At 39.9% G+C, this 224,143-nt stretch overlaps 4 protein-coding genes, 1 long non-coding RNA gene, 1 other non-coding gene and 1 pseudogene across 11 annotated transcripts; 1 reads left to right on the top strand and 6 right to left on the bottom strand.

Annotated features, from left to right (window-relative positions):
* Window positions 1-1,682: 1,682 nt before the first annotated feature.
* Window positions 1,683-8,798, bottom strand: LOC150055520 (uncharacterized). Its single transcript, XR_016537377.1, has 6 exons — window positions 8,577-8,798; window positions 8,332-8,466; window positions 6,700-6,747; window positions 5,225-5,278; window positions 3,067-3,139; window positions 1,683-2,072 (listed from the first exon to the last, which is right to left on the bottom strand). It is a non-coding gene; the product is annotated as an uncharacterized LOC150055520 (long non-coding RNA).
* A 13,513-nt stretch (window positions 8,799-22,311) lies between these two features.
* Window positions 22,312-99,789, bottom strand: Lin54 (lin-54 DREAM MuvB core complex component). 5 transcript variants are annotated; one of them, XM_090343306.1, is made up of 13 exons: window positions 99,752-99,789; window positions 74,767-75,482; window positions 70,602-70,725; window positions 62,638-62,780; window positions 41,402-41,618; window positions 35,353-35,426; window positions 34,612-34,809; window positions 32,507-32,598; window positions 31,598-31,669; window positions 30,744-30,846; window positions 30,464-30,601; window positions 28,222-28,424; window positions 22,312-24,302 (listed from the first exon to the last, which is right to left on the bottom strand). In XM_090343306.1, exons 2-13 carry the CDS (start codon window positions 75,448-75,450, stop codon window positions 24,101-24,103), a joined length of 2,250 nt encoding a protein of 749 aa, XP_090199432.1. In that variant the 5' UTR covers window positions 75,451-75,482; window positions 99,752-99,789; the 3' UTR covers window positions 22,312-24,100. The 5 variants fall into 5 exon arrangements, with proteins under 5 accessions (XP_090199432.1, XP_090199431.1, XP_090199435.1 ...); XM_090343305.1 differs by lacking the exon at window positions 99,752-99,789 and adding an exon at window positions 86,332-86,450; XM_090343309.1 differs by lacking the exon at window positions 99,752-99,789 and adding an exon at window positions 86,332-86,447 and having other exon boundaries at window positions 75,430-75,482.
* On the bottom strand, window positions 58,395-58,459 carry LOC150055519 (U6 spliceosomal RNA; annotated as a pseudogene).
* On the bottom strand, window positions 68,506-68,612 carry LOC150055518 (U6 spliceosomal RNA). The gene has a single exon (XR_016537518.1). It is a non-coding gene; the product is annotated as a U6 spliceosomal RNA (small nuclear RNA).
* Window positions 99,790-99,986: 197 nt separating the features above from the next.
* Cops4 (COP9 signalosome subunit 4) lies at window positions 99,987-132,426 on the top strand. Of its 2 annotated transcripts, XM_090343303.1 has the most exons (10): window positions 99,987-100,143; window positions 109,662-109,741; window positions 113,208-113,359; window positions 114,248-114,351; window positions 117,948-118,101; window positions 118,270-118,420; window positions 125,363-125,533; window positions 126,938-127,053; window positions 129,396-129,480; window positions 131,930-132,422. In XM_090343303.1, the coding sequence occupies exons 1-10, from the start codon at window positions 100,070-100,072 to the stop codon at window positions 132,061-132,063; spliced, it is 1,221 nt and encodes a 406-aa protein (XP_090199429.1). In that variant the 5' UTR covers window positions 99,987-100,069; the 3' UTR covers window positions 132,064-132,422. The 2 variants fall into 2 exon arrangements, with proteins under 2 accessions (XP_090199429.1, XP_090199430.1); XM_090343304.1 differs by lacking the exon at window positions 129,396-129,480 and having other exon boundaries at window positions 131,930-132,426.
* Window positions 132,427-135,053: 2,627 nt separating this feature from the next.
* Plac8 (placenta associated 8) lies at window positions 135,054-151,397 on the bottom strand. The gene is made up of 5 exons (XM_090343302.1): window positions 151,339-151,397; window positions 144,524-144,667; window positions 143,174-143,298; window positions 140,365-140,482; window positions 135,054-135,442 (listed from the first exon to the last, which is right to left on the bottom strand). Exons 2-4 carry the CDS (start codon window positions 144,636-144,638, stop codon window positions 140,378-140,380), a joined length of 345 nt encoding a protein of 114 aa, XP_090199428.1. The 5' UTR covers window positions 144,639-144,667; window positions 151,339-151,397; the 3' UTR covers window positions 135,054-135,442; window positions 140,365-140,377.
* A 43,001-nt stretch (window positions 151,398-194,398) lies between these two features.
* Coq2 (coenzyme Q2, polyprenyltransferase) lies at window positions 194,399-223,434 on the bottom strand. Its single transcript, XM_090343301.1, has 7 exons — window positions 223,179-223,434; window positions 217,963-218,129; window positions 209,168-209,289; window positions 205,417-205,502; window positions 203,774-203,907; window positions 198,463-198,651; window positions 194,399-195,290 (listed from the first exon to the last, which is right to left on the bottom strand). Exons 1-7 carry the CDS (start codon window positions 223,429-223,431, stop codon window positions 195,144-195,146), a joined length of 1,098 nt encoding a protein of 365 aa, XP_090199427.1. The 5' UTR covers window positions 223,432-223,434; the 3' UTR covers window positions 194,399-195,143.
* Window positions 223,435-224,143: the final 709 nt, after the last annotated feature.

The raw sequence follows: 224,143 nt of genomic DNA, 5'->3' as shown, positions 1-224,143 counted from the left end.
CACAAGAGGCTGAGATCTGGGGATCATGGTTCAAAGCCAGGCCAGGCACCAAAATCCATGACTCTTATCTCCAATTAACCACCAGAAAAACAGAAGCCGCACTATGGCTCAAAGTGGTAGAGTGCTACCTTGAGTTCAAGGGCAGCGAAAGCCCAGGCTCAGAGTTTGAGCCACACAACCAATCCCCCCCTGCCCCCTGCAAAAAAAAAAAAAAAAAAAAAAACACCATTAAAGGGCATTCACATGAACAGATAAACTTCGTAACTTTCTTAGTGTCCAATTAAACAGCAAAAAATTCCAAGTGGAAATGTGGTTCAAGTGGTAAAGATCCAGCTTAATCAATAACAATACCCAGGCCTTGAATTCAACCTGAGTACCAGCATGTGCAAGGGCATACACACATGTAAGAGAAATAGGAAACCATCTGGAAACTATACAAAACTGTAAATTGTTTTACATCTCATTGGGACATGTTTACTCAACGGTTATGCTATCTATGTCTCCTTTTCCTGAGAACACATTAAGTAGCTAAATATTAGAGTATAAAACCTTGAAGCCAGCACTGGTGGCTCTTGCCTATAATCCTAGCTACTTAACAGGCCGAGCTAGGAGGATCAAAGCCAGCCCAGGCACAAAAGACCTTAAGACTCTATCTCCAAGTAACCACCAGAACACCAGAAATGGCACCGTGGGTCAGTGATAGAGTCCTAGCCTTGACCTGAAGAGCTCAGGAGAACAGCGCTGACCAGGCCGAGTTCGCAGGACAAACCAAAAAACAAACAAACCTTCAAACTCTAAACTTACATGGTCCTTTACAAAAATAATTCAATTAAACAAGGTTTGAACTACAAATGATAAAAGTCCAATGAGAAATCCAACCGTAACGTTATCTGAGAAAAGTTGACAGCTTCCAGTATCAATTTACTTGCTGTTGGCTAGAAATGTAAAAATGATTTCTAATTTTTCATGTGAGCTTAAACCTCTAGTAACTTAAAGTGACCGTTTTTATAATTTACTGTAACAATGTCATGAGTACTTGCAATTTTATCATTACGCTTAAAGACATTATCTTTTCTATGTATTAGCTATCAAAATTCCATCCTTTGGTCTTTCAATGTCATGAGTATCTTAATAATTTTCTAAGGTTTTGCTGGCATTATTGTTTTCTCTCACAACCATTTCTCACTAGGACCAACAGGTTTGTGATGTTTAATCTAGTGAACTTGATTGGAGACAGCATCAACATTCCCTTGCCTAAATCTTTCGAGCCACAGCACGACTTCTGGCTTTTTTTCTCTATGTATGTGGTACCAAGGAATTGAATGCGGATCCTCATGCATGCTAGGCAAGCACTCTACCACTAGGCCAAACTCCCAGCCCTTCATTAAAATCTTTAGTCCAAAGTAGAAGCACTTAATTCCAGTTATAAGTAGCACAATTTAAACTACCAAAGCTGATGTTACCCATGCTACTAAATAAAACAAAGGAAAAAGATGTTGAAGCACAATTTTATTTGATTTTTTTAAAAAGTCATAAGATATATGGGATATATTTGTATTTGGTTATTTGAAATTGGATAGGGAAGAGGGGAAAACAAGATGAGGGGTGGGGGTGTGGGGAGGGAAATGGGGACAAAGACATGTGAAAGGGTATCAATGTATGGGAATTAATGCAACTTCTATCTGGTGAATATCATCTAACCCTTCTATTAATTACAATAAAAAATATATGAAAAAAAATCATCAGACCCTTTTCCATATGGTTTCTAACTACAGCTTCATACAACCTAGGTCATCATCCAATCCTTCTTGCAAGATCATTTTTATTTCTTTGCTGTCCTGTTAGTTTGTAGGTCTTGTTTTTTGAAATCCATATTTATAATTTGTCATGAGATTAATCTGAGCAAGGCAATACGACTAATGATGATCTATAAACTAATGAGCTTGTCAGCAAAGTGGATACAACTAGTTTCAGTTAATGCTGAAATTTTAACCACGTTGTTCAAGGATTAGCAGTATTTATGTGTTGGTCTTCAATCATCACAATGGAAAATTGCAACTGGAGACCTGTGCCTAAAAAAACAAACAAACATTAATTACTTCAAAGTAAATTTATCTTAATGAACCACTACTAAACAAGTCTCAACCTAGATCAAATAAAAATATTTTCAGATTTAAAATTCTGAAACACAAAGCACAATAACATAACTAAGCACAAATACTATGGCAGGGGTTGGGGAAGAGGGACAAAAACATGAGAGGCGTAGCATTATTTGAGAAGTAATGCACCCATTACCTGATGAATGTAACTGTAACCTCCCTTATACATTACCCTGACCCTCCCCCCCCCCAAAAAAAGGCAATGCCATTTAATCCACAATAGCCAACAGCATGTTAGGCTCAACAGAGGCAGCCATTCAATGTGTTAGTTTTCTTTCTTTATTAATGCCTCATAAATTTTTGCATAAAGTCTCCAAAATCAACTTTTAGGTTTATATAAACAGAAATATAATATAGGTAAGATGCCTATAGTCCTAGCTATTCAGAAGGCTGAGATCTAAGAAAGCCAGGATGAGCTGACAAATCCAAGACACTTAATTCCTACTGCCAGTGCAGCTTGATGTAGAGCCAAAAAGCGAAGGCATGAGGCCCTAAACTCAAACCTTAGCACCATCACAAGAAATATACATACACAACATCCTTACATAGGACACATATAATCAAATTTGAAAAATATCCATAACATGCCTAAATCAGTGATAGAATTAGTGTTCTAGTATGATTCCTAGTTTCCTCTTCTTTCTTACTTTTGCTCCTTCCTTATTCTCAGTTGGTAAGAGTATTATTATCCTGATATATTTAGAGGCCATTATTTCTAAGGATTAAAAGGATTCTATCATATTTAAGAAAAGATGACTTCTGACCTTTGCCAATTGGATTTCTCAAAGTTAACCTATTAATCTGGAAAATTATGTTTGAAATTCTGTTTAACTTTTTAAAAGCCAAAGTCAGACAAACATGTTTAATTCAGACTTCAGTATCAACTTTGTTGACCAATAGAACTTACCTTATTATACAGATCTTCAAATTCTTGGTCAAATAAAATTCAACTAATGATGCCTTCTAAGAAAAATACCTTTCTGAAAGAGAAAAAGACAGGCAAATCATTAAAGTCACATTATACATTTAAATCTCAGGATTTTCTTTTTATAATGTCCTCATCCACATACATTAATCACAACAAATCATGATGTGAACAGCAGTGGAAAAGTTTAATCATTGGACATTTATGCTTTTTCATTTTAAAGCTCTTTTTGAGTATTTTTTTGAGGATTTTTCATTGTGTTAGTTCTTTATTAATGAACAAAGTGTCTATTTTAATAAGTTTCAACTGTATAATGTATAACAGATAAGATCTCCATTTTTACTATGAATGGAAAAAAGCTGATTTAAGATTCTTTCATTGCGTGCCAGTGGTTCATGCCTAATTCTAGTTACTCAGGTAGATGAAATCACTCGGCGCTGGTGGCTCATGGCTGTAATCCTAACTACTCAGGAGGCTGAGATCGGAGGATGAAGGTTCAAAGACAGCCAGCCTGGGCATGGAGGTCGGTGTGACTCTTATTTCAAACTACCAGAAAAACTGGAAGCGGTGATATGGCGAGCTCAAGAGCTAAGGGACAGTAGTACCTAGGCCCAGAGTTCAAGCCTCAGGACTGACCAAAAAAAAAAAAAAAAAGAGAGAGAGAGAGAAAGAGAGAGAGATGAGAACTGTGGTTCAAAGTCAGTGAGGGCAAGAAAGTCTGTGAGACTCCTATCTCCAATTAACAACCCAAAAGCAAGAAGTGGAGCTAATGTCAAGTGGTTGAGTAGTAGGCCTTCCACAAAGGTCAGGCACAACACCTAGGCTTGAATTGAGGCCTGAGAACCAGCACACATACACAGTTAATTTCAAGTCAGGTGCTGGTGGCTCATTCCTGTAATTTTAGCTACTCAGGAGGCTGAAACCTGAGAATCAAGGTTCAAAGCCATCTCAAGCAGAAAAGGTCTTGAAACTCATCTCCAACAAGCTACTTAGAAAAAGTTAGAAGTAGTACCATGGATAGAAATAGTACTATGAAAATGTTAGCCTCGAACCCCAAGGCCTTGTGCTCAAGCCCCAGGATCAGCACCAAAAAAGAAAGGGAAATAAAGTTAAGCTTATTTCAAGCAAATCCATGTTATCTTGAGGTAACTCCTCAGCATCAGGCCTCACATTGAAAAAATCACCATACTTTGTAACTGCTTAATCATAACCTGTTATGATTGTGTAATTGGACAGCTTCACAGGCAAATAATACTTCAAAAGAAAAAGGGAACAGTTTCCCCTCGCAAGAAAATTGACAATACTGATAAAAGTAAAAGACAAATTGTAAGTCTCTAGCACAAAACATTTCTACTAGTGATGTTTTAATTGCTTGACCAGGTATGTATTTTGCGCTCAAAGAGGCAGAAGCCCACAGACTGGGGAGGGGGGGGGGAAGCAGAAAAAGAGGTAGCTTTTAGGGCTGGGAGTTTGGCCTAGTGGTTAAAGTGCTTGCCTAGCATGCATGAAGACCCGGGTTCGATTCCTCGGTACCACATATATAGAAAAAAGCCAGAAGTGGTGCTGAGGCTCAAGTGGTAGAGCTCTAGCCTTGAGAAAGTCCAAGGACAGTGCTCAGGCTCTGAGCTCAAGCCCAGGACTGGCAAAAAAAAAAAAAAAAAACAAAAAAGAGGTAGCATTTAATAATTTGTACCCTCTATGGTAAATAAAAACTAAGCTTTTGGGGAAAAGATCAAAGTGTTTCAATAGTGCTGAACATTCATTTACCCTATCCATCATGGAACAAATATTTTTGTAACTGAATATAAGTAATTTGGCAATATACCTGAACAATTCTGAATGGAAGCTTAACCATTACAGTACAGTAGCATCCCCAAAAATACCTGAACGGGTATCCAATTTATAGTGATAATTCTAGTTCAAATCAGCTTTTCTATCCCTGCCTCAGAAATGACTAAAATGAACTTTCTTATAAGTGTTCTAGTGTCCTCTCTCTATTAGGGGGAGGGCAAGATGGCCCCTAATAAACTCTCTCTTCATAATTCTCCTTCTGGCCTGCCTGTGCATGGTCCTGTACAATGGTTTGCTTGTATTGATACAGGGACTCGGATCAAGGTTTTCTCATTGAGTTTGTACTTACAGTAGGAAGTAGCTCCAGAAGATACAACCTCCGTCCAAATGCCTGGTCTGGTACCTGATTATTATTTAAAAAAATACACTTAGGAATATTAGTTAGATTCACCCACATTGGATCCTCAACCCTCCACTACATTTCCCAGGGCCCACCTGCTCTCTCTGCCGATCCGGTCCCTCCTCCTACCTAAACTCCCTTCCCACCTGGCTTCTACTTCTGTCTTCTTTCCAACTAGATGCACAGACACCATTCCTCACCGTCCCTTCTTTCCCTCTCCCTGGGGCGAGATGGCCCCCCGTCCTAATAAACCTTATGATCCTCTGGCCTGGAAAAAAAAAAATGTTCTAGAAACTTCACAGGAGTATCACTTCAATTATAAAACATCTATATTAACATCTGAGGGAGAAGGGCAGACAAAAAAATAAACCATTCAGTTGAGAAAAGGGACCATTAGTTCAATCTACTTATATTAAATACTAAATCCTTACTACCTTATATATATAACTGTAACCGCTTTGTATATCACCCTGACAATAAAAATACTAAAATTCTTTAGGGGCCAGGAGCATGGCCCTGTGGCAGTGCTTGCCTAGCATGCACGAAGCCTAGGGTTCAATTCCTCAGTAGCAAATACACAGAAAAAGGCAGAAGTGGTGCTATGGCTCAAGTATTAGAGAACTAGCTTTGAAAAAGCCTGAGGACAGTGCCTAGACCCTGAGTTCAAGTACCAGGACTGGCAAGTAAATAAATAAATAAATAAATAAATAAATAAATACTAAATCCTTTAATAAATTGGAACTGTGACATCTACTTCAAGGGTGAGTATGCACCATACCCTATACAGTTAGTCCTCTTCTATAATGCACCAAGACCAACTAAGAGGCAGGTTTCATCTCTGTTTGGATTGATCTAAGTAAGCTAGCTGGTTTTTAATTTTTTTTTTAAATACACTCAGACTATGAAAAAATGTACATGCAAAGAATTAAATGCTACAGTTAAGAGCCAGAAAGAAACAAAAGCTTGTTAAGTGAGCCTGGAAAATGATGCTCTCTTTTCCTTCAGTATGTCGGACAGTCAGGGACTGAATGCCCCTGAGCCAGAATCACCCAGATTCAGACAGTGAATACTCTAAATATATTTTTCTTTCAAAATTTTTGCCTGGGGCCAGCCTGAGGTTGCAATCTTCCCACTTACAGTTAGGTATCCTCACACTTAGATTGATCTGAGAAATGCCACCCCTCACTGTACTTGAACTGCAATTTTCCTAATCTCATCTCTCAATGGCTCAAGGGCAGAGTGCTAGCCTTGAGGAAGCCCAAAGACAGTGCCCAAGCCCTGAATTCAAGACCCAGGACTGGCAAAAAGGCAAATTTTTACTGGGAGAACTGTCCATTATCAAAACACTGCTACAGTTCCAGGAATACTTACTAGCTTTCAAACAGAAAAATACACTACCTTTCTTGCATATTTTAAACCATTACCTTCCAAGATCTGTGAATCTTGTCCAGACATTTCCATGAGTGTAATTTCTGAAAAACAGATTTTCTTTTAAATCATTTTGTACAAAGGTCAATGCCATTTACAGTAACACTAGTTTTTGTAAAGTTCACATATCCTCATTTATGTTTCTGGTAATCACAACAGTTCATTATGTGAACAGCAGTGAAAGTTTTAATCATCGGATATGAAGTTTCTAAAGAATGCAAAAAAACATTGCTGGGCATCATTGCCTTAAGGATAGTGCCCAGCCCCAGGAGGGGTGGTGGTGAAGAATGTAAATGTATACCAACTGATCATATGTACTTTATACACACAATGGAATTCAGCAATGAAGGATGGATATGCTACAAATTTTCTGAGTTCTGATTCCATTTTATGTGTGGAATACAGAACAGGCAAAGCCACATAGAAAGTAAATTAGCTGTTTCTAGGGACAGGAGGGAGGGCTAGCTATTAAAAACTAGTTTCTTTTTAACACAATGAAAACATTCAAAAATTGGCCAAGTCCTGTACTCCCAGCTACTTGGGAAGCCCAGTTGGGAAGATTAAGTAATTCTTGTGCCCCAATTTCAGACCCAGCCTGAGCAACAACAGCAAAACCGTACCACAAACAAACAGGGAGATAAGAGCTGGCCTAGCATGTACTGAGCCCAGGCTTCCATTCCCAGCATTGCAAAACATTGACAGCGGTGATGACTGCCAATTGTCTGAGCATAGGCTGTACGGTATTCGTTTCTCAATTAAAAAGCATGGTGATGGTGGGTCATGCCAGTAATCCTAGCAACTCAAGAGGCTGAGATCTGAGGATCTAGGTTAAAAGCCAACCTGAGCATGAAACGAAAATAGGTGAAACTCTTATCTTCACTTAACCACCAGAAAACCAGACTACAGTTCAGACTGTTCTTAGCCCTATGCCTTTTAACAGGACACAAGTAAAAGCCGTTTCATTCAGTTAAGTTAGAAGCATATCATTATGAAAAGGAAGTGTAATACCTTCACAGTAATGTTTTAACTGGACCCAAACAAAATAAAGAGGAAAACAAATAACCTTGTTAGGTCTACAAATCTGTAATTATGTGAACCAGAGTAAGTTATGAAAAAGTTACCAACACAACTGTTTTCTCTAAGTGGCTTCTCACATACAGGAGGGGGAAAAAAGCCAGTATAATTTACTAAGTCTCCTTGTCAAAGACAAAATAAAAACGATGCCCTAAGCTGACCTCTTTTTTTTTTTTTTTACTTCTATTAAAACTGAGATATCAGGGCCGGGAGTTTGGCCTAGTGGTTAAAGTGCTTGCCTAGCATGCATGAAGACCCGGGTTCGATTCCTTGGTACCACATACATAGAAAAAAGCTGGAAGTGGTGCTGAGGCTCAAGTGGTAGAGCTCTAGCCTTGAGAAAGTCCAAGGACAGGGCTCAGGCCCTGAGCTCAAGCCCAGGACTGGCAAAGAAAAAAAAAAAACAAAACTGAGATATCAGCCTGTAAATATAAAGGGTTTAAATGAGACACTGTTGTAAAACCTCAATTCTGCAATCAATGATGCCCCATTGCCCACATCCACATTTCCCATTTCACCGCAGCTTCCCCTCCCCAAATCCCGGAGGGCCTTACCTCACTCTCTGGCTTCACTCCCTCACCGTGCCAAAACATCTTTCAGAAGAGAATCCGCCACTGAAAGAAGACTCATCCAAGCTCCTCTGGGATCTCCAGCTGCCACACGCGACTACGTGATCTCCCCACCACCAGCTACAGGACACAATATAAAGAAACGATAAGCATCTCAGTAAGACACTTAGGCCTCCATGCTTTCTTTTCTGTTTCTAGCACATTGCGTTTTATCCAACGCCACCCCCCACCTTTCTCGCTGTACCCTCATCAGTTCTAGAAACCACGTCCAGAAACACATCGGCCGGCCCTGGATTCGTCTTCATTTTTGGTCCTGCCTCTCGGCTTCACATTCCTAGTATCAGCCTCACAAAGATGCGATGGAGACGGATTGAACTCCAGCTGCTGCAAGAAATTCCGGCAGCAACAGCAGAAACCGCTATTCACCCGGCAACCGAGAGAGCGACCCCTGCGTTTCCAATTGGCTGCTGCAACATCACCTAGCCGCCGATTGGCTAGAGCAACAAGCTCTGAGCCTACCGCGAGACAAGGTGAGAATCCCGCGCCTGAAAAGCCCGCCTTTTCTGATAAATGAGTTTGGTAAACGCCGAAGGGCGGAGCTAAGTTTAAAGGTGATTAACGCTATCGCGGGAATCGGAAGTGGCAGCCCTACGAAACAAGATGAGCGGAAGTTGCTATGCAGTGGGTTTACCGGACCCGGGACACTGTGCTGAGTAAGGAGCGCGGGCATTACTTCCTCTACGGCGTGTGAGAACAGCTGCGGAGCCATCAAGCACCTACGAGGCCGGCCGAACTGTCCCCAGGGCAGGCGGGGGAGGCCGGTGCTGGGCCTGACAGGACGTGGGCTGGTGGACGGGGCTGTAGAAGGGTGGGCGGAGGTGGCACTACGTCACGACGCTTAGGAGACTTGCGGGTTTGTGGGGCGGGAAGCCTGACTGGGCCTCGTAGACTGGTGCCTAGAGTGCTCCAAAGGGGCTCTGCTGGGGCCGGGAGTGTGACCGAGTGACGCCAGTCCAGCGTGCGGGAAGACCCGGGTTCGATTCCTCGGTTCCACATACCTTCTGGAAGTGGTGCTGTGGCTCACGTGGTAGAGCACTAACATTGAGGAAAGCCCAAGGTCAGCTCTCACATCCTGAGTTCAAGCCCCAGGACTAGCCAAAAAAATACACTTGAACTCAGATTGTACTTGGTAGGCAACTACTACTTAAGCCTCTTTTGTGTGATGTTTTGTTTTTTTTTACACAGTCTCCCATTTGTCCAGGCTGGTCTTGGACTATAGGCCTATGGCCTCCTATGCTACTGGGACCCCCAAATGCACAGCACCACACACCGCTTATTAAGATAGTGTTCTGTGAACTTTTTTACTCTGGCCTTTGAGCTGTGAAGTGAATCTCTTTCTCCTTGTAAATTGGGATTATAGATATAAACCACCATACCTGTCTCCCACAAAATAAATATATTTAAAAGAATTTACCATGTGTTTCAATACACTAATGGGCTATGACACCACTATACTGTTTCTCATTGCCTTCATATATATTTTTTTGTAAGATTGCGTTATGATCTTTATTATCAAAAGATCAATTAGAACAAACAGGGTAGTTCCTTTATATCATCTTTAAAGAATAAAATAGTATGGAGCTGGAAGCGTGGCCTTGAGAAAGCCCACGGACAGTGCACAAGCCCTGAGTTCAAGGCCTGGGACTGGCAAATAAAGTAAAATAAAATAGTAAAAATTTTGTTGGATGTTTATATCTTAAAATACAACTTTGTGTCTATTTCTGTATTGTATTATCTCAAGTACCTGCATAAACATGTTTGGAAATATATTATTTGGATATTTACATTAGGTGATTTCATTTTCCAGAGACTATCAGCTACTTCAGTACTGTGTAAGGGCATGTTCCTATTTATCCTTTGATGATTTCCATTTGTTTTAGGGTTGGGTGTTTTCTTTCTTCTAGGAGGTTATCCAGATGCAAGCATAGTTCAAAGTCTCAATAGCAATGTATTTTCCTCAACAAGGGTTAGAAAATGACAACCAACACTATTTGCATTGCTCACTAGTAATAAAGTGTGTGTATCTCAGGCAGCAGCTTCAGTGGGGCCGAGTTAGTGAAAGTTCCAGGGTTTTCAGGAGTCTCAGCTTGGTAAACTTGATGCCAGTGAAAGAAATACCCCTTGCCTTGGGGCCGGGAATTTGGCCTAGTGATAGAGTGCTTGCCTAGCATGCACGAAGACCTGGGTTCGATTCCCCGGTACCACATACATAGAAAAAAAAAAATCTGGAAGTGGTGATGAGGCTCAAGTGGTAGAGTGCTAAGCCTTGAGAAAGTCCAAGGACAGTGCTCAGGCCCTGAGCCCAAGCCCAGGACTGGCAAAAAAAAAAAAAAAAAAAAATACCACTTGCCTCTTAACTTTTGTCAATGGCAGTGGGTATTATTAGGTTTTGTTTTTGCTTTTTGTTAACAATATCAAGTATACTTGCAAGCTCTATCAAGTATACTTGCAAGCTCAACTGCTATTGGCAACAGATAGGTATCACAGTCCCTGCTGTTAGGTCTAATGCCATGGCTCAATGTTCAAATGGCAAAGGCAACACGAAGTGCACACTTTATCATTCTTCCTCTTCTAGCCAATGGATTACATACCATTTTGATTCTTGTTACTTGCTGAGATTGATAAGTGCATTTCAGAATTTTCACATCATTCACTTTATCATTGGCACAGCATGTTGGCAGCGCAAGCTGGAATTAGTGGCACTTGGAGAACAAGACTTATCAAAACTGGAGGGAATCCTAAATAAACATGCACATCTCCCAACTATGTACTGACAATGCATTGTGTGGCCCAATTCTTCAGTGAGAGCATGGCTAGCACATTGGAATATCGCTCTGGTTAGGCCTATCTCCTTTTCCAAACTTCTCCACAGTCCTGGTGCTTGAACTCGGGGCCTGGCCACTGTCCTTGGGCTTTCTCAAGGTTAGTGTTTTACCACTTGAGCCACAGCATGACTTCTGGCATTTTCTGTATATGTGGTACCAAGGAATCAAACCCAGGACTTTGAGAGCCTCCTGGCTCCTCAAAACTTCTTTAGCAACATCTACTTTTTGCATCCAATTAAAAGTCTGTTTGGTATATTTAATAATAGGAACTGTTATGGAAAGGATTTAAAGGCCCTCTCTTGCTGAATCCTTTAAGAAAATAAATTGTTTATTAATGAAAGCTAAAACTTTTTTCTTATGTTATCTGCCACTGCCAATAATTAGATCTTTGGACACCAATGATACACACCTGTAATCCTAGCTACTCAGGAGGCTGAGATCTGAGGATTACGGTTTGAAGCCAGCCTAAGCAGCAAAGTCTGTGAGATTACTTCCACTGAACTACCAAAACCAAAGAAAAAAAAAAAAAAAGCTGGAAGTTGTGCTGTGGTTCAAATGGTAGAACACTAAGTTTGTATTTTCTTTCTGAAAATGTGTCAAGTGGTAAATATTACTGAGCTAACTATAAGAACCCACTTTTTTTTGTCAGTCCTGGGACTTGAACTCAGGGCCTGGGCTCTGTTCTTGGACACTTTTTACTCAAGGCTAGTGCTCTGGCCACTTGAGCCACAGGGCCACTTCTGGCTTTTTCTGTGTATGTTTTACCGAGGAATCAAACCCAGGGCTTGTGCATGCTAGACAAGCTCACTACCACTAGGCCACACTCCTGGCCCCAATAGCAATTTGGGTTTTTTGTTGTTGTTGTTGTTGTTGGTCATGGGGCTTGAACTCTGAGCATAGGTGCTGTCCCTGAGCTCTTCAGCTCAAGGTTACTGCCCTACCCCTTGATCCACAGCAGACACTTCTGGTTTTGTAGTGGTTAATTAGAGATGAGTCTCATGGACTTTAGTGCCCAGGCTGGCTTTGAACCTTGATCCTCAGATCTCAGCCTCCTGACGAGCCAGAATTACTGGTGTGAGCTACTGTGCCTGGTTCTGAATAGCACTTTTTTTAAACAGCAAATTATATCTCCAACAAAAGATACTACATGAGCTTTTTGTGCATACTTATCTTTTCGTAGACTTAAATGAGCATGTGTTTGATGGAGAAGTGTGTGCCATCAGTCACTTTGTAAAGCTACTGAAAGATACCGTAGTCTGTTTCTTAAACATTAGAGCAAAAACATGTAGCTCGGTGCCTTAACTTTAAGACATCATTCAGAAAAATCAAAATGAAAACTCTACCAATGAAATATTTTTCATCTTTGCACGATCACAAATGTGCAAGTTTTGTTAATACCAATGCATTCATGATGACCAGCCATTCAAATGAAAGACCTATTTTCCGTGGTTAATTGGAGATGAGTCCTTTTTTAGTGTCAGGCTGGCATTAGACATCGCTCCTCAGATCTCAGGTCTCCTGAGTAGCTAGGATTATGGGCGTGAGCCACTGCACTCAGCGTTTCACTGTCTTGGATAATAATGTCTCGGTTCACCGACATTAGGCCTCATCACGGGATCACATCCATGCTTTTCTACCTATTCTCATTCACCAGAACTTGGCTTGGCCAAAATGCATGTGCGCAACAATAGTCAGGTTTGATACCTGAGTCGAGCTATTGCTCAGCTTTTTTTGCTCATGGCTGGTGCTCTACCACTTGCTCTACATCTCCAGTTCTGCCATTTTTCCTGGTTAATTAGAGATGAGTTCCACTAATTCATCTGCCTGTGATGGCTCCAAACCTCAATCCTCAGATCTTGGCCTCCTGAGTAGCCAAGATTATAAACATGAGTCAGTAGCACCCAGCTTTAGCCAACTTAAAATTCATCTTATAACTTACAAATTGACCATTCTACACAGACAAGTTTACTTTCTGACATCATGCATTTTTTTTTTTTGTTTTGGTGGGGGAGTCAGTCATGGGGCTTGAACTTCTGGGCCTGGGCACTATCTCAGAGCTCAAGGCTACCACTCACTGTTCTACCACTTAAGCCACAGTGCCACTTCCAGTTTTCTGGTGGTTAATTGGAGATAAGAATCTCACGGACTTTCATGCCTGGGCTGGCTTTGAACCTTGATCCTCAGATCTCAGCCTCCTGATCAGCTAGGATTACAGGCATGAGCCATCAGCACCCAGCTTAAAAAAAAAAATGTGTTGGTTGTGGGACTTGATCTCAGGACCTGAGTGCTCTCCCTGAGCTCTTTTGCTCAAGGCTAGCACTCTATCACATTGAGTCACAGCTCTACTTCAGTCAGTTATTCTTACCATTTACCTTAGCATGACTTACACAGAGGAAAAGCTCAGTGTTAAGCAGAAAATGAGAAGCCTTTATTGAACTTTGCTCTTCTTATGTTTGCAGGGAAGTTATTCATTGTTGAATGAATAAATACAATAAATTGGGAAAAGATTATTGAGAAGGAAGGTTAATAACTATCTTAAGTGCATAATATATTTTTCAGGAATTTAGAACTTTAACTATGAAGTACAGTAAACAGTATCCTTCATTCTCACAAACAAATTTCAAAAGATAAATAGAAAAGCATGTGCGCACATACTCTGACAAATTAGAGAATGCTAATGGATAAAAGAAACAAGCATATTCACCTGTGGTAAAACATTTTTTGTCACTGAATGTCCATTAAGTACAACTAATCCTAGTGTGAAAACTGAAAAACACAGAAGATTAGCCGGGGACCAGTGGCTTAAGCCTGTAGTACTAACTACTCAGGAGGCTGAGATCTGAGGATCCCATTTTGGAACCAGGCCAGGCACGAAAGTATGTGAGACTCTTGTCTCCAATTAACCACCAGAAAACCAAAAGTGGCACTGTGGCTCAAGTGGTACAGTCCTAGCCTTGAGCTGAAGAACTCAGGGACAGAGCCCAGACCCAGAGTTCAAGCCCCATGACTGACAAACAAAAAAAATAATGATAAGGTAAAAACTCAAAGAATTCAAATTCCCCTTAAAATGTATATTGACCTGTCCTGGCAAAAAAGTTCAGAAGACTCTTCTCAAACAATAGCTGAAAATGATATGTGCTTGTCATCCTAGCTAGGTGAGAGGAAGGATTCGGAAGATCACAGTTCCAAGGCCAGCACAAGCTGAAGAGTTGACAAGATCATATTGCAATGGGAAAAGCACACACCTATGCTAGCTAAAATGGGGAACCTAAGAAAAGTGAATTGTAGTCCAGTCTCACATAGACAGGAAGAAAGATACTTCTCAAAATTAACCAAAGCAGCTAAGTGCTGGTGGCTCACGCCTGTAGCTATTCAAGAGGCTGAGCTTTGAGGATCATGGTTGGAAGCCAGCCAGCATAGGAAAGTGGTCAGGAAAATCCTTGAAACTCACCTCCAATTACCCACCAAGAAGCCATTTCAACTGTGACTCAAGTGGTAGAGCGCTTATCTTTGAGTAAAAGAGCTCAGGGACAACATGCAGACTCTGAGTTCAAGGCCCACTGACAAAAATAAGAGCAACAACAACAAAAAACTAATGAAGGCAAAAGAGCTGGAGGCATGATACAGTGGTAGTGTATGCCCAGCAAGTGTGAGGCCAAGTTCAAACCCCAATACTACCAAAACCTTGAAAAATACCCATGTTTATTCCTTCCATTTCAAAAGCTGTTTTGGAAGTATTGTGCATTTTATATAACACTTACTGTTGAAAACTGAATATTGTGAGATTTTTATTTGTAAACCAATACCTTTAACTTGTTGCCTATCTAAATACAAGTTGTGTACCTGATCTTTATTTAAATCAAAGTTCATATCTGTAATGTCTGCTGTTCTTTGTTGTTCCATTTGACTAATGTACTCACATTTCTTGGTTTTTGTTTTTGTTTCTGTTTCTTACAGTCCTGGGGCTTGAACTCTATCTAGGCCTAGGAACTATCCCTGAGCTCTTTAACTCACTGCTAACACTATGAATTGAGTCACAGTGTCACCTCTTAACCTTTCTTTTCTTTTTTCTTTTTTTTTTTTTTTACCATTCCTGAGGCTTGAACTCGGGGCCTAAGTACTATCCTTGGGCTTTCTCAAGGCTAGCACTCTACCACTTCAGCCACAGCACCATTTCCAGCTTTTCCTATGAATGTGGTCCTGAGGCATTGAACCCAGGTCTTTGTGCATGCTAGGCAAGTACTCTATCACTAGGCCAAACTCCTGGCCCCTAGCACTTTTTTTTTTCCAGTCCTGGGCTTGAGCTCAAGGCTAGGGCTCTATCACTTGAGCTTCAGCACCACTCCAAGCTTTTTTGTATATATGTGGTACTGAGGAATCAAACCAGGGTTTTGGGCATACTAGGCAAATACTCTACAACTAGGCCAAACTCCCGCCCCCCCTAACATTTCTTATACTTAGTGTTTTGCACTATTTCTGATGTGCTGAACGTAATATTTCCTTCACTGCTTTGTAACCCAGTGAATTGCTCTTGCAGTTCAGAAAAACAGGCAGTCTTGTTGGGTAAGATAGGCATTACAGTGAAATAAATTATTCCTTCCTATTTGGTTAGTGCAGTTTGTATAATTTCTACTCTGCATCTTCCCTCTTCAGCAAAAACATTCTCTTAAATTTTATCCATCTTTCCAACAAATAGATCTTAGATATAACACATGCAAAAGAATGAACAGAAAAATGCAATAGAAAAAAAGAGGCTGGAGACTTATGATCTTTGACTGGAAATAACCTTGCACTTAATACACTAACACTGATCTTAGCTTCATTGAGTGAACTTTGTGACTTATGGGTGTGGGGAATCTCTAGTCCCAAAGGATAAAAACGCAGGTCTTGACATTGAATTTTCCAAAGAAAAGCAGCCTATGGGAGAGTAAACAGAGTAGGGTGAAGTGAAGATCCAACTGTCAATTTCTGAGGAAACTTGGATTTCCTCAGAAATAAAACACAGGACTGGGTTTGAATATATTTGGTATGCAACCATGGTCTGTCCGAAGGATGGCACAGATTCTGGCATGAGAGAACTTTTCCTTTGTCATATAACTGCACTCCGTTGTGGCTCAACTTAAGTGATGGAAGTAAACACTAAGTTCTAATAAAATTGTATAATGCTGGCCAGGAGTTTGGCCTAGTGGTAAAGTGCTTGCCTAGCATGCACGAAGACCTGGGTTCGATTCCTCGGTACTACATACATAGAAAAAAAGGCCGGAAGTGGTGCTGAGGCTCAAGTGGTAGAGCTCTAGCTTTGAGAAAGTCCAAGGACAGTGCTCAGGCCCTGAGCTCAAGCCCAGGACTGGCAAAAAAGAAAAAAAAACATTGTATAATGCTTAAAAAAAAGTCAGTGGAGTCATTTGAAATATGATGTAAAAATTAATGTTAATAAATTTTTAAATAAAAAGTTCTAAATTTAAAAAAGAAAGTGGAGAATATAAACTGAATGAAAAGAAAATCATATAGGTTGTCTCAGAAAAGGATTTCATTCTAGAATGTACAAATAATTGTAACAATAATAGGAAAAGTAAAAATTGTAAATGGGCGGGGTATGAATGGACATGTTAAAGGAGATATCAAATGGCAATGAAATGGAATGTATGCTGAGTGTCATTAACCATGCAGAACAAACTAGTAAGATATCCCTGTTCCTAAGCCAGGTGTAGTGGCTCACATCTGTAATCCTAACTACGCAGGAGGCTGAGATCTGAGGATTGTGGTTCAAAGCCAGCCTGGGCACTAAAGTCCCTCAGACTCTTATCTCCCAATTAACCACTAAAAAAACCAGAAGTGGCGCCATGGCTCCAAGGGTAGGGCAGTAACCTTGAGCTGAAGAGCTCAGAGACAATGTCCAGGTCCAAAAGTAGGGCAGTAGCCTTGAGCTGAAGAGCTCAGGGACAGTGCCTGAGGCCCAGAGTTCAACCCCCAGAACAGACAAAATATCTATCTATCTATCTGTCTATCTATCTATCTATCTATCTATCTCTATCTATCTATCTCCCTTTTCCTTCACATCAGCTAGGATGCCTGGAATAAAGAAGACAAGTGATGAGCCAGGTTCCAGTGGCTCACACCTGTAATTCCAGTGACACAGGAGGCTGAGATCTGAGGATCACTACTTGAAGCCAGGCTGCAAAATCCATAAGGCTCTTACCTCTGATTAATCACCAAAATCCAGGAAGTAGAGGTGTGGCTCAAATGGTAGAGCACTAGCTTTAAGAAAAAAAAGTTAAGGATAGTGCCAAGTTCTGAGTTTAAGTCCCAGTACTGGAACACCACAAAAAGTGCTCTCTGGGCACAAGAGGCTCATGCTTCTTGTAATCCTAGCTACTCAGGTGGCTGAGATTTGGAAATTATGGTTCAAATCTAGCCCAAGACAGGAGAGTCTGACACTCAACACCAGAAAAGAAGTAGTGCTGTGATTCAAACTGGCAGAGCTCTAGCCTTGAGCAAAAGTGATCAGGAACAGTGCCTAAGCCTTGAGTTCAAGCTCCATGCCTGACCAAAAAAAGAAGAAAAAGAAAAAGAAAAAAGTGCTGGTGAGAATGTGGAGGAATTGGGACCGTTGTTTATAATTGGTGGGAATGTAAAAGAGTACAGATTATGGGTGTAAGTTTTCAAGAGGTAAAATGGGAAAAGGGTCAGTGGCAAGTACAAGGCTCTGAGGTCATCTGAGGTCAACAGTGAGTACAGTTGCACTGCTCCCCTTGCCCTCGCCACCCCAAAAGGTGTATCAGTTACCTCTAACCTAGCAACCCTAGGTAAATAGCCAGTCTTAGACATGTCTCATGTGACTATACCGAGGCTAGGTTGCAGTCCTACCTATCCCTCCTCCCATGTAGCTGGTATTACAATGGACTCTACCATGCTTAGTTTTCTGGTTGGGATTTGCCTCTTTGCCTGTGCGCTCCTCAGGTCACAATCTCCACATTCCAAGTAGCTGGAATTGCAGACAAGAATTGGCCATTTTAGGGGGCCGGGAGTTTGGCCTAGTGGTAGAGTGCTTGCCTAGCATGCACAAAGACCCCGGTTCGATTCCTTGGTACCCCACATACATAGCAAAAAAAAGCTGGAAGTGGTGCTAAGGCTCAAGTGGTAGAGTGCTAGCCTTGAGAAAGTCCAAGGACAGTGCTCAAGCCCTGAGCTCAAGCCCAGGACTGGCAAAAAAACAAAAAAACAAAAACAAAAAAAAAATTGGCTATTTTAGGGCTGGGAGTTTGGTCTACTGGTAGAGTGCTTCCCTAGCATGCAGGAAGACCTGGGTTCAATTCCTTGGTACCACATACATAGAAAAAAAATAGCAGTGGTGCTGTGGCTAAAGTGGCAGAGCTCTAGCCTTGAGAAAGACCCAGGACAGTGTTCAAGCCCTAAGCTTAAGCCCCAGCACTGGCACCAAAAAAAAAAAAAAAAAAAAAAGGCATCTTAATACTGAGCTTCCTAAATCAAGAATGGGTAGGGAAAGGTAGGTTGAGATCCGGCTCATAGTAGAGTGCCTGTCTAGCAAATGTGAGGCTATTCAGCCCTTCCCCCCCAGTCCTTTTGGCGTGTTTTTCAGCTATATTCCTATGTTTTAGACTAGGCTGGCTTCTGCGAAGCTAGGATTACATCACATCTGGCTTATTTGCTGTGATGGAATCTCACTAATTCTTATCCCAGCTGGTCTGGAATGATCATCCAGATCTGTTTGTCAAGTGGCTGGGGTTATAAGCATGAGCCAGTGACACCAGGTTCCATTTCCTACCTTTTCTCTTTTCTTCCTCTTCTTCTTTTTTCTTTTTGGTATATTGATTCAATGAATTACATTGATTTTTCCTAATGTTTCGTCAGTCTTGTTCCTGGGATAGAATCCATTTGGTCATGATGTGTTGCTTTTTTTTTTTCGTCAGTCTTGGGACTTGAACTCAGGGCCTGAACACTGTCGTTGGGCACTTTTTGCTCAAGGCTAATACTCTGCCACTTGAGCAACAGCGCTACTTCCAGCATCTCCTGTGTATGCTGAGGAATTGAATCCAGGGCTTCTTGCATGCCAGGCTACTAAGCTATGCTCCCGGCCCTGTGCTGCTCTTTTTTACATTGTCAGATTTCACTTGCTATCACCAAGTTCTTGTGATCTTACAATAAAAATTGTACTTGAGCCGGGCAGTGTCTCACACCTGTAATCCTACTCAGGAGGCTGAGATCTGACGATCTCGGTTCAAAGCCAGTCCGGGCACTGAAGTCTGTGAGACTCATCTCCAAATAACCACCAGAAAACTGGAAGTGGCACTGTGGCTCAAGGAATAGGGTGATAGCCAGGGCCAGGAGTTTGGTCTCGTGGTAGAGTGCTTGGCTAGCATGCACGAAGACCTGGGTTCGACTCCTCAGTACCACATACATAGAAAAAAAGCTGGAAGTGGTGCTGAGGCTCAAGTGGCAGAGCTCTGGCCTTGAGAAAGCCCAAGGACAGTGCTCAGGCCCTGAGCTCAAGCCCAGGACTGGCAAAAATAAATAAATAAATAAATAAAACAAAACAAAATAAAATTCTAAAAGAGCTCAAGGACATTTCCCAGCCCCAGCCTTCAAACCCCACAACCCCCCCCCAAAAAAAAAACAAAACAAAACAAACTTTAAGGGCTGGGAGTGTGGCCTAATGATTAAGTCCTTGCCTTGCCTAGCATGCACAAAGCCCTGAGTTCAATTCCTCGGTTCCACATACACAGAAAAAGGCAGAAGTGGTGCTATGGCTCAAGTGGTAGAGTGCTAGCTAGCCTTAAGAAAACTCAAGGATATTGCCCAGGTCCTGAGTTCAAGCCCCAGGACTAAAAGAAGAAAAAGAAGGAAGAAGGAAGGAAGAAAGGAGGAGAGGGAGGAGGAGGAGGAGGAGAATGAGGAGAAGGAGAAGAAGAGGAGGAGGAGAGGGAAGAGGAGGAGGAGAAGGAGGATGAGGAAAAGGAGAAGAAGAAGAGGAGGAGAGGGAAGAGGAGGAGGAGAATGAGGAGAAAGAGAAGGAGAAGAAGAAGAGGAGAGGGAGGAGGAGGAGGAGGAGGAGGAGGAGGAGGAGGAGGAGGAGGAGGAGGAGGAGGAGAAGGAGAAGAAGTAAGTTGGGTTCCTAGCTATTCAAGAGGCTGAGATAGATCCAGAGTTTGAGGCCCAGAGTTCAAGTCCCAGAACAAAAAAATACTTGATGGCTGGGAGTTTGGTCTCGTGGTGATAGTGCTTGCCTAGCATACACGAATACCTGGGTTTGATTCCTTGGTACCACACACATCGAAAGGTCCGAAGAGGTGTCATAGCTCAAGTGGTAGTGCACTAGCTTTGAGGAAAGCCCAAGGACAGTACTCAGGCCGTGAGTTCAGTCCCCAGGATTGGCAAAAAAAAAAAAAAGTACTTAATGAACATATTTAATGCTTTTGAGTAGAAATTAAGAATGTGCATAAATGCTGTCAGAAAATTTACCATTGAAAATGAATTTTTTGTTGTTGTTGCTGTTGTTTTTACTGTTGGGACTGGTGCTTTAACTCAAAGCCTCACTCACTGATATTTCCCTCTTGTTTCCAGCTCTCTCACTTGAGCTATGACCTCAGTTATAGATTTTTACTGGTTAACTGGAAATAAGAGTGCTTCAGATTTGATTACTCAGGCTGACTTAGAACCTTGATCCTCAGATCTCAGCTTTCTGAATACTTAGGATTTTGTGAGCCACCAGCATCTGGCTTGAAAAATGTAATTTTCTTTCTTTCTTTCTGCCAGTGCTGGGGCTTGAACTAAGGGCCTGGGCACTGTCCTTAGACACTTTTTGCTCAAGACTAGCACCCTACCACTTGAGCCACAGTGCCACTTTGGCTTTTTCTGTGTATGTGGTACAGAGGAATTGAACCCAGAGCTTTGTGCTAGGTGAACACTCTACCACTAGGCCAAACTCCTGGCCCCTCGTTTTTCTTTTTTCCATCGAGGGGCTTGAGCTCAGGGCTGAGCTCTGCCCTTGGGCTTTCTCAAGGCTAGAGCTCTACCACTTGAGCCACAACATCACTTTCAGCTTTTTTTTCTATGTATGTGGTACCGAGGAAATCGAACCCGAGGCTTTGTGCATGCTAGGCAAGCACTCTACCACTAGGCCACACTCCTGGCTCTAGAGGATTTTTTTTTTTTTTGGTCAGTCATGAGGCTTTAATTCTGGGCCTGGGCACTGTCCCTAAGCTCTTCAGTGGAAGGTCACCGCCCTACCCCTGAGCCAGAGCCCTACTTTGGGTTTTTTAGTGGTTAATTTGGAGATGAGTCTCAAGGATGTTAGTGTCAGGTCTGGCTTTGAACTGCGATCCTCAGATGTCAGTCTCCTGAGTACATAGGATTACAGGTGTAAGCTACTGTGCCCAGCTCCTAGAGGTATTTTTATTCACACTGTACATAAGATTGGGATAATACCAATTCTCAAACATCAAAACCTGAGGCTCAATCATTGAGTCCACTTGGTTAGTACCTGCAGCATTTAAGGCTCCGTTTTCCAGAGAAGATTTGCAGATTGCTTTTAGTTCTCCAAAGACAAGACACTACTAAAAGTGGTTATTTTAAGAATATCACACATCAAAGGGTGAACAAACAACAGAGGCACTCAATAGACACTGTGGAAAATGAACTATATACATCCTGTGGGTGAGGATGGGAGGGAAAAACTGAGAGAAACTGAGAAAAGGAGAGACAAAGTTCAAAAAGAAATGTACTCATTACCCAATTCATATAACTAATCCCTGTGTATATCACCTCTACACTAACAATTAAAATATATGTATATGAACAATAACACACACTAAAAAGAACATGGAGAGTTACTAATGCTAGAAGAACGTAGGCAAAAGTAGAGATATTCTCAATTGAAAGCAATGTGTGTTAAGAATTGGATAGTTCTTTTGTTGTATGTTTTCAGAAACAATGTCAAATATACTTGAAAATCAGATAAAGTTAGGTTTGTTGCATGTTGAAAGGTTAAAAGTTATGTTATTAAAAAGAAATGCAAAAACTTTTTTTTACAGAATAGTATAAATGTTTATTTTATGTATGATTTCCTTTCCTGTCCTGGTTTTACAATATAGAAAAGTGTATTTTTTTGAATAGCTCTAGGAAATATAAATTTAATCTTCTCTACTTTGGGATGTAAATAGAGCTAAAAAAATTATATATCCAGCCCTCCCCTTTTAAAATTGTTGAATTAATGTGACTATTAATTTTGTTCAGCAATTTGATGCAGTGCCTAAATACAAAAATTTGTTTAGTTAAGTACTACACAGGAAGAAAAGCTTAATATTTTAGTTTCTTGAAAATCAAAAACTAGTAGCATTTGATTGCACCTTTAAATTTTTACAAGCAAGACATTCTTAAGCAATGCCATCATACATAATCTACAATTAAATGAGAACTTCACAAACATTTCTGCACACTGTATATAAATACACATCACAATGGTGTAATTAGAATTAAACACAGTATATACAAAATGAACAAAGTTTAGGTTTAGACCAAAAACTTATTGCAATCTCTTGAAAAATAACTTGATTACATATTTTATCCTTACACTAATTTACATTTATACAATTTTAATTAGACATACTAAAATGAGGTTGCTTAGAACATCTGTATTATCTACATTTAAAGTTACTGCACTATAGTTTTATTATAAACCTAAATTTTTAAAGGATACTTAAATGAATAACGGAATCCTCTTTTGTATTTTTTCTATTTCCTATATCTTTCATGTTCGTATGAACATACATACATATATATATATATACACACTTAATACATACAGCTGTGGTCCTTGGAGGAAATGTAATAATCATATGCTAGTAATTACTGAGGATTAAGGAACTCACAAATGTCTGAATTTCAACATGGTTTTTTTTTTTTTCCTGTCATAAAATCAAGACTCCTATTACAATAGGCTCTTAAATTCATAGAGCTCTTTAATTACTGAAAATGATTTATGTTATAATAGCAGTTATATAAAAACACACAACTTCATTTTACTAACTAACTGGCTTAAAATAAACCACATTAAAGATTCCTTATAATAAAAAGAAATCCCATTCTCCATTACTGAAAGTGTTGGTAGGTGGCCCATTTTCAGTACATCACCCAGTGCAGGCGAGCCATTTCTCCCAGGAGCACACACCATCCTCTGGAAATCCCTCGTTGCCCCTTAATGCCTTTCCTGTGGATTTGTTAAAAAAAATTTTTTTTTTCATTTTAAAATTGTACTTGAGGATTACTGCCCTATTTGGTATTTTGAGAGAAACAGGACATTATTCCACAAGCTACCCTAAAAAGCTGACCTTTTTTCCCCTTAAAAACATAGTGTGTTTCTTACACAAATGTCATTTGAATCTGTTTCATAACAAATTGTTATGTAGACATTTTATCCTACATCTCTGAATGTTTTCTAGCTCTAGAACCAAATACGACCGGGTAACACCCATGCTGCTTTGGCTGCTTCTACTGAACAAAGTCATACAACGCCATACATTATAAATTATATTACAGTAATTTATCAGTGTTCTTTGTCAATAAAATCAGAAGGATGGAACATCTACTTCTTAAAAAACTCAAGCTAATTAAACATCTATATAATACAATAAAGGAAAAAATTTAAGCTAAATTCAATTTAGAAGGGGCATAAGCAGAATTATCTACCATTTAAAATGTACTAATTTCCTCATTTAAAATTTCTTCTCTTTCAATATTATTACCTCAGGTTTTTTGAAACAAGGACTAAATTAAAATACAGTAATTGTTAAACTAGCTTGCAAAAGATGAAGTTTCCTATACAGCTGCACCCCTTATCTCCAGGGCTGGAGTTAGCAATTCATGGCACAGGGATCGCTCTTCGCTTTCCCTGCAGAGCTGATGACACTCATCAGACACCGTCCAAACTCCTCAAGTATCATCCGTTCCGCTGCAGCCTTTGACTTGCCCTTCTTGTCTGCCTGCTCAGCCTGGGCAAGAAGGCAGTTACATGTGGCTTCAGCTACTTCCTTCGTTACAAATGTAAACGGCAGCCTGAAATGATTTTGGAGAGAGAGAAAGAGAGACGATGATAGTGATTTGGTAGACTCTTTACCAGGAATCTCTATTGACATTTCCACACTTCACCCACATATGCATAAAAATTTGCATAGTAAACACACACTAAAGAGCTGCATAAAGTTATTATTTTTTTATCCTTGAGCACATTTTAAAAGGCAGTTCAGGAAATACACAATTTAATGTAGAATACCTGATTTATCACCTAGACAAAATCATCAGGTTAACTACAAGACATAACTGTACCAGTATATTGGGCGCTTCTATAAATGGAGTCTTCCCAATTCACAAATGTAAACTCCAAAAGGTTTTGATAATTCTGCTTCTCTAGCATCCACAACAGTGCTCAACTCACAGATATTTCCTGAGTATTTAACACATTTAACACTTTAACATATTCCTTTGCATTGTTTGGTATTAAAAAATTAAAAAACAAAAGTATACCAAAATTTAAAATTCTTCATTGTTCCATCACAATAAAGAAAAAAAGGGGAAGCCAAATACTATTCTATACAGTGTCACTGACACTGACTTGAACTACTAAGTTGAACTACTAAGTAGTAATCTGTCCTGAAGCTTTCTATATTAGAGCCAAATGTAAGCCTCACAGAGTGATACTGCAAATCCAATCATCTATGAACTGCAACAGCCTATAAGTAATTGTCCACTACAGAACACTACAGGACTAAATTATAGTCCAACACAACAAAGGTTCAGGCTGCCACTCAACTGTATATAAATCTTCAGTGTATAAGGAAGCATTTAAAGATATTAATGCCACAATATTAATTCGACAGCATACAATTAGTAATATTAACCAAATATCATAGAAGCGCCCATTATAAAATATTTAGAACTATAAACAAGAAGAGGAAAGGCAAAGAATTCCAGGTTAAACAAATCAAAAGACTTGTTAGCATGCTGGTAAAATCATAATTTTATTTATTTATTTTTTAATATAGCCAATTTTTTGGTCAGTCCTAGGGCTTGAACTCCTTGATCTTTCTGAAGGCTAGTGCTCTACCACTTGAGCCACAGCACCACTTTAGGCTTTTTCTGTGTATGTGGTACCAAAGAATCAAACCCTGGGCTTCATACATGCTAAGCAAGCACTCTACCACTAGGCTACACTCCCAGACCTTAAGATACTTTTGATTACAATGTATATTATTTCTTTTGTGTACCCAGGTTCAAACCCAGTGCTTCCCTGTATATACAATGAACTATGTTTCCAATCCCATAGTATATAATTTTGTATTCCTACCTATACTTATTTCTCAAATGGAAAAATTAAAAATATTTTACTGTGGCAATATATTCCGTCTCCACGTGGAGATTAGATTCCATCATCTGAAGGATCATTAAGACGAGAAAGAATCCCATGTCAATTCCCTAAGGAATTAATCTACCACTGTGCAATTTCCAAATTGTGTCTCAGTGGTAAGAGTTCCTTAGAACCAACAGGACAATCCTTAGAACCAATGGTGTCAACACACTGAACTCGATGTTCAGGAGGCTCAAGACAGGAGGATCATATGTTTAAGGCCAGATAGGGCTATACAGCAAGATCCTGTCTCAAATAAATATATAAAACAACAACTAAAACAACAAAAAACCCAACCCACTAATGGCTAAATTACCTTGTAGGGGGGAAAAAAAGCCTTATGGCTAAGTACTTAAAGCTCATGCCTGTAATCCTAGCTTCTCAGGAGGCTAAAAAATTGAGGACTGTAGTAAAAAGTCATCCAAGGCAGGAAAGTTCATGAGATCTTTATCTCCAATAAACTACACAAAAAAGCCAGAAGTGGTGTAGTGGCTCAAGTGGTAGTGAGGTAGCCTTGAATACAAAGAGCCCTAGAGGTCCTGAGTTCAAGTCCCAGGACCAGCAGGAAAAAAAAAAAAAGGAAGAAGGAAGGCAAGCCTTACTTTTCTAGCAACAAATTTCTTTCTTTTGTCAGTTGGGGACTTGAACTCAGGGCCTGAGTGCTGTTTGTGAGCTCCTTTGCTTAAGTCTAGTGCTCTAGACTGCAGTCCCACTTTCAGTTTTTTTTTAGCTGTTAGTTGGAGATGAGTCTGGCTGGCTTTGAACCACCGTCCTCAGATCTCAGCCTCCTAAGTAGTTAGATTTCAGGCCTGAGCCACCAGCACCAGCTGGATCTTATTTCTACTTAAGTATTTTAAAATAAGAAATGCCAGGTCTATTGTTTTAATAATTCTTCAAATTAACTGAAGTCCAAATTATAAACTGTCGACTATGACTGACAAACACCTACAATGAAAATGCTTCACTGCCTACAGCCCTTTTAAGGGTAAGAAAACTTATAAGTATAAACAGTATTAAACGCGGCCGGGAGTTTGGCCTAGTGGTTACAGTGCTTGCCTAGCATGCACAAAGACCTGGGTTCGATTCCTTGGTACCACATACATAGAAAAAAGCCAGAAGTGGTGCTGAGGCTCAAGTGGCAGAGCTCTAGCCTTGAGAAAGTCCAAGGACAGTGCTCAGGCCCTGAGCCCAAGCCCAGGACTGGCAAAAAAAAAAAAAAAAAAAAAAAAGAAAAACAGTATTAAACTCTGAATGACCTAGCCCTCTTCTACCTTTTCAAAAACATTTAGGTGTATTGGGGGGGGGGGGGTGTGTGTGTGTGTGTGTGTGTGTGTGTGTGTGTGTGTGTGTGTGTGTGTGTGTGTGTGTGTGTGTGTTTATGTGTGTTTGGTTTTCTTTAATTTTTTGCCAGCCCTGGGGCTTGAACTCAGGGCCTGGGCACTGTCCTTGGACACTTTTTTGCTCAAGGCTAGCACTCTGCCACCTGCACCACAGCACCACTGACTTTTTTGAGTTTGTCGGTTCTTTCTGGGGAATCAAACCCAGGGCTTTGTACATGCTAGGTGACCATGCTACCGTTAGGCCATGTTCCTGGCCTTTATTTTGGTTTTGAGATGGTGGTCTTGCTGTACTGATCAGGCTGGCCAGAAACTCCTGGGCTCAAGTGAACTCTGCATAACCTCCCAAGAAGTAAGGAATATAGGCACTCACAACTGTGCTCAGCTGTCTGACTTAAGGTCAAAGCTTTTTACTCCAGAGCACAGCAGACTAGTAGTAAAAGAGGTAACAACCATATTTTGATATTATGGTGTCATGGTGGTCCACCAGAATAGAAGTGCTCTAAAAACAAGAAAAGGTAGCGAAAGCAAGAAAATATGAGAAACTGCCTGCTCTGAAAGAAATAAAACCTGGCTTTCTTACAGAGTTCTCAAATATTTAGTTCATCTTAGTAAAGATAAAGCCAATGTATTTTTCTTTTTCTTTCTTTCCTTTTTTTTTTTTTTTTTTTTTGTCAGTCCTGGGACTTGAACTTCGGGCCTGGGTACTGTTCTAAGACACTTTTGCTCAAGGTTAGTGCTCTGCCATTGAGCCACAGCACCATTTCTGGCTTTTTCTGTGTTTGTGGTTCTGGGAAATCAAACCTAGGGCTTTGTGCATGTTAGGCGAGCACTTTACCACTAGGTTATGCTCTGGGCCCCCAAAACAATAAAATTTTAAACATAGAAAATGAAAACACTACTATGTACTTTAGAAGAACAATATAGCTTAATGTTCTATTACCTTACATTCCTTCACAAATAAGATGGAAAGAAAATGGGGGGGGGAGGTGGGTGGGTGATGGAAACAGTTTTTAAAATAACAATTCAATTTTAATCTTCTAAAGAAAAACCTTTCTGGAAGTGGTATTGTAGCTCAAGGGGTAGGGCAATAGCCTAGAGCACCAGGGATAGCGCCTAGGCCTAGAGTTCAAGCCCCAGTAACCGACAAAAATAAAAAAAATGATCAAGAGAAAACCTTATCAAAATGAGTATTAGAGGGAGAAAAGAGAAGAAATCAAAACTATCAACTTACTTTCCTCCTCCACTATTTAAAGCTGGCGTTGGCCTAGTAAGCAAATCTGAAATCTGAGAAGATAGCTTCGTCTTTGCCGCCGTTTGCTGCTGGACCCTTACTTCAGCTGCATCTGCTAAGTGCATCAATGTCTTCCTTTCTGGGCTTTCTTCAAAATTTTTACAACCAATACACTTACATATTGAAGAACACATTATTTTTGCCTATAAGATTTACAGAAGAAAAGTTTCCAAATCAAAACAAAAAATCATTGTAAGTGGATTTCAGAATCATAAAGAAACAACTGCATTCATTATCTGGTCAGCTGACAGAAGGGCTCATGAAGTATCTTCTCTAACAAAGCCTTCACAATCAGCTGCCTATGAGTAGGTCTGAGCCTGGCTGCTCAATGTCTGTTTTCACATCATGCCAATAAGAATACCACATACTCTTAATAAGGAGTATGAATGCTACATTAAACATAAAAGTACCTCAACAAGGTCACTGCTACCATGTCAGAGTTTTCCATTCATACAACCACAACCTCAGCTCACATGAAAAGTATAAAAGGATTTCTTTTCCTTTTTTTTTGTTTTGTTTTTTTTGCCACTCCTGGGCTTGAGCTCAGGGCCTGAGCACTGTCCTTGGACTTTCTCAAGGCTAGAGCTCTACCACTTGAGCCTCAGCACCTTTTCTGGCTTTTTTCTATGTATGTGGTGCCGAGGAATCGAACCTGGGTCTTCATGCATGCTAGGCAAGCATTTTAACCACTAGGCCAAACTCTTGGCCCTCCTTTTTTTTTTTTTTTGTTCATGGGACTTGAACTCTGGGCTTGGGCACTGTCCCTGAGCTCTTCAGCTCAAGGCTACCAACCTGCCCTTGAGCCAAGCCCCATTTCCCGATTTTTAGAAGTTAATTGGAGATAAGAGACTCAGGTCCTTTTGTGCCCGGGCTGGCTTTGAACCTTGATCCTCAGCCTCCAGAGTAGCTAGGATTGAGGTGTGAGCCACGGAGCCCAGAGCCCAACAAAAAGGATTTCTTTAAGTGTTGCTTTTTAAGTGTTGTTTCTTTCCCAGTGGGACATCACAAACTTTTGATAACTACAATTAACCTAGCCTTGAAGCCATATGATAGGACCTTGAGTGTGATGTCTAGATGCAAACAAATGGGAGAAAAAAGCCAATTCAACTCTAAACCAATGTGTCAAGACAACAAAAATTCAACACAGTCTCAGGAAAGGTGTCTGACATCTGTAATTCTTACTAAATGGCAGACAGAAGTAGAAGGAAACCAACCCAAAAGACTGTGAATATCTGAGATGAGTAAGAAGACAATTAGGGAAACCAAGACTTTCCCTGACATGACTAGACTGCCATATAAACTTGAAAATGAAAATAACAAAATGTAGAGTCTGACCATGACACTGCAAGTCACTTCACAATGATTGGTAACTTTATCTGGCTATAATCTGTATTTTTCCTTCTCTTATTTAAAGCCACAAAGCCATCCATCCTTCCATCGTTCGTTCGTTCGTTCCTTCCTTCCTTCCTTCCTTCTTTCCTTCCTCCTTCTGCCAGTCTTGGGGCTTCTGAAAGCCTGGGCACTGTCTCTGAGCTGCTTTTACTCTACCACTCTACCACTTGAGTCACAGCACCACTTCTAGCTTTATTCTGTTTATGTGGTACTGAAGTACTGAACCCAGGCTTCATGCATACTAAGCAAGTACTCTACCACTAAGCCACAATTCCAACCCCACAAACTTCTTAATGTGATTTAGTTTCTCACACAGCAACATTCTTCAAAGATCTTAGTTCAAGACAATCTCTGATTTTTGGATTGTAACTCAGATAGGGCACTTATACCCACTTTGGACTTCTAAAAAGCCCAGGAAAATCAGCAGTCGGCACTGGCCCTCCAGCTAAAGCACTTCTAGAGTTTCCACACTATTTCCATTTTAGTCCTTCTTTTGGAAACTCAATATACTGGAGCTCTAGGTTATGTTATTTCAGGTATTAATGATTGAAAAGTTATGAACTGGTAAGCAGCAACTGAAATCTGAGCTGACATAATGAGCTTAAGGTACTGTTCTTTCAAGCCCTCCTTGGAAAGCCATGAAGCATTCTTCCAACAAGGGCTCTTAAACTTGTATATAGTTTTAAATTCCAAAAAAGAACTTTCCAAATAGCTAATTAAATTTTTGTAGCAGGTTCTTTCTAAAACTCTTCCCAAAGTACAATTCAGTTATTCCCAAGCAGCATCATACCTCATAGCATTCACAGTAGTTTTTGAGGCATCCTGACCGTTTGCAGTTGCACCCCTTGCTGTGCCGTCGATCTGATTCTCCCTCCTTTCCTTTCCCTATCTTTGGCTTAAAGGCTTCTGGATTTCTGTCAAGGCATGCCTATCAAAACAAATCAAATAGAAATGGAAGTTAAGTTAGATTAAGCACTGCAAATAGAACTAATATTTTTCATGTTAAGACAATTGAGTCTTAAAAAGGTAAAATGAGATTTCTTCTTGCTAAATGAAAAAATAAGGATTACCTTTATTGCTTTTTGCCTTTCATTTTCATGTTCCAAATTATTGTAACAATTAGTACAATTGCAGTTGTTGCAAAATTCACCATTGGCAAAGCAATCACAATATCTGGAAGATAAAATGAGTGCAAATTTAAAAAGTCATTAGTAAATAAAACTAGTAATTATTTGATCATATATAGATCTCTACTATACATTACATATGTGGTACCCCTTAGAAACACATTGAGAGCCACCTACAGAGTTAAAACATAGAGCCAAGCACACACTAGAGCTCAAAATTTTACTTACCAACTCCCAGAATTTCGACCTAAAAATCTAATCTGATAAATATTGCCAACACATGAATTATGTGACTTTATAAGTAAGTTGTTTCAAAACTTTGGAGAAAACAAATGGCTACATTCTGTTGATCTCATCTGCTCACTCAGCTAAGCTACTGTGCTTTGGGATTCTGAGGTCTAGAGCTTTGCATGCAACTGTCCTATTAGATCTGTTAGATTAATTCTAATAAGCAAATTAATCATTCAATGATGTTCCAAATTATCCCAAATGTCACACGTCATGGAGGACACCAAATACTAAGATCATATCTACTTGTTCCTATCAAAGACACAAACTACTTATAACTCATGCTACAGAGTTCCTATGACAGACACAGGAAATACTCTAATATTCTTTCTTTTTGAACCAATGAAAAAATATTTAAAAGTGTTGTTTGTTCTAAAATATTTACCTGTATGTTTATTAAAACTATTTTCACTTGTAAAAGTTAATCTACTAACAATGTTTAGTTAGTTACATTTAGTTTTGAAACTACTTCTGATTGTATCAAATAAACAACAGCTAAAAACACTTACAGTTTCAAACACAGAGATTTTGTACAATTGCAGGGCTTCCTAGGCCGACTGGCAGACTCGGATGGGATTATGCTATTCAGACACAAATAAAGACAAACATGTCAATCAACTTAAAATAATTATTTAAAACTACAAAAATTTACTATCTACAAATTTCTGCCACAAGAAACTTAAAAGAAAATGTTTTATGAGTTTCACTTACTTTTTCTTTTTCGGCCTTTTTTGGCCAGTTTTGGGGCTTGAACTCAAGGCCTGACCGCTATACCTGAGCTTCAGTGGTCAAGACTGGCACTCTACCACTTGAGCCACACCACTACTTCTGGCTTTTTCTTAGTAGTTTATTAGAGATAGGAGTCTTAACAGACTTTCCTGCCCAGGCTGATTTTCCAACAGTCATCATCAGATATCAGTCTCCTGAGTAACTAGGATTACGGGCATTTACATTTTTTTTTAAGTGATCACTAGCTCTATAATAGTCTTCCCTTGGCAGAATCAAGGTTGAAAACAGCTCAGAACTCTTGAGATTCAAATATAAAAGCTAGAGTGAGGTGAAAAGGGGTATGTAGAAGAGGCATGAGGGTGATGAACACAGCCTGGCTTTCTGCAGTTAACTGAAGCACAGCTTCTAAACTGATATTGCAAAGACAAAGATTAAAGGATTAAGGAACAGTAACAAAAAACAACATCTAATATAATTAGAAAAATAATTAAGGGAGTCTAAGGGGACAAATGGATCAAAATGGACGTATGTGAGTAAAAGGTACATGGGATATTCCTAAATGAAGTATTTCAAAGGAATGCTCACATAGCATTAAGAGGGAAATCACACAGGATATAGTATGCAATGAATATTTAATGTTGTACTTAAGCTGATTCAATAACTTAACAGGGCATTTTCAAAATACATACCCATTGAATGGAAGCCTTGCCTGGGTCTGAATGCCAGATGTTCCAGTGAAGTTAGAGTTGCTTGCTATAGATACATACGAAGACTGCTGTAGCTGTTAGAAAAGGTAAATTTAAGTCATACTTGCAAAAATATACAACAGTTTCAGATATAATGACTGACGAGATGCAAAAAATCCACATACTAGGGCCGAGAGTTTGGCCTACTAGTAGAGTGTTTGCCTAGCAAACACGAAGACCCAAGTTCAATTCCTCAGGACCACATACATAGAAAAGGCCAGGAATGGTGCTGTGGCTCAAATGTTCGAGCTCTAGCCTTGAGAAAGCCCAAGACCCTGAGTTCAGGCTTCAGGACTAGCAAAATAAAATAATAGTAATAATAATTAATAATAATAACAATCCACATACTAAAAGAAGAAGAAAAAATGGAGAATTTAATACAAATACCTACCTCATGAAGCTTTCCTAAGGAATCTGACCAATACTAGAGGTCAAAATAACTAGAATGTTTTGCAGTACTAAATGTTTCAGAGATGACTGACTACACCCACAAGTACAAGAATAGCCTCTATGGGTTAGAAAGTATAATATGGCTGTCTGTAAAAAAAAAAAAATAGTGGGTATTCTAGCTGGGAATGTGGCTTGCCTAGCAAGTATGAAGCTCTGGGTTTGATTTCTTAGCACCACAAAAAAGAAAAAGTGGTGCTGTGGCTTAACTAGTAGAATGCTAGCTTTCAGCAAAAAGAAGACCAGGGACAGTGTGCAAATCTTGAATTCAAGCCCCAGGACTGCCCCCCCCCCCCAACAAATTATCACATTACCAATCAAAGAATGAGAAGTTTGGGGCAGAGTTGTTTCAATTTTATGCTGATTTCTAAATATAACAAATGCTAATGATAAAAAAAAAAAAAACTTAACAATCTCACCCCTTGATCATTCTCCCTTGAACTTTGGCTCCTTTTTAAAACAATTTCAACAGGTTTCACTGCTGAATATTAATTTTTATCTAAGTATACATTTCTCTAAAGTAAGTTAGGGAGTTTTTATTTGAGTTTTCTTTTCCTCACTTATAACCAGAGTTGATCAATTCAACAAATCTGGATCCTTCCATTAAAAACCTCCACCTGCTTCATAGAAACCACACTCCTAGGCTCATCAAGTCTATATGGCTTTCATTCTAAAGGTGACAACAAAATGATAATGGATATATCACTGATTACATCTCCTGGAAATGCTGCTTACTGAAGTTATTTTTTATTTTTATTTTTTGTGGGTGACTGGGCTTGAACTTGGTTTAGGCACTGTCCCTGAGCTCTCAGCTGGAGGCTATTGCCTTACCCTTGAGCGAAGCCCCACTTCCCATTTTCTAAAGGTTAATTTGCGATGTCTCAGGTCCTTTTGCGCCTGGGCCAGCTTTGAACCTTGATCCTCAGATCTCAGCCTCTTGAGTAGCTAGGATTATAGGTATGAGCCACTGTGCCCGGCTCTGAAATTATTTTCTAAGAACCAGTCAGTGGAATCATATTTATGTGTGAGGAAGACTTTACTATAGTGAGTTTTTTCTAGTCAATGGAACTCTGTGGATCGTAACTTCATGTTTATGTGCCTGAACTCAGGGCACAGGCAGTTCCTCCACCATCCTTTTCACTCAAGGACAGTGCTGCTATACCACTTGAGCCACAGCTCTACTTCTGGCATTTTGGGCAGAAGGACTAGGGGGAGGTCGTGGAGGATTGGTTAACTCACAATAAGTGTCTCATGAACTTTTCTGCCTGGACTGGCTTAGATCTCTTATTCTCAGACTTTAGCTTCTTAAGTAGCTAGGATTACAAGCATGGGCCACTGGTGGTGCCCGGCTATCTTGACCTTTTGCCCTGTCTTTGTAGCTCTCCAACCACACTGCTCCAAATTGTGCTCTTTATTTCTAACTACAGAAGATAAACAGAAACAAACCAAAATGTTTCAGCTATCATTTCAAGATTTTTAGAAACAGCAATCTTCATGTCAAGTTATATTTTCCTTTTCAGCAGTTCCATAATATGCTATAGCTAGTACTAGACATAGCTGATTATCATCTTGAAATGCAATGACTTGGTTTTTCAACATACCTGAGTTACATACTGAGCTGGAAGCACTGCATAACCCACATTTCCTGTTCCTGGAGCTGGAGCCAGGACGGTACCTGGGGGTAGGTTCGTGAGGTTGGGCTGGATCTGTGGCAGTGGAGTGGCAGGCATGATAAGCCGTTGCTGTGGCTGGCTGGTAGTTACTATTTGTGAAGTTGGATTGATTGGTTTTGGAACAACCTAAAGAAATAGAAATTTAGATTAATAATCAAAAACAAGTTTGTAGTTATTTATTTTTATTTACTTATTTTTATTTATTTTTTTGCCAGTCCTGGGCTTGGGCTCAGGGTCTGAGCACTGTCCTTGGGTTTTCTCAAGGCTAGAGCTCCACTACTTCTGGCTTTTTTCTATGTATGTGGTACCAAAGAATCAAACCCAGGTCTTTGTGCATACTAGGCAAGCACTCTACCACTAGGTCAAACTCTCGGCCCCAAGTTTGTAGCTATTTAAATCTCTCTCTCTTTTTTTTTTTTTGGCCAGTTCTGGGGCTTGAACTCAGGGCCTGGGCACTGTCCTTGGATACTTTTTGCTCAGGGCTACCACTCTGCCACTTGAGCTACAGCATCATTTCCAGCTTTTTCTGTGTATGTAGTTCATGTGGTTCCAGGGAATTAAACCCAGAGCTTCATGCATGCTAGGTGAGCACATTACCACTAGGCCACTCTCCCAGCCCTAATCTCTTGATTCTTGATAAAAATCATTTCGGTGTCATGTGACACTCACCTGTTTGACGGTCTGCGCTGGGACAAATGGAACTGACATCCGTACTGGTGTTGTATTAACCACCACTGGCTTAGCTTTTTAAAAGAAAAAAAGATGAACAACTTGTTTACAAAAAACAGTACTCAAAATTTCTCTATTAATTTGCTCTCATGAAGGCATTTGTTTCTAGTTTTGTCTTAAATGAGGAGAGTTACCTTTCAAAATTGTTTACCCCATCTACCAAAAAACTTATACAATCTATATATTTTATAAGGAAATATTTATAGGTATGAGGAATATTACCGAGGGATGTATATACTCAACATTAAATCTAGTCAAAGGATATTTAAAACTAAAAAAGCTGCTATGTATGAGCCTGAAGAACAACACTATTCATGCTACCACTTCGAACTGCTATTTCTGTTCACACTAGAGAAAAGGGCAGCATAGCATATTAATATGGATTCCCAAATAAATCTTAAAGTCTCTATAAGTTCAAATCCTTTCTTTCATTCCCTTCTGGTGAGGGGGGAGGTACTGGAATTTGAACTTGGGCTTTGAGCTTCCTTATATACGAGGGAAGCACACTTATCAGTAGGCCACGCTTTTGCCCTCCAGATGTTAGATCTACCTTCCATATGACAGAAAACAAGTGCAGTTTGTCTGTCTGAACATGGCTTCCCTCACTTAACATATATTTTCCTGCAAATGATATGGTATAATTCTAATGACTGTGTAAAATTCCATTGTGTATAGGTAACACATTTTTTTTTTTTTTGCCAGTCCTGGGGACTGAACTCTCAGTCTGAGCACTGTTCTTGGGCTTTCCTCAAGGCTAGTGCTCTACCACTTGAGCCTCAGCACCACTTCTGGCTTTTCTATGCATGTGGTACCAAGGAATTGAAACTGAGTCTTCCTGAATGCTAGGCAAGTACTCTACCACTAGGCCAAACTCCCGCCCCAGGTAACACATTTTTTGGATCCACTCTGCTATTGTACGGTATCTGGACTATTTCTACAATGTGACATGAACATGGATATGTAAGTATTTTTGCTGTATCCTGATTTGTAATGATCTAGGTAGATGTTCAAGAGTAATATGGGTGGGTCATGGGGAACTTTTATGCTTAGTTGTTGTTTTTGTGCCATCCATGGGGCCTAGGTGTTGTCCCTTGGCTCATTTTGCTCAAGGCTAGCACTCTACCACTTGAGCCACAGTGCCACATCTGGCTTTTTCTGCAATTAATTGGAGATAAGAGTCTCAAAGAGGCTGGGAATGTAGCTTAGTGTCAGAGTGATTGCCTAACATGCATGGAGCCCTGGGTTCGATTCCTCAGTACCACATAAACAGAAAAAGCTGGAAGTGGCATTGTGGTTCAAGTGATAGAGTGCCAGCCTTGAACAAAAGCTCAGTGACAGTACCCAAGCCCCGAGAGTTCAAGCTCCAGGACAGAGAGAAAGAGAGAAAGAGAAGGAGGGAGGGAGGGAGGGAGGAAGGAAAGGAGGAAGGGTGGGGTGGGGGTGGGGGTGGGGGGTTGGCCTAGTAGTAGAGTGCTTGCCTAGCATGCACAAAGACCAGGTTTTGCTTCCTCAGTACCACATATGGAGAAAAAAGCCAGAAGTGGTGCTATGGCTCAAGTGGTAGAGCTCTAGCTTTGAGAAAGCCCAAGGACAGTGCCCAGGTCCAGAGTTCAAGCAAGCAAGCAAGCAAGCCTGTCTCACGGACTTTCCTACCTAGGCTGGCTTCAGACCGTGATCCTCAGATCTTAGCCTCCTGAGTAGTTAAGATTGCAGGCATGAGTCCTGGGACTTAAACTCAAGGCCAGGGCATTGTCTTTGAGCACTTTTGCTTATAGTTAATGTTCTACCATTTGAGCCACAGCATCACTTCTTGCTGGTATGTGATACCATGGACTTGAACCCAAAGCTTTGTGTATGATAAACAAGCACTCTCCCGGCCCCATGTTTAGGGTTTTCTTTAAAATTATTTTATTATTTTATTAAAGAATTTATTAACATTGATTTTTACATCATATTTCAAATGACAAGTTTAACAAACAAGTAAGTATTCAAGAAGGAAATCTCTATATACAAACACTGGCACTTAGATTTTAGTACATGAAATTAAGTTGAGGGTTTGTATGTCATAGATTCATATTAATCTAGGTAATAAAACATTTTATCTATAGAGTCATAAATTTTTATGTCTATGTAGTTATGTTTTTATTTCCAACACTATGTCCAAAACGTTGGGTATGCAAATACTGAGTCATCGCTCTTATATATGTTTACGTTTTTAAGGAAAGTGGCTGTACTATTTTCTGTTCTCACCAACAGTACAGCAGGGTTCCTTTGTTCCAAGCATCCTTGCCAGTATTTGTTACTGTTCAAATTTATAATGTTGGCCAGTCTAACTGGGGTGATATGAAATCTCAGTTGTTTTTATTTGACCTTTCTTTATGGCCAGCGATGATGAGCATTTCCTATGTTTCTTTGCCATTCTTACCTCTTTGAGAAGTCTCCTTAATTCCTTTGCCTATTTATTGACTGGGATTTTTTTTTCTTAGCTGGGGGATGGGGCGGTGTCTGCTTTCTAACTATTTAAACTTTTGGCCTGTACCCTCATCTGAAATATAAGATTTTCCTACCTTCCTTCTTTCTTTCTTTCCCTCCCTCTCTCCCTCCCTCCCTCCCTCCCTCCCTTCCTTCCTTCTTTCCTTCCTTCCTTCGCCAGTCCTGGGGCTTCAACTCAGGGCCTGAGCTCTGTCCCTGAGTCTCTCTGTGCTCAAGGTTAGTACTGCTCTAACAGTTGAACAACAGCCTTTCTGGCCTTTTCTGTTTATGTGGTACTAAGGAATCAAACCCAGGGCCCCAGGAGTATTTATTTTATAAGAATTACATGCATTAATTCATGAAAATTGATTAGAATAGTGCCTAACCAGATAGTTAAGTGTTTAATAAAAGTTGGTTGCCATTTACTTTTTTTTTTTTTTTTTTTTTCCAGACCTGGGCTTAAGCTCAGGGCCTGAGCTCTGTCCTTGGATTTTTCTCAAGGCTAGAGCTTTACCACTTGAGCCTCAGCACCACTTCCGGCTTTTTCTAAGTATATGGTACCAAAGAATCGAACCCGGGTCTTCGTGCATGCTAGGTAAGCAAGCACTCTACCACTAGGTCAAACTCCCGGCCCCGCCATTTACTTTTTATTTTATTATTTTTTTGCCAGTCCTGGGGTTTGAACTCAGGGCCTGAATACTGAATGTCCTTGGCCTTTTCTCAAGGCTAGAGCTCTACCACTTGAGCCACAGCACCACATCCAGCCTTTTTGGTGTATGTGATACTGAGGAATTAAACTCAGGCCTTCGTGCATGCTAGGCAAGCACTCTATCACTATGCCAAACTCCCAGCTGCTGTCCCATGTCTTTCTGAAACAGGGACCCAGTATGTAACTCATGGTAGCCCAGAATTCAAAATCTTCCTGCCTTTGCCTGCCTGGCCATTCTGTGTTTAACTAATGTTTGAGAAAGAAGACAATGTGAAATGAAATACAGACACTATATAATACCCAAGAGAGGAGATGTTATACATATTACAGAATTAATTCAACAGTTTCTGTTTCTTTTATACTGATTCTTGGTGCCATTACCAATAATGATGAAATTTTCACAAAGGCTATTGTAATAATACTTTATTTTTTAGTCTTTAGAAAGAACTAAAATAATTCTTTAGACTGGTTTCCTTCTAAACATCAGAAACCATTTTGGTGATGCTTTCACTTCCTAAAATTGATTTGTTCCTTCAACAAGACATCCTGAAGCAGTCAGGTAAGCACACTTTACAGCCTGTAAGAGTCAGCAACCAGTACAGTACAGGAGCCTCCGATTGTTGGTGCTTACAGTCAATGTTGTTTGTGGGGTGAGATACATAGCCTAATTCTCTTTGCATTTAATACATTATTATTGGAGGAAAAAACTGGGATAGTATGAGAGAAAGGATGACACTGTCCAAAAAGAAATGTACTCTTTTTAGGTGCTGGTAGCTCACATCTGTAATCTTAGCTACTCAGGATGTTGAGATCTGAGGATCACCATTTAAAGCCAACCTAGCCATTAAAGTCCCCACAAGACTCTTATTTCCAATTAACTATTCAAAAACTGGAAGTGGAGCTATGCCTAACGTGGTAGAATTCTTAAGCAAGAACTCAGAAACAGAGTCCCGGCCCTGAGTTTAAATCCTACAACTGACTTAAAAAAAGAAAAGAAATATACTTTTTTTTTTTTTTTTTTTTTTTTTTTTTTGCCAGTCCTGTGCTTGAGCTCAGGGCCTGAGCACTGTCCTTGGACTTTCTCAAGGCTAGAGCTCTACCACTTGAGCCTCAGCACCATTTCTGGCTTTTTTCTTTTTTTTTTTTTTTTAATTTTTTTTTATTTTGCCAGTCGTGGGGCACTACTTCCAGCTCTTTTCTATGTATATGGTACTGAGGAATCGAACCCAGGTCTTCATGCATGCGAGGCAAGCACTCTACCACTAGGCCAAACTCCCGGCCCTTTGATAGTATCTCTGAGTTCAAACTATTCCACCAAAGAATGTTAAATAATAAATATATAAATTAGCAATAAAATAGCTATAAGTTAATGAGCAAATAATAGATATATATGTATGTATATATATATTTTTAATTTGGTATCAAGGATTTGAGCCTAGGTCTTCGTGCATGCTAGGCAAGTACTGTATCACTAGGCCAAACTCCTGGCCCATATTCCTGTCATTATTTTTTTCACGTATTTTTTATTATAATTAATAGAAGGGTTACATTATATTCACCAGATAGAAGTTACATTACTTCACAAACATTGATACCCTTTCTCAGGTTTTGGTTCCCATTTCCTTCCCCCACCCCCTACCTCATCTTGTTTTCCCCCTTCTCTATCCTATTTCAAATAACCAGATAAGCATATATACAATATATCAGATAACAAGGTAAAATACTGTAACAATATGATATCCAAAGGACAGCAAAAGAGATGAGAGATAACATAGTACATTAAGGACAATAATCACTCACTATATGGCTTTTGTTTCCATATCTTGGAGGTCCTTTCATTTAGAGATGTCCTATATGGCCTAATGTATCTAGGTTTTGCTCTATTGTAAATCTCTGCTAAAAGAGCCCAAGGTTTCTACTGATTATTACAAATGAGGGAAACCATTGAGCCTATGTTCCTTTGAGGCTAGCTTACTTCACTTAAAATGATTTTTTCTAAGTCTTTCCATTTCCTTACAAATGGGGCAATGTTGTTCTTTCTGACAGCAGCATAGAATTCCATTGTGTATAAATACCACATCTTGTTGATCCACTCATCAATTGAGGGGCATCTGGGTTGGTTCCTTATCTTTGCTATGGTAAATAGTGCTGCAATGAACATTGTTGTGGATCACAGGGGAGCTCTATGTTTAGTCTTTTGAGGAACTGCATACTGCTTTCCATAGTAGTTTACATTCCCACTAACAATGTAGTAGTGATCCCTCCTGGCCACATCTCCGACAGCATCTGTTGTTAGATTTCTTGACAATGGCCATTCTAACTGGAGTGAGGTGATTTGTTTTGATTTTGAGCAAATACATTATCTGAGTATTACAGTGCCCTAGCTAGCAGTTCTTGGCAGACTGAAACCTCATAATCATATACAATGGATCTTTTTTCCCCTGTTTTCTGCAGCAACTGCTGATTCAAACTGTCAGCCTATTAAGAGTTCAGCAAAAAAAGGACCAATGCACTTTCACCATATTAAAAGCATCCATTGTTGCCTTATGCTTGCAATTCTCTGCTATTCAGGAGGCTGAAATATGAGAATCAAGCTTCAAAGCTAGCCTGGAGAAAAAAGTTTGAGACTCCAGTTAACCAATAAAAAGATGGAAGTGAAGCTATGGCTTAAGTGGTAGAAACACCAGCCTTGTGCAACAAAGCCAAGGAGAGGGTAAGTTCAAGCCCCAATACACACACACACACACACACACACACACACACACACACACACACACACTGCTGAGTTTGTCTATTTTTTGGACTAACCTTGCTGAAGAGGTTGAGTGTTCGTACTGGGATTCTGACTGACTGGTTGAGTTGAGCTGCTGGCTGTTGTGGCAGTAACCAACCGCACATAGTGAAACTTGCTTCCAGGCACTTGAATCTGCTGGACATTGGGAGCAGTTGCCAGAGGAATAATTGTCTTAAATTGTGATGTGCTTACTCCTCCAACAGTGATGGTCTGCACAGCTGACTTCACTGTCTATAAAACAACACGATACAGTCATTATTAATCTGGGCCTTGGCCTTCCTCCTCATGCCAACTTGTGGCATGTATTCCTGGCAGGCCATCAAAAGCTCTTGGAAGGAATAACCTGGTCGAAAGAAGTAAAATAATAATAATGATACAAGGGCAAAGCCAAAATTAGTAAGTTCTACCTTCAATCTCCAGTAGTTCATGTCTTTCATAGTTCAGGTCAAAAAACTTGCTCGAAAGAAATTATTATTTAATTTTCAAGAATGGGTATTTTGTTTTGTTACTGTCAGGTAAAAATTTTTCCTTGCTAGTTCTGGAACTTGAACTCAGGGCCTGGGCACTGTCCTCAGGCTTTCCCAAGGGTAACATTCCATCATTTGAGCCATAGCACCACTTCCAGCTTTTTTCTGTTTACATGATACTGAAGACTTGAACCCAGGGCTTCATGTGTGCTAGGCAAGCAATCTACCATGAGGCCAAACTCCTGGTCCCAAGAGAATAGAGCTATATATACCCAATTTACTCTAAATTTTATATGCAACATGCTCTGGAAGAAAATAAAGCCCTTTTTGTACGCTTAAGATTTGAAAGGTTTATAAGATACCCATCCTTCTTGTTTAAAAGTACCAACTAGTACATGAAAAGGGTGCTAAATTCAGTCCAAAATTACCTCAGTTTTGGTTGACTAGGGAAACTAAACAGTTTTGAGTGAATCAGATATGAGTGAATAAATCATTTCAACTGATTTCAAACCTCTTCTTCAGTCAGACAAAAAAATGAAACATAGATGGCCCTATTTTATACAGGTCTGTGGTGACCCTATTTTACATAGAACAGTCAATACATTGTCAAAAAAAAATCAATCAAGTGTCCCACCTATTCTACACAGAACATTCATGTCAAAGGATAACTGACATATAGAGAAAATCTATACTCTAACTATAAGGACAGTAAGTTAGATAATAATTCATAAAAATCTGACATCTTCAAGTCATAAAAGTCCATAAAAGCCCCCAAAATAAAAAAAGTATCATTTCGTTCAAAAATTCTAGTATAAGCTGGGTACCAGTGCCTCACATCCGTTATCTCAGGAGGCTGAGATCTGAGGACTGCAGTTTGAAGCCAGCCTAAGTAGGAAACTCCATGAGTCTCTTATCTCCAATAAACTGCCAAAAAAAAAAAAAAAGAAAAGAAAAGAAAAGAAAGGAAAAGAAAAAGGCAGAAGTAGCACAATGGCTCAAGTGCTAGACCACTTACATTGAGCAAAAGCTTAGGGACACACCCAGGCCCAGAGTTCAAGCCCAAGGACTTGGGAGTGGAGGTGGGAGAGGAGGGGGAATTCAGCTATAATTCCACATAAAGTAACTCACACATTATCATTAGGCAGAGGAACCAAAAGGCAGAATCAAATAAAGGATAAGAGACAATAAACAATATGCACAACAGACACTAAAATTAATGAAAACTGAAAACATAAAAGGTAAGATGTATAATTATGGAAGCTACTGTAAAGGCAAGCAACCTACAACGTGTTCAAAGGCACAAGAGAGTCCTTGCCGCTGGTCATCTCAAATGTGGAAGATAGCACAAGCTTAAGGAACACAGTGCTTCTAACATACGTATGGTTATTGGGCACTTAGCAGGCATAGAAGCAGCTCTAAAAACACTAAGTGCATGGTTTACTAAGTTACCATAGAATACCTTTTCTCATAAATGAATTTTACTATGTGCATTTTAAGTCTACAACATGGATACATATAGAAAAATGGTTATATCAGTGAAGCAAACAGACAAATCTAGAATCTAATACAGTTGTTTTGTATTTCTTTGGTAAGATTAACTAAAAATCTACTCAGTAGGAATCCCAATACAATACAATATATTATTACCTTTCCTGCGCCAGTCCCAGGCAAAATCCTTTAAAAACTTTTCAAAAATTATTTTATTTATACAGTTGGGTTATCTTAACATACATCAGGTGATAAGTACATTTCTTTCCTTTTTCTTAGTATCATCTGTTCCCTCATCCTCTCTCATTTCTGTCCTCTCATCTCCGCCCATGAGCTGCTTGGCTCACTTTCGTCAATGACCAGTACAGCTGATGGGTGCCATGACTGCACATTTTCCACTGATTGCATGCCCTCCCGCCAGCTCCCTTCAGATGTGCATGTGTATACACCATATATGAGGTACAAAATGGAGTCATCTAAAAACAATGACAAATGAATTAAAGGTCCTTTGTTTCTTTATCTTTGGAGCTTCAGTACATACATTATTTTATATAATCATGAAGAGGTGATTGGGTATTATAATTTGGTACTTTTCCCCTAAGACTATCCTCTTTTGGTCTCACTATGTATGGGTGTCCAGAATCCTGTACATTCTGTCATATCGTGTTGGGTTTTAAATCTAACATCCACTTGTCAGGGAGAATGTGTGCCGTTTGTCTCTCTGATCTTGGCTTACCTCACTCAACATGATTTGTTCCAGTTCCATCCATTTACCTGCCATTATTTTATCCTTTCTAATGGCTGTGTAAAATTCCATTATACATAGGTACCACATTTTTTGGATTCCTTTAGCTATTGTGGGACATCTAAGTTGTTTGCATATCTTGGCACTTGTGAACAGTACGGTGACGAACATGGATGTGCAGGTATCCTTGGCATATCCTGGTTCATGATGCCCAGGATAGATGCATAGGAGTGGTATGGCTAGGTCATATGTTTAGATTTTTTTTTTTTGGGTCAGTCCTGGCTTGAACTCAGGGCCTGAGCACTATCCTTGGGCTTTCTCAAGGCTAGAGCTCTGCCACTTGAGCCACAGCACCACTTCCAGGCTTTTTCTATTTATGTGGTACTGAGGAATCAAACCCAGGTCTTCATGCATGCTAGGCAAGCACTCTACCACTAGGCCAAACTCCTGGCCTGTTTAGTTTTTTTTTGAGGCACCTTCAGACTGCTTTCCAGAGTGGTTGTTTACACTCCCACCAGCAGTGCAATAGGGCTCCTTTTTCTCCATATCTCCATCAGCATTTGCTATTGTGTAAATTCAGAACATTGGCCAGTCTAATTGGAGTAAGATGGCATCTCAGTTGTTTTGATTTGCATTTCCTTTATGGCCATGGATGATGAGTATTTTCTCATATGTTTCCTTGCCATTTTTATCTCTTCTACTGAAAAGTCTCTCTTTAGCTTCCATGTCCATTTAGTGATTGGTTTATTAGTTATTGGAGGGTTTAGTTTCTTGAGTTCCCTGTATATATTGAATATTAGGCCTCTGTATGATGTATTGCTGGTAAAGATTTTTTCCCAAATGGTTGGCTGTCTTTCTAGTTTAGTAGCTATGTCTTTAGCTGTGCAGAAACTTCATTTTAATGTAGTTCCATTTGCTCAATCTTACTAATCTGTTGTGCCCCTGGGACTCTATTCAGGAGATTCCTCCAGGCAAAATCCTTTTACCTACGCTTTCTACATTGTAAGGACCTAAGGCATATATTACCAAACCTAGCTTACTGGTTGAGATGGTATCTCACTAACATTTTGCACTGGTCTTAAATTAAAATCTTCCCAATCTCAACCAGTTGATGGGCACCTTGGCTATTATGAATAAAGCAGAGGAAACATGAGATTCAGACTGGCATTATTAAGAATATTTCCAAAAGTGGCACATTATTTGTTTTTGAGGAAACATTCTTGAATATGTTAATTCTATAGTTATTTCTATTAACATCTGAATATGATCGCTCTAATACCTATATATTTTAGTTTTGAATAATTTCTTCCAATGTCTAGTGAAAAACTCAGGAGATAAACTGAGGTTCTAAGTGATGTTATTTAGCTAAAAATTTAAGTCACTTTGTCTTCTGACAGGCTGTTCAGACTAAGGGCAGACTGTCACTGTCCATTTTAACCATATTCACCCTCTTCATTTACCCTTCACATTTCCACTGCTGCCAACATCAGACAGGATCTGTTTTCTATTCCTGATATTCATTTTTTTAAAGATGTATGCTAATTTTTCAAAGGGGTTTTTCAAACATATAGTTAACAAGAGTGACCCATTTGATTGCCCTCTTTCCCCAACCCCTTACTTTCTATTATTCAACAGCTTTCAGTGAGTTTCATTTTGGCTCAAAAATGACGGAAATTCTATTATGTCTATAACATGGATATTATCAGTTCATTTTTGGGGGAGGGGTGGCCAGTCATGGACCTTGAACTCTGGGCCTAGGCTCTTTCCCTGAGCTCTTCAGCTCAAGTCTACTGCTTTACTCCTAGAGCCACAGCACCACTTCCCGTTTTCTGGTGGTTAATCGGAGATAAGAGTCTCATGGACTTTTTAGTGCTGGGGCTGGCTTTGAACCACGATCCTCAGATCTCAGCCTCCTGAGTATCTAGGATTGCAATAAGCGTGAGCCACTGAGCCCAGCTTAATATCAGTTCACTTTTACGATTTTTTGTCAGTCCTGGGGCTTGAACTCAGGGCCTAAGCATTGTCGTTGGGCTTTCTCAAGGGTAGAGCATAACCTTTGAGTCACAGCACCACTTCCAGCACTTTCTACGTAGGTGGTACTGAGGAATCAAACCCGGGTCTTCATGCATGCTATACAAGCATTCTACAACTAGGCCAAACTCCCAGTCCCACTTTTATGAGATATTTTAAGCAGTGAAAAATCATACAGGGCATGAAACGGCAGATGATAGGAAGGGAGAATTCATACAGGAAGAGACAATTGATATTTTCACTAAAGTGTATTTTTGTTTTTTCTTTTTTTTTTTTTTTTTTTTGCCAGTCCTGGGCTTGAGCTCAGGGCCTGACCACTGTCCTTGGACTTTCTCAAGGCTAGAGCTCTACCACTTGAGCCTCAGCATCACTTCTGGCTTTTTTCTATGTATGTGGTACCGAGGAATTGAACCCGGGTCTTCATGCATGCTAGGTAAGCACTCTACCACCTGGCCAAACTCCCAGCCCTTGTTTTTTCTTTTTTAGACTGGTCTCACTATGTAGTGTAGGCTGGTCTGGAATTTGAGATCCTCTGGCCTCCGTCTCCCAAGTACTTCCACCTGTCTATAATCTCAGTATTTTGGAGGCTGAAGCAAGAGGAATGAGAGTTTTGGAACATAAAGTTCAATAAAATGAGAACTATAAAATGTCAAGCCAGAAGCCGGGTGCAGTGGCTTACGCCTGTAATCTTAGCTATTTAGGAGGCTGAGATCTGAGGATCGTGGTTCAAAGCCAACCCAGGCAATGCAAAGCCTCCAAAGACTACAAAGTTGAGAGACTCTTATCTGCAATTAATCACGAAGTGAGGCTGTGGCTCAAGGGTAGGGTGGTAGTCTAGAGCTGAAGAGCTTAGGGAGAGCACCCAGACCCAGGGGTAGGGTGGTAGCCTTGAGTTGAAGAGCTCAGGGACAGTTCCCAACCCAGAGTTCAAGCCTCATAACCCTCGCCCCCACACCAAAGATGTCAAGCCAGGAGTAGTGGTCCAAGCCTATAATCTCTCTGTTTGGGGGGCTGAAACTTTGAGGCCAGTCTGGGCTATGCAGTAAGACTGTGCCACAAGATAATAACCCCAAATAAACAAAATATAAACCACAGTTAAAATAGGAAATATTTCACTTAAAGTTTAATGACTTTCCAGAATCAAAACTGTGTCTCTTTACAGACTTGTTGTGATTATGTTACCAAGAGCATAATCCATAAAAGAAAACTCATACTTCATTAAAAGATCATACATCATTAAAATAAAAAAAAAGACTGAGGGGCTCATTGCCTATAATCTTGCTACCCAGGAGGCTGAGATTTAAGGATCATAGTTCAAAACCAGCACAGGCAGGAAAGTCTGTGATCTCCAATTAACTCCCTGAAAACAACAAGTAGAGCTATGGCTCAAAGTAATAGAGTGCTAACCTTGTGTAGAAAAACTTAAGGACAGTGCCTAGACTCTGAGGTCAAGCCCCATAACTGGCCTAAATAAATAACCTCTTACAAGTCTCTGAGCTAAATCTTCAGCCCTGAAAAACAAACTAAAAAATTCTACTCTTCAGAAAATGAGAAGTGAAGTCACAGGATTGGAGAAAATACCTACAAAACACATGGTCTGAAAGTATAAGAGACCTGTGAGCCCCAGGAGTTTTCCAAACTAAGCAGAGTTAACAGAGAAATGAAAGCAGGACAACCAGCCAAGTTCACAGACCTAAAAGCTAAAGGATATAAACACGTTGATTTTTTTTCCAGCAGCAACCTAAGAGGCAGAGGCAAGACTAGGGACTGAGATAAGCCTAGATAAAATTTGATGAGATCCCATTTCAAAAAACAAGTTAAAGGTTGGGTGAGGTGGATCACGCCTGTAATCCTAGCTACTCAGGAGGCTGAGGTCTGGGAATCTCTGTTCCGAGGAAACTACAAAGTCCTTGAGACTACTATCTCCAATTAACCAGAAAACCGGAAATGGGGCTGTGGCTCCAGGGGTAGGGCAACAGCCTTGAGCTGAAGAGCTCAGGGACAAGGCCCAGGTCCAGAGTTCAAGTCCCACCACCACCTACCAAAAAAAAAAAATCAAGCTAAAGATAAGGCAAGATCAGAGAGACAAAAACAGGAGGTCTCCCTGATATGCAAGTGTTGATTTAGTGCCCAGCTCTCTCTGAATTCTTTACCTCATATATGGTATAAAAATATGCACATCTGAAGGAGGGAGGAGGACACTGATTCAGAAGAAAGCAGTGACAAAGTGCAGCAGCAGACCTATCAGCTGCACTAGACATTGATGAAAGTGAACTAAGAACTCAAGGGTGGTGAAGGAAGGGAGGGAGAGAATGGGAGAGAAAGAGGAAACAGCTGATAAGAACAGGAAAGAAATGTACATATCACCTGACCAGGAATAAATCATTTTATCCCTGTAGAGTTAGACATTTTTCTTATGTAAAACTTGAGGTGTTTATACTTCTTGTTATTCATACAACAGAATGATAATCCTTACCACTGTGAATATAAATGATTATGTGAAGCTGGCCATGGTGGCTCACACCTGTAATCCTAGCTACTCAGGAGACTGAGACCTGAGGATCATGGTTCAAAGGCAGTCCAAAGCCAGTCCTGGCACTAAAGAACATGAAACTCTTATCTCCAATTAACCACTAGAAAACTGGAAGTAGGGCTGAGGCTCCAGGGGTAGAGAAGTAGACTTGAGCTGAACAGCTTAGGACAGCGCCCAGACCCAGAGCTCACCCCCCCCCAAAAAAAAAGAAATTTCTCAATAAAGAAATTTAAAACCACATGCCAGTGGCTCACGCCTGTAGCTCACATCTGTAATCGTACTCAAGAGGCTGAGATGTGAGGATTGAGGTTCAAAGCCAGCCAGGACACAAAAGTCTGTGAGATTTTTATTTCCAATTAATCACTAGAAAACCACAAGTAGCACTGTGGACAGTAGCCTTGAACTGAAGAGCTCAGGGACACTGCCCAGGCCCAGGGGTAGGGTGGTAACTTTGAGCTGAAATGCTCAGGGATAGCCAGCGCCCAGGCTGAGTTCAAGCCCCATCACCCACAAAAAAAGAAAAGAAAAAGCCAGAAGTAGTGCTGTGGCTCAAGTGGTAGACCTCTAACCTTGAGAATGCTAAAGGACAGTGCCAAGGCACTGAGTTTAAGTCCCAGAACTGGCAAAAAAGAAAACAAAGAAAGAATAACATCAAATTACACCAAAAGGAATAACTAACTTAAAAAAAATTAATTTGGCCGGGAGTTTGGCCTAGTGGTTAAAGTGCTTGCCTAGCATGCACGAAGACCCGGGTTCGATTCCTTGGTACTACATATATAGAAAAAGCCGGAAGTGGTGCTGAGGCTCAAGTGGTAGAGCTCTAGCCTTGAGAAAGTCCAAGGACAGTGCTCAGACTCTGAGCTCAAGACTGGCAAAAAAAAAAAAAAAAAAAGAAAGAAAAATGGGAAAGAACAAATGAAGGGAGGTACTGATCAAGATATCTTATAATTTGATCTGTTGAATTGAAATCCCTTTGTACACTGCTTAAAGAACACAAATGAGGCCGGGAGTTTGGCTTAGTGGTTAAAGTGCTTGCCTAGCATGCATGAAGACCGGGTTCGATTCCTCGGTACCACATACATAGAAAAAAGCCAGAAGTGGTGCTGAGGCTCAAGTGGTAGAGCTCTAGCCTTGAGAAAGTCCAAGGACAGTGGTCAGGCCCTGAGCTCAAGCCCAGGACTGGCAAAAAAAAAAAAAAAAAAAAAAAAAAAAAAAAAAAAAAAGAACACAAATGACATTCTTCATTGAATTATTTTTTTTAATCCTGAAATTTATGTGGAAACAGCAATCTTGAAGGGAAAAGAATAAAGCGACAGACATCTGTACTGACTTCAAAAACATAATAACCAAAATAGTATGTAAAAACCAGACACACAGGGCCAGGAGTATGGCCTAGCAGTATTGCTCGCCTAGCATGCATGAAGCCCTGGGTTCAATTCCTTGGTACCACATATACAGAAGAAGCCAGAAATGGAGCTGTGGCTCAAGTGGCAGAGCGCTAGCTTTGAGCAAAATATGTCCAAGGACAGTGCCCAGCCTCTAAGTTCAAGCTCCAGGACTGGCAAAACAAACAACAGTGACCAAAAAAACCCCAAAATCAAAACATAAACCAAAACAAATAAAAAACCCAATACCAAAAATCAGACACTCACATACCAGAATTTACTAGAAATGATTCCACAAATCTGTAGCCAAGTGACCTTGACAAAGGTGTTTAGAACATGAACTGGATAAAGAAATATTTTCAATGAAAGTGTTGCAGAAACTGTATTATATCCATATACAGAACAAGGCAGCTAGATCCCTATGTCTTGTCAGTTATAAAATCAGCTCAAACCAGTCTGGGCCAGGTGACTCACGCCTGTAATCTTAGCTACTCAGGAGGCTGAGATCTAAAGATCAAGTTGAGTTCAAAGCCAGTCTGGGCATGAAAGGATCTGAGACTCTTTTTTTTTTTTTTTTGGCCAGTCCTGGGCTTGAGCTCAGGGCCTGAGCACTGTCCTTGGACTTTCTCAAGGCTAGAGCTCTACCACTTGAGCCTCAGCACCACTTCTGGGTTTTTGTATGTATGTGGTACCAAGGAATTGAACCCGGGTCTTTGTGTATGCTAGGCAAGCACTTTAACCACTAGGCCCCAAGATCTGAGACTCTTATCTCCAATTAACCTCTAGAAAATGATAAGTGGGGCTTGGCTCAAGGGTAGGGCGGTAGCCTTGAGCTAAAGAGCTCAGGGGCAGCACCCAGGCAAGTTCAAGCCTCATGACCCACAAAAATACAAAAACAAAAACAAAACACTCAAAACAGATGAGACATAAAATACAAAAACAGAAAAATTAAGACCTAAAACTACAATACTATTAAAACACAGGAAAAATGTTTTAGGACAATGGAATAAACAACACTCCAAAAGCAAAAACAAAAAACAAAGCAGACAAATGTGATTGTATTTAACTAAAAAGCTTCTGCCCAGCAAAGAAAACAATAAAGATATGTTATAGAATGAAAGAAAATAGTGGCAAACTATTACAAATACAGAGGAATTTTAAAAATTAAAGTGCAACCAAAATAACCAATTAAAGCTGGCTGCCCACAGCTCATGTCTGTAATTTTAACTACTTAGGAGGCTGATCACAGTTCTAAGCCAACCTAGTCAGGAAAGCTCATACCCATTAACCACCAAAAAGCCAGAACTAGAGACTGGTTCAACTCAAGGATAGCACCCAGATCCTGAATTCAAGCCCAATACCAACACACACACACACACACACACATACACACGCACACACCCACACGCACGCATGCACGCACACATGCGCACCCCACACCCCACTGAAATTAAATGAAGGGCAGTAGAATAAAGATATTTCTCAGAAGACACAAATGGCTGAGAGGTATATGAAAGACTCAGCATCATACTTGTCCAATATGTAAGACCTCAAATTTATTCCACAGAACTGGAAAAAGTTACCTAGAATTACTATATAATGCAGTAAACTCCACAATCCCACTATTGAGTGTATATGCAAAGGAATGTGAAAGAGACATCTGTTATTATTATTGCAGCATTAGTCATAATAACAAAGAAACAGAAACAACCTGTCCATCAACTGATAAGTGGATAAAAATGCAGTACATATACACAATGAAATACCATTCAATCACAAAAATGAATAAAATCTTGTCACTTGGGACAACATGAATGAAAGTGCTATCCTCATTCAACACACTCTATTATATGAAGCTTGGTTGTTTTTCTCCCTTTTCAAATTATAAGGCATATTCTATTTTTGTTGTCTTAAATGTTTTAGCCAAAATGGAGGTTGGATATTATCAAGAATCTTCTGTATTCATTGGGCTTGTGATGCCATTTTTATTTCTATTAATATTATGAATTACGTGAATAGATTTTCTGTTTGTTAGGACACTGTGGCCTTCTGAAATTTCCTGTTATCAACAAACAATATTAAAAATGAAAGAGGAAGATTACAGAACAAAAGACACTTCAAAGGCCGGGGAATTGATAACACAATTGTGAAAATCTAAAGCACAAAGAAAGTGAAACTTTAGGACCATATTTTTATTAGTTAAATATTCATTTGCATGTGAAAAATTTGAAAACAATTATGACAGAAATCTGTCCTACAATAAGAGGAAAGCATAATTTTAAGTAATTTGAGGTCAAGTTGAACATAATTCCCACCTTATGGAAAAGAATAAGAATGATCTGTAATTGCACTGAAAAGCAAGGGCATTGATGATACCAAGCATGGGGTTATGATGGATGAAGGAGAAAAAAAGGCATTGGTCTGTAGAAGTCTTCAGGGGAAGATACACCCTCTGGTAGAGAGCTCCTAGCATTCACCCATTCTAGAAGGAATACAGCAAGAACATTCAGTGAAAAGGTGGAGGGGGTAAGGAATTTTTTTATTATGAAAAAAAAGAAAAAGAGAGAGATATAAGAATGGTACATTTTCTACTATCACAAAATATGGATCAAGTTAGGGTCCAAAGCTGAGAACTACATACTATAAACTTCTCTACACATAAAAAGACAGCGTCCCCATCACCTACCTTCTACTTAAAAAAAAAGGGAGGACAAAAGAATAAAATACTTAGAAATTAACGTAACCAAAGATATAAAGGAACTATTTAATGAAAACTATAAAAGCCTAACAAAAGAAATTAAAGAAGATACCAGGAAATGAAAAGACATCCCATAATCATGGGTAGGGAGAACCAATATAATGAAAATGGCCATACTGCCAAAATTGATACACAATGCAATGCAACCCCCATCAAAATCCCAAAGACATTCTTCACTGAAATAGAAGGTATAATCCAAAATTTCATATGGAACAAGAAAAGACTTAGAATAAGCCAAAACAATTCTAGGCAAAAAGAGCAATGCAGGTGGCATTACAATACTAGACTTCAAACTCTACTATAAAGCCATAAAAATAAAAACAGCATGGTCATGGCACAAAAATAGACTAGAATATCAATAGAAGATCCAAAACCACACACATATAGTCAACTTGAATTTGACAAAGGAGCCAAAGATATACAGTGGAACAAACACCCTATTCAATTATTGGTGCTGGTAAAACTGGGCAGCCACATGTAGAAAACTAAAAATTGACCCTAGCCTTTCACTATGCACAAGCATTAATTCAAAATGGATCAAAGACATCAATATCAGACTGGAAACCTTGAAACTACTACACGATAGAGTTGGAGAGACACTGGAACTGATAGGTACAGGCAAAAACTTCCTGAACAGAATCCCAGGGTCACAACAGATTGGAGAGAGACTCGATAAATGGGGCTACCTAAAAATAAACTTTATGCACAGATAAAAGCATAGCTACTAAAGTAGAAAGACAGCCAACCAACTGGGAAAAGATATTTACCAATAATACATCAGACAAATGCTTAATATCCAGCATTTACAGGGTACTCAAGAAACTAATCCCCCCCGCCCTCAAAGTTAAAATGGCAGAAAAGCTTATGAGAAAGTGCTTATCATCCATGGTCATAAAGGAAATACAAATAAAAACAACCCTAAGATACCACCTTACCCCAATTAGAATGGCCAAGATTTTAAACTCAGACAATGACAGATGCTGACGGGGTTGTGGAGAAAAAGGAACCCTACTGCACTGCACTGCTGATGGGATTGTAAGCAAGTTCAGCCACTCTGGAAAGCAGTGTGGAGGTTTCTTAAAGAACTGAAAATAGGCCGGGAGTTTGGCCTAGTGGTTAAAGTGCTTGCCTAGCATGCATGAAGACCCGGGTTCGATTCCTTGGTACCACATATATAGAAAAAAGCTGGAAGTGGTGCTGAGGCTCAAGTGGTAGAGCTCTAGCCTTGAGAAAGTCCAAGGACAGTGCTCAGGCCCTGAGCTCAAGCCCAGGACTGGCAAAAAAAAAAAAAAAAAAAAATAGACCTTTCCTACAATCCCACCATACTACCCCCTGGGCATCTATCCTAAACATCATAAGCCAGGATATGATAAGGACACCTGCTCAGCTATGTTCATCTCTGCACTATTTACAATAGCCAGGCGACGGAAACAATCCAGATATCCTATTGCAGATGAATGGATACAGAAAACAGTGGTATACATATACAATGGAATTCTACATAGTCAACAGACAAGATAAAATAGTGGTATTTGCAGGGAAATGGATGAATTTAGAGCGAATCATGTTGAGTGAGACAAGTCAAGACCTAAGGAACAAAAGGTGCATGTTATCCTTAATATGTGGCTATTAGATCCAAACAGTACAAGAGAGAGGACTCAATATTTGCATACCCAATGCTACGGACATGATATTGGAAATATAAACACAACTACACAGATGCACAAATTTATGACTCTATAGACATAATGTTTTATTACATAGATTAATATGTATCTATAGTATACAAACTCTCAGCCTAATTTTAATTAAGTTCTAAAATCTAAGTGCCAGTGATTATATATAGATTCCCTTCTTAAATACTTGTTTAATACATCATTTGAAATATGATGTAAAAATCAATGTTAATGAATTTTTTTAAATTAAAACAAAAGGGGGAGGGGGAAAGCTGTAGGACTTCAATCTAGATCATCAGAGATGGTGAATAATAGTTCTGTAAGCCTGCAATGAAAAACTTCCCAAAAATCTCAGTGGAAAACAAACAAACAGAAAACCAGAAAAGAGGGGCTGGGAGTTTGGCCTAGTGGTTAAAATGCTTGCCTAGCATGCATGAAGACCTGGGTTCGATTCCTCAGTACCACATATAGAAAAAAGCTAGAAGTGGTGCTGAGGCTCAAGTGGTAGAGCTCTAGCCTTCAGAAAGCCCAAGGACAGTGCTCAGGCACTGAGCTCAAGCCCAGGACTGGCCAAAAAAAGGAAAAGAAAAGAAAACCAGAAAAGAAACAGTACAAAAAAATTGGAGAGGCAGAGACTGAAGAATTTGTGGTGTGGAAAAAGTAGTAGAGCAATGTGTAGTAAATGGGAAGGTAGAATATGTCTAAAGTGGAAGGGATTTACAGACACTGACAATACCAGAAAATTCTCAAAAAGCTGGTAAAGAAAAGGATGATGTGTTTTGGGTCTTAATTTCTGAAGGCTCTCATGTAATCTAAAACTTTGATCAAATAAATGTATTTTGCTTTTCAAAAAAAAACAAACGAAACAAAAAAAGGATGCCAAGCATTGGTGGCTCATGCCTATAATCCCAGCTACTCAGGCTGAGATCTGAGAATTGCAGTTCAAAGCCAGCCCAGTGCTAGAAGTCCATGAAACTCATCTCCAATTAACCATCACAAAACTGGAAGTGGTGCTGTAGCTCAGTGTGGTAGAGCACTAGCCTTGAACTGAAGAGCTCAGGGACAGTGCTCAGGCCTAGAGTTCAAGCCCCACAACCAAAAAAAAGAAAAGAAAGGAAGGAAGGAAGGAAGAAAAGAAGGAAGGAAGGACGGAAGATGCAAAAAGAATTTATCTCACAGTGACTCTGATTATACAAGTCAAAAAAGAGATTCTACTGACAAAGCAAAGGGTTTTACCTGAGGTGTAAATCTTACATCAATAATTGCTACCATAGGACTGGGAGTTTGGCCTAGTGGTTAAAGTGCTTGCCTAGCATGCATGAAGACCGGGTTCGATTCCTCGGTACCACATACATAGAAAAAAGCCAGAAGTGGTGCTGAGGCTCAAGTGGTAGAGCTCTAGCCTTGAGAAAGTCCAAGGACAGTATTCAGGCCCTGAGCTCAAGCCCAGGACTGGCAAAAAAAAAAAAAAAAAAAAAAAAAAAATTCAGAAAAGGCTGACTTGTCGCTGGCAAAGAAGCAAACAGAAGAGTCCTCAAATCTTTATGGAGAAACTAGACATTCATCCATAAGGTAAACCTTAAAAAGTTTGTATTACACACATATATAATCCTTATTTATATATATATATATACACATACAAATATAAAATCTGAGTCTTTGAAATAATAGTGTAAAAAATAATAATGACAACCAAGTTGGCTTCATTGGCTTTGAAAGTAGTTTAAAAGTATTAAGGTACTTGTTTTTTTTTTTATATTGTTTTGTTATTTATTTGCATCAAAGCATGAGTCACTTTCAAGAAATACAATAAAAGTTTCCTCAACTTGCTCCTTTTATTAGGAAAAAAAATATATTTGATACCATTGTATAGTTCCTCTGCATTCAATAAAGGATTTTTCTAAATGTGATTACTTAATAAGAACTTCTCTTTAAGGGCCGGGAGTTTGGCCTAGTGGTAGAGTGCTTGCCTAGCATGCCTGAAGACCCAGGTTCAATTCCTCGGTACCCCACATACATGGCAAAAAGCAGGAAGTGGTGCTGAGGCTCAAGTGGTAGAGCTCTAGCCTTGAGAAAGCCCAAGGACAGTGCTCAAGCCCTGAGCCCAAGCCCAGGACTGGCAAAAAAAAAAAAAAAAAATTCTCTTTAGAGGCCATATCAAAGGACCAAATTTGGTTTTTATTTATTTATGCGTGTCTATACTTAAAATACTTATAGAAAAGGTTTCTGTTAGAAAATCTGTTTTGAGGCTTCAGAGTTTAACCTTTCACAATGCAGGCAAACACTGTACCTGTGATATACATCGTAAGACCTTATTTCTTTGAGACAGAATTGCTAAACAGCTCAGGCTCACCTTGAACTTACTAGGCAGACCAGGTTGGCCCTAAACTTTCAATTCACCTGCTCCTGCCAGAAACACATAAACATAATAGTTTGTTTACAAAATTCCTTGAAAGAAATAATTTTACTGCGATCAACAATTTTCCCATCCAGATCAGAAAGTTAAATAAATTCTGGGTTTCTTCAATTAGCTAAGCAAAACCAAGCATTTTAAGGGTTCCTGCAGTAAGTCATCATGACTCTTGCAATATCTAAGGTTTGGCTCATGGAAATGTAATCATTCTAGTTAGAGATGTTAGGTCCAGCTCTAGATGATCTGACTTAAAAAGGGTCTGGCAGGAGAGATGCCAGTAAACAAGTACCTTCATAGGCCTCTGGGCCAGGAGTATGGCCTAGAGGTCAAGTGCTTGCCTAGCATGCACAAAGCTCTAGGTTCTATTCCTCAGTACCACATACATAGAAAAAGCCAAAAGCGGTGCTGTGGCTCAAGCTTTAGCCTTGAGAAAGCTCAAGGACAGTGCCCAGGCCCTGAGTTCAAGCCCCAGAACTGGCAGAAAAAAAAAATTATCAGTCTTCCCAGGGGTCTTCTTGGCTCACTCTTGCATTTGTTCACTGTATTCTGTGAGAGCCAAGTCAGATGAATGATTCTCAGCTTTAGCTGTACTTTTTAAACATGTGGTACCTTTTTCTTTCTGCTTTCTTCTGGTCAATCCTGGGGCTTGAATGCAGAGCCTGGGCACTGCCTCTGAGATTATTTTGCTCAAGACTAGTATTCTATTCCTCCCATTCTCCCTCCTTCCAGCCCCTTCAGTTTCTTATTTTTCCCCTTTAATTCCTTATTTCAAATAAACAAATAAATGTATACACAATGTACCAAAGTATATCTATATACTTTGTAGTACCAAAGTCAAATACAGTAACAACAGAGGATAAGCCATAAGGGGAAGAAAAAGAGAAAAGAAATAACTTCACATGGTACCTTAAAAACAACAACCAGTGGGGCCAGGAGTTTGGCCTAGTGATAAAGTGCTTGTTTAGCATGCATGAAGACCTGGGTTTGATTACTCGGTACCACATACATAGAAAAAAAGCTGGAAATGGTGCTGAGGCTCAAGTGGTAGAGCTCTAGCCTTGAGAAAGCTCAAGGACAGTGCTCAGGTCCTGAGCTCAAGCCCAGGACTGGCAAAAACAAAAAACAAAACAAAACAACAACCCTCGCCCCCCCAAAGATAAACTCTTGTTTACATATCCTAGAGTTCATTTCACTTAGCCTCATTCTATATGGCCATAGGCATGTAGCTTTTGAGCTACTGTGATCCTCTGCTAGGAAAGCCCTACACACATGCTAATTATTACAAGAGGGAAACCATGGAGCCTATGTTTCTTTGAGTCTGGCTTACTTCACTTAGTATGATTTTTCCCAAGTCCTTCCATTCCCTTATAAACGGGGCAATGTCATTCTTTCTGATGGCAGCATAGAATTCCATTGTGTATAAGTACCACATCTTCTTGATCTATTCATCTACTGAGGGGCTTCTGTTCTGGTTCCACATCTTAGCTATGCTAAACAATGTTGCAAAAAAAAAAAAACAGGAACACTTCATGAATTTGCATATCATCCTTGCACAGGAGCCATGCTACTCTTCTCGAGCACACTGCCAGCCTTTTCTGTTTGTGTGGTACTAAGGAATTGAATCTAGGGCTTCATGCAATGCTATGCAAACACTCTACCACTAAGCTGCACTCTAAACTAGGCTACATTCCCTGCCCCGACTAGTAATAATTTTTTTTTTTGGCAGTCCTGGGGCTTGAACTCAGGTCCTGAGCTTTGTCCTTGGTCTTTCTCAAGGCTAGAGCTCTTCCAATTAAGCCACAGCACCACTTCCAGGCTTTTTTCTATGTATATGGTACTGAGGAATCAAACCCTGTACTTCGTGCATGCCAGACAAGCACTTTACCACTAGGCCAAACTCCCAGCCCTGGTAATAATTTTTAAAAGGGAAAAGTGACAACTGAATCTTTGGTTCAAAACTTATTGAGACAAAGAAATTGTCATGCCCATCTTGGTCTAGTCACCAGAATACAATATATTGAGATTTTAGGAGTACCTGTCACATAGCCTCCGGAGTATAGGGAGATATGTAACACAGAAAACTAGCCCCAGTCCAGAAAAGAAGAAAATGGATGGGACTATCACAATGGCAGGGAAAGGACATAGAAGACAACTGTTAGGTAATTGCACCCTATGCTAGGGTTATACAAGTTTCCTCTAGCAAAATCCTGCAGAACAAAAGCTAAGGCATCTTCATAGGACCCTGTAGTTAAAGGACTCCAGGATGGATTACAGGAAGCAAGAGCAAAAAGAGAAGTTACAATGTTAGCTGAATGATGATGCTTTGCTTAGTATTATAAAAGTAAAAAAGTGATTGTGACAATGTCTAAGAATAACTATATCATAGTACTATAAACAATGTAATCACTTAATCATAATAATAAAAAAATTAAAAAATGAACTCCAGGACTGAGAACATGGCCTAGTGGTAGAATGCTTGCCTAGCATGCATGAAGCCCTGGGTTTGATTCCTTGGTACCACATACACAAAAAGAGTTGCAAGTGGTGATGTGGCTTGAGTGGCAGAGCACTAGCCTTGAGCAAAAAAGTATCAAAAGACAGTGCCCAGGCCTTGAGTTCAAGCCCCAGGACTGGCAAAAAAAAAAAAAAATCCAGGAAATGGAAACAAAATAAAAATAAAAATAGAATAAAAAAAGAAAAAGAGAAGTTACAATGTTGGCTCAAAGACAACGGGGCACTATGGACACACCCACAAGGACCTTCCAAAACAGCATTCTATGTACTCAACTCTAAAGTCACATCTAGACACCTGACACACGGATACTAGTATCAGCTGTATTAACAACAGTTCTTGTCACATAAAACTTTGTCCTTTCTCATTAAATTTTCCTAATCAGAAAGGAGAAAATGAATGACAAGGCAACAAGGAAGTAGAGGGTGGAAAGTACAATCATCTTCTCCACTATTGAGGTCAGTGACAGCTTTAAATAAAATCTCTCATACCTGTGAGTCTTAATCAAACCAAGACTGTTCTACAGTTCAAAATAATTCATCTGTGGCCAGGAGTGTGGCCTAGTGGTAGAGTGCTTGCCTATTATGCATGAAGCCCTGCATTTGATTCCTCGGAACCATATACACAGAAATAGCCAGAAGTGGTGCTGTGTCTCAAAAGGTAGAGCAAATAAATGTGTGCAAGCCCCGAGTTTAAGCCCCAGCACTGGCAAAAAAAAAAAAAAAAAAAAAAATCATCTCAAAAGGTAAGTAAGGGTGGGTGTGGTGTTGTATACCGGTAAACTCAGCATACAGAAAGTGGAGCCAGAAGGATCACTAATCTGAACTCTCCCCAGAAACCCAGGCTTCCATCCCCAACCTATCTTTCACAGTTACTAATATCGGGCCAAACTTGAGAGAGATTGAAACTGAATCACTGTAGATTAGAACCAGTCATCAAAAATTCCCCAGGTAACTCCAATGTGTAGACAAGGGTAAAAGGCATTTCTGAAGAAATGAGATGTTTAATCTAACCTTAGCACTCCATACTCTTATACTACCAAAACAATAAGTCATACTTTTGCATTTTTCCTTCAACTATTACTTTAACCCAGAAAGCTCATTTGCATGTAAGTTTCACCTACCATTAAGGTTTGAGGTCATTCAAACTGTCTTTGAACAAAGTGAATAGTGCACATCTGTAATACCACTTGCTTGGGAGTTGAAGGTAGAAAAATCAAGAGTTTGAGGCTATCCCAAACAAGACCCTACCTTAAAAGCATAATAAACAAAAAGGCAAGGGGTACAGTTCAAGTGGCAGAGCGTTTGCTTAAAATGTACATGGTTCTAGTTTAATCCCAAGTACCACAAAAATACAAAATTGTTCTCTATATACATACCCTTACCCCCACACAAAGACAAACATATGGGGGAAGGTGGGGGAGGCAGAGACACAGAGAGAACGAAGAGAGCTCAATCTAACTTTAATTATTACAGTTCTGTGGAGAATTTTATTTTATTCCTTCAAACTCCCTTAATAAATTTTGTGAAATTAAAAATCTTACCTTACTGGTGTTTTGGCCCAAGTGCATATTACTATGCATTTCATTCAGCACGCACTTAAAATATCCGAATTCATTCCATTTCAAGAAAGTTTGCCTACATTAACTGGGTAAGCAGATGCCTACTTAAACTGTATTTATAGAACATGTAAGGCAAATGTTTAATGTTTGCTTTATTTATAAATCCCTCCCACACCTTTTCTCTCTCCATGTCCTCCCCTTCCTCCATGCTGGTACTCTGGCTTGAACTCAGGGCCTGTGCACTACCCAAGGCAGGTTCTCTACCACTTCCACTTATGGCTTCTTGATCAAGGAAAAAGGTAGGTACAAAAAACATACTACTGGGCCAGGAGTGTGGCTCAGTAGGAAAGTGCTTGCCTAGCGTGCATTCTACTCTGGGTTCGATTCCTTGCTACCACATACACAGAAAAAATGTCGGAAGTAGTACTGTGACTCAAGTGGTAGAGCACTAGCCTTGAGAAAAGCCCAAGGACAGTGGTCAAGCTCTGAGTTCAAACCCCACAATTGGCAAAAAAACCCCCAACATATTACTGTATGTGTTTGGAGTTACAAGAGTACCTTACAGAATAATGCTTGGATTTCTACCTGAATAATATAACTTTTAAAACATACTCTTTTCATGCATTTTTTTTTTTTTTTTTTTTTTGCCAGTCCTGGGCTTGAGCTCAGGGCCTGAGCACTGTCCTTGGACTTTCTCAAGGCTAGAGCTCTACCACTTGAGCCTCAGCACCACTTCCGGCTTTTTTTCTATATGTGGTACCGAGGAATCGAACCCGGGTCTTCATGCATGCTAGGCAAGCACTTTAACCACTAGGCCAAACTCCCGGCCCCTTTTCATGCATTTTTATAAGCTGGTTTTATGATATCTATGTTTTGGGGAATGAGTTAAGACTACTTACTTATCCTAACTGAAGTCCAAACAGAAAATTGTCATTTTTAAACGAAAACACATCATGAAAAACTTTAAAATACTTTGAATGAGATATATTTAAGCTTCTAAAACACTGATAAATGTGGTTATTAGCAGTCAACAACAATTTTTAATAATTGAGGCTTATCATTCAGCTCAATTTCTATGAAAGAAAAATTAACATTTCATGCAAGTTACTGTATATGCACTATATGTAACTACATGTGCCTTGCCTAAAGACAGTATTTTTGCATAAAACTACACATAATATACATTACACATAGCATACATTCAAATTCATATGGACATGAAAAACATCTTAGCATGCAAAATGATTACTGTTATCATGTATTTAAAAGCTAAGTTTTTGGAGGCTGGGAATTTGGCCTAGTGGTAGAGTGTTTGCCTAGCATGCACTAAGTGCAAGGTTCAATTCCTCAATACCACATATACAGAAAAGCTGGAAGTGGTGCTGTTGCTCAAGTGGCAGAGTTCTACCCTTGAAAAGGCCCAAGGACAGTGCTCAGGCCCTGAGTTCAAGCCCCAGGAATGGTTAAAAAAACAAAAGTAAGTTTTTGTTGTTAAAATTCCTTAATTACAAAATAAACTCAAGGGCTGGGAGTTTGGCCTAGTGGTAGAGTGCTTGCCTAGCATGCATGAAGACCTGGGTTCAATTATATGAAAATTAGATTTTTCTGAATGATTAGTTAGAAAATAAAGGCATCAATCGGAATATTTTTCATTTTCTTTCCCTTTTAAAAATTTTTTTACCTTATGTGGTGATTTCAAAGGTGAGATGGCTATTTTATTTGGTGTCTGTGTCGTAGAATTTATAGTTGATCCAATAACACCACTCTCAGGTATTGTTATGGTCTTTGATGGAGTTCCAGGAGTAGACTGTGAAAGAACCCTACCTGTGAATGAGAGGCAGCATATCAGTTTCAATTTTCTCAATAATGGTATAAAAATATATGTGATGATGATCTATACCACAAAATTTCAGTGTGGGGGCTAGGAGTTTGGCCTACTGGTAGAATGCTTATCTAGCATGCACAAAGTCTTTGGGCTCCATTTCTCAGTACCACATACACAGAAAAAGCCAGAAATGGTGCTGTGGCTCAAATGGTAGAGTGCAAGCCTTAAGAAATCCCAGAGACAGTGCTCATGCCCTAAGATCAAGCCTCAGGACTGACAAAGCAAAAACAAATAAATATAACCTTCAGTGTATATTTGTCATTGCTCAGTTGTCAACATGAGACATCAAATACTGGAGCATGCCCCTAAAGAACTGTGGTGAGCCCAGACAGAATTTTTAAAAAAGTAAAGCTGTTTAGGAATATTTAGTTTATCAGGACAACTAAGTATGTGCCCTGTTGACAGTTTCTAAAAAGTTAGTCTTAAAAGTTCAGTTCCTGGGGCCGGGACTTTGGCTTAGTGGTAGAGTGCTTGCCCAGCATGCAAGAAGATCCAGGTTTGATTCCTTGGAACAACACACAGAAAAAAACAGATGTGGTGCTGTGCCTCAAGTGGCAGACCACTAGCCTTGAGAAAACTCAAGGATAGTGCTCAGGTTCTGGGTTCAAGCCCCGAGACTGGCAAAAAATATAATAATAATAAAGTTGAGTCTCTGTAGTCTATGTTATGACTGAATAATAAAGTTGAGTCGCTGTATTCTATGTTATGACTGTCTTTTCTTTTCTTTCTTTCTTTTTTTTTCTCCTGGTCCTGGGGCTTGAACTCTGGGCCTGGACTATGTCCCTGAACTTCTCTATGCCCAAGGCTAACACTTTACCATTTGAGCCACAGTTCCACTTTCAGCCTTTTCTGTTTATGTGGTACTGAGGATCGAATCCAGGGCTTCATGCATGCCAGGCAAGCACTCTATCACTAAGCCACCTTTCCAGACCATGACTGTCTTTCTTGAAATTACACCACAAAACAAAAATTTAAATTCTTTCACAGACTTTCCTGCCCTGGCCAGCTTTGAACTGCAATTCTCAGATCTCAGCCTCCTGAGTAGCTAGGATTACAGGCATGATCCACTGGTGCCCAGCTATACATCACCTTCATAATAACAATTTTTAAACATTTTTAAAGATTCACCAAAAAATTAATTCCCACAGCAAAAGTCTTAACATGCATGTATGAAATACAACAGTGAAATCTGCTGAAATTTCAGAAAGGGTGGGGGAGATTAGTAGAGACGGGTTTGGAAGTGGTGCTGTGGCTCAAGTGGTGGAGCATTAGCCTTAAGCTGAAAAGCTTAGGGACAGTGTCCAGGCTCAGAGTTCAAGCCCCACAAAATAAAATAAAATAAATAATTTAAAAAAATACAGAGGGTTTCATCAGGAAAAGTTATAATAAAGAGGTGATGTTACAATGAGATCTCCTCCCCCTACCTCATACAATTAATACTTATAAAAATCTTTTTAAAAATTGGGGCCGGGAGTTTGGCCTAGTGGTAGAGTGCTTGCCTAGCATGCACGAAGACCCGGGTTCAATTCCTTGGTACCACATACTTAGAAAAAGCCGGAAGTGGTGCTGAGGCTCAAGTGGTAGAGCTCTAGCCTTGAGAAAAATCCAAGGACGGTGCTCAGGCCCTGAGCTCAAGCCCAGGACTGACAAAAAAAAAAAAATTAAGTCTAGTCGGCACTGGCTCACACCTATAATCCTAGTTACTCAGGAGGCTGAGATCTGAGGATCAAGGTTCAAAGCCAGCCCAGGCAAAAAAGGACCTGAGACTCTTATCTCCAATTAACCTCCAGAAAACCAAAAAGGGGCTTGGCTCATGGGTAGGGTGGTAGCCTTGAGCTGAAAAGCTCAGGGATAGCACCCAGGCCAGAGTTCAAGCTGCATGACCCACAAAAAAAAAAAAAAGTCTAGGCATTTGATATATGATGTAAAAAAATCAATGTTAATAAAATTCTTTAAATTAAAAAAATGGGCCAGGAGTTTGGCCTAGTGGTAGAGTGCTTGCCTAGCATGCACGGAAGACCTGGGTTTGATTCCTCGGTACCACATACATAGCAAAAAGCCGGAAGTGGTACTGAGGCTCAAGTGGTAGAGTGCTAGCCTCGAGAAAGTCCAAGGACAGTGCTCAGGCCCTGAGCCCAAGCCCAGGACTGGCAAAAAAAAAAAAAAAAAAAAAAGTTAAGTCTAAAAGAACTAAATGAAAAGATGGGCATTGGTGGCTCATACCTATAATCCTGTCTACTCAGGAGGCTGAGATCTGAGGATTGTAGTTCAGAAAAAGTTGGGGAGACTCTTATCTTTAACTAACCAACAAAAAGCTACACTTGAATACATGGTTCATGTGGTGGAGTGCCAACCATGAACAAAAAGGCCTTACAGACTAAGAGAGAATAAGGCCAAGAGTTCAAAAACCAGAGCCAGTACAAAAATTAAAAAGAAAAAGAAGACCTAGATGGCCAAGCACTGGTGGCTTATGCCTATAATCCTAGCTAAGGAGGCTATGATCTAAGGATTACAGTCTAAAGCCAGCCTGGGCAGGAAAGCCCATGAGACTCTCATCTAGCTCTAATAAACCACCATAAAAGCTGAAGTAGAGCTATGGCTCAAGTGGTAGAGTGCTAACTTTGAACAAACATTGTTCAGGGACAGTGCTCAGGCTCTGAGTTTAGGTACCAAAATGGGCAAAACAGATAGAAACAAAAAACAAACAAAACCACCAATTAGATGGCAAATAATAATTAAAAAAAAAAAAAAAACTTCCATGAAGCCGGGTGTACTGGCTCATACCTATAATCCTACTTACTCAGGAAGCTAAGATCTAAGGACCGTAGTTCAAAGCCAGCGTGGGTACTAAAATCTGAGACACTTATCTAGAAAACTGGAAGTGGCATTGTGGCTCCAGGGGTAGGGTGGTAGCCTTGAGCTGAAGAGCTCATGGACCAACATCCAGGCCCTATGACCAGCCAAAAAAAAAAAAAAAAAAAACTACCATCAAAAAAAGTTCTAGGGGGGCTTGTAGTGTAGCCTCATGGTAGGGTGCTTGTGTAGCATGCATGAAGCCCTGGGTTTGATTCCTTGGTACCACATACACAGAAAAGGCCAGAAGTGGTGTTGAGGCCTGAGGCCCAGTGGTACAGTGCTAGCCTTGAGAAAGCTCAAAGACAGTGCCCATGCTCTGAGTTCAAGCCCCTGGGCTGGCAAAAATTAATAATGACTACTTTTTTTAAAAAAAAAAAAAGAAAAGTTCTAGGGGAAGGGGGCCAGGAGGGGGGAAAAAAAAACAAGAAAAACAACAAGAAAACGAGATGAAACTGTTCAAAAGAAATGTTTTCAATACCTGGCTTATGTAACTGTAATCCCTCTGTATATCAACTTTACAATAAAAATTAGAATAAAAAAAGAAATTCTAAGTGCAAAAGGAGAGACAGACAAGAAAACCAAGTATTACAATATTTTGCAAAATAGAAGTGGATTAATTAGCAATGAAGATCAGGAAAAAAGATGTAACAGGAACTGATAAAAAAAAAATACTTTTGGGGGCTGGGAGTTTGGCCTAGTGGTGGAGTGCTTGCTTAGAATGCACGAAGACCCAGGTTTGATCCTTGGTACCACGTACATAGAAAAGATCGGAAGTGGTGCCGTGGCTCAAGTGCTAGAGCTCCAGCCTTGAGAAAGTCCAAGAACAGAGCTCAGGCCCCGAGTTCAAGCCCAGGACTGGCACAAAAAAAAAAAATGCCTTTAAGGAAACATCAGCATTTGAACTTAACCTTAATGAATAAGGCCAAGAAAAATTTTAAACACAAACATGGTAAAATCAGGTTTACATTTTAGAAAAGTCACTCTGAGGGTCCATGAGTTTGACCTAGTGGTAGAGTGCTAGCCTACCATGCATGAAGACTCAGGTTCAATTCCTCAGTACCACATACACAGAAAAAAGCCAGAAGTGGTGTTGTGGCTCTAGCCTTGAAATAGCCCAAGGACAGTGCTCACGCCCTTAGTTTAAGCCCCAGGACTGGAAGAACAAAAAGAAAAGAAAAATCACTCCAAGTGGGTCATATTGGCTCAAGACTGCAATCCTGGAGGCAGAGAATTACAGCTTGAGGCTAGCCTTTGCAAAAGGTTGGTAAACTTTTATCTCAACAAACAAGATGGACAGAAAGCTTAAATAAGAGGATCAAGACAGGTGTAGCTCTAGGTAAAAACACAAAGCTATCTAAAAAAACAATTAAGAACAAAAGAAGACAAGTGTATGGCTCAAGTAGTATGCATCCAGTACCATTGGGAAAAGGAAAAAAAACATTCATATAGAAATACAAGTTTAACTGAATATACAACCAAGGCCAAATATTCATTTAAAAACAATCCAAATGTTCTCTGAAAGAGCATTAGCTACAGTACAAACATGATGGAACCTATATGTAATTACACTTCAATAGGACAACTACTTTGGTAATAAATTGGCTTATATGAGTTCTGAAAATCTATAGAGAACTAGCTAAAATAAATTAGTACCAAATTAAGCTTAATGAGAGCAATTCTGGTGATACCAAATCATCTGTATGCATTAGCTATAGCGAATAAGTCTACTTAGCAACAAAAAGCTAAGATTAATAATAACATTATAACTCAAATACTGGACAATGACCTGCATGATAATCTAAGATAATCAAACACAATTTTTCCCTCAATGAAAGAGATTGAACCCAAGGCCTCACACACAATAGCAAATCTTTCTACCAACTAGGCTCCATGCCAAACCCCTAGATTAACATATGACATTAGCAAACACTACGGTTAATACAACTTTTTGATATCTATGTAATACTCCAGAGCTATGACTCAAATTTTAAGGGACTCACTCAGAATCAAACAGTTAGAACATTACTTTCTAGCTAAATACTTTCCAAACATTCCCTCCCACAAATTGTCTCAAAGCTCAAAACCTCTCATTGGTAGAGAAAATCCCTCTTTCATCAATACCTCCGTGAGACTCTTATCTCCAATTAACTAACACAAAACTGGAAGTGGCACTGGTGGCTCAAGTGGTAGAGTGCTAGCCTTGAGCTGAAGAGCTCTGGGACAATGCCCATGCCCAGAGTTCAAGACCTCACAACCGACAAAAAAAGAGAGAGAGAGAGAGAGAGAGAGAGAGAGAGAGAGAGAGAGAGAGAGAGAGAGGGAGGGAGGGAGGGAGGGAGGGAGGGAGGGAGGGAGGGAGGGAGGGAGGGAGGGAAGGGAAGGGAAGGGAAGGGAAGGGAAGGGAAGGGAAGGGAAGGGAAGGGAAGGGAAGGGAAGGGAAGGGAAGGGAAGGGAAGGGAAGGGAAGGGAAGGGAAGGGAAGGGAAGAGAAGAGAAGAGAAGAGAAGAGAAGAGAAGAGAAGAGAAGAGAAGAGAAGAGAAGAGAAGAGAAGAGAAGAGAAGAGAAAAAAAAAAGAAAGAAAAAAGAAAGGGCCTGGAGTTTGGCCTAGTGGTAGAGTGCTTGCCTACCATGAATGAAGACCTGGGTTCGATTCCTTGGTACCACATACATAGAAAGGAGAACTGGAGGATAAGAGTATTTATTAGATGTCCAGACCCAGGGGTAGGATGGTAGCCTTGAGTTGAAGAGCTCAGGGACAGCACACAGGTTCAGAGTTCAAGCCCCATGACCCACAAACAACAAAAACAAAAACCTACGGAATGCTTCATGAATTTGTGTGTCATCCTTGTGCAGGGGCCATGCTAACCTTTTCTGTATCATTCCAATTTTAGTATATGTGCTGCTAAAGTGAATACTGGCTTTATAGTGCTTAATTGGAGATGAGTATCTCACAATTTCCTGCTCTGCTGGCTTTGAATACAGATCCTTAGATCCCAGGCTCCTTTGTAGCTAGGATTATAGGCATAAGCTACCAGTGCTCTGCTAAAAGTAGCTTTTATCAGAGAGAAAAAAATACAACGGATTTTGGAAAGATGGGTAAAAAAGATGGAAGGAATGACATTGTACTCATTAACTGACATGTTCAATGAAAAGCCCTTTGCACAACTAAAGATAGTTTATTTGTACTAAGATTGCAAAGTCAAAAAAACAAAAATAAGCAGAATTAAGAGAAAGAGATACATGAACTTCAGATCTGTGAGGTAAAATAGTTATTGGTAATGATAAATTCTGAAATATAAAATAAGAGAACAGAACTACTTTTAAAAAGTACATTGGGGATTTGGATTAAGTTCTAAAAACTAAGTCCCAGTGATTGTATATAGAGATTCCCTTCTTGAACACTTGTTTGTTAAACTTGTCATTTGAAATATGCTGTAAAAATCAATGTTAATAAATTCTTTAATTAAAAAAAAAGTACATTGGGGGCTGGGAGTTTGGCCTAGTCGTAGAGTGCTTGCCTAGCACGCACAAAGATCTAGGTTCCATTCCTCGGTACCACATACATAGAAAAAAGCCAGAAGTGGTGCTGTGGATAAAGTGGTGGGGCTCTAGCCTTGAGAAAACCCAAGGACAGTGCTCAGGCCCTTAGCCTAAGCCTAGGACTGACTGGCAAAAAAAAAAAAAAAAAAAAAAAAAAAAAAGTATATTGGGCCGGACTCCATGGCTCATGCCTATAATCCTAGCTACTCAGGAGGCTGAGATTTGAGGATCAAGGTTCAAAGCCAGCCTGGGCACAAAAGGACCTGAGACTTTTATCTCCAATTAACCTCTAGAAAATAGGAAATAGGGCTTGGCTCAAGGGCAGGGTGGTAGCCTTGAGCTAAAGAGCTCAGGGACAGCACCCAAGCCCAAAGAGTTTTTTTGTTTTTTGTTTTTCTTTTGAAAAATCCTTTTTTTATTGTGATTAACAGAAGGGTTATATTATATTCACCAGATAGAAGGTGCATAACTTCACAAACATTGATACCCTTTCTTATGACATTGTCCCCATTTCCCTCCCTCCCCACCCCCCCGGCTTATCTTGATTTCCCCCCTTCCCTATCCAATTTCAAATAACCAACTAAGCACATATAAAATATATCAGATAACAAGGTGAAATATTGTAACAATATGAGATAACCAAGGGATCAGGCCCAGAGAGTTTAAGCTCCATGACCCTCAAAAAAAAAAAAAAAGTACATTGGTAAAAATAATATAACATTCTTCTTTATCACTTAAATTACCGCTATTACTGTGACAATTTTATTTACAAAGAAGTATATATATATGTGTATATATATAAATACATACACATACGTGCATATATAGTGTATATATATAATAGAAAAATACTGAAACCTAAAATTCCAACAGAAACTATGAATAATATACTTTCATGAATATAATTTAAACCTATTAGACTTAGTACACATAATCTGAAGACAAACTGCTTAGATTCAAATCTCAGCTCAGTCATTTACCAAGTGCCTCCATTTTCATATTGGCAAAATCAGACAAAAAAAATCCTTCCTCTTAGGATTGACAAAGAACTACTTAGGTTGCTGTATGTAAAGAGTTAAGAATGGCATACACTAAACATTATATAAACATGACCTAGTATTACTGAAGTGAAGACTTTGCTGCTTTCATAGTAAAAACTAAGGAGACTATGGTAATGAAGTGATTTTTTTTATAATGCACTCTATTTGAAGCACACCTTTAACAAGTATAACATTTCTAACTACTTTGGTCTTCAATAATAAGCTATCCTTGCTGTACTACAACACTTTAAGGTAGCAGGACTGCTACTTTTAAACCTCAAAGAAGGTAAATACATAGCTTAACAAACTATAAAGAAATATAACCTGCAATGACCGGTGGTGATACTTGAGTTGTTTGTCCTGTAACTGCTTTACTATTAACTGGTTTTGCAAAAATCAGCTTCGTGATCACTGGACCAGAAGTTGGTGTTCGAGGTTTCTTAGCAATCTGAAAAATATAAATAACTTTGAAGACTATTTGTTATTTAAAACACCTAATCAGTCAAAACTAGACAGAAGATTCATACACAGTAGTACACGTGAAACCAGCTCATTTAACAAATTGTATCCATATATAAATGCTAAAACCATTTAAAATGCAGCCATTCATAAAATATTAATATATTCATATCCATAAGCCCAAATATACCAATACCTTTGCATTTTTACTATAAAGTAGTCTCTTGGAAATATAACTATGATGAAAACCAAATTAGTGTTAACAATTTAATAATCAACACACACAAAAAAGGCACAGCAATATTAGTCTTAGAAACAACTCATTCATTAACAAAAAGATTAAATTAGGAAAGCATTAAATCACGAAGTACAAATCACAAAGCAATCAACAGTCATATTTGTGATTACACTGACCCGTGATCCAAAATATCAGCACCTTTTAAAACAGACTGTGATCAGATTTTCGCCTTTAGATCTCTATTTCATAAGTAGACAAAGGAAGAACTGAACAAGCTCAACTTCTATATTAAAGACACAAATCTATAGAATAAAGACTATAAAAGGATTCTAAATATTATTTACTAAAAAATTGTTCAGAACTTTTAGAATTCCTTAAAGGGATGGTGTCTATATTTCACTCATCTCCTATCTGAAGTTACATTTTGGGACAGTAATAACCTGAACTAAAATTCACTACAAGTCAATGAAAGCAGAAATAGCAAAGTCTCTATACCTGAAATTATCACAAGCAAAAAATTATCTATCATAAAATTCATAGAATTATAATGTCTGAAGTACATTAAATATTAACTTCATCTTTTGATAGATACAAACACTAAGACCTGTAACTACTATTACTGCGAATAACTCAAATTAATATGACCAATATGAATGACAGAAACATACCAAAACCTGTAATGGATCACAAAGCTAAATACCAGTTCTGTGTTCACAAATTGGAAGTTAGCAGACTAACCTGCACTCAAAATACATTTCCTTATGCTTAACTGTTGACATAGTAAGATGTGTGAAATATGAATCACTTTTTAAAGAAGAGATCCATCAATAGAATTTAAAATACTCAGCTTACAAAACTATGACATACTTAAATGAATTCAAACTTATACTTTGGAAAGAAGATATAATTCAGGGACACATGCTTTCCAAATGTTTATAACCTAAAGCTCTAATTGGAATTTCATCTCTATACACAGCATTAATGATGCTCTGGTGTAATGCTCTTAGGAAATACATAAGTATTTCCACTTCCCTTAAAAAAAGAGCTTAGAGTATTTCTCCTTTTTTAATTGACTTTCATATTCATATTCTTTCTAAATACTTACCAAAAAGGAAAAATACATGCAATGAAACAAAAAACCACATTAGTTATTCAAATGAATTCATGTTGCCCTTGAAGCTGAATTTCTTCAGTGGAACACTGCTGAAAATAAATGCCAGCTCCATTAAGAACCGTAATGTTCTGCATTAAGAATTCTAAGCTTCATTAAAAAAAATTATAAACTATCTTAGAACAAAATTATTTTACTAAGTAAAACTAAGCATGAAGGATCATTTTTTAATAAATTTATCTAGTCAGCAGACTAAGGAGAAAAAAATGGGAAAACAAAGAAACAAGAAAGGTGGCTGAACATGTCCTCAAATGAATTATGTAAATGATTTTCGACACTATACTGGACAGATTCAGGAGCTAGTAAAGAGTTATGTCCTAGTGACTAGTTATTTACTGTTCCAGAATACCACGCACACAAAATGACTATATAAATATCACTATATCCTTGACTGCCTTTGGCATCAATACCTCTTTCTATCACTTTTGAAGATGGGTCTACTTCCCAGTAGGCCTACTTAACCACACCCCAGCAATCTCAAACATTCTGTTCAAAGGTATTACTTAGGACTATCTAGGGAAAAAAACAACAAAATATTATTCATATGGAACAAATCAAATACTCTAAGTTCTAAAATGGAAAAAATATAGGTGTAAACGTTTCTATTTTTATTTATTAATTTTTTTATGGAGCATGGCCTACTGGTAAAGTGCTCTCTGAGCATGCATGAAACCCTGGGTTCAATTCCCTGGTACCACACACACAGAAAAAGCCAGAAGTAATGCTATGGCTCAAGTGGTAGAGTACTAGCCTTGAAAAGACTCAAGGACAGTACCCAGGCTTAAGTTCAAGCTCCAGGACTGGAAAGAAAAAAGAAAAAAAAAAAAAGAAAACGAAAGTTTTCATGTTTTTCAAAATGCTTTAGAGCTTTGTAGGCTACTTATGAGTTGGGAAGATTTGAGCTGGCTAAAGTAACTGGATAAATAGAACACTATTCCAAACAGATTTCTTTGGGTTTCTGTTAACTTTAAGTAGAAATTAATTTTTGCCAAACAAAATCCAGTTTTATAAAAGTAACAACAATAAAAACAAGTCATAAGAATTCAACCCCAGTCTTGGCTTTTATTGTTATTATGTAGACAATCATAGGTGAAAACTAGATACAAATACACCTGCTATTGAAACAATATGCATGCATTGCTCTTATAAATAAAAAAAAAGACATTCTGATACAGGGTATCAGTTTCTTATGAATACAATTATTATCCACATTGCAAAAGCCAGAAAAACTCTGGCAAACCAGTGAAAATATGATTCAAAACTTCAAGAAAGATGTTATGTGGTGATATCGATATCTCATTCAAGAGCTCTTCAGCAAAGATAGGAAGAAAAAGGAAGTCCTAAGTGGGAGATGACCGTCAACAAGAAAGAGCATGACATGTTAACAGTGGCAAAAGGGACCTAGGAAAATTAGAAAGTTTGAGAAACCTTACAAAGTTCTTAAATGCAAACTCCATGAAAAGTAAATTTCAAATTCTTGTCCAAACAGTAACTAAAACACTTCTAAGGATCAGCTGAGAAGGTATAATTCTCCCAAATTTTCCCACCTCCTCACAAATTTCCTTTTAAATCTGCCTCATTTTCTTCAAAAGTATTTCAACTGGAAATACAATCTTATTGCATTTCTAAGAGTGAGTGGTGGCCCAAAAAGGCCATATGAGGAGGCATGAAAACCTAGAAACTAATGTATGTTCTTACAAAAGTTCTTAGAGTCCTATTCATACTAATAAATAGTATCTTTTTGAAGGTCTTTCAATGTTTTAAGAATTATACAGTATTGGGGCTGGGAGTTTGGCCTAGTGGTAGAGTGCTTGCCTAGCATGCACAAAGACCCGGGTTCAATTCCTCAGTACCACATACACAGAAAAAAAGCCGGAAGTGGTGCTGAGGCTCAAGCAGTAGAGCTCTAGCCTTGAGAGAAGTCCAAGGACAGTGCTTAGGCCCTGAGCTCAAGCCCAGGACTGGCAAAAAAAAAAAAAAAAAAAAAGAATTATACAGTATTATTTCTTTCTTCAATGTTCCAATGTTCAAAAGGCCAAAACTTCAGAGTTTGCATGGTGGCAGGGCAGAATGGGGTAGCTCAAGGCTAGCTGGTCTATAGGCTTTGGATAATGAAGCTATGTTCTTATCTATCATGTGTCATTCATTGTCTCTTCCCATATTGCAAACATGAGTGACAGCAATGGATATGGAACACTACAAATGGCACATGGCATCTACACACTACACACCACACACACACACACACACACACACACACACACACATACACACACTATTGCTGCTCCAGGGCATCTCAGGGCAGCAGTCTTGTGAGTCTTTGGCCATGGGTTAACCCAAAAAGAAATTTGTCTGAATAAGTTCATGGAGCAAATCTGATATTTTTATACCAGGAAGTCATCTATGTAACCAAACTAGCTTGCTCTAGATTCTCTGGAAAAAAATTTCCATAGGCATTAGGCATATCAAACTTAAGAACATGAACAAAAAACCACACTTAATAAAGCAACATTCAAAAAAAATTCCGTAACTATGCAATTAATAACCTTAATAATACATCTATGAACTAGTTTAATTTTTAACATGCATTTTAATTAGTAAGCCCCCTTTTTTGTTTTTACCTGTACTGTTTTTAACTGTTGGGTCTGTAACACAGAGGGCTGAGTTGTAGTATTAATCAGTTGACTTCCTGGGGTCAATGCTGAGACACCAATGACAGGTTTCACATCTGGCCTCCCTCCAATGGTAACTACTTTAATTTGCTGCGGTGGTAACTTAGCATCTCCTGACTGGGACTGAGTTGTAACTTTCTGAGCCTGGGGTAGTTGGCTATGGGGTAGTGCTAAAACAATTGGTGAACCAGACTTGCCCAAAGTTGTTAAAATTAACTTCTGTCCATCTGGTTTAAGGGTCTGATTGCCAAGTTTAAGATCAGATGACTGTGATCCTTTGTTTAAAATAATCTGATTGGCTGATATAGTCACAGGAGTCTGAGCACCAAGTTTTTGAAGGCCACTTGGAAAAGCTGGTTTCACTGTGGTATTAGAATCTGCTTTAGTAACTGTGGTATTCACTGCAACTTGGTTAGTGTGGTTACTGTACACTGTGATAGATTCCGTGGAAATGGGCGTGGCTGCAGAGTCACCAGTAGAATGTATGTTGACAATGTCTTCCAGTTCTGTCTCCATAGGAATTGGGGATGAAACAATAACAGCCTCAATACTATCATCATCCACTAAAGTTATACCAGTGTCCATTATCTCCTCTGGAAGCAAACTATTCACCTCAGCTGGCACCACCTCCATGATCGTTCTCCTGCTACAAAGGTGATCAGGTGCTGTAATAAAAGTTAAAAATGAGTAAATTACTAGTTTTTCAAACAGATTTAGGAGAACAAAAATCCAGAAAAATTCAAATAACAAAATACCCTTTTTTTTTTTTTGGCCAGTCCTGGGGCTTGAACTCCAGCCTGGGCACTTTCCCTGAGCTTATTTTATTCAAGGCTAGAACTCTACCATTTGAACCACAGCACCAATTCCGGCTTTTCTATGCATCTTGTACCAAGGAATTGAACCAGGTCTTTGTGCATGCTAGCAAGCACTCTACCACTAGGCCAAATTTCCGGCCCCCAAAAATCATTTTTTAAAATTTTATTTTATTTTTTGCCAGTTATGGTGCTTAAACTCAGGGCCTGAGTATTGTCCTTGGATTTTCTCAAGGCTAGAGCTCCACCATTTGAGCCACAGCACCACTTTCAGCTTTTTTCTATGTATGTGGTACTGAGGAATTGAACCCGGTCTTCTTGCATGCTAGGCAAGCACTCTACCACTAGGCCAAACTCCTGGCCCCCAAAATAATCATTTTTAAAGGTTATACCTGACTAAATGAAAGCTATTCCTAGTGCTTATTTAGTTTATCCCCATTTTAAACAAATTCTGAGCTTTCAAGAATCTAAAGTAAGTCATATGGGATGCAAATCCAGAAGCAAACATTCTTATTTACCATTCTCAAGTCAAAAGCAAATCTGCATTCAATAATGTTATATAATCATTCCCAATTCTTTTCGAATGCCCTATCATAAAATCTTTTGGTCTTTCATGAACCTGATCATCTTATTTCTTTCCAATCACTTTTCTCTCAGTATAAGACTTGAAAACAGTCAATTTACACAAGGAAATAAGGATTTAAATATTAATACCTAAGAAAATAGCTTTAAATCAAAAGCACTACACCATTTATAAAAAAAAAAAAAAATCCATTACAGGGGCTGGGAATGTGGCTTAATGGTAGAATGCTTGCCTAGCATGCACAAAGCCCTGGATTCGATTCCTCAGTACCACATACACAGAAAAAGCCAAAAGTGGTGTTGTGACTTAAGTGGTAAAGCATTGGCCTTGAGCTTTAAAAAAGCCCAGGGACAGTGCCCAGGCCTTCATCATGTAAAATGTTACAAAAGAAACAATTTAAGAATTGTACAGAAAATCCCCTTGAATAAAAAAAAAATTATGCTTTTAGCCAAAGATCATATAGAACATCTAGTAAAGGAGTAAGTTCCACTGTCTTCATGTATTATAGTACATCACACTTATGATAGATTAAATTGCAGTAGTATTGCTCAAAGAACACCGAAGATCCATAAGAATCATCCAGAAACTCTTCCTTTTCTTCTTCTTCCTTTCCTGCCCTAAACAGCCCAGGTTGCCTCAAACTCATGATGTTCATGTCTCCCCGAGTGCTGGAATTATACCACCTTTGTATACACAGAAAAATACAATAGCCATTCTAATATTCAAAGTAACACTTCTGAGTAACAAAGTATACTTATTAACATTGGTAAATATTGTTACTATCACCAGTGCTAAGCAGTTACTACATTCTATAGCAGTGATGGCATAACTCAATCCTCATGACAATCCATTTTCATTTCTATTTTATAGATGAAAACTTTTAAAAAGTTAAAAATTTGCCTAAGGTCATAGTGCTAGTAAATGGCCAAATAGTTTGAGCCACAATTCAAATTCAGGTTTTCAAAGGAAAGTTTATCATACTATCTTAAATATTATAATTAATTAATTAATTAATTTTGTGGGTCATGGGGCTTGAACTCTGGGCCTGTGCGCTGCCCCTGAACTCTTCAGCTCAAGGCTACTACTACCCTACCCCTGAGCCTGAGCCCCACTTCCCATTTTCTAGAAGTTAATTGGAGATAAAAGTCTCACGTTCTTTAGTGCCCAGGCTGACTTTGAACAGTGATCGTCAGATCTCAGCCTCCAGAGTAGCTAGGATGACAGGCATGAGCCACCTCGCCCTGCCTGTTTTTTGTTTTTTAATTTTTGGTCCTAAAGTAGAAGAGACTCTAGAGGTAACCCAGTGTGGCACTACACACTGTGACCCTAGCCCTTGAGAGAAAGAAGGTGGAGGCAGGAGGATTTCAAGTAAGTTCAAAGCCAGCCTGAACAAGATTCTGCATCAAGGGGGGGGGGGGGGGGAACAACCAAAAGTTACAAGAATAGAAACCTCTCTGAATTAAGATTCCTACTTCAAACTTCAAACAAAAATGTCTGACTGGTTTAGCCAGTCTATAAAATATGGGACTATGTAGAATTTGGAGCCACAATAACTCAGAAGTCATTGAGCAGACTACCACTGCCTTTATAACTGTATAGTCTTATTATGTATTTCAGTCAGGATCACACACACACAGGGCATGGTAAATAACTTTCAAAAGGAGCCCGTAAGCACACCAGGAAAAGGCATGATCATAGTTATATGAATCATCACCCTAATTTTATCCCTTAGGAATGGAAGTTATGTACTAGCACATGTGTCCTCATCATCAGTCTTGAGGACTAGAGAGCCAAGAGTCTTAAGAAGCTTTCGGTCACTTCACTTGGTGAGGAGTTACCTATAAAACAAGCCAAAAACTGGTACCCCAGACACTCAGAAGCCTAAGGTCAAGGTTTGAGGTCAACCTGGGCAAATAAATCTATAAGATTCTTATCTCCAATAACCACCAAAAGTGCTTTTTGGTAGGGCAGCAGGCTTGAGCAAAAAAAAAAAAAAACTCAGAGACAGAGCCAGGCTCTGAGCTCAAATCCTAGGACTAGGAGGGGGAAACGTGTATTGCATGCTCCATGTCTCCAACCCTTAAATTCATAAAAAGTTCTAAAGGCAAGCCAGGAGTTTGGAGTGGTAGAGTACTTGCCTAGCATGCACCAAGACCCAGGTTTGATTCCTCAGTACCACATTCACAGAAAAAGTCACAAATGGTGCTGTGGCTTACGTGGCAGAGCTCCAGCCTTGAGAAAGCCCAAGCACAGTGCCCTGGCTCTGCATTCAAGCCCCATGACCAAAAAAAAAAAAAAAAAAGGCACTTTCATCTGTACTTGCATTCCATCCCAATAGTCTAGCACTCCTGTAAGTAGTACCTATCACCATCAAAAAGCTCTAGACTTTGCTTACAGTGTGTTTGCCATGCCCACATTGGAATGCAAACTACACCAGGACAGGTACTGGTTGATCTTCATCATCACTAGCAAGTACAGGGCCCTCAGTTCAAACCCAGTACCACCAAAAAGTAATGGTAATCTCTCAATGTAAGTATGAATAATCATGGAGAAGAAATATCATCAAAAACTCTTATCAGTATTTCTGCTTAACTTAAAACATAGCAACAAACTAAGCAACTATTTTCAAGTCAGGTTTCAAAAAGATTTAGGTTTTAAATAATATCTTCTACAGGTACATTTCATCTAAAATATCTATGAGGTTTTATTAACTATCTTATACATTTTTTTTGGTCATTTAATTAATGTTACTGCTTCCTGTCTTGATGAAATGCTGGGAAATTGAAGCCCTTACCCTGAGCAAGTGAGAAATCAATAGATGAATGGCATGGTCACAGCTGCACGTTGGGAGAAGTAACCTCATCTAAGTATTAGATTGGGTTGAGAACAGACAGGCTAGTTAATAAAAGAGCCATTAAACAGTACCAAGTAAAAAATAAATAGAAAGTACAACTTAGGATAATAATTAAAAAGAGGTAAGATAAATAAAAGAGCAAGTGCTCTTTGTTTTTTTTTCCTGTTGTGGGACTTGAACTCAGGGCCTGACACTGTCTCTGAGCAATTTTTGCTCAAGCTAGCACCCTACCACTTTGAGCAACAGTATCACTTCCAGTTTCCCTGTGGTTAACTGGCTACAAACCACCTCAGATCCCAACCTCCTGAGTAGCTTAGATTATAGGCATGAGGCACCAGTACCCAGCTTGCTTTTATATTTTAAGGAATTTTTTGTTTTTAAACAGAATATTACTACTGTAGAAATGATGTTCTTCTCTTAGTTACAAAAGAGGGGGACATTTGCATTTTTGTACATAGTATGACCTGATAACCCACTGCTGTAGAACTGATGAGCAAGTAATCTGTGAGATATTTGGATAGACGTGATCTGAGTATTTAAGTGCCTAGAACTTACCATCAGCATGTGTATATATACATATAAAATAACTTAAGGGCCGGGAGTTTGGCCTAGTGGTAGAGTGCTTGCCTAGCATGCACAAAGACCCGGGTTCAATTCCCCGGTACCCCACGTACATAGCAAAAAGCCGGAAGTGGTGCTGAGGCTCAAGTGGTAGAGCTCTAGCCTTGAGAAAGCCCAAGGACAGTGCTCAAGCCCTGAGCCCAAGCCCAGGACTGGCAAAAAAAAAAAAAAAAAAAAAAAAAAAGGAAAAAAAAAAGAAATAAAAAAAATAAATAAAATAAAATAACTTAAATTTTAGCTTTGTTTTCTATGCTCAAACACCAACAACTCAAAAGGCAGGTACAAAACTATATTTCTCAAAATAAACTGGAAACAGTGGACTACAAACCATGATTTCTGCTGAAGATTTGAAAGACTTACTTTCATTTTGATAGCATGCTTTCAAAAGCATATTCTGAATCAGTTACATAGCCATTCCATAGCCAAAATCAAGGATGTGAAAATTTAAGGATGTGAGAATGACAGCAGGTAAGAGAAAAAGAGATAGGACCTCTAAGGTAAATGACATTTTTGCCAAACCACTTAACCTGTAGCATAAGGAGAAAAATTCTGCATTGTTCAAGCTACATAGAAGAGCAGTTTAGGAATTGAATAAATAAAGGATAAATATGATATAGAAAACTGCACACTTGTGTCAAGATAGACAATACTATATTTATAATACAAAGGAAGATTTAGTTACAAGCCAGGCATAATGTTGCATTTCTGTAATCCCAGCACTAGAGAGGCCAAACCATGCAAGAGTCTAAGACCTGCTTGGGCTATGGGCAGTAAAACTGTGTCAAAAAAGGGAGTGGGGGGAGTTAGTTTCAGTAAAAGAATATTAACCCAAATTTGATTTTATACCTTTGTTATTTCATCTAAAAATTACTTTTGTTTAATAATATATATGTATAATTAAATAGATGCATAATTTAGATGAATACTAGGAATTCCCTAGTATTCAAAGGAAGGAAGTACCCCTTCCTTTGGAAGGGAACTTGTACCGAGCACCTATGGCTCACACCTATGGCTACTCAGGAGGCTGAGATCTGACAATTTCTGTTCAAAGCCAGACCAAGCAGGAAAGACCATGAGACTCCTATTGCCAATTAATCATAAAAAAAGAAAAAAGCCGTAAGTGAAGCTAGGACTCAAATGATAAAGTGCTAATGCTAGCCGTAAGCATAAAAGCTCAGGGACAGCACCCATGTACTGAGTTCAAGCCCCAGGACAGATACCAAAGAACAAACAAGCAACAACAACAACAACAAAAACAAAAACCCTGAGATGATTATATTGAGAATAAAGCAAGAAGATCGTGAATTTGAACTTAGCCTATGCCACACAGGGATACACTGTCTCAAACAAACAAAATAGATTAAGTTAAGATTTAAATCATAGCATTCTCAAATCTTGAGGTCCCTATTTGTTTAACAAGCAATTTCAGACAATTCTGAGCCTCAATTTATTTACAAGTTACTATGAAGATAACTATAGGTACATTGTAACTCAAATTATTTTGCTACTTCTCTAACTAAATTAGCTTTTCCTCTACATTTTTATGACAGCCAATATTCTATCAAACACCAGAGTTTAAGACTGTGTCATCTGTGACCATCTCAAATAACATGACACCTTCTCAATGACTCTATTCCTCTGCAACCAACAGTAATATAAAGCTTAGAGCCTATTGTTTGTTTCTTTTAATCCCTGATTCTTCTTATCTACACTACATCCCTACACCTAAACATTACTAGATTTATCTTCCTAGAAATATTCGGGAGCCTATCACTATCCTAGTGAAAATAAATAAATTCACACAAAAAAAATCTCCTGGGCCAGGAGTTTGGCCTAGTGGTTAAAGTGCTTGCCTACCATGCACGAAGACCCGGGTTCGATTCCTTGGTACCACATATATAGAAAAAGCTGGAAGTGGTGCTGAGGCTCAAGTGGTAGAGTTCTAGCCTTGAGAAAGTCCAAGGACAGTGCTCAGGCCCTAAGCTCAAGCCCAGGACTGGCAAAAAAAAAAAAAAAAAAAAATCTCCTACAATAAGCCCCCTTCTTTTCCCTTCAGCTTTTTGAGGAAGACTTCTAACACAGGGTCTCACTAGGTAGACCAGGCTGGCCTATAATATAACTCCACCACTTGAGGGCTGGGATCACAGGCCTGAGCCACCATGTTAACTATTCTTAAACTGAAAACTCCCTGAGATAATAATATTGAGGTAATTTTTAGCTCTTATTCCTAGCAGAGTAAATGATCCTTAAAAGATACCCAGTGAGGCCAGGAGGGTGGCCCAGTGGTAGAGTGCCTGCCTACCATACAGGAAGCCCTGTATTCAATTCCCCAGTACCACATTCATAGAAAAAGTCAGAAGAAGTGCTGTGGCTCAAGGGGTAGAGCTCTAGCCTTGAGCTAGAGCTAGCCCAAGGAGAGTGTCCAAGCCCTGAGTTCAAGCCCTAGGATTGGCAAAAAAAATACCCAGTGCAAGCTGACTTGACTATCCATTCTCAAAAAAGAAATATTCCAAGTTCTTATTTTATGGGATATTCACATAGAATTTACTGTTAAGCATGTCCAAATCAGCAAATTTAAAATGCTCCCAAACTGGAAGCTTTCTGAACAAAATATTTTGGATTATAGTGTTTCAGATTAGGATGTGCAACATATAATAGTTTAAAAAACAGTAACAAAAAAATCTAAAGCTGGGCATAGTGGTACACACCTAAAATTCTAGCACATAGGAAGTTCAGGCAGGTGGTGTATGAGTTTGAGATCAGCCTGTGCAACATGAATAAGACGGTTCAAACTAACAAACTAAGAAAATTAATTTCAAAGCACTTTGATCTAGTTTTAAAATCTTACTTATACTACTAAATAAACTGGGTTGGCCCAAACCAAATAACTGCAACATGAAAAGTATAATTAAAAAGCAACGAATCAGTTCCAATTATGTAAGCAATATCAAACCATATGTTAATGAAATATTTATAATACTAAACATTATGATAACTATATTACATATATAATGACAAACATTTTAATAGTTATTATTCAACATTCTAAGCACCTCTCAAATATTTCCTCTAAAACTTTTCTGGTCATTCTTACTGTGAACAAAAGTCAAAAGTCCAAACTATAAACACATTTCCATAAAGTAATTCCCTTCTAAATACAAAATATAATGCATGGCGTTGTATGATGTCTATGGTGTCAGTCTTCTTAAACTTGAACAAGGGAATTCACTGGTAAGCAAGAGTGTTACTACTGGGCATTTCTTAAATATTAATCTGTTCATTCTCACTGTTACCAACCAATCTTACACTACCTAAAGTGTGGAGAAAAAACAGGATCCTAAATTAATGGATAAAATTTGATTAATGTACAATCTTTCAGTAACCTTCCTTTAATATACAAGGAGACAGATTGCTTAGAGATCCTGCAAATATAATCATATATATGGATCTTTAACTAACCTAAGAAATGTAAACTGTGACTATCATAAAGTCAATCAGCCCATTCGCCAGTCTCTAAACAAAGAGCTACCCAGTCCTTAGTAACTTTCCTTTAATATGCAAGGAGACAGATTGCTTATGGATCCTGCAAACATAATCGGATGTATGGATCTTTATATAACCTAAGAAATGTAAACTGTGACTATCATATAATCAATCAGCCCATTCTCCAGTCTCTAAACAAAGAGCTACCCAGTCCTTAGACTGTAGCAGAGTTCTCAGTTTCTCTACCAACTTAGTGTTCTCACATTCAGTCACAACTATGGCTTGCATCAAGCCATCACACCTCCCTTTGACAATGAAAGTACAACTCATGACCAAAATAGAGATTTCTGAACTGGATTTCCCGTGGAATGCAGCCCACTGTAAAATCTTCCATAACTTTATTCTCTGATTTCATGAAATTCAAAGAAATGGATGAAGAATTTCCTTGAACAGCGTGGACATAAAATATGATCTGACAGTATCTCAATTATAAATTGCCAATTGGCAGGGGCAAAGGGGCCACTCTTTGACTGACAGAACCATAAAAACAAAACCAAACCGGGTTTTGATGGTTTGCTACAAAACTGGTCCATATGCTCAAAATATGTGAGGTTCCACACCCCAACAAGTTATAGTCTTATGATCTAAGTTAGACCTAAAATGCAGAAGGAAATGCTAATGTTTTGCCTCCCCAAAGCAACATGCAACCCCACAGAACTGCTGGATACCACCACGCCGACAACAACCGTCAGCGTGGGTATTTTACTATCACATCAGGGAATCTTGGTAAGCACCAGCGGTTCCTCTAGGCCTCAGCGGCAGCCTGAGGTGTAAGAGCCAACTGGAGCCCTCTTCACACTCAAAGAATACTGTTGATGTCATTGCGAGGCTACCGATCCTTCGCACTCCGGACAAGTCATTCTCCGACCCACACGCAGTTCCTCCTCCACCCACCCGCATCGCCCCGAAGAAAGCCACCTCCAGACAGCCAAGCCCTCGGGTTCCCGTCCTCCTCTACCTCCAGCGGCTGCCGCTTTCTCCTCCCTAGGGCTCCGAGGTGGGGGCTCCAGAAGGTCCCGGGCAATTCCGAGCGCGGGCAGCGCTTGTTTTGCCCGTGCACAGAGGCTCTGCTCAGTCGCTTCCTTTCCCCGTTTCCCCGGACTGGAGTGCAACGGGGCAACCGGAGGGTCGAGGAGGGAGCCCGGGTGGCGACGTCGCAGCCGCCGCCGCCTCTGGTATGTCAGGGGCCGGGATTGTATTTCGAAAGATCCGCCATTTTCACCTCGTCATCACCATCACAGCTCAGCAGCTTCCCCGACAGCCCGAGCCCGGCCGGCGCGCCGCCGCCGCCACCGCCAGTCACCTCCCCCTTCCTCCTCTCCCCGCCCCGGCCCGCCCTCCCTCCCTCCCTCCCGCGCCGCGCCGCGCACACCCACATATCCGGGGACACCTCCCGCCGGCCCCGCCAGCCTTCACCGGCGCGCCCGGGTTCAGGTGCCCACCTGCGGGGCTGGGCTGAGACCTTTCACCCCCGGACCAGCCTCCCGGCCTCGGCGGGCACCCGGGTGACCCCCACCAGGCGGGGTCCCAAGTCCGGCTGATTTTTGTTTGGCAGAGCGAAAGCCTTGAGGAAGGTGGTACAAGGACATAAAGAATCCAGACACTTTCATTTTCAGAGAAGCACTGGGAAGCCAGGGTGGGAAGCGTTTCACTCCCGGTATCCATCTCACACCAGGAAGACGCCATGGAGCCCTTTAATGTCAGCTCACTGACATTCTACTCCACCAGCCAAACTACTTTGACAGCAGGATACACCCAAACGCAAGTCTGACCTATGGCTGTGAATTACAAGCATTGATCCTCAAGCAGATACAGCGGTCAGCATGTTTGATACTAATTTTTTTTTTAATCCTCTCCACTTATCCGGTCATTTTCCTCGCCACTTATTTATCTACTCTATGAACAATGACTTCTAATTAGTCATTGATTTAGGATTGACAAAAAGATACTGGATTTAAAATGTACTGATCCAACCGTGGCAACGTTCATTCTAAAATATAAAAATAACCTAACTGTTAGATATGTAGAAATAGAGACAGAACTGTTCGAACAAGACCCCAGAATTACCTATGCACCCCCTTAAAAGCCCCTTTCACGATTCAGTTTAATACAAAACTAAGAGAGCCTGGGTATTTTGAAATCATCAGATAAATAAGAAATCGAGCTGCAAGGCACCGACTTTTTACAAAATCTCCTACCACTGTGAATTCCAGGAAGATCTGATAAGCATTCATCCAAAAGCTGAACGGGATGGAGTCCATTCAACTACAACGTAAGTTCTAAAGAGCTATTTGAAAGGAGAAAACTATCGAGGTTGCCCAAGGGGCCACTGTGCTGTCATTTCTTTTTTTAAGTCACTGGAAGAAGAGTAAGGTAGAAGCCATTTCTTCTCCCTACCTTGTCTGGAGGACAACTCCCTAGAAAAGTCAGCAGGTTGAGGCTTAAGTGAATGCTAGCTGCTACCCACTCCAACCCGTGTTTTCATACGCAGCCTGCTAGACCTCAGGTACCACCGGGTTCCCAGTTCCATCACCTTTAAACTTTATTTGCCCACCAACAGCCGCGTCCAACCCGCAGTCTTGTTTACCGTTGCCTGGCCAAGCTCGGTTCCAGCCCGCTCCCTTCCCGAGCATGTCGGCGACACGGTGACATCTGGTCGGTGGGCTTCGCGAGGGAAACCGACACAACCCCGAGGGGCGCCCATACAAAGAGGCGGGGGACGGCGGCGGCGAGAGGAGGGGCTGCGACGAAATGACACAGCAGCAAAACCGGTTCCCGGGAGCCTGGGCCGCCTCGGCGGCTCCTCCGGCCGCGCTGCGTGCCTGTCAACAGCCGCCGAGGCCGGTCTCCCTCCGGCCCCGCGGGGCCGGGCGAGTGACAGCCGCGCTCCCGGGGCCCGCGGGCAGGGTCCGGGTCCCCGAGCGCCCTCGGCCCCCGGCGCTCCCCGCCGGCTCGTTCCCGCTCCGGGCCCACCGGCTCGGGCAGCCGGCGACGGCGGCCAGGCGCTCTCCGCCCGCGCGCCCGCACGCCGCCTGGGCTAGCGCCCCTTCCCGCCCGCCCGCATGCTCCCCGAAGCCCCCATCTCGGGGACCAACACTCACCAAAGCCGGCGGCGCCGCCGCCTTCTTCTCGCGCCGCGCTCCCCCGGCTCCCAGCAGCCGCGGCGGCGGCGGCGCCTCCGAGACACAGACCGGGGTTTGTTCAAAATCACGCGCCCAGCGCCATTCCACCGCCGCATCCCATAATACGCTGGGCCCGCCCCGCCCGCGCGGCCCTCCCCGCCCACCCCCCCGCCCGGCCTCTCCTCCCCGCCCCGCCCCTTCCGCACGCCTTGCCCCGCCCCCTGAGAACTCGAGCTCGCGTCATTCCGCAAGGCTCGGAGTTACGCACCAGGGGCACGTGACACGGCGGGGAACCGGGGAGGGGAGAGGGAGGCGGGAGAAGGAGCGATGGGAGATGCGCTTGGTCCAGGCTTTGGCACGGAATGTTCCACCTAGACGGGGCGGGGAAGGAACGAATGAAGACCGGTTTGCGCCTGCGGTTGGGAGGGACTTGTCTCTCGTACTTTCTGGCATTCCTTGTTAGGAAGTCCGGGCTCTGGGCGAGGTTTCCGGCACCCCCTTGGTATTACTCGATGTGCTTGGGTAAGGAGCTGATCAGTGCTCACAAATGCTAAATCTCTCTTGATTAGACACGAATTTCAAAACAGTCTTCAAGAAGGGACCACAGAGACGTGTTTGGAAGGGATTGTTTTCTCCTGTAGAGGGGGCTCCTAAGACGAAATCTCTCTCTTTTTTTTTTTTTTTGCATTCAGTCATCCTTTCCTTCCTCTACTCTTCCCACTATAAGACCCAAATATGGACTCATAAAAACCCAGGGAATGGCTGGGGTTGTGGCTTAGTGATAGTGTGTTTAACCTAACCTCCCTCAGTACCACATAAACAGAAAAGGCCAGAAGTGGCGCTGTGGCTCAGTGGTAGAGTGCTAGCCTTCAGCACAAAGAAGCTCAAGGACAGTGTCCAGACCCTGAGTTCAAGCCCCAGCACTGGCAAGAGAAAAAAAAATAGGGGGATATTTAATTATTCTTGGGGCTTGAACTCAGGGCCTGCGTACTGCCCCAGAACTCTTTTGCTCAAGGCTAGGGCTTTACCACTTGGAGCCACAGTGCCACTTCTGGTTTCTGGTGGCTAATTGGAGATAGGAATCTCACAGACTTTCCTGCCCGGACTGGCTTTGAACCATGATCCTCAGATCCCAGCCTCCTGAGTAGCTAGGATTACAGGCATGAGCCACTGGGTGCCCATATCATTGGTTATTATTTTGTGTGTGGGGGGAGCGGTGTCATGGGGCTTGAACTTGTCCTGGGCGCCGTCCCAGCTGTTCTTCAGCTCAAGGGTACGACCCTACCCCTGGGCCTAGACAGTGTCCCTGAGCTGTACAGCTCTAGGCTACTGCCCTACCCTTGAGCCAAGCCCTACTTCCTGTTTTCCAGGGGTTAATTGAACATAAGAGTCTCAGGTTCTTTTGTGCCCTGGCTGGCTTTGAACCTTGATCCTCAGATCTCAGCCTCCTGAGTAGCTAGGATTACAGGAGTGAGCCACCGGGTGCCCAGCTTCTGGTTATTTATTTATTTATTTTTGCCAGTCCTGGGCTTGAGCTCAGGGTCTGAGCACTGTCCTTGGGCTTTCTGAAGGCTAGAGCTCTACCACTTGAGCCTCAACACCACTTCAGCCTTTTTTTTCTATGTATCTGGTACCGAGGAATTGAACCCCAGCATTCATGCATGCTAGGCAAGCACTCTACCAAACTCCAGGCCCTGCTTTTTATATAGGGTCTTCCTTCCTGGGCCCATACCTAAACTGCACTCCACCCACTTTAGGCTTCCCATTATCACTGGGATTACCGTGCATGCCTCCATGTCCAGCTTTCCTCAATGGATACAGAGTCTCATGGACTTTTCTGCTTAAGCTGGCCTCATATCATAGCTTATTATATCCTCTTACTCATAGCTTCCCACATATGACCCGTGTACACCCCTGAACCAAGCTATAGACTGAGAAAAAGTTTCCTGAACTAGATATTGCCCTTGACATGTGATCCTCTATTCTCAACTTCCAAAGTAAGATTATGTTGCTCTTCTGTTGCTCTTCCATTTTCAGCTTTATATTTTCTGTGCTCCTGAGACTGAGGGTCTCTTTTAAGTAAACTGCTTGTTACTTGGTGCTTGCTAGACTGTTTAGGGCTAGGGGGGAGGAGTCAGGTAGGAAGGGACACAGCTTTTCTGTGATCTTGCTCCACTTTGGTCTTTGGCAGGCTTTACTTTATATCCCTGAATCCTGAATGGGGCTTTTTCTGTGCTCCTTGCTTCCTCTAGGATATGGCCTCATAGTCTAGACCTAAGATAGTTTACAGTCCTGCCTCCTTTTCTGATCCTTCCAATGGTAATAGGTCTCCACCCTATACTTGGGAAAAACAAGATTCTCTGCCTCCTTTACATTGTTTGTGCTTTAGAGGAATAGGGAATTTTATTTTTATTTTTTTGTCAGTCCTGGGGCTTGAACTCAGGACCTGAGCACTTTCCTTGGACTTTATTTTGCTCAAGGCTAGCACTCTGCCACTTGAGTCACAGCACCATTTCTGTTTTTTTCTATGTATGTGGTACCAGGAATCGAATCCAGGGCTTCATTCATGCTTGGCAATCACTCTACCACTAGGCCAAACTCCCGGCCTATTAGTATTTTTAAATGAGAGAGTAATATATAGACTAGATTGGCCTAAAACTCATGATCCTCCTGCTTCAGCCTCCCAAGTGCTAGATTATGAAGATGTATTACCTTGTCCAACTAATCCTCCTTTTCTTTGTGTGTGTGCATATATGTGTGTTGGTCCTAGGGCTTCAACTCAAGGCCCTGAGCTTGATTGTTCAAGGCTACACTCAACCACTTGAGCCACACCTCCACTTCCAGCTGTTTTAGTGATAAGAGTAGATAAGAGTTTCAAGATCAGCCCAGGCTGGTTTCGAACTGAGATCCTTATATCTCAGCCTCCTAAGTAGCTAGGATTATAGGCAATAGTCCCCAGCTCTTTCCTCCTTTTAAATTATTTTTTCTTAGTATTTTCCCCAGTGATGAAAAATTGATTAACACTAGTTTATTGAAAAATGTAGCTGAGCTTCTTTCATATATGTATGGTTACATACATAGAAGGTCAGTTTGTCGTAAGCTCCATGCTCTGCCACTTATAAACCATTGCTTGTGTCTCATTTCCTTTTTACTTTTTTAAGTTTACTTAAATTTTTTTTGCCAGTGCTGGGATTTGAACTAGGTCTTGAGCACTGTCTTTTTTCTTTTTCTTTTTTTGCCAGTCCTGGGCTTGAGTTTAGGGCCTGAGCACTATCCTTGGACTTTCTCAAGACCAGAGTTCAACCACTTGAGCCACAGCACCACTTCCAGCTTTTTTCTATGTATGTGGTACTGAGAAATCAAAGCCCAATCTTCATGCATGCTAGGCAAACACTCTACCATTTGGCCAAACTCCCGACCCCTTACTTAGCATTTTTGCTCAAGGCTAGCACTCTACCATTTAAGCCACACATCCACTTCTGGCTTTTTTTCTGGTTTATTGGACATGAGTCTCTCAGATTTGTCTGCTTAGGCTGGCTTTGAATAATCCTCACACTTCAGCTTGTTGAGTAGCTTGGATTACAGGTGTAAACCATCAGGACCCAGCTTTTACTTACTGTCTTTATACTGTCTTCTGTCATTCCTATTAGCTCTAACAAGCAATGTATTTAAAGTTCTCTTACAGACTGATCTGAGCTCTGTCCTGTACACAATAGAAATGGAAAAGTGCTTTAGAGGAGCTAGCAGCCACACTGAAAAGAGTGCCACCTAATAAAGCTCCCAGACAGAAGCCAACTTAAAACTGCAAATAAATATACAAATGCACAGATATAAATACTTAAGGCTAGATGCAATTATAAACACACAAGGGTATATAATAAAAATATAGATTAAAAGGCAAGATATTGTTCCTTTTCTAGTTAAGGTCTTATATTCAGTGAAATGCACTGGTCTTATGTGGATAGCTTGTTGAATACTGTAAATCCATATACTCATGCAACTCACACTTGCATCAACAGTATAATGTTTCATTGCCTCCTTCCACTTCCTAGTAAATTCCCATTGTTCCTCATTGCTCCATTCCAGTATCACAAATTTTGTCCAATTTAGAACTGCATATAAATAGACCTATAGTACCTGCAATTTAAAATATCTGTCTTCTTTTGATTCATTCTAGTGTTTTTGAGATCCAATCAGATCATTGCATGTGTCTGAAATCTCTGAAACCATGAAGACATGCCTAAGAATATTGCAGGAAATTCCAGTATAGAAATATTAAAAATGTCCAGGTGCAAGTCGCGCACTGGTGGCCTGTGCCTGTAGTCAAGTCCTGGAAGAGTGAGGTCCAAAACCAGTCCAGACACTACCGAGTGTGTTCATATGTTCTACATCTCAATTAGACATGAAGAATATGGAAATAAACATTCTCCAAGACTTTTCATTTGCTGAGGTATAATAAAGGTACAATGAGGATTAAAGCATCTAAAAGGAAAGAAATAACAAAACTTGTTCTTATTGGATATCCAAGTGTTGAATGTTAGAAAAGGTAGATGTTTATTTGTGTAATCGTTAAGTAGATTTATTTCTCTCAGTTATTTTGCATTTTCTTATGATCTTTCTAATTTATTTATCCTGACTTTTTTTCAGACTAAAATTTTCTACATTCTTTTCCTTCTGTTGCTTTGGATATTACAGACTCTTTTCACTCTTGTAGTTAAAAAATTGCCCTGGGTGCTGGTAGTTCAATTTTGTAATTCTGACTACTCAGGAGCTAAGAACTTTAGATGGCAGCTCAAAGCCAGCCTACGTAGGACATTTTCTGAGATTCTTATCTGCAATTAATCACCAAACAAGCTGGAAGTGGGACTGTGGCTCAAGTGGTAAACTGTTAGCCCTGAGCAAAAAAAAGCTCAGGCATAGTACCCAGAACCTGAATTCAAGCCCTAGGACTGGCACACACACAGAGAAAAAATATTGTACTGAAAAAAGGTAATAAATCACTAATAAAATTCAAAGAGATAACATGCTTTTTAAAAAGAACTTAATACACATTTCATACTGGCTAAATTGAAAAGAAAATAAAGCAAAAGAACACATAAGAATTATAAACACAGAACAACTGGCAGGATTCAGGAAAGAATTTAAAATATTTTTTTAGTATTAAAGACTAAACTAGAGGGAAAACAAGAATAAATACACCAAATAATACCTTCAGATAAATATTAAACAGAAAGACAATTTTAAAACTCAAGAGAAATGCTTTTGAGGAAAGATACCAAGGTACCAATATTAAAGATAAGCAAAGAAGGTCTAACATACAGATAATAGTAGTTTCTAAAGAGAGAAACCAAACAAGCTTGATGTGGTAGCACAAGTGTATAGTCCCAGGTATGAGAATTACAGGAATCCTGGAAAAATGGGGCAAAAGGAGTGAGAAGCCAGACAAAGGGGTAGACTAGGAATCAGAGAAGAGGGAGGGAATGGATATAAGGATCCAATGTAGGGGCTGGGATTTTGGCCTAATGGTAGAGTGCCTGCCTAGCATGCACGAAGACCGAGGTTCGATTCCTCGGTACCACATACATAGAAAAAAGCCAGAAGTGGTGCTGAGGCTCAAGTGGTAGAGCTGTAGCCTTGAGAAAGTCCAAGGACAGTGCTCAGGCCCTGAGCTCAAGCCCAGGACTGGCCAAAAAAAATTTTTCACTTTTTTACAGTAAGTACATTGGTGGTGTTAGTATCAATATTGTTATTCTGAGGCTGTTATGTATGTGATAATGTGGAATGAATAAGAAGATTAATTATGATATATTCATTATGATATATTCTGATTGTATAATTCTTTAAATAATTGTGAGCCAAAATTCCTACTGGGGAAATAAGAAATTAAAATGTAAAAGGGAAAAGATCAAGTAAGCCATTGAAATTTAGATTGGAAGTATCACTATGAACTCAACAATCCTTTAACTTCAAAATATGTACATATTTTCTAGTCTTGTATTTTGCAAAGGCCCTTAAATAATGCATACAGTAGTAAAAGCTTTGGTAGCTCTCATACTGTTATCTAAAACTATCATTCCCCAGTAAAAGGATTTCTTGAGAAATGACTAATTCTGGTTCTAGCCTAGAAAATATAGTTAGTCAGTCTAGAATAGAATTTTTATAGCATTGGCAGAGGAATAAGTATGTAGAAACAACTGAATTAGTAATTACATTATTTTTACGTCTATAGCAAGGTGTATTTTAGTTGGCACAGTGGACATAGAGTATGTACTAGAAAACAGATCTCTTTGCCTATCTGTAGAGAATCTATGAAAGGTTAGAAAGCATCTGGTTTCCTGTAATAATTAGAGGGTCCTGGGCATGGAAATTACCTTATTAGATTAGAGTTTAGTGAGCAAAATTTATAGACCAATACCATTGACAACTGTGACATGTTTTTTATCTTCTAATGTACAAGAATTAGTAGGGGTGATGATGATTTTGACTCTGTAGGTATAAGCTAGGAGCCAAGGTTTCACACAGTTGTTTTTTTGTTTGTTTGTTTTAAAGGCCAGGTAACCATGGTTCTACCCTGTAATCCTAGCTATTCAGAAGGCTGAGATCTAAGGATCTCAGCTGCAAGCCACCCCACACAGAAAACTCCATGAGACTCTTAACTCCAATTACCTCCCAAAAAGCCAGAAGTGGAGGTATAGCTCAAGTTGTAGAGAGCTAGTCTTGAGAAAAAAAAAAAAAAAGCCCAAGCCATGAGTTCAAGCTTTAGAACTGGTGCCATAAATAAGTAAGCAAACAAAAAGCTAAGATTTGTGCACTTCTTTTTTCTTTAATTATTTTTATTAGTATATTAATTAAACAAAAGGGTTCACCAAGTTATCTCCCATAGGCATATATTTGACTTTCATTAGATTAACATCCTTGATTGCTCTCTCTCTTTTCCCTACTCCCCCAACCACCTGTTTTTCTTTTCGAAAAAATTGGAGTTTTTTTTTTGTTGTTGTTGTTGTTGGGGATTTTTTTTGTGGGGAGGGCAGGAGTTTGGCCTACTGGTACATGCTTGCCTAGCATGCACAAAGACCTGGATTTGATTCCTTGGCACCGCATACATAGAAAAAGCCTGGAAGTGGATCTGTGGCTCAAGAAGTAGAGCTCTAGCCTTGAGAAAGCCCAAAGACAGTGCGTGGCCCTAAGGTTAAGCCCCAGGACTGGCAAAAAAATATTTCTTTAAACTGACCTCTCCCCAAACCCAACAAATCAAGGGAACTAAAGAGACTTAACAGAGGAAGAGGTAAAAATGGCAAAGAAACATATGAGGAAATGCTCATCATCCATGGTCATAAAGGAAATGCAAATACAAACAACCCTGAAATACCACTTTACCCCAATCAGAATGGCGAATATTCTGAATTCAGACAACAAATTCTGGCGGGGATATGGTGAAAGAGGAATCCTACTGTACTGCTGGTGGGAATATAAACTAATACAACCACTCTGGAAAGCAATTTGGAGGTTCCTCAAAAAACTACGACCCAGCCATATCACCCCTAGGCATCTACCCTGAGCATCATAACCCAGGAGATGATAAGGACACCTGCACAGTCATGTTCATCGCTGCACTATTCACAAAATCCAAGCAGTGGAAACAACCCAGATGCCCCACTACAGATGAATGGATACAAAAGATGAGTTACATATATATGGAATTCTACATAGCCACCAGACAAGATAAAATAATGGCATTTGATGGGAAGTGAATGGAACAAAGCAAATCATGTTGAGACAAGCCAAGACCAAAGAAACCAAAGGCACATGGTCTCCTTGATGTGAGGATATTAGATCAAAACAATGCAAAAGCGATGACTCAATACACAGGTACTTCAAGTCATTGACAGGAATTTGGACATATAAATATATATAGACATATAAAACTGATAGGATATATTATAGACATATAGTGATACATTATACATATCAATATGTATCTATGACATACAAAAACTTAGCTTAATTTTAATTATGTTCTTAAATTTATGCAGCAGTGATGGCATATAGAGATTTTTTCTCAAATACTTTCTTGTAGAACATGACATTTGAAATATGAAGCATGATGCAAAAACTCAGTGTTAATAAAAAGTTTTAATGAAAAAATTGCTTCGTGGGCCGGGAGCATGGCCCAGTGGTAGAGTTCTTGCCTAATATACATGAAGCCCTGGGTTCAATTCCTCAGTACCACATACATAGAAAAAGCCAGAAATGGTGTTGTGACTCATGTGGTAGAGTGCTAGCCTTGAGAAAGCCCAAGAACAGTGCTCAAGGCCCTGAGTTCAAGCTCATTGACTGCCAAAAAAATTGTTTCTTCAAATAGTGGCACAAAAAGGTTTCAACTTAATATGTACATTTATCTGAAAATTGAATCTTGGTCAGAGTTACTCCCATCTACCAGATGTCAGTGGGTCACATCTGTAACCCTAGCTATGCAGGGCAGATAAATTCAAGATATCAATCTCCAATTCCCCAGAAAAAACTAGAAGTAGAGGTGTGGCTCAAGCACTAGACACACACACACACACACACACACACACACACACACACACACACACCTCTACCATCATTCTCCCACTCCTGCCTAAACCCACCACCCACTTCTTCAAGTTTCCTAGTTCAGATTTCATGTATATGTATATGCTTACATTTATGCATATATCTATACATACACGCATATATCACATTTTCTTGATACATTCCTCAGTTGTGGGACATCTAAGCTATTTTACCACTTCGTTATTGACTTTCGCTTGGATCAATTCAGATGTGCCCTGGTAACTTCTTGTTAAGCAACTGAATGAAGCACAGGTTTGCTTTTCTTCCCTGCCACAAATAGTATATAGGAACATTAAGCAAGAGAATAAGTAGTTAAGTACAGGAAGTCTTTTTAATGTAAAAACATTTGATGAAACTGCAAACTGTCAACTAGGAAGACAATTGTAAGGCAGAAAAACCTCACTCTAGATAATAGCTGTAAAGGAAGTACTGGAAAGAGCCAGCTTGGATGCAGCTGATTTTTTTGGTGCTTTTAATGAGGTATTGCAAGTAAAATTTGTTATAATGGTAACAAGGGAATCGAATTCCCAGAAATTCTGTATCTTTTCTATACTGAAAAAGATAAATGTTTATATATCCATAAGGAGCAGTAGGGGAAACTTGGTTTAGAAAGTTCTCTGTTGTTGGTGGTGTTTTTGTCATTACGGTGTGGTGTTTTTTTGGCAAATAAAGCAAAAGAACATGAAAAATTGTTATAGCAAAGTTAAACATCAGCGAAATCACATTAACTAAGTTATATTCTCACTGACACTACCATTTTGGAGGATTTCTAGGCTACCACTACCAAAAAATAGACGTTGAAAATATATTGGGCCAGGTGCTAATGGTTCACATCTGTAATCTTAGGTACTCAGGAAGCTGAGATTATATTTCAAAGGATTATAGTTCAAAGCCCATCAGAGGCAGGAAAGTCTGAAAGACTATCAAACTAACAAGCAAAAATGCTGGACTGAAGGTACAGCTCAAATAGTAGAGTGCCAGCTATGACTGAAAAAGTTGTGTGAAACTGCAAAATGCTAAGTTTAAGCCCTGGTACCAGATGTTTTGGATGGCTGAGACTTGGTTTCAAAAAATAAAACAGAACAATGTATGGATTGGCTCTTCTGTATTTAACTCAGAGGAGGCCAAAACTGGACTTTCGTTAGGTTGTTCTGAACCTGGGTTCATTCAAAACCAGGTACCTTTACCACAAAGTCAAAGAGATCAAAGTTGTAAACCAGTTCCAAGGTTGGTGGCACATTTGCCCTGTCTCAAGATCAGCTCCCCTCATGTATCTCCTAAAAGGATGGTGATGACGACATTGGCAAGGTTAATGTGATTGGAAGGGTCTAAGGAGTACAGTGGAACTGACCACTCAGAACAAGAGAGAATTCCCCCCCTCTTCCCCTTCCCCCCCCTCTGTCTCCTTCTCTCTCTCTTTCTCCCTCCCTCTTTTCCTCCCTCCCTGCCTGCTTTAATCATCAAAGACCTTAAGGACAAGCAAAAGTCAAAAACAGAAAACGAGGGGTAGGGGTGAGGGGGAGTTTTGCCTAGTGGTAGAGTGCTTGCCTAGCATGCACAAAGACTCAGGTTCAATTCCTCAGTGTCTAGCCTTGAGAAAGACCAAGGACAGTGCTCAGGCACTGAGCTTAAGCCACAAAATGAATAAACAAACAAATAAAAACCAAAAAACAAGCAAAAAGAGAAAACCCTAAATTTAGTGAAAACATTTAAAAAATGAGATTGCTAACATTGACCGACAGATGCAGTATCAATTCTTTGCCAAAGAACTTGCTGGAAATATTAAATATATTTTGGAGACTTCCCAGGATATGGTTAGACTGATTCTGCTAAGAGGATTTCTATTGCCTGTTATATTCTGAGGACCTAGTCTTTGCTTTCTTTTTGTTTTGTTTTGTTTTTTGTTTTTGCCATTCCTGGGCTTAAGCTCAGGGCCTGAGGACTGTCCTTGGATTTTTCTCAAGGCTAGACCTCTACCACTTGAGCCTCAGCACCACTTCTGGGTTTTTCTAAGTATATGGTACCAAAGAATCGAACCTGGGTCTTCGTGCATGCTAGGCAAGCACTCTACCACTAGGCCAAACTCCCGGCCCGAGTCTTTGCCTTCTTAATACAATAATTTTACCATATTGTCAGGGACTAATTCCAAGAAACTTAATAGATTTCTGAACTACCACTAATATCTAACACTATATATTCTGGATTCTTTACAACACTTACTTTAAGGTTTAATTGAAAAATCAGTCATAGTAACAGATTAACAATAATAACTAATAATAAAATAGAATAAGTATAATAATATATAATAAAATATTTTATTAAACTCAAAGTATTTTTTCATATATTTTTAATTAAAAGAAGGGTTACATTATATTCACCAGATAGAAGGTGCATTACTTCACAAACATTGATACCCTTTCTGAAGTCTTGGTCCCCATTTCCCTCCCTTCACCCCTGCCCTAGACTCAAAATATTTTATTAGACTACAGATCTTAGCAAACTTTGCTTTGTTTTTGTTTTGCCAGTCCTGGGCTTGAGCTCAGGGCCTGAGCACTGTCCTTGGATTTTCTTAAGGCTAGAACTCTACCACTTGTCCTCAGCACCATTTCCCGCTTTTTTTCTATGTATGTGGTACCAAGGAATCAAACCCGGGTCTTCATGCATGCTAGGCAAGCACTCTACCACTAGGCCAAATTCCTGGCCCCAACCTTTGTTGTTCTTCTTTCTTTATTGAGAACTTTCACCTTTCATTTACAACTTCTCTTTGGCAAATCAGAATTGCCAGTATAAGTACTCTTTGCACTTTGGTGCCATTATAAGGTTCACTTAAACCTGTTGTGACTGCAACAGTAAATATGAATCATATTACAGCTACTAAAAAGAAAGCTAGCATATACATTGTGAGCAAAAAGATGAGTAATTTTGCCAAGAGAGATACACCAGAATGTCAAGAGATTTCATTGCATTCCTCAGGACTGTTACTCAATTTACAACTTAAGAATTGTTTAGGCTGGGAATGTGGTCTAGTGGTAGAGTACCTGCCTAACATGCAGGAAGCCCTGGGTTCAATTCCTCAGTACCACTTACACAGAAAATGCTGGAAGTGGTGCTGTGGCTCAAGTGGTAGAGCATTAGCCTTGAAACAGTTCAAGGACAAGGCCCAGGCCCTGAGTTCAGCCCCAAGGACTGGAAAAAAATAAAAAGAATTGTTTACTTCTAGCCCAGCGCTGGTGGCTCATGCCTGTAAGCTATTCAGGAGGCTGAGATGTAGGATCTTGGTTCAAAGCCAGCCCAGGCAGGAAAGTCTATGAGACTCTAATATCCATTAAACTACCAAAAATTGTGAAGTGGAACTGTGGCTCAAGTGGTAGAGTGCTAGCCTTGAACAAAAGGAGCTTAGGGACAGCAACCAAGCCAAATTCAAGCCCCACGACCAGCACCAAGAAGATAATTTAATCACTGAAAGCAAAGGCACAGTTTAACTGTTACTATATAAGTTAACTGGATGTAGACTATATTCCCTTTTAGGAAGCATACTTAATTCCAAACTATTCACTTCTACACAGTTTCTGATGCCAATACTGACTTTGTAGAAGTAGTTGTTAAAATTTTTCAGATTTTTGACTTCCATGCTTTAATCATTTTTTCTTTGTGAGATGAGCTTTTATTTAAATATATTCATTTGTTCTTCTTAGCTATCTGGGCATGAACTGAATTAAAATAAATGTTTTCTTCTCTCTCCCTTTCTCTTTTTCTCTCTCTGACACCATTTTGGTCCTTTCTTTTTGTGGTAGAGGGCGTGGAGACAGGACTTAGCATTTGTCAGGTAAGTGTTCTTCCACTGAACCATGCCTCCAGACAAAATAATTTTTTGCCAGTCCTGGACCTTGAACTCAGGACCTGAGCACTGCCCTTGGGCAGCTTTCTCAAGGCTAGAGCTCTACCACTTGAGCCATAGCACCACTTCTGGCTTTTTTCAGTGTATGCCGTAAGGAAGAATCGAACCCAAAGCTTCAAGCATGATAGGCAAGCACTCTACCACTAGGCCACACTCCCAGACGCCAGACAAAATAATTTTTAAAGCCTGAGCTTACATCTTACGTGGTAACATGTCTGGACCAAGAGCAGAACAGTAAAGTGTGTTACATAGTAAGTTACTTCACTTGTTGTTGAAGAAATAAAAACGTATGTGTATTTCCTCATATTTGCATAAACAAATACGGTAAGCTTTGGGATCATAGATTGATAGCCTTTTCCTTTAAAAAACAAAACAGTTCTAGACCGGCACTGGTGGGCCACGTCTACAATCCTTGCTACTCAAGAAGCTAAAATCTGAAGCTCGCAGTGTGAAGCCAGCACTGGCATGGGGCTCATCTCCAATTAACCACCCAAATCCTGGGAGTAGAGCTATGGTTCAAGTGGTAGAGCACTAGTCTTGAGCAGAAAATCTCAGGGACAGCGCCCACCCCCAAGACCAGCACCACAACAAAACAAAACAAAAAATAAAAAAAAATAAAAAGGATACTCCTGAAGGCTACAGGAGTAATGAATGCAACCATGTATACAGGTAACATGATCTTTTACTGTAAACAACTGGACAAAATGCAATGTATGGTTAGCCCTTAAAAAGTGCATATGCAGCATTAACAAGACGACTGGACTGTAGTGAACTGGAAATAAGAACAACAGGTTTTTATTGAAAACGACCTTTGGTAGTTTAAATAGTGCCTTGAAAGGACCTGGAACAGGGTAGCGTAGACCTAGGACCCGGAACGTAAGTAAACGTAGTAGTTTGACCTACCCGGCCATCCTTGAAGATGCACTCGCAGCGCACTGCCTCGAAGTTCGTCACCCAATCACAAGTCGGAGCGTGAGAGCGGAGCCGGCGGGAGAGGCCTGGGCGGGCCTGGGCGGGCCTGGGCTGTGAAGGGAGGCGCTCTCTGTCACTCAGCCTTGAGGGCGGAGCTCGCTGCAGCGCCCGCCCCCGGCGCTCTGGCCCACAAAGACGGCACTCTCTGGTATCTCGGGTTCCCTCTGGCTGCACTCCGGAGGACCACACTCTACTCGTTTTCTCCGGGGCTGCGAGAGGGCCCGCAGCCGTGGCGGAGCTGGAAGAAAGATGGCGGCAGCCGTGCGGCAGGATCTGGCCCAGCTCATGAATTCCAGCGGCTCTCATAAAGATCTGGCGGGCAAGTGAGTAATGTGTCTCAGAAGCCCACTCCCGGAGGGGGGGTCCGGGAGGCGGCCGATGGGTTCTCCTTGAGGCGACCGGGGGTTCGGGTGTGAGGCTGGGAGCGGGCCCGGCCGCCCGAGGGGGCGGGCCTGAAATCGGCTGCGGGGCCAAATTGGGAGCCGCGGAAAATTAGAGGAGACCGAGTGCGGGGGCCCTAGAAGGCCTGGGTCCTGGGAAGATGTCAGCGTGTCCAGTTCTTGAGAACATCCTTCCTCGTTTCCTTTGGCTTGTGGAAGCGTGGGCAAGAGGGAAGTCTGCACCTTCGGCCTTCGCCGCCCTCCCCAGGGTTTCTTCTCACCTCAAATCCGACCCCTCTTTATCCCGGACTCTCCCCACTTTTGGTTGAGGAACATTATGAGACCTTGGTGCAGAGTTTGCGCAGAAAGGCGATGGCTTCTCAGCGTTAACAGGGGCTGAGGAGGCATGGCTCCTGTCATGTCGTCCAGAGAACTGTTCGGACCCTTCATCTGTGGGTCCTTGTGTTTCGGATAGTCTCACTCCAGCACCAGCTCTGAAGCGGAATGTCTTCATATTATGCATCAGAATGTCCAGAACAGTGGTGTCTGCAGGAATCAGAACTGCTTAGGAATTTTGTTGAAGTCTATGTAGAACGCTTAGGTAGATTCCCAAGTTAAAATTATGACACGATCCTATCCTACAAGCAGTTGTTGAGCAGTAGGGGGATGGAGAGACATTGTCCCAGCAACTAAGATCACTTTGAATGATTTGAGGGGATGCACTTGCTCTAACCTGAACATTGAAATCGTGAATGTGCTTGTATGTGGGTTGTGCTGCCTTTTCTCTGGATGGTAAACATGTCTCTTTTTATTACTGTATCTAATTTATCAGTATATACTGTATTTTTTTTCAGTATTTTCCTACTCAGCAAGTTCGGGATAACAGTACGACTTTCTTACAGTTGTCTGAGGACAAAATCAGTGTTTGTGTACTTATGACAGTTAAATCATTCCTGGCATGTAAAAAATGCTATAGGATTGTTATTACTATTAAGCAGTCAGTAAATACTTCCATAGGTTGTCTCAGTCCTTTCTGTGTGTAATTTGTACAGGTTTGGATGTAAAGAAAAGTAGCTTATGCATTTCCATATATATATCTATCTATATATATATATATACATACACACATATAGTTATGTTGAAGAAAATTAAGAACATTAGTTATTAGAAGAGATATAACTTTTGAAGCCTTTGCAGAATTTCTGAAACTTAAGCTACTAATTTACTTTTTCAACTCTGAATTTGAGATAGACAGTAGTATGTACAAACACAATTGTCCCTCACTGTATTGTGGATTAAAAAACAAATAGTAATCACTCATCCATCACCAGAGACCCACGATAGGTGAAAGTCCACTAAGTAGCAATAGGTGAACCTTGAGGGAGGACTATTGCTGCTACTTTGAGGATTTTCATCTATCCCTGGGGTCTCTCCAACGGAGCTGGCAATAGGTGAGGGGTCACTGTATTCTCTTGAGTTCTTCTGTGGCTGTTTACTAAACCAAAAACAACTACAATTTCTCAGGATTCTACAAGTTGACTGGGCTGTTTTGCTGATCTTGTCTGGATTCAGTCATGTAGATAAAGGTCTACTGGCAGGTCATCCTGCAGGCTGGGTCTCTGCTCATACTTAGCTGTTGGCTCAGTCTCCTTGTTGCTGTCTCTGTCTCCTACTCTCTTTAGTGGCAAAGTGACATTGCAAAGGTAAATTGATTGGAAGCCACTACTGTAACTGTCTGCCATATGAGTTTTTGTTATAATTAAATAAAATAGTTTGCTTGGTAACTGATAGCCAGTGCAATGTGAGCTAGCAACTCCCTCAAAGATGCTTTCTTTCAAGTCTCACTCTTGCCTACAGGTATTTCTGGTTGTATCTGGTTGTATCTGTTGGGGATATTTGTCTTATATTTGCACTCAGGTGGCACTACTCTAAAAAAGCTCATTTTTTAGCCCATCAGATTATATTACTTTTCTTTTTAAACTTGAATTGGAGCCCAGGTGCCAGTGTCTTAGGCCATTAATCCTAGATGCTCAGAAGACTGAGATCTGAGGATCACAGCTCTAAGTCAACCCAGGCAGGATAGTCTGTGAGACTTTTTTTTTTTTTTTTGCCAGTCCTTGGGCTTGAACTCAGGGCTTGAGCACTGTCCTTGGGCTTTCTCAAGGCTAGCACACTACCACTTGAACCACAGCATCATCCAGCCTTTTCTATGTATGTGGTACTAAGGAATCGAACTCAGGGCTTTGTGTATGCTAGACAAGCACTCTACCACTAGGCCACACTTCTGGCCCTAATCTGTTAGACTTATATCCACTAAACTACTGTGGAGCTGTGGCTGAAGTGGTAGAGCACTGGCCTTGAGCAAAAAGAAGCTTAGGGATAGTGCCCACACCCTGAGTTCAAGCTCCAGGGCAAGCCCCCATACACAGCAAGAAGAACTGAATTGGTCTGGGTGCTACTCACTCTTGCCTGTAATTTTAGTTACTCAGAAGGCTGCAATCTGGGGATCACTGTTAAGTCTTAAGAGCTTCTTTTCTCCTAAATCCAGTCTGTGGCTCAGGTGATAGAGCCCAGCTCTGGAGGGGAAAGCCAGTTGAGAGAGTTAGGCCCTGAGTTATATTCTCAGCACAAGCACAAAGAGCAAAAGTTAAACAAACAAGCAAAACCTCAAACAACCCTCCACCTTAAAAAAAAAATAAATAAAAATCAACCTGAATTGGAAGTGCTTTCCAATAGTTGAATTAATACTACTTATAAAGTTGATAAGAAATAGGCCACTAAGCCAGGTGCCAGGGATTTATTTATATCTGTCATCTAGCTACTCAGAAGGCAGAGCTGATCAGTGAGGTTTAAAGTCTGTAAGACCTAGCTTCAACTAACCAACAAAATGCTGGGCTGGAGATGTGGCTTTAGTAGAGCGCCTGCTGTGAGCAAAAAAGCTGGGCTAGAGCACTAGGCCCTAAGTTCAAGCTACCCTGTAATAGCCCCCCACCCATCCTCCCCAAAAGGAAATAAATTGTGTAAAATACATTTTTTTTTTTTTTTGCAAATTTGATAGGCTATGTTGTGCCTGTAACATGTATTGGGTTCATTATTATCATTATTGCCAGTCCTAGGGCTTGAACTCAGGGCACTGTCCTTGCCACAGCACCATTTCTGGCTTTTTTTTTTCTTTTTTTTTTAATGCATGTGGTACTGAGAAATCGCATGCTAGACAAACACTAGGCCACCCTCCCAGCCCCTCTGGATTCATTATTTTATGTAAGACTTATGATGAAGAGAACCTTGAGAAAGAAGTATTTGAAGATCTTACTTAGTTGAAACCTTTTTTGTTTTTCTGGATTAGTTAGGCTGTTACTTCCTCCAAGAAGCTATTTCACATTCATTCATATCCATTCATACCTAGGGACTGGTTAGTTGCTCTTCCTAGGCTCAGTACTATGCTCAGTGTGCCTCTACTTAGCATTTGATTATTTTGCCTGTTTGTCTACAGCCTTGGCCAGAATGTGAATTTGTTTTTCCTTAAGAATTTCTTTGAGGGCAGATATGAGACTATGAATTGTAGATCTTGGTTTAGTTAATCATAAGGAAATATGGCCTTTTCCCCACCTCACCCCAGTTCTGCAGTATGGAGAGTACCCAGAGGAGGTTATACACCTTCACAGCATGATCATTTCATTTTGCAAGAAAATGTTAGTAATGAGATACTTCTTAGCTGTCTTTGTTTATTAAGAAAGAGCTGTTTTTAGCTGGGCACTAGTAATTCTAGTTACTTAGAAGCTTGACATCTGAGGATCACAGTTCAAAGCCAGCCCAGGCAGACCTGAAAGACTTATCTCCAATTAGCCATCAAAAAGTCAGATGTGGCTCAAGTGATAAAGTGTTAGTTTTGCACACAGAAGCTCAGGACAGTGCCCAGGCCCTGAGTTCAAGCACCAGTACCAGAACTACAAACAGAAAAGCTGTTTTTTTTTTTTTTTTGCCAATCCTGGACTTGAGCTCAGGGCCTGAGCACTGGCCTTGGACTTTCTCAAGGCTAGAGCTCTACCACTTGAGCCTCAGCACCACTTCTGGCTTTTTTCTATGTATGTGGTACCGAGGAATCGAACCCGGGTCTTCATGCATGCTAGGCAAGCACTTTAACCACTAGGCCAAACTCCCGGCCCCAGAAAAGCTGTTTTTCAAAAAAGAAAATACAATATATTTCTCCACAGAGGTAAACTTTGGATTAGAATTTTCTAGTAATAGAGTGGAACAGAACTGTCACAAATGGAGAACACATACACCCACGATGGAAGAGAAGACTGGACAACTTCAAATGTTTTTTTTTATAACTCAGTATCTCTGGTTCTCTGTTAATATCCATATCTATATCTATATATTTACTTTATAGAGTAAATGTTGATAATACCTAGCCAACTACATTACTTATTTATGGTACTTAGCAAGTAGATATTTATATTGCATATGAAAATACTGTAGTACAAAGGTGTTTACTGACACCAGAAATTGGCCATATCTGCTTATTCATGGACCTTCACTGAAAACACATCTACTTTTGTGTGTGTGTGTGGGGGGGGGCATGGGATTTGAACTTGGCCTGGGCACTGTTCCTGAGCTCTTCAGCTCAAGGCTACCACCCTATTCTTGAGCCAAGCCTCACTTCTCTGTTTTCTAGAGGTTAATTGGAGAAAAGAGTCTCAGGTCCTTTTGTGCCCGGGTTGGCTTTGAACCCTGATCCTCAGATCTTAGCCTCCTGAGTAGCTAGGATTACAGGCTTGAGCTACCGCACCATCTAACACATCTACCTTTTGACCATATGTTATCTTTACTGAACCAAATGACATTTGAGGTAATTATTTTTGCTTGCAAAGTTTCTTTTCCCCAGTCTTTCTCATTGCCACTGATTTGGAATATATAGAGAATTCTTTTTTTCTTCATTTTATTTGTTATTATCGAGGTAATGTATAGAGGGGTTACAGTTGTTGGGGGCCATGTAAAGCCATGTCCTAATCACTCTCTGCTGAGGCTTGTAATAGGGGTAAGACACGTGGACCTCTTTGTCCTGCCCACCTGTTGTGCTGAGAGGCTACAGCACCGAATATAAGGAGGGGGAACTTGAGGATTAGAGAGGGAGATTTTCCTGCCTTGATGAAGCTGTGTGGCGTCTGTTCCTGCCCCAGGGTAAGAAGGCTGAGTACGGGAAGGACAGTGGGCCCTCTCCTCTCTTGGCATGTCCTGGTCGGGGCATGTTTTTCCCCATCCCTCCTACTAGTCAAAAGGGACTGGGGACGAAGGACCCCGACATAGTTACGTTTGCCAGATAGTAGGTACATTTCCTCTCACACATTGATATCCCTTCTTACGTTTTTGTCCCCATTTCCCTCCCCCTTTCCAGTCATCTTGTTTTCCCCCCTTTCCTATTTTTTTATTTTTTTGCCAGTCTGGGGGCTTGAACACAGGGTCTCTGGGGGCTGTCCTTGGACTCATTTGGATAACTCTGCCACTTGGACCACAGCGTCACTTCCAGGTTTTTCTGTGTGTGTGGTACCAAGGAATCGAACCTAGGACTTTGTGCATGCTAGGCAAGCCCTCTACCACGAGGCTATGCTCCTGGCCTAGTTAGAATTCTTAATGACCAAGAAATTACGTGAGGAAGTGGTTCCACGGCTCAAGTGGTGGACTGCCAGCCTTGAGTGAAAGATCTTGAGAATTCAAGCCGAAGTATTGGCACAGGCAGACCACACACACCTCTCAGTAGCATTTGTGTTTAATTTTTGGCATCTTTATCCTGATGTGTACATGGGCATTATCTGTCAGTTAGCTTTCTGCTGTGAAATAAGCCACTCCAAAACCTAGCAGCTTGAAACAGTAGTCGTTTATTTAGTGCACAGACCTGGAGATTGGCAGTTTGGATTGAGCTCAAATGGATGATTCTGTGCCTCTGATCGTTTCTACATGGTCTTGATCTTCCTTATATATCTATAGTCAGCTGCAGGCCAGATGGCCAGTTTTGCTTTTGTAGGTTGGTGGACTAGGTTATTGGGCTACATAATTCAGCCATTAAGTGTGCCAGATTTCTTTATTTTTCCAACAGCAAGGTTGAAAAAAGACATATTCAAGTCCTCCTGAGGTTTAGGCTCAGAACTGGTACTTTATTTCTGCTATATTCTTTTTTTTTTTGGCCAGTCCTCGGCCTTGAACTCAGGGCTTGAGCACTGTCCTGGGACTTTTCCTCAAGGCTAGTGCTCTATCATTTGAACTACAGCACCACTTCCAGCTTTGCTATGTATGTGGTACTGAGGAATCAAACCCAGGTCTTCGTGCATACTAGGTAAGAACTCTACCACTAGGTCAAACCCCTGGCCCATACTTATGCAACATTTGATTGGTCAAACCAACTCTGAGATCAGTGAGGGAAATATACTCTTTATGTGAAGAGCCATAAAGTCACATCTTAAAAGAAACTGAAAAAACTTTGGCTTCTTTTTGTAATTACTCTACCAACTTACACAGGTTAAACTTCATTGGGTTTCTTGGGTCAAAGGGTTTGTATTCTTTCAACAATCCTGAGAAATTTTTTATTTTATTTTATTGTTGGTGATGTATGGAGGGGTTACAGTAACATTTGTAAGGTAGTGAGTACATTGCTTCTGGAACATTGTTCCCTGATCCTGAAAATTTTCAGCTATATATTTTTAAATATTGCCCCCGCTTCATTCTTTTTTCTCTTCTAGGTTCTAGTTACGTCCCTGTTATGTCTCTTGTTCTGTCTTGGATTGTTTTTCCCCCACTTCAATGCTTTCTGGTGTCAAGTACTCAATTGAGTTTGGTAATATTTTTATAGTTCTTGAATTTATTTCTGATAGTTCTTTTCCAAAATAAACTCTTGATGAAACTTAAAAGCCTGCCTTTATTTGTGTGAACACAACACACATAATTTATTATATATAGTGTTTTTGATAATAGCAACATCTGAAGTCCTGGTTGTTGCTATTATCTATTGCTTTTGTTGATCCTATCTCATGTTGTCATGTGCCCTTATTAACCTTTATTGGGAAAATTATTTAAAAAAAAGAAACTTTCTAGAAGTCATTGAAGACTTAAGATACTGTGATTCAAAGAGAATTTTTATTTTCTTCTGCCAGGCACCTGAGGATGCTTAGGGTAGGACAGATGTTCAGTGTTTTCTTTGCTTATTTGATATAGATATAGATATGATTGTCACCTTATTTTCAAAGGGCTTGCTTCCCTTTGGCAGGCAAAGGAATCCAGCTCCATTAGTTCTCCAGAAATTGTAACTTTTCTTTCGTTGCTTCCAACTGTTCCCCAAAGCTGAGCCCTCCTCCTTTTCCCATCACAAGTGCCACTCTTTCAGGTGTCTTGGACTATCAGCAGATGCCTTCAGGCAGAAGAGAGGGAATATGCAATATTTCACCTAATTTAGCCCTTTAAAAGAAAACGATAAGATGAGAGCCAAGCTCCAGTAGCTCATGCCTGTAATCCTAGCTACTCATGAGGCTGACATCTGAGGATTCTGGTTCAACCTCAGAATGGGCAGGAATGTCCATGAGACTCATATCTCCAATTAATCTCCAGAAAACTGGAAGTGGCTCTGTGCCTCAAAGTGGTAGAGTGCTAGCCTTGAATGGAAAAAAACTCTGGGTTAGCCTCCAACTCTTCCTTCAAGCTCCATGACTGATCAAAGGGGTGGGGGTGGGGGGCAAGATGAGAGTAAACATCGCAGTTTTATCCCTTTAAGGACTTAACAGTCCTTAAATATTGATAGATTTGTCAATATTATGAGTTTAAAAGCTTACTATTTCCTTGCTTTCTGAGAATCATTTATGGCTCAGAATTTTTTTGCGGAGTGGGGGGGTGGGGGGGTGGTCATGGAGCTTGAATTCAGCCTGGGTGCCGTCTCTGAGCTCTTCAGCTCAAGGCTACCACCCTACCCTTGGGCCAAGCCCCACTTCCTGTTTTCTCGAGGTTAGTTGGAGATAAGAGTCTCTGGTCCTATTGTGCCTGGCCTGGCTTTAAACCTTGATCCTCAGATCTCAGCCTCCTGAGTAGCTAGGATTACAGGTGTAAGCCACCGAGCTCCGGCGTCTTTCAGAATTTGATATCTTTTCTCTCAGTATACTAGCTTCATTATTGTTTTGAACAGTGAAGATGGTGAGAATGGGTGAATTGAGAATAATTTAATAGCTGAATGGTAGCTTGGGTTATGTGCCCTACAAAATATGTGATAAATCTGAATGAGCTCAGGTCCTGTTTGTATAAATTTTATTTCTTAGCTAAATTTCAAATGCCTTTCTGTTATTTCAGTGCTATTAGTATTATCAAGTGCATCTCATTGATTTTTTTTAAAAGCATGCGTAAAATCAAGAGATAAAGCATAAAATATTTTAATCCTCATATATTGACTCAATTTAAGAAATAAGATGTTACCATTGTTACCCATATTGCTCAATATTTTTGTGCTTATGATTAGCTGAGTGCTGTTTGATGTATATATCAGAGTGACAAAACAGACAAAAACTGCTGTAATGCAGTAGCTTGTGTTTTAGGAAGGAATTTATCATGGCTTGGTAATTGTTGCTAGTATGAATCTTCTGCAACTAGTTATTAGAACTGAGTACAAATAAAGAATAAGTAGCTGGGCTGAGGTTTTGGCCTAGTGGGAAGAGTGCTTGCCTGGCATGCATGAAGACCCGGGTTTGATTTCTTGGTACCACATACAGAGAAAAAAGCCAAAAGTGGTACTGTGGCTTAAGTGGTAGAGCTCTAGCCTTGAGAAAAGCCAAGGAAATGCTCAGGGCCTGAGTTCAAGCACCAGGACTGCCCCCCCCCCAAAAAAGTAGCTGCTGTCAGATAACATCAAGGGTGTACTGTCAGTGCATTTGGCTTGGTGAATTTATTATGTACACACAAGACAGTCTGGCTCTATAGCCTAATGAACAATGTCTTATTGTAGATGACTCTAGATTCATTAAGCCTGCAAAATCACCTCAAATAATGTTCTTGTGCATCTGTGAAATCTTTTGCATCTCAGTTGAAAGGAAATATAACTTCTCTTAAGACACTTGAAAGAAGTTGACTCTTTAGTTCAAATTTCAACCCAAAACTTTCAAGAAGTATCACCTGAGATTTGGAAACGTAGAGATATAGGTTTACATTTGATGGACATAAATTAAGTTGGACACAGTATACTAAAAACCATTAAATAGCATATTTCTTAGGATTGTAAGTCTAATAGTACATGTGAACTTGAACCCCCCTTCCTCCCAAAATGGTTTCCCATAAAGAAAACCACAAACTACAAGAACAGTATGAGAGAAATCAGGACAAAGGGAAGTTCATAAGTATACATCAGAGTTCTAGAATGAATAAATAAAATTCAGACTTTACATTAGGAAATCTAGTTCCCTCTATAAATGATTTTATTTGTACTATTTTAGGTATCGTCAGATCCTAGAAAAAGCCATTCAATTATCTGGGGCAGAACAACTAGAAGCTTTGAAAGCTTTTGTGGAAGCAAGTAAGTAGAATGAAATTCTATGTTTTCACCGTAATCCTGAGCTAATATGTGAAAATTTTCCAAAGTCTTGTTTTGTATTAAATTATCAGTGTGTATTTGTATTAATTATCAGTATAAATTATGTACATTGAGATTGATTCTAGAATTTAAACTGTGCTTAACTTGGTTTTTTTCAATAAATTATCTTCAGAATTACAGTGCTGTACAAATTAATATTTTATTTATTTATTTTTTGCCAGTCCTGGGCTTGAGCTCGGGGCATGAGCCCTGTCCTTGGACTTTCTCAAGGCTAGAGCTCTACCACTTGAGTCTCAGCACCACTTCCGGCTTTTTTCTACGTATGTGGTACTGAGGAATTGAACCCGGGTCTTCGTGCATGCTAGGCAAGCACTCTACCACTAGGCTAAACTCTCGGCCCCATGTACAAATTAATATTAACTAAGATTTTTACATAGGTTTTGATGTAGTAATTGATAAGTGGCTATATAGTCCTGGCATGCTAGTTTTTGAAGTTATTTAAGCCCATTGTGCCTCCTTGTCTCAAAGTAGGGATTTGATATTTATCATGAATTGTTGAGACATTAAATGTTAATAAATGTAACAAAATGCTTCGAATAGCACCTAGCATATAGTGAGTGCTGTGTTTGATGGTATTAATGTTAACAATGGGCTTTTGAATGAATGGGAAACCACAGTTTTTCAAGAAACTTTTCCCTACTCCCTGACTTCAAATATCTCTAATTATTTTGAAAATTATTCAAAATTTAGGCTGTAATTTATATTAACATATTGACGCTTGATGATATCTTGTAGGTGAGTATATTCTCATGTACATTTCTCTGTCACATAGACTCCTTTTTATAATCTTGTGACTAGATAGTATAGTTATAAATATCCCTCTGTGTATTGTAAAATGGACCTCAGGATTAAGTGATCTCTGCCCATTAAGAGTATGTCGTTGGTCATTGGCAGAGCCTAGTTTCTGATTTTTCTGTCCTTCCGTTACTTTCTTTCCTAATACTAAATATGTGGTGATTTCTTTCTGTTGCAAGTACTCAATAGCGAATGTAATGAAACTGTTTTATTAGTTGCATCCAATATTATTCAGTAACAAATGCCTATTAGTATATTGTAAACTAATTACTTTTAAGAGCTAAATTATTACCTAAAAGAATCAGGGCTGAGAAGTGAGGCTGTACCTCAAGTGGTAGAGCTCTAACCTTGAGAAAACTCAAGGACAGTGCTTAAGCCCTGAGCCCAAGCCCTGGCAAAAAAATATTGATGGGATGGGAGTTTGGCCTAGTGGTAGAGTGCTTGCTTAGGATGCACAAAGACCAGGGTTCAGTTCCTCGGTAACAGAAACGCTGGAAGTGGTACTGTGACTCACATGGTAGAGTACTAACCTTGAAGAAAGCCCAAGGACAGTGCCCAAGCCCTGACTTCAAGCCCTAGGACTGGCCAAAAAAACAAAAAAGGATATTACAGTATAGGGGCTGGGAATGTCGCTTAGCAGTGAAGTGCTTGTCTGGCATGCACAAAGCCATTCCTCAGCACCACATAAACAGAAAACCAGAAATGGTATTGTGGCTGAAGTGGTAGAGTGCTAGCCTTGAGAAAAAGAAACTCAGGGATAATGCTCAGGCCCTCAGTTCAAGCCCCAGGAGTGGCGCACTCATGCCCCTCCCCCCCACAAAAATTGCACTATAGTAGGAAGAAAATGATTTTTGTAATCTTTATATAAAATCTGAGTGCAGTGATGCTCCGAGAAGAGCAGTCTACTGTGAAAGTTGGTTCAGTTTACTGAGCAACTTTTCGTTTATTTTCGGTATAACTGCTGCTTTAAGACTTGAATAATTTATCTAAGTATTGGTTCTCAGTTATGATGCATCTAAAAGCTGTAGCATATACCTTAGTGGTAGAACACTTGCCTACTACATTTGAGTCTTTAAGTTTAATCCTCAGCACTGTAAAATACAAAATAATGAGAAAGTAAAAATATAATTACAGTAATACTAATAACTAATGTTGGTTAAGTATAATGTGCTAAGTATTGGTCATAGTACTTTGTGCGTATTTCATTTCTTCACACTTTTAGGAGGTAAGTGATATTCTAATCTTTGCAGATAAGGTGACAGGAATACAGAAAGCTTTTGAGGTCATATAATTGGACAGTCTTTAGGGTATTCTTTGTTAATCACGTACAGTGAGTAACAACATAAAGTTGATATATCTAATACTAACTGATTTTTTTCTGTATATTTGTGCCATTCTGAAGCTTGAATTTAGGGCCTTTATGGAATTCTATGCTGCTGTCAGAAAGAATGACATCGCCCCATTTGTTAGGAAATGGAAAGACTTAGAAAAAATCATATTAAGTGAAGTAAGCCAGACTCAAAGGAACTTAGGCTCAATGGTTTCCCTCATTCGTCATAATCAGTAGAAACCTTGGGCTCTACTAGCAGAGATCTGCAATAGAGCAAAATCTTGATACATAAGGCCATATAATGTGAAGCTAATTGAAAGGACCTCCAGGATATTGAAACAAAAGCCATATAATGAATGATTGTTGTCCTTAATGTACTATGTTGTGTCTCATCTCCTTTGCTATCCCTTGGTTATCTCATATTGGTATAGTATCCCACTTTGTTATCTGATATATTAAATTTATTTGTATATGGATATTTGAAATTTGATAGGGAAGGGGGGAAAACCAAGACGGGTGGGGGGTGTGTGTGGGGGGAGGGAAATGGGTACCAAGACAAGTGAAAGGGTATCAATGTATGTGAATTAATGCACCTTCTATCTGGCAAATATCATGTAACCCTTTTACTAATTACAATAAAAAAAAATAAAATCAATAGACAAACAAAAAAAAAATAAACTCTTGCTTCCCTTTGTCTCTCAAGGCTGGCTACTCTATTACTTGAGTCATACCTCCACATTCAGATTTTTACTGGTCAGCGATAAGAATCTCTATTTAGGTTGGCTTTGAACTTCAGTCCTCAGATTTCAAGAGTCCTAGTTATACAGGCATGAGCTACCAGTGCCTGATTTTAATTGTTTTTATTAAATATAAATGGCATACCTAGACTAGTAATATTTGAATTTAGCTCTTTTAACATTTTTCTTTCTCTTTTAACATTTTTTTCATTTTGAAGCTATATCATACATAAACACATAAAAATATAAGTGTTTCTGTCTTCACTTAGTAGAAAAATAATGAGAAAGGATAAATACAAACTTTTCAACTATTCAGTTTTTTCCTCATCATTTCTGTTTAGTATTTTTACCATTTTGTTGTAATTAAGAGCCTTAGGGAAACTACAGTATAAAATGATAATTGTATAGAAATCCCTAAATAATGCATTGAAGGCTGCCCTAACGTAGATTAGTATTAATTTCAAGTAAAGATTGATTGCTTAATGAAAATTTGTTACTCATGTTTTCTTCTCTCTTTTAAAACAAGTGGTAAATGAGAATGTCAGTCTTGTGATCTCGCGACAGTTGCTAACTGATTTCTGCACACATCTCCCTAACCTGCCTGACAGCACAGCCAAAGAAATCTATCATTTCACCTTGGAAAAGATCCAGCCTAGAGTCATTTCATTTGAGGAGCAGGTAAAAATCTAGAACAGTGGGTTTTGATTGAAATTGCAGAAAATATTTTTAGAATCTGATGTTACTAAATTCTTAAAAGAGATGATACAATTTCTTTTTATTAATATATTTTTATTATCTTTAAGTAGTTGTACAAAGGAGTTGCTATTCAGCAGAGCAGTTTCTTAATACAATGCATTTTCATCGGTGTCATTCTTTTTCCCCTAATTTGTAGGATAAGAATTGAATTTTATAATTATTTCCCCAAATTTTACTTTGTATAAAACAGTATGCCAAACCATAGTCTCTGTTGTAAAATCAAATTAATACTGGATGTTGCAATTCAGACTACTGTGTTTGTTTAAAATTTGGTATTACTCATTAAATGGATAAATTTTCTTTTTTTTTGGTCTAAGTCCTGGAGCTTGAACTCAGGGTCTGGTCATTGACCTTGGGCCTCTTAGTGCTCAAGGCTAGTGCTCTACACTTGAGTCACAGCACTACTTCTGGCTTTTTCTGTGTATGTGATACTGAGGAATTGAACCCAGGGCTTGTACGTGGTAGGCAGGCACTATACCACTAGGCCATACTTGGAGCCTCTAACTGAGTGAAATTGTTAATGAGGCTGACAGCATAGGAAATGGCGTTTGGCATCATCTATGAAGTAACATTGAAGAAAATTAACATTTAAAGTCTTGGGCATTATTCATATTGCAGAAGTATACTGTTTTGATATTCTGTGAATGTAAAATTCATAGAAAAATTTAGATGTTCTATATCAATTTTTACTATTGTGAGTTTACTATGTTGGATAAGAGGTTTGCCACAGTAGAGTAACTTACTGTGTAATTATTGTAATTAGTTACTATGCCAGTTAAAATAATTTAACATGTTTACCTACTGTTCCAGGTTGCTTCCATAAGACAGCATCTTGCATCTATATATGAGAAAGAAGAAGACTGGAGAAATGCAGCCCAAGTGTTGGTGGGAATTCCTTTGGAAACCGGACAAAAGTATAGTAAATAGTGGATATTGGATGAATATATATAATTGTTCACTTATACTTTTTCTTATTCTAATCTAGCAAGCAGATAATTTAGTAAGTACATTTTATAATATGTTAGGATTGCTACACAGAAAAGTAATTCAAAATAGGCTAGGCGTGGCGGTAAATGATTGTTATCTTAGCATTCAGGAGGCTGAGGTTGAAGAATTGTGAGTTTGAGGCACGTCTGTGTAACATAGTGAGTTCCAGACCTTCCTGGGGTACATAGTGAGATCAGGAAAGGAGGAAGGGAGGGAATGAGAAAGAGAGGAGGGGAGGGAAGGGGAAGGGCAAAATCAGAATAGGACATATAGATATAGCTATAGATATAATTAAATATGATGATTGAGATGGTGTGTTGGCCCTTTCTCAAAGACATCATATTCTCAAAAGATATACAGGAGGTTGAGGAATGGCTGTGAACTGTGAGGGTAGATTAGGTTAAGAGAGACTAGAAGAGGGCCGGGAGTTTGGCCTAGTGGTTAAAGGCCTTGCCTAGCATGCACGAAGACCCGGGTTCGATTCCTTGGTACCACATATATAGAAAAAGCCGAAGTGGTGCTGAGGCTCAAGTGGTAGAGTTCTAGCTTTGAGAAAATCCAAGGACAGTGCTCAGGTCGTGAGCTCAAGCCCAGGACTGGCAAAAAAAAAAAAAAAAAAAGAGACTGGAAGAATAGGCAGTACTGAATATAGACAACAACCCTTAGGGAGAAATTATCAAAAAAGGCAGGAAAGAAACAAAGTAGGAGATGGTAGTAGACATACTATGGTAAGAAATGATTCTTTTTTGTGATCCAGACGAAAGCAAACCTTTGATACTGTGGAGCTGAGGGAAAGGATTCCTGCCATAGACAAAAGGGAAGGAACTGAGCATAGGGACTGGTAGGAGTACAGACAGTTGATGCTGGATTCCTCAGCCTTTGCACTATTAGCATTTTAGACTGGCTAATGCTTGGTTGTGAGGGCTGTTTTGTGTGTTGCAGGAGGGTTAGCAGAATCTGTGCCTTTACTACTTACATAGAGTAGTAATGATTGTCACCTATTCCCTGGAGGGTTGCCCTAGTGATGAGCAGTAATGCTGGGGCTACATTATGGGGTGCAAATGTTAATGTTATAGTGCGGCTTGGGCCAGTGCTTTCTGGTTACTTTGTGATTTTTAGTGAAAAACAGTGATGTGTAGACAGAGGGGTCAGGGTCTATGACCTTGAGAAAAGACAGAGTTGGGACTTGGCATAGGTGGACACTTTTTGCTTTAAAAAATTATTCTACTTATGAAAGTAAGAGATTAATATAGTTAAAATGACAAATTCAGGGTAGTATAATGATTCATGTGGTTTTTAGTTATGAAAGACAGTACAAAATATTAATGCTAAATGATGTGTAAAAACTTGAGAATTTTTTTTTTTTTGCCAGTCCTGGGCTTGAACTCAGGGCCTGAGCACTGTCCTTGAGTTTTCACCAGGGTAGAGCTCTACCACTTGAGCTACAGCACCACCTCTGGCTTTTTCTATGTATGTGGTACCAAGGAAATGAACCTGGGTCTTCATGCATGCTAGGCTAGCACTGTACACTAGGCCAAACTCCTGTCCTCCAAACTTGAGAATCTTCATAAAACCTTCTCATGCTCTACCCCCTAGATCCTCCCCCAAGTTCTTTTTTTCCCCTGTGTGTGTCAATTATGGGACTTGAACTCAGGGCCTGGGTGCTGTCCCTGAGCCTCTTTGTGCTCAAGGCTAGTACTCTGTATACTACTTGAGCCACAATGCTACTTCTGGTTTTAGAGTGGTTAATTGGAAATAGGAGTCTAATGGGGACTTTTCTGCCTGGGCTGGCTTCAAACTGCAGTCTTCAGATCTCAGCCTCCTGAGTAGCTAGAAGTATCGTTGTGAGGCACTAGCACCTGGCAAAAGTGAAGAATTCTAAAGTTGGAGTCAAGTGGATTATAAACTCTTTTGTCACATGGTAATTCCACTTTTGTTGTAAATGGAAAGGATTAATTTTCTGTGTTTTATTTTTGGATTATATGAGTTTTGAATTATGTGTTATAAGTTTGTTGCAAATGAAAACTAGAATCTTACCACCCACCACAATAGCTATTTATTTGTTTTTGCCAGTCCTGGGGCTTGAACTCTGGGCCTGAGTACTGTTCTTGGGCTTTCTCAAGACTAGCGCTCTACCACTTGAGACACAACACTTCTGGCTTTTTCTATATATGTGGTGCCAAGGAATCGAACCCAGATCTTTGTGCATAGGCAAGTACTCTTACCACTAGGCCAAACTTCTGGCCCTTATTGTTTACTTATTTTTTTGTGTGTATGTGTTTGCTGGTCCTGGCGCTTGTACCATCATGCCTGGCTTATTGATTTCAATGGGAGTCTCACTTTTTCCCGAGTACTCAAACTGATCCATCAGATTGCTGTTGCCTCCCAAATAGCCAGGGTTACAAACATGAGCCTATTTCTTGTCTCTCCCTTATTCACTTAAAAACAAAAAATTAGGTGTCCATGAGCACCTTGTACCGATTATAGTTCCAAACATTTTTGTGTGATAGTACCAGGGTTTGAACTCAGGACCTTGCACTCTTGCTTGGTGTTATCATTCATAGCTGATATTCTACCACTTAAGCCATACTTCCAGTCCAGCATTTGTTGGTTATTTTGGAGATAAGTCACTCAGACTTTTCTGCCTTGGCTGGCTCTAAACAGCAGTCCTCCAGGTCTCATAGCCTCCTGAGTAGGTAGGATTACAGATGGTACCACACTGTATTCCAGCTATTTTATGTACCACATCCGATTGCTATAAATAATATGTAGTTGATTTCCAGTTTTTCTTATTATAGATTCTTACAAATAGCTATAAGTTTAAATCGATGTCATATATATACATATATGTAGGCACATCATTGATTATTTTCTTATTATATGGAGGTAAATATAATGAGTTGGTTAAAGACATACATAATTTAAAGAATTGTTGGAGAGTATACTGCCAGATTTTTCTCTTGGAAGCCATGTTTTTCTTAATAAGTTGGTTGGCGATTTTGCTACCAGATTGTTTTCTTAGAAGCTTGTGGTTTGCTTAATAACTTTAAGTTATTAGTTCCTAATATTGAGCAGATGTTTTTAAAAGAGCTGTAGGGCTAGGATGTACCTTAGTGGCAAAATGCTTGCAATCCTAGCTACTCAGGAGGCTAAGATCTGAGGATTATGATTAGAAGCCAGGCCAGGCAGGAAACTTCATGAGACTCTTTATCTCCAATACACTACTCAACAAAGTCAGAAGTGGCTCTGTATATCACCGGGCCCAGAGGCAATGCCTCTGGACAGGCAAAAAGAAAAAAAACTTTAGCATCTGAGATTGCTTGAGGTCTAGAAGATATAAGGGTTAATGATGGTGAAAATAATAGAAATTTAGTGAACTTTACAATTTATTGTATAATATAATGCAGTGAAAACTTAATTCATTATATAAACAGAATCTTTTTGGAAAATGTAGCATTTTAAAAATTCTAGACTTTTTCTTGATAAGCTGTTGATTGATTTTGTATTTTCTGCTATATCCTAGACAGTACAATGTAGATTATAAACTGGAGACTTACTTGAAGATTGCTAGGCTATATCTGGAGGATGATGATCCTGTTCAGGCAGAGGCTTACATAAATCGAGCATCCTTGCTTCAGAATGAATCAACCAATGAGCAGTTGCAGATACATTATAAGGTTTGGAGCCAGTTTGAACTTAATTTTGTATTGGTGAATCATTTCATGCCAAAATTTTCCAGAATGTCTTATATGTGCTTTTATATTTTAGTAATTCTCTTTGTTTCTTGCTTTCTTGGTTTTTTTTTTCATTTTATTTCCATTAATCGGACCATTTTTCCTCTATAGGTATGTTATGCACGTGTTCTTGATTATAGAAGAAAATTCATTGAAGCTGCACAAAGGTACAATGAGCTCTCTTACAAGACAATAGTCCACGAAAGTGAAAGACTAGAGGCCTTAAAACATGCTTTGCACTGTACCATCTTAGCATCAGCAGGTAAACATGTAATTTGTAACTAAATGAAGTTGGTTATCTTTGTTTAATAACTTTAGGATGATTACTATTGGGAGATTTAGTAAAGAACTATTCTTATTCTTCTAGCTGAGATTACAGATGTGAGCTATCATACTTCAACTGAAATAATAACTTTTTGTTCCTGGCCTTCAGAAACTCTGCTCTTGACTATTTTTTTTTTTTTTTTTTTTTTTTTTTTTGCCAGTCCTAGGGCTTGAATTCAGGGCTTAGGCACTGTCTTTGGGTTTTCTTAAGGCTAGAACTCTGCCACTTGAGCCACAACACCCCTTCTGGCATTTTCTGTGAATAGAACCCAGGGCTCCATGCATGATAGGGCAGGAATTCTACCACTAGGCTATGCCCTTGGCCCTCTTGACTTATAATGCAAAATGCATTTAGTCTATACCTAAAGACTCATCAAAATCTTACTAGTCTCTGGTTCAGTAGGATGCAGGTTGCTTATGCCTATAATCCTAGCTAATTCAGGAGGCAGAGATGAGGAGGATTTTGATTTTTAGGCCATGCCTGGCAAGACGTTTATGAGATCTTGTCTCAACAAGTAGCTAGGTCTAGAGTAGTATGCTTGTCATCCTAGCTATGCTGAAGGCTCGGATAGGGACCAGCCTTGGTAAAAAGTGTTTGCAGAAGTCCTTCTTAACAGAAAAAGCAGGGTGTGGTGGTGCCGATCTGTCATCCCAGCTATTGCAGGAAGCATAAATAGATGAAAAACTGTATAGGTTGGCCTGGGCAAAAAAACGTCCAGAGCTAAAAGGGATGGAAGAAATGATGGAGTGAAGTCCTGAATCAGACTCCGTTATACCAAAAAAAAAAAAATCCAAGTTCCAGATCTCCTTTAAAACTCAAGGCAGGGCCTAGTGGTAGAGTGCTTGCCTAGCTTGCATAAAGACCTGGGTTCTATTCCTCGATACCACATACCTAGAAAAAAGCTGAAAGAGTTGCTGAGACTCAAGTGGTAGGGCTCTAGCTTCTAGAAATTCCAAGGACAGTGCTCAGGCCCTGAGTTCAAGGCCCAGGACAGGCAAAAAAAAGAAAAAAGAAAAGCCCAACAGCAACAAGGCAAACTTTGAGCTGTGAGTCCTGGAAAAAACAGAAGAAGATGATGTAATTCTAAAATATGATGGGTCAGCGTAAATAGTCCCATTTCAAAAGGCAAGAATAGGGAAGGATCAGACCCCCAGCAAGACTGCAGCTCTGGTGGGGTAAAATTAAATCCTGCAGCTCCGTATCTGGCTGCCAGGGTACACAATTGTGTGTTGTGAGCACCGAAGGACTTGAGTAGCCTGCTACTACAGCCTCACCATTTGCAGCTCGAAGGGGTCCTCTTGGGCTGACTCTGCATATTCCTTGTCTCTTTCTTCCCACATTCCTGGCATTTCCAATTCCTGAGATTTCCAGTGCATCCTCAGCTTCTGTCTACAGCTTCATGTGTCATTTTTCAAGGCCTGCCTGCAAGGAATTCAACCTTGCTACACATTGTCTGGTCTCTCAGGCTTTCTTTGCAATCTGATTGGAAGACTCCATAGTCCCTACTAAACCAGTATCATGTTTATGAAGCCAACATCTGCTGCTAACTCAAGCAGTAGCAAGACCCAGATCCTTGGACCATGGTTATAGTGGCCTCTGAGAACCAGGGTGGCGGAGCATGGTGAAATGGATTATAGGGGGAATAACTTCAGATGTGGTCCTTGGTCAACAGCATGCTCCTGTGACTCCAGGGAGTCTTTAAAAAAAAACAAACCAGCAACTTAACTTGTACAAAGGAGTTGCCAGTTAACAAAGCAGTTGATAAATATAATGCATCTTAAGGGAGAGTCTTTTGAGTGATGTTACGCATTTACACTCTTGGCTACAAGACCCATGAGATGAGTGGGGTCTCTAACCTCTCAGAATTATCCTAGTGCAAAGGACTTAGCTGCTTGCTTGCTTGCTTATTTATTTACTTATTGATTGATTGATTGATTTGTGCATCCTGGGGCTTGAACTTGGCCTGGGCACTGTCCCTGAGCTCTTCAGCTCAAGGCTGCTGCCTTACCTTGGGAGCCAAGCCCCACTTCCCATTTTCTAGAGGTTAATTGGAGATAAGAGTCTCAGGTCCTTTTGTGTCCTGGCTGGCTTCTTTGAACCATGATCCTCAGATCTCAGCCTCCTGAGTAGCTAGGATTACAGGCGTGAACCATTGTGTCCTTAGCTGCTTTTTATTGGCCATAGCCTGAATGAATGCTAAGCTGTGTTGAAATTTCTCAGCCAGATTCATTAATCTGTCATTACTTTGAAATTTATTCAACATCTTAGGACATGGTCAAAATGTAGACAAAAATTTTTTTTTCCAGAACGTAATAGTTTTGGTCTTGAGTCTAGTTTCCCATCTGAAACCTCATTCTTGTCAGTATTAGTCCTCTGACCTCTCACCACTGTTTATAAAGCTGTGTAGAGCATTCTGGGGCTTCTCTAGCCCCTATCACCAAACTTCTTTAGATTGCTTCCACAGACCAGTTCTGAAGGTTCCTGAACCCCATGTCCCCGCATAGTTACAGCAGTGACTCTACTTTTGGAACCATGTTTTCTGTGTTCGATAGTTAGCAGTTGCCTCCTGGTGGATAGGGAGCAGGGAAGTGCAGTACAAAACATAGCACCCCAGAGCACGTCCTCTAGTGACCAGCTTCTCTGGCTGAGGCCGCCTCTCCTAAAGTTTCTTCCACCTTCTAAAATAGTGTCCCCAGCTGAGGACACATTTAGGTTACATTTCATATTCAAATCATAATGGATAGATACATTCAATTTGGTCTCTTTCTTTGTGTTATTAAATGTCAGAATTGTTTACATGTCAGTACACATATTTTGGTTTCTTTTTATTATTTTTAAGTAGTTGTACAAGGGACTTGTCATTTGACAAAGTATTTTATAAATGTAGTATATCTTGACCAGTGTCTCTCCTTTCAACATTCTCACTCATCCCACACACCCCCACCCACCCTCTTCCCCCACTAGTCTTAATTTTGTGGGATATACATTGGATTCTTTTTTCTTTTTGCCAGTCCTGGGCTTGAGCTCAGGGCCTGAGCACTGTCCTTGGACTTTCTCAAGGCTACAGCTCTACCACTTGAGCCTCAGCACCACTTCTGGCTTTTTTCTATGTATGTGGTGCTGAGGAATTGAACCCGGGTCTTCGTTCATGCTAGGCAAGCACTCTACCACTAGGCCAAACTCCCAGCCCCTACATTGGATTCTTATATTCATTCCCTCCCTCTTCTCCGATTCCTAGTCTACCCCTTTGTCTGGCTTCATCTTAATACATTTTGTCAATTATAGACAATGTGGATGTAAAGATTCCAAGGTCCAGAATTTTAACCTTTTGATAGGAAGTATACATTGAGCAGGTCATGGTGATATACACTGTAATCTCAGTTACTCAGGAGATAGAAGCAGAATTTCAAGTTTGAGGCAAGCCTGGGTAAATACAGCAAGATCCGGTCTCCAAAAAACAAAAATGAAAGGACCCTAGATATGGTTCAGATACAGGGCTTGCCTAGCATGCTTGTGTTCCTGAATTCTGTCCTTAGAGATGTCAATGGGCACCTGATTTCTCACAGGTGCTACCACATTTAAAAAAAAAACCTTTGCTTGTCTGGTAGATGAAAAATGTTATCTCACTTTAGTTTTAATCCACACTTAGTTTGTAATGAATCCACCTTTGATATTCTTGAGTATCCTTTCATATCTTTAAAAAAAGCATTGTTGACAAACCTATACTTTTTTTTTATTGTAATTAGTAAAAGGGTTACATGATATTTGCCAGATAGAAGGTGCATTAAGTCACATACATTGAAACCTATACTTTTCTTTTGGGTGAATTATGTGTTATGTCCATTGGCCATTTGTAGTTTTTTGTTCTTTTTTCAGTGACATAGAAATGCTCACAGCAAAAGTATTTGTTTTCCCAAATTGCTACCTATTTTAGCCATATGATATGCAGAAATATAGTTAATAGTTTTTATTTGTGCTGGGGATGGAAAACAAGTGCTCACACCAAGCACGTGCACTACCACTGGCTACACAGTCAGTCCCTAATTTTTATTCTGTCTTATTTGGTTATATTTATAATATTTTTTCATATTTAAATTGTGGCATGTGTATGCGTGTGTGTGCGTGTGCACATGCCAGACTTGGGGCTTGAATTCAGGACTTGGCTCTGAATTTTTTTGCTCAAGGTTTGTATTCTACCATTTGAACCACAGCTCTATTTCCAGCTTTTTTGGTGGTCAATTGGAGATAAGAGTCTCAAAACTTTCCTACTCCAGCTGGCTTTGAACCTTGATTCTTATGTCTCAGCCTCCTGAGTAGCAGGTATTACAGGCACGAGTCAGCAGCGCTGCCCAGCCACACTTTTAATTTTAATTTAATTTAATTTTGTGGTTGTAGGACAAACTCAGGGCCTAGGAGCTGTCCATAAGCTCTTTTGTTCAAGGCTAGTGCTCTACCACTTTGAGCCATGGTGCCACTTCCAGTTTTCTGGTGGTTAATTGGAGATAAGAATCATAGGGACATTCGTGCCTGGGCTGGCCTTGAGCTGTGATTCTTGGTTCTCAGCCTCCTGAGTAGCCAGGATTACAGGTATGAGCCACTGGTGCCCCACCATATTTTTTTGTTTGTGATGCTAGAGATTGGGGAAAAAAAGGAAAAAAACAATTCAGACAAATTTGCAACAAAGAACATTCTATGCACCTTTCTCGAACTTTTCTAAAAGATAATATTTTGTCAGGCATAGCAGCTCAAGCCTGTAACCCTAAGCTACTTGGGAAATAGAGGATCACAATTTGAAACTAGTCTGGGACAAAAAAAAGTTTTATGAGCCTCTCAAACAGCTGGAATTACAAGGGTGAACCACTGTGCCTTAATGCTTAACATATTTCTTAAGTTTTTCCTGTGAATTGGAAGTTAGTTAGGTAAAGGTTTGACTAGATTCAGGTTAAGAATCTTTCTGGAATACCTCAGTGATGTCCATGTAATTTCAGTCATCTCACAGCAGAGGGCACAACAGCGGGGTGTTCCACTATTTGCAGTGCTGGGTTTGGTCATTTGGCTTAAGCTAAACACTCCATTATAAAGGCACATTATTCACTTTGCATCTTCTCTGTAATCTCTAGGGTGATGCTTTAATAACCTACAAAAATCTTATTTATTTGTGGGTCATGGGGTTTGAATTCGGCCTGGGTGCTGTCCCTGATCTTTTCAGCTCAAGGCTACCACTCTACCCTTGAGCCAAGCCCCACTTCCTGATTTCTAGTTTTCTAGAGGTTAATTGGAGTCTGTTTTGTGCCTGGGCTGGCTTTTAACCTTGAACCTCAGATCTCTGCCTCCTGAGTAGCTAGGATTACAGGTGTGAGCCACTGCTCCCAGCAAAAATCTTATTTTTTTCACATAATTTAGTGTCCATTAATATTTTTTCCTTGGATCTCTTAATTGTATTATATATTCCAAAGTGATAATTTGCCAGTTCTATTCCTAAGCATGAACTTTCTCACCTTTTGTATAAAAATATACTTCTTTCTTTTTATTTTTCTATTTGTAATTTGCGTATTTAAATGTGTACATATGAGTAATATGCAGTTGGATGAACTTTCACAAACAGAACATCCTTTTCTACCAGTTTCCAGAAAAAGAAATAGAGTACTTAGAGCTTCCTCTGTGATTCTTTTTAGGGCCTGAAAGAGCAATATAGTCCTCATACATGAACTCATACGCCACATATATTCTTGTTTCTTGTGCTCTTGATGAAATTTATCCATATTGTTATGTTTAATTATACTTTTATTTTCATTGTATGAGCACTACTAGTGGGAATAGTATTGCTAAAAATACTTTTGTGTATTTAACTTAGATTTTCATTTATTGAGTGTTATAGTAAATTGAAGTTATTCTTTTTAATGTTCACCTTGATTCAAATATGACTAGATCATATCTTTTTTACAAGGTTCCATTTAGTCATGGAATATTTCCTTGCATTCTAGCATAACAGATGCTTTACTGGGCCAGAAGTGTGGCCTAGTGGTAGAGGGCATGCGTGAAGCCCTGGGCTCGATTCCTCATTACCACATATACAGAAAAAGCCAAAAGTGGTGCTATGGCTCATATGGTAGAAGGTTAGCCTTAAGCAAAAGAAACCTAGGAACAGTACCCAGTCCCTGAGTTCAAGTCCCAGGACTGGCAAAGAAAACTGCCATATGATTGAAAACCTGTGTTCTGTTGTTACTGTTCTTATTATTTATGGTGCTGTAGATATAACTAGTGCTGTGAACTAGTGCCTTATTTATGCTAGGCAAGCACTCTTCTGAGTGAAATCCTCAGCCCTGTAATGTTCTTAAGTACAGAGATGTGCATTACATAGAAAATGTGTTAGATAAGTTTCCATTTAGGCAGAGTCACAGTGGCTGTGTTTGTGTGTGTGCTGAATCAAAAGTATGTATAGGGCCGGGAGTTTGGCCTAGTGGTAGACTTCTTGCCTACCTTGCACAAAGACCCAGGTTCGATTTTTCAGTACCACATACATTAGAAAAAAGCTGGAAGTGGTGTTGAGGCTCAAGTGTTAGAGCTCTAGCCTTGAAAAAGTCCAAGGACAGTGCTCAGGCCCTTGCTCAAGCCCAGGGCTCGCAATTTTTTTTTTAAAGTATGTATAAAATAAGATGCTTTACACATAAAGGCATAAAGTAGGTATATATTCATTGGCTGAGAAAAATGTGCTGAGATGCTAGGAACCTAACCTTGACTATTCACTAATTTACTGATGACAGCAACTTCATTGAACATAGCCACCATGGTTCATGAGAATTACAAAACTGGGATCATGAAAGGTGTTAATCTCTGATTAATGAAATGTTGTAAAGTATTTGACTTATGTTTCCATAGGACAGCAGCGTTCTAGGATGCTGGCTACTCTGTTCAAGGATGAAAGGTGCCAGCAGCTGGCTGCATATGGGATTCTAGAGAAAATGTACCTAGATAGGATCATCAGAGGAAACCAACTTCAAGAATTTGCTGCTATGCTGATGCCTCACCAGAAAGCAACTACAGCTGATGGTAATGACATGTCTTACTTGTATGTGGTATTAATATTTAGGACAAAGACAAGAGGAGCAGTCATGGAACTGGAAACAGCTTGCTGTCTTAGAATTCTCTTTTACACTCCGATTTTCACAAAGAATATTATATTGACTGTAGGTGAATATCATACACAAATATGGGCTTTTAGTAAAAAAAAAAAGTCTCTATATCTAGATCTCTATATATTTTTTTTGGTTTTGGTTTTTTTTTTTTGCCAGTCCTGGGGCTTGAATTTAGGGCCTGAGCACTGTCCTTGGGCTTTCTCAAGGCTCTACCACTTGAGCCACAGCACCACTTCCAGCTTTTTCTGTGTATGTGATATCAAGGAATCGAATCCTTGTCTTCAGGCAAGCACTCTACCACTAGGCCAAACTCCCACCCTCTTTTAGTATATTTTTAAATAGCTCCCACTGGAAAACTTTTGTGAAATAATACATTTTTTGAAAACTTGATAGAAGAATTATATAATACTTGATTTAATAAAACTTTAAACTTTCTTGAACATAATAAATTTAAGATGTGTATAAAATGCTGATTAAAGATATTTCAGTAATTGTGGCCGTATGAGTCTCTGTTCAAAGGAGATTTAGAATAGAGGTCTAGATTTGATGATGTTCATCAGCATATTGATACTAATTGGAATAATGGTGGAAGGAGGAAAAGGTGAAGTTGCAAAATCGAGCCCTTTCATTTTAAGGTAAGGAACAAAGGAAGGGACTGCTAGGAAGATGAAGAAGTAGGAGAGAAAGGGAAAAGCTGGAAGATCATGGATGAAAGTGGAAGTAGCTTAGCAGTAGAGTGTTTGCTTAGCATTCATCACCCAAAACAAAACGAGAAAGAGAAGTAAGGAATCATAAAACAGAGGGGTTCTTAGTATATCCTTGAAGTCTCATTAAACATGCCTTGTTATAGTATGGGGACCATAAGAAGTGCTTAGTAGAGGCACTTACATTTGTCTCAAAATAAGGTGTTTGTGGAGTGACCAAAAGATGGAAGATTTGGGGGGTTTTGTCAAGTTTATGGAACAGACTGCTTGATTGTCATACTTCTGCTTGCTAATAAGAGTTTATGAATATAGCAAGAAAAGTTAATGATTTTATAGCTAGCCTAGAGGACTAAAACCCAACCCAAAGAGTTATATCAATTTACTTAGTAGTAATTTCTTACTAATCACTCATTTCTTAAATACTATATTACCTTTATTTAATTGCATGTGAACCAAACTGTCAAGCAATTTTGGTTACTGTCAAGCAATGTTGGTTAGAGGAATAAAGATGATGGTTATGTGTATTGCATGCCTAGACATTTTCAGAAAAAAGATACTTTTAAAAAAATTATGAAACTTGTTTCAAAGTTGAAATAATTTTATTTTTATTTAAGGTTCTAGTATCTTGGACAGAGCTGTTATTGAACACAATTTGTTGTCTGCAAGCAAATTATATAATAATATTACCTTTGAAGAACTTGGAGCTCTTTTAGAGATCCCTGCTGCTAAGGTATTTTTTTTTTTTTTTTGCCAGTCCCTATCCTTGGACCTTCTCAAGGCTAGAGCTCTACCACTTGAGCCACAGCACCACTTCTGGCTTTTTTCCATGTATGTGGTACCAAGGAATCAAACCTGGGTCTTCGTGCATGCTAGGCTCTACCACTAGGCCAAACTCCTGGCCCTGTTAAGGTATTTTGAGTCACATATATACAAAAGGAAGTAAAGAGCCAAACTACTGATAGGATGAGAGAATCTCTAATTGATAAATGTTGGCAACTACAGTAGAAATTACACAGCAAAAGGCACAAGTAGATGGAAGTTATTGAAATGATAAAAAAAATACTATAATCAAATTACCTTAATATTCAGGGTCTTGAGCTTGTTAGGCAAGTTATGTACTCATGGAACCACCTTTCCGGCCCATATTTTTTAACTAGTGTTTTGTGACAAAGTTTTCTAGAATAAAATTCTCTTAGGAGTTTCAAGGTTAAGATACTCATTTCATAAGAATGTCTTTGTAGTGAGTCCTGATTTCTGATATTTTAGATTTTAGTTATTGCTGTTTGAGATAAGAGTTTTGCTGTGCAGTGCTGGGCAAGGTGGCTTATTCCTGTAATCCTAACTACTCCAGAGGCTGAGATCTGAGGATCAAGGTTCAAAGCCAGCCTGGGCGCAAAAGGACCAGAGACTCTTATCTCCAGTAAATCTCTAGAAAATGGGTAATGGGTCTTGGTTCAAGGGTAGGGCAATAGCCTTGAGCTAAAGAGCTCAGGGACAGTGCCTAGGCCCAGAGTTCAAGTCCCAGGATTCACCACCACCATCAACACCACCACCAACAAAACATTAAGTATGTCTTCAGGAGCTAGATAGAGAACCTTTTGTTTCTCTTTAATTTTTTTTAATCCTTTCAGTTTTCTTTTTGAATTTGAACATCTATTCCTCCCTTCAGTTTTTTTTCCATTAAAATGCTCGCATGTTTGGATACATGTATGGGAAATACACAATGAAACCCCTTTGTAACATTAATATATATTAACTAAAAAAAAAAGAGAGAGATAATAGGGGCTAGGCATGGTGGCACATGCCTGTATTCTTAGCACCTTGGAAGCTGAAGCTAGAAGATAAGGAGTTCGGGGCCAGCCCAGGTTACAGAAGTGCAATCCTATCTCCATGAAAACAAAAGACAAACAGGAAAGAAAGAGTTCAGGAACAATAAATGTACAAATTAATGTGAAATCAAAGTTTTGGTTTGGGGTGACTGCTTTTTTTTTTTTTTTTTGGTCAGTAGTAAGGATTGCATTCAGTGTCTGGGTGCTACCCCTTGGCTTTTTTGCTCAAGACTATCACTCTCCCACTTGAGCCACAGCTCTGTTTCTGGCTTTAGCAAGTTAATTCGAGATAAGAATCTATCAGGCTTTCCTGCCTGGGCTGTCTTCAAAACCATAATCCTCAGATCTTAGCTTCCTAGATTCCATTGTGAGTGATCAGTGCCTGCCTGCCTGACTTTTTAGCTGTCATTCTCAGCAAGTAGAAGAAAAAAGTTTTTGCTTCAGTTTCTGAGCAGAGATAAAAATTAGTCAACAAGTTTCTTCCTTAAAAGCTCATATGAAGAAAGCAATAACCAAAAAAACTACGCTCTAGTGTTTCATACTTGTCCACCATCATAGCTACTCAGGAGACTGAGACCTGGAGGAAGCAGGTTCAAAGCCAGCCCATGGATATTAAGTGAACATTTGTGAAAAGAGAGCTAGCTACATTGAGGATATGGGTGGGAATGTGAAAGGTAGGGAAGAATGATGAAAAACGTGACGTGGCTCAAGATGCATTGTACTCAAGGACTAACATGTTCAACTGAACCTTTTTCTACAACTACTTAGAAACTAAAGACTCTTTCCAGTTAACTAAAAAGCAGATTGGAGGCATGGCACAAGTGGTAGAGTGGCAGCTGGGCAAGGAAGCCCAGCAAGCCCTAAATTTAAACCTTAGTACTGGAAAAGTGGGGGGGGGGGGAGGGAAAGACTCCCAAATCCCAAATCCCAAAACAATTAAAGCAATGGATTTTACCCAGAAATAATTAAGAAAATGGGGTTTACAAGAGGTATTCATCTAATAATAACAGATGAACACATAATAAGGCTTAGTGGAAGATAAAGCAAAAACCTTTCTGTCTTATATGTCAGTAACGTAATTTAAATTCTGTTATTTATTTATTTATTTATTTATTTATTTATTTATTGCCAATCTTGGGGCTTGTACTTGGGGCCTGGGCACTATCCCTGAGCTTCTTCTGCTCAAGGCTAGAGCTCTACCACTAAGCCACATTCCTAGCCCTGTTGTTAATTTTTTTTACAGGCAGAAAAAATAGCATCTCAAATGATAACGGAAGGACGTATGAATGGATTTATTGACCAGATTGATGGAATAGTTCATTTTGAAAGTAAGTTTTGGATTGGAAATAAACTACTATGTAATTTATTATTAAAATATGTGAATTTCTTTTGACCCAGAATTATACTATTAGAGTGAACTTATTTCAAAAGAAAATATTTCAAGATAACTTTAAAAAGTTAATTTATCAATCTACTTAATGCAACATTTTGTAAACTGAGTAAAAATTTTAAAATGAATTGTATCAGCTCTTTTTTTCCCCCATCAAACATTTACTGAGCTCATACCATTTACCAGGCGTGTGGAAATGACAGCTGCATTGCCTAGTATCAGCTCATTACACTAATGGAAGCAGGCAGGTAAATGAATCTCTTGTGATTTTCTCCTTGTCTAAAATCTTGTCATCTCCTCATTCCCACCTCTGCTATGTCATGCTGTACCCAGAACTGTTCCACTTGTAAAATTTTCATTTGAAATATTGTACTCTTAGCTTTTACTTTGTTTCTAGGTCTCAGTATTCCCACTTCCAGCTTTCCCCTCACCACATGGGAGCTGCTTGTCCTTTAATTCTTCTGTTTCCTTCTAGTCATTACGCGCCCCCCCCCTTTTTTTTTTTGCCAGTCTTGGGGCTTAAATTCAGGGACTGGGCACTGTACTTGGGCTTTCTCAAGGTTAGTGCTCTACCCTTGAGCCACAGCACTACTTCCAGTTTTTTCTGTGTATGTAGTACCAAAGAATCAAACCCAGGGCTTCATGCATGCTACGCAAGCACTCTACCACTAGACCACACTCCTGGCCCGTCTTCTCTTTCTACTTTGCTTGGATTTATGATCCAGTTACTTAAAAAATAATAATACCTCCAACATAGCTGAGATCACAGGCAGAGGCCACCATGCTTATCTTTTCTCAGTAGCTTTTTGCCTCTGCTGACCTCAAACTGTAATTGTCTGCTTCTAAAGCAGAAGGTGTGTGTCATCACACAGGATGGCTTGCTGGCTTTTGATTCCAACTGTTCAATAAACCTTCATCTTAAATGAAGAATCAAGCAACAAACAAATGCCACTGTAAATTCAAGGTTTCCTGTTCTCATTAGTACTTGAGAATTGTTGTACATTTTTCCTGTTTATTCTTTTCCTTATTTTGCAGTTGTACTTCAGATCTGCTTTTTCTGTGACTTCTTTTCTGAGCAAAACCCTTTGTTTTTTCAGTCTATTAAAAAAGCCACTAGTGTATCCTTTTGTTCTTGATCAGATCTATAAACCTTAAAATTTAAATACAGGTTTAAATCATTTTTTTCTTCCCTGTTGTTATACTAGAGGTAGATTCCATTTCCTGATCCATTCTTTTAGTTTTTTTGGATTCCTTGTCTAGCCTTTTCCCTTACCTTCCTATGAAGAAAATACTGAATTAGGAACCTTAATGTTAGTAGTGATTTTTTTTTTTTCTGTTTTCATCCTTTCTTATTCTGCTTCTTTTGTTCAGCCCCACTTCTGGCTTTTTCATGTATGTGGTACTGAGGAATCGAACCCGAGTGTTTGTGCATGCTAGGCAAGCACTCTACCACTAGGCCAAACTCCTGGCTGTGGTCTTTCCTTCTTGAAAAAACATCTTTTATCTTTCAGGCTTCACTTTAACCTTCCAACAAAATGAATAGTATTGATCTTACCTCCCCCTCCCTGCCTTTTTTGTTTTTGGCAGTACTAGGTATTGAACTGAGGGCGCAAGTATTCTATTAGTGGAGCCACATTTCCTTTCTGCATTGAGTATTTTCTAGGTGTACTGGAGCAGTCCTGAGCTATGATCCTCCTACTTGTGTTTCTCCTTGTTGCTGGGAATGCAGGCATGTGTCACTGTACCCTGCCATCTGTTGAGGAGTCTAGCTAACTTTTGTTTGTTCTGGCTGGCCTCATACCACAATCTTCCATCCGTACCTCCCAAGTAGCTTACCTATTCTCAAACCGTACTTTTTTCATAGTGATTTTACTACTGTTGTCATGTTTCTAAAACAAACGTTTTAAAAAAAAATTCACCTCGGGATTTCATTCAATAAGATGTCTTCCCAGTTTTTCATTTCGAACTACATACTACTGGTATAAAGAAAACACTAGTGAATTCGGGATGGTGGTTTGGGTGGTTATATTTTCTTGTTATTGTTTTTGCGGAGGCACCCTTGAATATATAACTACACTTTCTTTCCCTAGTAGGCAGAAGTGTTTTATGAAGCACTAAACATGCTTTCTTTGTGATAGTCACTGTGGTTAAGGTTGTTGGTTGATTGGAGTTAATTTTGTTTTAAAGAGCAGCAATAATGTTTGTCTACATATGTTTTTATCTTATGATTTCTACTAGTGTTTTGGGTTTTCAACTACTGCTTGATTAATTGTTTTTAACCAAGATTTTGAAATAAACTTTTAAAACTTAGAATTACTAATTTCATACATTTATTCTGCATACACAGGCGTAATCTCAGTTTTACCCATTATTTTTTCACCCTATAGCCCGAGAAGCCCTGCCAACATGGGACAAGCAGATCCAATCGCTTTGTTTCCAAGTGAATAACTTACTGGAGAAAATTAGTCAAACAGCACCAGAATGGACAGCACAAGCCATGGAGGCCCAGATGGCCCAGTGAATCCTTGCAGAACTTATGTGCACACTACGTCCTTTCCGTGTTGAGCAGATCGATTCCACTGTCCCTCTGAAGCATTTGCATCATGACCTTACACATTTCAGTCCCTTTTATGCTGGATTCTGTTTAAAGAAGATAATAGAGCAGAAAGTCCAAGCATTTAAACATGTAGTTCCCATATATGCAGGGTCTGGTATCAAGCTAACTCAGATGTTTTGAAAGCTTTTTCTTTAAACAGAGGTGAAATATCTGTGACTAAAAAGTTTGGGATTTGTGATAACTTTGTAGTCATGTAAAACTTAAGTGCTCTGTGCCTCTCCAAATGTGGTTATTCTAATAAAATGGAGAAATGAGCCAAATAAAAGTAGTACTTTGTTTTTAATTAATGAAGGTGGTTTTCCCCCCTTTTCCCTTCAGTTTAGCAGATTTTGATTTATATCATAGGATTCAAATATAAAGATAAGCTGTAAAACCTGTTTTCCAGGCATTCAAAGAATCAGCCAAGAGACAGTGAGTTTAATTCTTGAGTTGTATCATGTGTCAGAGCACAGGGGAAGCTCTTCCTTTAGCAGAGGCAAGTCAGAGAAGACTCCCCAGAGAGTTGGTTCCTCTGAGCTTCATGCAGCAGGAGGATGCCGTTCTAGCCTGGGTTACAAAGGCCATGAAGGGGGTAAACAGAATGGCCTGCCCCTTCCTGACCTAGAAGAGAGGTAGACAATTCTCACCTCCTTTAAGGCTTTTTATTTCATGTGAGAGGAGGAAAGACACTTCTGAAGGCCATAGCCCAGGGCTTTAGCCTAACTATAAAAGAGAGACAATCACAAAATTGCAAAATTCTTCCCAAATATCTTACTACCACATAAATAGATAATGACTGAGATCTACAAGTTAGTATGACTCTTAAGGATTTTTTTTTTTTTTGGAGGGGAGGTGGCTGGTCCCAGTAGAGCTTGAACTCTGAAGGTAGGTACTGCCCCTGAGCTTTTTTACTCAGGGCTACCACTTAAGCCACAGGTCCATTCCTGGGTTCAGTGGCTAAATGGAGATAAGAGTGTTACAGACTTTTCTGCCCTGGCTGGCTTCCAACTGCAATCCTCATTATCTCAGCCTCCTTAGTAGCTAGGATTATAGGCATGAGCTACCAGCCCCTGGCTAAGAAGGAAATCTTAAAAAAATTATAATAAAGGTGATATACAGAAAAATTAAAGTTATGTAAGAATACATTTCTTTTTGTACAGTGTCACTACTTCCCTCCTCTCTCCCAGTTTTTACTTCCCATGCCCACCCCCAAGTTGTCTAGTTCATTTTCAACATCGTGTCTAGTGAGTACCACTGCTGCATTTGTTCACCCTTTGTTCCTCCACTTCTGAGCCCACCAAGAAGGAAAGCCTAAGGAACCGATCTTTCCCTTGTCTCCTGTCCCATGAGAACATGAAAGCAAGGAACACTCCTGTAATCCTAGCTACTCAGCAGGCTGAGATCTGAGGATCAGGGTTCAAAGCCAGCCCGGAGACAAGAGGACCTGAGACTCATCTCTAATTAACCTCTAGAAAACGGGAAGTGAAGTTTGGCTCCTTGGTAGCCTTGCGCTGGGGGGGGGGAAAAAATATATATATATATATATATATATATATATATATATATATATATATATATATATAGTTTGGCTCCTACCCAGATTAACATAAAACCTCATACTAAGACTAATTGTCATGTCTGGTTTTCAACTGAGTTACCATGCAGGTCAAAACACAAGAAAACAGTCAAAGATATATCAGAATCTGACTGAGGTATAGGAGCTTTGGAATGATCAAACTAAGAATTTAAAACATTTATGATAGATATGCTAATAGTAAACAACAGGCAAGAACAGATGGAAAATGTAAGCAGAGATTCTAGAAACACTAGCAGTTCTGAAAGCTGATAGGCAGAGTTGTTCAGTGTCCCACATGAGGCAACTTCACAGCTTGTGAGGGCCCATTAATCCTGGATACAGGTACCCATTGCAGAAGGGCTGGAATAGATGTTAAGGTGTCTTGTGATTGTCCTGGGCTTGGATTATGGTGGCCAGAGGAGGTGGCAAATCCCAGCCCAGACTCCATACCCTCTGCCTCCCTCTATGGAAAGCTCCTACACAAAGGGATCCCCTTGTCCCTTTTCTACACACTAAGCATTCTAGTTGGGAGGTGGTGGAGGTGGTAGCATAGGGCAACTCGACTTGATTCTCACCCTCTAGGGTCTCCTGCAGTAATGGAGGGGTAGATGACAACACTGGCTTTCCACAGAGCTTGTTCCTAGTTCCTGGCTACAGTGTTAGACTTGAAGCAAAGGTAGTTGTCTGATCCCTGAGCTCCTCATCCTCTTAGGCATTTGCTTGCAGCTTGGGCTCTCTGCTGTGGCATCACAAATTTCTCTTTGCTAGTGCAGGTTTTGCTTCTCCCTTCTCCGACCCTGCGGTGGCCAGGAAGCATGACCTGCACTTCAACTTCACAGCAAAATAATACTTCATTAACACAAAACAAACATATCACTCTGCCAGTGACTCCTGTGAACCAAGAGAAGGTGAATTCTGAGTGATTGGTCGGAATCACATCACAATTCACACAAAAAAAGACATGGGAGTTCTTAGTTGTATAGCGTGGGAGCTCTGGGAAAGCAGATTTTTTTTTTTTTTGCGGGGTGGGGGGGGCGGTGTTTGTGTCATGGGGCTTGAACTTGGCCTGGCTCTGTCCCTGAGCTCTTCAGCTCAAGGCTACCAACCCTACCCTTGAGCCACAGCACCATTTCCCATTTTTTCTAGTGGTTAATTGGAGAAAAGAGGTAAGAATCTCAGGTCCTTTTGTGCTCCGGCTGGCTTTGAACCTTGATCCTCAGATCTCAGCCTCCTGAGTAGTCAAGATAACAGGCGTGAGCCACCCCGCCCACCAATTTTTATAGCTAAATTTCTGAAAATTCCCAGAACTGAAGCTGACAAAGTCAAAATGAAAACAATCTTATTAGTAAAATCTTTTATTTGGCTCATAGCTTAAGGAATTAGAAACTAGAAAGTTTGATAATATGTACTAAAGGATTTCAGCAAGGAGCTAAGGGGGAACATTCATATGAATTTTTTTTGGGTGGAGGGAGGAGTTGGTCATGGGGCTTGAACTCTTTTGGGCCTTAGCGCTGTCCCTGAGCTTTTCAGCTCAAGGCCAGTGGTCTACCACTTGAGCCAGAGCGCCACTTCCTTTTTTTTTTTCTTTCATTTTTTAAAATGCCATTATGTGATTATGTGATCATGTGAAATATATTCATCCCACTTCAGTTGAAAAGATGCAGAAGTCAAGTCCACAGTCTGAAGAGGTGGTTTGTGGTTTTAGTTTCTTCAGTAAGAGCTCTTCATCTGTAATGACACACAAAGAATAGCTTTGAATTTTTATCAGTTTTTTATCTGTGTGTATATATATATAAATATATACATGTATATATATATGCACATACACACACATTATTTTCTATGACTATAAAGAGGTATTTAGGGGGGCCAGGAATGTGGCCTAGTGGTAGAGTACTTGCCTAGCATACATGAAGTCCTGGATTCAATTCCTCAGTACCACATACACAGAAAAAGCTGAAGTGGTGCTGTGGCTCCAGTGGTAGAGCTTTAGCCTTGAGGAATGCCCAAGGACAGTGCTCAGTCCTGAGTCCACGCCCCAGGACTAGCAAAAAAATAAAGAAAATTATACCAGTTCCGAGGCTTGAACTCAGGGCCTAAGTGTTGCCCCTAAGTTTTTTTGTTTGTTTGTTTGTTTGTTTTTTGGTTCAATACTAGAAGTTTACTGCTTGAGCCATAGCTCCACTTCCGATTTTCTGGTGGTTAGTGTAGATAAGAATTTCATTGACTTTCTCGTTTGAGCTGGTGTGGAACTGTGCTCCTCAGATCTCAGCCTCCTGAGTAGAAGCAGTCAGTGCCCAGCAATAATAAACTTCAGAATTATTTCAGAGTTTCAGAACTTACAGAGCCAATAGAGAGCATTCCCAAATACACTGTACTTAGATTCTCTGTTGGTTAGCATCAAATATTACAAAGGTAGATTTGTCACAACTGATAAGCCAATATTAATACATTGTTATCAATTAAACCATACTTTAACCAGATCCTTCACATTTTACCTGAACTCATTTTGTGTTCCAAGATAATGTATAATACTTTTCTTATTTCTTTAGAGTTATCTAAACTGGCAGTCCTCAAAATTTTTCTTGCTTTTGATGACAATGACAGTTTTGAGGAAAACAGGCAATAGTTTAGGTTTGTCTGATACTTTCTTCCAGGTTAGACTGGACTTTTTAACAAGGAAGTGGTGTCTACATAAACAGTTGGAGTTCTGTATAAGAGATTGTGCCACAATCCTGCCATTTCTTTCCACTCAAAATTCCCAATTTACATCTTTTTTTTTTTTTTTGCCAGTCCTGGGCTTGAGCTCAGGGCCTGAGCACTGTCCTTGGACTTTCTCAAGGCTAGAGCTCTACCAGTTGAGCCTCAGCACCACTTCCGGCTTTTTTCTATATATGTGGAACCGAGGAATTGAACCCGGGTCTTTGTGCATGCTAGGCAAGCACTCTACCACTAGGCCAAACTCCCGGCCCCTTACATCTTTTTTTTTTTTCACACAAAGTTTTTCCGAATTTCAACTTTGTGTGTGTGTCAGTCATGGGACTTGAACTCTGGGCCTGGGTTCTGTCCCTGAGCTCTTCAGCTCAAGGCTACACCCCTACCCTTTGAGCCATAGCACCACTTCTGGTTTTCTAGTGGTTAATTGGAGATAAAAGTCTCAAACTTGGGGCCGGGACTTTGGCTTAGTGGTAGAGTGCTTGCCTAGCATGCATGAAGACCTGGGTTCAATTCCTTGGTACCACATACATAGAAAAAAGCTGGAAGTGGTGCTGAGGCTCAAGTGGTAGAGCTCTATCCTTGAGAAAGCCCAAGGATAGTACTCCAGGTGCAGTTTCCTGCTTATAGGATATCACTCTAGCATGTTGGTCCTAAACTCATAAAGATGTTTTTCTATTTTCCTTTTGGTCCCTATAGTCTCATAGATGTTGCTGATGCTTTGAAACAACTTTTCATCTCTATTTAATTTGATCTTCTGTTTGCCTCCTATAATCTTTCTTTAGGAAGGCAACCTGTGAATTTCCTGTAGTCTCTCCTTCTGGTGTATTCAGCCAAAGGGAAGGAAATCAGAAAGTGGAGTCTGTTGTTTTTCCGATGCTGTAGCCTGTGAGATTGCCACAGGCTGCTCTGTCCTTATATTAGCAGTATTCTTTTCTTCCCAGGGCAGCCTGCTTCCCACAGCTCTCTCCTTAGAGATTTAGGTACTTTCTTGCCTTCAATTTTGTATGGCTAGGAGATAATTACATTTTCTGGACCCTTTCCCTGCTTTCCACACTGTGGTAATCTTTTGTTATTTCCACCTATGTTTTGCTGTGAACTGTTAATAACCTTCCTCTACAACTAAAACCATTTCTTTCAAGACTGTCATTCTTGGTTGGTCTGCTGGTGGCTTTTGCCTGTTATTCTAGCTACTCTGGAGGCTGAAATCTGAGGACCACAGTTTGAAGCCAACCCTGGCAGCAAGCTTGGAAGTGGATTTGTAGCTCAGTGCTAGAGTGACAGCCTTGAGTAGAAAAAAAAAAAAAACTAAGAAAGGACAGCACTCAGGCCCTGAGTGCAAGCTATAGTACTCGCATGCACACACACACACACACACACACACACACACACACACCAAAGACTTTCATTTTCATCTCACAAAACTTACAGGTGTGATCTCTTCTTCTATGACCTTAAAATAGCACTCTGCTAAAGGTATTCAGAAAACTGCATTTTATGTAGGGACTTGTTTAAGTCCTTCCTTATGAGTTTAGGTTTTTGTGTGTTTGTGTTTTTGTTGTTGTTGCTGTTTTGTTTTGTTTTGTTTTGTTTTTGCCAGTTCCTTGAGCTTAGGGCCTAAGCACTGTCCTTGGACTTTCTCAAGGCTAGAGCTCTACCACTTGAGCCTTAGCACCACTTCTGGCTTTTTTCTATGTATGTGGTACCGAGGAATCGAACCTGGGTATTTGTGCATGCTAGGCAAGCACTCTACCATTAGGCCAAACACCGGGCCCTCAGTTTAGATTTTGTAAGGACAGAGGGACCAATTTATATTTTGTTCCCAACAACTAACAGTATCGTATATAGTATTAGATAATTTTACACAAGAGTTATTTTTAAGTTTTTGTTAACTTATGAAAATTTCTCACTGCTTCAAACAGGAATTGGGATGTTTAAAAAAATGAAAAAAGTATGTTTTCTTCCCATACCCAGGAGATATTATCTAGAGATAATCTAAGAAAATTTAGTTGAACATAACTTGATTAAATTTCAGATAGTGAAATTCTATCTAACATTTCCAAATTCTCATGTATTGTAAACATTTCACCATTTTCTTTTTTAAGAAAATGTTATTGTCAGGGTGATGTATAGAGGGTTACGGTTACAGTAAGGTCATGAGTCCATTTCTTCTCCAACATTGTTACCCCTCCACGTTTTCTCTCACTTTCCCTTCCTCCCACTCCCCCAAGTTATAAAGTTCATTTCCAGCATATTGTCTTGTGAATATATCTGTTACACTGGTTCACCCTTTGTCCTTCATTCTTTGTTCCCCTTCCCTTTCCTAATTCAAATAAACAAATATATATATATATTATATGTAATATATATGTAATATCAGGTACCAAAATCAGATACAGTAACAAACCATAAAGGGGGGGTAAAAACAAAAGACAAAAAAAGAAAGAACCTCACATAGTACATTGAAAATAACAGCCACAAAGACAAACCTCTTGTTTCCATATCCTGGAGTTCATTTTGCTTAGCACCATCCTATATGGCCATATGTACATAGCTACTGAGCTATTGTGATCCTCTGCTAGAAAAATCCTAGACATATACTAATTATTACAAATGAGGGAAACCATGGAGCCTATGTTTCTTTGGGACTGGCTTACTTCACTTAATATGATTTTTTCCAAGTCTTTCAATTTCCTTACAAATGTGGCCAGGCCATTCTTTCTGATGGCAGCATATAATTTTGTGTAAATACCACATCTTCTTGATCTGAGGGGCATCTGGATTGGTTCCATATCTTAGCTATGGTAAATAATGCTGCCATGAACTGGTTGTGCTGGTAACTTTAGTATGTCCTTGTTTCTAGACATTTGGGTAAATTCCCAGAAGTGTGATTGCTGTATTCCACCATTTTCAAAGACTACATCTACAACAGAACTTTCTTTGGTATTCATTTATTAGTATATTTTGTTTTGGATATTTTCATATTTTGGATATGAAGATATCTAAAGCAAATATGAAGAGGGATGTATATTTATATAGCCACTTATTACAAATGCACCTTTGTTTGCATTTATGTTCCTGATTAAGATCAAGAACTGTACCTGTAGGTTTTATTCTGTTGCATATGGTAAGGTATCCAGGCTGGACAGACAGAACTATATAGACATATGAACAAATTGTGTATTTTATATACAAACATGTCTATATAATTATGTATATGCTTAAATCAATTGGCATATTTATATATGTCTTCTACATATGTCTAGTATATATGTAAATGTGTGAGAGTTCATCAAACAAGGCTTTTTTTGTGTGTGGAAGTCATACAAATAAGTATCATTGTAACATGAATGACTTAAGGGAGATCTTCTAGTCAGGCTGAAAGTCTTATCTATGTCACAGGTTGTATCCCTCCAATAGGAAGTACCTGAATAACTTCATGTCAGTAAGTAGAAGCTTTATGGTATAATCCATCCAGTGTTAAGAAGCTATATCACTCATTTGCTCTACTATTTTATAATAATATACATATAATTATTATATGTATTATAATTATATGTATATGTATAATTATATGTATAATATAATTATATAATAATATAGTGTAGTAGGTTTTTGTGAAATTATTTGTCTTAACAAGAACTGTATGTTTTACTTATTTTTAATTTTATTGTCTGGTGTTTTGTAAGTGCCTCATTAGTAGACTAATGAAATTATGAGCAGTTTCAAAAATATACCTGATTCACCACCGATTTATTTATGAAAATATGGCTGAAAATACAGAACTGCATTCTTCATAAGAAGAAATCAGAACCATTAAGATAGCACTTTAAGAGACTTAAAGAATTTCTATTCCAAATAATAAATAGTTTACAAAGTCCCAATTTCCAAAACTCCCTGGATTCCAGGAGGATACAAAGGTTGCACTGACTCACCATCAATCCATTTTTAGAAGGCGTTCATTGCCCTCCTTCTGTTGATATCTCTCTTTATTTGGCAAAGAGAACAAACAGGACAGCAATAAGTCACCACGTAGTCATCACAAATGGACCCCTGTTTGAAATTACAAAAGAAATGTGAATGTGAAGTATGCTTATATTTTAGTACCAAATGTAAACACTTGGGCATAGTGGTTCATGTCCAGAAGTCCAACCATTCAGGAGGCAAGATAATCTGGAGTTTGATGTCAGCATGGACTGCATAGCAAGTTCAAGGCCAGCATAAGCTATATAGAGCGATACTGTCTCCAAAAAACAAAAACGAACAATGGAACAAAAGAAAAATATAAAACAAGGCCTGGGGATATGAGTGCTTCCAAACATGCCCAAGGTCTGAGTGTGGCCCTAGCACTCCTTCCTCAACCCAACAGACAAAGTAAAATACACCAATGTGGAAGTAACACTTGCGGATTTTTATGCATCCAAAGGCACTGTTTCTTTGGATTCACTGTGGGCAGATATACTCAGGAAAACATTCATTGATTTTTTTAACCATATAACTGTTGCTTCTTTTATGACACAAAATGTTTTCTTATACTTCATTATGAGAATATAAGAGTATTTATCCTAAGAGCCTGGAGTGTGGCCTACTGGTAGAAGACCCAGGTTCGAGTCCTTGGTACCACATACACAGAAGAAGCTGGTGCTGTGGCTCAACAGGTAGTGCACTAGCCTTGAGAAAGCCCAAGGACAGTGCCCAGGCCCTGAGTTCAAGGCCCAGGACTGGCAAAAAAAAAAGTATATCCAAGCTATTATTTCTTGGACTTTCTCAACGCTAGCACTCTACCACTTGAGCCTCAGCACCATTTCCGGCTTTTTGCTATGTATGTGGTACCGAGGAATCGAACCCGGGTCTTCGTGCATGCTAGGCAAGCACTCTATCACTAGGCCAAACTCCCGGCCCCCAAGCTATTATTTCAAAGCAAGCCATTCAAAGGTCAAAGAGCAATTTAATCCCGAAGAAGACAGGAGGTTTCCTGTGTTGAATATGTTGGAGAGATATTTTGAAAAACACCAAAGCATTTGGAGTTAAATGATACTATTCATAATTAATTGAAAAAAAAACTGCTACTGAAAAAATGTTACAAATAGCAAGAGAAACAAAATTTAGGAAAAGTAATAATATTCACTACTTGACTCGGATCTGAAGTTAAATAAAGCAAGTATAAGGATCATAATACAAGTAACTGCTGTGGCTTATAAGTATTAGATATGGAATTCACTAAAGTACATAGAACTCTATGGGGAGGGATGGGATGGGGTGGGAGAGAGTCCTGTGTATCCTGGAGAATGAGAAGGAAGCAAAATGAAAATCAAAGTCAACAGATAATGCTCCAAACTAAGAAGTCAAAAAGTAGCAATACAAACATGTCACTGTGTGTGTGTGTGCGTGTGTGTGTGCTTTTTTTTGTTCAAGGCTGGGTGTGCTGCCACTTGAGCAACAATTCCATTTTTGTCTTCCAGTGGTAAATTGGAGATAACAGGTATATGGAGTTTACCACATGGGCTAGCTTTGAACCTTAACCTTCCAGTGTCAGCTTCTGGAGTAACTAGGATTAACCATGGTAAATGCAGCACCTAGCCCAAGTGTGAACTGAAGATTCAGTGGAAAACTCTCTAAAAAGATGCCCTGGATTTCCATTGCAATCTGGATCTCCAACCCATCAGCTAGTCTCCATAACAACATACCCCAATTCCTTAAAATCCTTCTCCCTCTTCCTTTCCCTCTCTTTCTCCCTCCCTCCATCTCTCATCTTCTCCCCTCTAATAAAAAGAGACATCTGCATCTATATGTACATGCATATTTCTATATGCTACATAAATAAATGTGTATGTATGTATACAGCTATGTACACACACTCATTCTACTGGTCATTTCTCTGTAGACTCTAAACTAACATTCCCCCATTAAATAAAGTGAAGTAGGCATAGTGGAAGACACAGCATGCACAATTGATGAGGATGCTAACTCTATTGTTACTCATTTCTTTGGGTGAATGACTTGTCCTCTTAAAACATGGAAGTCCTCATGTATAAAATGCTCTGATTGGCCTACTTTATCGCATCTGTGTGAGGATGACAGGAGGTAGCATATGTAATGCACCCATGGCATAGTAGATTCTGTGTGTGTGTGAGTGTGTTTGTGGACGAGCGTGTGAGCCCACGTGCGTGCGAGAGCTGATACTGAGGCTTGGTACTCTCACTTAGCTCTTTACTTAGGACAAACACTCTGTCCCTTGCGCTCTATCCCCACTTCTGGTTTCTACTTGTTCACTGGAGATAAGAGTCTCCTGGGCTTGTCTACCTGGCTACTTTGTATGTTGGACCTCATACCTGTCTTTTGAGTTGGTAGAATTACAGGTGTAGCCATCAGTGCCTGGTTCCTGGTAAATTGTAAACAGTCCATGCCCTGCAAGATGTAACTTGCATATTGCAAATATGGCGATGAGTCTCATGGCCTTTCATGCTTGGGCTGGCTTTGAACCGCGATCCTCAGATCTTAGCCTCCTGAGTAGCTAGGATTCTAGGCGTGAGCCACTAGCACCCAGCTTCTTGGAAGGTTTTATATAACTGAAGAACCTGCAACTACAACTGAACACAGAGTTGCCAATCCTAGGGCTCTCCAGGCAAATTCAGATGACGGTTCCATTTGATGGCCTCCTCTACAATTTATTTTTTATGTTTGAAAGTGATTTGATTGACATGAACCTTGTATTTAAACAATAAGGGGTGGTAAAAGACTTACAGGGATCCCATATCGGGTTCGGTAGAGAGTCCTCATTGCCACGGTTGTTCCACACAGACAGCATTCATTCATGTCAGCTGCCACCTGACATCCAAGGCATATAAAACAAAATGTGCCACAGAGACCTGGACACATGAAAAGCAAAGGTACAAATTACTCTTCTCTGCCTATACTGGCTGAGTGCTTTTCATGAGCCACAGTGTACAGTGTGGTTGCCAAGTACGTCTTCAGACTATGTGTCAGCTCCTCCTTCAGTTTAGAAGTGACTGAATGTTGGAAAGGAGATTGTTCTTTCCACAGCAGTACCTTCAGGCACTGACTCATGATTCACTGAAACCCACAGTATCAACAATGACCTCCACTGGGCAATGTCTGGGCTGGTTTCAAACTGCAGTCCACAGATCTTAACTTCTTGTGTAGCTAGGATTATGGGTGTGATCCAGCAGCACCCAGCCAGAAAGATCTTATAAAAAGAAAAAAAAATACAGACATTTTTCCTAACAGCAAGCTAATTGTCTTTTTTTTTTTTTTTTTTTTTTTGGCTAGTCCTGGGGCTTAAACTCAGGGCTTAGGCATTGTTCTTGGGCTTTCTCAATGTTAGCATTCTATCACTTGAGCCACAGTATTACTTCTGGTTTTTGTTTTTGTTTTGTTTTCCCTGTGTTTGTGGAACCAAAGAATTATTGAACCCAGGGCTTCATGCAAGCTAGTCAAGCACTCTACCACTAGGCCAAACTCCTGACCCCAAAGCTAGTCTTTTTTTTTTTTTTTTTGCCAGTCTAAGGCATAAGCTCAGGGCCTGAGCACTGTCCTTGGACTTTCTCAAGGCCAGAGCTCTGCCACTTGAGCCTTAGTACAACTTCCAGCTTTTTTTCCTATGTATGTGGTATCAAGGAATCGAACCTGGGTCTTCATGCATGCTAGGTGAGCACTCTTCCACTAGACCAAACTCCCATGCCCCAAAGCTAGTCTTTTAAAAATCAAGTTAATAAAAAATAAAAAATAAAAAAAATAAAAATCAAGTTAAACTTGAACAATTTCATTAATGAATAACCTATTTGTAATTATTAGACCAGAGTTATTCATTTTCAAAACAAATGAACTCTTCCACTGTTATTGTAAATCTAGCTCTTATTTTAGGGATGAGATTACTCTTTAATGGATCAGAGAAGAATTAATTTACAATCAGTACAGAGCCTGTTTGGTTAAAAAAAATGCCACGTATTACTTGATGTGCAAAGTACTTGTGAATTAATTGTAAACTTTTACCACAAAAGAGGAAGAAAGAAAAATGTAGATGCTGATAAGCAACCTCCCTGCAAATTAGGGGGTCTCTTTTCCCACACTTACAGACTCCGAAGTCGCTGAAGCAATCACACATGCTTGTCTGCCAGTTGGAGTTCTGTGGTGCACGAACAAATCCAGGCTGAGTTACAATAACTGTTCCTGGCACCTGAGCTTGCATCCTCAATACAAAGTCTTAAAAACAATGGTCTGCAAAAGAGAATATTGGCATAAGTGGCCCCCCAGGTTTTCTTGCAAGGCACTTCTGGAAGTACTGGCTAGGGACGCAACAGAGATGATGTTGCTTGGTGATTTGTTAAAGGCACTAATTTCTATCTCCACCCCGAGAGGACAGAGGCCCCCAGGGAAAGGGATTTCACTAAACTGGTAAAGTGAATAGGTCTTTTTGGGTGGAAGGAGGGTGTTCATGTGCTATATTTAGATGGGTACCAATTAGCTATGAGAAGGAAACAAATGACGATATTAGATAGGGGTTGGAAGTAGTAGCTATGAAAAATAGTCCTCTATTTCTCTCTCTCTCTGTCTCTGTCTCTCTGCCTCTCTGTCTCTGTCTCTGTCTCTGTCTCCTCTCTCCCCCCACCATCTTGGGGTAAACTCAGGGCCTGTAAGTTCAAGGCTAGTACTCTGCCACTTGAGCCACAGCTCCACTTGCAGCATTTTTGGTGGTTCACAGAGAAGTCTCATGAGCTTTCCTTCTTTGGCTGCTTTCAAACCACTACTCTCAGATCAGCTAGAATGATCAGGATAATCCTGATTAGCTAGGATTACTGGTATGACCCACCAGGGCTTGGTTGAATATAGCTTTTTCTATAAATCTTGCCTTCCTTAGTTCTCCTTTGATTCCTTTATTATGTGCTCTTTTGTTTTGGCCTTGTTTCTGATTGGCAAGTCCTCTCTGATTCTCCATCCAGACTGCTCCATCCTTTCAGATTTACTAGAAATCTGTATTTGCTTGTCAGTTGCAGCCTGGCAGATCCTGACCACGGACTGCAAGCAAAAGTTTATTATTTATCTATTTATTTTGAGGCAAGGTCTTGGTGTGTAGCCCAGGCTGGCCTCAAATTCACAATCCTTTTCCTAAGCTTCCCAAATGCTGGGATTAATACCATGTGCCATCACAGTTTTTATAAAGTATATTCTGTTACTTTGAATTTACCTTCAATCTGAGAGGAGGTAGTGAGGTCACAGAAAATGAGTTAGATTTAGAACATGAAGACTTTTGCTTAAGTCTTGGTTTCAAAAACTATGTGATATTAGGTATTTAACCAGTCATTTAAATTTCTACTTATTCATCTGTACAATGTAAATCATTTCTGACCCATCACATTCTTTAAGAGAATTAAGTAATATAAAGTGTATGGGTGAGCGAATAACCCATAAAGAACCAAAAGGGCTAGAGGCATTGACTCAGGTGGCCAACACCTGCCTAGAAGCTTAAGGCTTTAAGATCAATACACAGTTCTACTTTCAAAAATTAGAAGTAGTGTTGTGGCTTAAAGTCGTGAAGCACTAGCCTTCAGTGAAAAAACTCAGGGATAGCGCCCAAGCCCAGAGTTCAAGCCCCACGACAGACAGGAGAAAAAAAAGTTCAAAGTGCTGCTGTGGCAAAAAGTGGTAGAGCACTAGCCTTGAGTGAAAAAGCTCAGGGACAGCGCTCAGGCCCTGAGTTCAAGCTGCATGCACATATTGCTTAGTTCTTTGGGAGACGGGACAACAACAGGAAGGAGAGGCTTAAAATGCTCTTTAAAAAGTTTGTATCTGTTTAATATCAATTCTTCATAACTCTTGATCATTCTCTTTCTACTATTAAGTGTAGTGTATGCAAACACCATGTGGCTCTTCTTTCCCTCTTTTGTGGTACTGGAACTTGAACTTGGGACCTTTCATTGGCTAGGCAGGTACTCTTACCACAAAGCCAGAACTTGAGCCTTATTTTCCACTAGTAAGTTTTGAGATAGGGTCTTCCTGTTGGGGCAAATGCTATGTTAGGATAAAAGGTATTTGCCATTAGGCCCCAATTGCATTTGAGAGGGTATTTCCCAAACTTTTCTACCTGGCCAGACTTTGACCTCAGTTCCTTGAATCACAGTCTCTAGAGTAGCTAGGATTACCTGTATGAGTCATAAGTACACAGCATGAGTTCCTTTCATCATACAAATGAACTTGATATAAATATGGGCCTAGTTATGTCATGGACAAGAGATTATACTTGTCTAATAAATGGGAAGAAACCCTCCTTACTTCCTTCAAAAATGAAACAAGGGCATCTGAGAAGATAGGTAGAAGGACAGATGCTGGTGGCTCACGCCTGTAATCTTAGGTACTCAAGAGGCTGAGATTTGAGGGTCAAGGTTTAAAGCCAGCTCAGGCATTAAAGTCTATAAGACTCTTATCTCCAATTAATCACCAAAAAGTCAGAGGTAGAGCTGTGGCTCAGGTAGTAAGGCACCAGCCTTGAGTGAAAAAGCTAAGGGATAGCACCTAGGCCCTGAGTTTAAGCCCTGGAATTGGCACAGAAAGACAGAAAGAAACAGAGACAGAGATAGGATGTTTGTAATTTTTTTTTTTATCAGCTTAGCAGCTCTGAAACTTCTAAAATATACCTAGGTTTCCATAGGACGTAACCAAATAAATATATTGTGGATAATGAGATCAAAGTTTTTCACTGCCACAAAAAGAAGTTACAAGTAAGGAAAAGAGAAAGGTTAGAATAAATTCTGTGGCTGTCAATTGAAAATCAAAGTAGGGACTCATGATTGTTGGCAAGTATGCACACACACACACACACACACACTCCAGCCTGGAGCTTGTTCGGTGGTGGTGGTGGTGTGGTGGTGTGCAGTGTGTGTGTGGGGGGTGCCAAGCAGTAGAAAAAGCAGCTGTTTTGCTGGGTGGTGGCTTGGACACTGTTGGACTACTATGGAATTCTGGGGCTTTGTTTTTCTTTTCTTTTTATCAGAATCCACCCGGGTCTCAGCCTTATCAGATGTGGCTGCACCGAGGAACTGTTCAACCGCAGGAAGACAAAGTTAAGATCTAAGGCCACACGGAAGTCTGGGGCTGCCGGCTCCACACCAGCTCGTCCCTCTTCTGCGTCCGGGGCTGCGTTTCCCTTTCTCAGGACATCAACTAGTAGTAGCACAGGATCGCGTTTAAGGAAGATCTGTGGGTTCACACTGCGTCCACGCTCATCCCCGGGTCTTCAGGCGCTGAGAGGGGCGCGGGCGGCGGGCGCTGGGCAGGCGGACCTGCGCGGTACCCATCAGACACCCGCTTCTGCCTTCCGCACCCTCGGATGTGGTCAACGGCACCGGAGCTCCCGGTACAGAATCCGCCCGGGGGGGGGGGGGACTGTCCACCCACACGCCCGCCGGGAGTGGACCGGGCCAGCGGGACGCAGAGGCTGCTGCGGCGGGCGGGCCCCGGGATGCGGGGCTTGCCGGATCGGAGCCAGGCTTGCCAGGCAGGCTGCTGGAGGAAACGTCTTCACCCGAGGGTGAGCGCGGAGGAAGGATCCGCGAGGAGAAGCCGCGCGGCCCTGGGGTTGAGTGCGCGCTGTAGGCCCACCCCGCGACCCCCTCGCCAGCGCACCCCATCCAGGCGGGCGCCGCCCCCCCCCCCCCCAGCCGCAGCGCCCACACTGGGCTTCGCGGGTTAAGTGGAGACCAGCACTGCTCCTGCGGGCGCTGGTCTCCAGCCTCTATCCTCGGATCGCAGCCTCCGCAGCAGTTCGGAGTACAAGCGTCTCTGCGTTTTAACGTGAAACATCAACAGCTCTGGACACCAGTCACTCATTCCCAGAAACTAGCAAGTAAAGAAACGGAGAAAATGCAGCTTCCAGCCGGGCGTGGTGGTTCACGCCTGTGACCCTGGCTACTCTGGATGCTGAGATCTGAGCATCAAGGTTCAAAGCCAGCCCAGGCACAAAAGAACCTGAGACTCTACCTCCAATTAACCTCCAGAAAACAGGAAGTGGGGCTTGGCTCAAGGGTAGGACGATAGCCTTGAGCTGAAGAGCTCAGGGACAGCGCCCAGGGCAAATTCAAGCTCTAGGATTAGAAAAAAAAAAAAGAAAGAAAGAAAGAGAAAGAAAGAAAAAACAAGAAGTTGAAGCATTCAGTCTTCCTTGCTCAATCCTTTTACAATAACTAACTTGATTTGAGGAACTAGGAAGTTAAGAAATGGCCAGAATTCAGTTTTCCTCCCCCCCTCCCCCTGTTGTGGAAATTCAACGGACCTCTCAGAGCTCCACCCAACCCAGCTGGTGTTCACTATCTCCCAAACCTAAAGTAACAAAATTCCTATTTTGGATAAGGGTTTTCTGGAAGACTTTAAGAGAAAAACACATTATATAAAAATGAAAAAAAAAGATTAGTATGCAAATATGTTTGCATTGCCTTTGTATAATCAAATGCCAGAGAAAATACAAAAAGCTAATAATATTGGGTGGATAGCTCTGACTAATGTGTGTGTTAGTCCTGGGCTTGAACTCAAAGACCTAGGTGTTGCCCCTGAGCTTTTGTGCTAGCACTCTACCAATTGAGCCACAGATCCACTCCCGGCTTTTTCGTAGTTAATCAAAAATAAGAATTTCACTGACTTTTCTGCCCTGGCTGACCTTGACCCTCTGTGCCTAGAATAGATAAGTCCTCCGGAGTAGCTGGGATTACAGGTGTGCGCCAACTGCACTGAAAGGGCCCTGGGAGCTTTCAAACACTATTAGAAGTTCCTCTTCCGTGGTAGAGGAAACCACTAGAGGGAAGCGCTGTCCAGGCCTGCGGATCTTCACTCTTGGCACATTCAGACACTGGTCACCTAATTAATGTCTCACCTTGGGATTTCTTACTTGAGGAAATGCACCCTCCACAGCTGTCAACCTGAGAGGAGCAGTGACAGAGTTCGTGTTTAGCATGCACAAGACTTTGAGAGTTCCGCACTGTGAAGCTTTAAGAGGAGTAAGCAAATCTGCTCCCTCAGAATGCTTCAGATTTCTAGCTATCTTTTAAGTTGCAACAAAATACAAAACAGAAACAAGCATAAAATATCCCAAATAGGTTCAGTTCTTTCCTTCAGTTATTAAGTATCCAGTGGGCTTTAATCTTCCTTATGCAAGGTAAAAGATCAGCAGGAAGTACAGGGGAAAAATTAAATTTAAATTTTTGTGTGTGGTGGTGGTGGTATTGGTGTTTGAACTCTGATGAAACTCACACTTGCTTGTTCAGTTGACACTACCACATGGGCCATGAGTGTACCCGTTTTGCTGTGGGTTTTTTTTTTTTTTGAGTTGGAGTCTTTAGTACTTTCCTGCTGGGACTATTAATCAAAGTCCTCCAGATTCAGTCTTTTGAAAGTATTTGGGATTATAGTCATGAGCCACCAGCACCTGATACAATCCAGTAATTTCTAAGAGTAAAGCAAGAACATGGATTACTTTGAATTTCCTTGTTGGTAATTACTTCACATTTCTTTAGTGGGTCCTAACGAGCTAATTAATAATGCTAAGAAATGATCTTTGTGAATATAAAATTTTGAATTTGGAGCATGTAGTATGGAGATATTGTTCACATGTAATGTTTCTGGGGGAACCTCATATGCCACTAACTTTGAGTATAAATATTTGTCCATTTGAAGCTTTCCGTGCTAGTAACAGAAAGCCTTAAATGAGATGGCCAGTGGTTCCAAGAGATCTTTCAAAAAGTTGAGTGCTTTTGATGCAGTTTGGGAAATTGTTTACTTCAAAAATACAGTTGCAGAAAACATTCATGAAGATATGAATTTTTCTAATATAAATGAATTCATTCTCAAGTAAAAACTAGGCACTTTAAAAGAAAAAAAAGGGTGTCCCCTCTGTATAGATTCAGCTTAGTTGAATATGTGGCTGTTTTATGAAAATAGGAAAACATGTCCCTTTTCCAATGTCTCTCCTATTGCTAGTTAACTGAAGATAAAAATTTCTCACACTTTTCTACATGGACTAGTTTTGAAGATTTTCCAGGTTGCAGCTTTCTGAGTAGGTAAATTATAGAGGTGAGTCATAAGTGCTCAGAAAACTAGTACTATTAATTTTGTGTATTAAATATGTAAATGTTAATAACTGCTATTGATTAATTCAGATGTTAAATATTACCAAGATTTTCCTCCTTGTACTCTTTACCTGACTTATGTAACCATAACCCTTCCGTACATGACCTTTATAACAATAAAAATTTTTAAAGATATTCTTGTTTTTACTCTATATTGAATTATTTTTTGCTTTGATGGAAACATTTCTATTTCCTAATATTCTCACTTATATTTAAGAAACTAGCAACTAGTGATAGGTAAAGGGGGTAACTCATTTCATTCATGTCAGTAAGTACTAGAGTTTAATTCTGATACTATTTCGTTTTCTTTATTTCCATAATAAGAATTCAAGTATTCTTAGAATGCATTAGTTAAATCTCATCTCTTGTTGCTAAGTATTTTTAAATGGGTTAAATAAGATATTTTCAGTGCACAAACAAATTATACCAACAAATTGTAAATATGCATAGTGAAATAAAGTAATGAAATAAATGATCAAATTAGTAAATACAGAATGAATATTTCCTGTTAAAAATAGTATTTAAGGAGAATTTAAGGCAAAGATGCTCCACTACTTTGAAAAGCATTCCAGGTAATAATACATTGCTTGCCATATAATGTTCAGTTTGACTAAATTTATCAAACTTAAAGCAATACAATAGGACAAGATCTTTTAGCTGAATTTCAAAATATGGTGTTAGGAACAAAATAAGAAAAACAGATCCCTTTAAAGGAAAAAATTTTTCCCCCAGTGCTAATATAAATGTCAAAAGAAGATCTTAATTTCAAGTACTTACAATGAAGAAATGGTCTTGAAGCAGAGAGAGGCTTGTGGGAGAGACTGAAACTAGTAGAGGTGGCTGTCTTTCTATCCCAATGGGTTCATAGTACACAGAGAGTTGAGGTTCTGATTGGCTGGTGCAATCTAGGCAGTCTCTTGCCAAATAAGGTGTAGTCCTATATCTTTTAAAAAATTTGCTATTGTCTTTAAGTAGTGTACATAGAATTTCCATTCAACATAGTAGTTTATGAACACAACATCATTCTCCAATTCATACATCTTTTTAGGGTGAAAAAGATTTCATTCTTTATACAGTTTTATTGACTTCACATGCCAGCCTCAGTCTAATTTTGAACTTTTATTTTTATTTATTCATTCAAATATGCCATTACTAATGGATAAGGTCAGGGTCTGAGTGCCGTCCTTTAGCTTTTTCCCTCAAGGCTAGTGCTCTATGCTTGAGCCACAACTCCAGACTTTTTGGTACTTAGACTTAAGAGTCTCACAGACTTTCCTGCTCAGGTTGGCTTTAAATTGCAATCCTTTGATCTCAGCCTGCTGAATAACAAGGATTGCAGGCCACTGGCCTATTTTTCTCATTTATGAAAATAAACAGCTACTATTTAGTGCATATCTATTGCCATATTTTTATTGTAGAGCTTGCAGAGACTATTTGGAAGAAAGCAGGCTACCTGAAATTTCATATGTGGTTAGAATTGCATAGCTTTGCTCTCTGTGCCATAGATTGCATTCTTACTATTTAAGTAACCTCTTGTAAATGCAATTAAATGATTTGACTTGTCTCTCCCTGCCCCACCCCCTTTTTTGGTACCAATCCTTGGGTTTTAATTCAGGGCCTAAGTTCTGTCCCTGAGATTTTTTTTGTTGTTGTTGTTCAAGGCTAGTGCCACTTGAGTCACAGCTCCACTTATGGCTTTCTGGTGGTTCGGTGGAGATTTAGTCTCACAGACTTTCCTGGCTGGGCTGGTTTCTAACTGCATCCTCAGATCTCAGCTTCCTGAACAGTTAGGATTCCAAGTGTAAGCCACTGGCACCCAGCATATGAATTCATTTTTAAAGTTCCCGCACAGCTCTGTAGGATGGTACAATTATTACCCCCAGTTGACTGATACCTACAAATGTTAAGCACAAGGAAGTGAGTGAGAAGAGATTCATCTGTGGCCTCAGGCTGGGCTCTGTGGTTTTCAAATAGTAGGAAGGAGACCTACCCATTGCAGATCTCAGGTGAGTGACAGGAACGTTGGCCACCTCACTGCTGAATATTAAATGTATGGGAGGCCTTGGTTTTGAACTAACATCTTACTAGGCCCCAGAAGACCACACCAGTCCAGGAGTCAGACAGGTGGTAAGTGCCACACAACTCAAGTGAAATTTGAGAGATTCCAGTTTTCTCCAACTAGGAGATTTGTTGAAGGCTTGGTCCTCAGTAAAATGTTCAGAGATGGGGGCATTTGGGAGGTGATTAGTTCATGAAGGCTTTGACGTGATCACTGGATCGGTCCACCGATGATTCACAATTACATGGTAGTATTGGGAAGTGGCGGAAACTGGGAGGTGGTGGTGTGTTGGAGGGAGCAGGTCACCAAGGGTATACCTTTGAAGGGTGCATCTTGCTTACTGTTCCTTCTGTTCCTCTGCTTTCTGGTTTCCATGAGATGAGCAGCCTCCTCTTTCACTGGCTCCCATGCTGTGCTGCCTCAGCACAGGCTCAAAGCAATGGAGCCAGTATAGCAAGGACTGAAAACTCTAGAACCAGTTAAGTGTTGGTGGCTCCTGCCTGTAATCCTAGCTACTCAGGAGGCTGAGATCTGAGGATCAAGATGCAAAACCAGCCTAATTAACCATCAAGATTTTTTCCTTCCCTTTTCTGTTTCCCTTTTCTTTTTCTCTTTGTTTTTTTTCCCCCTTCTTCTGTTGTTTTTGAGAAAGAGAGCACCTTATTATATAGCTCAAGCTTACTTTAAACTATCTTCCTGCTTCAACTTCCTGAGTGGTGAGAAAAAAAGATGTGTGCCCAGTTGTGCTCTTTTTCACCCTACAAGAAAGTCATTGTATAGCAGTTGGTTTACTCTTTACTTCCTGTTTTTCTTGTCTTCAGTTCCCTGTCTATAAAGCCAACCTCCTCTGCTCAGCCTTCAAAGCAGTCATTCTGTTTTATGGAATTGCAATTTGAAGATTATCTACAAGTATTTCAAAAGGAAGAAACACAATGTCTGAGAAGTTTAGCTCAGTGGTGGATTGCTTCCCCAGCATGTTTAAGGTCCTGGGTTTGATCACCAGCATATATCTTTTCCCACTGAAAAGTGGAAACCAAAAGAAAAAAAATGTAGACCATGGTAAATAATAAAGGTAATAATCTTGATGTGATGTAGCTTGGAGATGATCTGACATGACATAAAGTCATAAGTAAGGGATTTGGTAGTTATATGATTTCTAAAAGTAAGTCAGCTCAAAAGTTAGATCTAGAGTATGACTCAACTGGAAGGGTTATCTGCCTTGCAAGTGCCAAGATTCTGAGTTCAAACCCTAGTACCATCAATAAGATTTTTTTTTTGCCAGTCCTGGGGCTTGAACTCAGGGTCTGGGCACTGTCCTTGATCTTTCTCAAGGTTAATGCTCTACCCATTGAGCCACAGCATCAGTTCTGACTTTTTCTGCCATCGGAAGGTATGACATCACCCCATTTGTAAGGAAATAGAAAGACTTGGAAAATATCATATTAAGTGAAGTAAGCCAAAAGGAACCCAAAGGAACATAAAGCTCCATGGTTTCCCTCATTTATAATCATTAGTTCGCATCCAGGACTGTCCTAGCAGAGGATCACAATAGCTCAAAAGCTATTTTCATATGGCCATATAATATGAGACTAAACAAAATGAACTCTAGGATATAGAAATGAAAGGTTTATTTTTGTGATTGTTGTTCTTAATGTACTATGTGAAGTTATTTCTTTTTTCTTTTTTTCACCTTATGGTTAATCTCATGTGGTTACTGTATTAGACTTTGTTACCTGGTATATTACATATATGTTAATTTGCCTATTTGAAATAGGGAAGGGAAGGGGAAAAACAAGGTGATTGGGAGAGGATGGGGGAGGAAAAGGAGGACACAAACCTGAGAGGGGTGTCAATGTTCGAGAAGTAATGTACCTATTGCCTGATGAATATAACTGTAACCCCTCTGTATATTACCCGGCAATAAAATACAATTTTTAAAAAAAGGCTTGGCAAATCCAAACAGCCCAGAAATTTTGAGCACGGAGATTTATATTAAAGAAACATATCTTCAAACCTTAAATTACAAGTGTTATTTAGATGAGGATAACATTTTAGATTCCATAAAATATTATTGTGGAAAGCTCATACTTAAGTATCTGAGAAAAATCAACCCTGCCCAGAGTCTAAGCCACAGGACCACCCTCCCCTGAAAAAAAAACTGATTTGAAGCTGTTTGCTGGTAGCTCATACCTGTAATTCTAGCTACTTGGGAAGATGAGATCTGAGGATCACAGTTAGAAGCCAGCCCAGGCAGTAAAGACCATGAGGCTCTTACCTCCACCGAACTCTTCATAGAAAGCCAAGTGACTCAAGTGGTAGAGTGCTGGCCTTGAGCAAAAGATCAGGGAGAGTGTCAAGGCCCTGAATTCAGGTCCTCAGACCTCATACCCCCAAAATAATAATAATAATGTGAAGTTTAGAAAAAGTTTCTAAGAACTGTTCTGTAGAGTATTGAAGACTCAGACGATACAGTGAGCATCAATTCACCTTCTAGAGTGGCCTTTCAAGCTCCCATGGTCTCTGCACTGAGTACTGGAGGACGCTGCTGGTAATCACAGCACAGGAGAGAAGAAGTCTCTGTTCTCATGGGCGATCCCAGATATTTACTTCTGCGGCTACGACTGGCTCATCTGGGTTCAGGTCAACATTCACAATTAAATCTATTCTTGAATGATCTGCCTGAATTTTTTTTATTACAGAATTTATTAACATTGATTTTTACATCATATTTTAAATGATGCGTTTAACAAACAAGTATTCAAGAAGGGAATCTCTCTATATAATCACTGGCACTTAGATTTTAGAACATAATTAAAATTAGGTTGAGGGTTTGTATGTCATAGATACATATTACTCTACGTAATAAAACATTATATCTATAGGGTCATAAATGTTTATGTTTATGTAGTTGTGTTTATATTTCCAGTACCATGTCTATAGCATTAGGTATGCAAATATTGACTCCTCGCTCTTGTACTGTTTGGATCTAATAGCCACATATAAAAAGGTTTTCTTTTTACAATTGAGAAAGAGAAAGTTGATACAATTTTACTTGAAAAATAAGGTGTCCATCTTATTTCAACTCTAAGAAAGGGAAGTTTGGATATAGGGCAGACATAACAGAGCCTTAGGAAAGCCGCCGTGAGCTCCAGGAGGTGGAGGCTGGGTCAGAGGGAGGCAAGTTTCTTTTGGCTTCATGGTTCCTTCTTTGGTTTAGCTCTCTCATGTTACTTTTTTCTTTTATTTATTTTCTTTTTTTATTGTAATGTATAGAGGGGTTACAGTTATATTCGCCAGATAGAAAGTGCATTACTTCTCACACATTGATACCCCCTTCTGATGTTTTGTCCCCATTTTCCTCCCCCACCCATCCCCTCATCTTTTTCCCTCCCTTCCCTTTCCTATTTCAAATAAATAAATAAATAACCATATATACAATATACCAGATAACAAAGTCAGATACTGTAACAATTTGAGATTAACCAAAGGGCAACAAAAGAGAAGAGAAAAAACATGGTACATTAAGAACAACAATCACTCATAATTAAACTCTTGTTTCCATGTCCTGGAGGTCCATTAATTTATGCTCTGCTTGAATTTTAACTAATGTTTCCTGAAGGTCAAAAACCAAAGTTCTGGGCAGAAACCGTGTGAATAACGAGCAATGCATCAGCAAATACTTGGAGTTCATGTAGGGCTCTTGCCTTTTGTACCAGGCTTACACTAAATCAGGAATTTTGTCTCACATTGCTGAATGTACAAAAACAGGACAGGGATGTCTATTTATTTCTTCTTCTTCTTCTTCTTCTTCTTCTTCTTCTTCTTCTTCTTCTTCTTCTTCTTCTTGTTCTTCTTGTTCTTCTTCTTGTTCTTCTTGTTCTTCTTCTTGTTCTTCTTGTTCTTCTTCTTGTTCTTCTTCTTGTTCTTCTTCTTCCTCTTCCTCTTCTTCTTCTTCTTCTTCTTCTTCTTCTTCTTCTTCTTCTTCTTCTTCTTCTTCTTCTTCTTCCTCTTCCTCTTCCTCTTCCTCTTCCTCTTCTCCTTTGCCAATTGTGGGGCTTGAACTCTAGGCCTGGCCATTGTCCCTGAATTCTTTTGCTCAAGGCTAACACTCTACCATCTTGAGCCACAGTACCACTTCCAGTTTTATGGTGATTTGCCCGGGCCAGCCGGCAGCAAACCAGGGTTTGCGGATTGGGATTCCTGAAATAGGGGCAAGGACTAGGAAAAAATAGAAGAGAGACAAACAGATGGAGTTCGGGAGGACTACAGCCCAAGTCAGCAGTCCAAGAAGGCTGTGAGCTCCAGACTGCCGCCTAAGACTCTCTTGTTTATTTTAAGTTCCGACCTTAAATACTCTTCTTAAAACTAGGGAACTGCCAGAGGCTACATTCATACAAAATAGTAAACAAGTCACATATAGGATAAATGAGAAAGGATTAACATTGCTTAAAGTCATCCTGATAAGAACTGATTGACATTGCTTAAAGTTATCCTGATAAGAACTGATTGACATTGCTTAAAGTCATCCTGATAAGAACTGATTGACATTGCTTAAAGTTATCCTGATAAGAGTTACTTCCTTGTGTATACAGTTGTGTAGGTCCAAGGTCAGGTCCAAGGTCATTGACCCCACGGTCGGTCCCCAACAGTGATTAATTGGAGATAAGAGTCTCATGGACTTTCCTGACCAGGCTGGCTTTGAACCATGGTCCTCAGATTGTAATAGCTAGGATTATAGGCTTGAGCCACCAGCATCCAGCCTCTATTTATTTCTTGATCAATAATAAAATCTTTGCCTGGATTACCTTGAACTTTCTCTTTTTATAAAATAATTTATCTTATTTTCTTCTAGATCTTGTATGTTTTCTTGCTTGCATTTGGCATTTGTATTCTAAATAGAATTGATTGAATTTAGCCCTTTTTTTTTTGGTTGTAGGGCTTGAACTCAGGGATTGGGTGCTGTCTCTGAGCTTTTTTGCTCAAGCCTAGCAGTTCTACCACTTTGAGCCACCATCTCCACTTCTGGTTTTTCTAGTGGTTAATTGGAGATCACAGTGTTATAGACTTTCAATTCTTCAGTACCACATAAACAGAAAAAGCCGGGAGTGGCATTGTGTGGATCAAGTGGTAAACTTGATCAAAAAAAGATCATGGAGACTAAATGAACGGAATGCTAGAACATGAAAACAAGAGCTTTATCTTGTGTGATCGCTGTTGTTGTTCCTTTTTTTTTTGCCAGTCCTGGACCTTGAATGCAGGGCCTGAGCACTGTCCTTGGGCTTTCTCAAGGCTAGAGCTCTACCATTTGAACCACTTCTGGCTTTTTTCTATGTATGTGGTACTGAGGAATTGAAGTCGGGTCTTCGTGCATGCTAGGCAAGCACTCTACCACTAGGCCAAACTCCCAGCCCGGTAATTGTAGTTCTTAATGTACTATGTTATTACTCTTTTTTAGTCCTTTGGTTAATTTTATATTGTTGCTGTATCTGACTTAGTTACCTGGTATATTGTATATATGCTTATTTGTTTATTTGAAATAGGAAAGGGAAGGAGGAAAACAAGATGTTTGGGAGGGGGTGGGGAGAGGGAAATGGGGACAAAAACACGAGAAGGGGTATCAATGTGAGAGAACTAATGCATTTACTACCTGGCAAATGTAACTGTAACCCCTCTATACATTACCCTGACAATAATAATAAAAAGAAAGCTCATGGACAGTGCCCTGGCCCTGAGTTCAATCCAGGACCTGCCCCCCTCGCCCTCCAAAAAGAAGTTTATGTATACAATGCATCTTGATCTGTGTCAAGCCATCATCCCCCTTCAACCCACGCCTTCCTTTATTTCCCTTATTTTTTTCAATTCTGGGTCTACACAATGATTTTTTTTCAGGTATCAGAAAGATAAGCAAATAAAATATACTTTTATTTGACAGTAGAAAAATAATATAAATGTGGTGATAACTTACAAATCAGTTTCTTTGGATCTGGTTAAATTGGATCTGGAAAATAACATAACTCAAAGTATTTATTAAGAACTACAAAGCAGTATACTTTGTTTAGAGTTAGTTTGCTTTAAAAAAAACTATGATTGTTATAATCAGGCAAATAACTACTTAGTTATGCCTAAGTTCTGTTCCTTAAAAAAAATATGTTTTTTGCTGGGTGTTGTGGTATATATCTATAATCTCAGCACTTTGGTGGTTGAGGCAGAAAAGGCAAATTTCAGGCCAGCCTGGACTAGGCAGTGAGACTTTTGTCTTCTCACAAAAGAAAAAACTTTGAGGATACAATGTAATCATCTTATACCTTTCTTCAGATATCTTCTCTTTTTTTTCTAAACAATGTAGAAGTACTCCTTGATAGACAGTAATATCTACAATACAAACTTGCTTTTAAGGGAGCCAGGATCATCAAACTGGAAAGTAGGGCCAATTTGGGTGGCAATTAACAATCGCAGCAATCTTTATTAAAAATTGACCACTTTGGGTATTTTTGCTTTAGGTTTCTGCGGTTTAGGGACATCCAAAATTTCTTCCTAATCTGCACTCATCCCCTTTGCCCAGAGACTAACTGTGACCATTCGATCTGGATTCTGACCCTCAGGGCAATCTTTCTTAAAATGTTCCACAGAGCCACAGAGTTTGCAGCCACCACCATCCACACAGACTCCTTTGGGATTCTCAGGACATGATCGGGACAGGTGTCCCATCTCCCCCCCCCCCCCCAATCACTTTGCAAATGGAAACTCGCCCAGAACGGGGTCTGGTTGAGATTATCTCTCTATTGTGAACCACCTGGGAGTTCTGTCTCTGGTATTCCATAAATCCATTCACATCTTCATTTAAGTACGCCTTTTTCTTTTTGTTCTTTTTCTGCTTGCCCTGGAGTGCATCGTTTTTAAAGGACAACTCCTGGCTTCAGAGTGTTTTGGAAGGTTTTGGCTCCTTCCTTCTAAGTATCCCTTCTTCATGTCCTCCCATGATGTTGCAGAAAAGGGCCTCTTATTATTGCTGGTACTAACGCTTGCCCACCTGGTCATGATGTCATCAGAGGTTTCTCAATGATTGCATGTGAAGCCTCCAGAGCAGCAGAATCCACACAGCAGCGCAGCCCAGCCCTCCCTCCTGAGGGAGGCGGGCTGTCTTACACAACGAATTCTTTTTTTTTTTAATTTTTAAATATATTTTTATTGTAATTAATAAAAGGGTTACATGATATTTGCCAGATAGAAGGTGCATTAATTCACATACATTGATACCCTTTCACATGTCTTGGTACCCATTACCCTCCCCCCACCCATAACGAATTCTTGCCTGCATTTTCCTCCCTTTCCTGTTCAGACCTCTCCACCCTCTTCTCTTTCAAGTACCCATTTCCCGGTACTTAGTTTGTTGCGCTTTCACTTCTTAAAAATGCCAGTCCTAGGGCTTGAACTCAAAGCTACTTTTAGCTAGTGTTCTGCCACTTGAGCCATAGCTCTATTTCTTTCTTTCCTTCCCCCCTTCTTCCTTCTTTCCTTCCTTCCCTCCCCCTCTGTCAATTGTGGGGGTTTGAACACTGGGCGTGGGCGCTGTCCCTGAACTCTTCAGCTCAAGGTAAACTATCACTTGAGCCATGATGCCAACCTCTTTCTTTCTTTCTTTCTTTCTTTCTTTCTTTCTTTCTTTCTTTCTTTCTTTCTTTCTCTTCCTTCCTTCCTTCCTTCCTTCTTTCCTTCCTTCCCCCCCCTCTCTCTCTTTTTCCTCCTTTCTTTCAAGATAATGGTCTCATGGGCTTTCTTACCTTCGTTGACTTCTAACTGCTATCCTCAGATCTCAGCCTCCTGAATAATCAGGATTAAAGGTATGAGCTATGGTGCCTGCCACTTTTTTTTGTCAGTCATGGGACTTGAACTCTGGGCCTGGGTGCTGTCCCCGACCCCTTCAGCTCAAGGCTAGTACCCTACCCCTTGAGCCACAGTGCCTCTTCTGGTTTTCTGGTGGTTAATTGGAGACAAGGGTCTCATGGACTTTAGTGCCCGGGCTGGCTTTGAATCTTGATCCTCAGAACTCAGCCTCCTGAGTAGCTAGGATTACAGGTGTGAGCCACCACGCCCTGCTCCTGCCTCATTTTTATTAGTAATTGTACAAAGGAGTTACCATTCAACAAATCAGTTTATAAGTGCAATGTATCTTGATGTAACCTCTTCCCTCATTCTCTCCATCTCTTCCCAGGCCCCCCCTCCATCAAACCTTATTTAATCCCCAAATCCTAATGAGACCACTAATGAAGATCCTCTGCAAAGGATGAAGCATTTTTTTTTCACTGAAGGACAGTTGAGAGTCAAAGTTCTTTTTGTTCCAAGACATGTTGCTTTTTTTTTTTTTTTTGCCAGTCCTGGAGCTGGGACTTAGGGCTCAAGCACTGCCCTTGGGTTTTCTCAAGGCTAGAGCTCTACCACTTGAGTTACAGCACCACTTCTGGCATTTTTTATGTATGTGGTACCCAGGAATTGAACCCGGGTCTTCGTGCATGCTAGGTAAGCACTCTACCACTAGGACAAACTTCCAGCTCCCACATGTTGCTTTTTTTTCCCCACAAAGGGAAGGTACTTTATTCATATTGTTTTCAAAAAAATATTATTTATTTACATTACTTTTCCAAAATATTGTATTGTATTATTTATTTAGTTTCCATCCCAATAGTTTCAGAGTTGTACTGTACCTGACATTTTATTTCTATAACTCTAGACTTATCTAAATTCTGTTACGATGCTTTTGTTAAATTTATTTTATTTTTTTTGCCAGTCCTGGGGCTTGAATTCAAGGCCTGAGCACTGTCATTGGGCTTTCTCAAGGCTGGAGCTCTACGACTTGAGCCACAGTACCACTTCCAGCTTTTGTTTTCCTTCTATACTTGGTACTGAGGAATCAAACTCAGGTCTTCTGGACATGCTACACAAGCACTCTTACCACTAGGCCAAACTCCCGGCCCCCACAGTTTTTTTTTTTGTTGTTGTTGTTTTGTTTTTTGTTTTCTTTTTTAGATCCAATTCTCTCAAGTAATACTGTTGATGTATGCATAGGTCTTCTTCAAGAGAAATTTCTTGAGATTTCAGTTTAGAGGCTTCAGATTCTATATCTTTATGTGTCAGTTTCATATGATGCCTGACTGAAGACACCTCAACTGCTATTTATGTTCTCGAGCTGTAGCAATGCTTATCAGGGAGAGCATGCGCCTTTTGTTCCTTTTGTTTTGGCTTATCTCACCCAACATCTAGTTCCATCTACTTCCCAGCAAATGCCATTATTTCATCTTGCAAGACATGGTCCTTTTGACCTAGAAAAAAGTACAATAGTGAAGTGTATACATGTGTGGAACGTTCCTTCTGTGTAACTGTGAGGAGTTAATACCTGAATAACTGAATTTCATTAGAGGGGTGATGGATTCTGGAGATCTTCCTCTAGACATTTCCTGTGCTCTAATGCAAAAAAGCAAAACTCTGAAAACTACCAGAAAAAATTTGGTGAAAACTGATTAGGGCTGTTCATTGTACTCACAAAAGATAAAAAGAACTACAAAATTTTATCAGCAGTTCTTTTTTTTTTTTTCTTTTTTTTGCCAGTCGTGGGGCTTGAGCTCAGGGTCTGAGCACTGTCCTTGGACTTTCTCAAGGCTGGAGCTCTCCCACTTGAGCCTCAGCACCACTTCCGGCTTTTTTCTATGTATGTGGTACCAAGGAATCAAACCTGGGTCTTCGTGCATGCTAGGCAAGCACTCTACCACTAGGCCAAACTCCCAGCCCCATCAGCGGTTCTTTAACCATAGGACGCTTTCTAGTAGGAAGAGTGAATTTAGACAAAATACTGTATGTATACTTGTGAAAATAGAGCAAGGAGACTTAACAAGATGGGCTTAGGAAGGGGGAGGGGAGGCGGGAGGAATGGTAGAGAAGTGATTATGAGCTAGAAGCACTGTAGGCATACATGGACTTGTTCAAATGAAAATCCATGGAGAACTAATGGAAGACAATACACACATGTACATTCATACATGCATACATAGACAGAGAGAAAGAGGATACACGAAGCCTCTTAACATCAAAGAAACTTTTAGCAATGTTATTACAAAACACACTATGTCACAGAGGTACAATTGTTCAATACTTGACCTCCATTCTCTCTGATCATCTATTTTCCAGGATTATTTTTCTTCACATTTTCTTCATTTTTTTTTTCATAACTAGGGTTGGAACTCAGGGCACGTATTCATTTGATTTCCTTGCTCACTACACTCTACTACTTGAGCCACAATTCCAAGGTGGGTTTTGCGAGTTGCTTTGGAGATGGAGTCTTACAGACTATTCTGCTGGCTCTGGCTTCAAATTGTAGTCCTCCAGACCTCAGCCTCCTGGGTAGGTAGGATTACAAGTATGAACCTCCAGTCCCTAATTAAATATTAAAAAATCTGTATGGCATAATAATAATAACTTATAGAGAAGATAAAGTTTATTTCTACTTTTAGGAGAGATGGTGATTTTGTACTTGTTCTAAAGCAGAGCTAGTAATAATCTTTCCAGTTCCATCTTGGTTTATTTCAACAGGTCAAGACAACATTTGTTGCAAGATGTAATGTGATATATTGTAAACTTTTTGGTCTCAGGTATTTATTAATCAAATTTGATTTCTTAGCTGACAAACTCTTTTGTAATGCATTTTTTTCTGAGATAGACCTTGATGATTTAAAATTTGATTAAGTGACTTGAGTTTCATCTTGTAAAATCCATTACATTTTTTTTTTTTGCATTACTGGGGTTGAATTCAGGGCCCCAGAATTGTTAGGTAGGGGTTCTACCACTTGAGCTATGCTGGCAGCCCATTTTTGCTTTAGCTATTTTTCGGGTGAGTAGAATCTTGTGTTTGCGCTGTGGCTGGCCTGTGATCTGCCCTCATAGCTAGGATGACAGTTCTGAACCACCAGTCCTGGCCAGAATGTACTTTTAAATGTCTTGTCACTTGTAGTTCACTCTGCATGTCAGTTCTCTGGAAATAAGTATGTTCATCTGACTTGATGGGAGGAACTCTCCACAGGCCTTGTTTTCCAAAGGCAAGTGCTACTTAGAGGACAAAATTAATAACTTCCCTTGATATGTTGTAAAGCTACTTGAAAAATGATTCATCAAGACCTATAAATGGAAATGTGGTGCCCAAGTTACATTCTGCTTTAAAAAGTGAAAAACACAGATAAAAATAATTCTCTGTTTAAAAATACTCTTGAATTGGGGGCTAGGAATGTAGCCTAGCGGTAGAGTGCTTGCCTAGCACGAACAAAGCCCTGAGTTTGAGAAACCTGAGCAGCCCCATTTCACATGAGACCTCTTTTTGTTCTGAAACTTAACCCTTGACCCACTTCAGTCTTAATACCAGGAAATATGGTAAGAAAAGTCTTGCAGGAACGATTCTCAGAAAGAACAATAAATAATGTTTTCTTAGGGCAGGCTGTCCGTAGATGGATAGATGATGTTTTCTTATGGCAGGGTAGACAGGATGGCGCCACAGATGGTGTTTGTTTAGGGCAAACCCGAAGCCCTGCAGTTAAGCATGTATCTTCCTGGGACACCCACATGGTGCTAACCAATCAGTTGGAAGTATGTCAGTCTCTTGATTTAACGATTTGCTACAGGATGCTATGATGTATGCAAAGTCCCTGCCTTCCCCAAAGAAGTGTATAAAACGTGCTGTAGCCCTGGGCTGGGGGCTCTCAGCGTCACCGGTTGCAGCTGTGTGTGCACCAGACCAGGCTCGAGTTTGCAATCAAGACTCCTTTGTTTTTACATTGGTTCCTGTCTCTGGTGGTTTTTTGGGTAAGGATTCCGAATTGGAGCATTACAAGTTCCATTCCTTGGAACCACATACACAGAAAAAGCGGGAAGTGGCACTGTGGCTCAAGTGGCAGAGCACTAGCCTTGAGCAAAATGTGTCCAAGGACAGTGCCCAGGCCCTGAGTTCAAGCCCCCATGACTGGGGAAAAAAAAACCCCACCTACTATTGAATTGGAGGCAAGAAATCGAAGGGGATAATCAGTTCTACAGAATGCAAGAAAGGACAAGGAGCATGGCTTAGTGGTAGAGTGCTTGCCTAGCATGCACAAAGCCCTGGGTTCAATTTCTTGGTACCACATACACAGAAAAGGCCAGAAGTGGTGCTGTCACTCAAGTGGTAGATCAAGTGGTGGTCCATCACTGGACTCACACATGGGAAGCAAGAGTTTTACCACATTCGTATTTCCTTTGGAAGCCACTCCTTCTGGGATGCTTTTTAACATTTTCATTTATATGATTTTGTATCTAAGGTTTCACACTGTAATGTCTCATTGTAGATTGTTTTTCCTCTTTCTCACTGTGCTGGGCTTTTCATGAGTCCACTCAATCCAAAGGCAGATGTCTTCCAGGACTAAGAAAAATCAATTTTGTTCAGCAAGGCTATTAGGTTTACTTGTAGGTGTTTTCCACTCTCTGCTGGACCCAAGACCATTTGGGGGCTTCTCAGGGAGTAAAGCTTCTCTTGGTCAATCTTTAGTGTGTCTGGCTTTGTAAGTAATCATGATTTCTCTGTTTCTTCAGGGTGAGGCCTGACCACAAGATGTAAGATTAAAGAGAAAGGCATTGTGTTCCTTCCAGGGAATAAACTCTATTTCCTTTCCTCTCTTCCTGGTCCAGGCATGTGGATATGTAAATCCCCAGAGCCATGAATGCATTGCAGAGCTCTGGCAGGTCAGCCTCTTTCAGGAAGAGCAGCACTGGAGTGCATTGCATGTGTGCATGTTGCTCCATTGTTGCTTGAGTCTGTCCTCTGGTCCCTCCTGACAGAAGAGTTCCCATTTCTCGTCCAGACCTCAGTTCAATCACCTATCCCCCCACCCCACCCCGGGAAGCTTTCCTCAGCCTTGATCAAGTTCATCCAACTACTGTCAGCTCTCATTCTGGGATCTGAGTCCTCTGACTAACATCAGTCAGCGCAATGTCAACTTCTTTACGTGTTGTTGTTAGGTGACCTCTACACAGATTCATCTGGAATTTCATTCCTTCCCTTCCTCCATAGTTACCGCTTTCTCTTGTCTTATTCTTTCTTTGATGAAAGAAGTCAGAATCAAAATGGAGTCATTTGTATCAAACTCGAATGAATAAGAAAAAATCCAAAGGCCATGAAGAATCTCTTGCGTGTATGTTTGAAAACAAGAACTACCACAAGAAATTTCCAGAATCACACCTTTATGATGGCCACCACAACTTCACATGAAAAATGTGCCTGTGAGAAACACAACAAACTAAAGAAAGTTTGGAAAAATGGGACTGCATTAAACTGCAGAGCTTCTGTATGGCAAAGGGCATAGGTAGTAAATTAAATAGGAAGCCTACAGAGTGGGAGAAGATCTTCACCAACCAAACAACGGACAAAGGCCTCATATCTAAAATATATCAACAGCTCAAAAAATTGAATCACTCCAAAACTAATCTCCAAAGAAACAACCATCCCATTAAAGGATGGGCCAAAGACTTGAAGAGTGTCTTCTCTGAAGAAGAAATTAAAATGGCCTGTAGACACATGAAGAAATGGTCGACATGTCTGTCCATAAAGGAAATGGAACCACCCAGATACCACTCAGTAGATAAATGGATCAAGAACAGGTGATATATTTACACAATGGAATTCTATGCTGCCATCAGAAAGAATGACAAATGGGGATTTGTAAGGAAATGGAAAAACTTGGAAAACATCATATTAAGTGAAGTAAGCCAGACCTAAAAGAACATAAGCTCAATGGTTTCCCTCATTTGTAATAATTAGTACACATCTAGGATTCTCCTAGCAGAGCATCACTATAGCTCAAAAACTATGTACATATGTCCATATAGGTGAGATTAAGTGAAATGAACTCTCGGATATGGAAACAAGAGGTTTATCTTTGTGATTGTTGTTTTTAATGTACTATGTGAAGCTATTTCTTTTCTACTTTTTTTCCCTGTATGATTAATCTCATGTGGCTACTGGATCTGATGTTATTACCTGGTATAATGTTAATTTGTTTATTTGAAATAGGGAAAGGAAGGGCCGGGAGTGTGGCCTAGTGGTAGAGTGCTTGCCTAGCATGCACAAAGACCCAGGTTTGATTCCTCAGTTCCACTTACACAGAAAAAGCCAGAAGTGGTGCTGTGGCTCAAGTGGTAGACCCCTAGCCTTGAGAAAGCCCAAGGACAGTGCTCGGGCCCTGAGTTCAAGCACCAGGACTAGTAAAAAATTACATTGAAATAGGGAAGGGAAGGGGAAAAACAAGATGATTGGGAGAGGGTAGGGAGAGGGAAAGGGGAACAAAAACTTGAGAAGGGATATCAGTGTGTGAGAAGTAATGCACCCACTACCTGATGAATGTAAGTATAACCCCTATATACGTTACTCCAACAATAAAATACAAAAAAAAAAGTTCCTGTGAGAGATCATCATCTCTCTCCAGCAACTGCTTGTCTAACCTTGAGTGGACACCAGGTTGTTGACTCCTGTGGTCAACACAATTGTGTCAAAAAGAACATCTGGAACCTTCCTTATTTTACCTTTATAATCTATCCTCTCCCCTTGTGTGAATCTGTGAATCCTTCGCAAGACAGTGTTAAAAATACTGCCACATTTGATCAGAGTTGAAACATTCACATGATGTGAATTCCATGTGCTTCCTGGAAAATACTTAAGAATAAACGTACAGGTGGTGCCCAATTGTAAATGCCACCATGTGAATTTCCTGTCACAGTGACACAAGATAGGGGAAAGCAAGCAGAAAGAAAAATAACACAAAGGAGTTAGAGAATCGTGCAATACCTAGGTACAGTTCACCAAACATCCTGTTCCACTGAGTCTTGAAGCAACACTTGATTGCCATGAAAGCTTCTTCTCTGTACAGCAGGCATAGTTCCTAACCAGGACCTGCAACCTAGACTTCCCTAGTTCAAGAGGTGCCTCAGAGGCCTCATTTACATTTCATTATAGCTATGGCTTTATGCACATACCTCCTCTCAAATTGCCATCTTGGCTCTGAGGATACATTATTAGATAAATCACTCCCCATTCCCTGGTTCTTGAAAATACCATCACCCCCCCCTATTTTTTGAAAACACCATGTGTATATGTTTACTATGTTCTTTGGCATAATTATGAATCCCTAGCCATATAATTAGCTACTGACATTTGGAACACTTGACGGCTTAGTTAAGTTGCCCCCTCCTTCATTTCCTTTGGAAGTGGAGGTGTCTGAGCACTTTATGATCACTTCAGCTTTTTTTTCCCTTCAGCTTATTTTTAAAGCTGGGCACCGGTGGCTCATACCTGAAATCCCAGTTACTGAAGAGGCTGAGATCTGAAGATTGCATTTCAAAGCCAGCCTGTGCAGGGAAGTCAGTGAGACGCTTATCTCCAACTAACCACCAAAAAGCTGGAACTGCTACAGTTAGCCTTGAACACAAAAGGTCAGGACAGTGTCCAGGCCCTGAGTTTGAGCCACAGGATGTCAGTTTATGACTACAGGGCATGTAGATTAATGTCAGTCCTTCAATCAATCTTTCCTATTTCTCCTAGCCTCACCCCCTCAGGTTACCTAGTTTCATTTTCATATATGCACATTGAAGAAAATTCTATCCTTCCTTTCTCTATTTGTCTGCCCTCCCACTAAGGACCATTCCCAGACAAAATAGGTTTCAACTTCCCGATATTCATTTTGTTAAACTATCTTTTTAATTGTTCAAACTAATGACACTATTGGAATTTTCCCCTGGATATGCCATATTTTATTCAATTTATTTGTGAATATATGCATTTGATTATATATTTATATATGTTTATAATGTAGATCTAACTCCCACATATGAGAGAAAACATTCCTTGTTTATCCCTCCGAGCCTGACTTACTTTACTTAACAATTTTTCCCCAAGGCCCATCCATTTTCCTGCAAATGACAATTTTTCTGATAGATGAGTAAAATTGACATATACATATATCTATAATTCATATATTTGTATCTTTCTTGAGCCATTTATTCATTGTAGGGCATCTGAGTTGTTTCTATAACTTGGCTATTGCGAATAGTGCAGCAATAAACATGGCCTTTAAGTGTTTTTTTAATTGTTTCCTGACATGTCATCTTTTGAATAAATGCCTGAGAGTGGTATCATTGGATAATAAGGAGTACTGTTTAGTTTAGTTTTTTTTTTTTTTTGAGGAATTACCAAACTTACTTCCATAATGGATGCACTAGTTTACATTCCTTCTAACAATGTAATATGGGGGTTCCTTTTTTCCCCCCCACATTTCCACTAGCATTTATTGTTACTCTGGAATCTCATTGTTTTTTGATTTATTTGCATTTCTTTTATGGCTAGAGATGTTCTTCATGTGCTTATTGACCTTTTTTTTGGCCAGTCCTGGGCTTGAGCTCAGGGTCTGAGCACTGTCCTTGGACTTTCTCAAGGCTAGAGCTCTACCACTTGCACCTCAGCACCACTTCCGGGTTTTGTTTTTTTTCTATGCTTGTGGTACAGAGGAATTGAACCTGGGTCTTTGTGCATGCTAGGCATGCACTGTACTTCTAGGCCAAACTACTGGCCTTTGTTGACCTTTTTTACTTCTTCTGAATTTCTATTTTGCTCCTTGCCCATTTGTTTCTTAGGTTATTGATTCTTTGGGGTTTTTCTTTCTTTAATCCCTTCTGTAGTCTGAATATTAGGCCTTTGTCAAACATATAGTGGGCAAGGACCTTGCCCCATTCTCTAGGATATCTTTTTAGCTTAGTAACTATGTTCTTTTGGCTTGATGCAATCCCCTTTGTTGATTCTCTCTCCAATTTGTTGAGACCTTGGAAATCTATTCAAAAAGTTTTTGCCTATGCCAATAAGTTCTAATGTTCCTTTACTCCTTGCAGTAGTTTCAATATTTGAGGTTTTTAGTTGAGATCTTTTTATTGATTGTGAGTTGACATTAATACAAAGTATTAGACAGGGATCCAATTTCAGTCTTCTCCATCCATACTTACCTGTTGTTTTTCTTTTTTTGGGGTTCCATATGAGGCTGTCATTTTCCAACATACATTTTTGGCTCCCTTGTCAAATATCAGATGGCTGTAAGTATATGGGTTTATTTCTGGGTCTTCTAGTCTATTCCAAGCTTATTTTTTGTGCCAGTGTTTTTATTACTGTAACTCTATAGTGAAGTTTGAAGTCTGGATTTGTGATATTTTCAGCATTGCTTTATTTCTCCCCAGGATTTCTTTGGCTCTCTAGGGCCTTTGTGATTCTATATTAATTTTTGGGTTGCTTCCTTTATTGCTATGAAGATGGACATTGAGACATTGATGGGAATTACATTGAATTTGTAGGTTGCCTTTGGTAGTAAGTTCATTTTATGATATTCTGCCTGTCCATGGACATGGGAGGCCTTTCTACTTCATAGTATTTTCTTCAGTGTCTTTCATCAGAGTTTTATAGTTTTTCTTAGCTTTATTGGTTAACTTCATTGGTTAGGTTTATTCCTAAGTATTTTATTTAGTTTTGTTGAGGGTATTGTAACCAGAATTGCTTTCCTGATTTCTCAATCTGCTCATTGTTGGTATACCAAAAAGGGACTGATTTTTGTGAATTTATTCTAAATCCTAAGGATATATTTATTATTATTATTAAAATAATGTTATACCTCATATTATTTAAAAAATTATGTTCACAACCATCATCTGGATAGAAAACATTCTCAAGTAATACAATTAAAAACAGGCCTAGGAGCTTTCCCTGAGCTTTTTTGCACAAAAATGCTGGTGCTCTGCCAGTTGAGCCACAGATCCAGCTTTGGTGAGTCTCACAGATTTTTTTCTCCCAATGCTGATTTGAACCTTAATCTTCAGAACTCAACTTCCTGAGTAGCAAGGATTACAGGTATAAGCCACCAGTGCTTGGAAATTCTTTATTATTATTGTTATTGTTACTACTACTACTACTACCAGTCCTGTGGCTTGAACTCAGGGCCTAAGCACTGTGGTTGGGCATTCTTAAGGCTAGAGCTCTACTACTTGAACCACAACACTATTTCCAGCTTTTTTCTTTGTTTTTGGTACCGAGGAATCAAACCTGGGTCTTTGTGCATGCTAGACAAGCACTCTACCACTAGGCCAAACTCCTGGCTCCCCTTGGAATTTCTTTTTTTTTTGTTGTTGTTGTTAGTTGTGGGGCTTGAACTCTGGGCCTGGGCACTGTTCCTGAGCTCTTCAGCCTAAGGCTACCGCCCTACCCCTCAAGCCACAGTGCCATATCCAGTTTTCTAGTGGTTAACTGGCTTTGAACCCCAAGCCTCAGATCTCAGCCTCTTGAGTGGCAAGGATTTCAGGCGTGAGCCACTGTGCTCAGCCCTGCTTGGAAATTCTTAAACTTTAAAATGTACAGGACTCATTTAGGTTTTCTTTTAAAATGTAGATCCCATTGAATATATTCCCAAATATAGTATCTCTGAAAGGTATGGTAATTCTATTTTTAGTTTTGAGGAACCTCCATACTGATTTCCATAGCGGTTGCACTAATTTACATTCCCATCAACAATGTATTAGGGTTTCTTTCTCCCCAAATCTCATCAGCATATTCACAATGGGACTTGAGATTCCCAACAAGCTCCAGAGGGTATTAGTGCTGCCAGCTCTGACCAGTATTGCTAAGAACTATGGAGACAAGAAAACATGAGTTCAAATCTACTCTTATCCTCTATGTTTTTCTTGGTCAACTCAACTACCTTCTCTGATGTCTTTAGGACGAGAATGATACAGTATGTCTTGCTGGGTTGTGATGTTAATGGGATAAGACTATGTCAATAGACCCAGTAATGAAGCACTAAGTTTCATCTATGTCAGTGGCCTGACATGTATGCCATTATGTCTAAGTTGCACTAAATGCTCCTGGGTAGACTAGGTACCTATAGAAAGTACCAAGAAAAATAATGACATCATGGTGAAATGGTATGACCAATACATTAGAAATCAGAACACTGGGGCCCGGAGTTTGGCCTAGTGGTAGAGTGCTTGCCTAGCATGCACAAAGACCCGGGTTGGAGTCCTCAGTACCACATACATAGAAAAAAGCCAGAAGTGGTGCTGTGGCTCAAGTGGCAGAATTCTAGCCTTGAGGAAGCCCAAGGATAGTGCTCAGTCCCTGAGTTCAAGCCCCAGGACTGGCACAAAAAAAAAAAAGAAAGAAAGAAAGAAAAAGAGAAAGAAAGAAAAAAAAAGAGAGAGAAAAAGAAAAGAAATCAGAAGACTGCTTCCAGTCTTGAAAGCAGCAGGAAATCCAATATATGTTCAAAATGACAGAGTAGGAAAGCTGGGATGCAAATTTAGATTTAACCTTTTTATTTCCTGAACCATTTTCCTACCAGATGCATAAATCCTGCCTATAGTAGGTCCAACTACTGCTTTCTGTTAGAAATGAAACCTAGCATTTCTCCTTTTTTGAAAAAGTTCGATCTATAATTTCTGGAACTTGGGCCTCGTGACACAACCTAGGTTTCCCGTAGATTGGTTCATATCCTGCTTGAGCTTCCTTGTGTGTGTAAACCACTGATTGCTCTTTTGGTTTCTGTTGAGTTAACCAACCCTACACTACTCTTTTCTCTTTCCTCTACTTATTGTGCCCACATGGGACAGTTTAGCCTATTTAGCTCTATAACTAGACACACACACACACACACACGTGCACACCCATGATTACAAGCTGTTCAACTCTTTTAAAGAGTAAGATGTAGATAGAAACCAGAGTTTCTCACCCAGGATACCACTTGTTAAATAATTCTTGGCTGAGAACTGGAGAAGGGGCTGTTCTGTTCACTGTCAGGTATTTCTAGCATCTCTAGATGCCAACAGAATCCCTCTGTCTTCCTCACTGTGCTGAGCTGTAGCAACCAAACTTTTCACTACATACGATGCCTAAAATAGACATGGCCATTCCCAACTAGCAAATGTTGAAAAAAGTGTAAAATAAGAGACTTTCTAGAAGAAATTCAGAATTTTGGTTAAATACACCAGCTGGGAGTTTGGCCTAGTGGTAGAGTGCTTGCCTAGCATGCAAAGTGGCTAGGATTATGTGTGCACTCCACCAATGCCACCAAGCTTGAAGATAGTTTTGTAAAAGTACTAGTAGAGCCAGGCGCGGGTAGCTCAAGCCTATAATTTTAGTTACTCAGGAGGCTGAGATCTGAGGATCATGGATCAAAGCCAGTCCAGGCATAAAAGTCTGTGAGACTCTTATCTCCAATTGACCACCAGAAAACAGGAAGTGGCGCTGTGGCAAAAGTGGCAGAGAGCTAGCTTTGAACTGAAGGGACAGGGACAGAGCCCAGACCCAGAGTTCAAGCCTCATGACTGTCAATAAATAAACAAACAAATAAATAAATGTACTAGTAGAAAGCCCAATTTTCCCCTCTAAGGTAATTTTTCTTAGTTATTAAATAAGAAATGATGGAATCACTAGAAAGATTGGTTTTTGTTTTTGCCAGTTCTAGGTTTTGAACTCAGGGCCTGAGCACTGCCTTTATTCCTCAAGACTTCCAGATCTTTTCCATCCCATATCCCAACATTCTCTCCCCCACCCCTCATTCCGGAGCTTGAACTCAGGGCCTGAGCACTGTCCTTGAGCTTTCTCAAGGCCAGAGCTCTACCACTTGAGCCACAGCACCACTTCTGGCCATTTCTATGTATGTGGTACTGAGGAATCACACAGGTAAGGGTGTAGCCCTCTAAAATGTAGTCACAAAACCAAAATGGAGTTATAAAAGCTGAGAGTAAACTCTAAGTTGGTGAAAGTTTACAAGGCTTCCAGCATAATTTCATTTTCTTTGTGTATATATAAAGCATATCATCTTTTTCGTTATTATTATTTTTCTTTTCAACATGTATTTTTTTTTGCCAGTCTTGGGGCACTGTCCTTGAGCTTTCTCAAGGCTAGTGCTCTACCACTTGAGCCATAATAGCACTTCTGGCCTTTCCTGTGTGTGTGGTATCAAGGAATTGAACCCAGGACTTCATGAACGTTAGGCAAGCACTCAACCACTAGGCCACACTCTTGGCCTGATATCATCTTTTTTCTTTTTTTTAAATCAGTGTACATCAGGGTGTTTACATGGTGGGTACATGACATTTCTACTTAAACACACACACACACACACACACACTATATGAATACATATAGGAGTATGTATATAGGAATATATATTTTTGGAATATATATTCCAAACAATCTCATCCCCTCAGTCATTCCCCCTTTCCCGCCTTCCCCCTACCCAAGACAATTGTAACAAGTTTTGTTGCTCTAGTCATATATATGCAAACCATCCCCTAATTATATTTATCCCCATTTATCCTGCTTCCTAGCTTCCTATCCCAATACCCTCCCACTAGTACCTACCTCCCAACAAAGCCTTTAAAAAAACAAAGGCCAAATAATATTCCAGTGTATATATACAACATTTTCTTTATCTATTCATATGCTTGGGCACCTAGGCTAACTCTGTAAATTAATTATTGTGACTAGTGCTGTAATAAATATGGATGTTTGGTGCCTCTATTGTATGCTGACTTCATTCCTTTGAGTATATGGAAACAGTGGTACAGTAGTTCTATTTTTAGTTTAGTGAGAATCCTCCACACCTATTTCCATAGTGATTGTATAAGTTTGCATTCTCATCAGATAATATGAGGCTTCCTTTTCCTCCACAGTCACTGCAGCATTTTTTATTGTTGTGTATTTTTTCATTTTGACTGGGTGAAGAGGAACCTCAATGTTATTTTGTGAGGAAGACAGTAGGATTGCAACACTGGAGAAAATCCCAAACTAAAAATGCCTCCCACAGTCAGCCCAGAACAACTGGGATTTACTATAATCAGAAAGGGCAGGTTAGCAGTAGGGGAGGTTGAACTAGAGAAAAATCATCTTGAATTCTAGACACCCACATACAATGAGACCAAAAAGAGAAGATTTTTCTCTTATGAGAAAACATACACACACACATTGAAACAAACTCCAAGATATGAAAACAAGAGACTTCTCTTAAAAAACATAATTTTCTTTTTTGATGATTCTGTCTTATTTTCCTTATGTCTGGCGTATTCAAGTGTATATCTTCAGGAGGGTGGAAGGGACGGTACAGAATTCGAGAGAAAGAGGGTCCCAGCAGTGCTGGGAGGGAGGGTCTAAGAGAGAATGAGGAAACAGAAGATACTGCACAAAAGGAAATGTACCCATATTCATTACCTGACTTATGTAATTGTAATCCCTCTGTTTTTTTTTTTTTTTTTTGCCTGTGCTGGGGCTTGAACTCAGGGCCTGAGCACTATCCTTGGGCTTTCTCAAAGCTAGAGCTTTACCACTTGAGCCACAGCACCACTTCCAGCTTTTTCTATGTATGTGGTACTGAGGAATTGAATCCTGGTTTTCACACATGCTAGGCAAGCACTCTATCACCAGGCCAAACTCCCAGCCCTTGAAACTTATTTGTAAGTAAAAATTAGCCAGGTGATCATGCATGTAATTCAGTTACTCAGGAGGCTAAGATCTAATGATCGAGATTCAAAGTCAGCTCAGAGAGGGAAAGTCTGTAACTCTTGAAGTAGCGTTGTATCTCCACTGGTAGAGTGCCAGCCTTGAGTAAAAATGGTAAGGGACCGTGACTAGGCCCTGAGTTTAGGCCCTTGTGTTGGGGCATGCACACAGACACAAGGACAGACAGACACACACACACACACAAAAAGTGAAGAAAAGAAAGGAGGAGGTGGAAGAAGAGGAAAAGGAGGAGGAGGATGAAGAAGAGGAGGAGGTGGAGGTGGATGAGGAGGAGGGAGGCAGCAATAGCAGTTAGCCATTAGTGACTCACACCTGTAATCCTAGCTAGTTAGGAGATATAAGAATCATTGTTCAAAGATGGAGATTGAGATATAAGTCAGTTGAAATAAGAATTGTGGTTCAAAGCCAGGATGGGCAGATAAATGCTAGAGACTTTTGTTTCCAACTAACCTGAAAAAAAAAAAGCTGGAGCTAGAGATATAGCTCAAGTGGCAGAGTTCTAGCCATGAGTGAAAAAGCTAAGCAAGAATGTGACACCCTGAGTTCAAGACCTAATATCAGCATCCCTCCCCTCTAATAATAAAAAGAATGGAGCAGCTAGACTTGTGTCTCAAACATGCTAACTAGTTATTCAACCTCTTTTCTTGCCACCTATCAAAGGACCAGTATGCCAACATGACAGGCAACAGAAAAAGTTACAGCAGCTGTGTCCCAGTGGCTCATGCCTGTAATCCTAGCTACTCAGGAGGCTGAGATCTGAGGATTATGATTCAAAGCCAGCCCGGGCAGAAAGTCCCTATGACTCTCTCTCTCTTTTTTTTTTCTGATTTATTTTTGCCAGTCCTGGGTACTGAACTCAGGGCCTGAGCACTGTTCTTGGGCGTTTCTCAAGGGTAGTGCTCTACCACGTAAGCCATAGCACCCTTCTGGCATTTTCTGTGTATGTAGTACCAAGGAATCAAACCCAGGTCTTTGTACATGCTAGGCAAACATTCTACCACTAGGCTAAATTCCCTGCCCAATAGGTCCATTTTTTCACCACATGGACACTGCTTATCAACAGCAGTGTTAAGGACTAGGAGAAGGTAAGAAAGGAAATGAATCACTTGCTGAATCATTAGGTAGGCATTCATACACGCTGTGTATAGAATCACCTTAATTGCTTCTAGGATTAAATGTTCTATTGCTACTTTAGCAGAGGTTAAAATATTTCTTCTTCCTATATGTGTAACTCTAAAGTTATCTTATATTTCATGATGGTTGAACATAAAATTTGAATGACTCATATTACTAAACCCTAGTGAGAAGCAGACAGTGGGACTTGTTCTTGGACTTAGTAGGAAAGTGGAAATGCTATCTTGGTACTAATTGCAGAGTTGGTTACCTTCTCTATTACCATTTACATGTACATGGAATAGAAAAATACAATAGCATAAATGCTATCTCATTGTCAGTGAACTCGTGAGGGTAGTACCCACTCTCTGTCTACTCTGATAAATCAGAAAGACAGGAGAATCAGTCCTGTTCTGGAAGCCTTAATGGGGAACACAATCCACACAGTTTGTTTACAAAATACTGGATCTGACAAAGCAACAAGCTATTACATTCTAGGCCACTTACTGTATAGATAAGGCTGTGATGTACTGAGAACCTAGAATGTACCATGCACAAGATACACACACACACACATACACATATACATATATATATATTTTTTTTTTCTGGTCATGGGGCTCGAACACTGGGCCTGGGTGTTGTCCCTGAGCTCGTTGGCAAAAAGATAGCACTCTATCACTCTGACCCACAGCACTGCTTCTGATTTTCTGATGGTTAATTGGAGATAAGAGGTTCACAGACTTTTGTGCCTGGACTGGCTTTGAACCTTGATCCTCAGATCTCAGCCTCCTGAGTAGCTGAGATTCTAGGCATGAGCCACCAGGGCCAAGAAAGATAATTTCATTTTGAGGAATGTATTAATATGCATTGTTACCAAGTTTTAGAGAAACTTTTAATTGTTATTATTATAATAACAAAACTGAGCCCAAAGAAATTAAATAATTTGGCCTGTGATGCTGTGAAAAATATATTTGATATTTTTCCTATTTTCTGGCATGCTAAAACCCTTGAAATCTCCGAAGTAATAAGTATTTTTCTGTGTGTGAATGAGTGGCTGGCAGCCCCTATGCAGCTTCACAATGGTGCCTGTTCACTGGATAGATCAAGGCATGACCACGGGTTGGAACTTTTCATCCATACCACCCATGACATCTAGTATAAAAAAGGCTGAGAGTGTGGGTCAAGTAGTTGAACACCTGCCTGGCAAATGCAAGGTGCTGCATTCAAATCCCAGACCCCCACCCCCCAAAACAAAACAAAACCCCCAAACAGCTACGAGTGCTAGCAGGAACAAGTACCAGCAAATATTTTTTCCACATTTCCTTAGATTACTAATAATAAAAAAAAGCAACCAACCAAGAATGAAAGTGAAAAGAAATTGGAGAAGCAGAAAGTGCTAACTCGTCAAACCGGATGTGGCCAGTGAGAGGGAAGTATTGACGGGCCTTCCTTTCTAGCCTCAGATGCTGGTGGACAGCAGTTATTAGGACATGTACTGATGCATGTCCTAGTCCAGTAGCATAAAAGAAATCTACTGCCTCATGTGACTGAAAAGTACAGCTATTTTAGGACTAACTTGTTGCCAGGATGCTCAGGCTCCTTCTCCTGGCTCTGTTTTTTTTTTTTTTTTAAAGAATTTATTTTTTATTGTAATTAATAGAGGGGTTGCAGTTATAATCACCAGATGGAATGAGCATTACTTCACACACATTGATACCCCTTCTCATGTTTTTTTTCTCCATTTCCCTCTCCCTCCTCACTCCCCTCATCTTGTTTTCCCCCTTCTGTTTCTTATTTCAAATCAACAAATAGACCTCTATACAATATACCAGATAACAAGGTAAGACACTGTAACAATATGAGAATAACCAAGGGACAAAAAAAGAGATGAGAAATAACACATAGTACATTAAGGACAACAATCACACATTATATAGCTCTTGTTTCTATATCCTAGAGGTCCTTTCATTTAGTCTCATTCTATATGACCTTATGTATCTAGGTTTTGAGCTATTGTAATCCTCTGCTAGGAGAGTCCAAGGTTTGTACTGATTATTACAAATGAGGCAAACCAGTGAGCCTATGGTCCTTTGGATCTGGCTTACTTCACTTAATAAGATTTTGTCTAAGTCTTTCCATTTCCTTGCAAATGGGGCGATGTTGTTCTTTCTGACAGCAGCATAGAATTTCATTGTGTATAAATACCACATCTTGTTGATCCACTCATCACCTGAGGGGCATCTGGGTTGGTTCCATATCTTCGCTATGGTAAATAGTGCTGCAATGAAGGCTGGGAGTTTGGTCTAGTGGTAAAGTGCTTGCCTAGCATGCACGAAGGCCCAGGTTCAATTCCTTGATACCACATACATAGCAAAAAGCCAAAATGGTGCTGGGGCTCAAGTGGTAGAGCACTAGCCTTGAGAAAGCCCAAGGACAGTGCCCAGACCCTGAGTTCAAGCCACAGGACTGGCAAAAAAAAAAAGCTAAATTTTGAGGCAAGGAAATGATTGCCAAGCTCTGGTATCTCACACTTGTAATCCTAACTATTCAGGAGGCTGTAGAGTCCTGTGGGGGCTCTAACTGCCTACAAGGGATTCAGTTGGTGTCCTTGAAGTATGAATGCCAGCAGGGAAGCTCTAGTTACATGCTTGCTTAGGCTGGTGTTTGACCTTCTGCAGTAATCCTGTCAAAAGACAGGACGGAGTGTTTGAAGATGACTATCCTTACTACCAAAACTACTCAACTTACTGCCTTCTGATATTTGACCAGCTGCTTCTTGGAATGTGTTTTTGTTTATTTTTCCATAATGCCACTAAGATAACCCCAGGACAATCTTATCAAACATAGAGGTTGAAACAAACTATACTAATTATGGGTAGGGATGGAAGGGGATAACTGGGGGAGAGTGAGGGAAGGGATGACATTGTTCAAAAAGGAATGCACTCTTTACCTGACCTACAACGGTAACTCTGTCGGGGTCCTTCACCCCCGTCCTACTCGATCAGCAGGAGGGATGGTAAAAAACCCACCCTGACCAGGCCAAGCCACGAGAGGAGAGGGCCCACTGACCTCCCGCACTCAGCCTTCCTTCCCCAGAGCACAAACAGAGACGCCACGCAGCTTCATCAAGGCAGGAAAATCTCTATTTCCCAAATCCCTCCTCGTTATATTCGGTGCCACAGTCTATCAGCACAACTGGTGGGCAGGACAAAAAGGTCCACGTGTTTACCCCTACTACAGGTCTCAGCAGAAAGTTATTAGACATGGTGTTACTCAGCCCCTAACATCTCCCCTGTCTTTATTTTAGAAAAAAACAAAAACAAAAAAACCCCTAGGATATGTGGGGCTACCATCATGTCAGATCGACTGTGCCTGTCTTAAGTGTCTCCAAGCTCATTAGTCTTCTTACCTGTCATGGGATCACCAAGTCCTTTTTACTTGGCTTCTGTCTTAGGTTGATAGGCTAACAGCTGGGACTTGCCCATCTTTGATTACCAGCCGTCCATTTAAGCAAGCCAAACCTGAGGGGATGCACCTATTTCCATGGCCACAAATGCCTGTCGTATTAGCAATCACTGTCTATGTTGACTTTGTATTATTTTCCTTGGGAGTCTTCTAATCCCCCCCCCCATTTTTTTTTGTTTTTGTTTTTCTGTTTTTGCCAGTCTTGGGCTTGGGCTCAGGGCCTGAGCGCTGTCCTTGGACTTTCTCAAGGCTAGAGTTCTACCACTTGAGCCTCAGCACCACTTCCAGCTTTTTTCTATGTATGTGGTACCGAGGAATCGAACCCGGGTCTTCGTGCATGCTAGGCAAGCACTGTACCACTAGGCCAAACTCCCGGCCCCCCCCATTTTGTTTTAAACTACTGTCTCCCATGTCTCTAATTTATCCTATCTCACTTTCCAAAAATGACTCTGGTCCCTTCATTTTAAGGGAGATGGTGTGCGAAGATCCGTCTTCTATAACTACTTCAAGCTGACTCAGGGGCGTTGTCTCTATATTTAGTTAGGGACCCTAAAAAGCTTTAGCCTGTTTTCAACTATGGGTGGTGGCTCTCTATTTTGCAATTCTGCACCGGAGCACAGGTTTTCTAAATCACTACCACTTAATTTTTTCTCTTAAATATTTTCCCAAGCGTCTCTGCGTTTTTTATCTGTTTTTTCACAGAGCATGCTGACAATTTTAACCTTAAACATGTTCACTCACAACCATTCACACATTCACACTTAAAGATCTTAAAGCACGCAAAATTAATATCGGCCTTTCATTTATTTCCGCTATCATAGCTACATAAGCCTCAACCGTGGCTTCTTTTACTGCAGTACCATTAGCTTTAAGCAAAACTCTTTTATAACTCTAACCATCCGGTTCTTAGAAACTTTGGAACCCATCATTTTGGTTCTTTTTCCGAATCCCTTAACCATCTGGTTCTTAGAAGCTTCTGGACCCATCATTCCGGTTCTTTTTCTGAACCCTTATTCCGCTCTGGCCAGAGACTCCTGCAAGGTTGCTCAGTGACTCCCCACCGTGCCGAAGTGACCTGAGCTTCGGAGACGGACTGGGAATGATCTATTAAAATCTTTTACTGTTAAAACACCTGGCTGCTTCTGCTGTGTTTGACACAGCTGTAGCTTCTTTGTTTTCTTCCTTAGCTTTTTTTGGCTTTTTTTTTTTTCTCAATTTTCTCCTTGTGGGTTGCTTTCTTTATGGGTTTTTCTTTTGCTTTTTTATGGGTTTTTCTTTTTCTTTGTCCCTCTTTCTCCTTATCTTCCTGTCTTTTTCTTTTTCCCTGTGAGCAACTTCAGCCTGCATTTTCCCTTCAGGTTTCCCTGGCCTTTCAGTCCCTCCTTTTTCTTTTTCTTTGTGCCTTTCAGGTTTCTCTGGTTTTTTCAGTCTTTCCTCCATGTATCTCTTGCTTGGCTCAACTCGCTGTCGTGCCCCTTTCGTGCCCCACGTTGGGCACCAGTATGTTGGGGTCCTTCGTCCCTGGTCCCTCTTGATCAGTAGGAGGGATGGGGAAAAATACGCCCCGACCAGGCCAAGCCACGAGAGGAGAGGGCCCACTGACCTCCCGCACTCAGCCTTCCTACCCCGGAGCACAGAGACGCCACCGCAGCTTCATCAAGGCAGGAAAATCTCTATTTCCCAAATCCCTCCTCCTTATATTCGGTGCCATAGTCTATCAGCACAACAGGTGGGCAGGACAAAAAGGTCCACGTGTTTACCCCTACTACAGGTCTCAGCAGAAAGTTATTAGACATGGCGTTACTGGGCCCCCAACAAACCCCTCTGTACATTACCTTTATAACAACAATAATACCAAAGCAGAGTGGGAGAAACATTTTTCAGTTGAACTATCTTGGTTAAACTTGTTTCTTTTCTCTTGGTGGTATTAAAATATTACTTAATAATAAAAGATTTTGAAATATCATGTATAGGCATCTCTTCATCCATTTGCCCAGGAATGCTGGTCAGTACCAGCAGGAGGTAGAGACCTGAGGATTGAATGGCTGGGGAGGAGGTGGCTCAAGTGATAAAGTATTTCTTAACAAGAATGAGGCCTTGAGTTCAAGCCCTTGTATTAGTAAAAATCTCAATTGAGGAGATGTGGTTTTTCAGAAAAGAACTGATGAAATAGTTCATTGGAAATAAGATTCATACTTGAAACAAAGTAAAAATAAAAGATAGAAATTAAATGTTAGGCAAAGAAATACCCGGCAAGCTTTGGTTAATCTTACATTGTTATTGTGTCTGACTTTGTTACCTGGTATATTGTATATACCTTTATTTTTTTATTTGAAATAGGAAAGGGAAGGGGGAAAACAAGATGATTGGGAGGGGGTGGGGAGAGGGAAATGGGGGCAAAAACATGAGAGGGGGTATCAATGTGTGAGAAGTAATACTATCTGGTGAATGTAACTGTAACACCTCTATACATTACTTCGACACTAAAAAATAAAATAAAAAGAAAGAAATGCCAGGCAGAGAAGGAAAGACTGGCAACATTTACATCAGCTAAGATAAAGCTTCATGATGAATCACTTAGAGCTAGATACTGGTGACATATCTGTAATCCTAGTTAGTAAGGAAGCTGAGACTTGTAGGACTGAGATCTTGAAGCCAGCCCTGGGGGTGGGGGTAGGGGGGAAGTCTGTGAGATTCCTTACCCAATTAATCAGCAAAATGGAAATGAGAGATGGCTCAAATGATAGAGCATAAAGTCTAGAGTTCAAACCAGGTATCAATACACACCCACATCCATACCCACACCCATACCCATACTCACACAAGGAAGTTCCTTAAATTCTAAGTGCTTTATTGTAAGGCCTCACACTTGCCAGGGAATGCTTTACCATTCAGAATATTCTGAATACAACATGAAAAGGCACAAATGACAGGCTGAATTGTAGTAATCAACATCAAATAGATAAACAAAAAGAGAATTTTATAAAAGCACAACTATACTGAACTATTTCAAAAATACTACTCATAAGTAGCTGGAATATTTTAAAAAAGCATTCTGACCCACAAAATAATACAATGTTTTACTAATCAAAAAAGTATTCATATGAACTGAAATTACTCATATGAACCAAATGATATAATATATACATAAGGACTTCTTACATTCTGCAAAGATAAAATATTTTTGTAATAAAATAAAAAATGGGGTGTAATCCCACATGTATAATCCCAGCACTTGGGAAGTTGAAGCGTCATGATTCAAGGCCCATCTGGGCTACAGAACAAGACCCTATCTCAATGAAAAGAAGGAAAGGGAAGGAAAGGAGAAAAATAAGTTTTTCCTATGGATGGTTCCAAAGGAAACTTTAAAAACAAAACCCCTGACTTTGTAGGCCATATTCTTTGATCAAAAGCTGAACATCTCTAGATGCATTTAGAAAAAGACCTAAACATTTTACATAGTTAAAAGATATTACTCCTAGACATGTCATGAGTTAAAATGAAACAGAAGGTACCCTACAGATTATCTAGAAACTAGTAGCAGCAAACCACTTCCTACTGACTAACAGGACCCTGAAAGTAGGACCCATGGGAACATTTACTACTCCCAACAGCTTTTACAATTCAAAAACAAAGCAAAGGAATAAATAAATAAGGGAAGGAAGTAGTCATCTCAAAAATTTGGTATAGGAGGGGCTGGGAGTTTGGCCTAGTGGTAGAGTGCTCGCCTAGCATGCATGAAGACCTGAATTGGATTCCTTGGTACCACATGCATAGAAAAGCTGAAGTGGTGCTGTGGCTCATGTGGTAGAGCTCTAGCCTTGAGGAAAGCCTAAGGACAGTGCTAGATACTTAGACACATTAAATTATAACCCCTTATGACAACCTTTTGAGGTTCAGAAAAAATAAAATATCACTAAGATGATAAAATGGCAAAAGATATTATCTTGCCTCCTGTGAGCAGAATATGAGAAAAAAGTGTCATGGTGCCAACTGGTAGAAAGATGAAGTGAAACAGCCTTCAGGAAGAGCAGTGCAACACTTGACTTTGGTAGATAGACATTCTCTACCTTCTTTAATTATTTTTATGTGCTGGCCTGGACTATAATTCTCCTATTTCTGCTTACTGAGTAGCTGAGATGACAGGCACACACCAGTTGTTGGTTGAGATGGGATCTCTAGGACTTTTTCCCAGGCTCTTACTAATTCTCCTAATCTCCGCTTCCCAAGTAACTAGGATTAGAGGTACAATCCATTGCATCTGTATCTATACACATTTTGTTTGAACAATAAAAAATACATACTCATTGGAATTCCACTCTGAGGGATCAGCAATCTTGTCAATGTTGGGGTTATGGCAGGGTACCCAAGCTAATCAACTTTATGGAGCTTACTCTCTAGGCCTTCTTGCCCTCCGTGGTGGTACAAATGAGAAGTGTGTTTTCCTTTTATCCCATTGTCTAGGAAAGTTTCTTACCTCTGAGGTGCTTACTAAGTACTTATCTAACAACAGTACTTTTCACTTTATGTCCACTTGCTGGATGTTTTGGGATATGTTTGACGTTTTCCTTTGGCTATTAAGTCTTTGAGGGGAAGAGGTATCTTAGATACAGTAGGAATAAGAGGCATTTGTTAGCTGACAGGTATGAGCAAGTACTGACACAAACGATGGGGTTGGTATAGAGGTGAAGTTGAACAGGTAGTTGTGCAAGTGTTCATGGAATAATCCATGTTGGATTTATCTGGTGATTCTCAGAAGCCAGGGGCAAATGAGACAACCATGGTTTAAAAGAAAAACATAAGATTGCGGGGAAGGAAGTGGGTTGTGTGGCAAGTGGGTTTGTAGAAAACTGAAGAGTTGTAAAAATGTTTTTTTTTGGTTCTGAAATTTTATTCATTTTTTTCTTTTTCTTTTTTTCTATTTTTTATTAAAGAATTTTTTAACATTGATTTTTACATCATATTTCAAATGACATGTTTAATAAACAAGTAGTTGTAAAATTTTTATGAGGACATTATTGAAATATCTGGGTGGAACTCTCCAGAAGTTAAGGTTAACAATACAACTGTAAAGGTCATGGTAACTTCTAGGTGGGGCATCTGAGAGCTTCCTGTTGAGGTGAGAGCAGAGGTGATGATGGGGAGAGGGCATCAATGAGTCCCTAGGGTAAAGACAGGGAAATTCCTGTGATTTAACTTAGAGGCCAGTGGCATTCTAATAGATCTAGGCCTTGGGTCCGCACATTCTTGAAGAGCCAAAAATGCCTTGCCTCCTCTCTGTCCCCTGCCCCATCAGCTTGACATTATACACAGGAAAGTGGTATATCAATTAATAAATGCAATTTAAATAAAGGCTTATGAAGAAGAATAGAGATGCCTGAGTTTTTTTTTGGGGGGGTGGTCATGGGGCTTGTACTCAACCTGGATGCTGTCCCTGAGCTCTTCAGCTCATGGCTACCGCCCTACCCTTGAGCTAAGCCCCACTTCCCATTTTCTAGAGGTTAATTGGAGAGTCTCAGGTCCTTTTGTGCCCCGGCTGGCTTTGAACCTCGACCCTCAGATCTCAGCCTCCTGAGCAGCTAGGATTACAGGCATGAGCCACTGTGCCCAGCCTGAGGTTTTGATGTAGGGGGTTATGGCCTGGTGTCTTTAACTCTTCCACCGATGTCTGTTCATCCCTCAGATCTCAGCCCAGCAGCCCTGCTGACCTCTCTATGGCTCAAAGCCTTCTGCAATGATTCCCATCTGTCTCTCTGCTCCCAGGTGTGCACCAAGGAATGGGCTCCCTGTCTCTTCTGCCCTTACAAGAACTCAGTGCTGGCACTGCAATAAACTCATCAGGACACATGGAAGGAATTAGAGAGAAAGAAGGTAATAAGCAAAGTGGAGTCAGCCAGAGGAAGGAAACAAAAATCACAGCTACAGACAAAGTTGTAGAAAAACTTCTCTAAAAATCTCAGCAATATTAATATTTTAAGAAGTGAAAATGCATATAGAATCTGAAGACACCAGATTAACCAGACTAAGATCTAAGGCCGCTGCCTAAATCAGTGGTTTAAATAAGGCAAAGTTGTTGTATGCAAATAGTCTTTGGGTCTTTTTAAGAAGGTAAAAGCAAACAGTTAAAATCTAGTCTCTTTCCCAAATCCATCCTATCCAGGCATTGAACTGTAGATAACCTTGCTCCATGAAGCAAGAAGATAAAAGTCTGTGGATTTAGTACAGGAAATGGAGCAGAGCTTTACAACTCTAGCAGTGAAAGCCAGGGGTGTGTGTGCTTATTGCTAGACTGCTTTCTAATGCATTACTAGGCTTTTGTGTGCCTACAAATATCTTTTTATTCTTTCGATGGTAATGATATAGATGACTGTTTGATGATTCATTTTTTTTACCACTTAGTTCTTCTAAAGCATTACCACTAACATGGCTTAAGTGCGCTGAATGTCTACCAAGCACTTAGAGTCTATATCATCATGTCTACTTGCGAATGCCTTAGTGGAGAACATTATTGTTATCTGCATTTTGTAGATGAGGAAATAGAAGCTCAGAGAGCTGAGGGATTTTTCATTCACAAAGACAGAGGCAAAGTCAAACTGAGACTCAAATACTCAGGGTAAATTTGGCAATGCCTTTGACTTCCTTGTATGTTAACCACAGCTAGAAAATTGCCTATGGGACTGGGTGCTGGTGGCTTATGCTTGTAAGCCACTCAGAAGGCTGAGATTCAGACTATGATGGATTGAAGTTGGCTGGGTCAGAAAAATCTGTGAGACTTGATTTCCCAAATAACCAGCTGAAAACCAGACCATAAGCATGGCTCGAGTGGTAAAACAAGCAAGCCAATCCAGTATAAGGTGCTGAGTTCAACCCAGCTGGCCAGAAAAATACAAAAGTAAGGAGCCTGGCACTGGTGGCTCATACTTGTAATCCTAGCTACTCAGGAGGCCGAGATCTGAGGACCACAGTTTGAAGCCAGCCCAGGCAGGAAAGTCTGTGAGACTATCTCCAATTAACTATTAGAAAAAAAACAAAACAAGGGTGGGGGAGGGAAATGGGGACAAAATCATGAGAAGGGGCATCAATGTGTGAGAAGTAATGCACCTCCTATTTGACAAATGTAACCCCTCTATACATTACAATAAAAAAATAAAAAAGAAAAAACAAAAGAAAAGAAAAACCAAGACAAAAGAGAATAGAAGTGACACTGTAGCTCAAGTAATAGAGCACTAACATTGAGCAAAGTGCTTAGGGACAGTGCCCAGCCCCCAAATTCAAGCCCTATGACAAATAAACAAAAATAAAAGTAAGAAAGTTGACAAGCAATCATTAATATACACATGTATTCAGTACTTACTGCACAAAGCATTTGGGGTGCTATTGTGAGATCCAAAAGAATTGATCCCTAAATACTGGAATGACTAACAATGACTACAACAAACCAAACAACTGTAAATATGCTATATATTACAAAGGGATGTCTTAGGAAATTAAAAGATCGGAACCTCACCTAGGTTGACATTAGAGATGGGTGTAGGCATGCACATTCAAGTTTGTATTGATTAGTGTGAAAGTTCAGTTACTACACAGGTGGGTTCAATTCAATAGTAGGTAGACAGTCTTCTACCATCCAAACAAGCTAGAACTAGCTTTGGCATTGCACAAATCTATTTTCACAAATAGGATCTAAAAGGGTTTTGTTTAAATACACTATATTTAAAATAAAAGTTTGCCTCAACACATTTTCAATACATTCTCATCTAGGCTAGTGATAGTACTTAAACAAAGGGGAACATAACAGGAAGGAACTCAGTTCTATTAAAAGAAACCAAAGAAACACATTTCTTCAGTTATGAGAAGTTATGTTATATCTGGTTCGTTAGTGTTAATATAGAATTACATGTACAATAAATATTGTCATTGGATCCTGTCACACCCAGAATCTACCACATGCTCAGTGGATTAGTATTCTGGTTGCATAGTACAACAGTATAGCAAAGACATCACACTACTCCTCTGTATATTACAGACTTAAGAATTGTGTTTTCTGGGATTTCTGGCCAAAATAACTCTTTGGAGATATGGGGTCATCTTGTCTCAGTCATCTAATATAATTTGCACATTCCATATGCATAATTGTATGAAATGACAAGATAACACGCACAGATACTACAACTGTGAAAGACATTTAATGAAGCCAGAGATGTGAGAATCAGCCTATTAGCAAAGGGATATTGGTTATTATCAGGTTACTTCAGATTGCTTTCTTTCCTCATGGGTAGATTGTACCATCTCTCTCTCTCTCTCTCTCTCTCTCTCTCTCTCTCTCTCTCTCTCTCTCTCTCTCTCTCTCTCTTTGATGAAAATGTTAAAACGCTGAAAAAGGAAATTAAAGCAGAACTGAGGAAATGGAAAAACCTCCCATGCTCCTCGATTGGAAGAATCAACATTGTGAAAATGACAATCTTGCCAAGGGCTATGTACAAATTCAATACAATACCCATCAATATCCCAATGTCATTCTTTAAAGAAATAGAAGAGGCAATCCAAAATTTCATATGGAATAATAAAAGACCCCGTATAGCAAAAACACTTCTTAGCAGAAAGAACAGCACAGGAGGAATTTCAATTCCAAACTTTAGACTCTATTACAGAGCTATAATTATCAAAACAGCTTGGTACTGGCACAAGAACAGGCCTGAAGACCAATGGAATAGAACTGAAGACCCAGATATTAAACCACAGACCTATGGCCACCTAATCTTTGACAAGGGAGCCAAAAAAATAGAATGGAAGAAAGATAGCCTCTTCAACAAGTTGTGCTGGCAGAACTGGTTAAGCACTTGCAGAAAACTAAAGTTGGATCCTTCTTTGTCACCCTGCACTAGAGTTAACTCTAAATGGATCAAAGACCTGGAGGTAAAAGCTGACACACTGAAAACTTTACAAGAAGGAATAGGAGATACACTAGGCCTCCTTAGCACAGGTCGAAACTTTCTCAATTAGGAGCAAGAAACACAACAAATCAGAGAAAGTCTGCATAAGGGGGACTGCATTAAACTGCAGAGCTTTTGTATGGCAAAGGACATAGCTAGTAAATTAATTAGGAAGCCTACAGAATGGGAGAAGATCTTTACTAACCATACAACAGACAAAGGCCTCATATCTAAAATATATCAACAGCTCAAAATATTGAATCACTCCAAAACGAATCTCCAAAGAAACAACCATCCCATTAAAAGATGGGCCAAAGACTTAAAAAGCGTCTTCCCTGAAGAAGAAATAAAAATGGCCTATAGACACATGAAGAAATGCTCAACATCTCTAGTCATAAAAGAAATGCAAATCAAAACAACTCTAAGAGTCCACCTCACTCCAGTTAGAATGACCAGGATAAAGAAAACTAATAACAACAGGTGCTGGAGGGGATGTGGCCAGGAGGGATCACTACTACACTGTTGGTGGGAGTGCAAACTCGTTCAACCACTATGGAAAGCATTATGGCAGTTCCTCAAAAGACTAAACATAGAACTCCCCTATGACCCAACAATTCCACTACTTGGCATTTACCCAATTGTCCAGAAATAAGGGCATATTAAATCCACTAGCACAATGATGTTCATTGCAGCACTATTTACCATAGCAAAGATATGGAACCAACCCAGATGCCCCTCAGTTGATGAGTGGATCAACAAGATGTGGTATTTATACACAATGGAATTCTATGCTGCTGTCAGAAAGAATGACATTGCCCCATTTGTTAGGAAATGGAAAGACTTAGAAAAAATCATATTAAGTGAAGTAAGCCAGACTCAAAGGAACTTAGGCTCAATGGTTTCCCTCATTTGTCACAATCAGTAGAAACCTTGGGCTCTCCCAGCAGAGATTTACAATAGAACAAAATCTAGAGACATTAGGCCAAATAGTATGACACTAAATGTAAGGACCTCCAGGATAAGGAAACAAAAGCCATATAATGAGTGACTGTTGTCCTTAATGTACTATGTTATCTCTCATCTTTTTTGCCATCCCTTAGTTATCTCATATTATTACAATATTTCACCTTGTTATCTGATGTATTTTATATGTGCTTAATTGGTTATTTGAAATTGGATAGGGAAGGGGGGAATCAAGATAAGCGGGGGGAGGGTGGGAGGGAAATGGGGACCATGTCATGAGAAAGGGTATCAATGTTTGTGAAGCTTTGCACCTTCTATCTGGTGAATATAATGAATATAATGTAACCCTTCTATTAATCACAATAAAAATATTTTTAAAAAACTCAGCTTGCTCTGAAATATCCTTCTTTTTCTTCCTCTGTTTGATGAGATCTTGCCCTAAATTTGAGTTTGTTCTGCTTATATTCTAGAGACTCCACATTTCTGTGCCCTCATATTTATCTTCATACCTACTTGACAGTGCTAGAAATCTCTGTATCTTGGGAGCACTTTGGCAGGCCTGTCTCTAGACCACATCTTCACCTGTGGATGGGGTGTTTAAGGTTATGCCCTGGGGATATTATTGTAGCATAAACCAAAGCTTTGTTCAAACAGAAGCTTCTTAGACTAGGCTGAAGACATGGTCAATATACTCCTTAAAATACCTAGCTTCTACCTAGTTCCAGTAACTCTTCTATTAACTGTGGACATCTCACACACAGTCTGGGCCTAGCTGTTTAAATTTTTTTTTGGGGGGGATTGAATTTACTGCCTTATGCTTGCAATACAGATATTCTACAACTTAAGCCATGCCTACAGTCACTTTCTGCATTAGATATTTTTTTTTTTTTGCCAGTCCTGGGCTTGGGCTCAGGGTTTGAGCACTGTCCTTGGACTTTCTCAAGGCTAGCACTCTACCATTTGAGTCTCAGCACCACTTCCGGCTTTTTTCTATGTATGTGGTACTGAGGAATCGAACCCAGGTCTTCGTGCATGCTAGGCAAGCACTCTACCACTAGGCCAAACTCCCAGCCCTGCATTAGATATTTTTAAGGATCTTGCTTTCTCCCTGGGCCAGCCTGGCTGCAATCCTCCTACTTGTATTCTCCCGCTCCCCTGCCCCCAAGCTGAGATAACAGGCATGGAGCACTGTGCTCAGCCACTGAGAGTCTTGAGATCTTTCTTCACTGGCAAGCTTCAAATCATGATCCTCTTTTATCTGCCAGTTTCCCAAGTAGCTAGGATAGCAGGCTTAATCCTCTATGTTTGGCTTCATTATTATTATTTTCAATCAAACATTCAGGATTTACTCTCCATGTCAGTGCTTGAATATCGAGTCTGGAAAGTGCCAGATCAAGAGTGCCCTTGATTGTGTTGGTGGCTGTAGTTCTGGCACTTGAGAGGAGGCTAAAGCAGGAGGAGTATAAACTTGAGGTTATATTGGGTTACAATAAAGAGATTATGTGTCCAAAAAAGAAAGGGAGAAAAGAAGAAAGGGTGAGGAACAGAGAGAGACATGGAGAGAGAGAGAGAGACAGAGAGAGACAGTGAGAAATAGAGAAACAGAGACACAGAGAGACAGAGAGAGGCAGGGAGCATAGAGAGACAGACAGAGGAAGAGAGACCTCTCAGCTCTGAGTATAATTACCTGAGAAGCGAAAGGGAAAAAAAAAGACAAGAGTTGGATGTGTGGCTCAAATGGTAGAGTGGCAGCCAATGAGTGAAAACAAGTATCAAATAGCAAGTTTGAGTTCTGGCCTCCTACCAAAGGGGAAAAAAAAATCAAAGCAAGAAAGCAAGCTCTTTGGTCATGGGGCTTGAACTCTGGGGCTGGGCACTGTCCCTGAGCTCTTCAGCTTAAGGCTAGTGCTCTATCACAGTGCCAATTCCAGTTTTCTGGTTGTTAATTGAAGATAAAGAGTCTCACGGACTTTCAATGCCCAGGCTGGCTTTGAACCATGATCCTCTGATGTCACTCTCCTGCCTACCTAGGATTACAGGTGTGAACCATTGGCAGTTGGCAGAAAACTCTTATTTACTCTTTCTCCCTCACAAGATTGTCATGTCATTAATTTGGTGTAGGGAAGTAAACACTGATACAACAAAATGGTGTTATATTTCCTACTGGTTGTCAGGCTGACAGAGTACCTGGAATTTAAGTGATGGAGTAGGAAAAGCTGCAGTGAGAAGACTGTCTCATGTCTTCGAAGAATGTGGATAAGAATGTTTTGGACTAAGAATGAATTATGTGCACACAGTGTAACTCCAGAAGTCTTCCTCTTTCCTTCTGCTCCCTCCCACTTCCCCTCTTCCTAGTTCCCACAAGAAAAAACAAAACAAAAGCAGCCAAAAGAATGGTAAGCAACTGACCCTAACCCACTGCTGCGTACTGCTGTGTGGAAGGCCTCCAGTCCATGGAGATGGGGCAAGAGGTTAGGTGTCAGATGCCACCACCAGGACTTTGGCCTCCCCGCTCCATAGCCATGAACCAAACAAACCTCTGCTTTTTATAAACCACTCAGCTTCTGGTATGCACTCATAGCAATGCAACATGGTTGAAGATGATTTTTTTTTTTTTGAGTGTATGGGTTCTGGAGCTTGAACTTGGCCTGGTCTTTGTCCCTGTGATTTTATGCTCAAAGCTAGTGCTCTACCACTTGAGCCACAGCTCCACTTTCAGCTTTTTGATAGTTAACTGGAGATGAGTCTCATGGATATGGCTTTGAACCATGATCCTTAGATCTCAGCCTCCTGAGTAGCTAGGATTATAGGCATGAGTCACTAGAACCTGGCATACTTGGCTTTTTTTTTGGTGGGTCAGGGGGCTTGATCTCTGCCTGGGTGTTATCCCTGAGCTCTTCAGCTCAAGGCTACCGCCCTACACTTGAGCCAGCCCCACTTCCCATTTTCTAGAGGTTAATTGGACATAAGAGTCTCAGGTCCTTTTGTGCCCGGGCTGGCTTTGAACCTTAGTCCTCAGATCTCAGTCTCCTGAGTAGTTAGGATTATAGGCGTATACCCGGCTTACCTGGCTTCTTTTTTAAAAGTTATTTTCCTTTTTTATTACAGTGACTATTTTAATAAAGTAGTTCATTGTGAGATAGTTGTAAACTTATGTATTATGGAAGGAAATGAGAGCAGAAGTTCTATGTGTTTTTTCCCTGAGGAGTATAATTTTAACTTCAGATGCTTTACATAAAGTGTGCTGGTATGGCTCTGAAAAGGCACTCCCCCAAATTGAAAGTGAGGTTGCAAGGGACAGGGAGGGGTATGAAGAAACCAAAGGGTTTCTGTTTCCTCTTGTAGTTGCTGGGAAATGAAAACTTAAGTGCTCCGGTGGCCACGATAGGGGCCAAGTTGGGGACTGTGATGACAGGTCCTCTGCTGCCTCCTCCTCTGGCAGCCTCTGCTTCTGTGCTGAGGCACCCAGACTCCTGTGTGTGGGGGGAGAGGACTATTGTCTGGTGGGGTTCAACTGTCAGCCTCCATCCATGTCTAGACTCCAGTTCAGAAGGTTCTAAGAGTGCTGCTCTGCCCATTTCACCTTCTGCTTTCCTGCTCTCCATTCTCATGACAGGAGCAAACAAATGTGGGCAGCCATGGTGCCAGCCTCTCTCAGGTTTCCAGTGACCTTATAGATTTCTCAAGAGTTCAGGGCTTTGTGAAACATTTCACAGATACACATCTAACAAGGTGACTGTAGTCCTTCCCACCTATTACTCTGTGTGTGTGTGTGTGTGTGTGTGTGTGTGTGTGTGTGTGTGTGTGTGTGTGTGTGTGTGTGTGTGTGTGTGTGTGTGTGTGTGTGTGTGTGTGTGTGTGTGTGTGTGTGTGTGTGTGTGTGTGTGTGTGTGTGTGTGTGTGTGTGTGTGTGTGTGTGTGTGTGTACCAGTCCTAGGGCTTGAACTCAGGCCCTCAGCACTGTTCCTGAGCTTCTTTTCTCAAGGCTAGCCGCATTTGAGCTATAGCACCACTTCTGGCTTTTTCTGAGTAATTTGTTGGAGTAATGGTCTTTTCTGCCATGGATGGCTTTGAACCACAATCCTTAGATCTCAGCTTCCTGAGTAGTTAGGGTGAGCTACCAGCTCCCCACTCATTTATTACTTTTTCTACTTCATTGAGGAGAAGGGACATCTGGTCAAAACAGGTAGCAGGACAAGGGTTTATCTTTCTCTAAACGATTTTATCTTCTACTATTTACCTATGAACTGCATGGCAGGTTTCCTGCTGAGTGAAAATGCAAAGCATTAGGTTTGAGAGTCTAGAAGAAGGTTACTAGGGTATATGTTCCCTTGTTATGGATAATTTTGATCTCATATTCAATTGTAATGCTAATATCATTGTTATTGCTATGTTATGACCTGGTATTTTGGTAGGATAGTAGGCTCTAATCCATTGGGCATCATTGTGTACATGACTAAAGACATGAAAGACATTTAGGGAAAGAAGCATTATATTCTCAATGAATTGGGTAGGAAGAAAATATTTATTTGAAGAAAAAAAAAGAATATGTCACTGTCCTATAAATTGTTTTGATCAGATAAAGAAGGAAGTAGAGGTTAGAACCACCCCAGGTGGCAGTCTGCTTGTAGTCATCACTGGGGCCACCCACGGACCAATCTCTTAAAGAAAAATTAGGTTTGGTAACAACATGGCTACAGGAAGTAAAATTTTTATTTGCAGTTTAAATTCTTCTAAAACACAATGTTTTCCTAAATTGTAGCTTTTGGTTCAGGGTGATGATTACAAAAAAATAACAATATGCCCCAACTTTCCATAAGAGCTTTTGAGCATTTTTTCCCCCCTTGGAAAAAGTTCATTTTCCTACAGAGCAGGAAGACATTGAGATTAGACATGTATCAGGTTTTCTCTACAGTGCCAAACTCATCTGATTCCCACAACTTTGGATAACAATCATAAAAGGCAAAAGAATGCGTCAACTTAAATATTCAAGACACTTAATCCTGAAGAGCCCCTAGTTTCTGAGACTAGAGATAATTTTGCTAGGAAACAGCTGAATTACTTGAATCAAGGAAACTATGCACTAAATCTTTATCTGGTTCTTTAACATAGTATAACCGGCTAGTCATTCAAATATAATAATGTGGCTATAAGAACTGAGAATGTTTTAAGAAATTATTTTTATAATTCCTAGATAAAAGTTTACTTGCTAATTTTCCTTTTTAGGTGCTGGGGATCACTCAGGGCCTATCACATGCTAGGTATGTGCTCTGCCATTGAACTTTAGCCCCAGCCCATGGTTTTTAAGGAGAGTTGTCTTATGATGCAGCTATATATCCCAGGCTAGTCTTGAACTCTTAATCTTCCTGTTTCCACTTCCTGACTGCTGGGAGTAAAAGTGCATTACCACTTCTAGCTCATTGGCAAATTTCCTATTCTATTATATTTGTTTGTTCATTTCATCTGTTTTCTTTTCTTTCCATAAATTTCCAAGGATGATCCCTAAAAAAATGATCAGTCCTACTGTTCGGTTGGAGATAAATTTATGCCAGCAATCTGCAGGACTGTGGATGTCTAGAGTGTAAATCTGCAAGAGAACAACACAGTACTTCATTAGTATCTAGCCTGGACTTTGGAGCATTCACAAGTAATAGATGAATACAGGGAAGGAAACAGTATTCAGTTATAGAATTTTACATAATAGAAAATGCTTTTTATGTCCCAAATTACCTTCCAATGTAGAAAAATCTAACATAATTTTCATTGGGTATTATCTAAGTTGTTTTAAATTTATCTAAAAACCTCTGGCTGATACGCTCAAAAAGCCAAATATGGCATATTTTTGTTTATGTATGGAAGTTAGACCTGTTGTGAGAATAACTGGAGTCATATGGACAAAGAATCAGAGGTACTGGCAATTAACATGATAAAGGTACATTATATCACACACACGTACAAATATGCATATATACATATATGTATATATGAAGGTACAGTAAAACCTGCTAAATACTAAGTACTGCTTGGAACAAAAAAGGCCAAAATAAAGGGGCTAAGGGAATGTAATCGTGAGGGCGAATTGGATCAAAGTACATTTGTACATATTTGGAAATATTACAATGAAATTCCTTGGTATAGTTAATGTACATTCGTAAAAAAGAAACAACAAAACACTTCCTGGCTGGGAAGCAGGAGAGTGCTTTGAGAGGCAGGAGGTTACTTTTAAAAATCTGAAATGTTAGCCGGATACTGGTGGCTCATGTCTGTAATCCTAGCTACTCAGAAGGCTGAGATCTGAGTATCATAGAAGCCAGCCCAGGCACAGAAGTCCAAGAGACTCTTATCTCCAGTTAATCATCAAAAAGCCAGAAGTGGAGCTATGGCTCAAGTGGCAGAGAGCTAGCCTTGAGCATAAAGCTGAGGGACAGCACCTTGGTCCTAGGGCCAGAACAAAATGAAAATCTGAAACACTCTAGCATCTAACACTGCTATAAGAACTGATAGGATACCACATGTGGAAAATTCCCCACCTGTGATGAACTGCATAAGAAATGTAGATGTACTAAAAATATCATATAAAGTTACCTTCAGCCTATGGGAATAACTGGTATATGAAATATACCCCAAACAAAAAACACAATAAAAAACCCCCCATCCCTCCCACTCCCTCCTTCCCTAAAACAACCCAACAAGCCCCAAAAGCTTTCTGGTTCCCAGAATTTCAGATAAGGAGTACTTAACTTGTATCTAGAAAGTTCTTTCTTACACAAACAATCTGAAGTCTGTATTCTGGAACACCCACTCTCTGGGTCTAGCTTTATCTCTAGAGCAGTCTTTCCATTGAGAGCAAGTGTCATTTGGGTAGGAAAGCTCCACTTAATAAATGAGTTTTATATAATCAAAAATGCAGTGCTCATAAATTTCTAATTTCCTTCACATTGTTCCAAGGGTATTCAGAGGCTTATAATCGTAGCTGGTGACCAGAGCACACACTTCCTTTTATTTTTCTCCTAGAGTAGCCTTGCAAATATGCTAAGAAATGTCATCTGGCGGTCATTGTTTTCCCTAAGCTTGGGAACTGACAATATTTTCCTTCTTGTTTTGAGTGTGAGTGTGTGAGTGTGTGAGTGTGTGAGTGTGTGTGTGTGTGTGTGTGTGTGTGTGTGTGTGTGTCCTGGAGCTTCAACTCCGCCTGGGCATTGTCTCTGAGAATTTTTGCTCAAGGGTAGCTTTCTACCACCTGAACCACAACTCTACTTCCAGTTCTTTGGTAGTTTATTGGAGATAAGAGTCTGATAGACTTTCCTACCTGGGCTGGCTGTGAATCATAATCCTCTCTGCCTCTTAAATAGCTAGGATTATATGTGCGAGCCACTAGCATGCCTGGCTATTCATTCATTGTTGAAAAGGAGTCTTGCTACATAGCCCAGGCTATGTGGTGCTCAAGGTTCTCCTGTTCTCTGCCTCCTGACTGCTAGGATTATAAGGTATATGCCAAGGAGATTGGCTTGAAGTAGCGGACTAAAAATTAACATGACATTTTTTCTTCAAGTAACTTCCATATCTCTTCTATATCTGATTTATTGTTTGCCTTGCTCTGCCATCTAATGTTAGTGTTTAAATAATAGTGAATATCCACTATCCAGATGAGATAATCCAGTACTGATGACAATCCTTGGAAAGCTGAGTTATGGGTGGAAAGGGATGCCAAGAAACTCAGAGGAATACAGTGAAATCCTGGGAGTCACCAACTCATATAATTTAAAATTCATAGTCAGGAAACCAAGGCAGCAGAAACAGTAGTTTCTTCATACCATGTTATACAAGTCTTGCCTACATTGAAAAGTAGCCTGCCCTAATCTGCAAATCATAGATCAGCTAAATATAACTCACTAACATCTTGTGGCCTATTAAAAGAAAAACCGGCACTACTGATACAGATGCAATCTATTTATTAGCAAAGGATTTATCTAAGTTAGATCTTATCCATCCATTTAGTAAGTCAACGATGTAGACTCTCACAGTAAGCTTCGAGCAGGGATGTGATGCTGGGTAATGGGCACCAATCAGCTTCCTGCTTTTGAGGCAGAGCCTAGAAAGTTTAGCATTTTGTGTTTCATGTGTCATTGGAACCCAAACTTCTGAATTAGTTTGCCAACATGACTAGGAACCCAGAAGAAGAAAGAAGCTGGGTGCGTGTTCATCCCTATAATCCTAGCCACTCAGGAGGCTGAGATCTGAGGATCACAGTTCAAAGCCAGCGTAGGCAGGAAAGTCTATGAGACTTTTATCTCTAATTAATAAGTAAAAAGCTAGAAGTAGAGCTATGGCTCAAATGGTGGAGCACTAGCCCTGGCACAAAAGCCCAGGGATAGTGCCTAGGTCCTAAATCCAAGACCCAGATCTGGCACAGAAACAAAAAGAAGTTGTTTGCTTTTGGGGTCAAATAATAATTCAACTCAAACTATAAGTTTCAGACTTTGCTTAAAATTTCCCAGATACATCAGTTGTAGTTCCAGAAAATTCAACAAGGCAAGTCCAGGTTCATATTTACATCATTTTCTCTTAAAATAATATAGCTAACTTTTTTTTTTGTATAACTTGGGCCAGAGAGTGTTTAATTCAAGGTAAGCCAAGCCAAACAGTTGTTTCAAACGTCCTTTGTCTTGTAAATACCCATGGCATTTTATTTAAGTAACTGCTATGATTTTCATCAGTATACTGATGAAAAGTGAGGGGAAAGAAAGAAAAGGTCAAACCTGGTGAGCAAGGTGGGCTCCGGCAGCGGCCAGAGCAGTGTAGTAGGGCACAGTCTGACCACTGTTCACACCCACCAGGCTCAGTGCTCCCAGCATGGCAACACTGAAACCACCGAGCCACTGCTTAGTGTTTTCTCTGAACAGCAGTGCTGTGGACTTCAGACCAATCAGAGCATCGTCTTTCTTGTCCTAAAATGGAAAATAATAAATGTCACTGATAATCACATATCATGAAATCCACACTGCTTTTTTTTTTTTTTTGCCAGTCCTGGGGCTTGAACTCAGGGCCTGGACACTGTCCTCGGGCTTTTTTCTCAAAGCTAGAGCTCTACCACTTGAACCACAGCACCACTTTTGGCTTTTTCTGTGTGTGGAAGACATACACAGGAATTGAACCCACGGCTTTCTGCATGCCATGCAAGCATTCTACCACTAAGCCACCCTACTGGCCTGCACATTTATTCTTTAGCAGAATATTTTAGTAGTTTTTCTTTAAAAGTCACAAAGTTGTATAGCCATCACTCCTATTTATAAAGAAATGTCAAAAAAAAAAAGAAATGTCTGTAGAAGGAGCATGGAGATATATTACAAGTTGTGAAATAAACTGATTAGGAGTGATTTGGCCAATTCTGATTAGGCCAAATCAAACTTAAATGCTGTTGCTAAAACCAGTATCCAGTTGTAATTCTACACACCATTCTGTTTCCTATACTCATGACTTTTAGCTATACTTTAAATATAGTAAGGTTAAAACTCAACTCTTACTTCTTCACATAGCTTCTTCCGGCCTCAGAGTTCTCAAGTCTCAACAGTATCTTGTACATTTTGTTTCAATTTTGCAAAAATCATATATGTATAAATGCTCATTATATAATCATGTTCATCACACATTCCACTTGTTTTTTATGAACATAATTACATATTTTCTTATTTATTTTTTATTATCCTAAAGTAGTTGTACAAAGGGGTTTCAATTCGACATGTCAATTTGTGAGCACAATGCATCTTAACCAATGTCACCCTTTAATCATTTTCCCCCATCTCTCCCAACCTCATCAATCCCCTTATTTTACCAATTTACCTACTTCTATCCTCTCTCTCTCTCTCTCTCTCTCTCTCTCTCTCTCTCTCTCTCTCTCTCTCTCTCTCTCTCTCTCTCTCTCTGTCTTCAGTCCTGTCTCATTTATTCTTCTCCCATCAGTCTTTTCTTTTAAGCAAAGAGAATGCAAACACATTAGCGAAGTAAGCTCTAACTCTTGAGCCACACACACCCAGATCTTTTGCTTGTATTTTGTTTTGGACATGGGTCTCTTGAAACTGGGTTGGTTTCAAACATGTGATCCCTTGCTTCTGCAGAGTAGTTGAAGGGGATCATGGGGCCAGTGCCCTACCGTTTATGCCTTAGGCTCAGAATCAGGCAACCCTAAGACCAAATCCTAGCTAGGTCATTTGCATGTAATATGGTGCTGAGCAAGTGAAATGATAAAAATTCCTATCTAAAAAATTTACCCAACGTCCAGAAACGAGGACATACGAAGGCCACTAGCACAATGATGTTCATTGCAGCACTATTTACCATAGCAAAGATATGGAACCAACCCAGATGCCCCTCAGTAGATGACTGGATCAAGAAGATGTGGTATTTATACACAATGGAATTCTATGTTGCCATCAGAAAAAATGACATCACCCCATTCGTAAGGTAGTGGAAAGAACTGGAAAAAATCATATTAAGTAAGCCAAACCCAAAGGAACATAGGCTCAATGGTTTCCCTCATTTGTAATAATTAGTACAAAACTTGGACTCTTCTAGCCGAGGTTTACAATAAGTCAAAACCTAGATACAAAAGGCCATATAGAATGAGGCTAAATGAAAGGACCTCCAGGATATGGAAACAAGAGCTTTATCTTGTGTGATTGTTGTTCTTAATGTACTATGTTATTTCTCTTCTCTTTGCCCTTTGGTTAACCTCATATTATTACTGTATCTGACTTTGTTACCTGGTATATTGTATATACATCTATTTGTTTATTTGAAATAGGAAAGGGAAGGGGGGAAACAAGATGATTGGGAGGGGCCTGGCGGAGGTAAATGGGGACAAAAACCATGTGAAGGGCTATCAATGTGTGAGAAGTAATGTACCTACTACCTGGTGAATGTAACTGTAATCCCTCTATACATTACCCAGACAATAAAAAAATAAAATAAAATTAAATAAATTTTAAAAAGGGGAAGGGGGGCTAACAATTGTATATAACCATACCCAGCTCAAATCCTTGAGGCTTTAGCTCAAGGCCTTTCACTCTGTCTTTTTCACTCACAGGTGGTACTCTACCACTTATGCCACACCTCCACTTCAGCATTTGGTGGTTAAATGTTGATAAAATTGTCACAAAATTTTCTTCCTTGGCTGGTTTCTAACTACAGTCCTTAGATTTCAGCTTCTTGAGTAGCTAGAATTATAGGTGTGACCAACAGGTGTCTGAAACACTAAACTAGGTCTTGACAATATTCTCACACATAGGTTCTTGTGTGGTACTACTGGTGGTTGCCTGCTAAATGTGGCATATATTTGTAGGTAGACAGCTTTATAATGGCTTTTGACAGATCTAAATAAAAAAAGTTTAGTGTGCCTGTTTTCTCCTTTCAGGCTGCAATCACCTTTAGGGTGTAAGCTGTCTCTTACAAAAAATTTGTGAATCATATGTCTTCATGAGTATTTCACAGAAGTTAAGCTAAGTGAAGTGTAACTTTCTGTATCGCTGGCTCCATGTTTTCCAGTATCTCTCCTGAACTATTATCATTTTGGAACTGAGGCTGATGCCAGATCTGCTTCTTCATATATTACATATAAGTACTGAAGTGATGAAAACAGGCTAGAGAAGAAAACAGGATGAAATCCCTACTGAAATTCTAGAAAAAGAATGCCAGTATATCATGGAACATTTTTTTTTTTTTTTCTGGAGATGGGTCTTGCTACAATGCCCAGACTGGCCTTCAACTTAATCTGTAGCCCAGGCTGGTCTTGAATTCATGATTCTCCTGCCTCAGCCTCACAACTGCTAGGATTACAGGCATTTATCACCTGGCTTTTGGATACATTCTAAGCAAATAATTGAGAATATATGCCCTATTTTAAAAAAGTACTGACAAACATATTTTTTAGGGGCTGGGAGTTTGGCCTAGTGGTAGAGTACTTGTCTACCATGCATAAAGACTTGGATTCGATTCCTCAGTACCACATATATAGAAAAAAGCTGGAAGTGGTGTTGTGGTTCAAGTGGTAGAGCTGTAGCCTTGAGAATAGTCCAAGGACAGTGCGTAGGCCCTGAGTTCAAGCCCCAGTACTGGAAAAAAAAATTTTTTTTAAAGTTCATTAATATATCCATACCTCCCTAAAGATAACTAATTTAATTTTGAAAACCACTTTGAAATATCAAATCATAGGGGCATGGCTCAAGTAGCAGGGCACTTGCTTAGCATGCCAGAGCCTTGGGTTCAATCCTCAATACTGCAAAAACAAAAATGAAAACAAAAGCACATTACTGGTTGAAGGTGTGTCAAAGTAGCAGTATCAAGGCAGTCTAGTAAGCACAAGGTTCATAAAAAAAATTAGTAGAAACGAAAAAAACCCCTAAAACAAAAGCAAACGTATGAGTCCCTAAAATTAAACATGACAAAACAGTATGAAAAACTATCATAATGTGTATATTTGTAACTTAGTATGACTCTTTACAATTCTGAAAACTCATATTCATGAAGTGTCAATGATCAGAATAATTTTATTTACAACTGTGAAACTCAGGGATAACTTATATGGCCAAAATAGATACAAGGTTAAAATTAAATCATTATGGCATGTAAAAGCAAAGCACTTGTATGCCACTTTAACATGGCAATGACAAAAAAAAAATGGATCAAAGTTGGTTTCGGTGGCTCATGCCTGTAATTCTAGCTACTCGGGAGGCTGAGATCTGAGGACTGAGGTTCAAAGCCAGGCTGGGCACTAAAGACTGAGACTCTTATCTCCAACTAACCAGTAGAAAACTAGAAGTGGTACTGTGACTCAAGGGGTAGGGCGGTAACCTTGAGCTGAGGAGTTCAAGCTCCAGGACCAACAAAACAAACAAACAAAAAGATGGGGCTGGGAGGTTAGCCTAGTGGTATAGTGCTTGCCTAGCATGCACGAAGACCCAGGTTTGATTCCTCAGTACTACATATATAGCAAAAAGCCAGAAATGGTGCTGTGGCTCAAGTGGTAGAGTTCTAGCCTTGAGAAAGCCCAAGGACAGTGCTCAAGCCCTGAGTTTAAGGCCCAGGACTGCAAAAAAGGAAAAGGGTCAAATCATGGGGCATCTCTTCCTTTCTTCTTTCCTTCTTCCCTTCCATCCTTCCTTCCTTCCTTCCTTCCTTCCTTCCTTCCTTCCTTCCTTCCTTCCTTCCTTCCTCCCTTTCTCTCTCTCTCTCTCTCTCTCTCTCTCTCTCTCTCTCTCTCTCTCTCTCTCTCTCTCTCTCTCTCTCCCCCTCCCTCCCTCCCTCCCTCCCTCCCTCTCTCTCCCTCTCCCTCTCCCCCTCCCTCCCTCCCTCTCTCTCTCTCTCTCTCTCTCTCTCTCTCTCTCTCTCTCTCTCTCTCTCTCTCTCTCTCTCTCTCTCTCTCTCTCTCTCTTTCTTGTCGGCTGTGGGGCTTGAACTTTGGGCTAGGCCCTGACTTCCATAAAGTAAAAAGCACTTAAATGCCTATTAATAAAATAAAACAATAAAACTGTAAAAAAGTATAAGTCATAAGCCAACTTTGGCTTTAGGTAAACACACATAAAACACCAAGCAAATATTCTGTTGGATCTATGGAACTGTGATTGTCTTCCTAGAATAAAAAGAAATTTCCCCTTGATTTGGTGCCTATTTTTAACTTCTTAGAAAATAGTACCTAAGGGGCCGGGAGATTGGCCTAGTGGTTAAAGTGCTTGCCTAGCATGCACGAAGACCCGGGTTCGATTCCTCGGTACCACATACATAGAAAAAAGCCAGAAGTGGTGCTGAGGCTCAAGTGGTAGAGTTCTAGCCTTGAGAAAGTCCAAGGACAGTGCTCAGGACCTGAGCCCAGGCCAGGACTGGCAAAAAAAAAAAAAAAAGAAAATAGTACCTAAAACTGAAAGAGAGTGAAGGATGTAGAAACACTGCCAAAAGGAAATGAACTTATTACCTGACTTATGAAGCAGGAACTCCTCCTTTACAATAACATTAAAAATTAATTTACAAAAAGAAAGTAATACCTAAACCAAAGTTAAGAAAAGCACGTAATTTCTTTACCTGATGGGCGTAAATGGTATCATATATCAGTGTCCACATAACTCCAGAAAAGTAAAGGGGCAAGCACACAGCTGGATCACAGGAGCCCTTGATAGCAGACCATCCAAGCAAAGCACCCCAGTTAAAAGTCAGCCCTATAAGTGACAAGACAAAAAGAGGGGTAAAGTCAAAATGTATTTTAGCATTCCACAGGCAAGGGGAGGGAGGGTCAGCATGTATTAAGTGCTTGCTGTGTACTAGGCTCCAGAGATGATACTATGTTCCTTCACCTTACAAAAAAGCAAATAATAGGCCAACAGAGTTTAATTAGTAATTAATTAGCGAATAGTTCTCAGGGTCTCACTCTCTGATTAACTGGAGATAAGAGTCTGTTAGATTTCTCTGCCTAGGACTTCTTTGAATCTCAATCTCAGTTTCCTAAATAGCTAGGATTACTGGTGTGAGCCCTGCGTATATTCCACTTGGACTATCCCTCCTCCACTCCCACAGTACTCTTGAATGCCATATTGTACTGCAATGACCTGCTTATCTGTTGTCTCTTCTGGCTTCTTAAAGATGGTGACTAGGTTTTAGTTATTTTTAATTTTCAAGTATCTTTTGTAGCTCTTGGCACTGTGTACAAGTTCAAATAAGTGCCTAAAGGTGCCAGCTTTTAAAATACTGCTATTGACAGAATTGTTTATGCTCCTTCTACTAAAGATTCCAAGAACATTTGAGCATGTACTTTTAAAGTTCTTTTAATAATGAAAAGGAAACGCACGGAGAGAGGAAAGAAATAAGAACTCACAGCTTTCCCATTAAGTCAGGTCAGGCCCTCATCAATATTTTGGAGCATTTTTTCCTTATTTTACTTACTAGAAAAATGTTTCAAAGAATTACTTCTATGGTTCCTCTAGGTACAGAATAGAATATTGTAGATATAGTACACAAAAATCTGGGACTATTTTTGTAATTAAGTTTGACTTACCTACCTATCTACTTGCTCCTCTCCTCTACCAACAAATAACATTGAATTGCTGCATATGTTAGATAGTAGGTCAAATATGAATGATACCTTTTTTCTAGTCACAATGTATTAAGGGAGAAAAAGGAGGCTGTCATTAGATTTTTCTTGAATTCATGTTACTGAAATGAGTAAGAATGACAGCACTAGAGTGCTGTGGAAGTTTAGAAAAGACTCATGTTTTCCAGAGAGGTTGAAGGATGACTTTATAGAACAGGGGCTAACCTATCACATACACTCTTAACCCTTGTTCTTCTGCTCCAGAATGCTTCTTACACTACTTCCCCTATTCTTTACAATATCTGGACCAACCATCTCTTCATGACATGCTAAGAGTTTTAAAAAGTACTTCAGAAAATAGTAATAATGATGACAATGATCTTAATAAACACACAAGTTTTCTTAGTTAATAATAGTAACTAATTGCCCTCCTTAAAAAAATAACCATTCACACATGTTAAACAAAACAAAAAAAACAAAAACAAAAACAAAACAAAAAAAAAATAACCATTTATTTTTGGCTCAGGAAATTTCACAACTGACCTGAGATTTCATCTCTGTATGTCTGTCCATCTATCTATACAATATCCAGGAGTATGGGTAGAGTATCAAAGGGAATACTTAGCTTTTTCCAGCTTACCCAAGGCTAACTGAGGCCAGTATGTGAATCTTTTCATTAGTGGATAAGTGATGACAAGAAGTAGCGATGCTGCTCCCAGAGCTATACTGAAAACAGAGAAACCATACATCAATGTCACTATCATGTGGAAAATCAGTATTTGAACATGAGTATGCTAACTAGAAGATATTTTCCTCTTTTTTTTTTTTTTTTTGCCAGTCCTGGGCTTGAGCTCAGGGCCTGAGCACTGTCCTTGGACTTTCTCAAGGCTAGAGCTTTACCACTTGAGCCTCAGCACCACTTCTGGCTTTTTTCTATGTATGTGGTACCGAGGAATTGAACCTGGGCCGTCGTACATGCTAGGCAAGCACTCTACCACTAGGCCAAACTCCCGGCCCCGACATTTTCCTCTTAACCAATATTTTGTTGTATAAAATTCTCTCCTTAGACTTTGATTTTCCTATTGAAAAGAATGAATAGAAAAACACTTTTAATTTTTACAAAACTAACAAACAAAATAATAACTAACATATACTGTACTTTCATATATTAGGTACTATTTTTGTTTTTTTGAAATAGAATCTCATTATATAGTCCAAGTTAGTGTTGACATCACCATGCAATCCAGGCTGCCCTTGATCTGCCTTCCAAGGACTAGGGATATAGGCACAAGCCCCCATGTCTGACTTATCAGGCTCCATTTGGAATGTTTCAACTTGTTACTACGCATCTTAGAAGGGAGCTAGTTTTATTCTTATTCCTTTTCGTACGTGAGAAAATTAAACCACAAAAAGAGTTTTGGTGTGTATGTTGGTCCTGAGGCTTGAATTTAGGGCCCTGAGCTTTCAATCCCAGGCTAGCGTTCTACTACATGGGCAATAGCTCCACTTCTGGCTTTTTTGATGGTTAACTAGAGATAAGAGTCTCAAGGATTTCCTGCCTGGGGTGGCTCCCATCCTCAGATCTCAGCCTTCTGAATAACTAGAATTATAGTTTGAGAATGCTAAGCAAATACTCTTAACACTGAGCTACATTCCCAGTTTCCAAAGTAATCTGAGTACAGCCTATTAACCAATATATACTGTTACTTCTAAATTGTTTTCAAACCATATAAACTGTGAAGTCCTAATAGAGATTTCTTTAGGCTCTCCTTATATTTACAAGGTGGTATTACTTATTATGAAAAGGAAAGTAACTATGTAAACATAAGATATTCTTAGGTATCTAAGACAAAGTTTATCTAACCCTACCCACTCCAAGGGGTTTTCTTGTCATTGATACTATCAAGGCAAGGCATGTATATAATAAAGCCTATTCTCTACAAAATCATGCCCATCTGCTCATACCCCTCTCCTTTTGAAAACTTTGTTCCCTCCCTGAAACACCTTGTTAGCAGCCATCTAATGCACAAAAATATAACTGTGTGTCTGTCTACAAAATACTAGAGTAAGCCTCTTTCACCTTTTCCTTGTCATTTGGATTAGTGGCATGGTTCTGGAAAAGACAGTTCTGCTTCTGTATAATGAGTATAGTCATTTCTGCTTTCAGATACGTCAGAAAGAACTGTCAGTATATATAAAATGATACAAAGACATGGGTTTGTATGAAAGTGCCTTGTGCCCTTGAGGGAACTTACAGTACAAATACTGAAGGTAATTCAGCATAAACTAATATTAATTTCTCAACTCCTTTTGCTGAAAACATTCTTGAGGCAGATTTTATAATGTATGATGAATTACTGTTTTTATGTTTACTAACTTATAAAAATGCTCCAATAAACATTAGCTTGGAACTGGGTGTGGTGGCTCACACCTCTAATACTAGCTACTCAGGAGGCTGAGATCTGGGGATCTCAGTTCAAAGCCACCCTGGGCACTAAAGTCCTGAGGCCCTTATCAAAATTAGGCTGAGGGTTTCCATGTCATAGATACATAATAATCTATGTAATAAAACATTATGTCTATAGACTCATAAGTTTTTATGACTATGTAGTTGTGTTTGTATTTCCAATACCATGTCCATAGCATTGGGTATGCAACTTTTGAGTCCTCACTCTTGTACTGTTTGGATCTAATAGCCACATATTAAGGATACCATGCGCCTTTTGTTTCTTTGGTCTTGACTTGTCTCTTTCTTCATTTTTTTTTTTTTTTTTTTTTTGCCAGTCCTGGGCTTGAGCTCAGGGCCTGAGCACTGTCCTTGGACTTTCTCAAGGCTAGAGCTCTACCACTTGAGCCTCAGCACCACTTTTGGCTTTTTTCTTTGTATGTGGTACTGAGGAATCGAACCGGGGTCTTCATGCATGCTAGGCAAGCACTTTAACCACTAGGCCAAACTCCCGGCCCCATGGTCTTGACTTGTCTCACTCAACATGATTCGCTCTAGATTCATCCACTTCCCTGCGAATGCCATTATTTTATCTTGTCTGTTGGCTATGTAGAATTCATATATATATATATATATATATATATATATATGCACACACACACACATTTTCTGTATCCATTCATCTGCAGTAGGGCATCTGGATTGTTTCCATCACTTGGCTATTGTGAATAGTGCAGAGATGAACATAGCTGAGCAGGTGTCCTTATCCTATCTTGGGTTATGATGTTCAGGGTAGATGCCCAGGAGTGGTATGGTGGGATCGTAAGGAAGGTTAATTTTCAGTTCTTTAAGAAACCTCCACAGTGTTTTCCAGAGTGGCTGAACTAGTTTACAATCCTACCAGCAGTGCAGTAGGGTTCCTTTTTCTCCACAACCCTGCCAGCATCTGTCATTGTCTGAGTTCAAAATCTTGGCCATTCTTGTTGGGGTAAGGTGGTATCTTAGGGTTGTTTTTATTTGCTTTTCCTTTATGACCATGGATGATGAACATTTTCTCATATGCTTTTCTGCCATTTTAATCTCTTCTTTTGATAAGTCTCTCTTTAGTTCCCTTGCCCATTTAGTGATTGGTTTGTTGGGTTTGGAGGGGATTAGTTTCTTGAGTTCCCTGTAGATAATGGATATTAAGCATTTGTCAGATGTATTATTGGTAAATATCTTTTCCCAGTTGGTTAGCTGTCTCTCTACTTTTGTGGCTATGCTTTTTATCTGTGCAGAAACTTTATTTTTAGGTAGTCCCATTTATCGTCTCTCTCCAATCTGTTGTGACCCTGGGATTCTGTTTAGGAATCTTTTGCCGGTGCCTATGATTTCCAGTGTCTCTCCTACTCTATCATGTAGCAGTTTCACGGTTTCCGGTCTGTCTTTCTCTATTTTATTTATTTATTTATTTTTTTGGTGGGTCATGGGGCTTGAACTCTGCCTGGGCACTGTCCCTGAGCTCTTCAGCTCAAGGCTACTGACCTACCCTTGAGCCAAGCCTCACTTCCAGTTTTTTAGAGATTAATTGGAGATAAGAATCTCAGGTCCTTTTGTGCCTGGGCTGGCTTTGAATCTTGATACTCAGATCTTAGCCTCCTGAGTAGCTAGGATTATAGGCATGAGCCACCGAGCCTAGTTGGCTTACTTTTTTTCTTTTTTTTGCCACTCCTGGGGCCTGAACTCAGAGCCTGAATACTATTCTTATGCTTTCTTCAAGGGTAGCCCTCTACCATGTGAGCCACAGCACCACTTCCCGCTTTTCTATGTGTGTAGTACCGAGAAATTGAACGTGGGTCTTCATGCATGCAGGCAAGCATTCTACCACAAGGACAAACTAAAGGAGTGATATTTATATATAGTTATGAAGAACACATGAATAAACCTGTAGTAATTCAAAAAATACCTGTAGTAATTCAGACACAGAAGAACACCCAGTGCCAAGGTCAGTTGTCCTCCAAGAAAAGCAAAGGATTGGAAAGTTGAAATGTCTCCAGCGGCTATTGGGCGATTTGCTGTTCTTGTAACCTTAACATAGAAAAAGAATACCTCAGCGTTGCAGAATGATTAATCATTTATTTAACACCTAAATAAGAGACTAGCCAATGGTAGGCACTAAGGCACAAATGTGAACAAAGTCAAATCAACATTTGAAGTTAAGTACTCCCAAGAAATCAAATTGCATATTTAAAATAGTTTTAGAAAGAACTATTTCCACTATCTTTTGATTTCTCATCCTTACCTCAAAACAGAACAGAACAATTTAGCTAGAAATACTTATGTTTGGGCTGGGAGTTTGGCCTAGCGGTAAGAGTGCCTATCTAGCATTCACGAAGACCTGGCTTTGATCCCCTGAAACCACATACACAGAAAAAGCGGCAAGTGGTACTGTGGCTCAAGTGGTAGAGCTCTAGTCTTGAGAAAGCTCAAGGATAGTGCCCAGGCCCCGAGTTCAAGCACCAGGACTGGCAAAAAAAATAATAACCCCCTCCCCCCCCAAAAAACCCAATAACAACAAAAAAACCCCAAAGAAATACTTATGTTCAGCCAGGCTTACAGCTGTAATTCTGGCTACTCAGAAGCTGAGATTTGAGGGTTGTAGTTTGAAGCAGGAAATCTATGAGACTCTTATTTCCAACAAAATTCCAAAGAGGAGAGTGGAGCTATGGCGAACACTAGCTTTGAGCAAAAAAGCTAAGGGACATCACTCAGCCTGAGCTGAAGCCCTAAGCCTGGCCAAAATAAATAAATAAAAAATAAAAAGAATTCCATTTCCATGGAGAAATAAGGTATAATAGAATTCTTAGGAGAGAAAAAGATACTGGATAAAGCAAATATCACATATTTTGAGCAAGGGGAGCATTAAACAAGAAAGCAGACCTGAAAAAAGGAGATAGATGGATCCAGTTTTCAGCTGGAGGGATTTTGTAAAGCTACTTATCACACTATGTTCACCAGGTTAATTCATGTGAGAATGTGGGCAGAGTAAGTGAACAGACAGATCATATGCACCAGCTGCAGTTTTCCTTCATGAAATGGGATTATCCTAGATTCAACCACAAATAAAGAACACAACCCATATTTTCACTATTACTGGAAGTAACTCTGGATTTGTAGATTTTGATCCAATTCCGCATTTACTGACTAGATAAATTTTGGTAAATAACTGAACCCGTCTCAGTGTTAGGTTACTTCCTGTTAAAGGAAAAATTGAGGAAAAAGGAATAAGAGCACCTATTTTATAGGGCAAATATACTGCCTGAGGCAAACAAATATGCAGTAATTGTTATATATCACTAAGTTAACATGTTTTTATATGAATGATATAAAAAGTAACAAATATAGCCTGTGGAACAAATGTAGCCTTCTGCCTATGGTTTTTGTTTTATTTTGTTTTGGTCAGTTGTGGGGATTGAACTCTGGGCCTGGTACTGTCCCTAAGCTCTTCAGCTCAAAGCTATTGCCCTATCCTTAAGTCTCAGCACCACTTCCCGTTTTCTAATGGTTAACTGGAGAGAAGAGTCTCATGGACTTTAGTGCTTGGGCTGGCTTTGAATTGCAATCCTCAGATCTTGCAGCCTCCTGTTAGGTTTATAGGCGTGAGCCACCGTGCCCGGTTTCTGCCTATTTTTTGTATGGCTGATGAGCTAAGAATGGTTTTAGGATATTTTTTAGATGGTATTTTTTTTTGAAAATGAATAATGTAATAGTAAAATAACATGAAATTCAACTTTTGGTATCCACAAATAGTTTTATCAAGGAACACAGCTATGATCATTCTTTTTCATATTGCCTATGGTTGTTTTGGCACTCAAAGAATTTGTTAACAAAGATGATATAGGTCACAAAACTTAAGGTATTTGCTAACTGGTCATTTATAAAAAGTATTTGTTAATTGTATTGTTTTGTTATTGTTGTTGATTGTGGGGCTTGAACTCAGGGCCTGGGCACTGTTTCTGACCTTTTTTGCTTAAGGGTAGCACTCTATCACTCTGAGCCACAATGCCACTATTGGAGATAAGAGTCTCATAGACTTTCCTTCCCTGGGCTGGCTTTAAACCGCAATGCTCGGATCTCAGCTAGGATTATAGATGTAAGCCACAGGTACTCAGCTGGTGTTTTTATCATGCATCATTATATCATAAAGCAGCTTCTTTAAAACTATGAGTAATGACTGATCCTAACTAGTGAAGAGTAACAGTACTAGAGTTTTTTTTTAAAGTTTCTAAAACTTTAAATTGGAAATAATACTTATATTTGTTTCTAGATATTACCATTATTCTAATAAATATAATACTATTCTAAGAGTTATAATTGAGAAACTTTGCTGAAATCTCAGCCATTCACAAGTTCTTACAATTTCTACTGAAATCACAGCAGAGTCTTTGTAAGTTTCCACAGATGTTAAGTGGAAGCAAAGCTAGGCCACTTTTACTGGATTACATTGCCTTTTCAATACAGAATTATTTAGTAAATTGGAAAGCTGCAGATTAACAAGAACTCCATGAAGAGTGAAAATGAAATAACCTGAGGATCAAAAGACATCCTATGAAACCAGAACATTCATAGTTTATAAGAATACATCATTAATACCCAAGAGTTCGCATTATTTCGAAGTTCTTAAAAAATTTAAATTATTATTATGTAGTTGTACAAAGGAGTTAAAATTTTATAGGTCAGGTTATTTCAAAACTCTTAACCTAATGTCTGTCATATAATCATGTAGCTGGTAAATTATGAACACAACATCCTGAAGCACACTTAGCCTATGTACCCTAATAGTAAACAACTATCTTTAACATATTAACAATTTACTCAACATGCAATGTGCTATATAAAACCCTGGTCCATTAACATGTTTTTCATAATCAATTTATTGCCTTTTAGGAAATTCAAGTAAGCCACCAGGCATGGTGGTTCACGCTTGTAATCCTAGCTATTCAGGAGGTAGAGATCTGAGGATTGCGGTTCAAAGCCAGCCTGGGCACTAAAATCTGTGAGAGTGAAACTACTATCTCCAATTGACCACTAGAAAACTGGAAGTGATGCTGTGGCTCTAGAGGTAGGGGGATAGCCTTGAGCTGAAGAGCTAAGGGACAGCCTAGGCCCAGAGTCCAACACCATGGCCGACCAAAAAAAAAAAAAGAAACAAACAAACAAAATCCAAATAAGTATCATAAGTAGGCCAAGCCCAACTCATTCTTTAAAGAAATAATACATACATATCAGCAAAACCCCTTCAATAGGTGTGAAAGAATCTACTTTCGTAGCATGACAACACATAACCTGGACTGCTTTAGCCTGAGAAAAGTGGCATGAGGATGGATCTGAATTATCTCCCTTTTAGTTCTTTACAGAAAAGTCAAGCACGAGAAACATTTTCATGTACTACTTGTAATCTCTATATCTTTTTTGCTGAAATATCATTATCTATATTCTAATAAGATTTTTCTTTGGTTTCAAGTGTTCATAATTTTATCTTAGTGTATAGCTTGCCTTTTAATCCTCTTAAGATGCTTTTAGTTTCTCTCTCCTGCTGCTTATAAGAGTTTATTATTGTTCTTAATCTACTGTGTGAAGTTATTTCTTTTCCCTTTCTCCTTATGGTTTATCTCATGTTGTTACTGTATCTGACTTTGGAAACTGCTATATTGTATACATGTTTATTTGAAAAAGGGAAGGGGAAAACAAGATGATTGGGAGGGGACAGGTGGAGGGAAACTGGGAGAAAAACATAGGAAGGGGTATAATATTAAAGAAGTAATGTACCCATTACCTGATGAATGTAACTGTAACTCCTCTCTATATATCACCCTGACAATAAACAACTGAAAAAAAAGTTTAACGTTTTCTTCAGTTTTCACCTTTACCATGTTTGGGGGTTTCTTACCTTCTTGAATACTGGGTGCCAGTGGCTCACATCAGTAATTCTACCTACACAGGAGGCTGAGTTATGAAGACTGCAGTTTGAAGCCAGCCCAGGCAGGAAAGTCCATGAGACCCTGATCTCCAATTAGCCATCAGAAAACCAGAAGTAGTGCTGAGGCGCAAAGTGGTACAGTGCTAGCCTTGATCAAAAAAAGCTCAGGGACAGCACTTAGGTTCTGAGTTCAAGCCCCATGATGACAATCACCACCACCATCACCACCAAAAACCCAACAAACTGTGATCTTGCTCCCCACATACCCTGAGTAGCTGGAATTAGAAGTGTGCAACACTATACCAAGTATTTCTTTTTTTCTATCTTTAGTTTATTGCTTCTTCTTCTGACCACTTCATTCTGCTGTTGAACCTAGCCATTGAGTTTTTATTGGACTGTCTCTACTTTTCCATTCACATTTCACAGCTCACTAAAGCATACTTACGGTCAATGCTTTTTTTAATGGTACTGGAGTTTGAACTCAGGGACTCACATTTGCTTGGCTTGTTTCCTTGGCTGGTGGCCTACCACCTGACCCAGGCCTCTAGCTCAGTTTTTGCCAGTCTTTTTGGAGATGGAGTCTTACAGACTTTTCTGCCAGGGCTAGATTTTAACAGCAATCCTCTGGACCTCCTACGGAGTAGTGAAAATGATGGGCATGTGCCAGCAATGCCGAGCTGTGATCATTGTTCTAAAAATCTTTGTCAGATAACATATCTGCATTCTTTTTTTTTTTTTTTTTTTTTTTTTTTTTTGCCAGTCCTGGGCTTGAGCTCAGGGCCTGAGCACTGTCCCTGGACTTTCTCAAGGCTAGAGCTCTACCACTTGAGCCTCAGCACCACTTCCGGCTTTTTTCTATGTCTGTGGTACTGAGGAATCGAACCCGGGTCTTCATGCATGCTAGGCAAGCACTTTAACCACTAGGCCAAACTCCCGGCCCATATCTGCATTCTTGACCATTCCCTAGTTCTTGGTACGATACATAACTTTTAATCAAAGTTTAGAAAGTTTGAGTATTATAAGACTATGGATCTTACTTAAACGTGTTTTAGCTTGCTTTTGATACTGCCCTGGCAGAGGAAGGGGTTGGGGATGTTGCGGAACTATTACCAGGTGCAGTTACAATAGTCTTTTGTTGGGGCTTTCTTTTGTTATGTACCCACTTATATTACTAAGCTGCTGTTCTTTAGTTCTAAGATGAATGAACGCACACAAGGGAAAAAAAATCCAGAAACTCCCAGTTGTTTGGGTATTTAGGTTCCTGGCCAAACTATCATCTTTTCTCTGGTCTTTTTTTTTTTTTATTATACACACACACACACACACACACACACACACACACACACACACGAATTTTGATTGTACTTAGTGGAAAGAATAGGGAAAAGTATGTCTATTCCATCTTCCAGAAGACAGAAGTCAAATCTATCAAACTAGGAGATAGTAAAAAATGTTAAGAATGAATTCTTATAGTCTAATGAACATAATAACATAACTCAACTCTGAAATTATAATTTTGCATTTCATCATCAAATTCCCTACTACCAAAGGTCATATAGGCCTCAACTTTTCTGGGCTCATGAGACCAAACTACTTTTTAAAAAAATATTCACATGCCTACACAGATCAATTCTCACAAACTAATATTAATTAACAGCATTACTTTTCATTTTCTAGCCTATATTGCTCTAGCAATTTTTTTTTAAAGACTGATAAACTAACCAAGACATGTGGAAGGGTATCAATGTATGTGAATTAATGCACCTTCTATCTGGCAAATATCACGTTACCCTTTTATTAAATACAATAAAAAAAAAAGACATAAACTACTCTGAACATGTTCAAGAATTATGTTGTGGGGTTGGGAGTACCACCTAGTGGTAGAGTGCCTATCTCTCATCCATGAAACCCTAAGTTCCATCCCTTGGTACCATATACACAGAAAAAGTCAAAGGTGGCACTGTGGCTCAAGTGGTTGAGCACTAGCCTTGAGCAGAGAGGGCTCAAGGAAAGTGCCCAGGCACTGAGAACAAGCCCCAGGACTGGCGGGAAAAATAAAAAAATAAAAAAAATAAATAAAATAAAATAAGAAAAAGAAAAAAAGAGAAGAAAAGAACGAATTATGTTGAAAGTTCCTTCACATGGTATACAGAATGAAAAGCTGATCAAGACTGATGATCTTCAAATGAAGAAAGTATACATTTGCTGGCACAAATGGAGGCATCCAACTATGTTGGTGGATTGTAAGCTGGATCAGGCCACTTCTTCACTGTCCTCTAGCCATTCATGTAATTGCAGTTATTGAACACAATAAACTTTACCTCAGTCACACCAATGTACCTGCTGTTCCCAACTTCTTTCTCCAGCCCTCTCTATTTTTGCCATCTTGCTCTGATGGCGTTCAAGGCTCACTCTATTCCAAGATTGAAATTTTCTCTGGTTCCCTCCCTTACATTTAGGTAGGTGGTCCTCAGTAAGATTCCTGGTGTATACTATTCTTATGACACTGCCACTTTATTATAATACTGAAACCTATGATTAGGCAGGTTCTTCATGTAACTAGAATCTTAGTCTGAGTCTTAAATACAGCAAGTATTTAAGAAATAAGCTATATTAATGTGACATTTTAATAAATTAAACATTATAAGTGTGAGCCTTAAGGAAAATTCAGATTGTATGAAAGGTAACTAGGTAATTGATGTAAGTTTATATATTTACTATGGGTTTCTTTTCAATTCAAAGTTTACCCGATTATTTACTCAGGCATTGAATGGTCATGAAATTATGGCACAACTGCTAGGATAAAAAACAAATAATATGGCTCCTTCCCTTGAGAAGATATGGTATGCTGAAGAAGAAAGGTACTATAGTATGCACAGCAAAGAATCTAGAGGTATATAATTCCACAAACTGTTAGCTATAGTTTTCTCTGGAAGCGTAGGTTGGAGGGAAGACTTGCACTTTCTATCTTTTGCATTTTTGTGCAGTGCTTAAAATAAGCAAGTATCACTATTCTAAGGAGACAAAAAGAATAAAGTTGTGTTCTTTTGAGAAATAATCACATAGTTCCTATTTAACCCGAGGAACACACTCTAAGAATCCCAGTAGAGGCCTGGAATCATAGTACTGAACTCCAAAGTACACTACCCTTTTTCTTATACATACATATTTATGAAAATGTTTAATTTACTAATGTTTAATTTATAAATTAGTATAACTAAAAGTCAATAATAAAATTATTGTAACAATGTACTTAAAAAAAAAGATATAATGATGCTACTCAGAAGATTGATTAAAGCTTGTATTTGCTTATTTCTGGAACTTTCCATCTGGATTGTGGTTAAAATGAAAAGTTTTGTGGGTAAATGAAAAGTTGAAAAGCAAACAGGATTAAGGAAAGATTCCTATATAGTTAATACTAAAAGGTTCATTTAAATTAAGATTAATCAATTAAGAATTGTTTTACAGGGGCTGGGAGTATGGCCTAGTGGTAGTGTTTACTTAGCATGCACAAAGCCCTGAGTTTGATTCCCCAGTACCATATACACAGAAAAAGGTGGAAGTGTTACTGTGGCTCAAATGGTAGAGCATTAGCCTTGAGAAAGCTAAAGGACAGTGCCCAGGCCTTGAGTTCAAGCCCCAGGACTGCCAAAAAAAAAATATAAATAAATAAAAGGAAAAAGAAAGAAACAATTGATTTACATAAGAATAGTTAGAGCTAAGGTTCAGGACTGTAGCCTAGTCGCAGAGGGCTTGCCTAGCATGCGCAAAGCCCTTAGGTTCGATTCCTTGGTACTACATACACAAAAAAGCCGGAAGTGGCACTGTGGCTCAAGTGGCAGAGCTAGCCTTGAGCAAAAAGTGTCCAAGGACAGTGCCCAGGCTCTGAGTTGAAGCCTAGGACTGGCAAAAAAAAAGAAAAGAACAGTTAGGGCTCAAAAATACATCTCAGGGATCAGGAGTTTGGCCAAGCGGTAAAGTGCTTGCTTACCATGCACAAAGACCTGGGTTCCATTCCTCGGTACCACATATAGAAAAAAGCCAGAAGTGGTGCTGAGGCTCAAGTAGTAGAGCTCAGGCTCAAGTAGTAGAGCTCTAGCCTTGAGAAAACCCAAGGACAGTGCTCAGGCCCTGAGTTCATGCCCACTACTGGCAAAAAAAAAAAAAAAAAAAAAAAAAAAAAAAAAAATCTCATAGGAAGTAGGTGGGCCTGAGTCCAAGCCCCAGGACTTGCACCAAAAAAAGAAAGTAAAGAAAGAAAAAGGTGAAAGCCAGGAGTTCCTGGCTCCCACCTATAATCCTAGGTATTTAGGAGGCTGAAATATAAGAATTGTGGTTCAAAGCTAGCCTGAGCAGGAAATTCCTCCAGACTCTTTATCTCCAATTAACTAGCAAAAAACAAATAGAACTTGGGATGTTGCTTAGGCGGTAGAGGCGCCAGCTGTGAGCCAAAAAGCCACGTGAGAACATTTCCCTGGGAATACTCAGTGAGAGTTAACTTTTAAGCTTTCACGGCTTCTTTTCTTTAGCTTTCATTTTTTTAAAAGTTCATTTGGTAAAAAGTACACACTTTGCCTTCTATCTATCCTTGTGGTCAGGAAGGAAGTAGACTACTTTACAACTCCCAGAGATCTATCTGATACTAGCACCTTCTATTGCATTCTAGGCAAGAGAATTAAAGGACCTGCCTGGTTGCTTTATGTGGCATTTGAAAGTAATGTCACCAAGTTACCCTGTAGAACAGAAAGGAGCTTTTCTGTTCCTCTTCAGGATGAAACTACCTTTTTATCGTAGTCACGGTCCCACATGTCATTAATAGTACAGCCTGCTCCACGCATCAGGATAGCTCCAGTGCCAAAGAGGGATAACATGTACCAGTCTGGAAAACAACCTGGCTCAGATGCCAAACCAATGCTCCAAGTACATGGCAAATACAGTAGCCAGGTCCCTAAGCAAAAGTAAAAAAAGAAAAAGATACAAAAATCAAGTCAGCTTCAAATCATCTTCATTGTTTAATTACATGCTCCAAAGAAAAATTATAAGCAAAGTAAAACAAAAAAAACAAATAAAAAATGCACCTAATATAACTGGAAAAATAAATTTGCAACTTGTATTACAAAAGACTATTTTCCTTAATGTGCAAAGAATTCCCAGAAACAAAGAAAGAATAGTAGTCCACAAATCAAAGGTCCTCCAGGATATGGAAACAAGAGCCATATAATGTGTGATCGATGTTCTTAATGTAGTATATTATTGCTCATCTCTTTTGTTGTCCCTTGGTTCTCCCATATTGTTACAGTATCTTACCTTGTTATCTGGTATATATTGTACGTATGTTTATTTGAAATAGGATAGGGAAGGGCGAAAACAAGATGAGGGGAGGGGGTGGAGGAGAGAAATGGGGACAAAAACATGAGAAGACGCATCAATGTTTGTGAAGTAATGCACCCTCTATCTGGTGAATATAATGTAATCCTTCTATTAATTACAATAAAAAGAGAATACTAAAAAAATTTTAAAAAAAGAATAGTAGTCCAATAAGGAAATGGACAAAAGACACAATAAAAATTCATGGAAAAAGAAATACAAGTAAAAGGTTCATACATATGAAGAGATACTTAGCTTTATAAAGGACTATTTTCCCTAATGTGCAAAGAATTCCAAAAATCAAAGAAAGAACAGTAGTCCAATAAGGAAATGGACAGAAGACACAATAAAAATTTATAGAAAAAGAAATACAAATAAAAGGCTCATATATATGAAGAGATACTTAGCTTTGAAATACACACATTAAAACTACATTCGCACTGGGTACCAGAGGCTCATGCCTATAATCCTAGCTACTCAGGAGGCTGAGAGCTGAGGATTATGGTGCAAAGCCAGCCTGGCATGAAAGTCTGTGAGACTCTTATCTCCAATTAACCACCAGAAAACCAGAAATGGTGCTGTGACTCAAAATGGTAGAGGAATGGATTTGAGCTGAAGGGTTCAGGGACAGCGCCCAGGCCCTAGAGTTCAAGCCCCACACCCAACAACAAAAAAACCCAAAACAACAAAACAAAACAAATTACATTTTCGAAAGAACATCTTTCATCTATTAGACTGGCAAAACACAAAGTCATTAACTGCCTTTTTTCCCCTCTTTTTTTTTTTTTTTTTTTTTTTGCCAGTCCTGGGTTTGGGGTGAGAGCCTGAACACTGTCCTTGGGTTTTCTCAAGGCTAGAGCTCTACCCCTTAAGCCACAACACCACTTCTGGCCTTTTTCTATTTATGTAGTACCAAGGAACTGAATCCGGGTCTTTGTGCATGCTAGGCAAGCATTCTACCACTAGACCAAACTCCTGGTGCAAAACTCAGTCTTATAACACTCTTTGGGAAGTTGGATAGTTTCATGTATTTTTAGATGAAGCTATAAAATAGCCTTCTGCTTACAGAAAGCAACTTTAAAATTATGCTGCGTATGTACACACACACATAACAAATATGTGTTATTTGACTGTTCGTATGTTTACTCACTGACACATTTCAGAAAAGCTGCTTCTGAAAAGAGAACTATATAATGCAGAAAAACACACTACCTCAGCACTTTTTGAATTTTCTGTTATATGTACACACTATGTATGTAAGTAAAAACCTTTTCTATTGCTAATATGCTTGAGATGGGCTTGAAAAAGAGGGAGCCTTATTACCCTATAGCCTATTTTGTAACTTTGTAGTGAATGGTTTACAGCATATACACATATAAATTAACATTTAGTTAATTAACATTAATTTTCTAGGTGGTACTCACCACTTAAGTCTTGCCTCCCAGCAGTATGTTTTAGCTATTTCTCAGATGGACTCTTTTTGTCTAATGGGCCCAACATAAGTGTTCTATTTCACCTGCCCCTACATAGCTGGGCCTGTAGATACTACTATGCTCTGTTTATTTTGCTGATTGGGTTTCACTAACCTTTCTCCTCTACACTGGCCTTGAATTTTGATCTTCCTGACATCCAACTATTAAGTGTCTTAGATTATAAGCAGGAGGCACCATACTCTGCCTCATTAATTCTTAACTTATAAATTACATCATGAAGCTAAAAGCAAATAGATTGTACAGATGAAAGACTTTACATTCTATCTATCCTAACAAAATGTAAGTGTTTCAAAGTTTATTGATGAAGAGTATTAGGTAAGTTCCAAGTTTTACCTGGAAGATGGAGAAAAGGGATTTGCGTATAAAGGCCAAATCCTACATAAAAATGTGAATAGGGCTAAAGTCTATAATCGTGTCTAAGCTTGATTCATGTACAAGTATTTATAAAGTACATAATCTGTGTCTGTACTATGCTAGGCACTGGGAATATAATGGTGACTGAGGACTGGTTTCTGCTTTCTTCCAGCTTATAAATGAAAAGTAAGGAAGGATTAGACAAAAATAATAAAAGGTCAATCTAACAGGACAAAAATAAGATGCTATAAAGACACAAGACCTAACCATGCCAAGTTATTTGGGAATGAGGTAAAGAGGAATGAGGGAGTATTATTTACCTGACATATGTACGTAATTGTAACCACTCTGTACATCACCTTTATATTAACAATTTTTTTTTTAAAGAGGACTGGGAGTTTGGCCTAGTGGTGTTATGCCCAAGTCTCAAGACGACCACCAAGAGACCACCGAGAGTCAGACGTTCCGAAATGCAAAAGCAAGGCTTTATTCAGGCGGGCTGCAGCTCAGGCTTGGTCCTACACTCCCATACAGTGGGAGCCTAGGAGAAGCCCCGAACAGCTTTTCTACAGGGCTTTTAAAGGCAAAGACCACAGATTTACATCAACATAGCAATCAGCTATTGGAGTGAGATAAGGTAGGGGTTAGGGACAGTTCAGGGCAGTGGGAGCTAAAACAAATGCCATCCCTTGAATTTATGCTTCTGCTTTAGAAAACAAATGCCATCCCTTGAATTTACACCAGTTCTGGTTAATTTTAACACAGACAGGTCAGTTCCTGGGACTTAATGGCACCACAATTCTGTTTCTTTAATTTATGTGCACTTTTGGGTCACTCACAGTTTATATGAACAAGATGGTTGCTGCTTCAGAATGGGGGCGCTTTTTTAGCTCTTCAGTGGTAGAGTGCTTGCCTAGCATGCACGAAGACCCAAGTTTGAATCCTCAGTACCACATACATAGAAAAAAGCTGCAAGTGGTGCTATGACTCAAGTGGTAGAACTCTAGCCTTGAGAAAGCCCAAGGACAGTGCTCAGGCCCTGAGTTCAAGGCCCAAGACTGGCAAAAAAAAATTAAAAATAAAAAATAAATTAAAAAAGAAAACTGACAGAGGTTTTTCCAATGTGGGCTTAACAATGATGGCTGAAGAACAACAGAAAGCAGCTACTATGTGCCTGAGACTTTTACAAAATGGTTTGATTCTTACAACAAATCTTTAAGGCAGCAGCTATTTTCATCAGGTTAACTTCATTTAAAAAAAAAAAAAAAGCTGAGCACAGAGGAATTTATCCAAGGCCACACAGGTAACCAATGGCCAAGGGAGCATTCCAAGAGTTCTGAGTTCAGAGCTATCATTTTTTATACCAAAATCTCTATGTACAGTTAGGTCTACTTGTTGCCCCCTACTTATTTCCAAAAACACATTTTCTTTCCTGTTACATTTTTATTCTTCATGCTCTTTTCTGTGAAGTGCAGAATGAGACAAATATGTAGAAGAAAAAATATTTACGGTAAAAAGAAAAAAAACTAGAGATGTAATAAAATGATCAAATTATGAAAGATGATGTGCAGAAAACAGTGCTTGTGTAAACTAAGTCTAAGTCTAATAGAATTCCCTGAAGACAACATAGTTACCAGTAACTACAAAATATACTCTCAATGGATAGAGTGCCCCCTAGTGAAACTTCTTGAAATAAGTTAGGTTGACCTATCTGAAAGTTACATTACTTAAAAAAAAAATAAAGCCTACTACTAATGTATGAAAGTAACATGATATAACCCAATGAAGTAAAACAATAAACATAAAATGGCACAAGAATTTAAAGAAATATAAAACCAGAAATTCCACTAATGTTAAAATTTTCACTTGTTAAACCAACTCTACATTTTCTGAAAAACCCTGCAATCATATTTAGAGCAAAATCATATAGTCTAGTATTTTTATATAACCATAATTCTCACTTCTCAGGAAAAAAAATGGCAAGCCTATTTTAAGCCCTTTTCTGTATGTCAGACACTGTTCAAATAATTCAACATGTTAATGAGTCTATTATAATGTATACACTTAGTATTTAGTGTCTTCATTTTACAGATTAAGACAATGAAAGAGGTTAAGTAATTTAACCATGGTCCTCAAATGAGTGAAAACTCAATTCCAAGAGGTGTAGTTCCAGAACTTTGTGCATAATCCCTTTAATCCTATTACAAGGCAGGACACAGGTTTACCTGTGCAAATGGAAAACAGTGGCATCTGTCATCTCTCTCTTTGGTGTGTGTGTGTCGGTTGTGGGGCTTGCACTACCGCCCTACCCCTTGAGCCTCAGCACCACTTCCCGTTTTCTGATGATTAATTGTAGTAAGAGTCTCTTGGCCTTTGGTGCCCGGGCTGACTTTGAACCGCGATCCTCAGACCTCAGTCTCCTGAGTAGCTGGGATTACAGGCGTGAGCCACCGGCGGTCGTGTTTCTGTGATGCAAAACCAAGAAGAGGATGGCCAATTTTCCAATTTAGGCTTGTCGATCTGAATCTGTCCCCCAAACACAGGTGAAACACAGCATCCCAACGATGGCTGGCGTGTACAGAACCGTCAATTGGCCTTTGCACTTTCAAGGCCAGCTGTCACGATTCGCAGTGCTGTAATCCCAAATGCACAGCGCCTAAACCTAGAAGGTGTCGCTTGGCAGTACACACAGGTAACCCAGCAGTTGGGAGGCGGAGTGCAGAGAATACCCGTACTTGGCGGCCTTCCGGGCTCCTGGGGGCGGCGCGGGCTCCCGCACTCACCTATGGGCTTGTCCAGTCTCATGAGGCGCAGGTAGGGCTGCAGAGGGCGGGGCGCCGAGCTCACCACCGCCGCGGCCGACAGGCTGAGCCGGCGCCCGCGCGCTGCTGGGGGGGCGGAAGCCGTCCGCTCTCCCACATTGGGCGCACCTGCGGCACGCGTTAGAGCCGGGGAACCGCGGGCCGGGCTCCTCAGCCACACAGGGGCCGCGGCCCGCAGGCCCAGCGACAGCCGGGCTCCCCGCAAGCCCAGCATGGCGCTCTCGAGGCGCGGCGCCGCGGAGTGACGTCATCCTCGGCGGCGGGGCCCCCCCCCGGCGGACATGCGCAGTGACATCCGAGTGCAGCGGCGCCTGCTGGACGGTAGGGATCGGCCTCCTCCAGGTCTTTTACCCTGTAAGGATTTGTCTGTGCGCGCCTTTCCTGTTACCTGCCTTCTCCTCCTTAGAATAGGAAGTGGTGTGTTTGTGTATTTATGGGATGCGATTGTACAAGGAAAACAAAACAACAACAAAAAACAACCGCTGGGAAAAGCCTACCGAACCCCAAATACTAATTTAATAGTAATTTAATAGTAACATCCAGGTGTTAAGACACCAAGTGGCCAATTTTTGTTTTTTAAAGTAAACTAATACCGTTTATAGGGCTTAGGGACATTAGTTACACAAATGGAAACCTCACACTGGACTGCCATCCGAAGTTCATAGGATGGAGCGGTTGCTAGGGAGGGTGACCCTAAAAGTCATTTCCCATTTAACCTTCTCTGGGTGACGCTAGCAAGTCATTCATCTGGATGTTAGTATTCTGGGGAGTTGGGTTTGTCTTGACACCCATTTCCTTAAAACCTGTGTACTGAACTCTTGAGAATTCAATCTCTATTACAACAGGTTGGCTGCCTGGGCTTAAAGGCAAGGGGCACCACATCTTCTGCCTGCACTTTAGAAATTTCCCCGAGTCTTTTAGACTAG

The sequence above is a fragment of the Megascapheus bottae genome, chromosome 13 (genome assembly GCF_031878675.1).
Source record: "Megascapheus bottae isolate mThoBot1 chromosome 13, mThoBot2.hap1, whole genome shotgun sequence".
Lineage (NCBI taxonomy): Eukaryota > Metazoa > Chordata > Mammalia > Rodentia > Geomyidae > Megascapheus > Megascapheus bottae.
Note: the sequence above shows the minus strand (reverse complement) of the source record. Positions and strands in the feature narration are given on the sequence as shown.

What these genes read in the sequence shown, in the direction of transcription:
- Plac8 (XM_090343302.1), bottom strand. Translation starts at nt 144,638, where the DNA reads ATGCAAGCTCAGGTGCCAGGAACAGTTATTGTAACTCAGCCTGGATTT. An exon ending in CTTCAGCGACTTCGGAGTCT is followed by an intron (nt 143,299 to 144,523) that starts GTAAGTGTGGGA and finishes TCATGTGTCCAG; the next exon opens with GTCTCTGTGGCACATTTTGT. An exon ending in GAACCCGATATGGGATCCCT is followed by an intron (nt 140,483 to 143,173) that starts GTAAGTCTTTTA and finishes AATTTCAAACAG; the next exon opens with GGGTCCATTTGTGATGACTA.
- Coq2 (XM_090343301.1), bottom strand. Translation starts at nt 223,431, where the DNA reads ATGCTGGGCTTGCGGGGAGCCCGGCTGTCGCTGGGCCTGCGGGCCGCG. An exon ending in ACCGTGACTACGATAAAAAG is followed by an intron (nt 209,290 to 217,962) that starts GTAGTTTCATCC and finishes TTCTATGTTAAG; the next exon opens with GTTACAAGAACAGCAAATCG. An exon ending in ATACCATTTACGCCCATCAG is followed by an intron (nt 198,652 to 203,773) that starts GTAAAGAAATTA and finishes TTTCCATTTTAG; the next exon opens with GACAAGAAAGACGATGCTCT.
- Cops4 (XM_090343303.1), top strand. Translation starts at nt 100,070, where the DNA reads ATGGCGGCAGCCGTGCGGCAGGATCTGGCCCAGCTCATGAATTCCAGC. An exon ending in GAAAGCTTTTGTGGAAGCAA is followed by an intron (nt 109,742 to 113,207) that starts GTAAGTAGAATG and finishes TTTTAAAACAAG; the next exon opens with TGGTAAATGAGAATGTCAGT. An exon ending in TAGAGATCCCTGCTGCTAAG is followed by an intron (nt 127,054 to 129,395) that starts GTATTTTTTTTT and finishes TTTTTTTTACAG; the next exon opens with GCAGAAAAAATAGCATCTCA.
- Lin54 (XM_090343306.1), bottom strand. Translation starts at nt 75,450, where the DNA reads ATGGAGGTGGTGCCAGCTGAGGTGAATAGTTTGCTTCCAGAGGAGATA. An exon ending in CTTTGAAATCACCACATAAG is followed by an intron (nt 41,619 to 62,637) that starts GTAAAAAAATTT and finishes GTTGTTTTATAG; the next exon opens with ACAGTGAAGTCAGCTGTGCA. An exon ending in CAGCGCAGACCGTCAAACAG is followed by an intron (nt 34,810 to 35,352) that starts GTGAGTGTCACA and finishes CTATTTCTTTAG; the next exon opens with GTTGTTCCAAAACCAATCAA.